This window comes from Papio anubis, chromosome 2, assembly GCF_008728515.1.
Source record: "Papio anubis isolate 15944 chromosome 2, Panubis1.0, whole genome shotgun sequence".
In the NCBI taxonomy this organism is placed as follows: domain Eukaryota; kingdom Metazoa; phylum Chordata; class Mammalia; order Primates; family Cercopithecidae; genus Papio; species Papio anubis.
The window spans coordinates 179283038-179534636 of record NC_044977.1 but is presented as its reverse complement, the minus strand read 5'-3'; the positions used below and the strand labels follow the sequence as shown (position 1 = coordinate 179534636).

The 251599-nt window shown below is 39.8% G+C and overlaps 2 protein-coding genes, 1 non-coding gene and 1 pseudogene across 11 annotated transcripts; 1 reads left to right on the top strand and 3 right to left on the bottom strand.

Annotated features, from left to right (window-relative positions):
- The first annotated feature begins 32445 nt into the window (after positions 1 to 32445).
- On the top strand, positions 32446 to 85503 carry UBP1 (upstream binding protein 1). 5 transcript variants are annotated; one of them, XM_003895234.2, is made up of 16 exons: positions 32446 to 33116; positions 47315 to 47466; positions 56817 to 56893; positions 60644 to 60749; positions 61788 to 61894; positions 63888 to 64040; positions 64143 to 64253; positions 64692 to 64799; positions 70724 to 70827; positions 72872 to 72926; positions 73614 to 73707; positions 76725 to 76815; positions 77580 to 77698; positions 80405 to 80547; positions 81248 to 81299; positions 83496 to 85503. In XM_003895234.2, exons 1-16 carry the CDS (start codon positions 33004 to 33006, stop codon positions 83531 to 83533), a joined length of 1623 nt encoding a protein of 540 aa, XP_003895283.1. In that variant the 5' UTR covers positions 32446 to 33003; the 3' UTR covers positions 83534 to 85503. The 5 variants fall into 5 exon arrangements, 2 of the variants coding, with proteins under 2 accessions (XP_003895283.1, XP_003895282.1); XM_003895233.2 differs by lacking the exon at positions 64692 to 64799 and having other exon boundaries at positions 32475 to 33116; XR_002520589.2 differs by lacking the exons at positions 80405 to 80547; positions 81248 to 81299; positions 83496 to 85503 and adding exons at positions 76982 to 77115; positions 77344 to 77415 and having other exon boundaries at positions 32480 to 33116; positions 77580 to 77697.
- Positions 50381 to 196065, bottom strand: FBXL2 (F-box and leucine rich repeat protein 2). 4 transcript variants are annotated; one of them, XR_644266.3, is made up of 16 exons: positions 195971 to 196065; positions 173872 to 173933; positions 114287 to 114341; positions 113951 to 114025; positions 108751 to 108845; positions 100275 to 100343; positions 100080 to 100175; positions 99690 to 99816; positions 99470 to 99544; positions 97982 to 98112; positions 96096 to 96156; positions 95287 to 95331; positions 94691 to 94747; positions 89230 to 89442; positions 87702 to 87929; positions 50381 to 51357 (listed from the first exon to the last, which is right to left on the bottom strand). XR_644266.3 is itself a non-coding variant. In XM_003895235.3 (15 exons), exons 1-15 carry the CDS (start codon positions 195971 to 195973, stop codon positions 87822 to 87824), a joined length of 1272 nt encoding a protein of 423 aa, XP_003895284.1. In that variant the 5' UTR covers positions 195974 to 196065; the 3' UTR covers positions 86792 to 87821. The 4 variants fall into 4 exon arrangements, 1 of the variants encoding a protein (XP_003895284.1); XR_644265.3 differs by lacking the exon at positions 50381 to 51357 and adding an exon at positions 69622 to 70402; XR_004182325.1 differs by lacking the exon at positions 50381 to 51357 and adding an exon at positions 77412 to 77737.
- On the bottom strand, positions 59494 to 59554 carry LOC116273974. The gene has a single exon (XR_004182462.1). It is a non-coding gene; the product is annotated as a U7 small nuclear RNA (small nuclear RNA).
- Positions 177578 to 179578, bottom strand: LOC103882441 (annotated as a pseudogene). Its single transcript, XR_644264.4, has one exon. The product of XR_644264.4 is annotated as an obg-like ATPase 1 pseudogene (transcript).
- Positions 196066 to 251599: the final 55534 nt, after the last annotated feature.

The following is a 251599-nucleotide window of genomic DNA, read 5'->3' as shown; positions in this document are numbered from 1 at the left end:
TGGGCGTGGTGACAGGCGCCTGAGTCTCCCAGCTACTCGGGAGGCTGAGGCAGGAGAATGGCTTGAACCCAGGAGGCAGAGCTTGCAGTGAGCCGAGATCATGCCACTGTACTAACAGAGCAAGACTCCATCTCAAAAAAAAAAAAAGTTAAATTATCCATCTTTATCGTAGGATATTTGGAAAATAATGAAAAACTGAAGAAAAAAATTACTTTTAATATCACCACTAAAGATAATCTGTATTGCTTGCTATTTTTTACAATACTAAGATAATGATTTTGGTGCAATACTGAAAACTGTAAGGAAACATTAAATTTTGTTCACTGGAAGAGTGACAGGACTAGAATAACATTTTGAAAACTTTTGTTCTATGCATGTATTTAACAATACTTTTGGGGGTTTTGTGGTGGCGGGGAGGGTGGTTTTTTGAGATGGAGTCTAGCTGTGTCTCCAGGCAGGGTGGAGTGCAGTGATGTAATCTCAGCTCACTGCAACCTCCGCCTCCCAGGTTCAAGCGATTCTCCTGCGTCAGCCTCCCGAGTAGCTGGGATTACAGGTGCCTGCCACCATGCCTGGCTAATTTTTGTATTTTTAGTAGAGACGGAATCTCACCATGTTGGCCAGGCTGGTCTTGAAATCCTGACCTCAAATGATTCGCCCACCTTGGCCTCCCAAAGTGCTGGGATTACAGGCATGAGCCACCATGCCCAGCCCTTAACAATACTTTTGAATATATTCTTTCTTCTAAAAGGTAGCTTCTGATGGAGCAAAGTGTTCCATTCTATGTGTGCAGCATAATCCTTGGGTTGTTGATATTGACTGATTTTTTGTTTTTTTGTTTTTTGTTTTTTGAGACAGAGTCTCGCTCTGGTCGCCCAGGCGGGATCTCGGCTCACTGCAAGCTCCGCCTCCCAGGTTCAAGCCATTCTCCTGCCTCAGCCTCCTGAGTAGCTGGGACTACAGGTGCCCGCCACCACACCCAGCTAATTTTTTTGTATTTTTAGTAGAGGCAGGGTTTCATTGTGTTAGCCAGGATGGTCTCGATCTTCTGACCTCGTGATCCACCCGCCTTGACCTCCCAAAGTGCTGGGATTACAGGTGTGACCCACCACACCCAGCCCCACTGAATATTCTTATAACAAATAGCTACATCTTTGACAAATCTACAATTATTTCATAGTAGGCAATTTTATACATGACTTTAATATGAAATTGCTAAGTATAGAAAGTCATTGTTTATTTGAAAATACACTAGTTGCTTAAATAGCAGTGTTTAAACTATTATTATATGGTAATCTACAGTAGAACAGGGAAACAAGATTTTTTTACTTTATACGGACCAGATTTTCAGTATTCAAATTTACCTGCATTCATTCATGCAACAGATATCTGAGTACCTCCCTTCAAGGACACAGTAAAGCACATAACTATAATACCGTGTGGTTAGTGCTACAATAGAAACGCTACAATGATAGGAGCTGGGGCCGGGGAGTTGCAAATAAGGTGTAATCATCAGACGCTTCCTAGAAAAAGAGGTGATGCTTAAACCTAGTCTAAAGGCAGCATGTGTCTGAGATACATTGGGGGTTACAGAGTGAGCAGAGAAGAGAAGCAAAAGTAGAAAGGCAGCGATGTATAAAATGGCAAGAAGCATTAGGGCGTGTCACTGGAACTTTAAAAACCACAGTTTATTTTCATAAATTTAAAAAATCTCCCTCCCCTCTCCTTTAAAAATATCTTCAGCAAAAACAGCCATGAGTGGTGGCACATACCTGTGGTCCCAGATACTCAGAAGGCGGAGTCAAGAGGATCACTTGAGCCCTGGAGTTTGAAGCCAGCCTGGGCAACATAGTGAGACCCCATCTCTAAAATACAAAAGAAAAAAAAATCTGTGCATCCTTGCAAGCAAGCAAACTTGGATATAGATTTTCTTTTAGTGGTTACTATTTCAAAAGTTCTTCTTAAAGTTATACTGTTGAATTTCCTTTTTCAAACTGAACATAGCACTTTGTGTCTCCCCAACTGGCCACTGTCACACAACTTGGTTTGACTAGAACATGAGATAGTGGGGAGCGGCCCAAGATGGACTAACAGATATTCTAAGATATATATTCTATGATACAGTCTGTCAGCTAAGGAGTCCCCCTGAAGACTTCAGCAGAATAATGCAATTAGAATTAACATCTCAAACACTTCAATTTTACATCATCTGAAAACCAGAAGTGAGATGGTTTAGGCTCCGGTTTTTTACATATTGGCCTCTGCTACGAACCTGGTTCTGATGTCCTTCTTTCACTTATTAAATATTTGAGCACCTACCTGCTGTGCATCTGATACCCCTACAGTCTGCGTGCTATAAATATGTAGTTGTGGATCTGGTGATGGGAGAAATGTGTTAATGTGTCCTCAGAAATTAGAGTTGTATGCTAGGGGCTGGCCTGTTACTCAGGGTAGGAAAGCGCCCCGGGATGCTGCTTTTTGCAAACCATGCTGACCAGCATGCTTTGTGCAGCTCTGGTCTCCCCGTATTCATTCAATGTTAATGTCAGACTTGTAGGGCCGTATTTTTCCCCTTAAGAAAGTGTAAATCTGTTGTTTATTGGAAGTGAATTCAAAAAGAGATTGCCTGACAGTTTTGCTAGTTTTAGTCTAAAGCCACATTTACAATAATTTTCATCAAAGTTTAGGTCAGAGTAGAGATGTAGAATCAAAGTTAGATTTTATCAATAAAGCAAAAAAATGGGCTTTTTCTTCTCCATCTTCCCAAAGCAGTGGTTCTCAACTGCAGGTAACTTTTGCCTGCTGGAAGACATTTGGCAGTATCTGGAGACATTTTTGATTGTCTCAATTTGGATGTGGAGGTACTATTATCATCTAGTGGGTACAGGCCAAGGAAGGTGCCAAACCTACAATACACAGGACAGCCCTCCACAGCAAAAAATTATCTGACCTCAAATGTCAATAATGCACAAGTTGAGAAACCTCACCCTAAAGCAAAGGAATTCCTATAGATAGGTCCTAAGATAGCCCTGGTTAAAAGCACTGAATCAGTTTTTATTTCTTACTTTGTCTAGAGATATGTTCTCACTTTGTCACATAGGCTGGAGTGCAGTGGCACAATCAGTTCACTGTAACCTAAACTCCTGGGTTCAAGCAGTCCTCCCACCTCAGCCTCCTGAGTAGCTAGGACTATGGGCACACACCACCATGTCCAGCTAATTTTTGTTTTTAATGTTTATTTTTTGTAGAGATGGCGTATCACTGTTTCCCAGGCTGGTCTTGAACTCCTGGCTTCAAGCAATCATCTGTTCTCTGCCTCCCAAAGTGTGGGATTACAGGTATGAGCTATCACACCTGGCCTGAATCAGTTCTTTACACTGATAAATAGAAAGGTGAACAATTTAGAGATCGCTTCTAGCTGATTGATTTTAGGATAAATTCTCTCATTTTTAATACATGATGAACTCACATGTCAAATATTCAACACAAATCATTGATCCTTAACCCAGCCCAAACTGTCACTGCTAATTGTCTATAGCTTATTCGATTTTGAAGTTTCTGTTTAATGTGAGGCTAGTCCCTCAAATTTTGGTCTCATAAAAGTGATTTTTATCTCAAAAAACTGATATTCGGCCCCATAGGTGAGAGAATTTCCTTACAGTGAGGTTTACTCCAGGCAGGTCAGCAGCAGTGAATGACTTTGGGGTTGGCTGGGCAGTATTAAACATTAGATTGTCATTCATATATTGTATGCTTATGCTTATGTGAAGTACCTAGAGTAGTCAAAGTCATAAAAACAGAAAAGAAAATGGTGGCCTATGGCCATACCACCCTGAACAGGCCCGATCCCATCAGATCTCAGAAGCTAGGCAGGTTTGGGCCTGTTTAGTACTTGGATGTGAGAAAATAGGATGGTGGTTGCCAGGGGCTGGGGGCAGGGGGAAAGGAGAAGGTATTTAGTAGGCACAGGGTTTCTGTTTGGGATGATAAGAGGTCTGGAGATGGATAGCAATAATGGTGGCACAACATTGTGCATGCGCTTAATACCACTGAACCAAACACTTAACAATGATTAAGATGATAAATTTTGTTACGTGTATTTCTCCACAGTTAAAAACAATAAAATAACTTGATAGTCATTAAAGTAAGTTCAAAGCCAGGTACAGTGGCTCACACCTGTAATCACACCACTTTGGGAGGCCAAGGTGGAAGGATAGCTTGAGGTCAGGAGTTTGAGACCAGCCTGGCCAACATGGTGAAACCCTGTCTGTACTAAAAATAAAACACAAAAATTCGCCAGGCATGGTGGCACAGGCCTGTAATCCCAGCTACTCTGGAGGCTAGAGTACAAGAATCACTTGAGCCCCTGGAGGCAGAGGTTGCAGTGAGCCAAGATCGTGCTACTGCACTACAGCCTGGACGACACGGTAAGACTCGACACAGTAAGACTTGATCTCAAAAAAAAATAAAAAATAAACAATAACCGCACCTGTAGTCCCAGCTACTTGGGAGGCTGAGGAAGTAGGATCACTTGAGCCCAGGAGTTTGAAGCTGCAGGTAGCAAAGATTGAGCCACTGCACTTCTGGTGACAGCAAGACCCTGTCTAAAAAAACAAAATTTTTAAAAAATCTTAAATGAGGTCAAAATATGAAAGTGATTAGAACCCTGTTTACTACCTAACCTAATTACTATGAATGATTATATGTAAGGATGTTGAGACAGAATATATAGAATATCTACATAAATGATTTTATATGCATATGAACACAGTAGGCAAATTGAAGCAACTTTTTAAAAAAGCAGCTGTGTTGAGAGTGTTTGCCCGCAGGAATTGTGAGATTTCTGTCTATGATTCCTCTCTCACTTTCTCTCTGCTTACCTTGTTCCTAATGTCAATTTCACTGATTCTGACTTTGTCACTGAGGTCTTTGTTTTTCTAAATTTGGCACATATAATCAGACCCATTTTGTCTAAACCGTACCTCCTTTAAGGTTCATACCATAGGCAGATCTACCACCTCCCTCTCATTATCACCCTTGCATTCTGCTGTTGCATCAAGGACTTAGCATCTGGCCCACAAGTTTCCCTGTCTCCCCAAGGGAGGTAGAGCAGAGTGATTAAGAGAATGAGTTATGCATTGGAACTACTCAAGTAGAAATCACTATTTCCACCACTTGGACAAGTTTACTTAACCTCTGAAAACATTTGAGTTTTTCATCTACAGAACTGCAAAAACAATAGCACTTATCATATAAGATTGGTCGTGATGACTGAAATAATGTCTCTCGCTTGAGCATAGCCTTGTATCCGCAAGTGATGGCCTTGAGGACTATAGTCTTAATGGATAGTGGTAGCTGTCCAACTGACATCCCTGACTGCTGCTGCCTTCCTTCAAGCTCAGTTATTTCCCTAGCCCTGGCCCTGAACTGTTCCACCTTAACGATCATAAACCCAGCATTTAATTTGCCAATTGCAGGCTTTAATTTTTTAATTGTGATAAAAAAATACATAACATTAAATTTGTCATCTTAACCATTTTTAAGTGTAAAGTTCAAGTGTTAAGTATATTTACATTGTTGTGCAACAGATCTCTAGAACTTTTTTATCTTAGAATACATTTATATAAAACACTGATTTGGCTGGGTGTGGTGATTCATGCCTGTAATCCCAGCACTTTGGGACACCGGAGCAGGCCGATCACGAGGTCAGGAGTTCAAGACCAGCCTGACCAACGTGGTGAAACCCCGTCTCTACTAAAAATACAAAAATTAGCTGGGCATGGTGGCACATGCCTGTAATCCCAGCTACTCAGGAGGCTGAGGCAGGAGAATCGCTTGAATCTGGGAGGCAGAGTTTACAGTGAGCCAAGATCACGCCACTGCACTGCGACCTGGGCAACAAAGCAAGACTCTGTCTCCAAAAAAAAAAGCACTGATTCCTCTTTCCCACTTCCCTCAGTCCTTGGCAACTACTTTTCAACTTTGTTTCCCTGATTTTTGACTACTTTAGATACTACATAAAAGTGGAATCATACAGTATTTGTCCTTTTGGGACTGGCTTATTTCACCTAACCATAATTTCTTCAAAGGTTCATTCATATTTTAGAGCCCGTGACAGGAATTTCTTCTTTTTTAAGGCTGCATAATAGTTCCACTGCATGTATTTATCACATTTTCTTTATCCATTCATCCATTGATGAATATTTAGATTGCTTTCACCTCTTGGCTATTGTGAGTAATGCCACACAGGCATTTGTTGTTGTTTTAACCATTTATGTGTTTCCGGCACTGTGAACAATACTTGGAACATAGTAAGTACTTAATGATCATTTAATAAACGAATACAGGAATGAGTTCAGTGAGCCTTTAGAATATCCAAATCCTGGCAGATCACAGTGGCTCAAGCCTGTAATCCCAGCACTTTGGGAGGCTGAGGTGGGTGGATCACCTGAGGTCAGGAGTTCGAGACCAGCCTGGCCAACATGGCAAAACCCCGTCTCCACTAAAAATACAAAAAAATTAGCTGGGCGTGGTGGCACACACCTGTAATCTCAGCTACTCAGGAGGCTGAGGCACGAGAATTAGTTCAACGTGGGAGACAGAGGTTGCAGTGAGCTGAGATATTGCACCATTGCACTCCAGGCTAGGCCACAGAGCAAGACTCAGTCTAAAAAAAAAATAAAAATAAAAAAAGCTGACCAGGCACAGTGGCTCATGCCTGTAATCCCAACACTTTGGGAGGCCAATGCAGGCAGATCACCTGAGGTCAGGAGTTCAAGACCAGCCTGGTCAACATAGTGAAACCCCATCTCTACTAAAAATACAAAAATTTGCCAGGCATGATGACGGGCGCCTGTAGTCCCAGCTACTTGGGAGGCTGAGGCAGGAGAATTGCTTGAACCTGGGAGGCGGAGCTTGCAGTGAGCTGAGATCATGCCACTGCACTCCAGCCTGGGTGACAGAGCGAGACACCTCAAAAAAAAAAAAAAAAAAAAAAAAGAAGCCAGTAGATATTGTCTAGAACAGAATACCAAATAAAATCACTAAGAGTTGAAAGTGACTCCTTTTTGAAAAGTAGCAATCTCATGAGCCAGGAGACTGGGACAGTTTTGTTAAAAGCCTAATGGTATTAATGGATATTCTGAAGGTTTCTAAGATTTTCCCCTCTTTGATTTTCTTTAAAAAATAGATAAATCACACAAGCACTTCCAGATGTATGCTGTTCATGATGACAAAAACAATAACCAAAAAAAAATCAATGCATGTGTGAATGATATATGATTTTAAGTTTGGGAGAAGATACAAGGATACATGCAAGATTGCAGACGTGCAATATGGAGGTGGAGTAGGAGGACTAAGGAAGAGATAAGAAAGAGTGTTTGACATGTGGGATATATTAATAATTTCATTTATGTAAATACAGATTTGTATTTATGAAAGTCTTACCCTATTATATTGTTTGGCTGTGTCCCCACCCAAGTCTCATCTTGAATTGTAGCTCCTGCAATTGCCACATGTTGCGGGAGAGACCAAGTGGGAGATAAGTGAATCATGGAGATGGTTCCCCCATACTGTTCTCGTGGTAGTGAATAAGTCTCATGAGATCTGATGGTTTTATAAGGGATTTCCCTTCACTTGGCTCTCATTCTCTCTTGTCTGCCACCATGTAAGACTTGCCTTTCGCCCTTTGCCATGATTGCGAGGCCTCCCCAGCCACATGAAACAGCGAGTCCATTAAACCTCTTTTTCTTTATAAATTACCCAGTCTCAGGTATGTCTTTGTCAGCAGCATGAAAACAGACTAATATACCCTACAAAAAATTAAGTAGGCATTCTAGTCTTTTCTTCTGCTTCCTTGATCCCTCGCCACTCCTCAGTCTACTTTTCCACAGTCAGCCTTTTTCCCTGCCTTCATGTTTAAACCAGCCATTATACATCACAAATGTCAGTCTTGAGTGTGTGATGTTTGGTCAAAGGAAAGTGATATTTCAGTTCAGAAAAATCCCCTATCACGTCAGTAACCCATTATGGTACAATTTGATCAGATTGATTCTTGCTTCAGATTCCCAGATTTCAGCTTTTAACATCTTTCCTACAAAAGAAAAAGCATTACTTTTGAAATTTCTGGTTTTAATGTCATGAAACATTTTGCTATTCCACAGAACAGCCGCATCAACATCACCCAGAAACTCATTAATACAGAATGCCAGACCCTACCTCAGACCTACTGAGAAAGAATCTGCATTTTTGACAATATACCCAGGTGATTTATATGTACATTATTGTTTGTGATTCATATGCATATTAAAGTTTGAGCAGCACTAATCTAGAGGTATTTATGATAACACAAATTTTAATATTGCATGATACTCTGATTTCAAAATGTCTTTATTTTAGCAACTAACAAGCAGTTCATTGACTCCACTTCTAATGCTTCCAGTTAGCAGCTTCTTTTTTTCATTACACATCCCCGTAGGAAATCTACATACAAATGTATTAACTGCAATAAGGGAATTCCAGTACTGCATCCCTAAGATTACAAACACTTGGTTAATGAAATTTCGTGTTGTATCAGCATGAAATACCAACTAGCCTGACTCAAGTTACCAATCCAGTTTATTCTTCTGAGAAATACATAATACAAATGTAATTGCATTCTGTTAAAAATATATACATTCAACCTGTACTTGGACGTCTATTCAAATGGCAAGCATTGTTCTTGGCACTAGGAATACAGCACTGAAAAAGCAAACAAAAATCTGTTCCCTCCTGGATTTCATATTCTGGTTAGAGACAAAAGATAAATAAGAAAAATATAACATACATGAGATAGTAGTAGATGTGCCTTGCACATGAGATAAAAACTAAAAAAAAAACAGGGAAGAGGGATTTTTTTTTTTTTTTTTTTTTTTTGAGATGGAGTTTTGCTCTTGTTGCCCTGGCTGGAGTGCAATGGTGCGATCTCGGCTCATTGCAACCTCCACCTCCTGGATTCAAGCGATTCTCCTGCCTCAGTTTCTCCTGGACAGCTCCCCAACAACGTCCATATCCTAATGCATGGAACCTATGAATATGTTACCTTACATAGCAAAAGAGACTTTGCAGATGCAATCGAATTAAGGACCTTGAGAAGGAGAGATTATCCTGGATTATCCTTACAAGTGAAAGAGAAGCAGGAGAGTAATTACAGGGATCCTTACAAGTGAAAAGAGGCAGCCAGGAGAGTCAGAGAAGAACATGAGATGGCAGAAGTAGAGACTGTGATAATGCAGACATGGAGGCCGCTTCTGGAAGCTGAAAGGCAAGGAAGTCAATTCTCCCCTACAGCCTCCAGAAGGAAGGCAGCCCCTCCAACATCTTGACTCTAGCCCTTTAAAACTAATTGTGGGCCACTGTGGTGGCTAATGCCCTTTTTTTTTTTTTTTTAAAGTGGGATGGCTTTTATCACCATTTCAATGGAGGAAGTATAACATAGGGCTATAGAGTGAGACTGTCTGGGTTCAAACACTGACTTGAACTTGGGTAAACAGTCTGGCAGTTCCTTAAAAGGGTAAGCAGGCCGGGTGTGGTGGCTCACGCCTGTAATCCCAGCACTTTGGGAGACCAAGGTGGGTGGATCATAAGGTCAGGAGATGGAGACCATCCTGGCTAACATGGTGAAACCCTGTCTCTACTAAAAATACAAAAAAATTATCCAGGCATGATGGTGGGGATTGTAATCCCAGCTACTCAGGAGGCTGAGGCAAGAGAATCACTTGAACCCAGGAGGTGGAGGTTGCAGTGAGCCAAGATCGTGCCACTGCACTCCAGCCTGAGCAACAGAGCGAGGGGCAACAGAGCGAGACTCTGTCTCAAAAAAAGGGTTAAGCATTCCCACATGATGCAGCAATTCTCCTCCTAGGTATATATGTAAGAGAATGAAAAACATTTACACAAAAGCTTCTACATACATAGTCATAGCAGCATTATTCTTTTTTTTAACCCTCCCTAGTCACAGCTAGTAGGTATTATTCTTAATAGCCAAAAAGTGAAAAAGTGAAAACAACCCAAATACATCAACCGATGAATGGATTAAACAGCATATTGTATATCCATACAATGGAAAAAATTTTCAACCATAAAAAGGGATGAAGGCAGCCATAAAAAAGGATGAGTTCATGTCCTTTGCAGGGACATGGATGCAGCTGGAAGCCATCATTCTCAGCAAACTATCACAAGGACAGAAAATCAAACACTGCATGTTCTCACTCATAGGTGGGAATTGAACAATGAGATCACTTGGACATAGGGCAGGAAACATCATACACCGGGGCCTGTCAGGGATTGGGGGGAGGGGGGAGGAATAGCATTAGGAGAAATACCTAATGTAAATGATGAGTTGATGGGTGCAGCAAACCAACATGGCACATGTATACCTATGTATCAAACCTGCATGTTGTGCACACGTACCCTAGAACTTAAAGTACAGTAAAAAAAAGGGATGAAGTACTGATACATGGTATAACACATATAAATTTTGAATGCATAAATGAAAGAAAATATAATAAGCCAAACTCAAAAGGCCATATATTATACTGTTAAAGTTTTCAGAATAAAAATGAAGTCACTAATACTGAAAAGCACCATGACAAATAGAACTGGGAAAGGCCATGTAGAGAAGGTTTGCATGCCTGATAATGAAAGCTATCGAAAAGACTGCAAAAACCACTACCTTGCACAAAGGCCATTGCAACCTTATACAAAAAATACTTCAGCAAGGACATTTGCCCAGCAACTGCCTTATTGTTTATCTTTGTAGCCAAGAATAACTATTTCAAAACAATTATGTAATCCTCCTCATTTTCTTCCTTTAAGAATCTTTGTCGGCCAGGTACGGTGGCCCATGCCTATAATCCCAGCACTTTGGGAAGCCGAGGAAGGTGGATCACCTGAGGTTAGGAGTTCGAGACCAGCCTGGCCAATATGGTGAAACCCCATCTCTACTAAAAATACAAAATAAATAAATAAATAAATAAATAAATAAAATAGCCAGCTATGGTGGCAGTTGCCTGTAATCCTAGCTACTCGGGAGGCTGAGGCAGGAGAATCACTTGAACCCTGGAGGTGGAGGTTGCAGAGAGCCAAGATCACACCACTGCACTCCAGCCTGGGTGACAGAGTGAGACTCTGTCTCGAAAAAAAAAGAAAGAAAAAAAGGCTTTATCTTCCTTCCCTTACCTCCCTAAATGTGCACATAGTTTACTATGGCATGTGTATTTTCATTGCAATGCTCTATTCCCAAAATAAATACCCTTTCTTTTAGAGAGCCTCTCTGTTTGTTATTTAGGTTGAAATATATGGTGTCTGAAAAGGGACCTGAAAAAGATCATTCTTGGAAGGAATCAGTGATATTTGGAACTGGCATATGTTATACAGTTCACCTTTTATTCCCTGGTGAGTTTTCTCTCAGGCTGAGCCTTTCTTTTTTTGTTAGAGGCTTTTTAATGTTATTTGGGATCTGATTTGGATTAAGCCATCTAAATAAAGGACTATGCATACCTCCTGGGATGGTACAAGGCCTTTTAACTTTTCAAATAAGTCCTTTCTGGTATAAAGACCTATGTCTTTCTGGACTGAGAACAGTGGTTTCTACAGAATTCACATTCCATTTGTGAGGCATGTGTTTTCTGATGAATGTACTTTCTGTTTGGTCTGTGCACCTAGTTTAATATTTTGTTTGATCTGCATGCCTGTGGTTAAAATTTTTGTGATTATTCTTATCTGATTTTTTAAATTTGGTTTGACTCTTTTCCCTTGCTTATTTCTGAAAATTGCCCAAGAGCAAAAATAAACATTCTAAATGGCAGGTGCAGGATGGATAATTAAAAGCCACTAGTGCAGTCGCCACCATCTAAAACACCAGTTTAAACTCCTGACATTCCCTGGCAAGATTTATAAGATTTTCATTGCTCTCAAGAGATTATTAAGAAATAAAATGGGATTCTCAAACATTAAAGTATGCCAGATTTTCTAGGTGGCTACATATTATGGCCTGTTCTTATGCACATTTTTAATTTTTAATTTATATTTATATATATATATATATATATATATATTTTTTGAGACAGAGTTTTGCTCTTGTCACCCAGGCTAGAGTGCAATGGCACAATCCCAGCTCACTGCAACCTTCGCCTCCTGGGTTCAAGTCATTCTCCTGCCTCAGCCTCCCGAGTACTGGGATTACAGGCATGTACCACCATGCCTGGCTAAGTTTTGTATTTTTAGTAGACACAGGGTTTCACCATGTTGACAAGGCTGGTCTTGAACTCCTGGCTTCAAGTGATCCGCCTGCTTTGGCCTCCTAAAGTGCTGGGATTACTGGCGTGAACCACCATGCCCAACACTTATGCACATTTATAAACTGATGGGCAAAATTACATGAAAGAAGATTCAGAGCTCAAATGGTCATTATTTGAAAAACCTGAAACTATACATTAACATGTAGAGTGTTCTAAACTCTTTGTCTATTTTTTTCTGCCTACTTTAAGTCAGCTGACTTTTCTACTGTGTTGAGATAAAACTTATTGCGTATGCCATTCCAGCCAAGATATAAAATAGAAAAGTTTTAAGGACTTTTAAATTAATGGCTTTACAAGTTACAATAGCTCCATGGTAACCAATAACCTAGACACCTTTTAGGTTTGCCTAACTAATAACTGTATATGGTGATGGAACACTTAATTGAAAAATTAGTTATCTAAAAGAAAAAGAACTACTAAAATGTTTATAACAGGTTCTCAGATCAAACAGGTCAAAATCTTGAGCTCAGAGTAATGACATAAGGTAACTCTCCAACATAGTTTTTTTTTTCTGCCACATAGAGGCCAAAATGAAAAAGCAGAAAGTCCAAGCATGTCGTCAATGTCTAAGTCATGATAAATGGTTATGAAAGGGGAATACATCAAAGGAATTTTGTGTATTATCAAGTTGGCTATAATTAGAAGGGAATTATTTATAAGTCTTTCTAAAGATTGAACTTTATAAGTTTATTTTATTTTTTAAACTGACATATAGTAGTCTGGGCATGGTGGCTTATGCCTGTAATCCCAGCACCTTGGGAGGTCTCTAAAATAAAAATAGAAAAAATTAGCCAGGCAGAGTGGGACACACCTGTAGTCCCAGCTACTCAGGAGGCTGAGGTGGGAAGATTTTGCAAGCCTGAAAAATCAAGGCTGCAGTGAGCTGTGATTGTAACACTGCACTCCAGCCTGGGTGAGAGAGCCAGACTCTGTTGGGAAAAAAAAAAAAAAAAAGACATGTAATAATTGTATATATTTATGAGGTACATAGTGATGTTTCAATACATATAATGTATAATGATCTGATCAGTGTAAGTAGCAGAGCTACCATTTCAAACATTTATCATTTCTTTACGTTAGGAACCTTCAATATCCTCCTTCTAGTAATTTGAAACTATATATTGTTAACTATAGTCATCCTAGAGTGGTATAGAACACTGGAACATATTCCTCCTATCTAGCCATAATTTTGTATTTTTTAACAAATCTTTCCCTATCCCCGCACCCCGCCATTTCCGCTACTCTTCCCAGCCTCCATATCCTCTATTCTACCTTTTACTTCTATGAGATCAAGTATTTTTAGCTTCCACATGTGAGTAAGAACATGCAGTGTTTAGCTTTCTGTTCCTGGCTTTTTTCACTTAACATAATGTCCTCCAGTTCTGTCCATGTTATTGCAAATGACAGGATTTCATTATTTTAATGACTGAAGAGTGTTCCATTATGTATATATACCACATTTTATTTATCCGTTCATCTGTTGTTGAACACAGGTTGATTCCATATCTTGGCTCCTGTGAATGCTGTCACACTAAACATGGAAGTGCAGATGTCTCTTTAATATATACTGATTTCCTTTCCTTTGGATGAGTACCCCATAGTGGGATTGGTAGATCATATGGTAGCTGTATTTGTATTTTCTTAAGGAGTCTTCATACTGTTCTCTGTAGTGGCTGTTCTAGTTTACATTCCCACCAGTGGTGTGTAAGAGTTCCCTGGGAATGCATATACACTGTTGATGGGAATGTAAATTAGTTCAGCCACTGTGGAAAACAGTATGGAAGTTTTACAGAGAACTAAAAACAGAACTATCATTCAACCCAGCAATCTCTTTACCGGGTATATACCCAAAGGAAAACAAATTGTTCTGCTAAAAAGACACATGGTCATATGTTCATCACAGCACTAATCACAATAGCAAAGGCATGGAATCAAACTAGGTGCCTGTCAAAAGTGGATTGAATAAAGAAAATTTGGTACATATATACCATGGGATACAACACAGCCATAAAAAAGAATGAAATCATGTCCTTTGCAGCAATACAGATGGAGCTGGAGACCATTATCCTAAGCTAACTAATACAGGAACAAACCAAATACCATATGTTCTCTCTTATAAGTGGGAGCTAAGGGGTGGGGCACGGTGGCTCATGCCTGTAATCCCAGCACCTTGGGAGACCAAGATGGGCAGATCACTTGAGGCCAGGAGTTTGAGACCAGCCTGGCCAACATGGTGAAACCCTGTCTCTACTAAACGTGCCCCCCCCAAATTAGCTGGGTGTGGTGGTGCATGCCTGTAGTCCCAGCTTCTCATGAGGTTGAGGCAGGAGAATTGCTTGAACCCAGGAGGTGAAGGTTACACTCCAGCCTGAGTGATGGAGTGAGCCTCTGTCTCAAGAAAAAAAAAAAAAAAAAGCGGGAGCTAAACATTGAGTACACATAGACATAAAAATAAGAACGATAGACACTGGGGACTACTAGAAAGGGGAGGAATGAACAGAAACCATTTGGAATTGTGATTTTTGTATAGAATAAGAGGTGGGGGGTCTAATTTCATTCTTTTGCATATGGATATCCAGTTTTCCAGAGCTGCTTATTGAAGATACTGTCCTTCCCCTACTGAGTATTCTTGATACCTTTGTAAAAAATGAGTTGGCTCTAGATACATGGATCAATTTCTAGGATCTCTGTTCTGTACCACTGACTTTTTTTTTTTTTTTTTTTTTTTGAGACAGAGTCTTACTCTGTCACCAGGCTGGAGTGCAGGGATGCGATCTTGGCTCACTGCAACCTCTGCCTCCTGGGTTCAAGCAATTCTCCTGCCTCAGCCTCCCGAGTAGCTGGGATTACAGGCACACGCCACCACGCCCAGCTAATTTTTGTATTTTTAGTAGAGATGGGGTTTCACCATGTTGGCCAGGATGGTCTCAATCTCCTGATCTCATGATCCGCCCACCTCAGCCTCCCAAAGTGCTGGGATTACAGGCGTGAGCCATCACACCCAGCCTATGTGTCTATTTTTATGCCAGTACCATGCTGCTTTGGTTACTATAGCTTTGTAGTATCTTTTAAAGTCTAGTAATGTGATGCCTCCAGCTTTGTTCTTTTTGCTCAGGATTGCTTTGGCTATCTAGGGTCTTTTGTGATTCCATACAATTTTTTTTCTTTTTTCTTTTTTTTTGAGACAGAGTCTTGCTCTGTCACTAGGCTGGAGTGCAGTGGCACGATCTCGGCTCACTGCAACCTCTGACTCCCTGGTTCAAGCGATTCTTCTGCCTCAGCCTCTCAAGTAGCTGGGATTACAGGCACACGCCACCATGCACAGCTAAGTTTTGTATTTTCAGTAGAGATGGGGTTTCACCATGTTGGCCAGGATGGTCTTCATCTCCTGACCTTATGATCCGCCTGCCTTGGACTCCCAAAGTGCTGGGATTACAGGTGTGAGCCACTGTGTGTGCCTGGCCCCATACAAATTTTAATTTTTTTTCTATTTGTGTGAAGAATGTAATTGATATTTTGATAGGGATTGCATTGAATCTGTAGAATGCTCTGGGTCATAAATATTGAGATTTTTAAATATATATATATATTTTTAAGAGACAGGGTCTCACTCTGTCATCTGGCCTGGAGTGCAGTGGTATGATGATGACTCACTGCAGCCTTGAACTGCTGTGCTCCAGTGGTCCTCCTGCCTCAGCCTCCTGAGTAGCTGGGACTACAGGTGCATACTACTATGTCTGGCTATTTTTTATTTTTATTATTTATTTGTTTGTTTGTTTATTTATTTTTTGAGATGGAATCTTGTTCTGTTGCCCAGGCGATCTCCGCTCACTGCAACCTCTGCCTCCTGGGTTCAAGCAATTCTCTGCCTCAGTCTCCCTATTAGCTGGGATTACAGGCACCTACGACCACGCCTAGCTAATTTTTTTTGTATTTTTAGTAGAGACGGGGTTTCACCATCTTGGCCAGGCTGGTTTGGAACTCCTGATCTCGTGATCCACCCGCCTCAGCCTCCCAAAGCACTGGGATTACAGGCGTGAGCTACCACACATGGCCATATCTGGCTATTTTTTAAAAATTGTTTTGCAGAGATAGGATCTCACTATATTGCTCAGGCTAAGGTTAAGTTTTTACATTGAAAACACACTCATACAAAACTTATTTATTTATTTATGAAATGGAGTCTTGCTCTGTCACCCAGACTGGAGTGCAGTTGTGCCATCTTGGCTCACTACAGCCTCCACCTCCTGGGTTCTAGTGATTCTCCTGCCTCAGCCTCCAGACTAGCTGGGATTACAGGAGCATGTGACCACATCTGGCTAATTTTTTTTTTATTTAGTAGAGACAGGGTTTCACTATTTTGGCCAAGCTGGTCTCAAACTCCTGACCTTGTGATCTGCCCGCCTCAGCCTCCCAAAGTTCTGGGATTACAAGCATGAGCTACTGTGCCCCATCCACTCATGTAACATTTAAAAATTTCATCTCCTGTGTTAGAACAACAAGGTTTTCTTTTTTTTTTTTTTTTTTTTGGAGACAGAGTTTTACTCTGTCACCCAGACTGGATTGCAGTGGCTCGATCTCAGCTCACTGCAACCTCTGCCTCCCTGGTTCAAATGATTCTCCTGCCTCAGCCTCCTGAGTAGCTGGGATTACAGGTGTGCACCACCAGGCCCGGCTAATTTTTGTATTTTTAGTAGAGCAGGGGTTTCACCATGTTGGTCAGGCTGGTCTCAAACTCCCGACCTCGTGATCCACCTACCTTGGCCTCCCAAAGTGCTGGGATTACAGGTGTAAGCCACCACACCCGGCCTCAGAATCACAAGGTTTTCTTAAAGTATTCATTTGTTCTTAGTAATATTGCCAGTGGTTTTGATTTTGCTTCTAAAATGTTTCTTTAACAGCCATCTTCTAAAAACTGTAGACGGTTTCTATTTCTGCCACATTTCTTCCTGAGATCTATTTATTTTTCTTAGTTTCAGGTTGGAAATGCTCTATTTTTCATTCAGAATAGTAATTTCATTTCTTGAGGTAAAATTTTTCTATTTGAAGCCTCTCAGAAGTTCAACTTTTGTGTACCTCACTCCGCAGGATTTTCAGGTCAGACATCATTGCCTTCTCTTTTCTCCTTTATGAAAGATGTATCTTTTTGCTTGGCTGGGGTGATAACTTTCTCCTTCAAACTTTTCGTCAATTTCAGCAACTTTTTTTTTTTTTTTTTCTGGTTCTCACTCTGTTGTTATGACCTGAGGTTGAAATGTTTATCATAAAGGCCTAGAAAAGTAAAGTTTTCTTCAGGATAACTTGATTCTGTACTCACAGCTCTTCTTGCTGTGTCTGAATTGTTCCATGTAACCAAGAAACTTCCCATGCTGTTACCAACAGGCATGTATTGCCCCGCTCAAGGTACCAGTTTTCTTGTTTATATTTCTCTATATAGTATATACTCATAACCCTGGACACACTCTTCTTGTGTATGATTAATTTCAAGCACCCATTTCATTAGGTTTGACTCCCAGTTTATATAAATGGGCTTTCTATAATGAGAAGCAATCACACTGCAGAAATTAAAAATATATATATTTCTGGTAACTGGCCTAAGAACAACAATAACAAAGATTTTATGTTTTAACAACATAATTCCTGTGTTGTCTTTATTAGATCTTTGATTATTTAGAAAAACTGGGCTTTGAAGGGGTTGAGATATTTACATCCATGTAACTTTCTGTATTGTTTCTGAGAATTCTTGATATCATTCTGCTTAAATGAATGACAATTATTTTACAGTCACCTGAGAGTCTGTTTTTATCAAGTGTTTTGAACCTTTTGATATCTTTAGTAGGCTCTGCCCACCAAATCAAAATCCTAAATTAAGTCTTTTTGACCTGAGGTTAACTCTGAGATTTTTCAGTTGGGCCCCTGGAGAGCATCAAAAAAATGTATCTCTCATCTTGTAGAGATATAAATGATTGGGCTTATTTGGTAAATTGTATGAGAGGCATTATCAAATGATAAGTGATACTATGTATGGGTATGTTATTGATATATTTCTAAATTATATAAATTCATAGAAACCAAATGTTATCAGCCATAATTTTAATGTTACATCTTTTATAAAGTTATATTTGTATAGATATTATGAATGTGAATATTCTAAAGGTTATATGAAATTTATAAAAGACTCGTGGTCCTGTCATAGTTCTGGTTGTTATCATAAAATGCTACCTGTAATAAAAACAACTCGACTTCCTTATCAATTGAGAACTTTCATCAGATTTTTAACTTTAAATATTCTGAGTTTTTGTCATCCACAGTTATTATTTGAATTATTCTCTAAAAGCATTTGTGATTAGCTATAGTCCAAAATTGCTTTTCATGAAGAAGACATGGATAAATACTCTTGGACACAGATTGCTAATAATTTTAGGATCAATGGAATAAATCATAATTTTCAGAGCTCTAATAAAGAAACTGATGGGTTCATGAAATTGCTAATGAAGGTCAAGCAAAACAAAAAATTAATTACATGAAGTTAAGTAATTGATTAAATAATGTTTTATGACTTTTATTTAAAACATTGTTGATTCTTTACTTCAATGTTTTGATTTCCAGATTTAAGGACATTGTTTTCTCATAAGCTATTTATAGTTTACAACAATTTGGTAAAATATACTTTTGTTTTCTTTTGGTTTGGTTTGAGTTTTTTTGAGATAGGGTCCCACTCTGTTACTCAGGCTGGAGTGCAACTGCACAATCACAGCTCACTGCAACTTTCATCTCCTGGACTCAAGCCATCCTCTGACCTCAGTCTCCTGAGTACCTGGGACTACAGGCACAGGCCACAACAGCTGGCTTTTTTTTTTTTTTTTTTTGTAGAGATGGCATTTTGTGATGATGCCCATGCTGGTTTTGAACTTCTAAGTTCAAGCAGTCTGCCCACCTCGGCCTCCCAAAGTGCTGGGATTACAGGTGTGAGCTACTGCTCTAGGCCCAATTTGGTAAACTATATTTTTGTGAACAAAGGTAGAAGCATTTGCTTTGTCTCTGTACATGTTTACTCCAAAATTCAGAAAGAATTCATGATTTTTTTTTTAGATACAGTCTTGTTTTGTCATACAGTCTGGAGTGTGATGGGGCGATCTTGGCTCACTGCAACCTCCGCCTCCCAGGTTCAAGCGATTCTCTTGCCTCAGCCTCCTGAGTAGCTGGGATTACAGGTGCCTGCCTCCACACCCGGCTAATTTTTGTATTTTTAGTAGAGACGGAGTTTCACCATGTTGGTCAGGCTGGTCTCGAACTCCTGACCTCAAGCAATACACCCACCTTGGCCTCCCAAAGTGCTAGGACTACAGGCATGAGTCACCGCGCATGCCCTATTTATGAGTATTTTTAATTTATGACAATATGATTTAAATAAGTTCAACAAAAATATATTCTCTCTCTTTTTTTTTCTTTTAATGAGACAGGGTCTCACTCTGTCATCCAAGCTGGAGTGCAGTGGCATGGTCTCAGCTCACTGCAACCTCGACCTCCCAGGTTCAAGCAATCCTCCCACCTCAGCCTCCTAAGTAGCTGGGACTACAGGTGTGCACCCCCCACCCACCTGCCTTTTTTTTTTTTTTTTTTTTTTTTTTTTTGTATTTTTTTGTAGAGACAGCTTTTCACCAAGTTGCCCAGACTGGTCTCAAGCCCCTGAGCTCAAGCAGTCCACCTGCTTTGGCTTCCCAAAGTGTTAGGATTACAGGTGTAATCTGTACCTGAGAGCCACTCTGCTCAAACCTCCCTTATTGCTCTCATGTGACTAAAACGTTTTGACACTGATTCCTAGTCACCAGTCCCTCTCCCCAACATGACATGAGGCCAACAAATAGGACAGTTTCATCTTGCCACTGAGAGACATCAAAATCTAAAGGATGATTGACCAATGACAATGTTGGAGAAAAAATCTTGATCAAAAACGGGAAACATGAAAATTATCAGAATCAAAATGGAATCACTAATGTTAAAAAATATTCTGGTTGAGTGCAGTGGCTCATGCTTGTAATCCCAACACTTTGGGGGGCCAAGGCAGGTGGATCACCTAAGATCAGGAGTTTCAGACCAGCTAACATGGTGAAACCCCGTCTCTACTGAAAACACAAAATCAGCCACGTGTGGTGGCATGTGCCTATAATCCCAACTACTAAGGAGGCTGAGGCAGGAGAATCACTTGTACCTGAGAACCTTGAAACATTTTTTGTTTTCTTTTACCTCCCTGAATATGTTAATACAGTTTACTATGGTACATGTTTTCCCATTGTAATGCTCTATTCCCAAATAAATACCTTTTTCTTTTATAGAGCCTCTCTTTGTTATTTAGATTGATGGCATGATTCTATTTATATGAAATATCCAGAACATTCAAATCCGTAAACATGTAAATTATATTAGTGTTTGCAAGTAAATGGAGGGAGGTGGGAGTTCTTTTTCAGGTGTTGGAAATATTCTGGAATTAGATAGGTACATGTTATTACAAATATAGTAAAAAAGACTCATGCATTTTAAAATGATTAAAATGGCACATTTCTGATATGCAAATTTTATAACAAATACAAATAAATTTAAAGACAGAACAAAACACTAGATATACCAATAGATGTTGTAGATTTTTGCAAGTGAGAATATCTTAGCATGTGTTTACCCATTTTGGGCCTTTTCTTTCCCTTTGTGTCTTGACTACAATTTTTATTCTAAATTGTTACAGATATAATTCATGGATATATCCTATTTACAAAACAAGTATTTACTGGTTTATTTATTTTTTCTACATACCAGGATGGCCCCTGGATTTATCTTATTGTTGAAGGACTTCCTCTGATTATTTCAAAGGTAATCTTTCTCTGTAAACCTTTTGATGCTTTGTGTGCCTGAAGATGCCTTTGTTTAACCCTTAGAAAAATGGGAATGAAGCACAAAATTTTGGTTTCAAAGTTCTTCTTGGCTGGGCACAGTGGCTCATGCCTGTAATCACAACATTTTGGCACGCCAATGAGGGAGGATCACTTGAACCTGGGATTTGGAGACCAGCTTGGGCAGCATAATGAAACCCCATCTCCACAAAAAGAAAGTTTTTCAAATTAGCCAGGTGTGGTGGTACATATCTGTAGTTCCAGCTACTTGAGGCTAAGGCAGGAATATCACATGAACCCAGAAGTTCGAGGCTGCAGTGAGCTAAGATTGCACCACTGCACTCCAGCCTGACTGACAAAGCAAGACCCTGTCTCTTTAAAAAAAAAAAAGGGGGGGGGGAGAGGGTGGGGACGGGCACGGTGGCTCATGCCTGTAATCCCAGCACTTTGGGAGGCCAAGGTGGGCAGATCACAAGGTCAGGTGTTTGAGACCAGCCTGACTAACAGTGAAATCCTGTCTCTACTGAGAATTCAAAAATTAACCAGATGTTGTGGCACATGCCTGTAGTCCCAGCTACTCAGGAGGCCAAGGCAGGAGAATCACTTGAACCCGGGAGGCAGAGGTTGTGGTGAGCAAAGATCACGCTACCATACTCCAGGCTGGGTGACAGAGCAAGACTCCATCTCAAAAAAAAAAAAATTTGAGTCATCATTTTGGTAAAATAAATAACATGGTAATCTGGAATTGTATGTTATAATTTCAAGTGTTTTAAACCTCTAACTTATTAAACAGGTTTCCCAAAATCAGTTTTGAAATTTTCTTTCCTCACCCCTAGCTTTTGGATGCTACAGAGGGCCCCTGAAGCATCCAGAAGAGGGGTAAACAGGATTATTTGACATGTTTAGGTATGTGGATTGCCAAAATGATGTTTAATCTCCTTCAGGTTATATTTTAGAGAAGAATATTAATACATGTTCCAAAATTGTATTGTATGGGATGCCTAAAATTCTAATGTCTGAGTTCTGTGTTTATGCTATCAATGATAATTAAGGTTATTATGTTGAGTTATTGTAAACCACAGAGATAACCAAATTTATCTGTCAATCATGTTTTTAACTAACTACCCTGGACATCTTGTTATTCACAGACAATTCTTGTCTTGTTTTAATCCTCTTCAAAAGATGGTTTATAATCAGCTATAGAACTTTGGTGTTCTTAAATGCAGATTTCTGATAACTTTGGAGATTGTGACATTGGAATAAAGAAAAATGTACAGGACTTATGAAGAGCTGAAATGTTTATGAATATCAAGCAGCATAAGAGTTAATGAAATAGATTGAACTAATAGAAAACTGAAGTAATCTTTTTGTTTGTTTACTTTTGCTTAAAACATTGCTGATGCTTGTTTTGTTTTTCAGAGTCAAGAAAACTTATTTTGAGCTATTTACAGCATTTAATAATCAGGTAAGTTAACTCCTGTGAACAAAATTTGGAGCATATTTGTTTCTCTCTGCCTGGCTTCTCCAGAATTTGTAAACTATTTGTAAGTATTCTTAACTTATGGCAATATGGTTATTTGCATCAGTGCAGAAAGAATCCATTTTCTTTTGCAAGAGAACACAACTGGAGAAACTGGTTGTTTTACCAAGGCTTTAAATGGAAGCGTGTGCTTCCCTTTAAGGAATCAAGCTTGACTTGCAGAGCCGATAAAAACTCCTTGGGAAAACTGGCCTCATACGTTGTCTACACTGTCCCCATACAGGGTTCCTAACTTGTGGTGAGTAAGAATGTCACTCTCTGGCTCCAGAGAATCTATAATCCACCCCACAAGTATTTATATCAGATGTTTTTGTATAGATAAGGGAACATGCACAGGGTCTTGCCTGAGCATGCCCACAGTGGACTGGAGGCTCACATACACTGGGGGATTGGGGTGGAGCCACAAGAAATTCATGCCTTCTGCAAGAGAGGAGCCTGGCCTCTTCAGCTCATGTGTGGTGGCCTGGTATTCAGTCTTTGAGGTGGGAGCCTGCTGGCGGGACTTCTCGCTTTGCTGAGAGCTCCCCTTTTGCTTAATAAATCCCATCCTCCTCACCTTTCAATGTGTCTGTGTGCCTAATTCTTCCTGATTGTGAGACAAGAACCCGGATTTAGCTGAGCTAAGGAGCAAAAAATGCTGCATCAGTAGTTAGGAATCAGCCAGGCAGGGGAGGGTTCTCTCCCAACCCACTATAAATGTCTGGTGATGTTTCAGCAATTATCTCATTGCCTTTCTAAAAATGATAATTTGGCAGAACCAGGGAGAGGCTGTTTCCTGATGGTCTACACCTGTTAATATCAAAATGTGTATTGAATGCAGGCCCCAGGGAGAAACAGCTTCCTGGGCATGCATATTAAGAGACAAAAATGGGCCAGGCGCAGTGGCTCACGTCTGTAATTCCAGCACTTTGGGAGGCCGAGGCAAGTGGATCACGAGGTCAGGAGATCGAGACCATCCTGGCTAACACGGGGAAACCCTGTCTCTACTAAAACAAAAAAAAAATTAGCCGGGTGTGGTGGCAGGCACCTGTAGTCCCAGCTACTCGGGAGGCTGAGGCAGGAGAATGGCGTGACCCTGGGAGGTGGAGCTTGCAGTGAGCCGAGACTGTGCCACTGCACTCCAGCCCAGGCAACAGAGCGAGACTCCGTCTCAAAAAAAAAGACAAAAATGGCAAAGTATGATCTTCTGGGTATACTCCACCAGATAAAGGAAGAAAGCCTCAGATAGGCATGTGTATAACTCCCTAAATACACTGTGTGTGCTCACTTCCCAAGGGTAAGAAGGGTTCTGCGCATGTGGGCAGGTCACCCTAACGGAAGAATCATGGGAAAGAGGCAAGGTCATAAAAGTCCTAGGATCACAGTTAAACAGGACACTTGACCTTCTGTCTTTAACCTTCACATCCCTGCTTAGATCTTTTCCAAGTGCACTTTCTTTTCCGTTCTAAGGCTTTTTTCTTTTCTTTTCTTTTTTTTTTTTTTTTGAGACTGAGTTTCACCCTTGTTGCCCAGGCTAGAGTGCAATGCCACAATCTCGGCTCACCACAACCTCCGCCTCTCGGGTTGAAGCAATTCTCCTTCCTCAGTCTCCTGAGTAGCTGGGATTACAGGCATGTGCCACCATGCCTGGCTAATTTTGTATTTTTAGTAGAGACAGGGTTTCTCCATGTTAGTCAGGCTGGTCTCAAACTCCTGACCTCAGGTTATCTGCCCACCTCAATGTCCCAAAGCACTGGGAATACAGGCGTGAGGTCACTGTCTGACCTCTAAGGCCTTTTTAAATAAACTTCTATTCCTGCTCTGGAACTTGCGTTGGTCTCTCTTCTTGCCTTATGCCCCCCAGTTGAATTCTTTCTTCTGAGGAGGCAAGGACTGAACTTGCTATTGACCCATAAGGATATGCCACCAGTAACTTTGGTTAACTTGGATCTCTTCCACCAGTAACTGCCTGTGAGCATGACTTCCTCTAGGTTCCTCAAGAAGAAATTCAGAACAAAAAATGGCAGTCAGCCAACCCAGCAACATGGCAAAACTCTGTCTCCACAAAAAATACACAAAAAATTCAGGCAGTCATGGTGCTGCACACCTGTTAGTCCCAGCAACCTGGGAGCCTGAGATGTGATTATCTTCTGAGCCCCGGAGATTAAGGCTGCAGTGAGTCTTGATCACATGACTGCACACCAGCCTGGGCAACAGAGTGAGACTGTCTCAAAAAAAAAAAAGAATGGTAGTCATCATTCAGTTCTCAGTTCCCCCTTATCTGAGGTCTAGGTGCCAGTGGACAGCATTTTCTATTTGGTAGGGATCTGGGTTTACTGAGAACAACTCAGAAACATATGTTAAGATGTTATCTTTTGGGCAGCTGCAGTGGCTCATGCGCGTGTAATCCCAGCACTTTGGGAGGCCGGGGCAGGAGGATCATCCTGGAGATTGCGATCATCCTGGCCAACATGGTGAAACCCCGTCTCTACTAAAATACAAAAAAATTAGCCGAGCATGGTGGCATACGCCTGCAGTCCCAGCTACTCAGGAGGCTGAGGCAGGGGAATTGCTTGAACCCAGGAGATGGAGGTTGCAGTGAACCGAGATCATGCCATTGCACTCCAGCCTGGGCAACAAGAGCGAAACTCCCCTCTCAAAAAAAAAAAAAAAATTTACATCTACTAACCTTTTTGACTTAGTAACTATCCCACTGTAAAGGCAAGAGAGCAAAAACAAAGAACAAAAAAACCAAAAACTATCCTAAATAAAATATTCATAAAAGATAGGTCCTCAGATAAAGTAGACTTCCCTTTTTTTCAGACCTATCCATATTTAGACGAGACGTAGAGAATACTTTCTTTGCTCTATTCCTTTCCACTCTAAACTTAATAATTTTAGCTAGAAAACAGTAACTAAGTTAAAAACACCACCTATCAAACCAAACCAGTCTTCAAAATATACCTTTCTGACATTTAACTATTTTAAAACCCTTTTATTTAAAAAATGTATGACCGTGCACAGTGGCTCATGCCTGTAATCCCATCACTTTGAGAGGCCAAGGTGAGAGGATCACTTGAGATCAGGAGTTTGAGAGCACCTCGGGCAACATAGTGAGACCCCATCACTTTAAAAAAAAATGAAAATAGCGGGGCATGGTTTCGTGTCCGAGCTACTTGGGAGGCTGAGGCAGGATTGTTTGAGCAGTGAGCTATGTTGCGCCATTGCAACATAGTGACAGAATGAGACCTTGTCTGAAAAAAAAAAAAAAAAAAAAATTAATGGCCCCTTAACCAACAGTAACTGAAAAGCCTATGTTTCCAATAATAAAACTTCATGGCCGGGCAAGGTGGCTCACGCCTGTAATCCCAGCAGTTTGGGAAGCCGAGGCAGGTGGATCATGAGGTCGGGAGATTGAGACCATCCTGGCTAACACGGTGAAACCCCGTCTCTACTAAAAAATACACAAAATTAGCCAGGCTTGGTGGCGGGCACCTGTAGTCCCAGCTACCGGGAAGGCTGAGGCAGCAGAATGGCATGAACCTGGGAGGCGGAGCTTGCAGTGAGCCAAGATGGCACCACTGCACTCCAGCCTGGGTGACAGAGCAAGACTGTTTAAAAAAGAAAAAAATAAAAACCAAAACAAACTTCATATAGCTTCCACTGTTAAACTCCATTATGACTAAATACTACAAGACTTTAGTACACTGTACCAAAATATATTTTCACCAAAAAAAAAACCTTTTTCATAGTCCACTAAAAACTATCACACCCTTCCTAATCTGAAACCCCAAAATTGTGTCTTCTACAGATGATATTAAAAAAAAAGACTGCTCTTATCACTCACATTGCAACAAAACTTTAGGACCTCAAACTTTAAGTTCATAATCTTACAACTCAGAATGGCCCTTCCAGACTCTTTTTTTTGTTTTTTTTTTCCCCGAGACAGAGTTTCACTCTTGTTGCTCAGGCTGGAGTGCAGTGGTGCAATCTCAGCTCACTGCAACCTCTACCTCCCAGGTTCAAGCAATTATCTTGTCTCAGCCTCCCAAGTAGCTGGGATTAGAGGCATGTGCCACCATGCCTGGCTAATTTTGTATTTTTAGTAGAGACAGGGTTTCTTCATGTTGGTCAGGCTGGTCTTGAACTCCCAACCTCAGGTGATCCACCCACTTCGGCCTCCCAACGTGCTGGGATTACAGGCATGAGCCACTGCACCTGGTGGCTCTTAAAGCCACCGACTCTTAAAACTATATCCCCATTAGAGACTTTAAATAAAACTAACAAAAACAAAAAACTAACCAAAAACCAACAAACAAAAAAACCCTTTCTCTGAAAACAGACAACATCCTAGACATGGACAACTTTCTCAAGATCACAAATCAAGACTTCTCTACCATCATGAGATTCTTACCTCTTAATTTTTTCCTTACATATGCCTCTATAGACAATAAAAATAAAAGTCTTATATGCACTCACGGAATATAGTTTTATTTATAAAAGATCTCACAGCCCGTCTTCTAACAAACAACCTTGTGCCTTAGTAATTAAAAAAATAGACTGGGTGCGGTGGCTCACGCCTGTAATCCCAGCACTTTGGGAGGCTGAAGCAGGCAGATCACGAGGTTAGGAGGTTGAGACCGTCCTGGCCAATATGGTGAAACCCCGTCTCTACTAAAATACAAAAAAATTAACCAGGTGTGATGGCGGGCACCTACAGTCCTAGCTACTCAGGAGGCTGAGGCAGGGGCATCACTTGAACCCTGGAGGGGGAGGTTGCAGTGAGCTGAGATCGTGCCACTGCACTCCAGCCTGGCAACAGAGCAAGACTGCGTCTCAAAATAAATAAATAAATAAATAAATAAATAAATAAATGAAAGAAAAGAAAACAATATATTGTGCTGATGTTAATACCTTTATTACTTCACAATCAGTCAAAAACCTTAGTCCACTCCTCTTAACCAATATCATAAATTAAAAAAAAAAAAATTACGAAGAGGCCTTCAGTCTTCTAGATACAGACATCATTTATTGTCTCTTTTTCCATAATTTAGAATAAATGAAGCAACGATTAGAAATTATGCCTCATGGCCGGGCACGGTGGCTCACACCTGTAATCCCAGCACTTTGGGAGGCCGAGGTGGGTGGATCACCTGAGGTCAGGAGTTCAAGACCAGCCTGGCCAACATGGTGAAACCCTGTCTCTACTGAAAAAAAAAAGAAAAAAAAAAGAAAAAAAATACAAAACATTAGCTGGGCATGGTAGCGGGTGCCTGTAATCCCAGCAACTTAGGAGGCTGAGAATTGCTTGAACCTGGGAGGCAGAGGTTGCAGTGAGCCAAGATTTCACCACTGCACTCCAGCTTGGGCAACGAGAGCTGAACTCCGTCTCAAAAAAAAAAAAAAATAAAGCCTACCTAAAGGCCGGGCGCGGTGGCTCAAGCCTGTAATCCCAGCACTTTGGGAGGCTGAGGCAGGTGTATCATGATGTCGGAAGATCGACACCATCCTGACTAACACGGTGAAACCCCGTCTCTACTAAAAACAGAAAAAAATAACCCGGGCGTGCTGGCGGTCACCTGTAGTCTCAGCTACTCGGGAGGCTGAGGCAGGAGAATGGCATGAATCCGGTAGGCGGAGCTTGCAGTGAGCCGAGATCGCGCCACTGAACTCCAGCCTGGGGGACAGAGGGAGACTCGGTCTCAACAAGAAAAAAAAAAAGAAAAGAAAAGAAAAAGAAAAAAAGAAATGTATCCCTCATAATAGACTCTGTAGCTAACTCTACTACAAAGGCCATGGCACAACAGACTAAGTTCTCTTATTAAAGTTGTGCTAGATAATGGAATTGCTATTAACTTACTGACTGGACAGAGAAATATCTGCAGTTGCTGACACTTCCTGTTGCACAGAGATGAACATATCAGGTATAGAGATTCAGTTACAGAGGATTAATAAACAAGCTGCTTGGTAAAACAGCTTGACCTTTTATCTAGTTCTTTCTTTGATCTATTTGATTTTAGTTAGTTTAGTTCATGGTGACCCTGGCTAAGGGGCACACTCCAAAGTCTTGGTATTATCCTCTTGATAATCTTAATAGTAGTATCCTACATACACTAAGGACTTTCAAAAGTTTTAAATGTTTATATACAATCATCCATAAAATGTCCATAAAATTTAAATAAATAAAAATTCCAACATAATAAAAAAAGTCTCCTCTACTCTAACGCTTACCAGAAAATGACCTAAAGTCCTTATTCCCACCTTACAAAACCCACTGTTGTACTATTTCCCAGTGGGATTTTAGACCAAATAAGTACATTTACAATGGTCAGAAAGTAATGTCAATGTCTACAATTTTGGTCAACCTCTCTATTTTGGTCAAGTTGAGAGGTTGACCAAAAGGGGAGAAATTGTTAAATTGAGTTTAGCCTAAAGTTGCCTCCTTATAAGTTCAGCATAAAGGTTTCTCTGTACATAGTAAATTGTAACCTAACTGGATGTATAAATGGACTATAACCTATTATAGCAATCACTGAGTTTTGGCCAATCCCAGGAGGCCAACTGTTCAAATAATACACTCAACCAATCAAGCTGTTTCTGTATCTCACTTCTGTTTTCTGTACATCACTGTCCTTTTTCTGTCCATAAATCATCTACCATGCAACAGTGTTGGAATCTCTCTGAACATATTCTGGTTCAGGGTGGCCACCTGATTGACAAATTTTTTTTGCAAAATTAAACTCATATTTAATTTGTCTAAAGTTTTAACACTATCCTTCCTTTATATTTTGGTCTCTTTATGACATTACTATTTAGCACTGCTTGATACTTCTATTTTTTTTTTCCAGACAGGGTCTCATCTGTCACCCAGGCTACAGTACAGTGGCACCATCATGGCTCACTGCAAGCCTTGACCTCCTGGTCTCAAGTGATCCTCCCATCTCAGCCTCTGGAGTAGCTGGGACCACAGGTGCAGGTCACCAGGCCTGGCTAATTTAAAAAAATTTTTTGACTAGGCGCGGTGGCTCACGCCTGTAATCCCAGCACTTTGGGAGGCCAAGGCGGGTGGATCACGAGGTCAGGAGATCGACACCATCCTGGCTAACATGGTGAAACCCTGTCTCTACTAAAAATACAAAAAATTAGCCTGGCATGGTGGCGGGTGTCTGTAGTCCCGGCTACTCGGGAGGCTGAGGCAGGAAAATGGAGTGAACCCAGTAGGTGGAGCTTGCAGCAGTGAGCCGAGATCGCACCACTGCACTCCAGCCTGGGCAACAGAGCAAGACTCTGTCTCAAAAAAAATGTTTTTTTGTAGAGGCAGGGGTCTTGCTCTGTTGCCCAGCTGGTCTCAAACTCCTAGCCTCAAGAGATCCTCACCTCTTGGTCTCCCAAAGTGTTGGGATTACAGTTGTGAGCAACCATGACCAGCCAACACTTTTATTTTCATCCTCCAGAACGCTTATTTTTTTTTTTGTTGTCTTTGTTTTTCGTTGTTGTTGTTTGTGTTTCTAAGGACAGGGCCTCATCTTGTCATCTGGGCTAGGGTGCAGTGGCACAATCATAGGTCACTGTAGCCTCAAACTCTCGGGCTCAAGTGATCCTCCTGCCTCAGTCTCTCTTGAGTAGCTAGAACGACAGGAGTGTGCCATCATGCTCAACTCATTTTTTTTTCTTGTAGAAACGCGATCTTGCCATGTTGCCCAGGCTAGTCTCCCAATTACTGGCCTTAAAGCCATCCTCCCGTCTTAAGTCTTGGCCTCCCAAAGTGCTGTGATCATAGACCTGAGACACTGCCCAGCCTGAGGTTCTGTTTCTAAATGTTTGACCCAGTACTTCCTTAGGGCACATCCTGATTGAAAAATTGATGGTAGCTTGTACTTTTACACTCTCTCCAAAAATTTCAGAGAATTATCTTCCCCCAATTTCATTTCTCCAAATTTTCCAACACCAAACTGTAAGCCTGGCTAATCTGGTTATAGACTAGGTTATGGAAGTGAGGTGAGATCATGGAATGAAGACACAACTGAGACCCCCAATGAGGCCAATGTTTCCCTTGACCATCCGATTGTGCAGATTTATTTGTAATAGTGGAATGGAGCTTCCTGAACAAATGGTCAATCTAATGTTTTCGCCTGGAATCAGAGAAATCTGGATTAGTCAAATAGCCCTGGTTTAGCTACTGTGTGACCTTGCACGGTGTAATCTTTACACATTTTCACCGAAATTACCTCATCTCTAAAGTGTTCTTTTGTATCTACTTCGGTGGCTGTATCAAATGAAATGTTTGCAAAAATGTTGTGTAAAGAGAAAAACATTCTCCAAGCTAATTTTTTTTTTTTTGAGACTGAGTCTTGCTCTGTCTCCTCCCGGGTTCAAGCCCTACTCCCGCCTCAGCCTCCCGAGTAGCTGGGATTACATGCGCGCGCCACCACACCCAGCTAATTTTTGTTATTTTTAGTAGAGACGGGGTTTCACCATGTTGCCCAGGATGGTCTCCTGACCTCAACTAATTCACTCACCTCGGCTTCCCTAAGTGTTGGGATTACAGGCGTGAGCCTGTAAATTAATATTTAAATCACACAGGAGTTGAGACTATTTTTTTCTGGCTCAGTGCCACGGTTTCATCAGGCTGACATTTTAATCTATGTATTTTTGCACTTAAACTGGCGAGTTAGGGCGGGGCGCTCAGCATTTGGGTCTTATTCTGAGGCAGTAAGTTCGATGCAGGGCGAAGCCTGGGCCTTGACTTTCTCTTCAGCAGGGATTCCGCCAGTCAGGCGCCAGCAGCCGTACCTAAGGAACTCTGATCCGCACACTGCCTCTGTAAGTCTGCCTCTGTAAGTCAGCCTCTGCTCCTGCTTTCTATTTCATCTCTTTCGGTAAAAGGATTATTTCTGTCTTTTGGCCCCAATGGCGCGTGCCCACGCTAGGTCGCTGAGGAAGACCCTTCCGGCCCTCTGAGCAGCGTAGCTGTTACTGTAGCACGTCCTAATGGTTCGGAGCCGAAGGTCACGAGACTGCCTGCAGTTAGGACAACCAACAGCTAGATCAACTCAGGATAGCCAAGCGGCTCTCTGCAATGCAACCAATGGGGGAAGTCTTTCCAGAGCTCTTTCTCAGGAGCGTTGACTGGCTTATTTTCACGCCAATCAAAGTTTTCTGCACAACTGGCTTTTCTGTCACCAGATGTGATGCGAACCGCTCTCTCCCTCGGTAGAGAGGGCAAAAAGCACAGCCGACCGGGAAATACCACAGAACAGCAAATCACCTCCGGAAGTGGCGTTTGGGGCCGCTTTCTACCATGGAGTCCAATGAACTCTTTCTTTTGGCAGCAAATTCCGTCTTCGAGCCCGCCCAAGAGGAAGAACATTTTGATTGGTTGTTTAGTCGGGGGACGCAGAGACTCACGGGAGCTTCGTCCAAGCACTTGCAGGTATTGCTCAGTTGGCCTGTCAATTTTCTCACTGGCTTGAAGGGGCGGAAACTGGCAGCCCTTTTGGCACCGCCTCTTCCTGAGCTGCTGTGCAAGGAGGCAGCGAGGCCGCCCCGGCTGGGAACAGCCGCGTGGGCGGGGCCGCATTGCTCTGTCCGGACAGTTCCTGGGCCGCGAGGCGCGGGGAGTGGCCCTAAGCGCGGGGCTGTACGGGGAGGGCCGGGGCGTGGGGCGAACGCGGGGGCGGGGTCGGGGCGGGGCCGGGGAGGCGGAAGCGGCGCGTGAGCCTAAGTCGGAGCCGCGTTGAAGCCAGCGTCCGGGCCGGCGGAGCGGCGTCGGCTGGGTTGGCCGGGGCGGTGTGGCGCTAGAGCCTGGGCGGGCCTGGGGCGAGGAGTCAAGGCTGCGGAGAGGGTGACGGGCGGGCGGAGGGCTTGTCCCCGTGTGGTCTTCGGAGCGGCCAGAGGTCCGGCCTCCGAGCGGTCCCGGAGGAGGATGCGACCGGGGGGCCCCGGGCGGGGCGGGCGGCGGCGGCTGCAGCGCTAGCGGCGCGGGGGCTGGGCGGCGGCGCCGGCATGAGGCGCAGGGCCGGTGTCCGCGGGAGGGTGGCGCTGCCGGCGGCCCGGCCGCTCCCGCTGCAATTGCTCGCTGGGCTCGCCGTGCCCTGCCAGTGGGGCCCCCGCCGCTCTGGTCCCGGCCGCCGCTGGTGACCACTCGCCACCCCCCCGGAGGCTTCACCCGCGCCCTCCCCCAGGACGCGCCAGCGGAGCTCCGGCCCTTTCGCCCTGGACGCGGAGGCCGCGCTGTGCGGGGCGACGGCGAGGCCGGAAGATGGCCTGGGTGCTCAAGATGGACGAGGTGATCGAGTCCGGGCTGGTGCACGACTTCGACGCCAGCCTCTCGGGCATCGGGCAGGAGCTGGGCGCCGGCGCTTACAGCATGAGGTACTGGGCGCCCCGGGTGGGGAGAAGCTCTGTCTCCTTGGGGAAGGCCTGCGCAGCCCTGAGTCTCTGCCAGATGCGGCTGCTCCCAGAGGTGCACGGGCCTCCTGGGCTGCGGGGTCGGAGTCCTTGCCGCGTGGCGGTCGGGGGCCATGGAACCCCAAAGGCCTCTGTTCACCCTGGTGACGAGCGGGTGGGGGAGGGTGGCCCCGCAAGCTTCGGCCTCGGACCGCTCCTGAGTGCATCATATTTGCTGTAAAACACGCCCAGCTATTAGGATGGCTTGGGTTGGTGGGGGAAGGGGCTTCCTTTCCTTACAAGTGATTTACAAGCCCCGTTGGAGCTAGAATACACTGTACGAAAAGGCAGCACTTATATTGGGAGAATACTGTCCAGCGTTTTGGGGTCAGCTGTCCTACATTATGGTTTTTTTCTGGCTGCAGGTTTTAATCACTTGATGATAGTAAATTATAATTGAAAGAGCAGCGGTGGGAGTAGCACTGTGACTTCGTTTGGTTTTTTTTGATTGTCTCAAAGTGAAGTTTCCCATTTTGGAGACTACCCTCTCAGGCTATTTCCTCTTGAGGGTTTTAAGATGCAGTGATTGCACCACAAACAATTGTTTAGTCTCTGCTGTCTGTACCAGCGGTCATTCATTTTAATGTTGAGAGGTTGAAACAGATCTGAGCTTAGTCTCTGCCCTTTATCCTTTTTAACTGGTAGGAGTTTGGAAGCTCTGTATTTTTTTAGTGGCTCTATTGAAATATAGTTTACCATAGAGTTGACTCGACTAATAAAGTATAAAAGTCAGTGGTTTGGCAGCTTTTCAATAATGTGAATTAAATGTAGCTTTCTGTTCTTTAGAAAATGTCTAATGTCTTGGAAGTGCTCTACAGTTACCCAGTAGCATTCATACATCTTACTGCAGCTCTAGAGGAGGAATTCTGGGTCAAAGCTGGCCTGGAATCATGGTGGCTGCTCCTTGAAGTAATTGGGTCTTTAAATCTTAAAGAGAAATTCTGAGCCATAAAGAAGTCTCAGAAAGGTTGGAGACATTTTTCGGAGTGTGGAAGTGTGGAAGTGAGTGGTGGAAAGCGTATGAAACCTGGAGTTCCCCACCGTCTGGCTCTGATTTGGTCTCTGCTGGGCTTCCTGAACTTGGCACCTCTTCTCTCTGCAGTTGTATAACTTAAGGCCTGTAGATGAGGTGGCTTATTTTCTAAAACAGTTGTCTCAGTTGTTCAGGAAATTGAGCTACTGAAAGTCATGGAGTCACCCCAGAGGGAAGTATTAGAGGCAGTGCTTCTCTAGTGAAAACGCACTCCTCTAGTGCCATTCTGCTCCTTAGCTCTACTGGAAACACGAGGCTTACAGTCACGGCAAAAGAGGCACGTGAAGCAAGTTCATATGTGTCTCTCCTCAACTGCTTCTCTTTTATGGTAAAATGAAAGTTTGCTGCTGAGAAGTTTACTTATTGATAGCTATTTTGAGCGTTTACTTTTTTCTAGGGTTTTATTTGACCTCTGATTTAGTGATTCAGTCAACTTATTAATGTAATAATTTTTGTGTATAGTTTATTTCCGTGAAAAGGAAGTACAATCTTGATGATTTTAAACCTTTCCCTGACCATGTATTTTTAAAGTAGTGTGTGAGATCTTTGTAATTCTGTGTAACCTACAATACTCTTTACAGGGATAAGTTTCCCTTGAATGCTTTTTTGGTTGTGCCGTTTAATCTAAATTTTCAAAGACATTTGAAGGTAATTACCATTTTTAAGAAGCTTATTTTTTTCATATTTAATTGAGTCCTCAAAAACTAAGAGATGAGAGTGCTTGCCTCTTGCAAATTCAAGGCCCTTTGTTTGAAATTCTCAAACTAAGGAAATTCCAAAATTGACTGGATAAGGAGAAAATGTGAAGAAGGCGTTAGCTGCTGCAGGCCTCCCTGGACTGCAGTTGTACTTTCCATGCCTGGCCCTGGAACCCTGAGAGGGTTTGGGGTGCCCATGAATGGCTCACTCATTCTCCAGCGTGAGCATTCAGTCACTTCCTCTTGCATCCAGTAGGAAGGAAAGCTTATCTTTCAAAGTTCAAGAAGTAAACTTGAAGAAATTACTGGAAAAATGACTTCTTGATACAAATTGATTTTGTCGGCAGCTTTCCATTTTTCTTTCAAAATGAAACATGATTACTGTATTTGCTTTTTGGATGGCTTCAAAAACAAGAGGTATTTCTTAAGACTTCTCTTAAGGAATGGTTTCTTCATCTTTTGGGAGGATAGTTTGAAAGGAAGAAATGGCTTCTCTCAGCGGTCTGACTTAAAAATAGCCAAGTGTGATGTTTGGTATGCTTGTAGACCTAGCTACTTCGGAGATTGCTTGAGCCCAGAGATTCAGGGGTGTAGTGTGTGCTATGATTGCACCTGTTAACAGCCACTGCACTCCAGCCTGGGCAAGACTGAGACCCCCTTCTCTATCGTTCCCCCTCCTTCTCTTAAAAAGGTAGGAAAAATATGTTTGTGTAAAATAATGTAGGCTGGTAATATTGGGAATATATTGGGGCTAATTGATAACATTACCTTTGCTTCTCTTTTTTTCTTTTGGCTCTGATTCTCATGTGTTCTGTGTGTGCTGTTGTATTATACTTTTTTTGTTGTTTTTGTTTAGTTTTTTTTTTTTTGGTATTGTATTTGGGTGTGAGATGTGAACTGCAGCAGATTCTATTTGAAATGAGGCAGGTCAAAAATATTTTTAAAAATCTTGGTTACAGTAACAATTTTAGAGATGGATAGAGACCTCAGAAACCTTTTAGAGTCTAGACCACTCATTTTCTTATACTGTAAATGCATTATCTGAGGGTCATAGATGTTAAAGTGATTGGCTTAAACAGATGAAGGCTGATTTTTTCCCCCACACAGAGTGAAGACTGAAACCCATGGTAACTTGAAATCTGGGTCATTCTTGTTTTGTCAAGTATGGAGTAGATAACCAAATGACTTTAAAAAGTAATACTCGTTAAAACTCAGAGATGGTCTTTGGACCACCTGGTAATTTTCTTTCCATCTCACTGTTTGAAATTTGTCATCTGTAGCCAAGTTAATTTTTAGGATTTGGGGGTTCCATATTGAAATACTTTTGAAGATAATAGGAAGTAATGGCTTCTTTAACTTACTCATAAAAATTTTGGTATTAAATTCTCACTTTAAAAAAGGTATTATCTGAGCCCTGTTTGTTAAACTTCGCTGTGGTATAAATCTTTTGAAACAAAAGATAATACATTATGTATTTTGAAATGGGAGGTATGTCCATAGTTTACAAATAATTTGCTAAATCAAAACTGCTTTGAGTTAATGACAGATTTCCTATATTGATTGAAAGGTAAAATGTTTAAGAAATCTATTGTACAACAAGGTTACTATAGTTAATGATACAATGTATTGAAAAATGCAAAGGGTGGATGTTAACGTTCTCACCACAGTGATAACTGAGGTAATACATTTGTTAATAGGTTGAATTTAAACATTGGACAGTGTATATATGTCAAAACATCATGTTGTACAGGGTGGGGGGTTATGCTATTATCTGTCACTTTTTAAAAAGTTAAAAAAAATTAGTGTTGCAGACCCTGTAGGGTAACAGAATTTCAACTTAGATCAGTATTAAGTTAGTAAAAGATTAGTAAGGATAGGGTTTATTATGTAGCTATTAATAGTTGATGATTTTCTTTTGGTCTCATGCTAAAATAGAATGTCCCTGAGTAGGTGACATATATCTTGGAAGTACAGATGATCCCCAACTTAGGATGGTTTGACCTAAAATTTTTGTTGTATAAGCCATATACATTCAGTAGAAACACCTTCAGTAGACACTGTATGTTGTATTTTGAATTTTGGTCTTTCCCAGGCTAGTGATATATGGTATGATGCTCTTGTGATGCTGGGCAGTGGCAGTGAGCCATAGTTCCCAGTCAGCATACTGTGTTGCCAAATGGTTTTCCCCAACTGTAGGCTAATCTAACTGATCTGAGCATGTTTAAGGTAGGCTAGGTAAGCTATGATGTTCAGTAGGTTAGGTGCATGAAATGTTTGAGACTAGGTCTTGCTTGCTCTGTCACCGATACTGGAGTACAGTGGTACAATCACGGCTCACTGCAGCCTTGACTTTGCTGGGCTTATGCAATCTTCTCACCTCAGCCTCCAGAGTAGCTGGAACTACAGGCAGTGGCACCATGCCTGGCTAATTTTTAAAATTTTATTTTTAGTAGAGGTAAGGTCTTGCTATGTTGGCCAGGCTGATGAATTTACCTTTGATTTATGATATTTTCAACTTACAATGGGTTGATTGGGACTTTATTATATGTTAGGGAACATCTGTGTAGAACAATTTTAGGATTGGTGAAATTTAAAAATTTTATTATGGTTCTTCAGAATACTGCCAGAATTGGCAGTGATTTCTGTTTTTTTCCCTAGAATCTTTTCATGAAGCAGTTTCTATAAAACTTCTAATTTCAAGGTTTAACCACTTTTTCCTGGATTTAATCTTGGCTGCATTACAGGAAATGATTTAGTAAATTAACTCATTTAAGAAATTTATTGATTTAAGATTATAGTGTCCACATTTTAAAATTTATTACTATAAAGCTGAGGTTGGCAAACGTTTTTTGTAAAGGGCTAGGTAGTAAATATTTTAGGCTTTGTGGGATGTATAGATTATGTCACATTTTGTTTTTTACAACCCTGGCTGGATTTAGCTCTTAGGCCATAGCTTGTCCATCCCTGCTCTAAAGGATAGAGTCACCGGGCACAGTGGCCTAAGCCTGTAATCCCAGCACTTTGGGAGGCTGAGGCAGGTGGATCACCTGAGGTCAGGAGTTTGAGAGCAGGCTGGCCAACATGGTGAAACACTGTCTCTACTAAAAATACAAAATTAGCTGGGCATGGTGGCACATGCCTGTAATCCCAGCTACTGGGAGGCTGAGGCAGGAGAATCACCCGAGCCTGGGAGGTGGAGGTTACGGTGAGCCAAGATTGCTCCACTGTGCTCCAGCCTGTGGTGACAGAGCAAGACTCTTTCTCAAAAAAAAAAAAAAAAAAAAGGTTTGCTCACTATTGAAACCTTACTTTCAAGAAATTATTTTTATGTAATCTCAGCGAATTTGTGTAATTCCATTGTTTGTCTATAGATTTTTATTGTGTTCAGTTTTTAAAATTAGGGTTCCCCTGCCCCTGTAAGATACAGTACAGTTTATATCCTTCAATTAGGACTGTTTGAAACTTGGTGGTTTATTGATATGGTCTCATAAATTTGATGTTTCATCATAGTGGCATTTGTTGGTTTGCCAGGACACATTTAAACATTTGCTTTGGATGGAAATACCATCTGATGCTTTTTTCTTTTTTTTTTCTTAGCTCTATGACTGATATTATTATTATTTTTAGAGACAGGGTCTTGCTTTGTTGCCCAGGCTGGAGTACAGTGGCTATTTGCAGACTTGATCACTGCACATTACAGTCTCCAATTCCTGGGCTCAAGGGATTCTCCTGCCACAAACTCCCAAGTAGCTGGAACTACAGGTGTACCACATGGTGCCCAGCTTCATGACTGAATTTAAAGGAGGCTATATATTATTTACTTTGCTTGTTTTGGGACAGATCTAACAGATGAATATGCAATTGTCAGCCTTTGGTGTAGAGTTTTTTTTTTTTTTTGAGATGGAGTCTCGTTCTGTCACCCAGGCTGGAGTGCAGTGACGCTATCTCAGCTCACCGCAACCTCAGTCTCCTGGGTTCAAGCGATTCTCCTGCCTCAGCCTCCTCAGTAGCTGGGGTTACAGGTGCATGCCACCATGCCCAGCTAATTTTTGTATTTTTAGTAGAGGCGGGGTTTCACCATGTTGGTCAGGCTGGTCTCGCGCTCCTGACCTCGTGATCTGCCCGCCTCGGGCTCCCAAAGTGCCGGGATTACAGGCATGAGCCACTGCACCGGCCTATGGTATTCTTTTTTTAAAAAAGTGGGCAGATCACTTGAGGTCAGGAGTTCGTGACCAGCCCGGCCAACATGGTGAATCCCTGTCTATACTAAGAATACAAAAATCAGCCGGTTGTGGTGGTGGGCACCTGTAATCCCAGCTACTCAGGAGGCTGAGGTAGGAGAATCGTTTGATCCCAGGAGGCGGAGGTTGTGGTAAGCTGAGATCGTGCCACTGCACTCCAGCCTGGGCAACAGAGTGAGACTCCATCTCAAACCAAAAAAAAAAAAAAAAAATTAACTCTGAGTTTTTTGGATATTGTGAAATTGTTACCTTGATATGAACTATTACAAAACTAGTTTTTACTCATTCATGTATTCATAGTTGAACTTTTAACTTATAACTTTTCATTTTGAAATTTTTCAAGTTACAAAAGTAGTATAGAGAGTTCAAATGTACTTTTCACCCAGCTTCTCCTACTTATAAAACCAGAGTACTATTGTCAAAATCAGGAAATTACACTTGGTGCAGTACTGTTATTTAAATTACAAAATTTATTTGGAATTCAGTTTTCTCCCTTTTGTCCTTTTTCAGATTCCAATCCAGGATTCTATATTGCATTTAGTTTTTGTTTTTTTTTTTTTGAGACGGAGTCTCACTCTGTCGCCCAGGCTGGAGTGCAGTGGCTGGATCTCAGCTCACTGCAAGCTCTGCCTCCCGGGTTCACGCCATTCTCCTGCCTCAGCCTCCCGAGTAGCTGGGACTACAGGCGCCTGCCGCCTCGCCCGGCTAGTTTTTTTTTGTATTTTTTAGTAGAGACGGGGTGTCACCGGGTTAGCCAGGATGGTCTCGATCTCCTGACCTCGTGATCTGCCCGTCTCGGCCTCCCAAAGTGCTGGGATTACAGGCTTGAGCCACCGTGCCCGGCCTGCATTTAGTTTTTGTGTCCTGTGACAATTTTTAGTTTTTCCTTCTTTTATGATTTTGACACTTGATGTGTGTAGTGGTTAAAACTGTTTTAGAAACATGTAATTTTTTGGTGTGGATGGGGAATGCAACGATAAGATATACTTGTGAACACTATTTAGCCTTGAAAGGATCTCTTATTTTTAGCAGTGATTTTGAGTAGAGTAGGACCACAGTTGCTTTTGTTATTACTTTGTCTCTATCTAAACATAAATAGGATGCTGTGTATGTTGTAGTAACTTCATAATGAAAGTATCAAGAAATTTGAAAGCATTAAAAATTTATTTGAATAACAATTACAAACCATTATGTATTAACCATAAAATTTTTTAAAATTAAAAAACTTTGCCAAAACAGAGAACTTAGCCAGAAGAGGGTCACTCTCTGTTACCCAGGCTGAAGTGCAGTGGTGCAGTTATGGCTCACCGAACCCTTCACTTCCTAGGCTCAGGTAATTCTCCCACCTCTGCTTCCCTAGTAGCTGAGATGATGAGTATGTGCCACCATGCCTGGCTAATTTTTTTTCTATTTTTTGTAGAGATGGGGTTTCACCATGTTACCCAGGCTGGTCTCAAACTCCTGGGCTCAAGCAGTCCGCCTGTTTCGGCCTCCCAAAGTGTTGGGATTACAGGTGTGAACCACTGCACCCAGCCAATTTTAACTTTCTTTGGATGAGTAAATGTTTGACTATACATGTAATTTATTTAATGGACATGAAAGTATTCAGATTTTGTTAGTAGTGGTTGGTTCATGACCTTGGCTGTCAAGTATGTCTTTCCTGATGCTCTGTAGTTTACACCACAACGTTCTCATCTATTTCCTCCCTGACTCTTCTAGAAAGCTTAATGACACCTCCTCAGCTTCACAACTCATCCTCACAACTCATTCTCGCTGTGCCTATTTTCAACTGATTCCCTTAGTTCTTTACTGGGAAAATAGAACTTTCTTTTTTTTTTTTTTTTTTTTGAGATGGAGTCTCACTCTGTCGCCCAGGCTGGAGTGCAGTGGCGCGATCTTGGCTCACTGCAACCTCTGCCTCCTGGATTCAAGCGATTCTCCTGCTTTAGCCTCCTGAGTAGCTGGGACTACAGACATGCACCACCATGCCCGGATAATTTTTTTGTATTTTTTAGTAGAGACAGGGTTTCACCATATTGGACAGGCTGGTCTCGAACTCCTGACCTCATGATCCACCCACCTCAGTCTCCCAAAGTGCTGCAGTTACAGGTGTGAGCCACCGCGCCCAGCGGAACTTTCATATACTGTACTGACCTGTGAGTTTTTCTATGGTGTATTTGGGTGTGTATTTCTTATTTATTCTGGTTTGGTCATTTGGGCTTCTTGAATCTGTGAATTGGTTGGTATATTTCACCAGTTCTAGAATTTGCTCAGCCTTCCTGTCTTCAGTTATTGCCTCTATTGCATTCTTTGCTGAGACTTCAATTTAATGCAAAATCTTCTCACTTTGTCCCTTCTTAACTTCTTCATTTTCCATAATTTCCCTCTCTGTGCTGCTTTCTGGTTAACTTCTTTTTACCTGTATTCCAGTCTCCTCATTCAGTCTTCACTTCTGTCTGAGCTGCTATTAAACCTGAATTCTTAATTTGGACAGTTTTATTTTCCAGTTCTAGAAGTTCTATTTGCTCTTTTTCCGTTTTTGCTGTCCTTTAGTTTCCTGTTCCTTGCAGATAGTTTCAGGCTTTTCTTTTATTTCTTTAAACAGAGTAAGCATGATTTTATAATTTGGATCTGATAATTCCAGCGTCTGAAATCTCTGCTGGTCTGTGTACAGTCAGGAAAATAGAAATCAGTTAGCTGTCTCAAGCAGAGAGGGATTTAGTGAAGTACTTGATTGCGAAGGAGCTGGAAGGGTTGGAGGAGGCGGCCATGTTACCTGGTTGTTCTTGGGCTTGTTGCTGGAGGCATGGCTGCTGATCCCCTGTAATTTTCTACAGCTGCGTTCTGTTTGGTTGCCTGTTTTTGCATCTGGCTTTTCCCTTTCCCGCTCTTTAATTTCCCACCAGTGTTTGCCTTTGGAGAACCTGACAAGACTGTCTAGCAAGAATTCTTCTATATGTAGTTTTCAGGCTTCTAACCTTCTGCAGTAGAGGCAGAAAAGATCTGAATACCAACAGACGAAATCTGGAACTGGATATGTGTCATCTGTTGTTTCTGCCGTTGGTTTTTGCTCCTAGAGTCTTGTTTGACCTTTTATGCCTGGTTATTTTGGGGTACTGGCATTTCAAAATTACTTGGAATAATTCAATGCCTAAATCTTTTCACTTGCTTGTCAGACCCCTGGGAGCCCTACCTGTCAGTGGTTCCCTGGACCATGCTGGAGAAACTAACCAGTACTTTCTCTTCACCCTTACCCTGTGCATTTAGCTGTTTCCGTTCCGGTTTAATGTGGTTGGCTGTATCCTACACCCATAAGGCCACTAAAACTACAGTACAGCTTTGCCGTTCTTTCCTCAGGTTGGGTAGGTAAAAGCCACTTTCAGTTCTAGGCTTGCTTGGAGTTACTGCACTTTTTCAGATTTTGGCCTGTTTCCTTATCTTGTTAGTTCTTCAATACTTTTAAGAATATATGTGTTCTCTGACAACTTTTTTTTCCCCTGTTCTCAGTGAGGGTGGATCGGGTATAGGTTCGTTTAAATTACTTAGCCTGCCATTACTGAACAGTCAGTTCTCTATGTTGTTTTTTTCTATTTAGTTTCTTTCATGTCTCCTTAGAATTCTTATTTAGCTTCCATATGTTTTATCTATCTTGTCCTTAAAAAAAATTCAAATTTTCACTGTTTTTGAAAATTAGTACATACATTCATATAATTATATTCAAAGGCTATGAGAGGGTGTACAATGCAGTCTTGCCTCACAGTAGGGTCTTGCAGTCATTAATTTGACGTCCCTGAAGGCAGCTTACATTGCTGGATTTTTAGGTGACCTAGTAGATTTTTATACTTCATGTAATCAAGCTTGTTGTGATTTCCAGGTCTTTTTTAGCATCCTGATTTTTTTTTTTTTTTGAGATGGAGTCTCACTCTGTCGCCCGGGCTGGAGTGCAGTGGCCGGCTCTCAGCTTACTGCAAGCTCTGCCTCCCGGGTTTACGCCATTCTCCTGCCTCAGCCTCCCAAGTAGCTGGGACTGCAGGCGCCTGGCACCTCGCCCGGCTAGCTTTTTGTATTTTTTAGTAGAGACGGGGTTTCACCGTGTTAGCCAGGATGATCTCGATCTCCTGACCTCGTGATCCGCCCGTCTCGGCCTCCCAAAGGGCTGGGATTACAGGCTGGAGCCACCGCGCCCGGCCAGCATCCTGATTTTTGGTGCTAAGCTACATTAAAATTTGCCGACATGTAGATCTTTCAGTTTTGCCTTTTAAAATGCATCATTTGGGCCTGGCGCAGTGGCTCATGTCTGTAGTTCCAGCACTTTAGAAGGCCGAGGCGGGTGGATCACTTGAGGCCAGGAGTTCAAAATCAGCCTGGCCAACATGGGGAAACCCCACTTTACTAAAAATACAAAAATTAGCCAGGCATGGTGGTGCATGCCTGTAATCCCAGCTACTTGGGAGGTTGTGGTGGGAGGTTGAGGCTGTAGTGAGCCATGATCATGCCACTGCCCTCCAGCCTGGGAGACAGAGTCACGCTCTGTCTTAAAAAAAAAAGAAACCCTACTTCTTTTAGTTCTGTTTAACATTCTGTCTTTAGTACTCAAAAATGTGTTTCCATTTATGGGATTACAAAAACCATCAAGGTTTTAGCACTTTCAACATAGTAGAAATTATAATCTTGTCTGGAGACCTAGTTTTCAATCTTAATACTAAGTGGTTGATTATTAATGCAGCAATCAGTTCATTGATTCAGCAAGTATTTGAGCTCCTTTGTGCTAGATGCTGGCATCAGTCATTGAAGAAACACATTTTTGGAGTTACGTGCTTATGGCAGATACAAACTTAGTAAGTCATGTATATTGTTGGAAAGTGATAAGAGCTGCGTATAGAGCTAGGGTAGGGAAATTGGGAGTGTGGGTGGGAGGACTCCAGTGTCATGTTGTCACTGAAAAGATGACATTTGAATGAAGTGAGCCATTATGATATCCAGTAGAAGAGTAGAACCAGGAGGCCGGGGTAGTTGGAGCAGGGGGAATGAGGGTGACGAGAAGAGGGGATGAAGAGCAGGTTGCATAGGACTTTGTAGGATTTTGTAAGGACTTTGGTTGAAAGTGAGCTGATGGAAGGGTTCAGAGAACTGAAATGGTTTAACTTCTGTTTGAAAAGGATCACTGGTTGCTGTGTTGACTAGAAGGCATTTTCTTTCTAATTAAGTAAAAAATTAAATGGAAATTCAATAGCAGATGATCTTTATGTGTTTATATGTTTGTTCAGGAGTCGTTTAGCACTTACCATGAGCATACTATTTTCTGTGTGGATCATCGAGACTATAACCAAGTGAATAAAAAGGTGGTTGTCTTCTAGGATCTGAAGTATATAAAATTGTGTCTTCCATATGTAACAATTTATTTATAAAAAGCCATTCTCATGCAGTTATACATTTTATTTTGATGATCTGTATCTAATGATCAACCCAACCCAAGCAGTTAGCATTGAAATGTTAAAATTATTCCCTGTGTTATTTTTCAGTGTAATTAATGGTTCAGAGTCACAACTCTTATCTCATTCTTGTTTTCTTTCTTCCTGAGAGGGTTTTAAATGCTTGCATACACATAAAATGCAATATATATTTTCATCTTCCCTGGAGCCAATTTGACTGTTATGACCTCTTTTTATAAAGAGGTGATCTGATTCTTTTTGTTTGTTTGTTTTTTTGTATCTGCCCCCAAGGCAGGAGCTTAGATGGGGCAAAATCCCTAGGTCAAGGTGTTGCGAGAACTCTATGGGAGTGTTGGGGACCACTGCTAACCATGTGATCCTTGGTTATTACTTGTGTACCTAGGAGTGTTTTGACAATTCCTGGGTATAAATAAGAAAGGGAGAATTAGTGGATAGTTAGTATCTTTGAAAATCAGCGGCTGGGCGCAGTGGCTCACGCCTATAATCCCTGCACTTTGGGAGGCTCAGGTGGGTGGATCACAAGGTCAGGAGATTGAGACCATCCTGGCTAACACAGTGAAACCCCGTCTCTACTAAAAATACAAAAACTTAGCTGGGAGTGGTGGCGGGCAGCTGTAGTCCCAGCTACTCGGGAGGCTGAGGCAGGAGAAGGGCGTAAACCTGGGAGGTGGAGCTTGCAGTGAGCCAAGATCGCGCCACTGCACTCTAGCCTGGGCGACTGAGCGAGACTCCGTCTCAAAAAAAAACAAAAAAAACAAAAAACAAAAAACCAAAGAAAATCAGCACAGTGCAGAAATGCATGTGGGGAGTAGGGACTACTGGTGGGATAACGTTCTCTCCCAGGGTTTCCATCCCATTTCACTTGTTTTCACATTCTGTTTTTGAATTGAATTGAATTGAATTGACCTGGCTACCCAAGTATCTGAATGAACAGCTTGTAGGAAAAAAAGATAAAATAAGCAGTTCAGACAAGTCCCTATTATTGGTGTTGATATAGTAGTTATTCGTTTGGATGTTTTGTTGTTGCTACTGTTATTATTCTACCTTTTATTGAAGAATGAGTATAGAAAAGTTAAGATACAAATGTACAGCTCAGGTAATTATCTTAAAAACAAATAATCACTCTCCATACATTAATAGGGGAAATGTAAAATGATTGCAACCACTTTGAAAAACAGCTTGGCAGTTGCTCACAAAATTAAACAGAGGCCGGGCGTGATGGCTCATCCCTGTAATCCCAGTACTTTGGGAGGCTGAGGCAGGCAGATCACTTGAGGCCAGGAGTTTGACACTAGTCTGGCCTACATGGTGAAACCCCGTCTCTACTAAAAATACAATTAGCCGGGTGTGGTGGCACATGCCTCTAATCCCAGCTACTTGGGAGGCGGAAGCATGAGGATGACTTGAGCCCAGGAGTCAGAGGTTGTGGTGAGCCAAGATAGCACCACTGCACTCCAGCCTGGGTGACAAAGAGAGACTTTGTCTCCAAAAAAATAAGTAAAAGAAATAAAGTTAAACAGAGTTACAGTGTGATCCAGTAATTCCAGTTCTAGGTATATACTTAGCAGAATTTATCTACACAAAAACATAGAAAAGTGTTCATAGCAGCATTATTCATAATTGCTGAAAAATGGAAACAACCCAGATGGCCATGATGTGAATGGATACAGAATATGGTATGTCTATACAATGGAATGGAGCCATAAAAAAGAATGAAGCATTGGTACATGTTAGAACATGGGTGGTCTATGAAACATGCCAAGTGAAAGAAGCCAGTCACAAAAGACCACATAGTCATATGATTCCATTTAAATGTCCCAAATAGCAAATCCGTAGAGATAGAAAGTTGCCAGGGGCTGAGTGGGTCTGGGATAGTATGGTGAGTGACTGCTAATGGGTATGGGATTTCTTTTTGAGGGGAGAAAATATTTTGGAACTCAAGAATTAGATACTGATGATGTGAATATACTTAAAACCACTGAATTACAAACTTTAAAAGGGTGACTTTATGGCATGTAAATTATATCTCAATAAAGCTGTTAAACATATCCAGTATGGACAGTGTCCCAGAAGACCCCTCATCACTCTCCCAGTCAGGGCCCCAGATTATTCTTGGGGGAAGAATAGCAGCTGTTGCTGCTGCTACTGTTTACCTCTCAGAAGGAGCCATTGTTTTAGACTAGGCGTGAAGCTTTATGTTCTTAGCACTTGCCAAGGCACAGCAGGGAACTTTTTGTAAAGCCCCATTTTAATCAAATGCTTCTTTGTGATTCGGTGGTGTCAAATGTGACCTATCTTTGGCAGTAGTATTATTTCTTGCCTTTCAAATCAGGTAGCTATGTACTCTTGACTTGCTTTTTTTAATAGAATGAATCTGGACCTTAAAATTTTAAAAGAAGTTTTTAAAGTGCCATGTATATATATGTATATATTCAGAGCTGCCCTGCTGCCCCCCACCACTTCCCACCCTGAGATAGGGGTTGTTAATGCCATCCTTTAGGTGAACCACACATAGCATTAATAGTTCTTTTATTGTACATATAATTTCTGATCTTAAATTTAAAAAAACAAAAACTATCCCTAAATGTTTATATGCTTTTAAATATTTCAGACAAGATTGGGCGCATTCAGGATGATATGGCCATAGACAAATATTTCAAACCCAAAGTAAGGTCAGTGTTGATTTTTTGCTTTTCAGTGATGTCTTGGCATTGCCCATTTTCAAGCAGGAAGATTCCAGCCTTCCATTGGATGGTGAAACAGAGCACCCACCCTTTCAGTATGTGATGTGTGCCGCAACGTCGCCAGCAGTAAAACTGCATGATGAAACGCTTACTTATTTGAACCAAGGTTAGTTTGGCTATGTCACATTTGACATGTAAGAATTTACAGAAATACAAACTAATATTTTGGCATTGTAGCCTAGATTATTGGTAATAATTAAAAATTAGGTTCTTTTCTTAAATTTTACAACTTAATGAAAATTGTAGGAATTTTACTGTGAGCAGCTGAAGTACAGTTTGTGTAAATTAATTTGTGTTAAAGAGGGTCTGAGGAGGAAGATTTATTACAGGATTTTTAAAGACATAATCCAAAGGACTAGCAAGTAGGAAAGAAAGTCAGTTATTTTTAGGGCCAGTGATTTCAATATGGAACTTGAGAATGAATCAGAAGTCCAGCTAGCAAGGAACCTGGATTTTGAACATGAAGCAGTTCTGTGCTGAAAATAGACTTAAGCTGCACCAGGATGGAGTCTGTGGCTAAATAAACAACATCACATTTTATCTTCTATATCTTGTTTGTAGTTTACGTCAGAGTGTTACATTTCAGTGATGTGAAAGAGATGGTGGGGAAGGAGGGAAAACGGAGATGTAGGGGTACTTTTTTTTTTTTTGAGTCTGGGTTTTGCTCTATCGCCCAGGCTGGAGTGCAGTGGCGAGATATCGGCTCACTGCAACCTCCGCCTCCCAGGTTAAAGCAATTCTCGTGCCTCAGCCTCCCAAGTAGCTGGGATTACAGGCACCCACCATCACACCCAGCTAATTTTGTATAATTTTAGTAGACAGGGTTTCACCATGTTGGCCAGGCTGGTCTCGAACTCCTGACCTTAAGTGATCTGCCTGCCTCAGCCTCCCAAAGTGCTGGGATTACAGGCGTGAGCCATTGCACCCGGCTCAGTTTATCTTTGGAAAGAGGAGAGATTGCTCTTTGCAGTTTGGGCACAGGCTGATGTGACTTACCGCTGTAAACAAAAGTACTTTGAATGTAGGAATTAATTTGTTGGATACATACACTGAAAGCATGTTGAATTCTGATTTAAAAAAATTTTTTGAACATTTTTACTGTTAATATGCTCATTGTAGAAAAACTGGGAAATATGTGAAGGGATAATGCCAAAAATTGACTAATTAAGCTTTTTGGTCTGTTTCTTGGATGTATATACGTTTCCTTTCCAAAAATTAGAATTATGCATCTCTTCACTTAAGAGTATATAGTATTTGTTTTTCTGTCATTAAATAGAATTTTTACTCCGGAAGTTTTGGAAAGAGCAATAGATTTTAGACTTTTACATGTGATTAATATTCTGAAATGTGGAAGAATAACTTATTTCTACCTTTTCATTTGATATATAACTTTAGAATCTACAAGGTTTTACCTTCAGGTAGTCCTGTCTCTAGCATTTGTGACAATACCCTGTTTGTTTTTATATTTAGTGTTTGGGTAGGCAATCACTTATTTGAGACTGACGTTTTATATTTGAAAGAACCTTAAGAACTTATTTGGTAATCTGTTTTAGACATAAAAATAACAGAAGAAACAATGTAGGGGCAAGGATATTCACTGTAACTTTATTTCTAAAGATAAAAAAGGAAATAACCTGAATTTTCCTTACTTGTGGAATAGTTGAATAAGTTCTGTTACATACATACCATGGAATGAATTAGTATACATACACACCCTGTTTAAAGGAACATGTAGGATGTGCATCTGTTGGCCTGGGGAATGCCCATAGTTTATCATGGTTGTCCTTAAACCAGATAAAGATATTTCATGTCGATAAAAGTCATAATCTACCATCTATAGTAGTGATATAGTAGACTGACACTAATTGATACTGTGCATCTAGCATTGTACTAAATACATGTGGTAACCTTATTCAGTTCTCACAGTAACTCTAGGAGAGGTTTATTCATTTTATAGATTAAACTTAGAGCAATTAATTACTTTGCTCAGTGTCAATTTAGAAAGCTTAGGTTTTAACAAAATTTTTTTGAAGTATTACAGTAATGTGCACAAATCTTAATGAATTTTTACATATATATTCCCTTGAAACTATTACATACTTTTACCTTTTCCAGCACGCCAGTAGGCTCACTTGTGCCTCTTTCTCAGGTGATACCTCACTTGAATATAATCAATATAAGGGCAGGTGGTTTTCATGTACTTTATTCTGCTTACTGCAGTATTAATGTTGAGTATTTTCTTGGTTCTGGAATTGTGTTATTTCTTGATTTTTCCTAGTCTTTTCAGAAAAAAGGTAGAAAGCTGAACTGTATATGTAGACATGTTTAAAACAACATATATTTTAGTAATTTTAAAAAATAAGGGCTGGGCATGATGGCTTACGCCTGTAATCCTAGCACTTTGGGAGGCCAAGGTGGGCGGATCCATGAGGTCAGGAGATCAAGACCATCCTGGCAAGATGGTGAAACCCCATCTCTACTAGAAATACAAAAATTAGCCAGGCATGGTGGCACACACCTGTAGTCCCAGCTACTCAGGAGGCCGAGTCAGGAGAATCACTTGAACCCAAGAGGCAGAGGTTGCAGTGAGCTGAGATTGCAGAACTGCACTCCAGCCTGGGCGACAGAGCAAGACTGTCAAAAAAAAAAAAAAACAAAAAAACCAAAATTGAGTAATTTTAAAGGAATTGTACTTTTATGTACCCTTTTAAAAGAAATTATAATGCCTTTCAAAATAGTAACTATATGAGGATTATAATATATATAATAGTGTGTTGTGTTTTCCGCAGACTATATCTTAGCATTTATCATCTTGACAAAAAGTTTTAAACCCAAGATTTTCCATGAATCCTTAAACAAGTTTTAAAATTTTCTATAAATACATATTTTCTTCTTTCTCTTCTTTTTCTTTCTCTGCTCCCTCTCTCTTCTCCCCCTTTCTCCCTCCCTCCTCTTCCTCCCGCTCTCCCTCCCCCTCTCCCTTCTTTCTCCCTCTCTTCTTGGTCTTGCTCTGTCACCCAGACTGGAGTGTAGTGGTACAATCATGGCTCATTGCGGCCTTGACCTCCCAGGCTAAAGTGATCCACCCACCCTAGCCTCCTGAGTAGCTGGGACTATAGGCACAGGCCACCACGCCTGGCTAATTCTTTAAAAAAATTTTTGTAGAGATGGGGGTCTCCCTATTCATTTCCCACACTGATCTCCAACTACTGGGCTCAAATGATCTTCCTGCCTTGGCCTCCCAGAGTGCTGGGTTTACAGGCGTGAACCACTGAACCTGGCCTTTTTTTCTTCCTTCCTCTCTCCTGCCTTCTTTCCCTTTCCTTTTGTTTGTTTGTTTTTAGAGACAGGATCTTGCTATGTTGCCCAGCTGTTTTTGAACTCCTGGGCTCAAGCAGTCCTCTTGCCTCAGGCCTCCTGAGTAGCTGGGATGTAGTCCTTAAAGGTATATTTTTCTAATGAGAGGATTCATAGCTTTTTCTACATTGGACAAGGATTGGACCAGACTGAGAGATTTCTGAGTATCTTTCACCCTACCTCTTTGTCTACTGAATAATAGAAGCTTGCTAATTTAAGCTAATAAGACAAACAAAGATCCAGACTAGCAAAGTGTCTTCAGCTCACTAGACTCGCTTTTCTTTTTCTTTTTAATTTTCTTTTTTATTTATTTTTTGAGACAGGGTCTCACTCTGTCTCCTAGGCTGGAGTGCAACGATGCAATCTTGCTCACTGCAACCTCTGCCACCCAGGCTCAAGGGATTCTCTTGCCTCAGCCTCTGGAATACCTAGGACTATGGGCACATGCTGCCATGTATGGCTAATTTTTGTATTCGTAGTAGAGACAGGGTTTTACCATGTTGGTCAGGCTGTTCTCGAACTCCTGGCTTCAAGTGATCCACCCACCTTGGCCTCCCAAAGTGCTGGGATTACAGGTGTGAGCCACCACGCCCAGCCGCAATGGTCATTCTTGATGATGAATATTTGCCACTATGTAATGCTGTAAAGAAAATAAAAATCAAATTCGGTATAGTCTTCACTTTGTCAGTAGAAATTGGAGCAAGTTTTCCTAGTTGTATTGATGTCTTAGTGTCATATTTTGAGTTCTTTTTGAACTGCAGAGGGACTGAGTTTAAAAACTTATTTGTGTTTAAGGCTGGGTGTGGCGGCTCATGCCTGTAATCCCAGCACTTTCGGAGGCCGAGGCAGGCAGATCACCTGAGGTTAAGAGTTCAAGACCAGCCTGGCCAACATGGTGAAACCGTCTCTACTAAAAATATAAAAGTAGCCAAGCGTGGTGGTGCACGCCTGTAGTCCCAGCTACTCGGGAGGCTGAGGCAGGAGAATCACTTGAACCTGGGAGGCGGAGGTTGGAGTGAGCCAAGATTGTACCACTGTACTCCAGTCCCCCATCCCCGCCCCATGCAAACAAAATAAAAAAGCAACCTGTATTTGTGTTTGCCTGGTTATGCCTGAGTAAGAAGAGCAGTTAAGTCCTTGACTTAACTGTGGAGTAAAAACTGTAGTCCCAACATGGAGCCACCAGAGGGTGGAGTACACATAGCTGGCTTTCCCTTTGGGCAGGGCTCTGGCTGGAATAGACTGCCTTTTGTCTTAACAGCTGGGGGCTGAGCCTTTGATGCTTCCACACGTGATAATATGAGTGAGACTTGTGATCTTACTCCCTTGCTGACTTGCTACTGCTGGATCAACCCCTAACTCTTCAAATAAAAAGAATTTCTCCTTGTTACTCCCCAAATGCATTTTCATTTGGAGACCAAATTCTACATGGAGAATACTCTGCTAAGAATGTTAATTAACAAGCCTGTAATCCCAGCATTTTGGGAGGGTGGATATCTGAGGTTGGGAGTTCGATACTAGCCTGGCCAACATGGTAAAACCCCATCTCTACTAAAAATATAACAATTAGGCTGGGCGCAGTGGCTCACACCTGTAGACCCAGCACTTTGGGAGGCTGTGGTGGGTGGATCACGAGGTCAAGAGATCGAGATCATCCTGGCCAACATGGTGAAACCCCGTCTCTACTAAAAATACAAAAATTAGCTGGGCGTGCTGGCACGTGCCTGTAGTCCCAGCTACTCAGGAGGCTGAGGCAGAAGAATTGCCTGAACTCACGAGGCGGAGGTTGCAGTGAGCCGAGATTGCACCACTGCCCTCCAGCCTGACAACAGAGTGAGACTCCGACTCAGAAAAAAAAAAAAAAATTATCCAAGTATGGTGGCACACACCTGTAATCCCAGCTACTTGGGAGGCTGAGGCATGAGAATTACTTGACTTTGGGAGATGGAGGTTGCAGTGAGCCCAGATTGCGTCACTATACTCCAGCCTGGGCAATAGAGTGAGACTTTGTCTCAAAAAAGAAAAAAGAATGTTAATAAAGTACAGGTATAAGGCCCTAGAAACAGCATGTTTATTGGATTAAGAATTCTGTTAAATATTTCGGAAAGTTCTTTTTGCTTAGTTTCATTTTTCACAAAATGAGATTTCCTCCTGATTAGTTTCAGTTCATGTTACTAAAATTTTATGATAGGAATAGGACTTTAGAAATAAGGTTTCTAAAGCATTGAACTTAGCAAAATGGGAACTGTCACATCTTGGGCTCCGCATTACCCTGGAGTCCCATTTGATGAAGCTAGAGTATGTGTTTTCAAGGATGGGTGGGGACATGAATCACAACAGTTATATTTTTCAACTCTGGCGGAATTTTTGCATTTCTGAGCCAAAAATGGAACAAAAAATAAAACATGAAAAGTAAATTGAGCAGATAAAGCTAAAAACAGGACTAGCGTCTGATAGAATATTACTGTTGGTCTATATTAACTTTATATTTCATTAATACTGGATCCTTCTTTATATTTCAGTTACAACCTAGACTATTGTTTCAGGAAGCCATGGTATTAAAATACTTATGGATTGGGGGAGAAATTAGGAAATTTCTGAAAGTCTGGTTGTTCTCTCAGTGGATATTACCATTGAAGAATATAATAGTTTCCAATAGGGAAACCACTTTAAGCATAGCAAGTGTTACAGAGCCTTTTTTCTTCTGTTTTTTTGTTGTTGTTGTTGTTGTTGTTGTTGTTGAGATGGAGTCTCGCTCTTATTGCCCAGGCTGGAGTGCAATGGCACAATTTCAGCTCACTGCAACCTCCGCCTCACAGGTTCAAGTGATTCTCCTGCCTCAGCCTCTGGAGTTGCTGGCATTACTGGGGCCTGCCACCACGCCCAGCTAATTTTTGCATTTTTAGTAGAGACAGGGTTTCACTGTGTTGACCAGGCTGGTCTCAAACTCCTGACCTCGTGATCCTCCTGCCTCAGCCTCCCAAAGTGCTGGGATTACAAGCGTGAGCCACTGTGCCCAGCCTAATTTTGTATTTTTAGTAGAGACGGGGTTTCACCATGTTGGTCAGGCTGGTCTTGAACTCCTGACCTCAAGTAATCTGCCCGCCCTGACCTCCCAAAGTGCAAGGCTTACAGGTGTGAACCACTCCACTTGGCCAACTCTTGATTTTTGTGCCTCAAGTGAGCTCCTACCTGTCTTTGAGGTTAGGAAATGGTGACTGTTCAATTCCTTGATCAGAAATCGGGAGTAATCCTCAACTCTTCTTTCTGTTACACTTTACATCTAATATAGCAGAAAACTGACGGATTTATGCTGATCTGATAGGTGAAAAATGATTTCAGTGTGGTTTTAATTTGCATTTCTCTAATGGAAGTTGAATGTCTTTCAATACGTTTAAGAACTGTTGACATTTCCTTCTTTGGTGGACCCCCACATGTCCATTTCATTTGCTCATTTTTTTCTTCTAGGGATACTGGACATTTGTTAGTAATTTTTGGAGACAGAGTTTTGTTCTTGTTGCCCGGGCTGGAGCGCGATGGCGCAATCTCAGCTCACTGAAACCTCCGCCTCCCAGGTTCAAGCGATTCTCCTGCCTCAGCTTCCCAAGTAGCTGGGATTACAGGCATGCACCACCACACCCAGCTAATTTTTGTATTTTTAGTAGAGATGAGGTTTCTCCACGTTGGTCAGGTTGGTCTCAGACTCCCAACGTCAGGTGATCTGCCTACCTCAGGCTCCCAAAGTGCTGGGATTACAGGCGTGAGCCACTGTGCCCAGCCCATTTGTTCACAATTTTATAGGAGCTCTTTATGTACTGGGGAGATTAGCCCTTTATCTTGCAAATATTCCCTCTGTGACACTTTTTTTTTTTTTTTTTAAGTTGACCAATTAGAATCCGAGTCAAAGGGCATAGTATTTAATTTGTTGACAGGTGCAGCCACATTGCCTTTTAGAAAGACTTTTTAGTTTATATTCTGTACATTATTCAAGGTTATTTCTCCCCCATACCTGCCCACTTGATTTTTAATTAAATACTTCTTCTTTTGTTTGTTTGTTTTTTTTTGAGATGGAGTCTCACTCTGTCGCCCAGGTTGGAGTGCAATGGCATGATCTCAGCTCACTGCAACCTCTGTCTCCTGGGTTCAAGCGATTCTCCTGCCTCAGTCTCCAGAGTAGCTGGGACTACAGGCGCCTGCCACCACACCCGGCTAATTTTTTGTGTTTTTAGTAGAGATGGGATTTCACTGTGTTAGCCAGGATGGTCTCTATTTCCTGGCCTCATGGTTCGCCCGCCTCGGCCTCCCAAAGTGCTGGGATTACAGGCATGAGCCACCGGGCCCAGCCTAATTTAAATACTTCTTATGGCCAGGTGTGGTGGCTCACACCTGTAATCCCAGCACTTTGGGAGGCTGAGGCAGGTGGATCACCTGAGGTCAGGAGTTCAAGATCTGCCTGGCCAACATGGCGAAACCCTGTCTGTACTAAAAAATAATACAAAAATTAGCTGGGCGTGATGGCAGGCACCTGTAATCTCAGCTACTTGGGAGTCCGAGGCAGGGAGAATTGCTTGAACCTGGGAGGCGGAGATTGCAGTGAGCCGAGATTGCGCCACTGCATTCCAACCTGGGCAACAGAGCGCAGCTCCCTGTCAAAATAAATAAATAAAAAATAATAAATATTTCTTATTGAGCTGATAATAAGCATAAACCTTTTGTTAATTTTTATTTCCTAAATTCTTGTGAGGTTGAGTGTAATTTTAAATATAAATGGTGTATTTTTCAAAAGTTTGTATTCTTCATTTTGAAAATTATTTCTTACTGTTTTCAGAATACAGATCCATTGTTAAATATACTGCATATATCTTCTTCCAATCTGTATCTTAGTTTAACTTTTTAAAGTCTCTTGCCATAAAGGTGTATTTTAGTGTTTCTCTGTCTGTTGAATGAATGTAAGCAACTTTTCTTTGTAACAGACTGTATATATGTTGTTTTCCTTCACCAGCCTTGGAGTGATGTAGTTGTATTTTGATAACCCCTTGTTGAATTTTGATCCTATACTCTAAAATCCTTTATATATTTTTCTGTAAGCCCCCTGGGAGTATGGACAAGGTATTGGTAGTTATAAAGATTCTTAACTTCATGTGATATTATAAGCATTCTTTAATTTTTACTGATTTTCTGTATGCCAAATTATACTGTCATTTTTATTATTTAATAACATAATCCAGAAATCATTTTTTGTGGATTTGGAGTACATTATTAATTTTTTTGCAGCATTTTCCTAATTATCTAGATTGATGTGTGAATGTCTGTGTTTTCTAATGAACACTAAAAGTGGAAACAACCCAAATATCCATCAACTGATGAATGGATAAACAAAATTTGGTATGTTCTTTACACAATGGAATAGTATTAGGCAATAAAAAGGAATGAATATTATTTGGCAATAAAAAGGACTGACACATACTACATATGGGTAGACCTTGAAAACATTATGCTAAGTTTAAAAAGCAAGGCACAAATACCCACATATTGTATGATTCTGTTTATAAAAGTATCTAGAGTGGGCAAATCATAGAGACAGAAAGTAGATTGGTGATTGCTAGCAGTTGGCCGGGCCGGGGGTGGGAGGTGGGTGTGGGGGAGGGATTGGAAATGACTACTAATATAGGTTTCCTCTTAGGATGATGCAAATGTTCTAAAACTGGTAGTGGTGATGGTTGTACAACTCTGACTATACTGAAAACTAATGTATTACGTACTTTTTTAAAATGGGAATTTTATGGTATGTAAACTTACGTCTGAGAAAAGCTGTTACAAAAATTAGTCTTAGGTAATGCAAGCATAATAAAAATTTAGTGTAAGAGAGTGGCAGATGAAGATAAATTGACAGAGAAACTCTTGTCTCCTGTAATAATGTAAGGACAGAAGGTTGGTGTGATTTTTAGAGGGAAAAGAAGGATCAACCTGAATTTGCTTCTCTAGCAAGTTAACTGTCATTGTGTAATGTATGTTCTGAGAAACATGCATTTTGAATTATGTTAAGCAAAGTGATGTTCTTTATAAGGATTGTTTTTTATACACAATTTCTTTAAATAGGTCAGTCTTACGAAATTCGGATGCTGGATAATCGGAAAATGGGTGATATGCCTGAGATCAGTGGAAAATTAGTAAAGGTAAGGACAGTCCATTTTAATTCCCAAATGGATATTGCTGTGATTGAATGAGTTTTTGTTTTAAAAAAATTAATTTCACTTCAATAATTGTTACATTACAACTTTTTAACTTTTTGAGCTATATTTTGTTTATTCACCTGTAAAATGGGAATTATAGCCGTTATTGGGTAGAGTAATTGTGAAAGACCCTTGGAAATCAAGGAACAATAGAAAAGTTAGTAGCAGTTATGGGGTAAAAAACTCACCACCACAACAAAAAACTATAAGCCTCTCTAAAAGTAAAAGATAATATGGGGAAGAATGTCAGTGTTGGCATAAAACTTTAAAAAATCCTTTACCTTGTAAAATTTCATTAAAAAAATTGAAATCTCTGTTCACCCTACCCATGTATCTGAATTAAGAAGTCAGTCATCCTAGATGTAGGAGGCATAGCTGTTTTCCAGCTGACCTGTTCTTTTAGGATATATCTTCAGAACCATCCCTGCCCCCAGCCCCTCCTAGCCTGTATCCATCATACATCATGGCTAGTTATAAATTCCAAAGCATTACAGGGCAGGGTTAATGAAAGAATCTTAACTGGGGAAAGGTGAAACCTCATGTGACTACGTGTTAGCAAGAGACAAGTTCTCTTGATCCTTCCATCTCCCCACAGAGTGGCATGTCAGGGCCCAGGTGCTGCTGGGCCCTCAGTGTGGAGGGGCATCCTATTGGAAAGACACTGCCCTCTGTGGATCTGCCTTTTTGGTGGGTAAACATGGGAAGGGCAGCCTTGTGGTGGGAATTGGATTCAGGCAATCTAAATTTGGTGTGTTAACTAATGTGGCATGTCTGGGAAAGCCAGCTGCCCAGTACCTGGAGGGCACCTGGAAGGTTACTTGGGGATCAAATGATAGGTTACCAAAGGTGCTTTGGAACTTCTTGAATGTGCAGAACATATTCAGCAGTGTGCTTTCTCTGATTGTTCTGTTTTTGTCTGTCTTTGTTCTGTGTGGTTTTTTTTTTTTCTTTTTGTCTTATTGTTAGGGCCTCATCACATGTAAGATGCTGGGGTTTTTTTGTTTGTTTAAATGTATCAGTGTAAAAGAGTTGGAAAGTTGTTTTAATTGTAAACTCCGTAATAAAATTTAGTAGGATTTGATGGGCCCTATATTGAGGTCTTTAAAACTGGATCCAAAAATGTTAGAACAATTTTTTAAATATTTTATTATGGTAAAATTTGAACATACCCAGAAGTAAAGAAAATGGTACAATGAATCCACATATATCCATCATATGGTGGTATATAATAAATATATCTGGTATATATCATGAGTTCTTATAAGTTCTCCTGCCAACTTCAACATTCTCCACAATTTACCAGTCTTGTTTCATCTATTCCCCCTTGTGCTTTTTTTGTGTATGCTGGATTATAGAATTTACTAATTCGTAATTTTAACTCAGTTCCTCATTCATGACCATTCAGTGTTCTGAGGAAAATATAACAAACTTTGACATCCAGACCAAATGCCAAAATTCAGTGTCCATCAAGGCATTGAAGAAAATCAATTCTGAAACAATTGTCTTTGTCATTTATCAGTGGAGACAGGCTGGCTTTCCAGGGCAGTTCCCTGAATAGGTGGTAGGATTTAGGAATAATTACTCTGATAGGTGATACCTAATGCTTAAAATATTTTGGCAGGCTGGTTGAAATACCTGTCAGATTAACTTGGAATAGCAGGGTTAAGTTGTATAACTGCTTTTAAGTTCAACTTCCTTGTATTTACTTGCAAATTAAAACATGTAAAAACATTTAATACATAAAATTAGTGCAAGTAAATAAAGGGAAAAATGATACTTCATTATGACATAATGAACTACTGTTAGTAACAAAACCATTAACTTATAAATGCACAATAAATGTTTCGCTGACACTAGTTAAGTGTTAGTATACTAGACAAGTATATTCCACTTATTCTGAAGGCATCAGTATCTAAATATTTAGCTCACTGATTGAAAAGAGTTAATTTTTAAAGCACTTTACATTGGCTTCATCTTTGATAAGCCAGCTGCATGATTTTTGGTGGATGTGCCAGGCATCCAGTTATATTCTGTAAGCTTGTCTGGGATTAAGAGCTACTGTCTGCTGCTACCAAAGACTGCAGGATGAATTTCTTGGAAATCACATCCTTTTTTTAGCTAGATAGTCCCTAAAATATGCTTCAAACTTCTAGAGTTTTATTTACTGGCCCTAGGATCTTCGACTATGCTACTTAAATTTTGGGGGGAACCTTAGGGATCAAGTGATAGGTTTGCAAAGGTGCTTTGGAACTTCTTGAATGTGCTGAACATATTTAGCAATGTGCTTTCTCTGATTGTTCTGTTTTCATCTTTTTTTGTTCTGTTTTTTTCTTTCAGTCTTATTGTTAGGGCCCCATCACATGTTGCTAGTTCTGAAAATGTAGTCAATCTCCTTTTAGGGAGAACTTTCAGATAATGAGATTTTTCTCCCCGTTTCATTTAAGAAGTTCCTTTCCTCTCTCCCTCCCTTCTCCCTCTCTTTTTCTCTCCCTTCCTCCCTTCCTTTTCTTTCCTTCCTTTTTTCCTTTCCATTCTTTTTTGGGTAGGGTTTTCTGGTAGAAACTGGAAAACCTGCTAGACAAATTCTAAAAGAGCTATACAATGCTAGAATTTTTCTTATATATCTTGTAATTTCCTAACTTTGATCCTCCTTTTATCTTCTTTAGTATTTTAGTCTGACCTAGAATGGGGCTTAGTAAAGCTCTGAAATCTAATATCTGTATTCTCATACTGTTTTCATCTGAGTATGTGTATTTAGTATGGTTCTCACCGAATATGGAACAATTAGAATTGTGATATTTTCTGTGCTGTACTTTTGTCTGGAGACAAGCTGGCTAGCAAATGTGAACCACTGGCACTGGTGTCTTAGGGGCCACCACTAGCCTATGCACCATCACTATGAGAGCTTTGCTGTGGTCAGGTGTGAAGTGGGTGCTGGGTAATGGGTTGGGCAGGCCCTGCAGGTGTGGGTACAGGTGAGGAAGATGGGCATGGAATAAAGCAGCCACTGAGCCCTATAAATTTCTCCCACATTGGCCTCTTTTTAAAACTATCTCAAAGAAAAAAATTGCTACTTTTAATTGGCTACTGGGACTACAGGTGCCCACCACCATGCCCGGCTAATTTTTTATGTTTTTAGTAGAGACAAGGTTTTACCGTGTTAGCCAGGATGGTCTCGATCTCCTGACCTCCTGATCTGCCCTCCTTGGTCTCCCAAAGTGTTGGGATTACAGGCATGAGCCACCACACCCAGCCAAAAAAACTCAATTGTTAACTGTTATTTTAAATTAACAAAGTTTTACGATTGTGCCTGGGTTTCTCTGTCTCTGTCTTTTCATTTTTAATAACTCCTGTGTGCATCTGGTATTTTCTTTGTAGGAATAGAATTCTTGCTCATTAATTTTAGGGGGAAGAACCTTAATTTTGAATTGCAATAACAAATTATTTTATCACATCAATACCTAAGTTACCATTTTATTTATAATTTTAATTTCTGAGTTATAATTCTTTGCACCAAGTAATTGTACCGTAATCCAGGTATCCAAGGGCAAAAGAGTTCACTTTTGGAATGTTTAAAATAGAATCTGGTTGTGTATGTTCTACTGCTATGCGTTAACACATAAGAAGTAGAAATGGTCCTGCATTTTAGCTGGAGCAGTTTAAAAGTACTCATTTTCCCCACTTATTCCACAGAGCATCATAAGGGTTGTATTCCATGACAGACGGCTACAATACACAGAGCATCAGCAACTTGAAGGATGGAAGTGGAATCGCCCAGGAGACAGACTTCTTGATTTAGGTACAGGCAGTGATCAAGACCATGGAGATGAGGGCATTGTTTAGCTATGCCCAGTAATGTGTTATGTGGGCATCATGAATTACTTGTGTGGGGAAAGTTTTGGTGTTTGTGGATTTTATGTCTTGTCTTTTTTTTTGTTTTGTTTTTGTTTTTGAGACAGAGCCTTGCTCTCTCACCCAGGATGAAGTGCAGTGGCACGATCTTGGCTCACTGCAGCCTCCACCTCCCATCTTGAAGTGATTTTCCTGCCTTAGCCTCCCGAGTAGCTGGGATTGCAGGCATGCGCCACCATGCCTGGCTAGGATCTTGTGTCTTTAGAGTTGTTTTCCATATATACATACACACACATATATATATGTATGCATGTATACATTTTTTTCTTTTTATTTTTTTCCCATCCTTGTATTATAAAGAACCGAGAGAGTTGTTTTATAGTTAAAGAGTCAAGTAACTTTTTGGTGCTAAACTAATGTGAACCTGGAATTCTATGATTTTGAAACCATTTAATTGTAAACTGGTACCATCTATTTTTTTTTTTTTGAGACGGAGTTTTGCTCTGTCACCCAGGCTGGAGTGCAGTGGCATGATCTTGACTCACTGCAACCTCCACCTCCTGGGTTCAAGCGATTCTTGAGCCTCAGCCTTTTGAGTAGCTGGGACTACAGGCATCTGCCACTGCATCCGGCTAATTTTTGTATTTTTAGTAGAGATGGGGTTTCACCATGTTGGCCAGGCTGATATCAAACTCCTGAGCTCAGGTGATCCGCCTGCCTTGGCCTCCCAAAGTGCTGGGATTACAGGCGTGAGCCACCGCGCTCAGCCTTATCATATTCTTAAAAAAATGAAATACAAACCATGGTAGGGGAAACTATGATACTTGTTTAGGGTAGGTTTCCATGTTGAGGAAGTTGATCATGGAGACCATTGAAGGACAGAGTTCAAAGCAGTTACAATTATTTCATTAGAATATAATAGGTTGTAAGTTTTTAAGTTATTTAAAGTGGATGAGTTTTTATGTAACTTCTTTTTAAAACATAGATATTCCAATGTCTGTGGGAATAATTGACACAAGGACAAATCCAAGCCAGTTAAATGCGGTTGAATTTCTGTGGGACCCAGCAAAACGCACCTCTGCTTTCATTCAGGTTTGGATTTTTACATTATTAGAAGCATACTAACCTAGTTGTTTAGGTCATGGCAGGATTGAATTTTTGATACAGTATCATTTCCTTGAAATGCCTATTTGTAAACTATGTTGTAGTGTCTTTCTATATAGATAGTTAGGTTTAATCTAGTAAGTTCATCCTATTTTAAACTAACATATATGAAGACATTCTATGATATGGAAAGCATTATTCAAATGTTATTTTTACCACTAGTAGTCCCAATAATGAAAATGTCTGTTTTTCATGAGATGTGTTTCTCTTGAACAAAAGTTGCCATTTAAGAGGATACAATTGAAAAAAGATTGAGGTTTTAAAATTCCTTCAAGCATTATTTTAAAAACATTCTAATACTGAAAAATTCAAACCTCTACAAATAGGATAATAATGATGATTAATTATCCATGTAACTGTCACCTGGCTTTAGCAGTTTTTTGTAGTTTCTTCCCCCTTTTATTGTTGGAGCACGGTTTTTTGTTTGTTTGTTTGTTTGTTTTTTGAGATGGAGTCTCATTCTGTCGTCCAGGCTGGAATACAGTGGCTTGATCTTGGCTCACTGCAATCTCTGCCTCCCAGATTCAAGCGATTCTTATCTCTCAGCCTACCGAGTAGCTGGGATTACAGGTGTGCACCACAATGCCTGACTGATTTTTGTATTTTTAGTAGAGATGGGGGTTTCACCATGTTGGCCAGACTGGTCTTGAGCTCCTGACCTCAAGTGATCCGCCTGCCTTGTCCTCCTAAAGTGCTGGGATTACAGGTGTGAGCCACCATGCCCAGCCTGTTAGAGTACTTTAAAGCAAGTTTCAGACATACTATTTCATCCATAAATATCATGTCTCTAAGAGATGATTTTTTAAAAGTAACTATAATATCATTATTCTATATTTAAAAAAAATAGTAATTCTAATACCCAGAATGTTCAAATTTGTATGTGGTGAAATTTAAACTACCAGGTAGGTAATATATACAAGAGGAAAACCACTTACTGGCTGACCAGCCTACATAAGCTATGCTTTGCATGAACTGTAAAAAATAACTTGTATTTTGCCTTTTGGTATTCCACCAATATTATTCTCCATCAGTTAAATCACTGGGGGCATGGTTTATATCAGCCAAATATTGATATAAACTCATACTGTTGGTGTTTGTCTATAAGGCAACTAGTTATGTAGTAAATCAGACTGATACAAGACCTGGCTTTACATCTCAGGTTGTATTGTCATATTGCAGAGATCAGTTTTAATAGTGAGTCATTAGAAGAGGGGATGTGTAGCAGTCAGAAATGACCAAGGTCTTGCTGTTAACTCTGTGTGAAACCCTAAGGATGTCATCCAGGGTGGGTATTAGGAGACAGGGCAGGAGTGGTAGAAGGATGAGTATTGCCCTCTGGATCCTGAATAGTCTTTGAAGAGTTGACCAAAGAGTTTAGATGGATACAGAATAGTATGGGTAGTGGGCTTTCTGGACTATGAAATTTCCCCAGGCAAAGTATCACAAATTAGTGTCTGTAGGAACGGCAGTAAGATGGTTGGCTGGGTAGAGCAGGGCTAATGGCAGTAGAGGACAAACAACAGAAGCTCTAAATGATGAGGTGAAGATTGCTGTGGATTGAACAGGGCTTAGGACCCTGGGTCTGAGATTAGCAGACAGTCCCAGGTGGAGGTGGGCAGTATACATAGGAAGCTACTGTAGTGTTCTACCCCTCATTGGAGCCAAGTCCTGCATTAGAGGCAAGGCATTGTGATGGGCAAGAGCTCAGAAAGTCTGGAGAGGCTCAGCTGGATTTGTGAGAGGGAAGCCATATCTTAAAAACAATTAGAGAGGTTCATAGATAATTTGGCTAGTATGTGCGATGAGTTCATTTTAAAGGATCTTGAATTTATAGTGGTGTCAGGTCACTCAAGAGGGAACAAAATAGAAAAATAACCAGTGGTAGGTCTTTGAATCCATTTCAGCCTGAATCGTTTTATAGGTACACTGCATCAGCACAGAATTTACTCCACGGAAGCACGGAGGTGAAAAGGGAGTGCCCTTTAGGATCCAGGTTGACACATTTAAGCAGAACGAAAACGGGGAATACACAGATCATCTACACTCAGCTAGCTGCCAAATCAAAGTTTTTAAGGTAAGAGAGAGAACCCGGGTTTTCCGTAATTAAGGCTCAGTTTTGCCTATAAAGCTGTGTGTCTGCAACCTGATGGATGAAATAGTATACTTTGTTTTTAAGCCTAAAGGTGCAGACAGGAAACAAAAAACTGACCGAGAGAAGATGGAGAAGAGAACAGCTCATGAAAAAGAAAAGTATCAGCCGTCCTATGATACCACAATCCTCACAGAGGTAATGTAGTGCAGCATTTGGTTTTGGAAGAGAAGCAAAGGTTGCATATTAGTCTATTTCTAAGATGAGTTTTGCTACAAAAGGGTTGGGGAAGATTGGGTGGCAGTTTGACACGTTATTGTTTGTGAAATTTGTGGGGAAAATATTTAAATTTGGGGATTTTGTTAGACTGTTTCCTGGGTGGGATCTTAAATGAAGATGCTGAAATCCCAATGAGGTCTTAGAAACAGACCTTAAAAACTTTGAAGTTGGCAAGAGACTTAAGTTGGGGCCTAGAAAGTCCAATTTTTGTCACTGCTGGGGTTTTGCATTTTCTTTAACTTTGAATCCTGTTAGTCATACATTTGTTTAATTGGACTGAAGAGACATGAAACAGGGTGTTAGATCTTTCTTTGTATAATGAAAAGACATTGATCCCAATCTTTGGTGTTTGTCCAGATGAGGCTTGAGCCTATAATTGAAGATGCAGTTGAACATGAGCAGAAAAAGTCCAGCAAGCGGACTTTGCCAGCAGACTACGGTGATTCTCTGGCAAAGCGAGGCAGTGTAAGGGACTTCTGCTTCTCTTTTCATTGTGCAAGAAACCTTGTGCAGTGTTAGATATAGGACCAACTTCCACCGCAAAGTAAAGCCAAAATTGTTTTTGATGTCCATGTCTTGATTTAATTTGCTTTTGTTTAGACTTCCTGCTTCTGTTTGTTCCTCACTGAGGAAAATTTCCTAAATCTAACACTTTAAAACAAAGCAAAAAACAATGTTGACCATATTGGGTGGTTTTGGAGGGAAAAAAAGACACTCAGAGATATGTATTCCCTCCCTGACTCCTTCCCTTCCTCCTTCCCTCCCTCTCTCTCCTCCACACACACACCTCCTTCAAGAGCACTGAAATTAATTGAAAATACTTTCTTTAGTAAATTAGCTATTATTTTTGTGTAACTGAAAAGGGTCTTGCTTTCTCATATGTATACTTGATAAGAAAATTTTGTGGACAGTTAGATGATGGCAGCAAGCTTGACATTAACACGTGCAGTTCTTTGTCACATTTTTCTGCATGTAGCATAAAAATGTGTGTCTGTCTATGCTTCTAAAAGCCTGTTTGGCAGCACTGGTAGAAGAAAAAAACTGATGGGATTCATGTTTCTTCTTGGCACTTGCATTGCGAATTAATGCTTCGGGCCAAAGTAGTGTACCTTGCTACACTTAGACCTGGGTCCCCCTCAATATGCAGTCAGGGTCATCTGGTTGAATATGTGGTTTGTCCGGTTAAGTATAGCAAATCTTTATTTTATGACATGACTCTTCATCTATTAGTCCACAAAGGATGATCCTGCTTTGCAAACTTAGATCAGCTACATACCTTCAGTAAATGTAAACACAGAACATTAAAGAATCATTTAAAATAATTGTCATCATATGTATTCATGACTGCTGTATTCACTGTTGCAGTCTTTGCACTATTAAAGTGCCAGAGGATTTTTCACTCTTACACATATCACAATTACTGTGGTTAAATGTAGACTTTGAATGTTACTGTCACAAGCACTATCACAAGAAACTCATTTCCAATTATAGTATTGAATAAAAATGTTTTAGTGCTTCTCTATGCAATGAAATTGAAATTGTACTCATCCTAGTGCCACTGGAAGCGCACATTACATTTTCTTTAACTGGGCTTTTTTTTTTTTTTTTTTTTAATTCGAATCAAAGATCGTTAAAACAGCTGTATATTCTTTCCTAAAACACCCACCACAGCAATTTTGTTTTTATCCTTTTCTGATTTCCCAGCTGAAGACCCACCAATGGTTCTTAGTAAACTTCTTTGCGCGGGGGGATTCTGGTAACTCACTTTTCCTCTCCTGTTATAAACCATTTAACTAGTAAAGAAGTGGGTTCTGGTAATTCCTAAATAAAATAAATTGATTATAGCCCAGATGTAATCTGAAGATGGGAAAACTGTTGGTAAATTCTTAATGATTCTTAACTCAAGTCTAAAGTATGCAAAACGTCAGCAGTTCACTGGCCTGGGATTTCACATCTTCGTCGTGTATTGCTTGCTGCCCTGGCTGTATTTGATTTTGTTCAGATGCTTCTAGGGGTGGTTAGAGCTCATTTTGAAAACCTGTTTTTAAAAAAGCAGGGTATAGATTGATCCCTTAAAAAAGAAAGTTTGCAGAATTTCATGTTTCTTCAAATTTCTACAAAGGAAGGCCAACGTTTCATAAGAGTTTTTGTCTTGTTACAGTTGGCTTTCAGTAAAAAGGGATATCCAGATTTACTGTTAGAGTCGAAAAGATGCCGAATGAAATGGTCCCACACTGAATAGTCACTACTGGTTACCAGGAGATGCTGTACAATAAAACTCTTAGTGTGTCTGTTGGTCTTCATCTCTGAGCTGTATATGATTGGCTCAAATGATGACTGCCAATTTCTACAGCCTAAAATGGGTGATCATTCTTTACCTGGGGAGGGACTGTGTTCATGGTGTACTGAAACCATAACTATGAGTGCAGGCCAGGCATCGCTGGCACCATTATGAATTACAGACTATCTTCAGGAGCATAGGCACTGCACCATTGCTTGCTTTTCGAATGTTAGAAGAATCTAAATACCTAAAAGCAAAATTTCATGGAGTTTTGGTAAACTTGGTGTTTCTACATTACTCTGCCATGCTAACTTGAAGCTTTTTGATGACTTCATTTCTTCAAATGGCTGGCAATAATTACCAAAAGTTTAGAGAGACTTGATACTTTTAATATTAAATGGTTTACATTATTTATATGTGCATGTTATGCTGTGTTATATTTTACGTGTGGGAGGGGATGTTGCAGCAGGAAAATCTTTCAGATAGTAGAGGTGAGGCGACAGTGTGTGATGCCCATGATTAGATTTGCTAGTCAGCTCACAGGGTCTTGGGTTTATCAAACAGTGTAAACTGAGGAGGTGATACTTTGTAAGATGGAAAGAAAAACAAGGGTCTAGTTTTTTGTTTTTTTTTGTTTTTTTTTTTTTTTTTTGAGATGGGCTTTTGCTGTGTTGCCAAGGCTGGCCTCCAACTCCTCAAGCAGTCTTCCTGCCTCAGACCTCTGAGTAGTTGGACCACAGGTGTGTGTGTGCCATCTCACCTGGCTTAAAAGGCCGTACTTTTAAAAGAATGGGCACTGTTGTGTAAAATGTATTTTATAGCAAAGTTGGTATGCCATGCAATAAGTTTATTCAAAGCTCTCCAGCTAAATTAGATTTCTTTTTTGAAAGTTGACTGGTAATAGAACTAATAAGTCTGCAGTCATTTTTCTTTTTTTTTTTTTTTTTTTTTTTGTTGAGACAGAGTCTCGCTTTGTCGCCCAGACTGGAGTGCAGTGGCCGGATCTCAGCTCACTGCAAGCTCCGCCTCCCGGGTTCACGCCATTCTCTTGCCTCAGCCTCCCGAGTAGCTGGGACTACAGACGCCCGCCACCTCGCCCAGCTAGGTTTTTGTATTTTTTTAGTAGAGACGGGGTTTCACCGTGTTAGCCAGGATGGTCTCGATCTCCTGACCTTGTGATCCGCCCGTCTCGGCCTCCCAAAGTGCTGGGATTACAGGCTTGAGCCACCGCGCCCGGCCCATTTTTCTTATTTTTAAGGGGATAAATAATTGGGTAGTTGAGATTATTTTCCATGTATCCATTGCTTTTGATGGATGTCAGACAAGCGTTTTAAGCCCCTGTAACCATTGGTGAGACTTAATTTCTGCCCTCAGTGTGCTTCACAGTTTCTTAGCTCCATTACACCAGTGGTCTTGACACTTACCTACTCAAAATAATTTAAAAATTTTTTTAGAGACAGTGTCTTGCCTAGTCACCTGGGCCTGGAGTGCAGTAGTGTGATCAAAGTTCACTGCAGCCTCAAACTCCTTAGCTCAAGTGATGCTTCCATCTCAGCCTCCTGAGTAGCTAGGCCTACAGGCACACACTACCATGCCTGAGTACTTTTTAAATTTTATTTTTGTTGAGACAGGTTGCTGTGTTCCTCAGGCTGATCTCCAACTCCTGGCCTCAGAATGATACTCCCACCTTGGCCTCCGAAAGTGCTGGGATTATAGGCATGAGCCATCATGCCTGGCCTCAAAAGAATTTTGAGAAAGGATACACTTGCACCTTTCCAGATTGACATCTGAAAGTTTTCATCATAAAATTTTTCATCATAAATTTAAATAGCTGCAAAGGAAGCAATGTTCTGGCATGGTGGCGATTTGTATTTACAATTTAAGATAAAATTGTAACATTACTCTTGAGGTGCATCCTGTGGAATCTAAATGCCATAGCAGTTTGACCACTGCTATTGTTCATTCAAAAAATTAATTAAATCCAAAATTTTACTCTGTTCTTCCTTCTTGGTCTCATGTTTCTAATTCACTCCCTTTAAATTTTATCTTAATATGACATAGTTTTATGCCTGAAAATCTTTAAAAATTTTTTTCTTATTTATTTTTATTTTTTCTTCCTGAGGCTTCAGATGACCAAACTGAAATTTTTAAATGATCACCCCAAAAAAATTACCTTTCAACAAATTTACATAAATTGAAATTTAATTTTTAAAATTTGCTATGACCATAGCATCTTAACTCGGTCAAGATATTTAAAACTTATTAGTACCAATTTATCAAAACAAATCCTACAGATTTTGATGAAAATTTATTAAATGTAAAAATAGAAATATTATTGGAAGTGCATCTTGAATGATGAGACAGAGTAGAATTAACTTCTAGAATTTTATAGATATGAGAAGTTTTGTTTTTTCTTTCAGCAATGCCATTTAGGTCCTGGAAGTCCTTTTGAATCATCTGTCAAAAATCCCAGGGACATTTTTGTGTGATCTACTAGATTATTTCAATATATGTCAGTTGACGATAGGTCCTCCTGAATTATTTTGATAGCAAATAGTTGAAAATCACCTTATTTACAGAAAAACTTAGTCATTAGAGTTATGTACTTTTCTTTTTTTCAAGATGGGGGTCTCACTGTGTTACCCAAGCGGGAGTGCAGTGGTGCAGTCATGGCTCACTGCAGCCTCCCCTTCCCGGATTCAAGTGATTCTCCTGTCTCAGACTCCCAAGTAGCTGTGACTACAGGTGTGCACCACCACACCTGGCTATTTTTTTTTTTTTAAATCCTAGTGTCTTTAGCTTGGCTTTGAGAGTCTTTCTTCATTTTATTTATTTATTTATTTATTTATTTTTTATTATTTTTGAGATGGAATCTCACTCTGTCACCCAGGTGGGAGTGCAATGGCATGTTCTCGGCTCACTGCAACCTCCACCTCGCGGGTTCAAGCAATTCTCCTGCTTCAGCCTCCCAGAGTGTTGGGATTACAGGCGTGAGCCACTGCGCCCAGCCTCATGTTTATTTTATTGTTTTTATTTTTTGGTAGAAACAGGGTCTCACTATGTTGCCCAAGCTGATCTTGAACTCAAGCTATCCTGAGCTATCCTGGGCTGCTGCCTTGGCCTCCCAAAGTGCTGGGATTAAGGGTATGAGTCACCATGTCCAGCCTGGGAAAGTCTTAAACCCCAAGGCTATGGTTAGATGTGATGCCTTTCTTGTGTAAAATGAGAGAAGGATGATTATGAAAGGGGACCCTTGAAACTGAGTCCTCAGATCCATTGGTTTTTAGAAAGAATACCTGTACAGTGAAATCACATCATGTGATGTCTATATGTCAAGTTTGAAGACTTCTATTTGAGATTACCCTGGCATGCTTAGCATGCTTTTGACTTTGACTTTTTCAACTCTCCTAATTGTAATAGTTCATGTATCTCCGTGTCTTTGTTCTGTTTCTGGTCAGAATTTTGCCTGGAGCTGAAAAATACTAAAGTTTACCATAACACTTCCAGAAAATATAAAACAGAGAGAGAGAGAGAGAGAGAGGCAGTACTGTACACAGTTGATGTATTTTGATGCTTGGCCTGTCTGGTCTGTCTTGAGGATTATTACTCTTTAGAGGTATCAAAGAAGCAAATGGGTACTGGTGAGGCTGCTCATTGGGGAAGAGGGCAAAAGGAGCACTAGTTAGGTCAGAGCCATGTTTCAGGTCACCATGTGATGTCAGATGTTGCTTATAAATTCTTTCTTGTCTTCGCCATTCTTAAATCTTGATAGGTGCCTGTTGGGAAACTGATAAAGAGGATACTGGTAAAGAGGGAGGAGAAAGCTCTTGAAAGCAAATTATACTTAAGCATATATTTTAAATGCCTTTATAAATTTTTGCTGCTGTCATCACTTTAGGTCTTTAATCAGTGTCTAGACGCACACAGCAGGTAAAACTTTTCTTTGCCACACAGAAGTAAATTTGACATGTGTCTGTGAGGTTGCTTGATAAATGTCAGCTGTCTCGCATTTTATAATCTTGCATTTGGCTAGTGAGTGAATTACAAAAATATTTCTTCCACATATTTTAAAAGCATATCATTAATTTATTTCTGTTTCTGTCCTTAGTGTTCTCCGTGGCCCGATGCCCCCACAGCCTATGTGAATAACAGCCCTTCCCCAGCGCCCACTTTCACCTCCCCACAGCAGAGCACTTGCAGTGTCCCAGACAGGTATCTGGTTTGCGTAATCATGTGCCTTCATTTCCCCATCTCTCCATGTACAGCAGCCTTTTGTTTATATTGTACCTGAAGGAAATAGTAAGGGGAAATAGCCTGTATCTCAGTGGCAGAGGACAATCATTGTCTTTTCTTCGCCTACCAGCCTTTTTTACTCCAAGCCCCTTGTGCCTTACATAGTCACAACTATGGTAATTGTAGACAAGGGGCCATTTTCAAGATATAGCCAAGATACATTCTTTGTGAGATTAAAGACAACATTAATAGTGTCTATAGGTAAAGAGAGAATGACAAAGTCAGTTTGTTACTAAGTTCATTCTCTTGTCTATAATGCTTATATCAAATGGGTTATTTTCTGCAGTATTTCTTTTCTCTCCCAATTGATACACTATTTTTTTAATTGAATCTTTAAGGGAAGACCTTTCTGTTTCTACAGATTTGCTGTGGTTTTAGAAATGGAAATGGTGGACTCTTTATTCTGTTATCCAGCCTTGACTGGCAAGAGTTTAGAGTGAGCTCGGGGTGGGAGCAGGAGACTGCATTTGGGTATCTTGAAGGTGCAGTGGTACCCCATGGAGGCTTTCCATTCCAGGGCTTTGCTGCAGAACTGATGCAGAATAATTCACATCAGAAGTTCCCTATTTTTTAGGAAGTTTCTTGTTAGGGAGGAAAATTATGAAAGCTAAGACCACAAAGGAAAAGGTTCTCAGGTCATGCTGACAAGGTCTGATGAGAAAGCAAGCAAAAATGTGCTCTCCCTCTGAGGAGATGGATAAACTGAGAAGGCTGCTTGGTGTCATGTAGGCTATTATGCTTTAAGAGTAGAAAAATACCCTTGGACTCAGCAACTTAGAGGAGTGACCAGAGGACCAGTAGGTTACTATTTCTGAGGGCTTAGAATAGTTTCCTCGTCAGTCCAGTCTGAATAATCTTAGAAAATGATTATGGCTTTAAAGGTGAGCTGTAAGTTTGTGTACTCACTAGTAGGCTGGAGAACTCACTGTGTTCCCAGCACTGTACTAAGTGTTCCGATACATTAGTGACCAAACAGACAGACCCCCGTATGAAGGAGCTTAAGTTCTTATGGGTAGAAAGGATATAAGTAATCAAGATAATAAACCTAAGCAATTGAGGCACGGGGGCTAAGAAAGGAGTTGGTGCTCAAGAGCCCGAAGGTAGCCCTATTCCCTGTGGAGTTTTCATTTCATTTTACTTAGAAGCACAAGGATAGTGGTACAGGTTAATTTCTTTTGTTCTCTTGAAATTCACCCTCATCAATCTTGGATATATGTATTACTTAAAGGAGTATAATTTTATATTTTTGCTTAGGATCATTATACTATTTCTTGTAGCTCATTTTTTTTTTTTTGGCAATTATTTTCAACTGTTTAATTTGATGTTTCGTATTTTTTTCCCCTAACTTTTAAAAATTAATGTGTAGGCCAGGCGTGGTGGCTCACGCCTGTAATACCAGCACTTTGGGAGGCCAAGGCGGGTGGATCACAAGGTCAGGAGATCAAGACCATCCTGGTTAACACAGCGAAACCCTGTCTCTACTAAAAATACAAAAAAATTAGCTGGGCATGGTGGCGGACGCCTGTAGTCCCAGCTACTCGGGACGCTGAGGCAGGAGAATGACGTGAACCTGAGAGGCAGAGCTTGCAGTGAGCTGAGATCCCGCCACTGCACTCTAGCCTGGGCGACAAAGCGAGACTCTGTCTCAAAAAAAAATTAACGTGTATCCTTCATTTTCCTTGGCATCCCCGAAGATAATTGGGGAAGCCTTTTTGTTTCACAAAACTTGAATTTCTTACTAGAACAGATGAAGAAGGCACAAATTAAGACACAGTCTTCTGTGTCTTATTTCGTCATCATATCCACACCCTAAGCTGTTGTGCTTGCATTTTTGTTGCAAACTTTCATAGCGCTCTCCCACTGTTGCCTTACTTGAAATTTGCATAAACAGCTTTTAATGCCTTGATTAAAACATACATGCATTACAAAAATCATAATTTCCTGCTTTCTCCTTTCTCCCCAGCAATTCTTCTTCCCCAAATCATCAGGGAGATGGAGCTTCACAGGCCTCTGGTGAAGTAAGTATCTTTCTACTAAAAACTATCTGATGCTTTCAGGGTCCTACATTTTAAAGTTTTGTTTTTTTGTGCAAATTTATGGAGTAGGTGAGAAGTTTTGTTACATGTATATAATGTGTGGTAATCAAGTCAGGATATTTAGGGTGTCCATCACCTCAGTACATTTTTTTTAGGTATAGTCATCCTACTCTGCTATCAAATACTGAATTTACTCCTTCTATTTTATTGTATGTTTGTTTGTACCCTTTAATCCAGTTCTTCTCATCCTGTCTCTTATCCCTCACCCATTCTTCCCAGTTTCTGTTACCTATTTTTCCACTCTCTCACCTCTACCTTCATGTGTTCAAATTTTTTAGCTCACTTATAAGTGAGAATATAAGTCTTTCTGTGCCTGGCTTATTTCACTTAAGACAATGAAGTGTTCATGTTGTCCATGTTGCTGCAAAAGATGATTTCATTAGCAGCTGCATGATTTTTCTCTTTTTTTTTATGGCTGAATAGCATCCCATTGTGTATCATGTTTAAGTTTCTGACAAGGGCCTGCGTCATTATTTGGATTGTTGGAGTCAGACTCATGCTCTTTTTGGGTGTTTTTTACTTCAAACTCCGAGGCTTTCTGTGTCAATTGTTTAAGTGTTCTCAGTTTGAATGGTTCCTTTTATTTATGTTCATTTTCATTGTTAATAGCAAATTCAGCCTTCAACTACGATCCAGGAGACGCAACAATGGCTACTCAAAAACAGATTCTCTTCCTACACAAGACTGTTCTCTAATTTTTCAGGTATGTGTATGTGTGTGTGTATCTGTGCATGAGAATGTTTTGTTTTTGTTTCTGTGCTTTTATTAACTTTATATTTTTAAAATTTTGAAGTTGCAAAGAAAAATGCACAGAAAAGTTCTTTATATCTATCCCCCAATAGGAATATCTCGTATTTTTATTATATGCTATTAAAGCCAGGCAATTGACATTGGTTCAGTCAACAGTTTTACCAGACTTATGTGCCCTCATTTGTGTGTACGTGTATATAGATTTACATGATTTTTTTCACTTTATTTTGAAATGATTTTTGTTTTACAGTAAGTTACAGAGCTAGTACAGTGATGTTTTGGTGTACTTTTCACTCCGTTTCTCACAATTATAGTACAGTAGCAAAACCAGGAAATTGCCATTGGCACAATGTATGTTATGGTATAGATTTTTGTAACCACCACCACAGTTAAGATACAGAATTATGCCATCACTGCAAGGATCTCCCTCCTGCTACCCCTTTAGAATCACACCGACACCCTTCCCCTACCATCCCTAATCCTTGGCAACCACTTTATATTCTGTCTCTATAATTTTGTCATTTTGAGAATGTTATATAAATGCAATCATATAGTACATAACCTTTTGAGATTGGCTTTTTTTCAGTAGCATAATGGCCGCCTAAGTTGTTGTGTGTATCAGTAGTTTAATCCTTTTTATTGCTAAGTAGTGTTTCATAGTCTGAATGTACTCAGTTATCGTTTTTATATACTTATGTGTAAGTTTTTTTTTCTTGCACAGTAAGCTAAGCGAATGTTAAGAAGGAATTTTAAAAGCTATCAAGCACTGCTTCTCCAGGTAGTGCTACAGGAAACCTGTTTAGAGGGACAGTAATAGATACTGCCAGGTGGGGCAGAGGTAGCATTTCCCAGATATATTTGGTTCTGGGAGTCTTTTCCAACGTGACCACCTAGTAACATGTCCTGGCCAAACATGCTGAGAAGTGCTGGATCACAGTAAAGTGGTAGGTAGCTTTCCTTCACCTGCAGTGCAGTAGGGCCATTAAAACACAACTTTGTGAATCCCTTTAAGAGGACAGAACTTGTGTGTGCACACACTCAGCCTGAAGAAAAGCTTGATTTTGCAAAGAACATGGTTTCTTACTATGCCACGTATTGTAATGTTTGTGCAATGAGTAGGTATTCCCCGTGTAGTTCTTTGTCTCTTTAAAATTAAGTTCCAGGTGGAAGTCATTTGCTAGCTGGGGACTACATTTTTATATGATTAAGTAAAGCCTTTTATGTGTGAAAAACTAAAAATTGTAAAATTTCAGGGTGGGGATGCTGGGGTTTGTCTTGCACTGTTGTATGGAAGGCAGATGAAAAGCATAGCACATAGAAAAAGCGCCGACGTTTGGAACTGAGGGAGGCCCCACGTTACTCCTGTTATATCAGGCAGATCCATGTTTCTGTCTGGTGAGTTTTAAGCCCTTTTCGCTGTAAGCAGTGATCACATGGTGCGGCCTTCTGCCTTTTCCTTTTCCTGGGGGCTTCTTCCAAGAAAGTGGGTGAGGAGCTAGCCATGGTATGCTCTTGGCACATCTCTGGAGTCAGAGCACTGACAGTAGCATGGTGAGGAGGGCAGTGAGTCTTCTTGCTGTGATCCCTGTGGGCATTCACATTTCAGGATGGGTTGTACATGCAGTTACCTGTCCAGTTTTCCGTATGGGTTAAGGGTGTGCACACACATACACAGTACTCTCTGCTCACAACTGTGAGGTGCATGTAGTAAGCCCCAGTGGAGAGATGAAAGAGAGCCTCTCTGCCTACCTGACTCTGTAAAATGACTCTAATAATGCTCTTGTCTCATGGGAGATATGCTTCTCTGATCTTGTTTTACAGACTAGAAATTTAGTAGGCTCTTGCATTTGAGCTTTTAAAAAATAGAAAGATGACTTCATTATCTTCTTACATATGTAAGTGGCTATTTATCATATGGAAATCAAGCCTTCATCCCAAAGTTCATCGTAATTCCCCCAATAAACTGTATCCTAGCTGTTAGAGAATAAAACAAAAGATTATGGATAAATTCAGACATTAAAAAGTAGAGAGAATATGATTAACTCCCATGCAGCCATCTCCTAGCTTCAAAAACTACCAGCATTTGGTCAGTTTTGCTCTCCATTATTTCCTGTCCTGCCCTCTGTTATATTTCAGAGCAAATCCTAGATGCCGTATCATTTATGCTTGAAATACTGAGTAGTAGTCCATGGTGTCTATGTACTCAGGTATGGCTTCCATATACTTATGTGTAAGTTTTTTTTCTTCTATAGTAAGTGAAGGAAGTGTTTAGATAGAATTTTTAAAAGTGTCAAACACTGCTTCTCTAGGTGGTGCTATAGGAAACCTGTATAGAGAGACATTTACACTTGTAAATGATGTTGTAAGTAGGATGTGCTTGGGGGAAATCTTAGGGTATAATGTGTGATTCTCTGCCATTCTTCTGTTAAAAGGCTGCTGTGACAGTTGTTTATGTTATAGAATGTTTGACTTTACATTGCACGTTTCAGTATAAAGAGGCCCAGTCCTAGTTCGGCTACCAACTCTTACAGACTTTAGGCAAGTCCCACAAACTCTGGACTTCCATTTCCTTTTTTGTGAAATTAAAGATTGATCAGCCTGGGTGATCTCAGGGTTTGTTTCTATGGGGTGGGTCAGAATCATGTTTCTTCACGTAGCCACAACCCAGTCACTAAATAAGGTAGATGAGTGAAATCTTGTATTGGGAAGAGTTCTTTAGGCCCGACACTCATTGATTTGATTCATCGGCCTCTGGACTTCTAAGCTCCTTCTTGATACAGGACATGGAAAAGCCAGCATTTTCCTTGGCTCTGAAGGACAGGTGTCTGTCTTTTTGTATTGTTCATGTATATGTGTATATTCAGGATATCTATCATTATTTTGAAGGACATTGGACTGCATGAAGACAGATGCCTGTAAAGCAGTTCTGTTCTTTTTCCATTTGAGAAAAATATTTTTGCTCTTTTCTAGGTGCCGACTTATTAAAACTGACAAAGGAGGATTTAGTTCAAATTTGTGGTGCAGCCGATGGAATTCGGCTCTATAATTCACTGAAGTCAAGGTAAAATACTGTGAACTGTTTTGCTTGAAATAAGAATGTACCTTTCTTCGCGTGGGGAATTTGGGCAGAATGTGTTTCCACGCTAGGTTGGCATGTGTGCCTGTGTGCGCCATCGAGCATTGGCAGCATTGTGCTCACAAGAAGACTGTTTTGTGTACACCTTCAGGGCAGGCCCAGATATGATGCAGGCACTGATGAGGGCAGAGGTAGACTGTAAGACTGGTAGAAATGCACATGGGCAGTACTGATTTCTTGAAGACGACTGGGTTTGTTGCCAAGAAAACAAAACTTCTAATTTAGGTGAGCTATACAGAATCTATGGTTTTCAAGGTCATGACTATTACTAAACAGTTATTAAAAATGTAAACTAATTGTGAATTAAAATGACAGAAACTGTAAATTGTGCTGGCTTGTAAGAACCATTTACTATCATTGCTCTTTCTATACTTGTGGTGTGAGAATTCCATTAAAATTGAATCTTACTGATTTTTAATTTGCTGACTTAATCTTGAAACTTAAATTTACCAGCATCTGACAGACCATCTCAATGGTTTAGAGTCTGGATCATCATATTAGACCACCTGTGATAGTTGGTGTGAGGTGTGTGGTTTTTATATTTTTATTAGTAAATTATTTTGTATAACGAAATAACATTATAAAGCTCTCATAAGGAAATAGAACTTAGATTCCTGTAGTTGTCACATTTGTACATGTGTAAGGCAGCTTTCTCTCCCAGGCTCATCAGTGGCATCTTCTGATTGCAGGTCAGTTAGGCCCCGTTTAACCATCTATGTCTGCCGGGAGCAGCCAAGCAGCACGGTGCTGCAAGGGCAGCAGCAAGCTGCAAGCAGTGCAAGCGAGAATGGCAGTGGGGCACCGTATGGTAGGTATTGAGGGTATCTCGATTCTGTCACTTCTGAAACTGTCAAGACAGAAATGAGAAGGACTTGATTGAGCAGGCTTTGGAGAACTCTTGCTGTGTTAGGAATGCCAAGTTGCTCATGAAGGAGCCTTGCCAGCAATGAGAGGTGGCAGCTCTAGGGCCAAGTCCTTGGGAGAAGAGGAAACTGGCATTCTTTCTCAGTTATTACAGCCACACTAAGGGTCTCTTTTTCATGTGGCCCTTCATGCTGGAAATATGTAACAAGTGGAAAACCTAGCTTGAATGCATTGAGATCTTTCTGGCTTTTATTTTTTTTATTTTTATTTTTTTTGTCAGATTTACTGAAATGATGAATATAACACTGGCAGCTTAACAAGAAAAGCAGGAGGGTTTTTCTTTCCTTTTTTTTTTTTTTTCCTCATTTTTCTGACTAGGGATGGGCAAAACTCTTAGAGCATAACATATGTGCAACAGTGCATGCATGTAATAGTCCTAAGTGTGTGGACTTGTCATGACAGGTGTTCGGCCGGCACTGTGCACCTTGTGTGTGGCGAGTCTGATGCCATATCTTTATGTCATTGTAAATAATACCAGACAGTATGTTATCTCGGGAGGGCTTCTCATCCTGAGCGTTAATTGTATGGTATAGTGCTAGGTTAGGACAGAGATAAAAATCTTGGCCTCTCCCTCTTCTCGCCTTTAAATACAGCCCTTAAGCATTTTAAAAGGCATATATTTTCCATTTGTAGTATTGATATATGTTAATATTTCCTTCTTTCCATACTCTGAAGTAGAACAAAGGCAACACGCTCAGAACTTTTCAAAAATGTGTTAATGGCACTCAGAGATGCAGTTATTTGCCCTAATAATAGATAGAACTCTGAAAAATATTTTGTGATTTGAATTTTACTGAAAAATTGGAAGGATAGCATCACTACTCTGAACTTTTTTGTATTTGGTATCATTTTGACTTCAGAAGCTCTGAATTTTGAGATTATACAGATTCTTAAAGGATAAAAATTTAAAGGGGCTCTCCATGTATCATCAAGAGCTTATACATCACTTACATATGGCCAAGATTATAATATTTTGGAAGGTGTGTCCTCAGACATGAGGTGTTTGTGGAGGGATGTGGGGAAATATTGGATATTTTCCCATAATCAGCAGACTTCTTCTGTAAAAAAAAGGTCAGGTAGTAAGTATTTCCATCTCTTTAGACCATATATAGGGTCTCTCACATTCAACTCTGGTTGTAGTGCTAAAATAGCCATAGACAATATGTAAATTGTAGATAAGGCTGTTTCAGTAAAACTTTATTTAAAAAAAGAAAAAGTGGAGGGCAGGAATTGGCCCATATGGACTGTGGTTTGGTGACACCTTCTCTAGATAATTTCTATAGTCTTACTATAATTTTAGTTCCAACTTCTAAGTTTTATGTAATGGAAAATTCTGGGTTTCTATACTTACAAACCCCTTGTTTGGGGAAGCAAAGTTCTCCGTAATGATATTCCTGAGCCATGTCTGGCTTTAATCAGTAACTGAGCAGGACCTACAAGAGTGAGACTCACTACAGATGTACACTCTGCAGATATCTGCTGATAAGTTCTGTGTAGCAAAAATGCAGAACACTGGATGGAATGTGGCTGGGGCTTTCTGTAAGGAAGCATCACATTTTATTGTTTGTATTCTTAGCTTTTCATGTAGCATCTTTTATATTATTTAAAATTTTTTGTGGGGGGAGGGGCATAAACAGATAGCTTTTATTCCTTAGGATAAATTCCTAATAGTAGGATTACTGGATCAAAAACTGTGATGCTTAACTGGGCGTGATGGCTCATGCCTGTAATCCCAGCACTTTGGGAGGCCTAGCTGGTTAGACTGCATGAGCCCAGGAGTTTAAGACTGCTTCAGCAACATGGTGAAACCCTGTCTCTACTACTACTACTACTACTACTAATAATAATAATAAAATCAGCCAGGCATGGTGGCATGTGCCCCCACCATAGTCCCAGCTACTTAGGAGGCTGAGGTGGGGAGGATTGCTTGAGCCTGGGAGGCAGAGACTATAGTGAGCTGTGATTGTGCCACCGCCTCCAGCCTGGGCAACAGAGAAGGACGCTGTCTCAAAAAAAGGAACGAAAAGAACGTGACTCTTTTAGGGTTCTTTTTGTATATTGCTAGGAATACATGAAGTATATATTATTTTTAAAAACAGCTTTCTTCAGGCATAATTTACATACCATAAAGTCCTCCCATTTTAAGTATATAATGGTATTTTAGCAAATTTAGAGTTTGGCAGCCATTGTCAAAATCCAGTTTGAGTTCCATTATTTCAAGAAGATCCCCCATGTTCATTTGCAGCCAATTCCTGTTTTTAAATTTTGAATACATGAAACTATATTCATTGAATAAAAATATAAAGAAAAATTCAAACCTCATCTTTTTGTCCAGGGATTTCTGTTAATGTTTATTAAATTATATTTCTGGATATAAATAATGTATTCTTACGTTTTAGATTGGTAGTTTAGTTTGAGATTTCAAGGTAGTAAGATGGAAAAGAAAGAGTTTATTCCCATTTAAAATGTTTTTTACTTTTTTGGTACTTTGAAAGGTGTGACCTTTGTACAGATCCTACAGATCAGGTAGAAAACAGATCAAAGATCACTGTTAAAATGCTCTTCTTTTTGTTTTTTTTTTAAATTTCAGTTTATCATGCAATCTACTTGGAAGAAATGATTGCTTCAGAAGTTGCTCGAAAACTTGCGCTGGTGTTTAATATTCCTCTCCACCAAATTAATCAGGTTTACAGACAGGGTCCCACTGGTATTCACATTCTTGTTAGTGATCAGGTAAATCAAATCATTTGTTTTTCTTTTCACACTGGTATTTACTTTTATACATGTAATTGTAGAACTGTAGAAAAATTCTGTGACCTCTTTTGAAAATACTTATGAGAATCATTTCCCGAGAGTTGGGAATCACTTGGAAGAACTTATAACCATGAGTTACAGGCATCCTAGTGATAATATGGAATACAAGCCAAGGAAAACTGGCTTAGCTTCCCCCCAGCCCTTTAGGATGCAGCCAGTTACTGGGGGACTCTAGGATAGTGGAAGGCTTTGGTCCGTTTTATGAGGTGAGTCACTGGATGTGTTTTCCTTTTGTCTATTATTTGATGACTAATTTTAAAAAACATGTAAGATATATAATTTTCCCCTTAGTGATTGGTGGCAAGCAAGTAATAATAGAAGAGCACTTTATGCAATTTTTAAGAGTCATCATCCACTGAAGCTGGCAGGGGATGTGCCCCTGTGGGTCACACGGGTGACCGACCAGGTCTCTCAGGGACCATTATGGACAGGCACAGTGAACACAGGCAGTGCAGCATGTGTGCATCTTTGCTGCCTCACACTGCCTTCATGAATTATCGTTTTGGCCATTGAGTCCTGTATTTGTATGAGAAGAATATTTACTGTTTTAAAATCATTTTTAGTTAAGAAATGACAGTTGGATCTTAATTGTACTTACACATTTACTTTATCCTTCTAGATGGTTCAGAATTTTCAAGATGAGAGTTGTTTTTTATTCTCCACAGTAAAAGGTACTTTGCATGTGTGTGTGTCTTAAAATGCCAGAATCATGAGAGATGGTGTGTGCCTCTAATTAGTGCCTCTCGTGTGTTTATTCTTTAAAATGGTGGCTTTACTCATTTTAAGAAGAAAGTTTGATAAATGAATTGAGAATATTTCTAGTGGTTGTAATAGAAATTAACAAATAAGGAAGAGGAGTCAGTCTTTCTAGATGACTGGAAAAAAAAATCTCAATTCATTCAGCCAACGTCTTACTGAGCACTTTGTGTCAGACACTGTGCTTCTGTCACTCAGTGGATCTTGAATAAAACAGAATCCATGAAACTCCTATTGGGGAAAGCAAACCAAAATTGGCCAAGAGATACACAAAATTACCAGTATGTTAAGTGCCATGAAGGAACAGGAAAGTGTGGGGTACTTATGGATAAGGGAGATCTGGGTTGAGGGGAATGTGAAGCTGTAAGGTAAGGCTTCTCTGAGGAGGTGTCATTAATCCTGAGACTTGAAGAATGAGAAGGAGCAGGAACTGGCCATAGGATTAGCATCCCCAGGCAATGTGGGGCTGTGTGCAAACACCTGGCTTCTTTGAAAGCTTGGCAGTGGGCCATGTAGCTGCCATGCTGTGTGTGAGGATGAGCTGATCAGGGTGAATCAAAGCAGGAGGCCGGGTCCGGCATGCGGGACCGGGTGATGATGGTAGTTCGGATTTACTTGAAATGTATTGAGTTGTCACTGAAGTTGTTTAAACAAAGGAGGAGTAATGTGACTAGTTTTTTCTTTCACTTTCACAACTCTGTGGAGACAGATGAGAAGGTGGCAAAATGAGGCAGGTGAAAGGTGCCACTGTGGTAGTATCTTACAGATTTATAGACAGGGCCCCAGTGGGCTGCACATTTGAGGGAGGAATAGTTCTGACACCTGGTTTTCTGTGGAAAGTAACTGGGCAGATGGTGATTTCATTGAAGAGGTAAGTATGGTTGGGGTAAATCAACCAAGAGTTTGATTTTGGATATGTAGAAATGTCAAGTAGGCAGTTGACTGTTACCACTCCGGGGCTCAGAGAAGAGGCCTGGCCTTGAGATGTAAATTTGGAGGCCTTCAGCAAATCAACAGTGACTCAAAGCTGTAGAAGTTGTTAAGGTCATTTAGGGAGAGAATGTGAAAAGAGAGCCAGGACCAGGCTTAGGTGGCTCCCACATTAAAGAGGAGGGATTCCTAAATGTAAAATTTGAGAAGAGATCATACATTCATAGACTGTTTTAAAAGTCAGGTGAGCTAAGATCCAAATCCGGTCTTAGCACAAAAGCTGCCCCTAGAAGAGGGAGATGTCATGTGTGTCAAGTATCCCCAAACTACTGAAATACTGATTTTACTTTGTGCCTCACATGTTGCATATGCCATCAGGTTACCTGCGAGGCTGAGTTTTAACTCTGAACTGGTTCACTCTTTTACTTTCAGAAACATCTTTAGCCTAGTACCCTTCTCCTCAGTCTTTTGTTCTCGTAGCAGTATGGTTTTTACCTTGCATAACTGACATTGTCTAAAAAAGAAAACATATAGTATAATTGTATAGTTTTGTTTTGTGGAACCAGTAGACGTTTTCTGGTGTTAGAAATCATAGAATCTCCCCTCTGATCTCAATTTACTGTTTTTTTTTGTTGTTGTTGTTCAAACTTTATCCTCATGAGAAAAATCATTTTTTTATGAATGCCTATATTGCTTCTATTTACTGAGAAACACTAGGCAACAAAAGGAATGATACATTTTTAAAATATTTGAAATCTCCCTCTCAGTGGCTCAGAAATTTTTCTGGAAAAGATAGATGTACGCATTTGCTCCCTCGGGTCCTCTGCCCTGACACAGTATATTTCACCTGTTCTGCTTCTAGTTCTTGCTTCCCTTATGGACAACACTATTATTATTGTGTGTCTTGCTAGATGTCCCCCTACCCCCAGAACTGGCAGACAGTGTTGGAATGGGGGCATTGATAGTGGACCAGGCTTCGCAGAATGTCTAAAAAGGGAATGTGTACATGAAGTGTTTTGGGGGAAGAGGAGCTAGAGCAAGTTAATTTGCTTGTTTCTCTAGAATCATTTAAAGGTAACCTCTGAATTGGGAAGGGAGGTTGTAGTTGGCAGGGAGTTTTCCATTTAATAGGCTTAATTTCCTAAGCCTGACTGAAGAAATATTTCTTTCCTTTTCTGCAGCTGAAAATAGTGATGGCATCCACATAATTTTGAAGTGATGTCTTATATAGACTGAACTATATTCAGTACCAAATAGTCACGCTTAAAAGTGTGTGAAGACTGAATCCAAGAAGTCTTGGGATTGGATTTTACCATATGAAATGTTTCATATTGAAAACACAAGATGACCTTTCTAATGAGCTGTATGAGAGGTGAATCTCCTCACTGTCACTGCCATAGCCAAGCACCCTCATGAGAGTGAGCACATCGGCACAGCATGCATCCAGCTCTGGAGGCCACAGTGCAGGCATAGCTGCCTGCTGCTCTGGCAGAGGCCAGTAAATACAGTTCCTAGAAGCAGCCTTTGCTGTCTTTTTACACTGTATGCGGTTTGGAAATGAATGTAGAAACTTACTGTGGGCATTTACCTTTCTGTGCCAGTTTGGCTTTTATTGCCTGAACCTTATGCTGACCTGGAGAGGAGATGGGGGACAGTGCTGTTTTGGGGCCAGCAGTGAATCTGTATGCGGAAAGATGTGTTGTGCTGATGTGGCCGTTGGTGGTCAGGTAAAAGGCTCGGCACCTTCTTGGAAGAAATCATGTCTAAGGGTGTACGTTTGATATGATCATGCCAGATTGGAGAAGATCCAAGCCAGGAAGATGGGCTTGAAGCAAACTGCATTATCAGGAGTACCTTGGTGAGAGGATCAGTGTAAATCCTAATAGGTACAAAGACTTTTGTGTTTTGGCTTTGTCACAGATTTATTGAAAAACTTTTTTGCTTCTGCTTCCATTTTTAGCATTTTAGTTTCTGGTTTTCATTTTTGGAGATTCCTTGCTAAACTCGTGGTTTTTCTCTCGTTTTCTTCCCTCTCTCCCTCCATCTCTGACCACCCCCACCATCCTATTAAACATTTTTTAAAGCCCTACCCCAGACATTGGAAATAGGTGACCCAAGTAGGGGGAGAAAGTATTATTGTTGATAGCTTCTGAATAGGTGTTAAGGGATCTTCATTATGAACAAGATGAATTTTTTCGTGGAAACACTAGATGTTATCAAACACTAAAATGTACCATACAAATCCCTTAAGTCTCTCCTCAAATATTGAGCTTTAGTACAATCATGGATAGACATTCTGGTGATGATTTAGGGGCTTTTTATACACCACATAATAGCTTCTTTCTCTATAAAAAGAGTGCCTCTTTCATAAAACCAAATGCTTGTCTGCTAGCATACTTTTCAAAGGGAATCCACTGTTTCCTCACTTTCCTCCCATATCTATCTCCGTCCTTCGTCCAAAACCTTCCCAGAATCCATCAGCAAGCATGTTTGAGGCCTATGGTGTAGGGGACTGAATTTTTTTTTTAAACTTCTATTCCATTTTAATTGTAGGATCTCTGTCCATATACCCAGGTGTCCTTATTTGAATGTACTATTTGGTCCTCATCTGTGTTCAGGCAAAAAATAGGAAATGAGTAATTTTGAGTTTGTAATCTCTCCCGGAAGACAAACTGCTTCAGTGGGTAAAAGCTTTGACATGTTTTATTCATAAAGGGGGTTAATTATTTGCCACAAAAAAGCACGGTCTGTTTTCATCATCGATTTGAAAGTATCTGTAACTCCTATAGATCCTATAGGCAGAGAGCTTTCCTTTCTGACTTTTTGCCTTTGCTTTTGTGTGACCACGTTTCCTGTACCAGTCACTGGGGAAAGAAGTGAGTTTATCTCTTGTTTTAAAAGTTTTGCTTGTCTATTTAGCATTCCTTTTTTGGGTCTCAAGATTTATGGAACAATAAATGTCATTTAATGCTGTGTGCTTATTTTGAATTCCTCATCAGGTTTTAGAAGCGGGGTAAAAATACTTAGACACTTATGAGACTTAAATTTTACTGCGTGGCATTGAACATGAGTTTGTCCCAGTGAAACAGGCTAAATAAATCTTGGCACCAGCAAATTTGTTACTTTGTTTTTTTAATAGTAGGATGTACACATTTCAGTATAATAAATGTTTTCTGATTGTTTTGCAAATGTGTGTCTCATTTAAAATCCCAGTTCCTGTTTCTGTCATTTCATGTCATAGAATCAAGGAGTTTCCCCGTGTGTGTTCTGAGCCAGTCTAAATGTAATAAGAGGTTAGGCCCATAGTTTTTTCCTTTTCAGTTTATTTTCTCAAAGCTGATGCAACTGAGGATATGTTATTCCAGTAACTGTTCCAGACTTGAAAAGGAAGCAAACCTGATTGTCTTACAAGAGGTTCTCCTGTTTTGTAAATGAGGCCATGGGTCATTGAGCATTGAGTCCAGTAGCTGTGATTGATAGGTTGTATCGTGGCTCAAAAGAAATCATGTATAGAAGGCTCTGGTCATTTAATCTTTTGTTTTGTTTTGTTTTGAGACGGAGTCACTGTTGTCGCCCGGGCTGGAGTGCAGTGGTGTGATCTCAGCTCACTGCCACCTCCGCCTCCCAGTTTCCAGCATTTCTCCTGCCTCAGCCTCCCAAGTAGCTGAGATTACAGGTGCCTGCCACCATGCCTGACTAATTTTTGTATTTTCAGTAGAGACAGGGTTTTACCATGTTGGCCAGGCTGGTCTCAAACTCCTGACCTCAGGGGAGCCACCCGTCTCAGCCTCCCAAAGTGCTAGGATTATAGGCGTGAGCCACCACGCCTGGCCTTAAGTTAATTTTTTTAATAGAAACTCTAATTCATAATCACTGAAGTGAGTCTGTTATGTGCTCATTTATTGAAGTTGCTTCCTGCATCAGTCTTCCTCCCCCGTCTCCTCCACAACAGTAAGTATAAATGTATATTTAAGGAACTGCTATGGTATCCACACAATTTTTAGACCAAGGAATGCTGGAATATAGCATAAGGCAATACAATGTTTACTCTGATAATCGTGCTAAGTCCATTTATGGGCAGATATATCTATCTGCTTTCCCTTCCTAGAATGCAGCCGAGGTAATATATCCTTAAAAACACTTCTAAAACTGCCCAATAAAGGTATTGCTAGTCACGGGAAAACATCTTCTTTTTGCCGTTTTACTTACGTTTCTCATGAGCTTCTGGCCCTTCAGTTTGGGGGAGTGGTGGTTAGGAAGGGCCAGCCACCATGAACACCTATGTTTACAAGGAAGGTGGTGATAGTTTCTTAATAAAGATCACAAATGTGGACAGCATGGAGCAAGAATCAACCACAGCAGACAGTAGGGTCATTTTACCAGATTTCAGATAACATCATGAAGGTCTGCATTTGGAAAATGGTTTTGCTTGGATGTGTCTGCCATAAAATCATAGCAATAAAACCCTCTGACTTAATTTTTTTTAAAGCATTGCAATGGTTTATTCAATTTTATGAGTCTAAAAGGTACCAACACTTACTGATCTGAGTTTTAAGTCTGTAAAACTTCTGAGTAGCTATGGTGTAACCTGATTTCTAAGATTGCAAAATAAGCTTGAAAAAAAAAATCACATCCATTTTACATGCATCCATTCATTACTTTTAATTGATTATACTACAGATAACTTAAGCCTTAGTTCTTTTTCTTTAAGGTTCCCCCCAGTTTTATGAGAGGCATGGACATAATTAGCTTTTTTCCTTTAATAAAAATGCATTATGTGCTGTAGCATACACCAGAGCTTCTACTTCCCAATCAGGCAGGCACAGACTCTCTGAGCTGCTTTTGTTTTTGGTCCCTGGAGGTGTGTATGACAAGTTGACAGAAACAAAAAGGTGAAGACCCTGCTCCACCCAGTATAGAGTCCTCTTTTCTTTGGTGTCTCATGGAAACCTATTAACATGCCTTCCACATAAGTCTCTACATATAAAACTATCAGGCATTATGAATTTGCAGTACAGTCACTTTGACAAAGTTGCTATTTTATCTTCAAAGTGGAAAAGTCCTGCTAATCAAAATGGAATTGTTGTGAATTAAGGTAGGCCACTGGCTTAAATATCAGGTAGAAAATCAACAGCCTAGTTTTTCTGCTCAGTTTGTGCTAACACTGATGGTCTTTTTGAGGAGTGCTGATAATGCCAACGGTAGAACTATTGTACCTAGGTAGGTACCAATCTCTTAAGAGATCCAGGTTTCTGGCATGGTCCTAGCTGCATTGAAACCACTTGTCCTGTGTTAACTGACACAAGGCTTTGATTCGATTGTTTCACAGCAGAATAAAGGTGAAAACTCTCACCAGAGTTACTGCAATCCATACAGAAGTCTTTTACCTGTAAATGCCTTTCCCAATGGAGAATCAACAGATTGGGTGATGGTGGAGTAGGTCAGGAAGACTCAGGTCTTCTAGAGGAAGGGATGCCTCCTCACCCCTTGGGCCCAGGCAGCTGCTGTCAGAGAATGACACAGCACCTGCACAGTCGCTGGCCACTTCCTGCCACTGCTGTCGGTGGGGTGACGGGAGCAAAGTAGGCGTGGACTTTGACATGAGGGAGCTGAGCCTGGAAGGATGAAGAAAAAAGTGGAGTCTTTACACTGGTATTTTTAGGATTATGGTCATAATTCTAGTCCGCTATTAAAAATCTTCACCTTAGTCAGTTCAAATAGAATTTATGCTATAGATTGGAGCTGCTACTGTTACTCCCCCAACCCTCTGCCCCGCATTAGTACGTGAAAACACTTACGTTAATATATTTTGATATGTTTCTAAGGATAAGTGAAAACACTTACGTTAATATACTTTGATATGTTTCCACCCGGGGTAGTAACCAGCCCTGTCTGCAAACTAAGTGAATGTTCTCTACAGCTGTAGCACCCTGGATGGGGCTGTTTTGATATGTAAATGCAGTTGCCTAAACTTAAAGCATAATCAATAAAACAATGTAGGTGAACTACATGGCAAAAGCCAAATTCTGTTAAGCCCTCTTACCTGGAAATTAGCCGAGAGAGTTCTACCTCCCACTCATAATGACCTTAAATTGCTTGCCTTTAACACAGGCCTTTTTACTTTTTTTGAGACCGTTTCACTCCTGTCCCCCAGGCTGGAATGCAATGGTACAATCTGGGCTCACTGCAACCTCCTCCTCCCGGGTTCAAGCGATTCTCCTGCCTCAGCCTCCCAAGTAGCTGGGATTACAGGTGTGCACCCAGCTAATTTTGTATTTTTAGTAGAGACGGGGTTTCACCATGTTGGTCAGCTGGTCTCGAACTCCTGACCTTGTGATCCGCCTGCCTCGGCCTCCCAAAGTGCTGGGATTACAGTCGTGAGCCACCACACCCAGCCCAACAAAGGCTTTCTTATAAGGGCTCCGATTACCAGACTATGTGGAATCCCCATCCCAGACCCAACTCAAGTTGAATCTTCCAGGGCAGAGTCTAAGCAAGAACATTTTGACGAAGTCTGTAAGGTGACACTATTGCGCCAGATCAGTTTGCATAACTATTGCATAACAGAGAAAATGGGTGTTGATTTATTTTGAGATGGAGTCTCACTCTGTGGTCCAGGCTGGAGGGCAGTAGTGCAATCTGGGCTCACTGCCTCAGCCTCCCGAGTAGCTGGGATTACAGGCGCCCACCACCACACCCAGCTAATTTTTGTATTTTTAGTAGAAACGGGGTTTCACCATTTTGACCAGACTGGTCTTGAACTCCTGACCTCAAGCAATCCGCCCACCTTGGCTTCTCAAAGTGTTGGGATTACAGGCATGAGCCACCACACACCTGGCCCCGGCCTGATTCTTGATGTTTTCCTTTGTTGCTTAGAAATGTCAGGTGTGACCGACTCCCCTGCCCCACACCTACCCGCATCCGCTTGATGCCTGCACGGGTAACCTGCTGGCAATCGTACAGCTCAAGGCGCTCCAGGCCTCGGCAGTTCTCTAGGTGTTCCAGGGCCACATCAGTGATGAGGAGGCAGTTGTCCAACTCCAGTACCCGCAGCCTCTCATGGCCACAGGTGCTGTTGCTCAGGTGCAGGATCCCATCATCTGTGATGAGTTCACAGTGGGACAGGCTCTGGAACAGGGAGACAGTAAATGTTTGCAGGACCCTTATTCCAAGGCTCAAGTCCTAAAAAAAAAGCTGGAAGCTAGCCTTTTTGCCCTTCTGCAATGGAATGACACAGCAAGAATGCCCTCAGCAGATGCCAGCCCCTGGACTTCCCAGCCTTCAGAACTATGAGAAGTTTCTGTTCATTACAAATTATCCAGTCTGTGGTAGCAGCACAAAACAGACTGAGACATTTAATCAGGCAGTGAGGACCAAACACAAAGCCTTGGGGCCCTTTGGTTATGGGTTTGCTACACTGGGAGTGGCTTCTCTCTTCTAATTGTGTAATGATGGAAATAAAATTTTCAGGGGAAATTTCAGAGTTTACCCCCTTGACAGCAGTTTTATTGGCCAGTTCTCCATTTGAGGGGATGCAAGTGAAATCAGTGCATCTAATGTCATTTAGAAAACTGCATAAATAGCTGTGACCCAGAGATGTACTGAACATCTTTGAAGGTTAAAATCAAATAGACCTTGAACGGTGTGATCTGACATTACTGACTTCTCTTGGGTAAACAGTAACGGTTGCAGAAGATAAATTCAGATGAATATTATATAGCCAAATGACATTTGTGTAATTCTCTTAAGTTCTCCATATCAAAAACAGTTTTAGACCTGACAGTTTCTCCCAATGCATATCAAATGTAAGATTCACCCCACCATAAAAACTGGAGAGGCAAAAGTACTGCATCAATGTTCCATTTGTTCATTTGTTCCTTCAAATATATGAGCTCCAACTCTGTCCCAGCCCCCACAGGTGCAATGATGAGTAAAAATATACTTTTCTGCACTGGCGGAGCCCAGACTGGAGAGTCTAGAAAATCAAATAATGCTAATCTTTTAAACTGAAGCTGAGATGCTTTGACAGCATAAGATAGCAGGATTTGTCCTGGGGAAGAGACCACTGAGTTGCTATTTGAAGGACTAGGAGCTAATCCTAGGAAAGAGAGCAAAGAGTTTGTTGTGTGCAAAGCCCAGGGGTAGCAGGAGAATGGCAAGTACTGTTTAGGAAGAAGGTCAACATATAATAGGTGGGAAATAAGAGGATGCATGTAGATGCAGATGAATTGGGGAGGTAAGGGCCAGATCACAGAGTTGTGTAGATTATGTAAAGAAATTTGATTCCAAGGTCAGTGGGAGGAGTTGTAAGGACAATGTGATGTTACAATTGTTTTTCAAAAAAGATGGAAAATAAGTGTTGGTGAGGATGTGGAGCAACTGGAAGTCTCTCATGCTGCAGGGGTGATTTCGATGTTTCTGGCTGAAATGCATACATGTGTTAACCAAAAAACATAGGAATACTGGCTCCAATAGCCCCAAACTAGAAGCGGTACTCAAATATTCACAAGTAGAGAAAGGATAAATAAATCACAGTGTCCCCATTCTATAAAGCTGTGAGAATGAACAATATACAAACTACATGTAACAATATGGATAAGGAAACCAGATGAGTATACATGATGGTTCCATTCATATCATTTAAATAAAATACAAACAGAGGCAAAACTGATATATGCTATTTGGAAGTCACGACTTTTGGGGGATCAGTGATTGAAAGGGAGCAGAAAGGGCCTTTCTGGGGTCATGATAATGTTGACCTTTGATTGGGGTGTATTCAGTTTATGGAAATGCATTGATCTGTACACCAATGATAAATGTACTTTTCTGCATGTATATTTTACTTCAGTAAAGTTAAAATTGAAAAAAAACCCACTCTGCCAAATTTGTTAGTGCGGAAGTGGATACAGTTTAGGGCAAGTGAATGGCTACTGCAGTCTATGAAGCAAGGAAATGTCTGAGAGTTTGGACTTGAGTCCTGGCAGGGGAGACCTAAGTGGATGGGTGTAAGGTATTCCTGCAGAATAAAAAATCTAAGACATAGCAGTACTGGTTGTAACAGCCCCAAACTAGAAACTACCACTAGAAACTAGAACTACTGGCTACGTAACTGAGCAGCAGAGTGCAACCTCGAGGGAAGAGAAGCTAAGGAAGAGGAATTCTGTTGGATCTTGATACTTGAAAAGTTCTTCTCTGAGCTTGATCTTAACAATATGGAATATATTTCCTTTCTCATGAATCGAATCACTCTACATGGTTTACATCAAATAGTATTTATGTAATCAATGCTGTTCATTGGTGTTTAGCTTTTAGAATTGACTTATGAGTAAAGCCAGAAAACTGGTTCTTTAGGAGGCTGTTTAAAATTGGTAAATCAAAAAATAGAATTTTGATTACTTACAATAAAGTGGAATCAAAAAAGTATCTCTCTGTGTATGTATTTATTTCATTTTATTTTAAATTTTTATTTATTTATTTTTGAGGTAGAGTTTCCCTCTTGTTGCCCAGGGTGGAGTGCAATGGCGCAGTTTCAGCTCAATGCAACCTCCACCTCTCAGGTTCAAGCGATTCTCCTGCCTCAGCCTCTCGAGTAGCTGGGATTATAGGCACGCACCACCACGCCCGGCTAATTTTGTATTTTTAGTAGAGGCGGGGTTTCTCCATGTTGGTCAGGTTGGTCTCAAACTCCTGACCTCAGGTGATCCGCCCGCCTTGGCCTCCCAAAGTGTTGAGATTACTGGCGTGAGCCACCACGCCCCGCCAATTTCATTTTATTTACATATAGATTCACACATATATATGTGTATATTTACAAACACAGATTGGAGAAAGATGATGGAGGTGGTGTATGAATGCTAATTTCTCCATTGTTTTAATATAGGGAAATTCAGAAATCAAGAAGTTAGCAGTAATATGAGACTGAGGAGATACTGTTATATTAATTGAAAAACTTAGGTACTGGCATATTCAAGTATTCATAGAAATTTTTAAAACCTGATTTAAGGAAAATCAGAGGGTGCTTGGCCTTTTCCAAGTTAACAGGAAAATCTGCTGCCAACAGGGTTCGCATAGCAGTGGGGCCTTCTATATTAACACTAACAACATAGTCAATAGTCAGAGCTGTCTGGTTCGGGCCAATTCTGCAGAGTAGGTGTCATTATTGCCTTTTTACAGATGACGGCATTGTGGCTCAAAGAAGTTGAGACTTGCCAGTTATGCCCAGCTCAGGCTGGCCTCAAAGCCTTTTCTCCTGTCATGCACTGTCACTCACCCCCGGCAGGAGTGGTGCATTCTGGAAGTGAGCAGCTTATATCACATTCCTGACTCAGAGGTGGTTAGGGTGGTGGGGCAGAAGATGCAGAATGGGAGGTGGAACTGCTTTTAATTGCCATCAGCAGGTGTCTTCTGCTCCCATGGATGTGGTGTGGATGTGTGTGCGTGAAAGAGACAGGGAGGAGAGGGACAGAGAAAGAGAATCACTTTTCATTGCACAGAGAATTTCTCGAGAAGGACAGAAATGGGCCATAGTGGTTATCCCTGTGTAGGGAACATGGCAACTGGGGATTTTCCTCCTATTCCTGGTGCTTTTTTTTTTTTTGACGGAGTTTCACTCTTGTTGCCCAGGCTGGAGTGCAATGGCGTGAATCCACCGCAACCTCCCCCTCCCAGGTTCAAGCGATTCTCTCAGCCTCCCGAGTAGCTGGAATTATAGGCGTGCGCCACCACGCCTGGCTAATTTGTGTTTTTCGTAGAGACAGGGTTTCTCCATGTTGGTTAGGCTGGTCTCGAACTCCTGACTTCAGGCAATCCGCCCGCCTCAGCCTCCCACAGTGCTGGGGATTACAGGTGTAAGCCACCGCACCCGGCCTCCTGGTACTTTAAGTAACTTTTACTTTTGAATTTTTTTTTCTTTTTTTGAGACAGAGTCTCACTCTGTCGCCAGGCTGGAGTGGAGTGGTGTGTCCTTGGCTCACTGCCACCTCTGCCAGGTTCAAGCGATTCCCCTGTCTCAGCCTGCCGAGTAGCTGGGACTACAGGCGTGTGCCACCACACCCAGCTAATTTTGGTATTTTTAGTAGAGACTGGGTTTCACCATTTTGGCCAGGATAGTCTCAATCTCCCAGCCTTGTGATCTGCCCGCCTAAGCCTCCCAAAGTGCTGGGATTACAGGTGTGAGCCACTGTGCCCGGCCCTCTTTTGAATTTTGTCAGGTTTTTTTTCTGCATTAGTTGATGTGATCATGTAATTTTTCTTCTTTAGTTAACATGGTTGATTACATCAGTCAGTTTTCAAATATTAAACTGCACTTGTGTCTCCGGAGTAAATCCTGCTTGGCCATGGTATTATAATTATTTTTATATATTGCTACATTCTATTTGCTAACATTTTGTTACAGATACTTGCTTCTATATTTATGAGGAACATCAGTCTGTAGTTTTTTTGGTACAATTTTTGTTTGGTTTTGATAACAGGGTATTACTGGCCTTGTTAAAAAAAGAAAAGTTTTGGGAGGCCGAGGCAGATGGATCACTTGAGGTCAGGAGTTCGAGACCAGCCAGGCCAACATGGTGAAACCCTGTCTCTTCTAAAAATACAAAAATTTGCTGGGCGTGGTGGTGCACACCTGTAATCCCAGCTACTCGGGAGGATGAGGCAGGAAAATAGCTTGAACCCAGGAGGCAGAGGTTGCAGTGAGCCGAGATTGTGCCACTGCAGTCCAGCCTGGGCGACAGAGCAAGACTCTGTCTCAAAATAAAGAGTTGTAAAATGTTTTACTGTCTATTTCCTAAAAGAGAGTGTATAAAATTGATGTTAATTCAGGTCAGACACAGTGGCTAACACCTGTAATCCCAGCACTTTGGGAGGTCGAGGCAGGCAGATGACCTGAGGTCAGGAGTTTGAGACCAGCCTGGCCAACATGGTGAAACCCCATCTCTACTAAAAATACAAAAATTAGCCAGGCGTGGTCGCACATGTCTGTAATCCCAGCTATGCACAAGGTTGAGGAGAACCGCTTGAATCTGGGAGGCAGAGGTTGCAGTGAGCTGAGATTGTACCATTGCATTCCACCCTGGGCAATAGAGTGAGACCCTGTTTCAAAAAAAAAAAGATGTTCATTCCTTAAATGTTTGGCAGAGTTCCCCAACAAAGCCATCTGGATCTGCACATTTCTTTTTTGGGAATCCTGAAACTGCAAATTCAATGAAAACAGTCATCAAATATTTAGATACCTTGCCTCCCAAGTTAGCCCAATTAATAGATCTTTGAAATCGAGAGATGATACCTTACAGAACGAGAACCCAAACAGCTTCCTGCTGTGGCGGGAGGGCTCTCTCATCTTTAACAGGTGAATAATGTCAGAAAAACTCAGACTCACCAGGGCTTGCAGTTTAGGACAGTGAATGGAGAGCTGGATGAGTGTGCTGTCGGTTATCTGGAGAGAAACACGCTGTGTCAGTGTGGCTTCTACACCAGAACTTAATACCTAATCCTGGCTTCTCCTGAACATGAGAATCAAAAGGTGTAAAAGAGAATTAAAAATTCATCTCAAACACTCTGGGGCTGGGAGCTCCTCTCTTCACCAGCACTCTAAAATCTGCCCACTTCTAGAGATGCATAACTGTTTTTTGGTCTCTCCTCTGGTGCCCCAAGGAGACCTGGGGCAAGAGACAAAGTGGAGTGGGCAAGGAGGGTTCCCAGGATTCTCCTCTTTGGAGTCACCCCATCACTGGACATGCAAGCTTATTTTACAGAGCTATCCTGAACTTCTCTTCTGTAGTTCCGTCTGATGACTGAGAATGGCCAAAAGTTCACACATCCACTGCCATGGCCTTCACAGGTTTCCAAGCCCTGCCACTGAGGTTGATCAAGGAGGGTCAGGATGACAGCCAGTCAGTGTCTCTGGCTGTGCCGCACTGGCCAGCAGTGACTGAGGGGCAGGCTGCCCTGCAGGGCTGTCAGGAGTCCACTCACCAGGATGCATTCTTCAAGATCCATCTTCTCCAATTCGTGGCAATTCTGGAAGAGTCCACAAGACACACCCTACATGTGAGTCAGTGGTGAGGGCAACAATGGTGGCTTGCCCCACCCCTCTGAGTATTGGCCCAGTGTCCTTGTTCTCTTCTATTAAGAAGCATGCCCTGTTCCTAAAGCTACCCAGTAAACCAGCACTTCTGAGCAGCTTCCTTTTGAGTTACACACGGTGCTTCGGAACTGGGAACAGGGCTGCCTCTGGCTGCGTTTCCTTCTCTCAACTTGGAAAGAGAGTTGTCCAAAACCTTCCCAGTGGCTCGCAGACATCAGCAGGTAAATTTTAGCCTAGGCTCCAGGAGGGCATGGGGATGGGGCATGAAGCCACACTGTGGTGGTTGGGTGGAGGTAGCAGAGTGTATCAGCAGCCCCAGGAGGACATGGGTTCCTGACAGCAGGTCCAGAGGGGCCCCCAGTGGTGTTTGCAGGGCAAAGGGCAGAGTACAGCCCAATTACGGGGAGCTGCTGAGAGGCCAAGTTGGGGTCCATATGAGGAATGGAGCCGACTGCCAGGAGGAGGCTGGCCCCGCTTGAGCACATGTGAGGCCCAGACCCTTTACAGAACCCTCTACAGGACTTCCCTAGAAGTCTGCCTAACCGGAGAAACTGCAGTGCACACCCCAAGGGCTCTGCTCTGCTCAGCGCCTGTCTTTGCCGAAGGCAGTCTTCTGCACACCCGAAACTACTCCAAGTCACTTTGAATTCGGGAGGTGAATTAGAGTTTGGTTGTATTCTTTAAATCTATGCCTTACCCGAGCTAAAAGTGTAAAACCTGCGTCCGTCAAATGGGAGCATCGGGCAGCCTCCAAAATTCTGAGGAGAAAGTATACAGGGGAGAAAACGGTACCAACTAGTTAACAGTGGAAGCACAGAATGTATGATGCATACTTGAGTTTTTGCTGCTCTTTGACATGCTTTTCCTTCTGTTAACAGCCCTGAGGGAATGTGACCTGCCCAAAGCCCCAAAGTTCCATCCCAAATTTGGAAAGTAAGAATCTTCCTGCTATACCAGCATGTTGTTTTCAAATAGTATTCTAATATTTGTTTTTTGGGTTTTTTTGTTTGTTTTTTGCAAACGGAGTCTCACACTGTCACCCAGGCTGGAGTGCAGTGGCAGGATCTTGGCTCACTGCAGCCTCCGCCTCGCAGGTTCAAACGATTCTCCCGTCTCAGTCTCCCCAAGTAGCTGGGACCACAGGTGCCTGCCACCATGCCCAGCTAATTTTTGTATTTTTAGTAGAAACAGGATTTCATCATGTTGGCCAGGCTGGTCTCAAACTCCTGACCTCAGGTTATCCACCCTCCTCGGCCTCCCGAAGTGCTGGGATTACAGGCATGAGCCACCATGCCCAGCCTTGTTCACTTTTTAAACACATTTAAAATGAACTTTTCTCAATGAAATCATCTTGATATTTACTGCATTTATAGAAATTCCCAGGTACCCTAAAGGAAATTTAAAAAATTTGTAGACAATGAAAAATAAGTTAATTCTCAGTTACCCAGGCTTAATAGGGATGGGTGCATGAATAACATTCTAAGTTAAACACTCTCTTACAGCAACAATTTTGACCTCCTTTCTGACCAGTTATGATCACCCAAATTCCTTGTAAGCAGAAATATCTAAATGATATAGTACCTTCTCTACAACAGTAAGAAAAATTGGTAAAAGCAGAAATATACGATTCTTAAAAGATACAGAACTGGTGTGAGCGTGGGAATGGATCAGTTTCATTGGGAAGTAGAGATTTTTAAAAAGTATCTTTTTTTCTGCCTCTTGGGTAGAGTTTAAAGGTTGCTGGTTCTGAAGTCAGTTTCTATTGTTACTGTTGTTAAAATTTTAATATTCATAGCTGGTAATGATAATCTATTACCTTGAAGATCAGAATACAAATTATTGGGGTTTTTTTTTTGTTTTTTTGTTTTTCCTGAGATGGGATCTCACTCTGTCACCCAGGCTAGAGTGCAGTGGCACAATCTTGGCTCACTGCAATCTCCGCCTCCCGGGTTCAAGTGATTCTCCTGCCTCAGCATTCCGAGTAGCTGGGACTACAGGCGCCTGCCACCACACCCGGCTAATTTTTGTATTTTTAGTAGAGACAAGGTGTCACCATGCTGGCCCGGCTGGTTTCGACCTCCCGACCTCAGGTGACCCACCCACCTCAGCATCCCAAAGTGTTGGCATTACAGGCGTGAGCCACCGTGCCTGGCCTAAATCATTATTTGTTAAAAACAAAACCTTTTTCCTACTGGGGAAGAAGCTAAGTGATTGTGATGTTCCCCTCATTCTTCTGCTTGGCAGCAGGTCTGGAGGACGTGAGGCTACCACTGCTCACTGTGTGCTCACTCAGATGCTTAAAGCAATAACAGGATGAGGTAAATTAGGTGGAAAACTGTGACATTCATTGAGAAATTAAAGTTTGGATTCACTGGTGGTAGACATTTTATACTCTCCCAGTACATCCTTCAATGAACTGGATTTATACATTGTCCCACCCCCATTTACCCAACAAAAGCCAACAACAACATAACTACTGCCTCCACCACCCCTACCTGGCAAGCCTGTCCTCTCCTGCAGGAAGCCCTCTTGGTTAACTCAGCCAAACTCTGAGCTGCAAAGCAAAAAGTGCGGTGTACTCACTGCAGTCGTGGACAGTTCAAACCCAGCGCTGTGAGAGAGGCATCTGTGAGGTTGCTGCAACCCGAAAGGCAGAGAGCCTGCAGCCGGTGACAGCCCCTGCATATCTGCACCACACCTTCATCAGTAATGCGCTGAGGAAAAGCAGCACAGAAAGAAAAGTCAGAGGACACCAGCAATGCCGAAACGGGAGCAGCAGAAAAATATCTGCTGTTGTTCAATGAGTTTTGGTTGCTGATTACTAGCATTTTATCCAAATAACTCCAACAAAATAAGAAGTACAGGGTAGACATGTACTTGTGTTATCTCTGCATAGCTTTAAAATATTCCAGCAATTTAGATAAGACACATGCATCCAGGAAAAACTAAAATTTTTAAATAATACAAATGGAAAATAAAAGTTTAAAATTCCATTTCTCCCTCACTAGAGTCATCAAAATACAGATTTTTTTCATAAAATTCATAAACTCATAATCAAAAAATCTGATTAAATAAAGAACTTTTGAGGCTTCCCGAGTTTAAATGACATTAATGTTTGATTGGATTTCTGCAGATTAATGCCTTAGATATTTACAATATACACATGTATATTTATATTTCATCAAATGTTTTAGACAACAGGAAAATTAAATACATCACAAAATTATTGATACATATCTTAAATTCTATGAATTTGGCCATGAAGATTCAAAATAATATGTTCACTTGAACAGACTACTTGATACAGAAATAAACACACACATCTATATACTTCAAGCCATCAGCCAGTGCTGTCCTATACATAAGTCAAGGTCCTATTTTTGAATAGTCCTGGCCCATAAGGTCAACATTTGTCCAGCAGATAGTTTCTGGTTTTTTCCCCACCACCAGGGACTCTAAAGATTTATAATATATTCATTTAAAGCTGAATGCAAGGGCTTTCCCTTACCTTTCTCAAAACCTACGTTCCCCTTGAAAAACCTGGCAGGATGTAGCAAAGCATCCTCTTCAATTATCAACGTTTACAATGGCAGTGGAGAAGGACCAATAGTTTTCCACAGGCTAATGTCCGGATGAAAATGCCACCTTGCTCTTGCCTATGCGTTTTATTCTTTAAAGCATTTTTGCATGTGTTATTTCGTATTATCCACTGAAACAACGTGAGAGGAGTCATCATCCTCAATTTATAAGTTAAAAAAAAAAAAGACACTTCATGTCTTATAACTATTTAGTGACCAATTCACGGCATTCCTCAATAGTGTCCCTAATACTCTATTCAACAAAATCAAGACCTGGTCTCTATTATTTTTAGGGGCGATGTCGGTGGCTTTGTACTGCGTATGAGTCCTTTTTGTTGTTGTTCTTCCATCTTGTGACAAATTGGTAGGTTCTATAAGGACACAGGATGAAAATCAGGGTGTGGCAACACAGCCCATCTCAGCTGCCCGGGGGGCAGATTGCTTTGGGAGACAACATAGAGCCAACGGTGTTCAGGAAAGGCGTGCTACTTACTGAGCAGGACTGCAAGTTGAGGCTCACAAGCTCATGGCAGTAATTCTGAATGTGTTTCAGAGCTTCATCTTCTAACTGAGTGGACAGAGAAAACAAAATTTGACAGCTGGAATCCAGGTGAGGGAACAGTGGGACACCAAGAGAAATGCAAAAGCAGCTCCCTGGATGATGTGCCCACACCTGACACATAACACAAACAGCTGTATCAACCCTCTGGTACCTGTGTGCAGCCCCTCAGGAGCAGGGCTTTCAGGCCTCGACAACCTCGCACCAGTGCCTCGATGCCATCCTTCGTGATCTGATCACACCAAGAGAGGTTCAGGTACTCCAGGTTTCGGCAGCCCTCACTGAGAGAACAAGAAACAAAAACTATGTGCAGTCTCTCCTGTAGAGAGTTAACGACCAACTCTGAGTTTAGTACATCACCAGATAAATAACTCTGAGTTTAATAACTCTGAGTTTCATCACCAGAAATTCAGAAGGGGAGACCCATGCCTGGGACCTCTTGGAGACACCTATTTCTTGCTGGATCCAATGTGACCATTAGGAAGGCTTCCAGAATGTTCATAGTTTTGGGTATTCTCTTGACACAAACAATGGGCACTCTTACCTGATCCCCTTCAAGGAGCTGTTTGTAACAGACACACAGGAGGTCAGATCCAGATGTTTCAGCTTGGAACAGAATCTGCTAAGGCTATAACACGTGCTGAAAAAGAGCAGACGCACTAAAGATATTTTCAACCATGTTTCTTTCCCTTCTCTCTCCCTGTGGCTATTTGGTCACCAATTAATCTTCATTATTTACCTGTCAGTGATTTTTGTGCATCCGTTGAGGTTTAAATGTTCAATGTTTCGGCAGTTCTGTGCAAAGGTCCTAAAATGAGAAAACATTGTAAAGCTCCCTGCAAGTTGCTGGACAGCCACTAGAGGGCATATGAAACCATTCACGCTTAGAACAGTGCTCCCTCAAACTTAATTAAAGCGTGTAAGACTCAGCTAGGGTTCTTGTCACAGTGCAGATTCTGATGACAGATCTAGAATGGAGCTTGACAATCTGCAGTTTAAAGAAACTCCCAGGTGATGCCAGTGCTGCTAGTCTAGGGACCACATTTTGAGAAGCAGAGTCCTAGACTACTTATCAATCAGTTCTCCTTTACACACAGCTTGGTGAGTCATCACCAAATCATGAGAATAGAGGCCTAGCTCCCTGCTCCCTCCGCTCTACAAAAAAATCAATTTGAAGCAAGGGGGCAAATCTTCTTGTACTGTGCCATGCTGTCACTTGCTTACCCTAGAGCCTTTCCAGAGAAACCATTTCTGGTGATTGATAGAAGACAGCAGTTAATCAGTATCAAGACCCACTCATTTTACTGGTGAGGACATTCAGTCATGAAGAGAAACTTCCTCATTGATCTGTGGGTTGGTAGCAAGGCCAGAAGCAGCAAATTAAAACCCCCTATTCACCACTCATTGCTTAACATATTCAGCAAGGACTAGCTCAGGTCATCTCCATCATTCTGAAATACAGCTTTCAGATGTGCTCCTTCCAACCTGCCCTGGTACAGGTAGGGGGAACCAAGCTGGAGCCTGATGGACTGTCTGAGATGAAGAGATGGGGCTGAAAGTCTAGGAAGACCAAGGCAGCCGGAGTTATCTGGCAAGAGCACTAGAGTAGAGAGAACATCACAAAGAGAACTCCAGAGATCTGTGGAGGGTGCCCCTCAAGAATTAATTACAGGCCAGGCATGGTGGCTTATGCCTGTAATCCCAGCAATTTGGGAGACCAAAGCAGGAGGATCACTTGAGCCCAAGAGTTTGAGACCAGCCTAGGCAACATAGTGAGACTCTATCTCCAAAACAACAACAACAACAAAAAGAATTCAGTCCCACACTGACCAATGTACACATGTGATGAAACTACCCAAAGCCCAAGGCCAGGGAATAAGAATCAACAAAAAGCATTAAAGGAAACAGTAGCCAGAGCTCACCAAGGGCAAGGAATAGTGCCCATTTCTACCAACCAAGGGTGAAAAATGCCACAATTCTTGGGGCATTGGGTAGAGTATTGAGAATAGTCTTCCTTTAGGAGTGGTGCACAATAAGCCCTAAACACTGCTTTGGTACAACCTAACAAATCTTAAAAACAAGACCTAACAGGAACTATTCCCAATTAAGTCAGCTGTATCCCAGAATAAAACTCGAGTATCTATAGGAATACAAAAATATCTGCATCCAACAAAGTAAAATTCACAATGTCTGGCACTGAACAAAAAATTATGTTTTCATAGAAGGAGGAAAATATATCCACAATAAAGAGAAGATGTAATCCACCAAAACCTACTCTAAACTGACACAAATAGCAGAAACAACAAAGGCATTAAAAGTTACAATGTTATTGCCTAGAATACATTTCTATGAAGCTAACAATTAAACATTATGTAGATACTTGGAAAAATAAAAGTGATCCAAGATGCAGTCGCTCACGCCTGTAATCCCAGCACTTTGGGAAGCCAAGGCAAGCAGATCACTTGAGGTCAGAAGTTCAACATCAGCCTGGCCAACATAGTGAAACCCTGTCTCTACTAAAAAAAAAATAAATAAATACAAAATGTAGCTGGTGTGGTGGCACATGCCTATAGTTCCAGCTACTTGGGAGGCTAAAAGCAGGAGAATCACTTGAACGCGAGAGGTGGAGGTTGCACTGAGCCATAATCACACCACTGCACTCCAGCTTGGGCCACAGAGTGAGACTCCATCTCAACAACAACAACAACAACAACAACAAAGATATGAAAACCACAATGGCTGATATAAAACTTTATTGGATCTTTATTGGATGAGATTAACAACAGATTAGATATGGCAGAAGAAAAGATTAGTGAACTTGAAGACATAGCAATAGCAACTGTCAAAAATGAAACACAGAGCGGAATAAAACAGAAAAAGAACAGAGCATGAATGAACTGTGGGACAACTTCAAGCAACCTAATATACATGTGATTGGAATCACTAAATAAGAGGAGACAGAGGAAGGAGGAAAAAATACTGAAGAAATAATTGCCAAAATTTCCCCAAACTTTATGAAAACAATAAACCTATGGACCCAAGGAACTCAAAGAACTACAAGTGCAAGAAACATGAAGAAAAACACACCAAGGCGTATTATAACCAAATTGATCAAAACCAGTGACAGATTAGCCATTCGTGGTGGTGTGTGACTGTGGTCCCAGCCACTTGGGAGGCTGAGGTGGGAGGATCACTTGAGCTCAGGAAGTGGAGGTTACAGTGAGCCAAAGTGTCACCGCCGTACTCCATCCTGGGTGACAGAGTGAGATTCCAGAGAGAGAGAGAGAGGAACCAGTGATAGAGAAAACCCTAAAAACAGCCAGAAAACAAAGCCATCTTATGTACAGAGAATAAAACATAAGGTGACAGCAGTTTTATCACTGGTAATGAAAAGGCAAGAAAACAGAGGAGCACCATCCTTAAAATACAAAAAAAATAGTCACTATAGAATTCTATACTCAGCAAATTTTTGCTTTTTTTTTTGAGACGGAGTCTCGCTCTGTTGCCCAGGCTAGAGTACAGTGGCGCAATCTCAGCTCACTGCAAGCTCTGCCTCCCAGGTTCACACCATTCTCCTGCCTCAGCCTCCTGAGTAGCTGGGACTACAGGCGCCCACCACCTCGCCTGGCTAGTTTTCTTTTTTTTGTATTTTTAGTAGAGACGGGGTTTCACTGTGTTAGCCAGGATGGTCTCAATCTCCTGACCTCATGATCCACCCACCTCAGCCTTCCAAAGTGCCGGGATTACAGGCGTGAGCCACTGCACCCGGCCTAGCAAAAATATTTTTTTTTAAGTGAAGGAAAAAATAGATTTTTTTAGACATAGAAGAGCTGGAAGAATTAATCAGGCTTACAGTAAAAGAAATGTAAAAAAATTTCTTTATGCAGAAAGAAAATGATACCAGTTAAAAATATGTGTCTACAGAAAGGAAAGACTGGATGTAGCAACTACTTGGGTATATACAATTTTTAAATTTAAATCTCTTAAAAATAGGCAGGGCACTGTGGCTCATGCCTGTAAACCCAACACTTTGGGAGGCTGAGGCAGGCAGCTCACTTGAGGCCAGGAGTTTGAGACCAGCCTGGCCAACAGGGCAAAACCTTGTCTCTACTAAAAGTACAAAAATTAGCCAGGCAGGGTGGTACATGTCTGTAGTCTCAGCTACTTGGGAGGCTGAGGCACAAGAATCACTTGAACCTGGGAGGTGGAGGTTACACTGAGCCTAGACCATGGCACTGTACTCCAGCCTGGGTGACAGAGGGAGACTGTCTAAAATAATAATAATAACAATAAATCTCTTAAAAATAGTTGACTGTTAAACAAAGGTACTAAATCTATGAAGTGTATATAAGTAGAATTAAAATGTATGACAACAATAGCATAAAGACGAAGTGAGGAGAAATGAAAGTTTTACATAATACAATATGAAGGTAGACTGTACTAAATTAAACATGTAGTCAATAAACTCTAAAGCAATGACTAAACATATGAAGAGTTATAGAAACGAAGCGAAAAAAGAATATAAAATGAAGTCATTAAAAAACACTTAATCTCGGCCAGGCATGGTAGCTCACGCCTGTACAATCCCAGCACTTCGGGAGGCTGAGGCGGGCAGATCATTTGAGGTCAGGAGTTCGAGATCAGCCTGGGCAACATGGTGAAAAACTGTCTCTACTAAAAATACACAACTTATCCAGGCAAGGTGGCCCATGCTTGTAGCCCCAGCTACTTGGGAGGTTGAGGCACGAGAATCGCTTGAATGCAGGAGGCAGAGGCTGCAGTGAGTCGAGATTGTGCCACTGCACTCCAGCCAGGGCAACAGCGCAAGACCCTGTCTCAAAAAAAAAAAAAAAAAAAAAAAATCTAAAAGAAGAAAGAAAGAGGAAAGGGGAAAAAAGAATGTATGGGACAAATAGAAAACAAACAGCAAGAGGGTGGATTTAAACCTAACCATAATCATCATATTAAATGCAAATAGTCTAACCCAAATTAAAAAGCAAAGACTGTCATATTGGATAAAAAGCAACACCCAGCTGGGCGTGGTGGCTCATGCCTGTAATCCCAGCACTTTGGGAGGCTAAGGCGGGCAGATCATGAGGTCAGGAGATCGAGACCATCCTGGCTAACATGGTGAAACCCCATCTCTACTAAAAATATAAAAAATCAGCTGGGCGTGATGGCGCGTGCCTGGAGTCCCAGCTACTTGGGAGGCTGAGGCAGGAGAATGGCGGGAACTCAGGAGGCAGAGGTTGCAGTGAGCTGCACTCCACTGCACTCCAGCCTGGGTGACAGAGCAAGACTCCGTCTAAAAAAAAAAAAGCTACACCCAACTATAAAAAATCAACTTTAAATATAGATACAAATAGATTAAAGTAAAATGATAGAAAAACAGATATAATGCCAACACTAGTCAAAAGAAAGCTGGAGTGACAATATGAGACAAAGTAGATTTTCTAGTAAAGAAAATTATCAGGGATAAAAGAAGGACATATCAATGAAAAAGACATAGCAATTCTAAATGTTTATATACATAATAACAGAGCTTCAAAATACACGAAGCAAGAGCTGACAGGACTGTGAGGAGAAATAGACAAATAAAAAATTATAGGCAGATATTTCAATACTTCTCTCTTATTAGTTGATAAATTAGTAGTCGGAAAATTAGTAAGAATAGAGAAGATCTGCTCAATACTATCAACCAACCTGTCCTACTGGCATTTATAGCAAACTTCATCTAACAGCAGAATATACATTCTCTTCAAGTGCACATGGGACACTTGCCAGGAGTGGCCATATTATTGGCCACAAAACAAGTCTCAATAAATTTAAAAGGATTCAGGGTATAACTATGTTCTGTGATCACGACTGAATTGAATTAGAAATCAGTAATGTGCTCTTCTGGAAAATGTCCAAATATTTAGAAACTAAATAATATTGTTCTAAACAACCCACGGGTCATGAAAGAAATCAAAAGGGGAATTAGAATGCATTTTGCATGAAGATGAAAACATAGCATATAAGAATTTGTGGCATGAATTTTCCCCAAAATACTGACTTAGTTTATGTCATTATGTCATTAAACTCCCATACTAGAAAAAAAAGTCTCAAATCAATGACTTCAGCTTCCGTCTTAAGAAACTAGAGAAAAAACAAAAACAAAAACAAATGAAGCCCAAAGTAAGCAAAAGGAAGGAAATAATAAAGATCAGAGTGGAAATAAATGAAGCAGAAAACAGAAAAACAATGAAAAATGGGTGAAAACAAAAGCTGGTTCTTTGAGAATATCAATAAAATTGATAGACCTCTTAATAGTCAGACTGACAAGGACCAAAAAAAAAAAAAAAGACAATTACCAATTTCAGAAACGAGAGAGGGTATATCACTGCAGATTTTACAGATATTAAAGTAAGAGGATATAAACAATGTTAATAAGTCCAAGAACTTAGGTGAAATGGACAAATTCTTTGAAAGACACAGAGTACCAAAACTCATTTATGAAGAAAGAATCTGAAGAATTCTATACATATTAAAGAAATTGAGGCTGGGTGAGGTGGCTCACGCCTGTAATCACAACACTTTAGGAGGCCGAGGCAGGCAGATCACCTGAGGTCAGGAGTTCAAGACCATGGTGAAACCCGTCTCTACTAAAAATATAAAAATTAGCCAGGCATAGTGGTGCGTGCCTGTAATCCCAGCTACTTGGGAGGCTGAGGCAGGAGAATTCCTTGAGTTTGCAGTGAGCCAAGACTGTGCCACTGCACTCCAGCCTGGGCAACAAGAGTGAAACTCCATCTAAAAAAAAAAAAAAAAGAAATCAAATTTGTGATTAAAAACGTTCCCCCCAAAAAACATGCAGGAGCAGATGGCCTCAATAGTGAATTCTACAAAACATTTTAAAAAAATATAAATTGTACATAAACACTCCCAGAATTTTTAAAAATTGTTTTTATTTTTATTTATTTACTTTTGAGACAGAGTCTCGTTCTGTCGCCCAGGCTGGAGTGCTGTGGTACGATCTTGGCTCACTGCAAGTGCCACCTCCCGGGTTCACGCCATTCTTCTGCCTCAGCCTCCCAAGTAGTTGGGACTACAGGTGCCTGCCACCACGCCAAGCTAATTTTTTGTATTTTTAGTAGAGATGGGGTTTCACCATGTTAGCCAGGATGGTCTTGATCTCCTGACCTCGTGATCCGCCTGTTCAGCCTCCCAAAGTGCTGAGATTACAGGCGTGAGACACCACGCCTGGCCAAATTGTTTTTATTTTTTAGAGATAGGGTCTCACTCTGTCACCCAGCTTGGAGTATGGTGGTGTGATCATAGCTCACTGCAGCCTTGAACTTCTGGGCTCAAGCGATCTTCCCACTTTAGCCTCCCAAATGGCTAGAACTACAGGTATGCACCACCACACTCAGCTACTTAATTTTTTTTAAGAGATGGGGCCTTGCTGTGTTGCCAGGCTGGTCTCAAAATCCTGGGCTCAAGTGATTCTCCCACCTTGGCCTCCCAAAGCACTGGGATTATAGATGTCAGCCACTGAACACATCCCCAGAAATGTGAATAGGAGGAAATACTTCCCAATTCACTACATGAAGCCAGTATTACCTTGATACCTAAACCAGACAAAAGCATTATAAGAAAATAAAATCATAAGGCAATATTCCTCATGAGCCCAAATGCAAAATTTTTTAACAAAATTATAGCAAATAGGATCCAATAATATATAAAATAAATAATACATGGCTCAAGTGGGCTTTATCTGAGTGATAGAAGGTTGTTTAAACATGTTTAAAGGTGTCAATCTAATTCATGATTTAAAGAATTTTCTTGATTTAAAGAAAATCATTTTGTTCCATAACAGTTAAAGTGAGTGTTTTTATACTTAAAAGATGTTGTGAATCAATTTTTTTTTTTAGCAATGGTATAGCAGATGTTTGAATTGTAAATTCTACTGTCTGCATTCACTGTATGTTGCACATTCTTACTGGAAGTCTGTGATTGCTGTACATTGTGGTAATATTTAGGTCTGCAAGAACACAAAGTGTATTCCAAGGTTATGGGGGGTACACCCTAATTTAGCCAACCTCATAAGCAATACTAGAGGCCATGAAGATAAAGACATGAAGGTTTTAATCATCTCTGTATCCAGAAATCCTCAAGGCACATATGTGTTTTTTGTTTTTGTGTGTGTGTGTGGTTTTTTTTGGTAGAGGAGTCTCATTTTGCTGCCCAAACTGGTCTCAAACTCCTGGCTTCAAGGGATCGTCCCACCTCAGCCTCCCAAAGTGCTGGGATTACAGGCCTGAGCCACTGTGCCTGGCCAGCACACATCCTTAACATTGATAACATTCCCAATTGCCCAGGTGCAGTGGCTCACGACTGTAATCCCAGCACTTTGGGAGTCCAAGATGGCTGAGGTCAGGAGTTCAAGACCAGCATGGCCAATATGGTGAAATCTTGTCTCTACTAAAAACACAAAAATTGGCTGGGCGTGGTGGTGCACGCCTGTAATCCCAGCTACTCAGGAGGCTGAGGCAGGAGAATCGCTTGAACCTGGGAGGCAGAGGTTGCAGTGAGCTGAGATCGCACTGCTGCACTCCAGCCTGAGCGACAGAGCGAGACTCGGTCTCAAAACAAAAACAAAAATAAAAACAACCCCCCCACCAAAACCCCAATAAATAATGGTTATCCAGTAAGAGATGGGCAAATATTTGGTTGGATAGGATATATTGCTAACAATAATAAAATTAATGTAAAAATCATATCCCATCATTATGAGTAAGCAAAATTCTAGCTTATGCCAAGGAAAGTTTTGAAATATTTTATCAATTAGTAAAATTTATAAAGGTAGCTAATATGAGAGGAAAACTAGGAAGATGCAGAAGTGAAGAAGGAAATAGAAAAGAGGTAGGCACTTCATACATGCTATTTCTTGTTATGCCTATGACAGTCCTGTGGGAGCTATAACTGCCCTGACTTTGCAGGAGAACTGATACTCAGGTGAAATAATTTGTCCCAAGGTCACATCCCTAACAACAGTACAGCTCGGTTTCCAACCCAGGTTAGATATTCCAAAGTCCTGGTCCTCTCATTACTCTATGCAAATTACCACAAAAAGAATTTTAACAGAAGAAGAACATATAATAGGCTTGGTTTATTTTTGCTGATGAAAATGCTACAAGCTGCCATGACAGAGTGAGCCACTGGATTTGACTTACTTCAAGGAGGAGTCCCCAACACCAATGCAGCCTCGCAAGCTGAGCTTCCTCAGGAATCCACCGCATCGCTTCGAGATATTTTCCACCACTCGACCCTTTAATCAAGAAAGTTCGGGGGGAAAATACTGTTTTTTCATGCTGCTTATCTAACAGCAAAATAACCTGAAATCTAGGAACAGAATATATTTTTCCAAGTGTAACAGAAAATATTTTGGAACATTCCTCTAACACCTCAGTTCTATCCTTAATGCATGAAGGGGCTGCAAGCGCTGAAAAATGTTCTCAATTAAAGCATTAAGTATTCTAAAACCAACCAACAAACAAAAACAAACACAAACACAAAAACCAAAACCTGTCCACTGCCTTTTGAAAGCCTTAGCCCTGGGGTTAGGCCCTCCCTACCCAAGGGTCACAGCTATTCCGCCAATCAAAAGGCTTTTTGAGGTTAGCTGTGGGAATACCAGCCACTGAGCAGAGATCTAAGACAATGCTGCTTTAAAAAGAAAATCCTACTTGAGCTAAACATTACCACTTTAAAAGTATAACAATATATTGCAAAAGCTCCCCCCATCCTCCTTAGCTGTCCCCTACTTAAACACATTTGCTTTGAAACAAGAACTTTTGCTGCGTGCTGGCAGAGATATTAGAGGAAGCAAAAAGAAAATGAACAATGAACAATGATTGAGCACTTCTACTTTTTAAAAAACGTTTTCTACTTCAAATCACTTTTTTTCTTTAGAGACGGGGTTGCTGTTTGGGGGTCTCACTCTGGTGCCCAGATTGGAGTGTAGTGGTGTGGTCATAGCTCATTGTAGCCTCAAACTCCTGGGCTCAAGCGGTCCTCCTGCCTCAGCCTACTGAGTAGCTAGGACTACAGGCACAGGCCATGGCACCTGGTTTACTTCTACTTTTTGAGGAACAATTTCTTGTACCTATTATGGCTCATTTAATAGTCAAAAAACTTAATGAACACTCCCAAAATGGAGGTAAGGAAGAGTATGTGTAGAATACAGATCCCTTAGGGCATCTTGTAGTAGTACCATGCCCTATGATTTATGTCAGCAGCAAACTACAACAACCCAATCCAAGCACGACGATTAATGACCAGACCCTTCAGGAATAAAGGTCTGAGTCATTCCACCAGGTAAAGAACCATGACCAGCTGAGGTGCTTGCTGAAGGCAAAGGAATACAGAAATTCATTGTGGAAGAAGGTAGTTATAAATACTAACTACAACCTCCACCTCCACAAGGGAGGAAAAGTTCAAAGGGACAATTTGATTTGTTTTGAATACTATTATCCTCATTTTATAAAACAGCAATCTTGGCACTGAACTGTGAGCATGACGAATTCACCAAGATACATCAAAACCACAGGGGGCGGGCGCAGTGGCTCAAGCCTGTAATCCCTGTACTTTGGGAGGCTGAGTCAGGATTTTGAGACCAGGCTGGCCAACATGGTGAAACCCCATCTCTACTAAAGATACAAAAATCAGCCAAGCGGCCAGGCACAGTGGCTCACACCTGTAATCCCAGCACTTTGGGAGGCCAAGGTGGGAGGATCACGAGGTCAGGAGATCAAGACCATCCTGGCTAACACGGTAAAACCCTGTGTTACTAAAAATACAAAAAATCAGCTGGGCGTGGTGGCAGGCACCTGTAGTGCCAGCTACCTGGGAGGCTGAGGCAGGAGAATGGCGTGAACCCGGGAGGCAGAGCTTGCAGTGAGCTGAGATCACGCCACTGCACTCCAGCCTGGGCGACAGAGCGAGACTGTCTCAAAAAAAAAAAAAAAAAAAAAAATCAGCCAAGCATAGTGGGGCACACCTGTAGTCCCAGCTACTTGGGAGGCTGAGGTAGGAGAATCGCTTGAGCCTGGGAGACGCAGGTTGCAGTGAGCCAAGATCATCCCACTGCAGTCCAGCCTGGGTGACAGAGCAAGACTCTGTCTCATAAAAACAAACAAAAAACCCCACAGGATACATATTGTTACCTAGCTAACATCTTAATTATGTTGAAAATCCAATCTTTGATACTGTTAGCATCTATTTATACTTTCTTGAGACTACCTGCATTAATAATTATTAATATTTTTTGAAGCAAAATTCCAGACAATTGTAAAATAAATCTTTCTCACAGGGGGAAAAAGATTATGACTTAGAAATCAAAGATATGTATTTAAGTACCTAATAAACAGAAACAAACAAACAAAAAAACAGCTCTACACCAATGTCTACAAACGGAGCACCTAATATACTGTTCCCATTTCAAGTTAGTAACATTTACATAAACTTTCTAGTCCTCCTTTTTTGGGGCAAAGTTCTTGTACTGGAATACAAAACTACATACACAATATTCTGTTCCACTCTTTCCAACTAAGAGGGGGAAAAATGCAAATCCATTTCAGTGCAATATTCAAGCCAATGACTCTGTGTCTTATCTACCAGACAATATGTTGTAGGCATGCATTTTAGAATGAAGGGCTTTAAAGAAAAATAAGCCCTAAAATGGGCTAAAGACCCTTGGAGTTACCACTTTCAGATTCACACACTACTTAGTTATTTTTCATTTTTGGCCTAGCACAATCTTCAGTAACCATGAAGACACTGACAACAAAATGTACAAGTTTTAAAGGCACAGAAAATGCCAACCCAAACTTCAGGTAAACCACACGTATTCACAAAAGAGAAGATGAAGGAAAGGTACCGTGTGCACTTGTCACCTAGATGCTTTACTCTGCCTTTTCTTCATGTGCCAGTCATGCAACCCACCGTTCAAGATACCTACAGTCTCCTCTTAGTAGGTGAGTGACCTTGGGTAAGTTACTCAACCTTTTCTGTGCCTCAGTTTAATATGGTGCTTATGACAGTGTCAGACACACAGCAAATATTATTAGTGTGTTGATCCTGATCCTTGACAACTTCTCTTTTCTCTCACATTTCCTTCCCAAAGTGCATATTTTTAAGACTATCCATAAAATGCTTCCTAGGGCAAGCATCCTCCAAAGGGTCTTGTTTAAGGACTATGAAAGACCCCAAGACTTGGTTCATAATCTAGGCTGGACCAAGGGGGCTAGCCCAAAAGGGAAGCTAAGTGTTATGACGAGATTGCAACCCTGGTGCCAGCTATTTTAGGTTTTCACATGCAATTATTTATATAACTGGTGAACCATAAATTGGCTTCCCCTTTGGTGCATGGACTTTTAAGTATTTCTGGGATGTGTTTACATGGCAGTTAGCTGAAAGTCAGCAGTCAGCTAAAATCTTGTAATCAAATAATGCACAAGGTAGTGATATTTAGTTGAAATAGTAGTACTTTTTAATATCAGAATAATTTTTTTTTTTTTTTTTTTGAGACCGGGCCTCACTCTGTCACCCAGGCTAGAGTGCAATGGCACAATCAGAGCTCACTGCAACCTCTGCCTCCTGGGCTCAGGTGATCCTCCCACCTCAGCCTCCTGAGTAGTGCAGACTACAGGCATGTGCCATTGTGCCTGGCTAATTTTTGCTTTTTCATTTTTTTGTAGAGACGCGGTTTTGCTACGTTGCCCAGGCTGGTCTTGAACTCCTGGGCTCCAGTGATCTGCCCCCTACGGCCTCCCACAGTGTTGGGGTTTCAGGTGTGAGCCACCGCACCCAGCCTGACTTTAAAAGTTCTTCACGTGCTTTCCAAAAAAGTTGTATGGTTGGAAAAGTCATCAAATTTGAGGAGACATGAAGAACCACAGAAAGAGAGAAAGTATTTTGCTCAGTTTTTTCAAAACAATAACTCTCCTTTGTGGTCAGTAGAAATGACTACAATTTTTAGAAATTAAATATCCTCCACATCGTCACTAAGTAAACACAGTGAACAAATATTTAGATATGATCAGTTTGAAGGGGAATTATATTCACTGGCATGGAATGTTGGCATGTTTAGGTGGAGCACTGTTGTAATCACTGCTGTTAACTCTCAAAAGCGCACTAAAGAACACCTAATTCAGAAACTACAGTGTTAAGCCAGGAACTAGAGCTTATCGTTCCAGGATGGGCGTGAATCCTTGAGGTCCCTGTCCTCTTCCAAGAGCAGAGCACCACAATATGACAGAAATAAGGGGTTCCCCCTTTATTTAATAAAGGGAAATCTTCTGCTCTGCCCCACTTACTGTAAGTATTGTGTTCCACTGGTATAAGATGAGAAGCAGAGACTCTCAAGCAGTAAGTAACCTAGAGAAGGAGGTGAAGAGTCTCCACAACTGACCTAGACCATTAGTTTGTCTAGGTCAAACCAGGTTAAGCAGCTAGCAGGAAATTGCTTAGCTCAGTCCTACTGTTAAACACATGCATTTCCTTATCCAAAAAAAAAAAAAAAACCAATAAATACATCTTGGTAAAAACATATGGCAAACATACTGTGTGAGTAACTAAATTAAAATGCATTTCCACTACTGTAAGTTTGCTAAACTGGAAATACATTAGGTTTTACATTAGGTAGAAAATAAACTTCAGAATCTCAAGACCCTCAAACCAGCGCTTCAGACAAATCCTAAGTACAATGCTCTTTATTATTCCCTGCCTTAACTTCCTTTTTGGTTAGAAATTTCGTATTGAATATCAAAGTTGTTCTAAATAAACTGTGCTCATTTCATCAGGTTTACCATGCTTAAATGGAGATATTTACATATTTACAGATAAATATATCAGAATCTTGGAATTGTATAAGACTTAACTATTACTTTACTTCTTTATTTTACAGACAATAAAACAGAAGTACTGAGAGATTACACGACTGAAGTGGCTGAGCTGGGGTGACACTTTAGATCTCCAGCCTCACTCTTGGGCCTGTGCTTCTGCCATTTCTCCATTTTTGATGCTGAATTAGAATTCTCAGTGGATTTTTTAGGTCAATAAGTATTTGTTAAGTCTCCTAAGGTTAAAGCATTGAACCAGGTGATAATGATGCAGGTGTGTGGCTTTAAAAAGCTGAGTAGTAAAACTCAGACTATAAACATAAACGAGAGAAAACCAATCTGTTACTGATACATTTTAAAATGCAAGCAGGATTTTGTTTTATGTATGCAAATCCCTTCCAGTTTTTCTTCTTTCTGTTCTACCTCGGCACTTTAGTATTAGACCTAAATGCAGTAAAATAAAAAGGCAGGAAAGAGGGAACAGTTACTCATCTTTTTAAAAAGTTTTCTGTCTAAACCAAAGCTAACTTACCTCTACATCTGTTTGAAAGTTAAAAAGATCTATTCTTTGCCAGTTGCTTCCATCCAGGGCTAAGATGTTCCAAGCCTGGAAGGTGGGAGGTAAAGGAAGAGGGATTGGGGGTGAAAGAAACACATTTATTGAGACTCTTAAAGAAAGTCTTGATTAACCTTTATTTCCAAACCTCTACTTTTAATGTATATTAAGTCAATCGTCAAATGCAAAATTATACCATTGTGTTATATTAAGTATAAAAGATAATAAAATTTTAATTTTCAGTAATTTGAACTAAAACTCATTCTAATAAAACTTGATATTTATTGATTAAAAATCTGGTGAATACTCTACCTTGGAAATCTGTGCACATCGGCACAAAGTTACTATATCCAAGAAGGAAAATATTCTACAGAGAGAGGAAAAAAACACAAAAACGAGATGGTGTTAACATTTCAGGATAATTATAAGTTGAAAGAAAAAATCTAATCCGCCACCTGGATACATAAGTTTTTTCAAGATTCCTCAATGTGCAATATACAAGTGCACTATAACTTTATATCACTACAGTGAAATACTAAATGCTTGCATGTTCAGAAGCTGTTTTGGACACACAATACAAATTACCTTAGAACTCGTTAAGCTTATATTTCCCTTGTTCTAAGAAATGGACACAGGAAAGACTCTAATTTGTTCTATTTGAAGACCACCGCTCTAGCATAAGCCCTCTTTTGGTGGTAGATGTGCTGAACAGGCTCAGATGCCTGAGCCTCAAACAACATTGTCAAAAAAAAGCTTGATGACAAAGCCCATTTGATTTGAAGTATTTGTTCGCCTGGCAGAAAGATGGAGCTCATTAGTTGGCAAAGTCTATAAGTGACCAGTTTTTCCTAAGCAAAAGCCAAGGAGCCAGAGAACACAGGAAAGATGAGGGGGAAAGAAAAGCAGACAGAAGCAAACAAAATCTTGGTTGGCATCAGTAATGCCTTAGAGGAAGCAGTAGCTGCCAGCATGGCAGGGGACTGAGTGAAGCCTCGACATTCTGGCAGTCAAGGAGAGGAGCTGCTGCTGCTAGTACGTGAGCAAACAGCCATGTGCGCCTCAGCACTGCAGAGTGACAGCTGGAAACAAAGGGCAGCTTTTCTGTGAGAAGGATGGATAGGGTTGAAGTCAGGAACAAGAATAGTACTTCGGTTCTGAGAGTCCTGGAAAGTAAATATGAGAGTCTGTGCCTCTGAGTGTGGAAGGGGGAGAGTGGTAAGATGGTGAACAGCCACCTATAATATTCCTCAAAATTCTTTAAAGGTAACAATAGTGGTGAGATAAAAATCTATGGCCTCAGGGAAGGAGAGTAGAATAATAAAACATCAAAGTGTTGTACCCTACAATAATGCACCCACATGCAGTACCATGGGATACTGACTGTAGAGATGCCATCCTACAATACAGGCTACAATCATTCTCTAGTGAAAAGCAAAGGATAGAAGCATAATAAGGGTTACACTGACTTTAAAAGATTCAGTGGATCTTTGTACATAGAAAAATGCTGGTGGCTAAAATATATGTACTTAAACATATACATCCAAGTATTTCAGGATATCTACACATCTACATTGCTCAACCCAAAGGCTCTCCTGCCCCTAATAGCTGTGTTCTGTGACATACGACCATCCCACAGCTAGCCACATCTGATTGTCAGCTCCCTACAGAAAACAAGCACCAAACAGAAACTAGCCTAGTACAGCAGAATCACATTTCATGCAGGGATTGGGTTCTAAAAGCATATGCCAAAGGTAAAAAAAAAAGTTAGCTGTTTCCCTTGAAAATCCCTTAAGAGCATACCACCTTTATCGTGTCTCAGTAATAACAATACTGGTAATAACAAAAATAGTCAACACTGATTATGCATCGACTATGTGCCAACCATGGTTTACATGTGAGTCATTTAATTGGCACAACACTGCTATGAGGTGTTGTGCTATTACTATCTCCATTTTACAGATAAGGACACTGAACACAGAGGTTAAGTAAGGTGCCCAGGGCACGCTGATAGTAAAGGTGGAACTAGGATTTGAATCCAGGTAGTCTGACTCAAGAGCACAAGCCAGGACCACTACATATACTGCTTTGGAAAGCTTAACACAGCTGTTTTTCCCTCAGGATTGGGCTAGATCCTAAGAAAGTAACTTAATCTAAGAGATATGAGCCGCTATGTGGGCTCCAGAGTGACTGACACAAGTAAGCTATAAAGTAACCTAACAATGCCATATGCTGGATACTCTAATTCCTACCCGATAGTTCAACAATGTACAACCAATCACTAATCAATGTTACTTCTGGAAACCGGTAAGAGTTCCCAAAAACAACTTTTGTAATCGTCCCCTCTCCTGATTCATCCTTTTTTCTTTAAAAACTCGAGCAGGCCAGGCACGGTGGCTCACATCTGTAATCCTAGCACTTCAGGAAGCTGAGGCAGGTAGATCACAAGGTCAAGAGATGGAGACCATCCTGGTCAACATGGTGAAACCCCATCTCTACTAAAAATGTAAAAATTAGCTGAGCGTGGTGGTGTGCGCCTGTAGTCCCAGCTACTCAGGAGGCTGCGGCAGAAGAATCGTTTGAACCCGGGAGGCGGAGATTGCAGTGGGCCGAGATCATGCCACTACACTCCAGCCTGGGCAACAGAGAGAGACTCCATCTCAAAACAAAAACAAAAACAAAACAAACAAACAAAACTCAAGCAACTCCTTTTTTCTCAGGATCACTTCCCAGTGTTTTCTGAGCTGCAATCTCAAACTTGCCCCAAATAAACTCTCTAGATTAATTTTACCTCAGTTTCCTTATTTAGGTCAACAGTGCTATTTCTTAACTGATAATAACAGATGAAGTAGTTTTCGTTTAGTGAGTGTGTTGCTTGGAACAAACTGGACTCCTGCTTCATTCACATGTGAAGCAAGAGCTCACACGTTGAGACACACGCAGGAACCAACACACGGAACAGGAATTCGCATTTCTCATCTCATGCTTACTACCTAGGCTTATGATTACTGAATGAAAAAAAAGATTGCCTAAAGTATTTACATTATTTCCCCTCTCTCCCCAACCTTTTAAACTGAAAGTAGTTGAATTTGCACAAATAGGCGTGGCAATACTCCAAACTACCACACTGATGGCCAAAGCCAATTCCTGACTCATGTTTCAATGAGTAAAAGTAATGCCCTCAATTACAAAGCCTGGGATACTGGCAATAGAAACGTAGACAGCGACACGAGTGACAAACTGAGTTCTGACCCCTCCAAAACATTCTTTCCTAGAAAGTGCTTCCTTATCTCAAATGTGATCGCCTCAACTTTACAAGGCAAGCACTGCAATAGCACCTGGTTATAAATATACACAGCGGAGCGAGGGATTGGATGGACTTTTGGACTTTGTATTCTGCTCCATTAGTCTGTTTGTCTTTGTGCCAGTAAGGCTGATTTCATGAAGCTTTAATAATAAGTCACAATGTCTGGTAACGTAAGTCCTTCAACTTTGTTCTTCTTCATCAAGATTATCTTACTTATTCTTGATTCTCAGAATTTCCTATTAAGTTTCAAAATCAGCATATCAACTTCCACAAGAAAACTTTCTGAAATTGTTACTGGGACTGCATTGAATTTACAAAAAATTTGGGAACAATTGAGATTTTTACAATATTAAATTTTCCGATCCAGAAACATGATCCATTCCAAAATTTATTTAGGATTTCTTTAATTTCTCACAGTAATTTTTGTAGTTTTCCATATAGATACCTTGCTTATCTTTAGATTTTTTTCCTGGTTATTTGATGTTCTTCTTATTAAAATGGAATATCTTTTGGCAGCACATGGTGGCTCACACCTATAATCCCAGCACTTTGGAAGGCTGAGGGAGGAGGATCACCCGAGCCCAGGAATTCGAGACCAGCACGGGCAACATAGTGAAACCCCATTGCTACAAAAAAATACAATTATTAGCCAGGTGTGGTAGTGCATGCCCATAGTCCCAGCTACTCAGGAGGCTGAGGTGGTGGGATCAACAGAGCCTAGGGAGGTCAAGGTTTCAGCGAGCTGTGAACCTGAGCAACAGAATGAGACCCTGTCTTGAAAAAAAAGGAATATTTTAAATGTCATTAATTGTTGCTAGTATATAACGTTAATTTTCATATACTGACCTTGTACCCAACAATATTTCTAAATTTGTTCATTCATTCTGATTTTCTACATAAAACATCAATTCACCAGTGAATAATGAACTAACTTTCCTCCTTTCCAACAATTATACTTTCTATTTCTTTTGCTTATTACAGTGGCTATGATTTTCTCTAGTACAATGATAAATAGAACTGGTAATGAAATACATCTTTGTCTCATTCTCATCTCAGAGAAAAAGCTGCCACTATTCAATTATTATGATGTTTACTATAGGTTTTTTTCCCCTGCCTTTCAATTAGTTTATAATTCCTTTGTTACAGCCTATAAAATATTTCCATTAGGCGCATGCACAATTTTAACACCTTTCACATTTGTTTATCTCCCCTTTTTTTTTTTTTTCCAGGTGGAGTCTTGCTCTGTCACCCAGGCTGGAGTATAGTGGCGTGATCTCAGCCCACTGCAACCTCCGCCTCCAGGTTCAAGCAATTCTCCTGTCTCAGCCTCCCAAGTAGTGGGGATTACAGGCGCATGCCACCACATCCGGCCAACTTTTGTATTCTTAGTAGAGATGGGGTTTCACCATATTGGTCAGGCTGGTCTCGAACTCCTGTCCTCAGGTGCACCACCTGCCTCAGCCTTCCAAAGTGCTTGGATTATAGGCATGAGCCACCAGGGCCAACCTAAAATTTTTATTTAAAATAAGAGCAAGTAGTACAGATAGTTAGCATATACACCCCCACCAACAGACCCACATAGTTCCCCCTATCATTAACATGTCATATTAGTGTGGTATATTTGTTACAATTAATGAACCAATATTGATACATTATTATTAACTAAGGTCTATAGTTTACAACACAGTTCACTCTGTATTAGTTAGTTCTAGAGGTTTTGCCAAATGCATGTCATGTAGCTGCCATTACAGTTTCACATAGAATAGTTTACTGTTAACAACATGTTTCACTTATTCATCTCTCCTCTCTTCCTCATGAACCCTCGGCCACTACTATTTTTTTCTTCCCAGACATGGTCTCACTCTGTCACCTAGGCTAGAGTATGGTGGTATGATCATGGCTAACTGCAGCCTCAACCTCTTGGGCTCAATCAATCATCCCGCCTCAGCCTCCCAAGTAGGGGAGACTAAAGTCACACGCCACCATACCCAACTAATTAGAAAAAAAATTATTTTGAAGAGACGGGGTCTATGTTGCCCAGGTTGGTCTTGAACTCCTGGCCTTAAGCAATCCTCCTGTCTTGGCCTCCCAAAGTGTTGGGATTACAGGTGTGAGCCACTGTGCCCAGCCCCACTGATCTTTCTAATGTCGCTATAGTTTTGTGTTTTCCAGATGCCATATGATTGGAATCAAACACTATGTAACTGTTCAGACTGGCTTATTTTACTTAGCAATATGCATTTAAGGTTCCTCCAAGTCTGTTCATGGCATGATAACTTACTGTGTTTTATTGCTGAATACTATCTCATTGTGTGAATATATCAGTTTGTATATCCATTCACCTATTGCAGGACATCTTAGTTGCTTCTGGCTTGGGGTGATTATGAATAATTCTGCTATAAACATTTGTGTGTAGTTTTTTGTGTGGATATAAATTTTCTACTCATTTGGATAAATACTTAGGTATGTGACTGCTTGACTGAATGATACATTTATGGTTAGCTTTGTAAGAAACTGCCAAGCTATATTTGAAACTGGCTGTACCATTTTGAATCCTCACCAACAGTGAATAAGTGTTCCTCTTGCTCTGCATCTTACCACCATTTTGTATTTAGATTTTTGAAATTTACCCATTCTAATAGGTATACAGTGGTATCTCATTGTCTTAATTTTCAATTCCCTAGTGACATATCGTATTAAGCGTCTTATGCTTGTCATCTGTATATCTTCTTTGGTAAAATGTCTGTTCAGATTTTTTGCGCATTTAAAAAAATTGAGTTATTTCTCACTATTGAGGGTTTTTTTTGTTTTGTTTGTTTGTTTGGTTTTGTTTGTTTTTGAGATGGAGTCTCACTGTGTTGCCCAGGCTGGAGTGCAGTGGTGCGATCTCAGCTCACTGCAACCTCTGCCTCCCGGATTCAAGCAATTCTCTGCTCAGCCTCCCCAGTAGCTGGGATTACAGGTGTGTGCCACCACACCCAGCTAATATTTGTATTTTTAGTAGAGACAGGGTTTCACCATGTTGGCCAGGCTGGTCTTGAACTCCTGACCTCAAGTGATCTGCCCACCTTGGCCTCCCAAACTGTTGGGATTACAGGCGTGAGCCAGAGCCCAGCTGATTTACTCACCGTTGAGTTTTAAAAGTTCTTTACATATGTTGCACACAAGTCCTTTATTATACATTTGGCAAATATTTTCTCCCAGTTTGTGGTTTGTGGTTTTCATTCTCTTAACAGTGCCTTTCTCAGAGAAGATGTTTTAAATTTTAATAAAGTCCAACTTACTCACTTTTCCTTTCATAAATAGTGCTATTGGTGTTGTATCTAAAAGCTCATTGCCAAATCCAAGGTCACCTAGATTTTCTCCTACACTTTCTTCTAGAAATTCTGTGTTTTACTTTTAGGTATATGATCCATTCTGAGTTGATTTTTGTGAAAGGTCTGTGTCTACCTTCATCTTTTTAAATATAGATGTCCAATTTTCCAATACCACTTGTTGAAAAAAAATGTATACTTTCTCCATTGACTTGCTTTTGCTCCTTTGTCAAATATCAGTTGACTATGTGGCTGTATTTTTAGGCTTTCTATTCTGTTTCATTGGTCCATCAATCTATTCTTTCACCAGTGCTACATGTCTCGATTACTGAAGCTGTATACTAAGTCTTAAAATTAGTCCAATAGCATCAGTCCTCTGACGTTGTTCTTCTTCAGTACTGTGTTGGTTCTTCTCAGTCTTTGGCTTTTCCATATTAACTTTTTTTTTTTCCCCCCCAAGTAATAGGGGTCCTACTATGCTGCCCAGGACAGTCTCAAACTCCTGGCCTCAAGTGATCCTCTTGCCTCAGCCTCCTGTGTGGCTGGGATTACAGGCACAAGCCACTGCACCTAGCTTGCTTTTCCAAGCAGGTTTACAAACATCCACAAAACCAGTTTTGTGACTTAAATATGTGACTGTTTGACTAAATGATACACTTATGGTTAGCTTTGTAAGAAACTGCCAAGCTATATTTTAAACTGGCCGTATCATTTTGAATCCTCACCAACAGTGAATAAGAGTTCCTGTTGCTCCTGCTGCTCGCAAAGTAATTTAGTAAAGTTTTGATTTGGATTTTGGTGAATCTACACATCAACTTGAAAAAAGTTAACATTTTAGCAATACTGAGTCTTCCGATCCATGAACATGTAATATCTCTTCACTTATTAAGATATTCATTGATTTCTTTCACTGGAATACTGGAGTTTTATAGTTTTCCTCATATAGATCTTACAAAATTTTCTTCAGAATTATACTAAAGTATTTCATTTTTTTGATGTTAATGTAAACAGTATTATTTTAAATTTCGAATTTCAGTAGTTCATTGCAGGTATATAGGAAAGTAATTAACTTTTATAATACTAACCTTAGATTCTGTAACCTTACCATAATTGCTAATTAGTTACAGGAGGAGGTTTATTTATTTTATTTTATTTTATTTTATTGAGACAGAGTCTTGCTCTGTCACCCAGGCTGGAGTGCAATGGCACCATCTAGGCTCATTGCAACCTCTGCCTCCCGGTTCAAGTGATTCTCCTGCCTCAGCCTCCTGAGTAGCTGGGATTACAGGCGCCACCAGCATGCCTGGCTAATTTTTGTATTTTTTAGTAGAGACAGGGTTTCACCATGTTGGTCAGGCTGGTCTCGAACTCCTGACCTCAGGTGACCCACCTGCCTCAGTCTCCCAAAGTGTTGGGATTACAGGCGTGAGCCACCGCATCTGGCCCAGGAGGAGGTTTATTATTACTAATTATTTTGTCAGTTCTTTGGGGTTTTCATGACATGGGCAATCATGTCAACTGCAAACAAAGCCAACTTTATCTCTTTCCAATGCATATATTTTATTTTCTTGCCTTATTTTATTACATTAGCTAGGACTTCCAATACTGTGATGAACAGGAGTGGTGAAAAGGGACATCTTTTTCTTGTTCCCAATCTCAGGGAAAAAGCATCTAGTCTCTCATCATTAAGTATGATGTTGGCCGGGCACGGTGGCTCACGCCTGTAATCCCAGCACTTTGGGAGGCCAAAGTGGGTGAATCATTTGAGGTCAGGAGTTTGAGACCAGCCTGCCCAATATGTTGAAACCCCATCTCTACTAAAAATCCAAAAAAGGCCAGGCGCGGTGGCTCAAGCCTGTAATCCCAGCACTTTGGGAGGCCGAGATGGGCGGATCATGAGGTCAGGAGATCGAGACCATCCTGGCTAACACGGTGAAACCCCGTCTCTACTAAAAATACAAAAAAAAAGAAAACTAGCCGGGCGAGGTGGCGGGCGCCTGTAATCCCAGCTACTCGGGAGGCTGAGGCAGGAGAATGGCGTGAACCCGGGAGGCGGAGCTTGCAGTGAGCTGAGATCCCGCCACTGCACTCCAGCCTGGGCGGCAGAGCCAGACTCCGTCTCAAAAACAACAACAAAAAAAATTCAAAAAAATTAGCCAGGCATGGTGGCACAGGCCTGTAATCCCAGCTACTGGGGAGGCTGACGCAGGAGAATCACTTGAACCTGGGAGGCAGATGTTGCAGTGAGCAGAGACTGCACCACTACACTCCAGCCTGGGCAACAGAGCTGGACTCTGTCTCAAAAAAAAAAAAAAAGTATGATGTTAGCTGTAGGTCTTGTGTAGATGTTCTTTATCAAGTCAGGGAGTTCTTCTGTATTCCTAGTCTGCTCAGTATTTTTATCACGAATGGGTGCCACAATTTGTCAAATATTTTTTCTGCACTTTCTGATGTGACATGATTTTTTTCTTTAGTCTGTTGGTGTAATAGATTACACTGACTTTTGAAGGTTAAAATATCCTTGCATAGTTAAAATAAATTCTGCTTTATTGTGGGATATAATTATTTTATACGTCACTGGATTTGACTTGCTAATATTCTGTTAAAGGTTTTTGCATCTATTTTTATGAAAAATGTTGGTCTTGAGTTCTCCTTTTTTTGTAATATTTTATATGGTCTTGGTATTATGGTAACACTGGGCTCCCAGAATGAGTTAGGGAAGTCTTCTGCTTCCACTTCCTGGGTTTAAGTGAGAATCAATGTTGTTAAAATGTCCATACTTGTTGTTTCCTGACTTTTTAATGATTGCCATTCTAACTGGTGTGAGATGGTATCTCATTGTGGTTTTGATTTGCATTTCTCTGATGGCCAGTGATGATGAGCATTTTTTCATGTGTCTGTTGGCTGTATGAATGTCTTCTTTTGAGAAATGTCTGTTCATATCCTTTGCCCACTTTTTGATGGGGTTGTTTGTTTTTTTCTTGTAAATTTGTTTGAGTTCTTTGTCGGTTCTGGATATTAGCCCTTTGTCAGATGAGTAGATTGCAAAAATGTTCTCCCATTCTGTAGGTTGCCTGTTCACTCTGATGGTAGTTTCTTTTGCTGTGCAGAAGCTCTTTAGTTTAATGAGATCCCATTTGTCAATTTTGGCTTTTGCTGCCGTTGCTTTTGGTGTTTTAGACATGAAGTCTTTGCCCATGCCTATGTCCTGAATGGTACTACCTAGGTTTTCCTCTAGGATTTTTATGGTATTAGGTCTAACATTTAAGTCTCTAATCCATCTTGAATTAATTTTCGTATAAGGAGTAAGGAAAGGATCCAGTTTCAGCTTTCTACTTATGGCTAGCCAGTTTTCCCAGCACCATTTATTAAATAGGAGAGGATGTGGAGAAATAGGAACACTTTTACACTGTTGGTGGGATTGTAAACTAGTTCAACCATTATGGAAAACAGTATGGCGATTCCTCAAGGATCTAGAACTAGATGTACCATATGACCCAGCCATCCCATTACTGGGTATATACCCAAAGGATTATAAATCATGCTGCTATAAAGACACATGCACACGTATGTTTATTGCGGCACTATTCACAATAGCAAAGACTTGGAATCAACCCAAATGTCCATCAGTGACAGACTGGATTAAGAAAATGTGGCACTATACACCATGGAATACTATGCAGCCATAAAAAAGGATGAGTTTGTGTCCTTTGTAGGGACATGGATGCAGCTGGAAACCATCATTCTTAGCAAACTATCACAAGAACAGAAAACCAAACACCGCATGTTCTCACTCATAGGTGGGAACTGAACAATGAGATCACTTGGACTCGGGAAGGGGAACATCACACACCGGGGCCTATCATGGGGAGGAGGGAGGGGGGAGGGATTGCATTGGGAGTTATACCTGATGTAAATGACGAGTTGATGGGTGCTGATGAGTTGATGGGTGCAGCACAGCAACATGGCACAAGTATACATATGTAACAAACCTGCACGTTATGCACATGTACCCTAGAACTTAAAGTATAATAATAAAAAATAATTTAAAAAAAATGTCCATACTACCCAAAGCAAATGACAGACTTAATGCAATCCCTATCAAAATATGAATGACAATCTTCACAAAAACAGAATAAAAACAATCCTAAAATTTATATGAATCACAAAAGACCCATAATATAGCCAAAGCTATCCCGAACAAAAAGAACAAAACTGGAGGAATCACATTACCTGACTTCAAATTATACTACAGAGCTACAGTAATCAAAACAGCATGGTACTGCCATAGAAACAGACACATATGGAACAGGATAGAGAACCCAGAAATAAATCCATATAAACTACATACTACAATAAACTCAAAAGTCCCAAGAACATACCCTGGGGAAAAGACAGTCTCTTCAATAAATGTTGTTGGGAAAACTGGATATCCATATGCAGAAGAATGAAACTAGACCCCCATCTCTCACCATACACAAAAATCAAATTAAAATGGATTAAAGACTTAAATCTAAGACCTCTAACTATGAAACTATTACAGGAAAACATCAGGGGAAATGCTCCAGGACATTGTTTTGGGCAAACATTTCTTGAGTAATATCCCACAAGCACAGGCAACTAAAGCAAAAATGGACAAATGTGATCACATCAAGTTAAAAAGCTTCTGCACAGCAAAGGATACAATCAACAAAGTGAAGAGAAAATCCACAGGATGGGAAAAATATTTGCAAACTACACATCTGACAAAGGATTAGTAACCAGAATATATAAAGAGCTCAAACAACCCTATAGGAAAAAAAAATCTAACAATTCAATTTAAAAATGTGCCAAAGATCTGAATAGGCATTTCTCAAAAGAAGACACAAATGGCAAACAGGTATATGAAATGGTGCTCAACATCACTGATCATCAGAGAAATGCAAATCAAAATACAACGAGATATCATTTCACCCCAGTTAAAATGACTTATATCCAAAAGTCAGACAATAACAAATGCTGGCAAGGATGTGGAGAAAAGGGAACCCTCACACACTGTTGGTGGGAATGTAAATTAATACAACTACTATGGAGAACAGTTTGGAGGTTCCTCAAAAAAACTAAAAACAAAGCTCCCATATGATCCAGCAATTCGACCGCTGAGTATATACCGAAAAGAAAGTAAATCAGTATATCGAAGAGATATCTGCACTCCCATGTTTGTTGTGGCACTGTTCACAATAGCTAAGATTTGGAAGCAACTTAAATATCCATCAGCAGATGAATGGATAAAGAAAATGTGGGACATATATACAATGGATACATTCATCCATACATCCAACATATATCCATCCAACATCCAACATACATACATTCAGCCAAACAAAGAATGAGATCCTGTAATTTACAACAACATGGATGGAACTGGGGGTCATTATGTTAAGTGAAAGAAGCCAGGCACAGAAAGACAAACTTCGCATGTTCTCGCTTATTTGTGGGGGCTAAAAATTAAAACAATTGAACTCATGGGGGAAAAGAGTAGAAGGATGGTTGCCAGAGGCTGGGAAGTGTGATGGCAGGAGGATGGGGGGGGGGGACATGAGGATGGTTAATGGGTAAGAAAAGTAGTTGGAAAGAATGAATAAGACCTAGTATTTCATAGCACAACAGAGTGACTATAGTCAATAATAAATTCTACACTTAAAAATAACTAAAGAGTATAATTGGATGGTTTGTAACACAAAGGATAAATGCTTGAAGGGATAGATATCCCCATTTACCCTGATATGATTATTATACATTGGATGCCTGTATCAAAGTATCTCATATACCCCATAAATGTATATGCTTCCTATGTAACCACAATTTTTTTTTATGTGAACACAGAGTTGTTAATATTCCTTTATCATCCTTTTAATGCCCATGTAACAACGATCCCTTTCATTTCTGATCTTGGTACTTCCGCTCTTCTTTTATCCTGGTTAGTCTGGCTAAAGGTTTAGCAATTTTACTGAACATTTCAAAGAACCGGCTTTTGGTTTCACTTATTTTCTCCATTGTTCTTAATTTCCTTGATTTCTACTCTTCCTTTTTTATTTTTAAAGCTTATTTATTTATTTTTAGAGACAGGGTCTTGCTATGTCACCCAGGATGGAGTGCAGTGGGGTGATCATAGCTCACTGTAACCTTGAAATCCTGGGGTCCAGGGATCCTCCTGAGTAGTTAGGACTACAGGCACATGCCACCATGCCCAGCTAATTTTTTTTTTTTTTTTTCTTGATAGAGATGGGGTCTCACTATGCTTGCTTGGTCTCGAACTCATGATCTCAGGCAATCCTCCTGCCTCAGCCCATTATTTCATTTCTTTAGCTTGCTTTAGACTTCCATTGCCCTTTTTCCTCTAATTTCCTAAAATGGAAGCTAAGATTCTTGATTTTATTTTTATTTTTTATTTTTTTGTGAGATGAAGTTTCACTCTTGTTGCCCAGAGTAGAGTGCAATGGCACGATCTCAGCTCACTGCAACCTCCAACTCTCAGGTTCAAGTGATTCTCCTGCCTCACCCTCCCAAGTGGCTGAGATTACAGGCACACACCACACCACGACACCCAGCTAATTTTGTATTTTAAGTAGAGATAGGGTTTCACCATGTTGACCAGGCTGGTCTTGAACTCCTGACCTCAGGTGATTCACCCACCTCGGCCTCCTAAAGTGCTAGGACTACAGGCATGAGCCACCACACCTGGCCAGATTCTTGATCTTAGATATTTATTTTTTCTAATTTATTCATTCAGTTCAGTAAATCTCCCTCTAAGCACTGCTTCCTACAAAGTTTGGTGAGTCGAATTTTCATTCTCATTTAAAAATATTTTTGCTTTCCTCTTCAGACCTTTTCTTTGACCCATGTATTATTTAGAAATGTGTTGTTTAATCTCCAAATATTTTGGGAATTTTTGGCTTTCTGTTGCTGATTTCTGGTTTAACTCATTGTGGTCTGTAAGAACACTTTGTATGCTATTCTTTTAAATGAGTTGAGCATTTTATGACCTAGAATGTGGTCTATCTTGGTGAATGTTCCATGTAACTTTAAGAGGAATGTGTATTTTGTTGTTGTTGTTGGATAAAGCATTCTATAAATGTCTATCAGTTCTAGTTAACTGACGTTACTGTATATTCTGCAGGATTTCTGCATTATGTTCACAAGAAAGGCTTGTCTGTGTATTTCCTTTCTTATAATGTCCTGGTAGGTTTTGATACCAGAATTATCCTAGTCTCATAAAATGAATTAGAAAATGTAGTGGGTTGAATGACACGTGCCCCATCACCACCAAATAAAGATGTATTTGTGACCTAATCAACAGAACCTGTGAATATTACCTTATTTGGAAAAAGGGTTGTACAAATGTAATTAAGTTAGGGATCCTGAGAAGAGAAGGAGGCAATGTGACCACAGAGGCCCAGACTGATGAGTGATACAGCCAAAAGAAGCTGGGAGAAGCAAAGAATGGATTCTCCCCTAGAGCCTTCAGAGGGGGCATAACCATGCTCACACTTTGAATTCAGACTCTGATCTCCAGAACCGAGAAAGAATAAATTTCTGTTGTTTTAAGTCATCCAGTTTATGGTAATTTGTTAACGCAGACATAGAAAATGAATATATTAAATGTTCTTTTTCTGTTTTCTGGGAAAAGTCAACATAAGACTGACATTGTTTCTATCTTAACATGTGAAACATGTGAAAAGATTCCCAAGTGAAGTCATCCCAGCATGGAGGTTGCTTTGTGGATTCAATTTATTTACCAGATATAGGAATCTTCAGACTTTGGTTTTTTCTGTTGTCAGAGTTTGTAATTCTGTAGACGTTATAGAGATGTCCCCCTTTTGTTTCTGGTATCAATAATTTGTGCCTTCTTTCTTTTCTTAATCAGTTTTAGTAAGAATTTATCAATTAATCTTTTCAAAAGGCCAATTTTGGGTTTTGTTAATTTTCTCTAGTGTGTTTGTTTTGTATTTCCTTAATTTTGGTATAATTTTCTTTCCCACCACTTCTTTTAATTTATTTCCTTCCTACCACTTTCTTTAGTTTTAATTTATTTCCTTCCAATTGATGCTCAAGTAATTGATTTTCAGTTTTACTACTTTTTCTCTTTTAATAGTGTACAATTTTACTTACCACATTTTTGGTTTTCAATCCATCTGGAATTTATTTTTGAACACTTACACACTGATTTATGATTTTATCTCAGTCCTATACTGAGTACCTATTTGTGAATAGATGTTACTATATTTTTTATTCTTTTCCATTGTATTGTTCCAATATAGCATCATTATAATTACTATAGCTTTATAATGTTAGTATGCAAAAGGATAAATCTACTCAATTTGATCTTCTTCAAAACTGCATTAGCTATATGGGCATCTTCACTATTATACATAAATATTAAAATCAATTTGTTAAATTATCCATAGCTTCCTCCTGAGATTATGACTGAAATTACATTTTTACAGTGTTGAGTCTTCACATCTAGGAATGTGGTTTACTTTGACATTTATTTGCATTTTGTTTTAGTCTTTCAGAAAATTTTAATTTTCTCCATAAAAGTCACATTTTTTGTTCAGTTTATTCCAGGGTATTTTATAGTGGGTTTTTTTTTTTTTTGTATTATGAGTGTTATCTTTTTTGTATTTATTTTCCTAATAATTGAAATTGATTGTTAGATATTAATTGTATATCCAATATTACCATACTCTTATACTGATGCTTTTGATATTGCTATGTAGAAGAACGGATTGTCTCAATTAATGATACCTTATAAATGCTTATATTTTTTATTTCTGTTTCTTGTCTTATTTCATTGGCTAGTATGTCTGGAAAATACTATGTAACAAAAGTAATAGACTATCTATAACATTTGCAGGCCCAAGGGCAAGAGTACAAATGAAGACCCACATACCACGGGTTTAAGTATTTTAAAGTTATAAAAATCAAGCTAGAAAACTCTTAAATATGCTCTTCCTTCCCTCCTTGACAGATATATCTTCACGACAAAATTTTTTTAAAACTGGAAAATTACACTATATAACTGGAAGTAGGCAAAATACTAAAGATTGAATATAATTATTGTTTCACATGACTGGGTGCCCTACTGAAGAGTTTGCAGTATTAGAATAATAGAATAAAGATACATGGAATACTAAATATTGTATTTCTAATCAATAAAATATTTTTGTTTCATTATGTTGTTATAATTAAGGTTTTTACATAATTTTTGTTCCATTATTATTGATGCCAAATTAGAAAACTTTTCTTGAGTCATGTAGTTTTAAAAGATTTTTATTAATCTAAATTTGGAGAAACTTCACTAGGCTGAAGTTTCAGTTGGGAACAGCAACTGAAATCTAAAAAAAAAATACTTAAGTTTAGAAAGTATACCAAAAGTGTTTGCATATAATGTTCAAGTTTAGTAACAAAGTAGCACAAGAGAAATTAAATTGTTACTGCACAAAATCATTGGTATTGTTACATGTTAGAACTAGACCTACATATACATAAAGTGTCATATGAATATTACAAAATGTTCCTTAACTATCATACATATATAACTGCTATGAATACTATACTAATTCATGAGTACCTGCAAAATCATAAATTATAACATGCATATAAGCAAAAAAACCAGATGACTGAAAAATACTAAGAAGTTATATTTGTTGGCCTGGCGCGGTGGCTCACGCCTGTAATCCCAGCACTTTGGGAGGCCAAGGCGGGCAGATCACGTCAGGAGATCGAGACCATCTTGGCTAACACGGCGAAACCCCGTCTCTACTAAAAATACAAAAAAATTAGCCGGGCGTGGTGGCAGGCGCCTGTAGTCCCAGCTACTTGGGAGGCTGAGGCAGGAGAATGGTGTGAACCCAGGAGGTGGAGCTTGCAGTGAGCCGAGATCACACCACTGCACTACAGCCTGGGCGACAGACTCCATCTCGGGGAAAAAAAAAAAAAAAAAAAAAGTTGTATTTGTTTTGCAAGAATCTAATGGCTGTAAATAAATAAAGAATAATTTTATGATTCTGTATTTGGTCCTCAAGTTGGGAAACAAAGTATTAAAAAGCATTGTTAGAAATTTACTCTTCATCATAAATAACTAAAACAAAAATGCTTACAGTGTTGGTTCAGAATGGCAGTATTTAAAATAAACACAGTAACAAATGCTAATGTTATCAGAAACTCTATTTTTTTCATAATTGAGGAACTTTGGTTAAAATGACTTATGAGAGTGAAAAAAGTAGAGCAAGTCTACTAAAAGCAAGTCTTACTGAATTTTTTTCTTTATCATTCATAAGCTTTAAATTTTTAATATACACATTTTTAAAATCTTCCTATTAGCAATGTAATGGATATAAAGAAAACTGCATAAATGAAATGTATAGACCAATGACTTATAAAACAAACATCTTATTATAACCCCTACCCTGGTCAAGAAATAGAACTTTGTCAGCAACCCCAGAGCCCCAGAGCCTTTACATGTCCTTTTTTTTTTTTTTTGGAGACGGAGTCTTGCTCTGTCGCCCAGGCTGGAGTGCAGTGGCGTGATCTCAACTCACTGCAACCTCCACCTCCCGGGTTCAAGCAATTCTCCTGCCTCAGCCTCTCCAGTAGCTGGAATTACAGGTGCCCACCATGATACCCAGCTAATTTTCATATTTTTAGTAGAGATGGGGTTTCACCATGTTGGCCAGGCTGGTCTCAAACTCCTGACCTCAGGTGATCTGCCTGCCTCAGCCTCCCAAGGTGCTGGGATTACAGGCATGAGCCACCATGCTGGGCCCCACATGTCCCTTTCTAATCACAATACTACCCTCCATTTCTTCTAAGTGTAGCCACCATCCTGCCACTTTATACTCTTCTCTTTCTTTTCTGTATTTATTATTCAATTTATCATCTCTAAACATTATAGCAACTGGTTCTCATTTGCCCTTTTAAATCTTTCAATCTGCAGGCACCCTCCTTCCATCCCTTCTTTCTCCCCCATGCAAGTTATTTGTTGAAGAAATCAGATTATCCTGTAGTTTCTCACAGTGGATTTTATTAATTGTACCCATGTTAATGTTGTTTAATATTCCTCTGACCTCTGTATTTTCTATAAATTGGTAGTTGGATCTGTAAAATTGATCAGTTTCAGGTTTGACTTTTTTGTCTCAGCAAGACTCCTTCACAAATGGCATTTTTCATCAGAAGGCACATAATATTTGGTTATTTCTCCTTTTGTAATAAGAAGCAGTGAAAGCTCAATGCCTAGATCTATTAATTTACTAAGGGCTATAAAATGGTGACATTCTAATTCAATCATTCTTCTTTCATTTGGGGTTCCTCACTAAGGAAAATTCTCATTCACTGTTCTTTTACTTAGTACAGTTTGTGTAAGATAGGCGATTTAAATACTTCCTTTTTTTTTTTTTTTTTTTTTTTGCGAAGGAATCTCACTCTGTCACCCAGGCTGGAGTGCAGTGGCGCAATCTCAGCTCACTGAAACTCAACTCCACCTCCCAGGTTCAAGTGAATCTCCTGCCTCAGCCTCCCTAGGATCTGGGATTACAGGCACATGCCACCACACCCAGCTAATTTTTGTATTTTTAGTAGAGACGGGGGTTTCACCATGTTGGCCAGGCTGGTCTCGAACTTCTGACCTCAAGTGATCTGCCTTGGCCTCCCAAAATGGTAGGATTACACGCATGAGCCATGATGCCTGGCCTACTTCCTTCTTTTTTTAATCAAAATAACCCATTTTGGCCAGGGGGAGACTCTTCAAGTTGGTTCCTGAGTACTTTTCAAACAACTCTTTCAGTTTGGCTGTCTTTTACACTAAGGTGTTCTAGTTCCATCATACACTTTCTGTCTCAGTCCTATAATCAGTGTTTGTCCAAGCCCTGGTTTCTTTTTGTGGAAAATAATATTTCAAGACCATAATCTGGATGCTAAGGCAGCACAATGATATCGGATGGTCATTATCTGATAGCATGTTCATTACTGAACTAGCATGTTCAGTAGCCAGATCTAAAATACACCCCCACAAAAATGATTTCTTTATTAAAGTATAACATTCATCCACTGAAGTGTACAAATCCTAGGTATAAAAATACATATACAAACTTATGATACCACCATCTCACTCTCGACATAGAACACATTCAACACCAAAAGATTCTGTTTTGCCCTTTTATGCACCCAGAGGTAAACAAAAATATACTCCCTCCCAGAGGTAAACACCTCTGAATTTTATTACCATAGATTAATTTCCACTGATACTGCACTTCACATAAATGGAACCAAACACTATGCAGTCTTTGGTGTTACTTTTTCACCTTTAACTGTGAAATTTGTCCATGCTGTTGCATGATGCAGCAGTTTGTCTTTGCTCTGTAGTGTTCCCTTAATGAATATACTACAATTTATTTTTCCATCTTGTGGTTAAGTGACATTTGGGTTGTTTCTAACTTTTGGCTATTATGAACAAAACTGCTATAAATATTCTTGTGCACATCTTTTGGTAGACATATACATTTATTTCACTTGAACATATACCTAGAAGAAACTGCTACACTAAAGGGTTGGAAAGTATTTACTTTTAGCAGTGTTTTCTTTCCTTCTAACTTTCATTTTAGGTTTGGTGGGGTACATGTGCAGGTTTGTTACATGGGTAAATTGTGTGTTGCTGGAGTTTGGTGTATAAATTATTTTGCCATTCAGGTAAAGAGCACAGTATCCAACAGGTAGTTTTTCAATCCTCATCCTCCTCTTACCCTCCACCCCAAGAAGGCCTCCATGTCTACTGTTTCCTTTTCTGTGTCCATGTATGCTCAATGTTTTGTTCCCACTTATAAAAAAATGCAGTATTTGGTTCTCTGTTCTTGCATTAGTTTGCTTAGGATAATGGCCTCCAGCTGCATCCATGCTGAATGGTAGTTCTGTTTTAAGTTATTTGAGAAATCTCCAAATTGCCTTCTACAGTGGCTGAACTAGTCTACAGTCCCACCAGCAGTGTATAAGCATTCCCTTCTCTCTGCATCCTCATCAACATCTGTTTTTTGACTTTTTAATAATAGCTGTTCTGACTGGTGTGAGATGGTATCTCATTGTGGTTTTGATTTGCATTTCTCTAATGATTAATGATGTTGAGCTTTTTTCATATTCTTGTTGGCCACATGTATGTCTTCTTTTGAAAAGTGTCTGTTCATGTCCTTTGCCCACTTTTTAAAATGGGTTGTTTTTCCATTTGTGGATTTATTTAAGTTCCTCATAGGTTCTGGATATTAGACCTTTGTCAGGTGCATAGTTTGCAAATATTTTCTCCCATTCTGTAGGGTGTCTGTTTACTCTGTTGATATTTTATTTTGCTGTGCAGAAGCTCTTTAGTTTACTTAGGTCCCACTGATCAATTTTTGATTTTGCTGCAATTGCTATTGGCGCCTTGTCATGAAGCCTTTGCCAGGGCCTATGTCCAGAATGGTATTTCCTAAGTTTTCTTCTAGGGATTTTACAGTTTTAGGTTTTACACTTAAGTCTTTAACCCACCTTGAGCTGATTTTTGTATATAGTAAAAGGAAGGATTCTAGTTTCAATCTTATGTATATGGCTAGCCAGTTATCCCAGCACCATTTATTGAATAGGGAGTCCTTTCCCATTGCTTGTTATTGGCAGCTTTGTCAAAGATCAGATGGCTGTAGGTGTGCAGCTCTATTTATGGGTTCTCTAACCTATTCCATTGGTCTGTGTGTCTGTTTTTGTATCAGTACCATGTTGTTTTCGTTATTGTAGCCTTGCAGTATAGTTTGAAGTCCATTTGGGTGATGCCTCCAATTTTGTTCTTTTTGCTTAAGATAGTTTTGGCTACTTGGATTCTTTTTTTCATCCCATATGGATTTTATTTATTTTATTATTTTTTTTTTGAGACAAAGTCTCGCTCTGTCACCCAGGTTGGAGTGCAGTGGCGTGATCTCAGCTCACTGCAACCTCCACCTTCTGGTTCAAGTGATTCTCCTGCCTCAGCCTCCCAGATAGCTGAGATTACAGGTGCCTGCCACCACACCCAGCTAATTTTTGTATTTTTAGTAGAGATAGGGTTTCACCATGTTGGCCAGGCTGGTCTTGAACTCCCGATCTCAAGCGACCCACCGGCCTTGGCCTCCCAAGGTGCTAGGATTACAGGTGTGAGCCACCATGCCTGGCCCCACGTGAATTTTAGAATATTTTTTTCTAATTCTGTGAAAAAAGTCATTAGCAGTTTGATAGGAATACCACTGAATCTGTAAATTGCTTTGGATAGTATGGCCATTTTAACAATATTGATTCTTCCCATCTATGAGCATGAAATGTTTTTTCCTTTTGTTTCTGTCATTTCTCATTTCTTTCAGCAGTGTTTTGTAATTCTAGTTGTAGAGATCTTTCACTTCCCTAGTTAGCTGTTTTGCTAGGCATTTTATTCTTTTTCTGGCTACTGTGAATGGTATTGCATTCTTAATTCAGCTCTCAGCTTGGACGTTATTGGTCTATAGAAATGCTACTGATTTTTGTACATTAAGTTGGTATCCTAAAACTTTGCTGAAATTGTTTATCAGATCTAAGAGCCTTTGGGCAGACACTATGCCTGAGGATCATCTGAGAAGACAGATAGTTTGACTTCTTTTCTTCCTACTTGGATCCCTTTTCTTTTTTTCTCTTGCCTGGGTTGCTATGGCTCTAACTTCCCATTTAGTAGTTATGGCTAAAAGTTTTCTAAACTCCAGTAGTTGTGCCAATTTATCCCTCCATGAATAATTTACAAGAGTTTCAGTTATTTCATACCTTTATGGATACCTGGTATTGTTGGTCTTCTTAACACCATCCTTCCAATGAGGATATAATGATACTGTATTATTTAAAATGTATTTCCCTGCTATGAGCAATGATTTTGAGCACCTATTCATATAATTATTGGCCATTTTGGGGGTTTTTGTGAAGCACCTATTTTTTAAATTGGGTTTCTTTTTCTTATAGATTTGTAGTTCTTTATATGTTTTAGATATGAGCATTTTGTTGGATGGGTTGTCTAACTCCGTCCTTTTACATTCTCTTAAGGTTTGTTTGTTTTCAAGACGGAGTCTCGCTCTGTCACCCAGGCTGGAGTGCAGTGGCACAATCTCAGGTCACTGCAACCTCCACCTTCTGGGTTCATGCGATTCTCCTGCCTCAGCCTCCCAAAAAGCTGGGACTACAGGTGCACGCTGCCACGCCCAGTTGATTTTTTGTATTTTAGTAGACAGGGTTTCACCATGTTGCCCAGGCTGGTCTTGAACTCCTGAGCTCAGGCAATCTGCCCGCCTTGGCCTCCCAAAGTGCTAAGATTACAGGCATGAGCCACTGCGCCAGGCCAAGGTTGGTTGGTTGTTTTGAGATGGAGTCTAGCTCTGTCGCCAGGCTAGAGTGCAGTGGTGGGACCTCAGATCGCTGCAACCTCCACTTCTTGGGTTCGAGCGATTCTCCTGCCTCAGCCTCCCAAATAGCTGGGACTACAGGCACACACTGCCACGCCCAGCTGATTTTTTGTATTTTAGTAGAGACAGGGTTTCACCGTGTTGCCCAGGCTAGTCTCAAACTCCTGAGCTCAGGCAATCCGCCCACCTCGGCCTCCCAAAGTGCTAGGATTACAGGTGTGAGCCACTGCACCAGGCCAACATTGTTTGTTTTGAGATGGAGTCTTGCTCTGTGGCCAGGCTAGAGGGCAGTGGCGGGATCTCAGCTAACTGCAACCTCCACCTCCTGCGTTCAAGTGATTCTCCTGCCTCACCCTCCCGAGTAGCTGGGACTACAGGCACGTGCCACCACACCCAACTAATTTTTGTATTTTTAGTAGAGATGGGGTTTCACCATATTGGCCAGGATGGTCTTGATCTCTTGGCCTCGTGATCCACCCAACTCGGTCTCCCAAAGTTCTAGGATTACAGGCATGAGCCACCACGCTCAGTTGTTTTTTAATAAACAGTTTCCTACTTTAGTGAAGTCCAACTTATCAATTATTTTAAATGGTTGTGAAGATACAGTATGCCATGTTGAAGAAATATTGGCTTACTCTGAAGTTATAAAGATATTCTTGTGTATTTTCTTCTAGAATCTGTTTTACCTTTCACATTTATATCTATGAACTATTTCAGATTACTCTTTGCATATGTTCTGAGGTAGGTATCAAGGTGAGTTTTTCTTTTCCATGGTTTTTCAATTGACCCAGCACATTTTACTGAGAGGTCATCCTCTCTCCATGGAACTGTTTAAAGGTGCTTTGGTAAATCAGGTGATCCTTATATGGGGATCTGTTTCTGGAATCTGTTGTGCCAATAAATTATGTATTTTTCCTCACATTGATACCATTCTGTCTTGATTACTGCAGTTTTATAATATGCCTTTACATATGGCCATATAAGCCCTCCAACTTCGCTCCTGTTCTTTGTGATTGTGTTGGCTATTCTAGGACATTTCTATTTCCATATAACATTTAGAACCAGTTTATCAACTTCCAAACAAACAAAAAACCCTGCTAGGGTTATGATTAAAATTGGTTTGAATCTATAATTCAGGTTCCCAATCCATAAACATGACATACCTCCTGATTTATTTAGGTTATTGAAATTTCTCTCCAGCAACATTTTTTAGGTCTTAAACTTGCAAATCTAACAAAGTTAGATTTAGTCTTAGGTAATTTTATGCTAGTGTGAATGGCATAAAATTATCTCCCCGCCCCCTTCTCTTGAGACAGGGTCTCACTCTGTCATCCAGGCTTTTAATGGGAGTGTTAGGCTAATCTACATTTAATCATGAATATGGTTCAAATCTAACATCTTGCTATTTGTTTCCCATTTGTCCCATCTACTTTGTTCCTTTGCTTCCCTTTTCAGACCTCTTTTGAAATAATTAAATATTTATGCATATTTTATGGTTGTTCTATACGAAATACATCCTTTTTACAGTCTGAAATAATATTATGTTTCTACCACCAGAATAACAGTGTATTTTCCTCTAATCCTTTCCTGTATTTCTAAATTTTTATTTTTTCAGACAGGGTCTCGCTCTGTCTCCCAGGCTGGAGTGCAGTAGTGCAATCTGGGCTCACTGTGTTTCCTATCTTGTGTGTTACTGTCAAATATTTTACTTGACAACAAAACATCATTATGATCCTTGCTTTAAACAGTTAATTATCTTTTTTTTTTTTTTTTTTTTTTTTTTTTGAGACGGAGTCTCGCTTTGTTGCCGAGGCTGGAGTGCAGTGGCGTGATCTCGGCTCACTGCAAGCTCCGCCTCCTGGGTTCACGCCATTCTCCTGCCTCAGTCTCCTGAGTAGCTGGGACTACAGGCGCCCGCCACCACACCCCGCTAATTTTTTGTATTTTTAGTAGAGACGGGGTTTCATCATGTTAGCCAGGATGGTCTCCATCTCCTGACCTCGTGTTCCGCCCGCCTCGGCCTCCCAAAGTGCTGCGATTACAGGTGTGAGCCACTGCGCCCAGCCCAGTTAATTATCTTTTAAAGGACTTTTAAAGAGGTAAAAGGGATTTCATATTTATCACACTTAGCATTTATGGTGTTCTTCATTCCTTCCTACAGATCTGAGTTTCATTTCTCTTCACCTAAACAATTTCCTTTAGTATTTCTTAGTTGTGGAAATGTTAGTGATGAATCCTCTCAGCTTTTTTTTTTTTCCCTAAAAGTTTTTATTTTTAGAAGATAATTTCAAATATATATAATTTGGTTTTCAATTATTTCTTAAAGGTCAGTGAGTATTCTTCTTTTTATTATTATTTGAGACAAGGTCTCACTCTGTTGCCCAGGCTGGAGTGCAGTGGTGTGATCTCAGCTCACTGCAACCTCTGCCTCCCAGGCTCAAGTGATTCTCCTGCCTCAGCCTCCCAGGTAGCTGAGACCACAGGCATGCACCACCGTGCCCAGCATACATATATATATTTTTTTGGGGGGAGGGGTATTTTTGGTACAGATGGGGTTTCACTACGCTGCTGAGGCTGATCTCAAATTCCTGGGCTCAAACATTCCACCTACCTCAGCTTCCCAAAGTGCTGGGATTACAGATGTGAGCCACCACACCCAGCCTCCTCCCAATTTTTTTTGCCTTCCTTCTTGTGTCATCTTAAGGTTTCTCTTTATTGTTGGTTTCTAGTAATTTAATAGTGTGTGTGGTGTGTTTTTCATATTTACTCACTGAGCTTCTTGAATCTGTGGGTTGTCTGTCATCAGATTTGGAATTTGGGGGCCATTATTTCTTCAAACACTTTTATGCCCTATTCTTTCTCTTTTTTTGCACCTCCAATTACATATATGTTAGACCTCTTAATATTTCCTTATAAGTTGCTGATGATGTGTTAATTTTTTCTATCTTTTTTCTCTTTGTGCATCAGTTTGGATAATTTCTATTAACCTGTCTTCAAGTTCACTAATCCGTTCTTGTGCAGTGAATAATCTGCTGAAATGCCTATTCAATGATTTTTAAAATTGGAGATTTTTCAGTTACAGAAATTCTATTTGATTCTTTTAGAACTTCCATGAATCCCTTGAAATATCTCATCTCTTCACTGCTTGTATCTATCTTTTCCTGTTAATTCTTTAACATATTTGTCATAGATGTTTTAAGGCCTTCATCTACTAAATTCCAAAACTGGGTCACCAAAAAGTCAGATTGACTGTTTTCTCTTGTTTACAGGTCACGTTTTTCTGCTAATTTGTGTATCTCATAATTTTAGAACATATTCCTGATAGAATAGTTAAGAATGTAGTATAATTTTATTTTGGCTTGTTATTTCCCCGAGAGTATAAACCCTTCCCTTTGTCTGAAAGTTAAGGTTAGTGTCTGCTCATTGGTAATCCTTCTCGAGTTGAGCTGGATCATAACTAAAAGTACACTTAGATCAGCTGGGTTTGGCTCAATACCCAACCCCTTGAGTTTTGTTTTTTTTTTTTTTTTTTTTGAGTAAAAAAAAAAAAACAAAAAATCTTGTTAGTAAGTGATATAGAAGGGTTTAGCTGCAGTTTCAGATAGTCTGTTTTCTTTTTGGTTCAAGTGTGGCAAGTATACTGAATCAATCTGCAAGAATGTGAAGAACTAGATGGTTTCTCGCTAGAGAAATCTCTCTGGGGGGTTGGGGGGAAGGGGAAGAATTTCTAGGCCAAATGATTCCTCTTTGCATTTGGGCCTCTAGGGCATGGGTGATTCAGTGTCTAAGTCAGGCCCACTTGTACCATGACCAGGCACCTACCCCCAGGTATGAAGCTGCTGTGGCTTCCTACTCATTTATGAAGGCCTTATTTTTCTGTGAAATTCAGACTTTTCAGACCTCCTCTTGTCTGCTGCTCTTTATTGCCCTATAACAAGTACGATTTTAAAACTTGGTAACTTCTATGATTATCATGGGAGCAAAAGTCTTTCATGTCTTCCGAAGTAGAAGCAGTAGTCTTTGTAATAATGTCTATTATCTTAAGGTCTATTTTATCTTATGCTAATATTTCTAAAGTTAATGAATACCTCTATCCAGCAACCTTAATTCATTTTAATCACCCCTTCCTATCATCCAACTGAAACTGTTGACTAGTTTAACTCCATCTTGTTTCATCAAATCCTCAACATATTAGTTATTGTCAACATTTTCTCTTTTAAACAATCAACACTTACTGATATTTACCCAAATGGTTACATTTTGTTTTTTTTAAAAAGTGTGCAATTTAATCTATTCACAATGTTGTATAACCACACTTCTATCTAGTTTCAAAATATTTTCATTGCCCCAAAAGAAAACACTGTACCCATTAAGCAGTCACTCCCTATCCCCCACTCCCCTCAGCTCCTGACAATCAGCAATATGCTTTCTGTCTCCATGGATTTATCTACTCAGTATAGTTCATGTAAATGGAATTAGGCAATATGTGACCTTTTGGGTTTGGCTTCATTTCTTCATATAATGTTTTTGAGGTTAATCCACATTGTAACATGTATCTGTAATCCTTTCCTTTTTGTGGCTGAATAATATCCCACTGTACATATATACAATCATGCATCTCATAATGATGTTTTGCTCAACGATCAACCACATACATGATGGTGATCCTGGATTACAGTACTGCATTTTCACTGTATCTTTTCTATGTTTAGATACACAAATACCGCCGTATTACAATCACTTATAGTATTCAGTACAGTAACACGCTTTTACAGATTTGTAGCATAGGAGCAATAGGCTACCATATAGCCTCCATGTGCAGTAGGTCATACTGTTTAGCTTTGAGTAAGTGCACTCTGTAATGTTCACACAACTGCAAAATCACCTGAGACATTTCTTAAAATACAGCTCCACTGTCAAGTGACACATGACTATACCACAATTAGTTTATACATTTATCTGTTGATGGACATTTGGATTATTCCCACGTTCTGGCTATTGTGAAAAATACTGCTATGAATATTTGTGTACAAGTATTGTTGGAGTTTTCAGTTTTTTGGGGTATATACCTAAAAGTGGAATTTCTAGGCCATATAGTAATTATATGTTTAACTTTTCAAGGAACTCCCAAACTGTTTTCTGCAGTGGCTGTACCGTTATAGAAAAGGTTTTTATTTCATCTTCATTTTAGAATAGTTTAGCAAAGTAAAGAATTCTAGGTTTACATTTCCATGGGCACATGGAAAATATTTTTCCACTCCACTTCTATTTTGGCTGATGAGAGATTTGTTGTCAGTTTAATTGCTGATCCTTTTGGGCAATCTTATTCACCTTGCAGATTAATTTAGGACTTTGTCTTTAGAGTTCTTCTATTTTATTATATTGTATCTAGGTATTTTTTTATTTAGGTATTTATTTTTATTAATCTTTTCCAGAACTTGATACGCTTTTTCAATTTGGAGATTTATATCTTTAATCCATTCTAAAAAATTGCAGCCACTATTGTTTCAAATAATATCCTTCCCACATTCTCTCTCTATTCTTTGTCTATAATTTCCTTTAGAAATCATCTAATCCCATCATCTGGGTCTCTTAACCTTTTCTATATTTCTGTATCTTCATCTCTTTATGCTACATTTTGTATAAATTCCTCATCTGTGGTTTTCAGCTTTCTCATTCCATTTCAGCTTGATCTAATAGTTATTTAATCCACTTACTCTCCCTGACCAAGGATCATTTCCTTAAGTAACTTGTAAGAGCTATCATGACCTCATTTTCATCTGATTATTGAGGTATGGAAAGCTCAGGAATCTTAGTTTGTGAAATGTCCCTATAAAGTTGTTTTACATTTGATTATGCCTAGTTCCCCCAAAGGTTTCATCCTTCTAGAATCAGTTTTAATTTAGTTTCTTAGCTTGGAATTTCTGCATCATCTATAAATACTACTAGATTTCTCAAGACAAGCTTCCCCCGCTTCCCCCAAAGCCCTGAGAAGAAACAGGGATTTCTCTGTTTAAGAAGAACGGGGGAGGGAGCCTTTCCAGGGTCTCTGCATTGTGTAGTGGTCACATATCCAATTCCTCCACCTGTACATGCTCAAAGACCTCATCTCCCTTCTCTGTGAGGGCCACTAGCTATTACAGACAGCCTGGTATCTACTTTGCCTAATCTTAGGATACTTGTAACAGGAATGTATAAACTTTCTTAAACAACATATTTACTTTTCTGTTTTACTTTATTGTAATCATTTTTTCTACTTATGCTTTCATGTTAGTCCCATTCCAAAGTTACAAAATCCTAAATTCAGGTGTTTTTTTCCTTTTATGACAATTAATAGTACAATAGTCTGGTCTATAGGTTAGAATATCAACTACCCTGTACTTCCATTATTATAGCAAAGAAAACTGAGTACATGGGCTAGTTGATTTAAAATATTTTAAAAACTTTTATTGAAACATAATAGATGTACCTATTTTCAGGTACATGTAAGATACATATTATATACATACAACAGAATATTTTATAATATATATTTTATATGATATAGATATATTTGTGTGTGTGTGTGTTTGTGTGCAACAGAGTCTCGTTCTGTTGCCCAGGTTGGAGTGCAGTGGCAAGATCTCGGCTCACTGCAACCTCCACCTCCCAGGTTTAAATGATTCTCCTGCCTCAGCCTCCTAAGTAGCTGGGATTACAGGCACACGCCACCATATCCAGCTAATTTCTGTATTTTTTAGTAGAGACAGAGTTTTGCCATGCTGGTCAGGCTGCTCTCAAACTCCTGGCTTTAAGTGAGCTGCCTGGCTTGGCCTCTCAAAGTGCTGGGATTATAGGCGTGAGCCGCTGCACCAGCCACATGTGATATTTTAGTACATTCATATAATGTGTAAAGATCAAGTCAGGGTAATTGGGATATTCATCTCTGTAAATATTTATCTTTATACTAGGAACATTTGAATTATTTTCTTCTAGTTATGTTTAAATACACAGTAGATTATTGTTAACTATAGTCACTCCACTGATCTATCAAAAACCAGGTATTATTTCTTCTAACTGTATATTTACACCCATTAATCAATCTCTTTTCATCCCCACAACCCCGTACCCTTCCCAGGCAGTGTTAACCATCAATCTACTCTCCTATCTTCATTAGATCAGCATTTTTTTTCTTTTTGTTTTTTGGACAGTGTCTTGCTCCATCACCCAGTTTGGAGTACAATGGTGCAATCACAGCTCACTGCAGCCTCAACCTCTGTGGCCCAAGAGATCCTTCCACCTCAGCCTCCTGAGTAGCTGGGACTAAAGGTACACAAGACCACAGCTGGCTACTTTAAAAATGTTTTCTAGAGACAAAGTTTTGCCATGTTGCCCAGCCTGGTCTCAAACTCCTGTGCTCAAGTGGTCCTCCCGCCTTGGCCTCCCAAAGTGCTGGGATTATAGGTGTGAGCCACCACATTGGACCAGATCAACTTAAATAAACAAAAAACAGGGTCTCACTCTGTCACCCAGGCTGGAGTGTGATGTCACTATCAGCTCACTGCAAACTTGAACTCCTGGGCTTGCTTAACTGATCCTCCCACACCAGCCTCCCAAGTAGCCACCACGCCTGGCTCATTTTTAAAAAAGTTTTGTAGAGATGGAGTTTTGCAATGTGCCCCAGGCTGATCTCAAACTCCTGGCCTCAAGCAGTCCTCCCACCTTGGCCTCCCAAAGTGCTGGGATTACAGGCGTGAGCCACCATGCCCATCAACTTTTTTAGCTCTCACATATGAGTAAGAACATGCAATATTTGTCCTTCTGTACCTGGCTTATTTCACTTAATAACCTCTGGTTCCATCCATCTTGCTGCAAATGACAGGATTTCAATCTTTTTATGGCTAAATAATATTCCATTATGTATATATAACATTTTCTTTACCCATTCATCCACTGATGGACACTTAGGTTAATTCCATATTTTGGCTGTTGTGAATAATGCTGCAATAAACATTGGGGTATAAATATCTCTTTGATATATTCATTTTCTTTCTTTTGGATATATATCCAGTGGTGGAATTAGTGGATCACATGGTAGTTCTATTTTTAAAATTTTTTAGGAACCTGCATACTGGTCTCCATAGTGGATGTACTAATTTACATTCCCACCAACAGTGTACAAATGTTCTTCTTTCTCTACATCTTTGCCAGCATCTGTCACTCCATCATCTTTTTGATAAAAGCAATTTTAAGTGGGGTGAGATGATACCTCATTGAGGTTTTAATGTCTATTTCTCTGGTGATTAATGGTGTTAAACATTTTTTCATATACCTGTTGGCCATTTATATTTCTTCTTTTAAGAAATGTCTATTCAGCTCTCTGGCCTGTTTTTAATTGGACTATCTGGGTGGGGGGAAGGCAGGTGTGTGTTTGTTTTGCTACTGAATTGTTTTGAGTTCCTTATGTATTCTGGCAACTAATGTCTTGTCAGATGGATAGTTTGCAAACATTTACTCCCATTCTGTGGGTTGTCTCTTCACTTTGTTTATGGTTTCCTTTGCTGTGCAGAATCGTTTTAGCTTGATGTAGTCCTAATTGTCTATTTTTGCTTTGGTTGCCTGTGATTTTGAGGTCTCACACATACGCACACAAATTTGCCCAGACCATCATCCTAGAGTGCTTCCCCAATGTTTTCTTCTAGTAGTTTCACAATTACAGGTGTTAAATTTAAGTCTTTAATCCATTTTGGTTTTTGTATCTGGTGAGAGACAGGGGTCTAGTTTCATTTTTCTGGATATGGTTATCCAGTTTCCCCAGCAACATTTATTGAAGAAACTGTCCTTTCCCCATTTTATGTTCTTGGTGCCTTTGTCAAAAATTAGTTGGCTGTAAGTTCATGGATCTATATCTGGGTTCTCTATTCTGTTCCACTGCTCTATGTGTTTGTTTCTATACCAGAACCATACTGATTTGGTTACTATAGCTCTGTAGTATATTTTGAACACAGGTAGTGTAATGCCTCCAGTTCTGTTTTTTGCTCAGATTGTTTTGCCTATTTGGAGTCCTTTGTGGGTCCATATAAATGTTAGGAATTTTTTCTATTTCTGTAAAGAATATCATTGATATTTTGATAGAAATTGCACTGAATCTATAAATTGCTTTGGGCAGTGTAGTCATTTTGACAATATTAATTCTTCTAATCCATGAGCATCGGATTTCTTTCCATTTTTTGGTATCCTCTTCAATTTCTTTCATCAATGTTTTAATCCATGAGCATGGGATGTCTTTCCATTTTTTGGTGTCCACTTCAATTTCTTTCATCAGTGTTTTACAGTTTTCCTTGTACAGATCTTTCATTTCTTCGGTTAAATTGATTCCTAGGTAATTTTTATTCTTTGTAGCAATTATAAATGGGATTGCCTTTTTCAGTGTCTTTTTCAGCTTGCTCACCATTGGCATATATAAATGCTACTGACTTTTGTATGCTGACTTTGTATCCCGCAACTTTAGTGAGTTTGTTAATCAGTTCTAACAGGTTTTTTTTTTTTTTTTTTTTTTGGTAGATTCTTTAGCTTTTTCTAAATATAAGATCATTTTGTCTGTGAACAAGACTAATTTGACTTCTCCCTTTCCAATTTGGATGCCCTTTCTTTCTCTTGCCTAATTGCACTGGCCAGGATTTCCAGTATCATGCTGAATAAAAATGATGAAAGTAGGCATCCTTGTTTTGATCTAGATCTTAGAGAAAAGGCCTTTATGATTCAATGTTAGTAGATTGTATATGTCCCAAAATTTATCCATTTCTTCTAGGTTTTCTAATTTGTTGGTGTTTAGTTGTTCATAATTGTCTCTAAGGAGTCTTTGTATTTCAGTGGCCTTGGTTTCTATATCTTATTTTTCTATTCTGATTTTATTTGGGTCTTCTTTTTCTTAGTCTTGAGTTAGCTAATTTTTGATTAGACACATGACCTGTAGTGGTGAATAATCTGTAAAACTGGAAGTTTGTGCTTTGCAGAACAGAATAAAAATTATATGCCTTATCTTTTATAGGTAGACAGATAAAAACCTATGAGGGATTTTTGGGGGTGGATTATGGGACAAACACTTTCAAAACTTTTTTTTTTTTTTTAAGGAGCAGTGACATATAGAGGAAAGAACAAGAGATTTGAAGTCAATAGGCTGCGGTTCAAGTCTCAGACCTATGCAGACCCTTTAAACTCCAAGTTTCATGTTCTTCCCAGCTGTGGAATCTTGATTATGTCATTCAACTTTTGAGCCTCTGGATTTTCATGTACAAAATCAAGATGATTATAACACCTTTACCTTACAAAAGACTGTTTTGAGTATCAACCAATGATTATAAAATTGCTGCAGTGTACTCAAGAAACTTTTTTAAAAATAATAATCATTAGTAAACATTAGACAGAATATATGGTACACATCATGAATTAACAGAACTATCAGCAGTTTCTCTCAAGCTGGAGGCAGAATCTTAACAGGACTTTAGAAAAGTCTGGGGACCTTCAAATTGTTACATGAACATCAGCTGTTCTGCTTAGAATTACTGAGTGTTAAGGGTAGCAGAAAGCTTCAGAATATGACAACTTCAGCATTTTTTTTTGTATTTACATACCTCCCCTATGTCTTTAGATCACCAGGATAACAAAAAGTGATGACAGGCTCTAGGTTCTTGAAAGAACTACCTAACTTAGAGTAATACCTCCAAAGATGAAACTATAGGGTCAATTCTTTTGTGAAAATGTCTAGAGTCTTTAAGTCTGGATATGGAAGATAACTTTTTTTCAAAAGACCATTAAGCCTGTGCCCATATACCAAGGTACATGACTGAATAAAAAACCATTATTTTACCAGAACATCAAAGATACTGATATGTTCTTTAAGCAAAAGTTAAATTGGAGGTTTCATAGTATTAGTTTAATAATATCATTGAAAAGAAAAAACCTTGAATTCTATGAGGTATTTTCTTTAAGGACAACTTCAAAGAATTTAACTGAGAAGTATAGAGAAGTATAGACATTATTTACATTTGTTATCTCAGAGAGCTAAGGGATGCTGAAGGGAGATTTACATTTTTCCTTATGTACTTTTGTGGTTGTTTGATTTGCCAAAACTATCATGCCTTTGAATTTAAAAGGAATCTAATAAAGAAATATTTAAAGAAAGAAAAATGACACCAGAATAGCAGAATTAGCCTAATATGTAGGCACAATCTCACTTTGGTTTTGACTCTCTATATTTTCAAGGGGAAGTTAGAGCTCAATTAATTAGCATGTTCTTAAAATTTGCAATCATTACATTTTTTGGTAGAGAATATAAATTTTTATGGCTGGGTTCCATTTATTCTATTACTAATTCATGAATAAAGGTTTCATGATAAATATTGAGCACTAAATAGTTACAAAAATAAAACACACTATAAAATCAAATAAACTTCTGATGAAATTTTTTTAAAAAAACATTTTAACAAGAAGAGTATAGTCAAAGGAAAGACCAATGATTTAATGCAAATCCAAGAGGCTTAAACAATGATTAATCCACTTTAACTATAATGCTAGTATGATCTTTAAGAATCCATAATTGAGTCCCTAGATAAAGAAAGATTTGGTTCATCAATGACAAAAACCACATGATTATCTCAAAAGATGCAGAAAAGGCCTTCGATAAAATTCAACACCCCTTCAAGCTAAAAACTCTAAGTAAGTTAGGTAATGATGGAACGTACCTCAAAATAATAAGAGCTATTTATGACGAACACACAACAAATATCATACTGAATGGGCAAAGCTGGAAGCATTCCCTTTGAAAACCAGCACAAGACAAGGATGCCCTCTCTCACCACTCCTGTTCAACATAGTATTGGAAGTTCTGGCCAGGGCAATCAGGCAAGAGAAAGAAATAAAGGGTATTCAAATAGGAAGAGAGGAAGTCAAATTGTCTCTGTTTGCAGATGACACGATTGTTTATTTAAAAAACCCCATCATCTCACCCCCAAATTTCCTTAAGTTGGTAAGCAACTTCAGCACAAAAATCAATGTGCAAAAATCACAAGCATTCCTATACACCCATAATAGACAGAGAGCTAAATCATGAGTGAACTCCCATTCACAACTGCTACAAAGAGAATAAAATACCTAGGAATACAATTTACAAGGGATGTGAAGGACCTCTTCAAGGAGAACTACAAACCACCACTCAAGGAAATAAGAGAGGACACAAACAAATGGAAAAACATTCCATGTTCATGGATAGGAAGAATCAATATTGTGAAAATGGCCATACTGCCCAAAGTAATTATTATAGATTCAATGCTATCCCCACCAAGATACCATTGACTTTCTTAATAGAATTAGAAAAAACTACTTTAAATTTCATATGGAACCAAAAAAGAGCCAAGACAATCCTCAACCAGAAGAACAAAGTTGGAGGCATCATACTACCTGACTTCAAACTACACTACAAGGCTACAGTAACCAAAACAGCATGGTACTGGTACCAAAACAGATATATAGACCAACGGAAAAGAACAGAGGCCTCAGAAATAATGCCACACATTTACAACCATCTGATCTTTGACAAACCTGACACAAACAAGCAACGGGGAAGGATTCCCTATTTAATAAATGGTGTTGGGAAAACTGGCTAGCCATATGCAGAAAACTGAAACTGGACCCCTTCCTTACACCTTGTACAAAAATTAACTCAAGATGGATTAAAGACTTAAATGTAAGACCTAAAACCATAAATATCCTAGAAGACCTAGGCAATACCATTCAGGAAACAGGCATGGGCAAGGACTTCATGACTAAAACACCAAAAGCAATGGCAACAAAAGCCAAATTTGACAAATGGGATCTAATTAAACTAAAGAGCTTCTGCACAGCAAAAGAAACTGTCATCAGAGTGAACAGGCAACATACAGAATGGGAGAAAATTTTTACAATCTACCCATCTGACAAAGGGCTAATATCCAGAATCTACACAAGGAACTTAAACAAATTTACAAGAAAAAAACAACCCCATCAAAAAGTGGGCAAAGGATATGAACAGACACTTCTCAAAAGAAGACATTTATGTGGCCAACAAACATATGAAAAAAAGCTCATCATCACTGGTCACTAGAGAAATGCAAATCAAAACCACAAGGAGATACCATCTCATGCCAGTTGGAATGCTGATCATTAAAAAGTCAGGTAACAACAGATGCTGGAGAGGATGTGGAGAAATAGGAATGTTTTTACACTGTTGGTAGGAGTGTAAATTAGTTCAACCATTGTGGAAGTGTGGCAATTCCTCAAGGACCTAGAACCAGAAATACCATTTGACCCAGCCATCCCAATACTGGGTATATACCCAAAGGATTATAAATCATTCTACTATAAAGACACATACACAAATATGTTTACTGCAGCACTATTCACAATAGCAAAGACTTGGAACCAACCCAAATACCCATCAATGATAGACTGGATAAAGAAAATGTCGACATACATACCATGGGATACTATGCAGCCATGTCCTTTGTAGGGACATGGATGCAGCTGGAAACCATTATTCTTAGCAAACTAACACAGGAACAGAACACCAAACACCGCATGTTCTCACTCATAAGTGGGAGTTGAACAATGAGATCACATGGGCACAGGGAGGGGAACATCACACAACGGGGCCTGTTGGGGGTGTGGAGCAAGGGGAGGGATATCATTAGGAGAAATACCTAATGTAGATGACAGGTTGATGGGTGCAGCAAACCACCATGGCATGTGTATGCCTATGTAACAAACCTGCATGTTCTGTACATGTATCCCAGAACTTAAAGTATCATAATAAAAAAAATGAAGATCTGGTTCATTTTAAAACCATAAGTCAACTGATAGATGAGAAATGTGAAATTTCCCAGTTAGAAAACTGCACCATGAAGCTGTAGAGGAAAAATGTGCAAAGTTAACATTATGAAACTATATTGAGCCTTAGAAAGAAAGACTTTTGCAAAGAAAAGCTAGGTAGAATGCATTCTTAAGATCAAATCAAATTACCATAAAGGACAAAACAACTTTAGATTTTATTAAAAGTCATTTGAGGAATTAAGAGTGAACTTAGTAAGGTAGCAATTCAAGAGGCTGGAACACAGCAAATGGGAATCCTTCTGAATTGAGAAACAGGGAAACAAAAGATTAGGGACACCTATTGCTAAAGACAGCAAAGGGAGACACAGCAAGACTGTGAGGCACAGGAAGAAAAAACAGTAATCAGAAGACATCAAGGAAAGAATAAAATATAGTAGACTTCATCATACCTTTCAAACTTTTAACAAATCTTTTATTAAATACATTTTGACACACACACAAGAATATATGATGCCTTACAATAAAACAGTATGATCACCACTCAAACTTAACCAAAATGTTACCAGTAATTGCATCTACTTTGTGTCTCTCCCTTATTCCCTTTCTCTACTTCTCCACTAATATACATGGTCATGACTTCTGTTTTTTAATTCTTTATAGTTTTATCACAAGGTACACATTCCTAAATGACACATCATGTAGTTTTGCTTGATTCTGAACTTTATAAAAATGGCACATGCTGTATATGTCTTCCACAACTTTTTTTTTTTCACTCACCATTAGAAGACTAAGATTTATCCAAGCCACTGTGTAAACCTGTAGTACATTTCACTGCTTTGCAATATTTCAGTCAATGAACATTTGGTTATTTCTAGTATTTTTGTTATTATGAATACCGCTGCTATAAACATTTTTATAAACATCACCTAGCTGGCCAGGTGCGGTGGCTCACGCCTGTAATCCCAGCACTTTGGGAGGCCGAGGTGGGTGGATCACGAGATCAGGAGATCGAGACCATCCTGGCTAACATGGTGAAACCCCGTCTCTACTAAAAATATTTAAAAAGTAGCCAGGCGTGGTGGCGGGCACCTGTAGTCTGAGCTACTCGGGAGGCTGAGGCAGGAGAATGGCGTGAACCCAGGAGGCGGAGCTTGCAGTGAGCCAAGATTGCACCACTGCACTCCAGCCTGGGCGACAGAGCAAGACTCAGTCTCAAAATAGATAAATAAATAAAATCACCTAGTCACCAGGTGTACATTTGCAGGTTCCTAAGGGTATACTCAAAAGTGGCAATTCAGGTCACAGAATATGCCAATGTTCGATTTTACAGAGCAGTGACAAATTGTTTTCTGGAGTGGTGGTACTAACCACCTTCCCACCAGCAATGTACAGTCATGCACTGGATAATGATATTTCAGTCAATAATGGACTACATATATGATGGTTGTTTCATGAGATTATGATACCATAATTTTACTGTACCTTTTCTATGTTTAGATACACAAATACCATTCTGCTACAAGTGCCTACAGTATTCAGTACAGTAACGTGCCATACAGGTGTGTAGCCTAGGAGCAACACACTATCTACCATACAGCCTAGGTGTGCAGTAGGTTATACCATCTAGCTTTGTGTAAGTCAACTCCACGATGTTCACACAATGACAAAATTGCCTAACAACAAATTTCTCAGAACATATCCTGGCATTTCTGAGGACATAACCCCATTGTTAGGTGACAAATTAACTGTGTCTAATGTCTAAATATCTAAATGTCTAAATATCTAATGAGAGTAGATGGTCACTTGTAATCTTTATTTTGAAATTCTGTGATTACTAATGATGTGAAATATCTTTTCATATTTTTTCCACCATTTATGCTTCGTCTCCTTTAAAATACTAGTTAATGCTTTTTGCACATTTTTCTTTTTCCTTTTTTTTTTTTTTTTTTTTTTTTTGAGATGGAGTCTGGCGCTCTGTCACCCAGGCTGGAGTGCAATCTTGCCTCACTGCAACTTCTGCCTCCCAGGTTCAAGTGATTCTCCTGCCTCAGCTTCCCAAGTAGCTGGGATTATAGGTACGTGCCACCATGCCTGGCTAGTTTTTGTATTTTTAGTAGAGATGAGGTTTTGCCATGTTGGGCAGGCTGGTCCTGAACTCCTGACCTCAAGAAATCCACCTGCCTCGGCCTCCCAAAGTACTAAGGTTACAGGTGTGAGCCACCACGCCCAGCCCCATTTCTCAGTTAGATTGTTTGTCTTTTTCTTATTGATTTGTAAGAGCTCTTTATAAATTCTATAAATTCTGGATACTAAGAATATGTTGGCTTTATATATACAAATATCTTTTAGTTTGTGGCTTTCCTTTCAATTTTCAGGGTGTTTTTTGATGAATAAAGTTTTTAATTTTAATGTAATAAGTTATTAACAATCTTTTCTTTCATGGTAAACAATTTTTGTGTCATGTTTTAGAAATACTTTCCTGGCCGGCATGGTGGCTCACACCTGTAATCCCAGCACTTTGGGAGGCCGAGGAAGGCGGATCACCAGGTCAGGAGTTCAAGACCAGCCTGACCAACATGGTGAAACCCCGTCTCTACTAAAAATACAAAAATTAGCCAGGCAAGGTTGTGCATGCCTGTAGTCCCAGCTACTCAGGAGGCTGAGGCAGGAGAATCGCTTAAACCTGGAGGTGGAAGGTGCAGCGGGCTGAGATTGCACCACTGCACTCCAGTCGGGGTAACAGAGCAAGACTCCATCTAAAAAAAAAAAAAAAAAAAAAAAAAGAGAAATGCTTCCCTACCCCACGATCATAGCCTCCTATACTTTTTCTAAATGTTTTAAAGTCTTTCCTTTCACATGCAAGTCTTTAATTCAATTATGACTTTTTTTTGTATGTGTGAGGTAGGGATCCAATTTCTTTATTTTCCCCATATAAATAATCATCCCAGAACCATATATTGTCCCTCATTTCCCTGTGTTATATCCTGTACTCATGCATTGGTCTGTTTCTGGTTCTCTATTCCATGCCAAACACCTTACTGTTTTACTTGTTATAACTTCACAATACATTTTGATGGCTTATACAGCAGTCCCTATATTTATTTTTCTTCAAAATATCTTGGCTATCACTTGATCATATACATTTAAAGTCAGTTTTTCAAATGCCCCCCCAAAATTCCAGATGGCATTTGGATTAGAACTGCATTGAATCCGTAGATCTAGGGAGAATGGGTATATTTGTAATACCAAGCCTATCCATACATGAATACATTTCTTGACACTTATTAATATTTCCTCTAATGTCTGTTAATAGCACTGAATCACTTTCTCCACATAGGACTTGCACATCTTCTGTGAGATTTTGTCTTTAGATATATATTTTTTGGATGTTTGAATTTGGGTAAATGAAACAAAAATAAAGTGACACTTTCCTAAATGACATTAATTTCCTTCTTGTGCCCCTAGAAAAGTGTGTGAACCAAAATAAGCACCAAACAAATATCAAATGAATAAAGAAATGCTTTGATATTTCAATTAAAAAAAAAATAAAAGCTATTTGTGGTTAACAAAGAATGCCTTCTTTTGGAAATAACTCACACATTAAAATACATAATCAACTGTATAGCTGCTAAAGGTATTATTTCTTACATTTAAGAGAACCACTTAAGTTCCAACAAATACATTCTATTTCCCCAGGCAGTGATACAGTTTCCATGATTGTGATATTGCTCATTGAAGTAAGTATGTAAGAATTCAATAATTCAACATTCTAAGCACAGTGGTATTCAGGAAGTAGTTAAGTGAAGGAATGTCTTCATGAATAATTTCCATAATTATTTCTTAAAGTTAAAAATTCATAGATACTTCATGTATATTACATCATACATCCACTTGATGAATTACTTTATTTTTAAATTTATTTAATAGGCAATACATTCAAACGATTCCAATAATAGTTAAAATAATAAAGAGATATACAAAAGATTATTTTCAATAAGTCATCACTAAAAAAAAAAAAAAAATCATCCTTAGGTTAGATAAACTTGCCATGGGCACTCCCACAAGGGGGCTCCCATACTTGACGTTTGTGCTGAACCATTGTTGTACCTAGTTTGTAAAATCTGAACAAGATACAAAAGGGATGATCAAAATTATAATTCTGTCTTGATATATCCCGGGACTGTGACATCTTAAAACACCTAAGAGAAAATCTAGAAAACTCCCATCTTGCCTGGGATTCGTGCTTAACAAATAATGAGGTTTGTGTTAGAAACTGCTGGCTGCTCGCCAAATCCACATTCCCCTCTCCTTCAGGGGAACACACCTATACAACATTTCCCAACCCCCCTGCAGGTACATGCAGCCATGTAACTGAGATCTAGCTATGAAAAGTAAGCTGGATAAACGGAAGCCATGGTTGAAGACAGAAGGGTTTCTTTCAACAAGGTCCTCAATAACTATAGAGAGGAGGATTGCCCTGCTGACCTTTCACACACCGAATTCTATTAGTCGAGCAATAAGTAAACTTCTGTTATGTTTAAAAAATTAGATGTATATGCCACATTAGCCTACTCTAACTACACTAATTTAGAAACAGATATCTTGATATGGGGTGCTACTTCAAACAAAAATCTAAAATATGTGACATCTGTCTAGTGTGTCCGCCTAGGGGTAACAGCACAGGAAACATGCATCTGAAGCTGGCAAGATAAAGACATGTTATGTAATATAATTGCTTATGATTATCTGGACAGCAGACAAAGAATGCAGATCTAGAGAAGAGGTTACAAAGTGCTAAAAGGTTAGAAAATAATGGTTTCTCCTTCCTATATTTAGCAAGGCATTAAAAGAGTACTCAATAAAGAAGTAGTTGGTTTACAAGCAGAAGTAAAAGGGGAGAGAAAAGAGAAACTTAGAGCCTCAGATTGTTGGAAAAGCCAACTATTTCTAAATGCCACATAGTAAAAAATAAGATTGAAAAGCGCTTTGAGCCGCAAATCTCTGTTAAACAGAACAACTAAGACCTGTAGCAAAGATCAAGTTGCTTTCCTTCATCCCACACCTACGTTTCAGATGTCTCAAGATAGATACCAGTGAGAAATAGCCATGGGGAACGGGAAACAAAACAAAACAAAACAAAAGATGTCTGGGGCAACAGTCTAAGAATGAACTTTGAGCATGGCAATTAGAAGACTACTAAATTCTTAAATTCTGTCGAAACAAACAAACAACAACAACAAAAAAAACCCCAGAAACCTGGCCCAAAACATGCTGTGATTATCAGCTAATCCTCAGGTTCCTAAAACTACACAGGTAAGAAATGGCTGTGAAATAAGTATGGGCTGAGTATCCCTAATCCAAAAATCTGAAATCTAAAATGCTCCATTGAGGATTTCCTTTGAGTTTCACACCTGTGCTCAAAAAAGTCTCAGATTTTGGAGCATTTCAGATTGGATTAGGGATTTTCAACATGTACAGTCCCCAGTAAGGGCATATTCCCTAACATCCACTTCAGATGTAGTCATGGAAAATAATGAGCTAGTAAGACCTTTCTGAGGCTGGAGTTAAAAGTCACCAAGACCAACAGTAAGGGAGCCCCTCCCAGTAAACAAAACAGGGAATGGAATGGCATGGCATGGCATGGCATGATACCCCTACTGCTAGGATAAGGGGAGCTTCATAATATCTGCTTAGCAGAATCTCATCGTTGCTACAAAACAATGATGTGTGTCTTCCATTCTTCCTTTTTACAAGTTTTATTGTTTATTGCTGCTGTCCTGTCCCTGCTCCTGAATATGGGGTGAGAGACAGTAGTTGAGGGAGAGTAACAAAACTATAAAGTACTACATCCAGATCTGATGGAGAGGAATGCATATCACCCACAGATCCTGAACTATGAACTGGATGCAGTAAATGAATGGGATTTGGGTGTTCTCTCTTGAGGTTGAGGTGTAAGTGTATTCTCTGTGAAAAGAAGAATCACCAACACGGTGCTAGAGGTGGGGAAGGGGAACTGGTACAAAGGGACACTGGGGAACTTTGGGGGGTGGTGAAAAATTCATATATTAGGCTGAGCATGTTGGCTCAAGCCTATAATCCCATAGCTTTGGGAAGCTGAGCCAGGAGAATTGCTTAAGGCTAGGAGTTCAAGACCAGCCTGGGCAACATAGAGCAAGACCTGCTCTACAAAAAATTTAAAAATTAGCCAGGCATGATAGCATGCACCTGTAGTCATAGCTACTTGGGAGACTGGGGTGGGAGGATCACCTGAACCCAGGAATTCAAGGTTTAAGTGAGTTGTGATCATAACACTGTACTTCAGTGTGGACAACAGAGTGAGATTTTGTCTCAAAAAAGAAGAAAAAAGAAAAACAGAGAAAATGATATACACTGACTGTGGTGATAGTTATGTGTTTGAAAATGTTTGCCCAACTCATAGAACTGTACGCCTTAAAAGGCATATTTTATTGCCTATAAATTATACTTCAATAAGTAATGCATTTGACTGCTGAAAAAAGCCTCAGTGCTAAAGTATCCCCACAAACCCCAAAATACAGGTGGATGAGGGCCAAACCGCCAAGTGCCACAGGACCCACTCTATTATCAGTGTCTGTGGAGGAGGAAGCCAAGGGGCCTTTGACCTCAGGAGAACCCCAAAACAGCTAACATACCCTAGAGAGCACAGGAAGCCAATGTGAGAACAGCAGCTGATGATACTGGGAGGAAATTGTGACCAATCAAATAGCATGTGAGTGGAGGGGTCCACACTAATCTCTAAAAGGGACTGAAGCATTCTGAACCATATGAACTCAAAAACAACTGCCAAAGCTATCTTTTAGGATGGGATCCCACACTTAGGAAACTGCTAAGAGTGGAATAAAAACATTACACAGGAGGCTAGGCGCGGTGGTTCATGCCTGTAATCTCAGCACTTTGGGAGGCTGAGGTGGGCGGATCACTTGAGGTCCAAGAGTTTGAGACCAGCCTGGCCAAGATGGTGAAACTCCATCTCTACTAAAAACACAAAAATTACCCAGCCATAGTGGGGTATACCTGTAATTCCGGCTACTCAAGAGGCTGAGGCAAGAGAATCACTTGAACCCAGGAAGCAGAGGTTGCAGTGGGCTGAGATCATGCCACTACACTCCAGCCTGGGCAATATAGTAAGACCCTGTCTCAAAACAAAATAAAAAAGAAATTTAAGCAGAACAGAGAACACAGAAGTAGTAAAGTCCATGTAAAGACCAAAGGCTGAGGATGAGAAGACAGTCAGGAAATGAGAGAAACCTGCTGCTTTCTTAAACACTTAAACAACAATGGCGACGACTAGGAGGAAACTTCATGAAATTCCAAAGGCTTTCCTCACTTACATCTCCATTAAGAAAAACTAATTTCACAAATCCCATGCAAAGTTTTCAAAGAAAAAAAGAGAGCAGAATAATATCCCTATGATTAAAATACAACAGAAAGATATGTCCACAAAACAGATTAAAACTGTAACCTATTTCAAAATAAGTTAAATTTAAGAAAATGATAAGTGACGTGAAAGAACAGTGTAAGTCAGAATTAGAAAAATTTAAGATGAGGTAACAGAACTCAAGAATAGAATTATAAATGAAAGAAAAATTTTCTGAAATAAAAACCACAGAAGAACACCAAAGTGAGTAAACAAAACAGACAATGCCTTAGGGCAGCAGTCTCTAAAGTGTGTTCCAGTCCTCTAGACACCCTTAGGGAGTCTGTAAAGCCAAAACTATCTTCACAGTTAATACTAAGATATTATCTGCTTTTTCCACTGTGGAAAAAGCACATCTTTTTTTTAAAAAACTGACAATTGCATTGATAATACAAAAGAAATGGCAGGTAAAACTACCTTAGCACAAATCAAGAAAGTGACAGTATATCATATTTAGAGTCTTCACTGCCATGGCGAAAGAAGGGAAGGGGAAGGGGAAGAGGAAGGGGAAGGGAGGAGAAAAAAGCTGATTTCACTTTAAGCAGAAACAAAATACTAATTTTATTGAATCTTGACTTTTGAGCACACATCTTTTTAATTTCTGTGTGACACATTTAAAAGCCTCAAGAACTTAAAATGTTTGTCTTAAGGAAAAGCAATCGTTTGTGTTGCAAGCTAAACTAGTCACTTTTTTCATGAAATACATTTTCACATATAAGAACAACTGACGTAAATTATAGTAATTCAGACAAGGGTACTTGGCAGACATTTCAAAAAAATTAATGAATTGAGCATGTCACTTCAAGGAAAATTATACCAATGATAAAATTCAAGTTCTAAGAAAAAATTAGAATTTTGGAAAACTTGTATTGGCTTCTGAGTTGTTAGCTTCTCAATTCTTAAAGACTTTTCTGATAAGATCAATGGTGATATTAATGTGATATTTTAATATTATAAAATGTTAGGGGATTATTATATTATATATATTATAATATTATAAAATGCAAGGGGAATATTTGCATTACCTAGTGGACCATATTATCCAAATGACTAATATATGTTTCAAAATCAACTTTAAATGAGGAAAAAGATCCACTGAAAGTACCAAGGAAAGTGGAGTTTAATGTAACAGAATACAAAAAGTTCACTACCATGATTTTAGATTCCACATTTTAACTATACCATAGAATATTCTCTAGCCATAATGGAGCCTGCCTGCCATTTGTGACAACATGGATGAACCTGTAGGACACTATGAAATAAGTCAGACATAGAAAAGACAAACACTCTATGATCTCACTTATACGTGGCATGTAAAAAAGTTGAACTCATAGAAGCAGAGAGTAGAACAGTGGTTGCGAGGGGCTGCGAAAGCAAGAGAAATGGGGAGATGTAGGTCAAAGGGTACAAACTTTTAGTCATAAGATGAACAAGTTTTGAAGATCGAATGTACAGAATGAGTGGTGATAGATGCGTCATTTTGATTGTGGTAATCATTATAGAATATATACATATATTAAATCATCATGTTGTCATGTACACCTTGAATATATTCAATCTTTATCAATTAAATATTTCACAATAAGTAAAAAGCAAAAAAAATTAAAGGGGATATCAAGGATATATAAACAATATAAAAAGCATATAGAGATATAAAGGAATAAAGATTAGATCATCATCAGAGTTTTAAACAGCAAAGCTTTATGCCAGAAGAAAATGGAATAGCATAATTAAGATAATCAGGAAAAGAAAATATGAACCAAGTTAATATCCAGCAAAATTGACTTTCAAGTATAAAAGGCACAAACTATTATCAATGTATAAAAACTCAGAGAATATTGTTCCCATTAACACTTCCTGAGATATCTTCTGGAGAACAAGCATCACAATCACAAAACAAAATGACAACATAGAAATTGAATATGGACTGATAATGAGTACTGAATAAGTTAAATGAGGCTGGATGCAGTGGCTCATGTCTGTAATCCCAGTAGTTCAGGAGGCTAAGGTGGGACGATGGCTTGAGGCCAGGAGTTTGAGACCAGCCTGGGCAACATAATAAGACCCTGCCACTACAAAAAAAATAATTCTCTGAGCATGGTGGCATGTATCTGTAGTCCCAGCTACTTGGGAGGCTGAGTCAGGAGGATTGCTTGAGCCCAGGAAGTTGAGGTTGTAGTAAGCCATGATCTCGCCACTGCACTCCAGCCTGGGTGACAGAGTGAGACCCTATTCTCTAAACAAACAAACAAATTTCTGGAAGAGTTTATGTAGAAATTGATGTTTGTTTTGTTTTTTAATGTTTGATAGAATTCACCATTGAAACCATCTGGTTTTGCATGTTTTTGGAAGGAAAGGTTTTTCAACCACCAATTCAATTTCTTTAATATGTATAGAAATCTTTAGTTTACCAGGACTTGATGGAGTTTAAAACAAAAAAAAAATTATTTAGATTATCTATTTCTTTGCAAGTGAGTTTTGGTAGTCCGTGACTTTCAAGGAATTTGTTTATTTCATCTAAGTTCTTAAATTTATTGGCATAAAGTTGTTTATAATATTGTCTTATTATCATTTTTTTTTCTTGGAGATGGAGTGTCACTCTGTCACCCAGGCTGAAGTGCAGTGGCACGATCTTGGCTCACTGCAACCTCCACCTCCCAGATTCAAGCAATTCTCCTGCCTCAGCCTCCCAAGTAGCTGGGACTACAGAAGCACATCACCATGCCAGCAAATTTTTTGCATTTTAGTAGAGATGGGGTTTCACCACGTTGCACAGGCTGGTATCAAACTCCTGAGCTCAGGCAATCCACCTGCCTCAGCCTCCCAACGTGCTAGGATTACAAGTATGAGGCACCACTCCTGGCCTATCATTTCAATAACTGTAAAACCTGCAGTGATATCTCCTCTGTCATTCCTGAAACTGGTAATTGTTGTCTCTTTTTCCTCCTTGTCAGTCTGGCTATTAGGATAATAAATAATTTATATTAAGTAAGTTAAATAAATAAAATAAATAAATAAGTTAAATTAGCATTAAAGAGAGAATATAATATATGGTAGCTAAAAGCTTTAACAATGTAGATTTAATACAACCATTAAGAAATGGGGGCTGGAAGCCAGAGAGCCTTCCCAGAATCTCTTGATGGGCTGACTGGTGATGAGCTCTCCCTGCTAAAGCCACTCTGCAAAGACCAGAATAAGTCCCTATTTCTTCAAATGCATAGACACCAATGCACAGCCACAAGAATCACAAAAATCAGGGAAACATGACACCATCAAAGGAACAAAATAAAGCACCAGTAACCAGCCCTAAACATGGAGATTTACAAACTGCCTGACAAATAATTAGAAATAGGCCAGGTGCAGTAACTCATGCCTGTAATCCCAACACTTTCGGAGGCTGAAGCAGAGGACTGTTTGCAGCCCAGGAGTCAGAGACCAGCCTGGGCAATATGAAGAGACCCTGTCTCTACAACAAAATTTAAAAATCAGCCAGGTGTGGTGGCATATTCCTATGGTCCCATCTACTTAGAAGGCTGGGGCAGGTGGATGGCTTGAGCTCAGGAGGTCGAGGCTATAGTGAGCTATGATTGCACCACTGCACTCCAGTCTGGGTGACAAAGTGAGACCCTGTCTCAAAATAAAAATAAAAAAAGAATAAAAAATAGTTGTCTATCTATATTGCATAACTCACTGAGCTACATTAAGACAACTAAATGAAATCAGGAAAACAATACACAAACAAAATTAGTTCAACAAAGAGAGAGAAAAACCACAGAAAGAACCAAACAGGCTGGGCACAGGAAAGCATGCCTGTAATCCCAGCACTTTGGGAGGCTGAGGCAAGGGATCATGGGGTCAGGACATTGAGACCATCCTGGCTAACACAGTGAAACCCCGTCTCTACTAAAATACAAAAAATTAGCCCGGCGTGGTGGCGTGCACCTGTAATCCTAGCTACTCAGGAGGCTGAGGCCGGAGAATCGCTTGAACCTGGGAGGCAGAGGTTGCAGTGAGCCGAAATAGTGGCACTGCACTCCACACTGGGTGACAGAGCAAGCCTCCGTCTCAAAAAAAAAAAAAAAAAAAGAACCAAATTCCGTAGCTAAGAACACAAAGACTTAACTGAAAAATTCCAGAGAGAGCTTCAGCAGCAGACTTGATCAAGCAGAAAAAAGAAGAGCCCAAAGACAGGTCATTTAAAATTAATCACTCAGAAGAACAAAAAGGAAAAAGAATGAAAAAAAGTGAACAAAGTCTATCAGAATTATGGGACACCAACAAGTGAAGTAATATATACCCATTATGGGAAGGTGGATACCAAAAGGAGCAGAGAAAAAGAAAGGTGGGGGCAGGTAGAAAGCTTATATAACTAAATAACAGAAAACTTCCCAAGTCTGGGAACAGATATGAATATTCACACACAGGCAGCTCAAAAATCTCCAATCAGGTTCAATCCAAATAAGACTACACCAAAACACAGGATTGGCAGACTGTCAAAAATTAAAGAAAGAAGAGGATTGTGAAAGCAGCATATCACATACAAGGAAACTTCAATACACTTATCAGCAAATTTCTTAGCAGAAACCTTACAAACTACAAGAGAATAGGATGACATAATCAAAATATAGAATTTGGCTGGGTATGGTGGCTCACGCCTGTAATTCCAGCACTTTGGGAGGCCAAGGTGGGCAGATCACTTGAGGTCAGGAGTTCAACACCAGCCTAGCCATCATGGTGAAACCCTGTCTCTATTAAAAATACAGAAAAATTAGCCAGGAGTGGTGGTGAGTGCCTGTAATCCCAGCTAATCAGGAGGTTGCAGCAGAAGAATCACTTGAACCTGGGAGGCAGAGGTTGCACTGAGCCGAGATTGCACCATAGCACTCCAGCCTGGGCAACAGAACTAGACTCCATCTCAAATGGTTTTTTTAAATATATATATATATTTAAAACCTCCCTACTAAGAATACTTTACCCAGCAAAGCTGTCCTTCAGAAACGAAGGAGAGACAGACTTTCCCAAACGAAAAAAAAAGCTTCGGGAGTTCATCACCATTTGAAATCACATCAAATATGTTTTCTAATCACAATGGTATGAAACTAGAATCCAATAAAAAGAAGAATTTCTAAAATTAAACAACATGCTTCTGTACAACCAATGGGTCACAGAAGAAATTGAGAGGAAGATATAAAAAATCTTGCGATAAATGAAAGTGGACACACAGCATACCAAAACTAAAGGATGCCACAAAAGCAGTTCTGAGAGGGAATATTATAATATAGCATTAAACACCAACATCAAAAAAGAAGAAAGATCTCAAAAAATGGGGGCTGAGAGAAACAGGAAGAAGAAAAATAATTAACTGTTTTTAGTACTCATGTTGACAACTGTGTTAGTGTTATTCTGAGGCTGTTGTGTGTGTAATGTGGAATAAAGCAAATGAGTAATTACAGGATACTCTAATTCTATAATCTCCTGTGCCAGAACCAGGACTATCTGTGTGGATGAAAGAAGACAGAGTCATAAGATTGATGACATTAAGTGATACCTGCAGTCCTAAAATTGAATGAGTAGTATAAGTAATGAAATTATGAGTTTCTCGTATGATATAAATTCAGTGTACTGAAAATGCCTAGAAATAATAACCAGCCCAATAATCATTAATATCTCTAGCAACCAGACTATAATCTTGAAATACCCTTTCCCATAGAAAGAAACTAATACTTCTAAAGAAATGGCTAATTCCAGATATGGGAAAGGGACTATATGAGATGAGTCTGGCATATCTTATCTTAGATAGGAAGCAAACCAGCAAAAGCTACAAGAAGCCAGGTGCAGTGGCAGGTGCCTGTGGTTCCAGCTACTGAGGAGGCAATGGCAGGAATACTGCTTGAGCTGAGGAGTTCAAGGCCAGCATGGGTAACACAGTAAAACCCTGCCTCAACAAACAAACAAAAACAACAACAAAAAACTAAAAACAAACAAACCCTACTAAGATCATGTAAAAGGACTCAGGAGCCAAAGACAGGACAATTTGATTTTCTTTTTTTTTTTTTTTGAGACGGAGTCTCGCTCTGTGGCCCAGGCTGGAGTGCACTGGCGCGATCTCCATTCACTGCAAGCTCCGCTTCCCGGGTTCACACCATTCTCCTGCCTCAGCCTCCTGTGTAGCTGGGACTACAGGCGCCCGCCACCATGCCTGGCTCATTCTTTTTTTACATATTTTTAGTAGAGACGGGGTTTCACCATGTTAGCCAGGATGGTCTTCATCTCCTGACCTCGTGATCCACCCGTCTCGGCCTCCCAAAGTGCTGGGATTACAGGCGTGAGCCACCGCGCCCGGCCCAATTTGATTTTCAATACAGGTAATTTCAATGGACTGAAAATTATCAAATATGTTTAAATTCATAAATTTATAACTATTTTTTAAAAATCTATGTGGTCACCTTCAGAGGATGAGAAATCAACTAATTTTTATTTTAAAATAATTTCTGATTTACAGTAAAGTTGCAAAGGTATGACAAGGAATGTTTGCATATTCTTCCCATTTGCCAAAGCTAAATTATACTGCATTTGCATTTTCTTTACATATTTAACATATATTACATATATATATCTCATTTTCTCTGAAATATTTGAGAGTACGTTGTAGACATGATGCCCGTTTACCCTCACATTTTCAAATATTTCCCCCAAACAAGAATATTCTTTTATAAATGCAGTATAATTATCAAAATAAGGAAATTAACAGTAATCTATTACTATTATCTAATCTACAGATATTATTCAAAATCTGCCAACTGTCCCATTAATGGTCCTAATGCAGAAGAAAAAAAACTCTGACCCAGGATCCAGTTCAGGATCATATACTGTATTTGGCTGTCATGGCTTCTCTTCAGCACCCATTAATCTGGAACACTTCCTCAGCCTTTATCTGTTGTAACTTCAATATTTTTAAAAGCAAATAGGCCAATTACTTTGTAGAATGTCCTTGTGTGTATATCTGATGCTTCCTCATGATTAGATTCGGGTTACAAATTTTTGTCAGGAATGCCACAGATAGGATATTGTGCTCTTAGTACACTGCATGAGGAGGCATATGATGTCCATCTGTATTGTTACTGGTGATGCTAACTTCGATCATTTGCTTAAGATGGTGTCTGCCAGACTGCCCTATTATAGTTAGCATTTTTCCTTTGTAATTAACATTTATCTTGTGGAAAGCCTATTTGAAACTATGTAAATATTTTGTTTCTCATCATATCTTTATATATCTCATTATGTCTAAAACTGGCAAATAAGAGGATAGAATCAAGCATTTTCCTGCCTTTATATATATAAAATGTAACACTGGGTACTCAAATAGAACTGAAGTGCCTCTTTATATAAGTATTCCAATAAGTGGGAAAAAAAGAATGAGAGTATCACCACTTTGTAGTCCCAATAAATTAATGATGTAGACAATAAGCATCAACACTAGCATCTCAAAAAAGATAAAACCAGAGATTGTATGACTACTGATGAACAAATACAGCACCACAGAAAGTCCTACCAAAGTAGTAGAATCAATATGATAAAGTCTCTGGATCCAACTGTCAATCTTCCAAGAAATATAAAAAAAGATGGAGGAAACTTGAAATTGCACCATGAGGACACAATAAGCATCCAGACTGTGGGAACTTTTACAGGCCAAATAACCCAAGTTCTTCAACAGACAAATGTATGGAACAGAAAGATATGGAGAGGGGACCTGTAGATTAACTGAGACTTAAAAGATTGACAATTTTTTTAGATGGGCAAGACTAAGCTATAATGTCTAAGGATGCACATATAGGTGATAAATCTACAAAGCAATGAAATATAGTGATAGCTATAAGTCAAGATAGTGGTTCCTTCAGAAGAGGAAGAAAGCAGTTGTGATTTGAATGGGTGCAGAGGTGCTTCTTTGGTGACTGGCAAAGTTTACTGACTTAGGTGGTGTCTATAAGGATATTTGTTTCATATATTTGTTTTGTGTAGTTCTCTGACTATGTATTATATATTACAATAAAGCCTTTTTTTAAAAAAAAGTATGGGTCAAAGAAGAAAAAGTGGTACATGATAAATATTTGAAACTGAATAAGAAAAACACTACAGTTCAAAATCTGTAGAATGCAACAAAAGTAGAGCTTTCAGTTAATTGTCTAAGGCTCAAAAAATAAGCAATTAAACATTCAACTTATGAAGGTAGCTAAAGAAAACAGAATACAACTCAAAGAAAAAATTTTTACAGAGATATGAATGGAAACTATTAAAATAGAAATTAAGAAACAATAGAAAAGAATAAAGCCAAAAGCTAGTTCTTCGAAAAGACTAATGAAATAGGTAAACTTCTAGTGAGATTAATCAAGAAAGGAAGAAACACTTGAGCATAAACTAACGATATTAAGGAAGAAAGTAACATTACAACAGATACAGCAGAGTTTACAAAGCAAATAAAAAGACAGTTACCAAGACAAAATGTAAAACTCAAAGTGGACACATTCCTAGAAAAATAAAATTAGTAAAAATGACTCAAGAAAAAACAGAAAAAAAAAAACTTGAAAAATACTATTCATTTCTAAAAATTAAAGTAATAATTAATTTCCCACAAAGAAAATTCTAGCCTCACGTAATTTTATCGTTCTAACAGACTTTCAAGCAACAATTAAACCAAGACAAATAGATGCTTTCAGAGAACAGAAAAACATGTGAATACTGCTCAACTCAATTCTTTGAGGCTTATATTAATTTAAAAATCAGATAAAGATAGTAGGAGAAATAAATTTGTGGGCTCTGGCCACTCAAAAATATAGATGCCTTACCAAATATGTAGTACTGACACACAGAAAATACTAAATACTAGAAAAAGACTCATACATACATTACAGAGGTGATAGGGCATTTCTATGTAGAAACAGAAGGATCATTCAACAAATGAACCTAGAAAAATCGATAATCCATATAAAAAAGAAAACAAAAATGTATTCCTATCTTACATATAAACATATGTGCCACAGTGATTAAAAACTGAAATATCAAAAACAAAATTTTTAAGCTTTCGGAATAAAATACATGTGACTATCTCTTTGTCTTCAGGGTAAGGAGGAAGTTCCTTAAGAAAGCACAAAAAACGCTAAGCATAAAAGAAAAGACTGATATATTTGACTTCACAAAAGGTATGGAAAACAGTGTGGCGATTCCTCAAGGATCTAGAACTAGAAATACCATTTGACCCAGCCATCCCATTACTGGGTATACACCCAAAGGATTATAAATCATGCTGCTATAAAGACACATGCACACAAATGTTTATTGCGGCACTATTCACAATAGCAAAGACTTGGAATCAACCCAAATGTCCATCAGTGACAGACTGGATTAAGAAAATGTGGCACATATACACCATGGAATACTATGCAGCCATAAAAAAGGATGAGTTCGTGTCCTTTGTAGGGACATGGATGCAGCTGGAAACCATTATTCTCAGCAAACTATCGCAAGAACAGAAAACCAAATACTGCATGTTCTCACTCATAGGTGGGAACTGAACAATGAGATCACTTGGACACAGGAAGGGTAGCATCACACACTGCATCCTATTGTGGGGAGGGGGTAGAGGGGAGGGATAGCATTAGGAGATACACCTAATATAAATGATGAGTTAATGGGTGCAGCACACCAACATGGCACATGTATACATATGTAACAAACCTGCATGTTGTGCACATGTACCCTAGGACTTAAAGTATAGTAATAATAAAAAAAAAAAGTTAAAAAAAATGCCTTAGAATGTGAAAAGAACAAGTTAGAAGATGGGATAAAGTACTTGTCAGCTAAACATTAGTATCAGTACAAAGATTATACTGAGAATATAAAGAACTACAAATCAATAAGCCAATCATCCAATAGGCCAAAAACAAAAATATGTGTTTCACTGAAGAGGAAACACATGTGACTAATAAACATATGAACAGATACTCAACATTACTAGAATCCAGGAAAATTCAAAACAAAAGCACAATAAGGTGCCATTCTACATTTCTTTGGCAAAAATTAAGATATGTGACAACACTAAGTGTTAGAAAGAGATTCAGTTTGGCACTGAATCTCTTATCCACTCTTTGTATGAATATAAACTGCTAAGACCTCTTTGGAAAAACAATTTTATATTTCTTTATAAAGTTAAATATCTGTATAGCATATAACCCTCAGAAATTCTACTTTCAGAGAAAATTGCGTATTTGTGCACCAGGAAACATCTACAAGGATGTCCAAAGCAGCACGGCTCTTAACTGACAAAACACTGGAAACAACCAAAATACTCAGTAAAGGGGGAAAAAAATAAAATGTTGGTACATTCACACAGTAGAATACTATACAGCAGTAAAAATGAATGAGCAACAGCCAACCAGAGCAACAAGAATCACCTTTCGTAACATAATTTTGAGTGAAAAACATTTCTAATATAACATATACTTTTTTTACAAAGTTAATAAACAAGCAAAAGTAACCATCATATTGTTTAGTCAAAATATAAGATAAAAAGTTTTAAGAAGCAAGAAATGATAAATAAAAAGTCGTTAATAATATTACCTTGACGGTGGGGAATGAGAAGGGGCAGCATTTGTGTACATTCCTTATATTACAAAATGAATAAAAGAGGGCAATGCATGGATCAATGGTAAAATGTATCATTAACCAAGAATTATGAGTAATCCAATTCTGCATAACTGAAGTTTTTAAAATGCTGCAGTAATCATCCTGCACACATGCCTCAGTGTGCTTTTGCAAATATATGTTAGTAAATTCCTAGAAATGGAATTTGTGAATACATACATTTAGCATTTAAAAATTTTTTTCCAGTGGCCCTACAGAATGGCTGCTACAGTTTATATTCCCACCTAAAGTATCTCGCATCTCCTTGCCAAAACCTAATATTATCAAACTTTTGGGTAATATCTTATTGTTATTTTGATTTGTATTTAAATATGGGCCTTGTTGAGCATCTCTTTATACATTAGCCATTTGTATTTCTTCTTTTGTTCGTGGCCTCTTCAAACTGTATTTCTAATAAAATCAATCTACCTTATTCTTAATAATTTTGAGTTTTTTTCTTTGCATATTGAAGAATAATGCCCTTGCTTATAATGTGTATCTAATTATTTCATCCACCACTGTAGTATTTATCTTTAGTATGGTATAATTTTACCATACTTCACTATTCATAGAGTCAAATTCACCAATCTTTTCTGTGTACTGAACTCACAGTTTTCAAATGAATAGGTCTCTAATACAATTTGCTAGGGATAAATAAGGGTCTGGGGCAAAATGTATCTAGCTTCTATCCTTCCTATCAGAAGAGATTCATTGGTGTTTCATGGCATCTCAATATAGATATAAAATCCAAAGTCATCCTCAGAGTGTTCATATACAAGCATAACCCCAATCTAGTCTAAAGAAAATTTGCTTCTGCCAATTTGGACCTTGGTGCCAACCCCAAAATAGTACATAACAGTTTAGGGACATAATGAACATGAGGGCTTTTAAGCTGCTGCATCTGATTTCAACATATACATTTATTCAGTCCCACATTGCCACACACAAGTCAAAAAACAACCAGAGAGCAAGCAAACCAACCTAAAACAACTATTTGGCAAAGAGGAAAAATCTGCATAGATGCTTAAATTTGAAACTGCAGCATGTACCCCCAAAAGAGCATCTTACCTGTTAGGATGCCCTGGAATATATATAAGGCAGCAGGCATCACAGACAGCAGGAAATAGAGGCAGCAGTGCTTAAAAAAGTCCATGGAGTGCTGAAACCAACCAGCAGGCAACAGCACCTACTCAATGACACCCATAGCAGGAATGAGCCCTTTACTGCACTGCTTGCCAAGGACCTATGAGAAGCACTGGGCTACATCTTAATGATTCCAACAAAAACCACAATGATCTTCACTCATGGCACTGGCTTACAAATGTGAGAAAAGGAAAATTTGAAAATGTGCTAGTCATTTTATAATTCTCCCAAGCAAATTCAACTACTAAAACTGTCATATTATATGAAATTGTGTCTTTGATTTCATATCACCCAGAATTATTAGGCTCAAATCCCTCATTTGGGGCAATGAAATCTTCCTTTATCAAGCCAATAAATTTTATCATGTATCTACACAAATTTAAAAAGGAAAGAAATTACATCGATAATGGTAATTTAATTTTTTTAATGTGTCTAGTAATTTTCTTTCATTATTATTTATGACTAACTAGAGCTTTGACTCCTCAGGATGTTTTAAGCTGTTTACTGCAGGTATCACTTGCTGTCTCCTATGAGGGAGTTTACATGTGCTTTTACTTCATCACTAACATCTGAAAGCAACCTAATAGAAATTAAAACTTAAAGTCAAATCACTATTAAAATTTATAATCTGAGTTTTAGGTCAGTATTCAATTCACAGAAGACTTTTTTTTTCTCAAAAAGGGAATAGTTCCCTCCAAGAGACTATCTTTTGTTATAATGCAAGGTAACTGCAGTTGTAAATCAGATGTCACAACACCACACATCTGCTTAAGCAATAGTAATTGTCAGTTTAATATAAGATAGTAGGATGCAATTGCTATTGAGATTGAATTAGTCCAGTTTAATGAACGGAAGCATTGGGCCTTCACAGAGTTACTTAATAACCAGGTACTTTACTGAGATATTTTTAGCAGTAGCATATATTTAGATCCATATTAAGAGCTGGATTCATCAGTTGTTTGTATTAAAGCTGACTGCATTGTCAAATAGCATTTATTAAATATTCAGGCATCCAAAAATTGACATTAATAACAATAAGAGCTAACATTTATTTAATACTTACATGCCAGGTACTCTAAGAACAACAACCCCATAAGGTAAGAACTATTACTATTCCCATTTTACAGATGGGCAAATTAAGGCCCAGAGAGTTAAGTAAGTAAGGTCACACAACTAATAAATGAGAAGAGTTGAAGTCTGAACCCAGAAAGTCTGATTCCAACAGTAATATGGACAATAACAATGTGGAAAAATATATGCAAGGATAATCCAACTCACTAATAGATAATGGTTGCAACAGATTAAGTACTTCCATTGTTATAAAAATTATGTAACTGACTCCCCAGGAAGGATAATATTAAAAGCTGTTTGTTGGGCTATGTGAGAGCAAAGGTAGAGAAAAAACTTCAGTAGCCTTAATTCATGAGCAAGAGCTGGATTTAAAAAAGCAAAATTGTAAAAACTTGTTCAGTAACAAACTAAAAATGGGTAGTAGAGAAGGAATCTGTGAATAATATATATTCTTAAAATTATCAGTGAAATCAGATGAAAAGAAAACACAGATTTTTCTGAGTGGATTCAAAGTGATAACAGAGAGATGAAAAGCAGCATATTATTCCAGATTATGCTTGTTAATGGTTCCAAAGGGGAAGGTGAAGCTTTGGTTGATGGGATCAGTATTGGAAGCTAGTTGAGAATTAAAGATGGCGGTAACAGAAGCAGTCAAAAGTGGCAGAAGAGAAAATGATCTGGACTGAAAGCAATTAAGTCTGTCACAAAGTCCAAGAATTCACATGTATTGAGGAAGTAAGACTGAAGGTGAATAGGAATTCAACAAGATTAGGAACAACAGACTACACTGTCACAAAGAAATCTACAATATGAAATAAACACATAAGCCAAGGGTAGACAATGAAGACATAATTTAACTGAGCAGTAAATAATAAAGACTTAAGCTTCATGAGGTGGGGGCTTTGTTATACCCAATGTTGTGGAATTAACTAATGATGCAGACGGAGGCTCAGGTAATCTGGTTCAAACCCTTCTTCAAAATTTTTCTTAGAAAGGGTAGCTAGGAAAAGGGAAAGCCACACAGAGAATGGAAAGTCTGAAAGTAAAATGATAGAAATGATTTAAAGGCCAGCAAAAAACTTAAAATACATGGTTGCTAGAGTTAATTTTGAGACTCATGAGCTGGAGAAGATCTGTAGTGGCAATATTTTAAATTCCCCTTACAGACTCTGAAATAAGAATATAAGTGGGAATGTAAGTCTATGAAGAGACATTAACATTTGCTCTCAAGTGGCAATTCTTTCTGAAAAGTGATCTATGTATGAGCTTTATGGCATGATTCAAAAGCTGTAAGTAGTGATGACAACCTCCAGAATTCCTAACAGCTGAGTCCATCACGGATCTTTAAAAGAACTGAAGTTTCCAAGACTGCAGTTTAGAAATCACACTACATAGAAAGTGATATAATTCCTTTTTATTTTTTTGGTATCAACAGACAGAAACTGTTCCATGGCTGAGTAGAGTACAAAAGCCAACCCTAGCAGAAGGAAAAAAACCATTCAGTTAGTAGCCTTGAGTCATAGCAGAAGTATGCATGAGAAGGGTGGAGTTTAATCACACCCTAGTGTTTAGTGGCCAACAGAGGCCTGCCTGAAGCTGCTTAGGATTCCCCAGGGTAAGAACACCATATTGAGATTACAGCTTGATGCCCGTTCTAGAGAAATGTTCAGACCCAGACTGGAAGCACTACATAATCCTAGGGGGGCACCATCTACACTGCAGTCTATGTAGATGGCATCTGTGCAGTTGTATGGTGACAGCCTGCCCACCCTGACACAGTTGTATTGCTTCTAACAACTAGGTGCTTGAGCAAAACCTTTTGGGTTTATATGGGAAACATACATTTCTTTCTTGTCACCACTTTCTTAAAATTGTCAAAAATGCCAAAGAACATTCTCTCTTATCCAAATATTTGTTTTATTGGAATAAAATACAATTGATATTTTTCATACAATCCTGTCTCAGTTTTTCTATCAACTGAGAAGGGGCTCATGACAAGTGTCAAACAACACCTGATGACTAATGAAACACCCTTTGAAGTCCCTGAAATGTGATCACTACCACAAAGAAGCCAAGTTCTTACCCCATTTCTAACTCAAGGAAAAATGTCTAATAACCTGATGACAGTAAAGGTGAGTAATCTGTGGCATCTAAAAGTGGTTCTGTGGTGAACTTGGGAAGAGATGAAAATAATTATTCCCAATATTTAAACAAAACTCATATTCATTCCCCAAATGTTAAAGTGAGATTTAGTACAGCCACGGGATGGAGTCATCTGGTCAATCTCTTATTGTATGTCAGCATTTCCCCCAAATTTTCTGTGGAATATTAAAAGGATTCCATTGTCAGTAAGTTTGAAATGGCACAATTACCCAACTTGTATCATCGCCATGCACGTTAGCCTATTAAGGCCCTGTGAAGTCCTATAGGTTTTGTTAACCCTATAGGACTACAGTTTGTTTCCTACAGTTATTTGATCACAAAACCCGGTTTCTGATGCTGTTGTTTTGTGAAGTATCAGTGATAAGAGAAACAGAGTTAGGGAAATGACTCTCAAGGATTACCGTGTATACACCTACTAATTCCTTGTAAAGAATTAAAATATAACAACATCTAAAACGAAAATGAGTTTTTTTGTTTTTGTTGTTTTTTTGTTTTTTGTTTTTTTTGAGACACAGTCTCACTCTGTCACTCAGGCTGGAGTGCAGTGGCACAGTCTAGGCTCACTGCAACATCCACCTCCTAGCTTCAAACGATTCTCCTGCCTCAGCCTCCCAATTCTTGTGCCTCAGCCTCCCCAGTAGCTGGGATTACAGGCATGCACCACCACGCCTGGCTAATTGTTTTGTATGTTTAGTAGAGACAGGGTTTCGCCACATTGGCCAGGCTGGTCTTGAATTCCTGGCCTCAAGTGATCTGCCTACCTCAGCCTCCTAAAGTGCTGGGATTACAGACATGAGCTACCACTCCTGGCCTTAAAATAAGATTTCTTTTGATGATTGCCTAATACTAAAGAAAACTGAAGTACCTCCAGGCCAACAAATGTTGGTTGATAGCTTTACTTGGTAAAAACAACCACCAGAATAACATTTACTGTATATTTAGTGATGCCAGAAATAAAAGACAAAAAGCCTATTTTATACTACTGTCACTTATACTTCTCATATGAATAAAAACATATCAATATTTGGGGTTGACAGTATTTTAAGTGATCACTAAGAACATATCATAACTGTGCTTATTTTTTGTATTTAAAACTCATTTGTCTGAAAACATCAAAAACTTTATGACTTCAGGAGCTCACAACCTTGCAATAATCTCTCCTCACATTACTGACTTCATCACGATTATCTACTGAAACCAAAACAATGGCACCTACTGAAGATTATTACAATACTTACCACATTACAAAAAGAATCCAGACCAATGCTATGTACATACTTAGTACATTCTGGATTAGACCAAGTAAAATTTAACAACAAGCTGAACAGCATTCTATAAAACAAAAACAAAAAGTCAGTTAGGCTAATTCTGTCTGTTTTTCTATGCTATGGACTCACAGTGAGAAAGAAGATAGGCTTGGAACTTGATGACTAAATCAGATCTAAACTCTTCATCCAGAATTTATCTACACTTACCTTAACAGAAGTTCTTTGGGTAACTTTTTGTTAATAAGGCCTTCATCATTGTTTGAGAAAACCTGGAAAGAAAAAAAAGGAAATTGTGAAAATGTTCTTCAATCGATGTGGAAAAAAGTTATTTGTTTTTATACTAGTAGATCAGAACAGCCCCAACTGTTGTCCTACAAATAGGGTGTTACTAATTTCATGCAGCCACCATATTCTAATATTGAGTAATATAAAACATTTTATGCCCTATCACTGTTTCATAAAAATGGCAACACATGGCCATTAGATACTACACTGTATTGGAGGTTCCAGCCAAAGCAATTAGACAAAAGATAAAAAAGATGTCCAGACTGGAAAGGAAGAAGTAAAACAACCTCTATTTGCAGATTACATGATCTTACACATAGAAAATTCTAAAAATGCACAAAAATCAATTAGAACTAATCAAGGAGTTCAGCAAGTCTGCAGGATACAACATATATACAATATAGTTATATACATATAAACTGTATTTCCACATAGTAGCAATGAACATCCTGAAAATAAATTTCAGAAAATAATCCTATTTACAACAGCATCAAAATGAACAAAATACTTACGAATAAACTTAACAAACGAAGGATAAGGCTTCCATATTGAAAACTCACACATTGTTGAGAAAAATTAAAGAAGGCTTAAATAAATCAAAAGACATTCATGTTCATGAACTGAAAGACTTATTAGTGTTATTTTAGCAATGCTTCTGAAACTAATCCATAGATTTAATGCAATCTTTCTCAAAATTACAACTGACTTTTTTACAGAAATTGAAAGGCTGATCAAAAAATTCATATGAAATGCAAGGGACCCAGAATAACTAAAATAATCTTGAAAAAGAAAAACAAAAGTTGAAGGACGCAAACTTCCAGATTTTGAAATCTACTACAAAGCTACAGCAATTAAAACAATGTGTTCACTGGCATAAGGGTAGACATACAGATCAATGGAACAGAACAAAGAATCTAAAATAAAATTATAAAATTGGCTAAAATAAAGAGAATCAAGAAATAAACTCTTAAATTTATGAGCACTGATTTAAATTGGGAAAGAATAGTCTTTTCAAGAAATGGTACCAGTACAACCAGATATATACAAGCATAACAATGAATTTGGACCCCCATCTCACTTCATCTAAAAAAATTAATTCAAAATGGCTCAGAGACTTAAATAAATATAAGAGCTAAAATTATAACCCTTAGAAGAAAACATAAGCATAAATCTTGGTGGCCTTGGATTATGCAATGGTTTCTTAGACATGACACTGAAAGCATAAACATCCAAAAAAAATTGATAAACTGGACTTCAACAAAATAAAAGACCTGGCTGGGTGCAGCAGGTCACGCCTGTAATCCCAACACTTGGGGAGGCCAAGGCAGGCAGATAGCTTGAGGTTGGGAGTTCGAGACCAGCCTGGCCAACATGGTGAAACCCCATCTCTACTAAAAGTACAAAAATTAGCAGGGCATGGTGGCGCGTGCCTGTAGTCCCAGTTACTCAGGAGGCTGAAATGGGAGAATAGCTTGAACCTGGGAGGCGGAGGCTGCAGTGGGCCAAGATCGCGCCACTGCACTCCAGCCTGGGTGACAGAGCAAGACCCTGTCTCAGAAACACAAACAAACAAACAACAGACCTTTGTACTTCAAAGGTCACCATCAAGAAAGTGTAGGAAAAAACCCCACAAGATTGGAGCAAATATCTGCAAATCACAGATCTGACCAGGCACTTGTATGCAAACTACATAAAGAACTTCTGAAACTCAGTAATAAAAGACAACCCAATTTTAAAATGGGCAAAAGATTTGAATAGATATTTCTGCAAAGAGGATATGCAAATGGCCAATACATACATGAAAAGATGTTCAACGTAAGGGTAAGTCAAGGGTAAGTCAAAACACAGTGAGATACATCATACCTATAGGATGGCTAAAATGAAAAAGATAGTAATAAGTAATGGTGAACACATGGAGAAACTGGAAATCTCATACACTGCTGGTGGGAATGTAAAATGGTATAGCCACTTTGGAAAACAATCTGGCAGTAAGAGTTACCATATGACCCGGCAACTCCACTTGTAAGTCAATACTAAAGAGAAATGAAAATGTATGTCCATACAAAAACTTGTCCATGAATGTTCACAGCAGCACTATTTTTAATAGCTAAATAGTGAAAACGATTAAAAAATGTCTATCAGCTGATGAAGGAATAAACAAAATGTGGTATTCCAAAACATGGAATACTAGTCAGCAATGAAAAGGAATTAAGTAATGATATGTGTTACAACAGGAATGAGTCTTGAAAACATGCTACTGAAAGCAGACAAAAAAGGGTACATATTGTATGTTTCCATTTACATTAAATGTCCAGAAAAGGCAAATTCATGGAGACAGAAAAAAGACTAGTAGTTGCCTAGAGCTGGAAAGTGACTGCTAATGTATATGAGGTTTCTTTTGAAGGTATGAAAAAAATTCTTGAATTAGACAGTTGTAATAGTCACATAACTTGGTGAATATACTAAATCCCACTGAATTGTACTTTTTAAGTGAGGAAAATTTATAGCATATGATGAATATCTCAATTTTTAAAACCTGGATTAAAAAAACAATCCATCAAAACAAACTGCCGAAGTGGAAATAGTGGCATAAATAGTACCCTATATTTATTTTCAAAGTAGTGTCAATGATGAATCTTTGTGTTGGATATATGAGACTAATATTTAGTAAGTGCCTACTGTGTTGCAAGTTCCAGTAAGCACTATGTTAGATTAAATAGCTAAATTATCTAATATATTTCCAGTTCCTTGAGGTGCAAAGTTACTGACTGGTTGGTTTTTTTTTGGAAACAGGGTCTCACTCTATCAGTCAGACTGGAGTGCAGTGGCATGATCACAGCTCAATGTTGCCTCAACCTCCCTCGCTCAAGCAATCCTCCCACCTCAGCTTCCCAAGTAGCTGGGACTACAGGTACATGCCACCACACCCAGCTAATTTTTAAAACGATTTTTTGTAGAGACAGGGTCTCCCTATGTTGCCCGGGCTGGTCTCAAACTCCTGGGCTCAAGTGATCCTTCTGCCTTGGTCTCCAAAAGTGCTGGGATTATAGGTGTGAGCCACTGTGCCTGGCCTTTCTTCTTTTGTAATGTAAGCACTTACATTTATAAAGTTCCCTCTAAGTACTGTTTTCATTGCATCCCATATGATATATTTTCATTTCTATTCATCTCAAAGTATTTTAAAATAGCCATTATTTCTTTCACCTATTAATAATGTGGTTAATTTGGGGTCAGGCACAGTGGCTTATGCCTGTAACTCAAGCACTTTGGGAAGCCAAGGCAGGAGGATCACTTAAGGCCAGGAGTTCAAGGCTAGCCTGGGCAACACAGTGAGACCAAACTCTACAAAAAAATTTAAAAATCAGCAAGGCATGGTGGCATGCCCTATAATCCCTATAATCCAAGAGGCTAAGCCAGGAGATTGAGCCTGCAGTGAGTTATGATTGCGCTACTGCACTCCAGGCTAGGCAACAGAGCGAGACTCCGTCTCAAAAAAAAAAAAAGTGTTTTTACATGATTGTGAATTTTCCAGGTTTCCTTCTATTGTTGATTTCTAGCTTCATTCCACTGTTATCAAAGAAGACACTTTGTATTATTTCAATCTTTTGACATTTATTGGAACTTTTTTTTTCCCAAATGTTTTACTGAGTGTAGACATCTGGAGTACTGTAAAACATGCATTATCCGTAGATTCAAAAAGGAGTAAGCCGCATTGTCCTCACTGTCAAATGTGCCAGGCTTGGCATACACGATGGAGATTAATGAAGTATCATGAGAGTAATATGGTTCCTGAAAAGCTTCTACAATTTGGAGTAGGGTCTTAATCATGTGAAAAGCAAAGCTGTTCACATTTAGTGAATTTGCATTTCATTGGTGGAGAGGTACACAGTATTTTAATTTTAAAACAAATAAAAATAATTTGTTGAAGATTCCCATCTTCCCAACTTTAATTGTTCCATCGGTTTTCAGAAATTTTAATTTAAAAAAAAATCAGATGCCTTTTGGAAGTTGTATGTTTATCTGAGCAATAACTAAATTTTATTTCTTCTTTGGTTGTTGAGGTGTGTTAAATTTGAAGAAGACCATATCTCCATCTTCAACAATATAATTTCTGCCCTGTTGTTTGTACTTTCCAGCAGCCTTGACTTCCTCATCTTCAAGCTGATTTCCTCATCTTCAAGCTTGATTTCCTCATCTTCAAGCTGAAGCTCTTCATGTATTATTTCTATATTTCGAATAGGATCTACACTTCCTTCAACATGCGTGATATCATCATCTTCAAAAGCATGTGTTAGATGAAAGATGCCATCACAGGCACAAATATGAGATAAAAAAGCATTCTCCAGGCCCTGCCCATTGTGAGCTCCTTTCACAAGGCCAGCAATAACCACTACATTTAGAAAGGCAGAAATTTTGCTCACTGGTTTGTGGTATTGGCAAAGAAAGTCAAACCTTTCATCTGGCACAGGTACTCTGCTCTCATTAGGATCAATAGTGCAGAATGGGAAGTTTTCTGCTGAAGCCTGACTACTGGTTAATACACTGAAGAAAGTACATTTCCCAACATTTGGCAATCCAACAATACCAATTTTCAGTGAGGTTCCAAATCTTCCAATGATTGGGGGTGGTTTAATTCCGTCACCTCCCTTTTTAGGGGGCATCGTGCTCGGCCTGGGTGATGACACAGGGTCCCAGCAGCAGTGAGAGAAAGGTCCTGCCGGCAGCCGGAGGTGGGGAAGAAGCTATTGGAACTTGTTTTGTGGTCTTACATATATCTATCCTGAAGAATGTTCCAGGTACACTTGAGACGAATGTTGACTCTGGTGTGGTTGGGTTAAGTGTTCTACATAAATCTGTCAGGTTTCATTGACTTATAGTGTTGTTCAAGACTTCTGTTTCCTTATTCTGCCGTCTAAATGTTCTTTTATTGAAAGTATGGTATTGAAGTCTCCAACTGATGTTGGGGTTGGTGGTGAATGACATGAAAACCTTCACATATCTCAACAGTCAGAACAATGGGCTTATTTTCTGTTATTACAAAGACTAGTGAATCAAAGTTGTGAGATTTCACCTCAACATAGGAAAAAAAACTTTCTAGCAATTACAATAGCCCATACTAGAATGTCTTGCTGTTGAAGCAGTGATCTCCCATCTTCAATGCTCCTGCAGAGTCCACAGAACCAGGATTGTCAGAGAAAGGAATCCCTTCCTCAATGGGAAATGAGACTAGGAAACCTCTAAGGATCAAATCTAATTTCCCAAAAGAGTCTTATAATCCAAGATCTTCCACTTACACCTTTGTAAACCTTGGGCACGTCATTTAACTTTTCTATGCCATAGTTTCCTCTTCCTCAAAATGGGGATATGAATGGAACCTGCCACTTTTCTATGCCATAGTTTCCTCTTCAGCAAAATCGGGATAGTAATTGAAGCTGCCACAAGGGCTGTTGTGAATGAAATGAGTTTATAAACGTAAAGTGCCTAGGATAGTCTTGGCATATACTAAGTGCTTAACAAATGGTAGCTATGATGACAGCTGTGCAGTCTCCAATTACTATTATAAAACCATTTCTCAGCTAGGTGCAGTGGCTCACACCTGTAATCCCAGCACTTTGGAGGGCCAAGGTGGGAGGACTGCTTGAGGCCAGGAGTTCAAGACCAGCCTGGCCAACACAGACAGACCTCTATCTCTAAAAACAGAAAAAAGAAGAAAAAATTCTCCCTTTATTTTTGTCAGTTTGCTGCATATATTTGTGGCTCTGTTGTTTGGTGCATATGTGCTTATAATCATTATGGTTTCTGTAGGAATTAACCTTTTATCAACATATAATCACCTTTGTCTCATGTAACAATTTTTATTATAACTTAGTCTATTTTGTCTGATATTAGTATAGCCAACCCAGCTCACTTTTAACCTGTCTTTTGATCTAACAAGGATCTCTTGTAGACAACATAAAATTGGATCATGCGGGAAGTTTTTTGCTCGTTTTTGTTTTTATCCATTCAGCTAGTGTCTACATTTTAGTTAGTAAATTTAATCCCTTTGTACTTATAGTAATTACTGATAAGGAGGGACTTACGTCTGCCATTTTGCTATTTTTTAAATTCTGTAGTGATGTGTACTGCTTCATAAATGCCAAGTATCAAGTTGGTTGATAGTGGTGTTCAAATCTTTTATATCTTTACTGACTTTTTTTTCTCCACAAGTTCTGTCAATTAGTGATAGAGGTGTTATATTCAGCTATGATTGTGGTTTTGCCTCTTTTTCTCTTTGGTTTTATCAATTTTTGTTTCACATATTTTGAAGCTTGTTGTGAGGTACATACAAGTTTTTTTTGTTTTGTTTTGTTTGTTTGTTTGACACAGAGGCTTGCTCTGTCACCCAAGCTGGAGTGCAGTGGCATGATCTTGGCTCACTGCAACCTCTGCCTCCCAGGCTCAATGATCCTCCCACCTCAGCCTCCCAAGAAGCTGGGATTACAGGTGTGCATCACCATGTCCAGTTAATTCTTGCATTTTTAGTAGAGATGGGGTTTCACCATGTATGCCAGGCTGGTCTTGATCTCCTGAGCTCAAGTGATCCACCTCCCTCAGCCTTCCAAAGTGCTGAGATTACAAGCATGAGCCACTGTGCTCGGCCTGTTATGTATTTTTAATAAATTGATTCATTATGATAAATGATCCTTTTTTCTAGAAATGATCCTTGTTTTAAAGTCTACTTTGTTAATATAGCAACATCAACTTTCTTATGCTTTTTGCATGGTACATCTTTTTCACCCTTTTTCAATCTGTGTTTTATATTTACAGTGATTCATAAAGACAGCACATAGTTGGACCATGCTATTTTATCCAGCCTGACAATTGCTACCTTTTAATTGGAGATGATGGTCTTTACATTTAATGTAATTATTGATATGATTTTTAAGTCTGCCATCTTTATATTTATTTTCCATTTGCCTCTCTTCTTTGTTCCTCTATTCTGCTTTCCTGACTTTTTCGTAATGTGATATTTATTACTTCCTTCACTGATCTTATAGCTACACCTCTCTGTATTTTTTTCAAAGTTTGCTTTAGTGATTGCAGAGTGCATCTTTAACTTATCAAAGTCTAACTTCATTTGACCTCCCCGACTTGTTGTGCACTTACTGTTGGATAGCTTACTTCTACTACTACTATATACCAAATAATATGTTATTATTTCTGCCTTAAATAGTCCATATTTTTTAAATAAATGTATGTATTAAAGCAAGATATTTTAAAAGGTCCCTTATATTAATCCATATATTTACCCTTCCTGGTGTAATGCATTCCTTCAGATCTGAACTTCCTTTATTATAACTTCCCTTCAACTTAAAGAACTTCTTTTAACACTGCTTGTAATATAGGTCTGATGTAAACAAATTGTTTTTGCTTCCTTCAAAAATATCTGTATTTCTCCTTCACTTTTGAATATTTAATTCCCGGTTAGCAGATTTGCTTAAAAAATAAAATACAGCACTTTAAAAAAGTTAGTCCAGGCCAGGCACAGTAGATCACACCTATAATTCCAATACTTTGGGAGGTGAGGCAGGAGGATCACTTAGCTCAGGAGTTTAAGACCAGCCTGGGTAACACAGTAAGATACTGTCTCTACAGAAAATTTAAAAAGTAGTTGGGCATGGTGGCATGCCCCTGTAGTCCCAGCTATTCAGGAGGCTAAGGTGGGAGAATTTCTTGAGCCCAGGACATTAAGGCTATAGTGAGCTATGTTCACACCACTGCACTCCAGTCTGAGCAACAGAGTGAGACCCTGTCTCAAAAAAAAAATTTCATTTTCCTCTGACCTGCATTGTTTCTGACAAGGTGTCAATTATTCATATTACTGTTCACCTTTATGTAATTTTTTCTTTTCTACCTCCTTTTAAATTTCCTTTATAAAAATTTTTGATTTTCAGAAAGTCGACTCTGATATACCTCAATTTAGACTTCTGTCCCTGCTCTTCCTCCTCTCCTTCTTGAACTTTAGTTGCATGTATGCTAGACAATTTTGTATTGTCCCACAGATCTTGAATGCTGATTTTTACTGATCTGTCCCTAAGTTTACTGGTGCTTTCTTCTGCCGTGTGCAGTCTGCTATTAAGCCTATCAAATGAATTCTTCATTTCTAATATATTTTTCATTTCTAGCATTTTCACTTGGAGAAATAGTTTACATCTTTCTGCTGAAATTTTCTCTGTTTATCCATGTTGTTCAACGTCTGGGCCATCACTGAGACTGTTTCTGTTGCCTCTTTCTTCCCATGACCATGGATCACATTTTCTTGTTTCTTTCTCTATCTCATAATTTATTTCATGCCAGATACTGTGTATAAAAGAACATTAATTTATCTCCATAAAGGGAAGTTCCTTCTTCAATTAAGTTGCTGGGAAACTGGGAGTGACAGCTCAATCCTTTTAATCCATAGTTGAGCTGGGTTTGAGATTGTAGTGTTAGTTCATGATTGGCTTATAATAATTTCAGTGCGAAATCAGAACTTTACCTTCAGGAGAAGCTAAAATCTGAGCAATGTCGAAGCTTCATACATCTCTGAGCTTCATAACCTATGCTAGCTTTCCGAACTGTGAGATCTTCCCTCCTCTCTGCCCTCCCCTCACATTCCAGCTTTCAGCTAGGGTGTTGTCCTTGGTCTCCAGCAGCACCTTCCGTTTTCTGTGCCTTGAGGAGATCTCTTTTTGCTCTGTTACCCTGACTATGCCTTCTCAAAGGCTGACTTGTCCTCAGTAAAAGCCTAGATAGTCATAAAGAGATTTCTTAGCTGTCTTGCCATGCCCCCAGCCTGTTGCAGGCCCAGCCTTAGACTTCATAAAGCCCCTGGTGCACTACAGGGATTTCTATTAACTCTCCTGCCCTGCCCCTAGCCTTCAGCAAAATCCACCCACCTCAGCAGGATCCTCCTTAGCTCTCTTTCCCTTGCCCCTGCATCTGAACTCCTATTCCAGTGTACTAATTGAAGGCCCATGGGGGAAAAGTTGGCAGGTAGGTGTAGTCCTGCACTGTAGCTGGAACTCCTCAGGATTCCAGATTGTCACTCCAGCCTACATGCAGTCAGTAACAGTTGACTTCTCTTTATATGGCAAATTCTTCCTCTTGCTGTTCCACCATAGATGAAAAGTATCTATGTATCTCTCTCTCTCTCTCTCTCTTTTTTTTTTTTTCCTCTTGAGAAGAAGGGCTCACTACTTTCCAGATTTTTGTTTCTTTAGTTTTTTTGTGTCAACTCTGATAGGTTTTTTTAAAATTATGATTTTGTACCTTCTCTGACTTTTCTTACTACCAGAGTGGGAGCAATAATGTCAACTGCTGCAACTTTCAACATTGTAACAAGAAATGGAAGTCTTCATTATCCTTTTTGATAGAAGAAAAACAGACTTGGAGAAAATAAATGACTTGACCAAGGTTCAGAGCTAAGAAACAGAAAAGCTACAATTTGAACATGACTACAACTCCAGGGCTCTTTATGCTGCACAACAAGTAGTATAAGCTGTTTGACTCTGGGAAAGTCATTTAACCTCTCAGTATTTAGTATTTCTAGCTGGTAAAAGGAAACAATTGTACTAGATAAACTCAAAGTCTCCTCCAACTCTAACACTCCGAGAGTCATTGAAGTCGAATTTCTGCTTTCTTCATCCCTACCCCAAATTTGCTCCTTCCATGGTCTTCATCTCAGCAAATGGCAGGTCCTTCTTCCTCTTGCTCAGGCTCAAATCATCAAAATCATTTATATTCCATAACCAATCCATCAGCTAATCCTACGGATGACTGCAACAATAATGCCATAGTCACCCTGCTTTGTCCCTTCTCCCCTAATTTTACTCCAGAATGACTCTCTTATAAAATATAAGTCATATATGCCACTCCTCTACTTAAACCCCACCAATCCCTTCCCCTTCCATCAACATGAAAATCCTTTACACTGGTTAAAAGTCCTGTGTGATTTGACTCCCTTAACTACTTTGATCTTACTTCCTACCACGCTCCCCTCTCTTACTACACTCCAGCCTCACTGGTTTTCTTTCTGTTCATCCAACACAACAGGCATGTTCTTGCCTCAGCACCTTTGACTAGTGACACAGTCTTTCTTCAGGCATTCCCATGGCATATCCTCTGCTCAAATGTCACTTTATCAGAGAGGCCTTCCCTTCTATTCTACATTAAAAGCAACACCTCCCTTCTCTCATTCACTTTCCAACCCTGCCCTAGAATTCTTTCTGTCCTACCCAGCTTTATTTTTCTCTGAAGTACTTTTCACCACCTTATCTGTTTATTATCTGTCTCACTGCCACTAGAATATAAGTTCCATGAGAGGAGAGCCAACCTCTGTTCGTGCGCTGCTGGATATCCACTGACTAGAACAGTCACTAGCACACAGTAGCACAAAATAAATATGTATTGGACAGAAACCCAAAGAACAAAAAAATCAACGGAAAGACACAGTTGTAGAGGCAGCACTGAGAACTGGGAAATCTGGGTTTGAACTTTGATTCTGACTCCATTAAAAACTTCCAAATAAATGCCCTGTTCTGTTTCCTTAGACTTCCCTGCTCCATCCCTGTCTCTCTCATGGCCACCCTAGAGCTGGAAGAGGCAGTAGCTGATATAGACACTACACAGGGTAGCAGTGAGATTCAAAGTGAAGTAGGAAAAACAGCAGTAAAAATGTAGCCAACCCACAGCTGTCCATATCTGAGCTTTGGTTGTCTGAACTGGGGTGGGGGGGAGAAAAAAAAAAACCCTAAATCCTTCAGGATGTCATTAGACAACATGACAACAGTTTGCCATAAAATTTAAAAGAGCCTGCTGATTCAGCTAAGACATTAAGACTCTTAATCTTGGTGTAATTAGTACATTTGTGCCAGGCACTGGGCACAATCTTTAGGTTGGCAAGAAGCCATAATGTAATGGTTAAGAGCCCAGGCTTTGGAAACAGACTGGTTGAGTTCAAATCCTGGCTCTGCCACTCACTAACTATATGACCTTGGGCAAATTGCCTGCTCAGTTTAGCCCTATTAAATGGGAATAATGTCAAACTCAGGCTGGGTGCAGTGGCTCACACCTATAATCTCAGGACCTTAGTAGGATGAGGTGGGAGGATTGCTTGAACCCAAGAGTTCAAAGCTACAGTGAGCCGAGCCACTGCACTCCAGCCTGGGTGACAGAGCGAGGCCTTGTCCCCAAATAAAAAATAAATAAATAAAATAAAATAACAAATGTCAATTTCTTAGGGACATTGGAAGAATTGAGTAAGATAAATGTGATCAGCCCACAACTGGATACAGAGAATGGGCTCTATAAAAGAAAGCTATTATTACAATTACTAAAAATTACTCCCTGCCCCACAACAGTGGAGACAAAAGGGAGATCAATATTGTCAAGAGAAGAAAAATTAATAGGGAAATCTCTACTTTTCTTGATCTATTAACATAGATCTCATCATATAAATTCTCTTACCTATGTCATATAATGACAAAAAGACCAAAACTGTCTGTAAACCTTGAGTTTAAAAAAAATCACTTTAGGGTGGGAGGTTCCAAGAGGGCCGAATAGGAACAGCTCCAGTCTACAGCTCCCAGCGTGAGTGATGCAGAAGACAGGTGATTTCTGCATTTCCAACTGAGGTACTGGTTTCATCTCACTGGGGCTTGTCGGACAGTGGGTGCAGCCCACGGAGCAGGGTGGGGCATCACCTCACCCAGGAAGCACAGGGGGTTGGAGAATTCCCTTTCCTAGCCAAGGGGAGCCATGACAGATGGTACCTGGAAAATCGGGACACTCCCATGCTAATACTGAGCTTCTCCAACAGTCTTAGCAAATGGCACACCCGGATATTATATCCCACGCCTGGCTTGGAGGGTCCCATGCCCACAGAGCCTCGCTCACTGCTAGCACAACAGTCTGAGATCGAACCGCAAGGCAGCAGTGAAGCTGGGGGAGGGGCATCTGCCATTGCTGAGGCTTGAGTAGGTAAACAAAGCAGCCAGGAAGCTCGAACTGGGTGGAACCCACTGCAGATCAAGGAGGCCGGCCTGCCTCTGTAGACTCCACCTCTGGGGGCAGGGCATAGCTGAACAAAAGTCAGCAGAAACTTCTGCAGACTTAAATGTCCCTGTCTGACAGCTTTGAAGACAGCAGTGGTTCTCCCAGCACAGAGTTTGACATCTGAGAACAAACAGACTGCCTCAAGTGGGTCCCTGACCCCCGAGTAGCCTAACTGGGAGACACCTCCCAGTAGGGGCCGACTGACACCTCATACAGCCAGGTGCCCATCTGAGACGAAGCTTCCAGAGAAAGGATCAGGCAGCAACATTTGCCGTTCTGCAATATTTGCTGTTCTGCAGCCTCCGCTGGTGCTACCCAGGCAAACAGGTCTGGAGTGGACCCCCAGCAAACTCCAACAGACCTGCAGCTGAGTGAGGGTCCTCACTGTTAGAAGGAAAACTAACAAACAGAAAGGACAACCACACCAAAACCCCATCTGTACATCACCACCATCAAAGACCAAAGGTAGATAAAACCACAAAGATGGGGAGAAACCAGAGCAGAAAAGCTGAAAATTCTAAAAATCAGAGTGCCTCTTCTCCTCCAAAGGAACTCAGCTCCTTGCCAGCAATGGAACAAAGCTAGATTGAGAATGACTTTGAGGCAAGAAGTCTTCAGACAATTGGTAATAACAAACTTCTCTGAGCTAAAGGAGGATGTTCGAGCCCATCGCAAAGAAACTAAAAACCTTGAAAAAAGATTAGACGAATGGCTAACTAGAATAAACAGTGTAGAAAAGACCTTAATTGACCTGATGGATCTGAAAACCACAGCACAAGAACTACAGGACAAATGCACAAGCTTCAGTAGCTGATTTGATCAAGTGGAAGAAAGGGTATCAGTGATTGAAGATCAAATTAATGAAATGAAGCAAGAAGTTTAGAGAAAAAAGAGTAAAAGGAAATGAACAAAGCCTCCAAGAAATACGGGATTATGTGAAAAGACCAAATCTACGTCTGATTGGTGTACCTGAAAGTGACAGGGAGAATGGAACCAAGTTTGAAAACACTCTTCAGGATATTATCCAGGAGAACTTCCCCAACCTAGCGAGGCAGGCCAACATTCAAATTCAGGAAATACAGAGAACGCCAAAAAGATACTCCTCGAGAAGAGCAACTCCAAGACACATAATTGTCAGATTCACCAAAGTTGAAATGAAGGAAAAAATGCCAGAGAGAAAGGTCAGGTTACCCACAAAGGGAACCCCATCAAACTAACAGTGGATCTCTCTGCAGAAACTCTACAAGCCAGAAGATAGTGGGGGCCAATATTCAACATTCTTAAAGAAAAGAATTTTCAACCCAGAATTTCATATCCTGCCAAACTAAGCTTCATAAGTGAAGGAGAAACAAAATCCTTTACAGACGAGCAAATGCTGAGAGATTTTGTCACCACCAGGCCTGCCTTAGAAGAGCTCCTGAAGGAAGTACTAAACATGGAAAGGAAAAACTGGTACCAGCCACTGCAAAAAACATGCCAAATTGTAAAGACCATTGATGCTAGGAAGAAACTGCATTAACTAATGAGCAAAATAACCAGCTAACATCATAATGACACATCAAATTCACATATAACAATATTAACCTTAAATGTAAATGGGCTAAATGCTCCAATTAAAAGACACAGACTGGCAAATTGGATAAAGAGTCAAGACCCATCAGTGTGCTGTATTCAGGAGACCCATCTCACATGAAGAGACACACATAGGCTCAAAATACAGGGATGGAGGAAGATCTACCAAGCAAATGGAAAACAAAAAAAAGCAGGTGTTGCAATCCTATCTCTGATAAAACAGACTTTAAAGCAACAAAGATCAAAAGAGACAAAGAAGGTCATTACATAATGGTAAAGGGAACAACAATTCAACAAGAAGAGCTAACTATCGTAAATATATATGCACCCAATGCAGGAGCACCCAGATTCATAAAGCAAGTCCTTAGAGACCTACAAAGAGACTTTAACACTTCACTGTAAACATGAGACAGATCAACAAGACAGAACATTAACAAGGATATCCAGGAATTGAACTCAGCTCTGCACCAAGTGGACCTAATAGACATCTACAGAACTCTCCACCCCAAGTCAACAGAATATACATTCTTCTCAGCAGCACATTGCACTTATTCCAAAATTGACCACACAGTTGGAAGCACTCCTCAGCAAATGTAGGGAGACCCCCTGAAACTATTGCTGCGGAATAAAAGATGAAATGCTCCTGATTATTGTAAATACAAAATTGCATGCAGGATTGTGTAAAGACAATGCCAGGTTGGACTGCCAGAATGAGCCAACAGTGTGTGACGTGCTTCCTCCTGCAGAGAGCCCATGAATGGATGTGCAGTCAGGTAGGTTTCACATCACCAAGATTCCTATCCCAGAAAAGCAGATGTTCATAGCTCTGGGAATGGAATGCGACCCTTGTGGAGAGCCTATAAATGGACGCATGGGGGGGACACCTGTCCATGTGGATAAGATAGGGCTATAAACACCCTCATCTTGCCACAGCTCTTCTAGGCCTCTTTAGGGTTAAGGCATACTCCCTTCTGAGAATTTCTGGTCTAACCAGTTGTCTAGCTTCACGTCCTGTTACTATGGATTGTTTGTAACCAGCTTTTGCTGCAACGGTTACTGCTGATTAATATCTTGCTAATCATAGGTTATGGAACTACTGTGTTTCTGTTTTAAGGCTCTGTTAGAAATTACTGATGCACACAATATATTATAAATTCTTATCTCTGTATACTGTACTTCTGCATACAGATGTTATGTTAAAGAATTACTTCATCACCATGTGACCATCTCACCTCATAATCAAATTATCCTAAATCCCTCACTAACCTACCCCTGCCCTCAATAAACTTAATAATAAATGCTGGTATGTCCAGTGCATTGTTGGCACCACAGGACCAGAAGGTGGTGACCCCCCTGGACCCAGCTTTCACTATCTTGCGTGTGTGTATTATTTCTTGACCTGCTGATCCACCTGGGAACAAAGAGAGAGAGACCCGTTGCATTGTGGGCTGCTGGCCAGATCCCACAATAAGCAAATGTAAAAGAAGAGAAATTATAACAAACTGTCTCTGAGACCACAGGGCAATCAAACTAGAACTCAGGATTAAGAAACTCACTCAAAACTTCTCAACTACCTGGAAATTTAACAACCTGCTCCTGAATGACTACTGGGTATACAACAAAATGAAGGCAGAAATAAAGATGTTCCTTGAAACCAATGAGAACAAAGACACAACATACCAGAATCTCTGGAACACATTTAAAGCAGTGTGTAGAGGGAAATTTATAGCACTAAATGCCCACAAGAGAAAGCACGAAAGATCTAAAATTGACACCCTAACATCACAATTAAAGGAACTAGAGAAGCAAGAGCAAACACATTCAAAAGCTAGCAGAAGGCAAGAAATAACTAAGATCAGAGCAGAACTAAAGGAGAAAGAGACACAAAAAACCCTTCAAAAAATCAATAAATCCAGGAGGTTTTTGAAAAGATCAACAAAATTGATAGACTGCTAGCAAGACTAATAAAGAAGAATCAAATAGACGCAATAAAAAATAATAAAGGGGATATCACCACTGATCCCACAGAAATACAAACTAGCATCAGAGAATACTATAAACACCTCTACGCAAATAAACTAGAAAATCTAGAAGAAATGGATAAATTCCTGGACACATACACCCTCCCAAGACTAAACCAGAAAGAAATTGAAGCCCTGAATAAACCAATAACGGGCTCTGAAATTGAGGCAATAATTAACAGCCTACCAACCAAAAAAAGTCCTGGACCAGACAGATTCACAGCCGAATTCTACCAGAAGTACAAAGATGAGCTGGCACCACTCCTGAAACTATTCCAATCAATAGAAAAAGAGAGAATCCTCCCTAACTCATTTTATGAGGCCAGCATCATCCTGATACCAAAGCTTGGCAGAGACACTACAAAAAAAGAGAATTTAAACCAATATCCCTGATGAACATTGATGCAAAAATTCTCAATAAAATACTGGCAAACCGAATCCAGGAGCACAGCAAAAAGCTTATCCACCACGATCAAGTTGGCTTCATCCCTTCATCCCTGGGAACATGCTGGTTCAACATATGCAAATCAATAAATGTAATCCATCATATAAACAGAACCAATGACAAAAACCACATGATTACCTCAAAAGATGCAGGAAAAGGCCTTCGACAAAATTCAACAGCCCTTCTTGCTAAAAACTCTCAATAAACTAAGTATTGATGGGATGTATCTCAAAATAACAAGAGCAACTTATGACAAACCCACAGCCAATATCATACTGAATGGGCAAAAGCTGGAAGCATTCCCTTTGAAAAATGGCACAAGACAGGGATGCCCTCTCTCATCACTCTATACAACATACTGTTGGAAGTTCTGGCCAGGCAATCAGGCAGGAGAAAGAAATAAAGGGTATTCAATTAGTAAAAGAGGCAGTCAAATTGTCCCTGTTTGCAGATGACATGATTGTATATTTAGAAAACCCCATTGTCTCAGCCCAAGAGCTCCTTAAGCTGATAAGCAACTTCAGCAAAGTCTCAGGATACAAAATCAATGTGCAAAAATCACAAGCATTCCTACACACCAACAAAAGACAAACAGAGAGCCAAATCATGAGTGAACTCCCATTCACAACTGCTTCAAAGAAAATAAAATACCTAGGAATCCAACTTACAAGGGATGTGAAGGACCACTTCAAGGAGAACTACAAACAACTGCTCAACGAAATAAAAGAGGACAAAAACAAATGGAAGAACATTCCATGTTCATGGATAGGAAGAATCAATGTTGTGAAAATGGCCATACTGCCCAAGGTAATTTATAGATTCAGTGCCATCCCCATCAAGCTACCAATGACTTTCTTCACAGAACTGGAAAAAAAAAACTACTTTAAAGTCCATAGGGAACCAAAAAAGAGCCCCCATTGCCAGGGCAATCCTAAGCCAAAAGAACAAAGCTGGAGGCATCACACTACCTGACTTCAAACTATACTACAAGGCTACAGTAACCAACCAAAACAGCATGGTACTGGTACCAAAACAGAGATGTAGACCAAAGGAACAGAACAGAGCCCTCAGAAATAATACCACACATCTACAACCATCTGATCTTTGACAAACCTGACAAAAACAAGAAATGGGGAAAGGATTCCCTATTTAATAAATGGTGCTGGGAAAATTGGCTAGCCATATGCAGAAAGCTGAAACTGGATCCCTTCCTTACACCTTATACAAAAATTAATTCAAGATGGATTAAAGACTTCAATGTTAGACCTAAAGCCATAAAAACCCTAGAAGAAAACCTAAGCAATACCATTCCAGGACATAGGCATGGGCAAGGACTTCATAACTAAAACACCAAAAGCAATGGCAACAAAAGCCAAATTTGACAAATGGGATCTAATTAAACTAAAGAGCTTCTGCACAGCAAAAGAAACCACCATCACAGTGAACAGGCAACCTAAAGAATGGGAGAAAATTTTTACAATCTACCCATCTGACAAAGGGCTAATATCCAGAATCTACAAAGAACTTAAACAAATTTACAAGACAAAAATCAAATAATCCCATCAAAAAGTGGGCAAAGGATATGAACACTTCTCAAAAGAAGACATGTATGCAGCCAACAGACACATGAAAAAATGCTCATCGTCACTGGCCATCAGAGAAATGCAAATCAAAACCACAATGAGAAACCATCTCACACCAGTTAGAATGGCAATCATTAAAAAGTCAGGAAACAACAGATGCTGGAGAGGATGTGGAGAAACAGGAACACTTTTATACTGTTGGTGGGACTGTAAACTAGTTCAACCATTGTGGAAGACAGTGTGGCGATTCCTCAAGGATCTAGAACTAGAAATACCATTTGACCCAGCCATCCCATTACTGGGTATATAACCAAAGGATTATACATTATGCTGCTATAAAGACACATGCACACGTATGTTTATTGCAGCACTATTCACAATAGCAAAGACTTGGAATCAACCCAAATGTCCATCAGTGACAGACTGGATTAAGAAAATGTGGCACATATACACCATGGAATACTATGCAGCCATAAAAAAGGATGAGTTCGTGTCCTTTGTAGGGACATGGATGCAGCTGGAAACCATCATTCTCAGCAAACTAACGCAAGAACAGAAAACCAAACACCGCATGTTCTCACGCATAGGTGGGAACTGAACAATGAGAACACTTGGACACAGGGTGGGGTGCATCACACACCAGGGCCTGTCATGGGGTGAAGAGATGGGGGAGGGATAGCATTAGGAGATATACCTAATGTAAATGACAAGTTAACGGGTACAGCACACCAACATGGCACATGTATACATATGTAACAAACCTGCCCGTTGTGCACATGTACCCTAGAACTTAAAGTATAATAAAAATAAAATTAAATGAAAAAATTTTAAAAAGTCACTTTAATGTGCAAAACTATTTTTGCAGTGTTTCCCTCCATCTTCTGCTTCCCAATACCTGTGATGTCTTGACCACAAATACAGAAAGAGAAGTGTCAACATAGGAAAGTCCAAATGAACAAATTAAACTGGAAAATTATATGATAAAATATTATTTATTTCCAAAAAATAAATCTGCTTTACATGATAAAGTGTTAAACAGTAACAAAAACTTGACAAGTCATATATATCGCAACAGATTTTGTTCCATATGAATTAAAATTTAAACAATTATTAAATGCCCTTTTTTCTTTTTTTGGATACAGGGCGTTGCTCTGTTGCCCAGGCTGGAGTGCAACGGTGTGAACACAACTCAGCACAGCCTTGATCTCCTGGACTCAAGGGATCCTTCCACCTCAGCCACCCAAATAGCTGGGACCACAGGCGTGCACCGCCATGCCTGGCTAATTTTTCAAATTTTTAGTAGAGATGGGTCTCACCATGTTGCCCAGGCTGGTCTTGAACTCCAGCACTCAAGCAATCCTCCACCTCAGCCTCCCAAAGTGCTGGGATTACAGGTGTGAGCCACTGAGCCCAGCCTTGAAGTCTTTTCATAATGACTGTAGAATATGAAACTAAAATCTAAAAATTAGGAAAATCTCAGAGAATACATTTTTAAAAAACACTGTTACATCCTCCACATCCAAAAGGCTTTATGTAAAACACTTGTCTTTGTGATTCACACAAAAAGCGGATGCCAATTCCTTAACTGAACTGATGTGACAGGAGAAACTCAATGCTAGTATAGCCGTGAGTAAGAACGCTAATCTAATTCATATCTTTATTAATTCCTTCTCATTTCAACTTTGTGAAAGAAGGAAAGAAGAAAGGGGAGAGAAGGGTAGGCATGCCTACCCTGTTCTGTAATATCTAACCCAGTGCTAGAAACAACAAAACACAAGTCATTTATAAGTGTTCAAAAACCTTAAAGTCCTAATAAGAAAGAAAACTAATTTCCTAAAATATATATGAGGAAACATATAAAGATACACTATACATTACAGTACAATCCATAAACAGGTTGAGAGAAACTGCCGGGTTTTAAACGTGGCTCAGTTTATCAGTGGGGTGACCTAGGCAAGTTACTTTACCTATCTGTGCCTCAATTTCCTCATCTCTAAAATAGAATAAAGGTATCTTCATCACAAGGTTGTTGTGACCATTTAAGACTCTTAGAAAAATTTCTACTGCCTCTATAGTAATAATGATGTACATATGTACACAATGTTAGCTGTCATTATTACAGAGTAGAAATAAATGGCTTAATTGAAGAAATTTTCATTGAGAAATAGTCCCAAAATTAATGTGCCAAGTCATTTATATCAATGGCTGAAGTTTTATATTTAGATTCAAGCAGTTAAGGAAGTGCAATGTGATTTAGAATACAGTTCTGGGGGCCAGGCGTGGTGGCTCACGCCTGTAATTCCAGCACTTTGGGAGGTCAAAGCGGGAGGATCACAAGGTCAAGAAATTGAGAGCATCCTGGCCAACATGGTGAAACCCCATCTCTACTAAAAATACAAAAATTAGCTGGGCGTGGTGGCACACGCCTCTTGTCCCAGCTACTCAGGAGGCTGAGGCAGGAGAATTGCCTGAACCCGGGAGGCAGAGGTTGAAGGGAGCTGAGATCGCACCACTGCACTCCAGCCTGGAGACAGAACGAGACTCCGTCTCAAAGAAAAAAAGAATACAGTTTTGGGGATGACATATACATGCAGCCGCTTCATCCCTCTCCCTCCTGCACCAACCATTCCCCACTTCCATGGAAGCCCAGGCACCTTATCAATTAAGTTCCTATGAGTTAAATTCTTAATGCTTAAAGACATACAAAAAGCAAAGCATTATAAGTTCAGCAAAGCAACCACTAATACAAAACTACAGTAAATGCTTTTATTTTAAAGTAAAACTCTAAAATTCACAATAGCGAATGAAGGTGGGCTGTGGGTCAGAATGAAAGAAGTGGAAGAAGTAAAAATAAAGGAAAATGGATGAGAGGAGGAATATGAGACTTCAGAGAGCTGTGAAAATTTAATTCCTGGATATTCCTTCTCCTTGCTACAATTGTTACAGTTTTCTCACGTATAACATGTAACAGTAAATTACTGCAATATTTGAAACACTTATATCTTTGTAAAATTCGCTTTCTGAAACTCTTGCCAGCTCCATTAATTTGTCACTTAAAAAGCAATTCGCAATTTAAAAAAGAAACATATACAAAATAAAGGCATTACATGGTACTGTGATTTGTGGGTGATATTCTTCTCCTGCCAGCAATAATGCCACACACTTGGAAGTTGCTTTTCCAGAGTCAATGAGAGACACCATCCACCTCCTACCACCACCCCTCTCCTTGGTTATTAAGGAAAAAAACTGAGCCAGCCAGGATTCCTAATGATAGTTTTTTCTTCACGAGGCCAGCTGGCACTTGGGGAGCACCCTGCATTCTCAGCTCATCAGCACTTCCACTAAACTCCTGCAGATAAGAAGAAAATCTCCACTTAATCACCCATGGTTAAAACAAAAACCTGTTTCTAAAAACTAGCTATTTCCCTATTACCTGCACCTACCCCCATACCTCCTCAAGTATTCTATACCAAGGGTGTGTCCCCAAGCAAGGAGTCTAGCTCCTCTCTTTTCTTACACCCCATGAAGGCCTCTGGAGAACCATACCTTCGGTTGGCAATTCTCTGAACTTGTCTATTCAAGCCAGCACCTCCGACGAGTGAAACCGAGTCACGTTTTTAAAACGAGCTTAAAGGGGGACAGGTGTTATGCCCACGCCGTCTGAAGTTAACTAATAAAGGTAATGATTTAAGACGTTTACAATGTACTAATTATGAATTAATTAAATCCCTCAGTGAGGGTGCGGCACTCAGGAAAAAACCCTCCAGCTTAATGCCCCCTATTTTTTAAAAAGGAGGGGAGGGAGCTCTAAAATCAAAAATGTTAATTTCCACGTGCTAAAAAACCTATCAGAATGATGATTTTGAAAGGAAGATCTATGTCGTATATTAGTTATATATAATTGCATATAAACAAAACTGGAGGCACATAGACTGCTTTGGTGTAAATATAAATACATATGATATTCATATGTATGATTTTTTGTTTAACCACACCCTCCTTGGGTGGCTTCCCAGGCTCTCTCGGGCCAAACAGCGTCACGTCGTCCGGCGGCCCACTGGGTGGGGGTCCGGGCTGTCACCCAGACTCCAGCGGCAGGGAACGCTGCATCGCGGTCGCCCCCCGGCAGGCGGGCGCTCTGAATCCCCCAGGTTATCCCTCCCCGGGCCCGCCCAGCCCTGCCCTGCCCAGCAGCCTCGCAGGCCGCGGCCCGGCCTCTCCACGACCCCAGCGCCGCCCGCCCGACCCTAGCGGGCGGTGGCTTGGGGACCCAGCCCGGTAGGGGTAGGGCGGGGCGGCTGGGCAGACGCGGGTCCCAGACTCACCATGGCCGAAGAGCCGCGAGCGAGCCCACAGCTCGAAGTCACACGGCGCCGGCGACGCCCGTTGTCCTGGTGACGCCAGCCAGGCGCCCCGCCCCGTCCCCAAGGTGGGCTCGGAGGCGGCCATTGGTGGCCGGCGAGCACGTGACCCGCAGGGGCGGTGCCCTTTGGACCGCCCACCCCTCGCCCCCGGCCCTGGAGCGGGGCCTCTTCGCCTCTCCCACTTTGTATCTGGTACATCCTCTCAGCCTGATCACCTTGATGACCCTCACCTGACAGATTACCCAGCCGCAGACTGCCCAGCTGAAAGAGACCATGGATTTTTTTTTAATTTAAAAAAACGTTATACAGGTAATGCATGATTATTGAAAACATTTTAAATTACCAATAACAAGAATTTAAAAGGATAAAACCACAGTCATCCCAGCACCTGAAGTAGCCACTGCTCAGATTCCATTCTATCTGTTTCAAGCTTCCAGTGAGATGTTATAACATACTGTATTCTTAAAAATGGTGGCAAACCATAGGTAACTGTTTTATAATCTACTTTTTTAGATTAAAAATGATTATCTTGGGGCCGGGCGCGGTGGCTCACGCCTGTAATCCCAGCACTTTGGAAGGCCGAGGTGAGCGGATCACGAGGTCAGGAGATCAAAACCATCCTGGCTAACACGGTGAAACCCCGTCTCTACTAAAAATACAAAAAATTAGCCAGGCATGGTGGGGGATGCCTGTGGTCCCAGCTACTCGGGAGACTGAGGCAGGAGAATGGTGTGAACCCGGGAGGCAGAGTTTGCAGTGAGCCGGAATTGCACCACTGCACTCCAGCCTGGGCAACAGAGCAAGACTCCATCTCAAAAAAAAAAAAAAAATTATCTTTGCATGCCACTTCATGGAATAGCATTCTATGCATGTTATCTAATTCATTAAATCAACTGGCAGTTTCTTGAATGTTTTTAATATGGTTGAAGGGAACTCTAGACATCCTCAAATCCAGCCCATTAACTCTATGAAGAAGGACCCAGTGCGATGGTTGACACCTGTAATCCCAGCACTTTGGGAGGCCGAAGCAGGAGGATTGCTTGAGGCCAGGAGTTTGAGACCTGCCAGGGCAACATAGCAAGACCCTGACTCTACAAAAAAGAAAAAAAAAAAGAAAAAGAAGGAAAAAAATAAAAGAATGTGCTTGGTGTGTTAGAAGCAGAAAAAAACCTGACAAAATAAAAACAACAACAACAAAAATAAAGTTACCAAAAAAAGAAAGAGAATTTTAAAACGTAAAAAAAAAAGAATCTGTGAAGAAGAATCATATTCAACAGCTGACCTGACACCCCCCCCCCCCCACCCCCGGAGTGCCTAATAGACATCACAGTGTAATATGGCCCAAATAAACCCCTTGATCCAAGTTTCTTACTCCCCAGTCTTCTCAAAGCAAAAGTCCCTACTATCCCCTTGATTGTTAAGACAAAAACCTAGAAATTGTCCCTGATTCCTCTGTTTTCTCACACTTCACTTCCAGTCCATTATCACATATTCTTGACTCCACCTTAAATTCTCAATCTATCCACTCTACAACATCTCCACTTCACAGCCACTATCGTCTCACCCCGATTCATCTCCACATGTGCTACGATTTGAATGTTTGTGTCCCCTTCAAACTTTGTGTGAAAACGTATCAAATGTGACAGTTTTAGAAAGAGGGCCTCAAGGTGGGGAGTAGGCCGTCAGAGCTCTGTCCTCATGAATGGGATTAATGCCCTTATAAGAGAACTTGAGGGAATGAATTCAGCCCCTTTTTGCCTTCTCATCCCTTCTGCCATGTGAGGACACAGCAATCCCCTCCAGAGGATGCAGCGACAAGACACCGTCTCAGAAGCAGAGCAGCCCTCACCAGACACCAAACCGGCCAGCACCTTGATCTTAGACTTCCCAGCCTCCAGAACTGTGAAACATGAATTTCTATTGTTTATAAATTACACAGTCCTGTGGTGTTTTGTTATAGCAGCACAAGTGAACTGTGATCCCATGTCTTCCCTCCTGCATCCTATACAACAGCAACATTTTCAGTGGCTTCTCATGGCACTTGGAAAAAAATACAGGCTGGGCAACGTGGCTCACTACACATGTAATCCCAGCACTTTGGGAGGCCGAGGTGGGAGGATCACCTGAGGTCAGAAGTTCAGGACCAGCTCACAACATAGTGAAACCCTTGCCCCTACTAAAACACAAAATTAGGCCAGGTGTGGTGGCAGGCACCTGTAGTCCCAGCTACTTGGGAGGCTGAGGCAGAAGAATGGCTTGAACTTGGGAGGCAGAGGTTGCAGTGAGCAGAGATCGTGCCACTGCACTCCAGCCTGGGCAACAGAACAAGACTCTGTTTCCAAAAAAAAAAAAAAAAAAGAAAGACAAAAGAAAAAGAAAAAAACACAAATGCTTTCCATGGTCTACCAAAATGGTGCACGATGGAGGCCTTGCCCACTGCACCAACTCCATCTCCTGTCACTCTTCCCTCATTCACGCCATACTAGCCACACTTTTATGTCCCGAGGTTCCTCAAACATGTCAAATACTTTTGTACTTAAAAGCCTCAATAGGCCGGGCGCGGTGGCTCAAGCCTGTAATCCCAGCACTTTGGGAGGCCGAGACGGGCGAATCACGAGGTCAGGAGATCGAGACCATCCTGGCTAACCCGGTAAAACCCCGTCTCTACTAAAAAATACAAAAAACTAGCCGGGCGAGGTGGTGGGCACTTGTAGTCCCAGCCACTCGGGAGGCTGAGGCAGGAGAATGGTGGGAACCCGGGAGGCGGAGCTTGCAGTGAGCCGAGATCCGGCCAGTGCACTCCAGCCTGGGCGACGGAGCAAGACTCCGTCTCAAAAAAAAAAAAAAAAAAAAGAGCCTCAATAGTATCTGCTTCCTTTATACGGAATATTCTTCCTGCAGAACTTCATGTAGGCCCTTCCTTCATTTGATACAGGTCAGTTATCTCCTCAATCGTCATCTTCGCAAAAGCCTTTACTGACCTAAAATAGCTCATTCCAGTCACTCTCACTTTAGTCAGCCTCTCTCATTTAACTCTGTCTTGTTCTCAAAGTACTTAGTCCCCCTCAAAACTATCTTTTTTACCTTTTTGTTTATTAATTACTTCCTGTCTCCCTGCTCTGGAATGCAAGATGTCTATCTTGTTCCATTCTGTATTCCTAGTGTTTAAGAACAGTTCCTGGCTTATAGTAGATGTTCAATAAATACCGATGATTGAATGAACATCTATGCTGGGTCTGTATGGTCAGTTTGAAGATCCAAATAAGAATATGACTTGATAGAGTAGGGAGTATAATAGAAAATAAATACTGTAATTACTGGCAGCCTTCATTTTTATCTTTTTATTATGAGATATAAATACAAATAATAGAATACAAATGTACATTTTGTTAAAGTGAACACTTCACACCACCCAGTTCAAGAAATAGAACATAGCCAGCAACCCAGATGATCCTCATGTCTACTCTCCTAATCTGAATTCCCCCCTCAACTTTTCCCCTAAGGTGATCACTGTCATGAAATTTATGGAAATCATTTTCTTGCATTTCCTTATGCATTTGTTTTATCTTTTTTTTATCTTTTATTTTTTGGAGAGGGATATCTGGCTATGTTGCCCAGGCTGGCCTCAAGTGATCCTTCACTTCAGCCTTCTCAGTAGCTGAGACTACAGGTGCATGCCACTGTGCCTAGTACTTTCTTGTAGTTCTTTATAAATGTTTATACTACATTTTTATAGCTATAAAGTATCTCACTGAATGCACATAAGAATATATTTATCCCTTCCACTGTTGATAGGCATTTGAATCATTTCCCATTTAGGACTCTTATAAATGATGACGCTATGAGCATTCTCCTAGTGTACATGGACACATTTCTCTAGATGACGGTTTCTCAATCTTAGTTAGCACTTTTAGCATTTAGGGCCAGATAAATCTTCGTTGCTGGAGGTTGGAGGGAGAGGGTAGTCCTGCGTATTGTAAGATGTTTCACAACATCCATGATCTCTACCCACTAGATGCTAAAGGCACACCCCAGTTGTGAAAATCAAAAAATATCTCCAGGCATTTCCAAATGTCCACAGAGTGGCAAAATTGCCCGATTTGAGAACCACAGCTCTGGAATGTCAACAAAGAGTAGAGTTGTTGGTTTACAGATTTACTACATAAATCTGAAGAAAATTATGTTTCCAAATTGTTTTCTAAAGTAGTTGTAATAGAAGTGACATCACGGAATTAGCAGAATAGGGAACTCCAAGAATTGGTCCTTCTACTGAAGCAACTATTAAGTGGGGAAAAATGGACAGAATCGACATTTCAGACTCTGGAGTCTAATAAAACATTTAAGTCAACCAAGTAGTGCTTAATAAAGAAAGAGGCAACTGAATTTTGATAGGAAAGAATTATGGGGGATTTTGCTTGCCCACCTAGCGTCTCCTACTCCCCAGCCTGGTGGTAATCTTATGGATGGTGCCTTGTGTTCTGATGCAGCTTGCTGGTCCCAGCCTGAGCAATACGACCTTGTTCTCAAAACATTTCAGTTATGCATTTGATTGGTTTCCACATTCTCTAAGGCAGCAGTTCCCAACCTTTTTGGCACCAGGGACTGGTTTTGTGGACAATTTTTCCATGGACTGGGATGGGGGATGGTTTCAAGATGATCCAAGCACATTACATTTATTGTGTATGTTGTTTCTATTATCATTACATTGTAATATATAATACATTAATTATATGACTCACCATGATGTAGAATCAGTGGAAGCCCTGAGCTTGATTTCCTGCAACTAGACAGTCCCATCTGGGGGTGATGGGAGGCAGTGACAAATCATCAGGCATTAGATTCTCATAAGGAATGCACAACCTAGATCCCTTGAATGTGCAGTTCACAATAGGGTTTGTGCTCCTATGAGAATCTAATGCTGCCATTGACCTGACAAGAGGCAGAACTCAGGTGGTAATGCAAGCAATGTGGAATGGCTGTAAATACAGAAGAAGCTTCACTCAATGGCCACTCACCTCCTGCTATGCAGCCCAGTTCCTAACAGGCCACTGACCAGTATTGGCCCATAGCCTGGGGGTTGGGGACCCCTGCTGTGAGAGACTGACCTGGAAGTTGACCCTTAGTTTGACCTCCTTGGGTTGGAGGGCTTCCTGCACAGGATCTGATGGAAATATTTAAAGACATACACTATCCACTGCTGCCTGGGGTGAGAAATGCAGGATGAGGCAAGCAATAGACAGACCCAAAAGCCTGAGAATAAGGAGGAAGATTCTTGGGGGAATAAGAGCTTTGGAGGGCTATAGCATATACTGGGGAATCTGACATATAGTATACATGCACAGGCCCAGATGCATGATCAGAAAAGGCTTAAGAGGATCCTAGACTTACACTTGTGGCTGATCTTTGGACTCCACACAAGCAAGAAGTGAAGGGTAAGGTAGGGTTGCCATCAGCTTGGCTTAGCATTGAAGGAGTGTCCTAGCTTAGAGCCAGAATGCAAAGACCAGAGGCAGGGGCTTGTGGTTTTGTGGGTGTTTTTCTTTTTCTTTTTTTTTCTGTCTCTAGGTATTTAAGGAAATCTCTTTCAAGTCACTAGTCAACTGCTAAGATAACAAAACAGAGACTTCAATGGGCACACTTGACAAGGAATACAGTCTTTGCAAAAACAATTTGGAAACTCATTAAATAAGTGGATGGCTGCAGCCCTCAATAATGAAAATTAAAGCCTTGGATAGAGTCTTATTTCCAGAGTTCCACATTATAATATTTAAAATGTCCACTTCTCAGCAAAATAATTACAAGGCATGCAAAGAAAGAGGAAAGTATGGCCCACTCACAAGGGAAAAAAATAAATTCACAGAAACCATCTATAAGGTACATGGATGTGCTTTAGTCAAAGAATAGGCTGAGGCAGACATCCAGGCCTGCATGATTCAGCGGGACTGGTGCACGGGCGCACACCTCCACTTGTTATATAACCTGTTTGTGTTAAGTTCATACTTGGCTCAAAGTCTGTAGAAGGTATAACTGTCGGTAGAAAGTATAACTGCCCTGCTGAAACTGTGCTCAGGGCTCTCAGGCATGGCTTGTCATGGCGCTGGTGCCCAGAGAAAGAGAGAGGGAGAACCAGAGCTTTCCATCTTGCAGACGAGCCACGGCATGGCTCACGCTGGTGCCCAGAGAGAGAAAGAGTTAAACTGCTGACCCTGAAAGCAAGGGAGAGCTGGCCATGCAGCTACTGGCGTGGGGGTGGCAGGAGCCACAGAGCCGGGGCAGACAGCTGAGATAAAGATGGACAGAGTGAGAAAGCTGATGTAAGTAAGTTGCTGATAAGAAAGCTGTTGATGAGAGCTGCTGCTGAATAAAATAATATTCACCTGCCTACGGCCCCCTGAGTGTTCTTTCAGCTAAATGCCCATCCACCCCCTCCCCTGAGACCTCAGCATGGGCCAGAACCTGACCGAGTGGACATTTGGCATAGTCGTGGACCTAACACCATCTCTATGAAATCCCAGACATTAAACTTACTAAAGAGAGACTTAAATCCACTATCTTAAATATGCTCAACTAGCTAAAGAAAATCCTGAACAAAAGAACAACAGGAAACCAAGAAAACAACATATGAAGAGAATATCAATAAAGTGGTAGAAATTATCAAAAGAAACCAAATAGAAATTCTGAAACTGAAAACTGCAATAGCTGAAAACAAATTTCACCATGGGGGTTTAGCAAGAGATTGAGCAAGCAGAAGAAAATCAGTGAACAATTGAAGTTATTCATCTGAGGACTAGAAAGAAGAATGAGAACATGACAGATAGGAGACAGGACTAATGTGTATCTCCCACTTGGACAGAGAGAACAGCATGTGGAGGCTCACACTGTGAACTTTTGCTCCAAGAACCACAGCAGGAATGTGCCAGGAAGACCGAAAAAGTTCACAGATCCTATGGAAGAAGCGGCTTCTGGCTGCAAACTGTGCAAGACAGCTAAAAACCTGAGTTCCCAAAGTATGAGAGGGGAAATCCCGCCTCAGAACACATCCCCACTGGGGAACCTGAAAATCCAAATCACAGGAGAATAATTTAACTTTACCTAGAGTTGGAATGCATTTAGGGAGCTGAGCAAAATATTAAAATACAAGAAGCAGTGAGAAGAGCCCTATAGGCACTCCCAGTCCCCAGCTCAAGCCTAGGGAAGCCATTCCTGACTCTATCTCACAGGGGTCCTTGGGGAGGGCATGCAGCGGAACTAGGTAGGGGTCACTGGGTGAAAGAAGTTTCCAACTAAATTTTGTAATATTTTTCTTTTTGAGATGGAGTCTGACTTTGTCGTCCAGGCTGGAGTGCAGTGGCATGATCTCACCTCACTGCAACCCTCGCCTCCTGGGTTCAAGTGATTTCCTGTCTCAGCCTCCTGAATAGCTTGGATTACAGGCATGTGGCACCATACCTGGCTAATTTTTGTGTTTTTAGTAGAGACAGGGTTTCACCATGTTGGCCAGGCTGGCCTCGAACTCCTGACCTCAGGTGATACACCCACATTGGCCTCCCAAAGTGCTGGGATTACAGGCATGAGCCACCACGCCCAGCACTGAATTTTGTAATAATTTTGACTGAGCACGAATTTTCCTGAGCAGAATCTGCAGGGCAAATGGGAATTGCTGCAGGAGTCACAGTCAATTGTGCGGACAGGTGGGGAGGGGCAAGGCCTGAAAGCTGTACTTACTTTCTCAGCAGGAGGCTTGTAGTTTGGGGCAAGGTCTGAGCCCCATGCACACGTGTGGGGATCCTAGATATAAACTCAGCACTGTTGGTGGGGCACAGCGGGAGTGAGACCAGCCTTGCCGGTTACGTGGAATCTGGGTAAGGCCTGTCACTGCTGGCTTTCCCTCACTTCCCTGGTGACCTGTGTTACGCAACAGGGGCAGCCATATTCCCCTTGGAACGTAACTCCATTGGCCTGAGAACCATCACCCATCTTCCACAGTGGCTGCAACAAGCCCTGACCAAGGAGAAATTGAGCTCAAATCCACCTAACCCTGTCCCCACCTGCTGTTTTTTCTCTACCCACCCTGGTAGCTGAACACAAAAGACATAAATTCTTGGGAGCTTTGTGTCCCTGCCCATCACCTGAGAAACCCAAATATTTATCCTGGCCAATTTAGGCCAAGCTTATATCCCCCTTCTACTACGGCAGCTGGTGCTCTCTTGAAAGCACCACCACCTGGCTGGAGGTCAACCAGCTCAAGCCATTACCGAACTCATGACAGAATAACCCTGCTCCAAGGAAAGCTAAAACAACAGCTAATTTCACTGCCTACAACATCCTGGCCTACCAGAGGTCCTGAGTCTGTCCACATGACAACTTCACTGCTGGCATAACCAGCATTCGACAAAACCAGCACACTAAACAAAACCATAACCAAGGACTGCTACAGAGCTTACTTCACTCCCCTGCCACCTCCAGTAGAGCAGGTGCTTGTATCCATGGTGGGAGACCTGAAAATGGATGACATCACAGGACTCTTTGCAGACATTCTCCAGCACCAGCCCAGAGCCTGGTTGCCTCAGTAAATGGCTAAACCCAAAAGAGCAATAACAATCACTGCAGTCCAACTCTCAGGAAGCCCCATCCCTAGGGACAGGGGGAGAGCACTGCATCAAGGGATCACCCTGTGGGACAAAAGAATCTGAACAGCAGCCCTTGAGTTCCAGATCTTTCCACTGAAATAGTCTACCCAAATGAGAAGGAACCAGGGAAGTAATTCTGGTAATGTAACAAAGCAAGATTCTATAACGTGCCCAAAAGATCACAGTAGCTCCCCAACAATGGATTCGAACCAATAAGAAACCTCTGAATTGCCAGATAAAGATTTCAGAAGGTTGATTTTTCAGCTACTCAGGGAGATACCAGAGAAAGTTAAAAAAATAACTTAAATTAAAAGCAAATACAGGATGTGGATGACAAATTTTCCAGAGAAATAAATCCCATAAAGAAAAAACAATCGCAACTTCTGGAAATGAAAGACACACTTGGAGAAATACAAAATAAACTGAAAAGTTTCAATAATAGACTAGAACATGTAGAAGAAAGAACTTCAGAGCTTGAAGACAAGGTTTTCGAATTAACACAATCAGACAAAGACAAAGAGAAAATAATTTTAAAATATTGAACAAAGACTCCAAGAAATTTAGGATTATGTTAAATGACTGATATGGTTTGGCTGTATGTCCCCACCCAAAGCTCATCTTGAATTGTACTCCCATAATTCCCACATGTTGTCAGGGGGACCCGGTGGGAGATAATTTGAGTCATGGGAGTGGTTTCTCCCATACTGTTCTCTCGTGGTAGTGAATAAGTCTCATGAGCTCTGATGGCTTTATCAGGGGTTTCTGCGTTTGCTTCTTCCTCATTTTCTCTTGCAGCTGCCATGTAAGAGGTGCCTTTCACCTCCAGTCATGATTCTGAGGGCCTCCCCAGGCATATGGAACTGTAAGTCCAATTAAACCTCTTTTTCTTCCCAGTCTTGGGTATGCCATTATTAGCAGCATTAAAATGGACTAATACAGTACATTGGTACCAGGAATGGGGTGTTGTGAAAAGATACCCAAAAATGTGACTGGGTATCAGGCAGAGTCTGGAACAGTTGAAGGGCTCAGAAGAAAAGAGGAAAATGATGTGGGACATTTTGGAACCTCCTAAAGGCTTGTTGAATGGCTTTGACAAAAATGCTGACAGTGATATGAACAATAGGATGCAGGTTGAGGTGGTCTCAGATGGAGATGAGGAACTTCTTGGGAACTGGAGCAAAGGTGATTCTTGTTACGTTTCAGCAAAGAGGCTGATGGCATTTTGCCCCGACTAGAGATCTGTGTAACTTTGAACTTAAAAGAGATGATTTAGGGTATCTGGTGGAAGAAATTTCTAAGCAGCAAAACATTCAAGAGGTGACTTGTGTGTTGTTAAAAGCATTGCATTTTAAAAGGAAAACAGATCATAAAAGTTCAGAAAATTTGCAGCCTGACGATGCAGTAGAAAAGAAAAATCCATTTTTTGAGGAGAAATTCAAGCTGGCTGCAGAAATTTGCATAAGTAACAGGGAGCCAAATGTTAATCCCCAAGACAACGGGGAAAATGTCTTCATGGCGTGTCATAGGTCTCCACAGCAGCCCCTCCCATCACAGACCCAGAAGCCTAGGAGGAAAAAACGGTTTAGTGGGCTGTGCCCAGAGTCCCCATGCTGTGTGCAGCCTAGGGACTTGGTGCTCTGTGTTCCACCTGCTCCAATTGTTGCTAAAAGGGACCAAGGTACAGCTTGGCCCATGGTTTCAGAGGGTGCAAGCCCCAAACTTTGGCAGCTTCCATGTGATATTACCCTGCAGGTGCACAGAAGTCAAGAATTGAGGTTTAGGAACCTCCACCTAGATTTCAGAAAATTTATGGAAACACTTGGATGCCCAGGCAAAAGTTTGCTGCAGGGGTGGGGCCCTCATGGAGAACCTCTGCTAGGGCAGTGCAGAAGGGAAATGTGGGGTCAGAGCCCCCACACAGAGTCCCTACTCAGGCACCACCTAGTGGAGCTGGGAGAAGTGGGCCACCACGTTCCAGACCCCAGAATGGTAGATCCACTGACAGCTTACACTGTGTGCCTGGAAAAGCTGCAGACACTCAACACCAACCCATGAAAGCAGCCAGGAAGGGGGGCTATATCCTGCAAAGCCACAGGGGTGGAGCTACCCGAGACTATGGGAAACTACCTCTTGCATCAGCATGACCTGGTTGTGAGAAATGGAGTCAAAGGAGATCATTTAGGAGCTTTAGAATTAGACTGCCCCATTGGATTTCAGACTTGCATGGGCCCTATAAACCCATTGTTTTGGCTAACTTCTCCCATTTAGAACAGCTGTATTTAGTAATATGTGTACCCACATTGTATCTAGGAAGTAACTAGCTTGCTTTTGATTTTGCAGACTCATAGGCAGAAGGGACTTGCCTTGTCTCAGATGAGACTTTGGACTGTGGACTTTTGAGTTAATGCTGAAATAAGACTTTGGGGGACTGTTGGGAAGCCATGATTGGTTTTGAAATGTGAGGACATGAGATTTGGAGGGGCTTGGGGTGGAATGATATGGTTTGGCTCTGTGTCCCCACCCAAATCTCATCTTGAATTGTACTCCCATAATTCCTACGTGTTGTGGGAGAAACGTGATGGGAGATAATTTGAAACATGGGGATTGTTCCCCCATACTGTTCTCTTGTGGGAGTGAATAACCCTCACAAGATCTGATGGTTTTATCAGGCGTTTTTACTTTTGCATCTTCCTCATTTTCTCTTGCTGCCACCATGTAAGAAGTGCCTTTCACCTCCAGCCATGATTCTGAGGCTTTCCCAGCCATGTGGAACTGTAAGTCCAATTAAACCTCTTTTTCTTCCCAGTCTTGGTTATGTCTTTATCAGCAGCACGAAAATGCACAAATACAATGACCAAGCCTAAGAATAATTGATGTTCCTTAGGAATAAGAGAAATCTACAAGTTTGGGAAACATATTTGAGGAAAAAATCAAGGAAAACTTCCCTGGCCTTGCTAGAAATCTAGACATCCAAATATAAGAAGTGCAAAGTACACCTGGGAAATTCATCACAAAAAGATAATCACCTAGGCACATAGTCATCAGGTTATCAAAAGTCAAGATAGAGGAAAGAATCTTAAGAGCTGTGAGGCAAAAGCATCAGGTAACCTATAAAGGAAAACCTGTCAGATTAACAGCAGATTTCTCAGCAGAAACCCAACAAGCCAAAAGAGAGTGGAGTCCTATCTTTAGCTTCCTCAAACAAAATAATTATCAGCCGAGAATTTTATATCCAGCAAAACTAAGCTTCATACGTGAAGGAGAGATAAAGTCTTTTTCAGACAAATGCTGAGAGAATGTTCCAATACCAAGCCAGCACTACAAGAAATGCTAAAAGGAATTCTAAATCTTAAAGCAAAAATCTCAAAATACACCAAATTATAACCTCCTTAAAGCATAAATCTCACAGGGTCTATAAAACAATAACACAATGAAAAAAAAAAAAAGCAAGGTATAACACAATGAAAAAAGAAATAAGGTATCTAGCACAATAGATAAAACAATACTTAACATCTCAATACAAACATTGAATGTAAATGGCCTAAATGCTCCACTCAAAAGACACAGAATGACAGAATGGATAAAAATCCACCAACCAAGTATCTGCTGTCTTCAAGAGACTCACCTAACACTTAAGGACACACTCACATAAACTTAAGGTAAAGGGTAAGAAAAAGATATTCCACGTAGATGGAAACCAAAAGCAAGCAGGATTAGCCATCCTTATATTAGACAAAACAGACTTTAAAGCAACAACAGTTTTAAAAGATGTAGAGGGACATTTATAATGGTAAAAAGATTCGTCCAACAGGAATATATCACAATCCTAAATATATATGCACCTAACTCTGGAGCTCCCAGATTTATTAAATGATTACTACTAAATCTAAAAAATGAGATAGACAGCAACACAATAATAGTGGGGAACCTGTAATACTCTACTGACAGCACTACCGTGGTCATCAAGACAGAAAGTCAACAAAGAAACAATGAACTTCAACTACACCTTAGAACAAATGGACTTAACAGATATTTACAGAACATTCTACCTAACAACTGCAGAATATACATTCTTTTAATCAGCGCATGGACCATTCTCCAAGAGAGACCATATGATAGGCCACAAAACAAGCCTCAATAAATTTAAGAAAATTGAAATTATATTAAGTACCCTCTCAGACCACAGTGGAATAAAATTAGAAATTAACTCCTAAGGAACCCTCAAAACTATACAAATATACAAATTAAATAATCTGTTCCTGAATGATCTTTGGGTCAACAATGGAATCAAGAGAGAAATTAAAATGTTCTTTGAATGGAAAGATAATAGTGACACAACCTATCGAAACCTCTGAAATACAGTAAGAGCAGTGCTAAAATGAAAGTTCATAGCATTAAATGCCTACATGAAAAGTCTGAAAGAGCACAAATAGACAATCTAAGGTCACATCTCAAGGAAAGAGAGAAAAAAGAATAAACCAAACCCAAATACAGCAGAAGCAAAGAAATAACAAAGATCAGAGCAGAACTAAATGAAATTGAAACAAACTAACAAAAAAAAGATGAATGAAACAAAACACTTGTTCTTTGAAAAGATAAACAAAATTGATAGACCATTAGCGAAATTAGCCCAGAAGAGAGAAGTCCAAATAAGCTCAGTTAGAAATGAAATGGGAGATATTGCAACCAATACCACAGAAATGCAAAAGATCATTAAAGGCTACTATGAACACCTTTACATGCACAAACTAGAAAACCCAGAGGAGATGGAAAAATTCCTGGAACCCTACAATCCTCCTAGATTAAACCAGGAAGAAATAGAAACTCTTGAACTGACCAATAACAAGTAGTGAGATTGATACAGTAGTTAAAAAATCGTCAACAAAAAAAGTCCATGACCAGATGGATCCACAGCTGAATTCTATCAAACATTCAAAGAATTGGTACCAATTCTACTGAAACTATTCAGAAAAATGGAGAAAGAGGGAATCCTCCCTAAATCATTCTATGAAGCCAGTATCACTCTAATACCAAAACCAGGAAAGGACATAACAAGAAAAGAAAACTACGGACCAATATCTCTGATGAGCATAGATGCAAAAATCCTCAATAAAATACTAGCTAACCAAATTCAACAACATATCAAAAAGGTAATACATCATGAGCAAGTGGGTTTCTTTTTTCTTTCTTTTCTTTTCTTTTTTTTTTTTTTTTGAGACGGAGTCTCGCTCTGTCGCCCAGGCTGGAGTGCAGTGGTGCAATCTCAGCTCACTGCAACCTCTACCCCATGGATTCAAGTAAGTCACCTGCCTCAGCCTCCCTAGTAGCTGGGACTACAGGCACTGCCACCATGCCTGGCTAATTTTTGTATTTTAGTAGAGATGGGGTTTCACCACATTGGCCAGGCTGACCTCAAACTCCTGACCTCAAGTGATCCACCTGCCTTGGCTTTTCAAAGTGCTGGGATTACAGGCGTGAGCTACCACGCCTGGCTTATCAAGTGGGTTTCATCCTAGAGATGCAAGGATTGTTTAACATATGCAAGTCAATATTTATGATACATCACATAAACAGAATTAAAAACAATCATATGATCATCTCGATAGATGCAGAAAACGCATTTGACAAAATCCATCATCACTTTATGATTAACACCCTCAGCAAAACTGACATGGAAGGGACATGCCTCAAGGTAATAAAAGCCATCTATGACAAATCCACAGCCAACAATATACTGAACGGGGGAAAAGTCAAAGGCATTCCCCCTGAGAACTGGAACAAGACAAGGATGCCCACTTTCACCACTTTCAACTTAGTACTGGAAGTCCTAGCCAGAGCAGTCAGACAAGAGAAAGAAATAAAGGGCATCCAAATCAGTAAAGAGGAAGTTAAACTGTTGCTGCTGCTGATGTGATCCTATACCTAGAAAACCCTAAAGACCCATCCAAAAAGCTACTAGATCTGATAAATGAATTCCATAGTTTCAGAATACAATATGAATGTATACAAATTAGTAGCACTGCTATACATCAACAGCAACTAAACTGAGAATCAAATCAAGAACTGAAATCCTCCCCCCCTTTTTTTTTCTTTTTTTGAGACAGAGTTTCGCTCTTGTTGCCCAGGCTGGAGTGCAGTGGCGTGATCTTGGCTCACTGCAACCTCTGCCTCCTGGGTTCAAGTGATTCTCCTGCCTCAGCCTCCTGAGTAGCTGGGATTACAGGCATGCGCCACCCCACCCAGCAAATTTTGTATTTTTAGTAGAGATGGGGTTTCTCCATGTTGGTAGGGCTGGTCTAGAACTCCCGACCTCAGGTGTTCCCCGCTCCCCCTTGTGCTGGGAAAAGTGCTGGGATTACAGGCCTGAGCAACCATACCCAGCCAAGAACTCAAACCCTTTTACAACAGCTGACGAAAAAAAAAAATTTAGAAATATACCTAACCAAGGAGGTGAAAGATCTCTATAAGGAAAACTATAAAACACTGTTGAAAGAAATGATAGATAACACAAACAAATAGAAACACATCCCACACTCATAGATGGGTAGAATCAATATTGTGAAAATGATCATATTGCCAAAAGCAGTCTATAGATTTAATGCAATTCCCATCAAAATACCATCATCATTCTTCATGGTACTAGAAAAAAAAGTCCTAAACTTCATATGGAACCAAAAAGGAGCCTGCATAGCCAAAGCAATACTAAGCAAAAAGAACAAATCTGGAGGCATCACATTACCCGACTCCAAACTGTACTACAAGGCTATATTTACCATAACAGCATGGTACTGATATAAAAATAGGCATGTAGACCAATGGAACAGAATATAGAACCCAGAAATAAAGCCAAGTAGTTACAACCAACTGATCTTTGATAAAGCAAGCAAAAACATAAATTGGGGAAAAGACACCCTATTCAAAATATGGTGCCAGAATAATTGGCAAGCCACATATAGAAGAATGAAACTGGATCCTCATCTCTTATCTTACACAAAAATCAACTCAAGATGGATCCAAGACTTAAATCTAAGACCTGAAACCATAAAAATTCTAGAAGATAACATCAGAAAAACTCTTCTAGACATTGGCTTAGGCAAACAGCTCATGACCAAGACCCCAAAAGCAAAAACAAAGATAAATAGATAGCTAGGACCTAATGAAACTAAAAAGCTTCTGCACAACAACAACAACAATCAGCAAACAGACAACACACGGAGTGGGATGAAATATTTACAGACTATGCATCCAACAAAGGACTAATGTCAATCTAAAAGGAACTCCAACAAATCAGCAAGAAAAAAAACAAATAATCCCATCAAAATGTAGGCTAAGGATATGAAGAGACAATTCTCAAAAGAAGATATACAAATGGCAAATAAACATATGAAAAAATGCTCAGCATCAATAATTATCAGGGAAATGCAAATTAAAACCACAATGTGACACCACCTGACTCCTGCAAGAGTGGCCATAATTATAAAATCAAAAAATAATAGATGTTGTCGTGGAGGTGGTGAAAAGGGAACCCTTTTACACTGCTGGTGAGAATGTAAACTAATACAACCACTATGGAAAACTGTATGGAGATTCCTTAAAGAACTAAAATTAGAACTACCATTTGATCCAGCAATCCCACTACTAGGTGTCTACCCAGAGGAAAATAAGTCATTATATGAAAAATACACTTGCACATGCATGTTTGTAGCAGCACAATTCACAACTGTAAAAATCTGGAACCAGCCCAAACGCCCAACAACCAATGAGTGGGTAAAGAAAATTACATGTGTGTGTGTGTGTGTGTGTGTGTGTGTGTGTGTGTGTATGCGCCATATAAAGGAAAGAAATAATGGCATTCACAGCAACCTGGATGGAGTTGGAGACCATTATTGTAAGTGAAGTAACACAGGAATGAAAAACCAAACATCATATGTTCTCACTTATAAGTGGGAGCTAAGCTACAAGGATGTAAAGGCATAAGAATGATTTAATGGACTCTGGGGACTCTAGGGGAAGGATGAGAGGGAGGTGAGGGATAGAAGACTACACATGGGGTACAGTGTGCACTGCTTGGGTGACAGATGCACCAAAATCTCAGAAATTACTACTAAAGAACTTACCCATGTAACCCAACACCCAAAAACTATTGTTCCCCCAAAAATGTTGAAATTAAAAAATTAATTTAAAAAAGTTTAAAAAAGAATTACGAATAAAACATTGGACAGAAGTTAAGGCCCCCCTAAGATACTATCAAGCATATCAATATATTTATTATGGAATCCACAGAGGAAGAAGAAAGGGAAAAAGAGAAGAAAGAATATTTGAAGAAATTATGGCCAAAACTTCCCAAGTTTATGAAAAACCTGAATCTATCCATTCAGGAAGTTCGACAAACTCAAAGTAGGATAAATTCAAAGAGATCCCACTAAGACACATAATAATCAAACTGTTGAAAGCTGAAGACAAGGAGAGAATCTTGAAAGCAGCAAGAAAGAGAGAAGCAACTTACCACATACAGGGATTTTCAGTAACATGAACAGTTGACTTCTCACTGAAAATCATTGAGGTCAGAAGACAGTAGGATGACGTGACATAAAACGAGTTGGTGGATGTATTCTGTTTTTCTGTTGAATAATTTGTGAATGTTTTCTTAAATATTTGGTAATACTTGCTATTAAAGCCATCTGGACATGGAGTTTTTGTGGGAATAAATATCTAATTCAACTTTATTGACACTTAGGGAATTATTTGGCTGTTCTGTTTCTTCTTGAATCATTTTTGTTAAGTTACAAAATATGATGAATTTTCCATTTCATCTAAATTTTCAAATTTTTGTCATATCTAGTTCATAATATCCTCAAATTATCTTAAAAATCTATAAGATCCATAGTTATCCTTTCTTTTATTCCTGATATTGGTTATTTGTAACTTCATTCTTTTTTACTTAATCAGTCTTGCTTAGAGTTTGCTGGTTTTATTAGTCTTTTCAAAAAAAACCAAATTTATTATTTGTTGCATATATTCTGTTTAGTCAGTTTTGCTCTTAGCTTTCTATTTTCCAACCTTTTTATAGCATCTTGAGATGGATGTTTAGCTTATTTAATTTCAAGATTTCTTCTTTCAGATTTTATTTTTAAGGTATAATTTTCTATCTAAATATTTCTTTGACCAGGGGCAGTGGCTTGTGCCTGTATTCCCAACACTTTGGGAGCCCGAGGTGGGTGAATCACTTGAGCTCAGGAGTTCAAGACCAGCCTGGGCAACATGGCGAAACTGCGTCTCTACAAAAAAATACAAAAATTATTCGCTGGGTGTGATGTCTTGCACCTGTAGTCTGAGCTACCTGGGAGGCTGAGGTGGGAGGATTGCTTGAGCCTGGGAGGTGGAGATTGCAGTGAGCTGAGATTGTGCCACTGCACTCCAGCCTGGGTGATAGAGGGAGACCCTGTCTCAAATTTAAAAATACATACTTTTATTTTATTTTATTTTATTTTGTTTTGTTTTGAGACAGAGTTTCACTCTTGCTGCCTAGGCTGGAGTGCAGTGGCACCATCTCAGCTCATTGCAACCTCCACCTCCCCAGTTCAAGCGATTGTCCTGTCTCAGCCTCCTGAGTAGCTGGGATTACAGGCATACGCCACCACACTCCGCTAACTTTTTGTATTTTTAGTAGAGGTGGGGTTTCACCATGTTGGCAAGACTGATCTCGAACTCCTGACCTCAGGGGATCCACCCGTCTCGGCCTCCCAAAGCGCAGGGATTACAGGCCACCAGGCCCGGCCCATTTGTTTGTTTTCATTACTAAAATTTTGTATGTAATTTTTTCATAATTGTTCAGTGTAAATATTTTCTGATTTTCCTTATGATTTCTTTTTTTCTTTGACGATATTTTAAAATTTCTAGACACATGAAGGGTTTTAGTGTGGTAACACATGTATTGGATTTTGTTTTATTTTCTTCATCTTTTACAAGTGGCTTCACTATTTTTGCACATTTACTATTCCATAAAAATATTACAAAAGTTTTGTCACATTCTAAACAAAATCCCGTTAGTATTTGGACTTGGATAGTACCAAATTTTAGATTAAATTAGGGGAGAATGGACATTTGCAGAATATTGAATTTTCCCATTTATATATACAGTTTATCACTCCATTTATTTGCTTTATTTTAGTTATCTCAGTAAAATTTTATCTTTTTCTCCAGCTTTTTCTTTTCTTTTTTTCTTTTTTCTTTCTTTTTTTTAAGACAGGGTCTCAATCTGTTGCCCAAACCGGAGTGCAATGGCACAAACACAGCTCACTGCAGCATGAACCTGCTGGGCTCAAGGGATCCTCCCACCTCAGCTTCCTGAGAAGGCAGGATCGCAGGCACATGCCACCACACCCGCCTAATTTTATTCTATGTTTTATTTTTGGTAAAGATGGGGTTTCCCAGGCTGGTCATGTTTCCCAGGCTGGTCTCAAACTCCTAAGCTCAAGCAATCTTCCCATCTTGGACTCCCAGATTGCTAGGATTGCCAGGTATGAGCCACTGTGCCTGGCCTTAAACTTTTTTTTTTTGTTGAGTTTAATATCTAGGTTAACCCCTCAAACCACATGTGCTCTCAATCTATCACGACCCTTTCACGTGGAACCCCTTAGAGTTGTAAGCCCTTAAAAGGGCCAGGAACTCTGTCTCCGGGGAGCTCGGCTTTTGAGACACAAGTCTGCCGATGCTCCCGGCCAAATAAAAAACCTCTTCCTTTAATCCGGTGTCTGAGGAGTTTTATCTGCGGCTCATCCTGCTACACCACCACATCACCACACCTGGCATATCTTTGTATTTTTTATAGAGATGGGGTCTCACTATGTTGCCCAGGCTGTTTTTGAACTTCTGGGCTCAAGTGATTCACCTGCCAAGGCCTCCCAAAATGCCGGGATAACAGACGTGAGCCACTGTGCCAGCCTGGAGTCTGTTTTTTCCAGGGTGCTAATCCCAATCATGAGTGCTCTGTTCTCGGGATCTAATCACTGCGCAAAGGCCCTACCTCTTACTATCATCACCTTGGGGGTTAGATTTCAACAAATAATTTTGGGGGTACACAAATATTCAGACCATAGCACTTTGTATGTCTTATTTTTGTGACAAGATTATCCCAACCCCACAAAATAAATTAATTAAATGTGTGGTACAAAATAAATTAAATGTGTGGTACAAGAAATATATTTGGTCTGTGATCCCAGTGCCTGGCACAAGGCTTCTAAAACCCTGGGAATTGAAAAGATTGTCTTCTGTTATTCGTAAGTAGCCTCTTTTGATCACACCTGAGTTTATCTAATGAGTAACTTAGGGTGAGATCCCTAGATAGCCTCAGGATGGAACTGGTCACCAAAAAAACCAAGTAATTAGAGGGTTGAAACCTTTAGCCCCACCCACCAGCCTCTGGAAAGGGGTTGTAGGATTCTGGGGATTAAGCCATATAAAAACTTTTGAGCAACGAATGGGATTAAATTGTAGGACACTCAGTCCTACAATTGTGGAGAGTTGTAAAATTGCCTGGTGTGGGGGAAAAAAAATCCACCTATTTGCTGTCAGAAGTGTTGTATGTGTACAGAAACAGTGAATGTTTTATCAGAAATAGTTTTCTATATTTTCTAGGCTCTGGAATACTTTGTGTAAGATAGCAATTTTCTGTTCCCTAAAGTTTTTGCAAAACTTGTTTGTAAAATTGTGGGACACATTTGGGAAATTACACAAAAATTTCCATTTTTTGTGTGGTTAGTGGTCTATTTAGGTTTTCTATACTTTCTTCAGTCGATTTTTGTAATTTCCATCTTTATAGAAAATGATTATTTTCATCTGGATTTTCAAATGTATTAGTGCAAAATTATCTCTTACAATGTGTTAAATGCTTTTACATGTCCTCCCTTTTTCACTTAATCAATATTATCAGGACTTAATCTGTATTATTTTATTACTTTTTTCAAAAAGCCATCTTATGGTTCCATTCAATTTCATTTTTCCCATGTGATTAATTTCTGCCTTTATTTGTTTTAATTACTAGACTGTTTTTTAGAACTGTTTTAAGTTCACAGAAAAATTGAGCAAAAAGTACAGAGTTCATATACACTTCGTATCTCTCCAGCCCACACACACAATTTCCCCTATTATTAACATCTTGCATAATAGTAGTTCATTTGTTAACGGATGAACCAACACTGATGCATTATTATTAACTAAAGTCCATAGTTTAATTACGGTTTATTCTGTGTTTTACAATGGGTTTTGACAAATGTGCAAGGTCATGTATCTACTATTACAGTATTATACAGAATAGTTTTATGCTCTAAAAATCTCTTGTGCCCCTCCCTCCCACCGCCACCCCTCAATCTCTGACCCCTACTGACCTACTGATCTTTTTTTTTTTCTTTTTTCTTTTTTCTTTTCTTTTCTTTTCTTTATTTTTTTAGATGGAGTCTCACTCTGTCACCGAGGCTGTAGTGCAGTGGCGCGATCTTGGCTCACTGCAACCTCCGCCTCCTGGGTTCAAGTGATTCTCCTGCCTCAGCTTCCCGAGTAGCTGGGACTACAGGCGCCCACTACCACAACCGGCTAACTTTTGTATTTTTAGTAGAGACGTGGTTTCACCATGTTAGCCAGGATGGTCTCGATCTCTTGACCTTGTGATCTGCCCACCTCGGGCTCCCAAAGTGCTGGGATTACAGGGGTGAGCCACCGCGCCCAGCCCCCTACTGATCTTTTTACTGTCTTTATACCTTTGCCTTTTCCAGATGTCGTAGTTGGAGTCATACAGTATGTAGCCTTTTCAGACTGGCTTCTCTCACTTACCAATATACATTTAAGGTTCTTCCATATATTTTCATGGTTTCATAGCTCTTTTATTTTTATTGCTGATATAGTCTGTTGTGTGGATGTACCTCTTTATCCATTGAATTTTTATCTATTGAATGACATATTGATTGTTTCCAAGTTTGGGCAATTATAAATAAAGCTGCTATAAACTTTATATGCAGGTTTTTATGTCTATTTTCAACTAATTTGTGTAAATACCAAGAAGCACAATTGCTGGGTCATATGGAAGGAATATATTTAGCTTTCTTTAAAAAACTGCCAAACTGTCGTCCAAAGTGGCTGTATCATTTTGCACTCCCACCAGTAATGGATGAGCATCCTTGTTACTCTATAGCCTCACCAGCGGTTTTGGATTTTAGCCATTCTAATATGTATATAGTGGTGTATAATTGTTCTAATTTGCAGTTCCCTAATGATACGATATTGAGTATCTTTATCTTTTCATTTGCTTATTTGCCATCTGTATAGTGCTTCTATCATAACTCATTGCAACCTCAAACATCTGGGGTCAAGCAATCTTCCCAATTCAGGCTGCTGAGTCGCTAGGACTACAGGTGCACACCACCAGCTAATTTTTAAATTTTTTTTAGAGACTGGGTCTTGCCATGTTGCCCAGGCTAGTCTTGAACTCCTAACCTCAAGCAATCCTCCCACCTCGACTTCCCAAAGTGCTGGGATTACTGCACCTGGCCAAGAAGTGTTTTTTAAACTTCCACTGTGGCTGTGAATTTCTTTTGCATCCTTTGTCAATTTTTGTGTTAGAGAAAATTTAAAGCTATATTGTCAGTGCAATAGAATTGAGAGTCCAGAAATAAACCCATATATCTATAGTCAATTTTCAGCAAGGAGGTAAAGATCTTTCAATAGGAGAAATAATAGTCTTTTCAACAAATAGTGCTGGGATAACTAGATATCCACATGCAAAAACAAAAGTAAATTTGAATTCTTACCTCACACCAAGCAAACAATGAACTCAGAAATGGATCAAAGACCTAAATGTAAGAGCTAAAAAATAAAAGATTCTTAGAAGGAAATATAGAGATTAATCTTCATCACCTTGGATTTGACAAAGAAGTCTTAGATATGACACTAAAAGCACAAGCAACCGAAGAAAAAATAGATAAATGGGGCTTCATCAAAATGAAAAACTTTTGTGTATCAAACGACACATTCAAGAAAGAGAAAAGACAGCCCACAGAATGGGAGAAATATTTTGCAAATCATATATTTGATAAGGGACTTGTATCTGGAATGTATAAAGAATATTTACAACTCAATAATAAAAGGAAAAATACCTCAATTTAAAAATGGGCAAAGGCTCTGAATAGACATTTCTCTAAGAAAGATATATAAATAGCCAATAAGAATGTGAAAAGATACTTAGAATCATTAATCAGGAAAAGGCAAATCAAAACCACAATGAAGACCACACACAGTGGCTCACACCCGTAATCCCAGCACTTTGGAAGGCTGAGGCAAGTGGATCACTTGAGGGTCAAGAGTTCGAGACCAGCTTAGCCAACATGGTGAAACCCCATCTCTACTAAAAATACAAAAATTAACCAGGCGTGATGGTGGGAAACTGTAATCCCAGCTACTTGGGGGGCTGAGGCAGGAGAATCACTTGAATCCAGGAGGCGGAAGTTGCAGTGACCTGAGATTGTGCCACTGCAATCCAGCCTGGGTGACAGAGTGAGACTCTGTCTCAAAACAAAACAAAACAAAACAAAACAAAACAAAACAAAACAAAAACCCACACAGTGAAGTACCACTTCACACCCACTAGGAGGACTAGAATCGAAAGGTCAGATAGTAACAAGTGTTGGCGATAATGTGGAGAAATTGGAACTCTGATAAACTACTGGTGGGAATACAAAATGGTACAGCCACTGTGGAAAACAGTTTGACAGTTTCTCAAATGCTTAAACATAAAGTTACCATATAACCCAGCAATTCTTGTAAGTAAATATCCAAGAAAAATGGCAACATGATTATACACAAATTTTTACCTGAGTGTTCATAGAAACACTATCCATAATAACCAAAAGGAAGAAACAGCCCAAATGTCCATCAGTAGATGAATAGAGAAACAAAATGTTGTACATCCACATAATGTAATGTTCAGCCATAGTAAAGAAAATACTGATGCATGCTAGAACTTGGATGAGTCTTGAAATCATTGTGCTAAGTGAAAAAAGCCAGTTACAGAAGCCTAATTATTATATGATTCCATTCACATGAAAGGTCAGAAATCTATAGAGATAGAAAATGGTTGTTTAGGACTAGGGGAGGAATGGGTTGAAAGGGTGATCATGACTAAAGGGTATGAAGTTTCTTTCCGAGGTGATGAAAATATTTTAAAACCGACTGGTGATGGTTCCACATATCTATGAATATACTAAAAACCCTCGAATTGTGCACTTTAAATGGGTGAAATGCATGGTTTGTAAATTGTATCTTAATAAAACAGCTTTTAAAAAAATTATATATTTTTAGCTCCTACACATTCTTAACAAATATCATTTTGATAATTTATCATTTTATCAATATCCCTCTTGGTCCTGAATTTTTCACTGTGAATCCTATTTATTCTTTATTAGTTTATCAGATATCTTGCGTTATTATCAATCTGGTGTATCTTTCTCTATTCCTTTGTTATCAATGTTTCTGTGTTTTTTTCACTACGTTTTTGTTTGTTTTAGAGAAGCGAGTCTCACTGTGTTACCTAGGCTGGCCTCGAACTCCTGGGCTCAACCAATACTCCTGCCTCAACCTCTCAAGTAGCTGAGACTACAAGCATGAACCACCATGCCCAGCTTCTGTGTTGTTTTGCTCTAGCTTGTGTCTTCTGGAAGGTTGATTTTAGATGATAGAAAGAAAGATAAATAATTTTTCACATATATGCATGGATAGATAGATGCCCTGTCTTTGAATAGATGAGTTTATAGATAATTTTTCATATATATACATTTATGTATTATGTACATGATTTATATAGGAATATACTGATACATACATATACATGCATTTCTCCAATATGAGATGCCCTCTCTTTGAATTGATGGGCTTAATCTGTCTACATTTATTATTAATACTTTTGTATTTGAACTTGTTTCTGCAAACTTATTTTATAGGTTCCAGGTACTATTGTTTGGGTCTTTTTGCTTGTTTCTTCCCTACTGTTTGATTGAACAAGTTTTTCATTTTTCCCTCTAGTTGTTTGAAATATATACACATTCTGTTTCTAAACTTTTAGTAATTACTCTTAAAATATCAAAACAAACACACACACATTTTTCTGTCAAAGTAGTTAATCAGTTGCTCTAACTTTCTACCAAATAAAACAAGAACTCTAGTATGATTTTCTTCTTCTTTATATCCTCAACCCTTACTTAACTCATATTATTTTTTAGAATTTTTTCTAAATATTTGAAATGGTTTCAAACCCACAGAAAGTTATGGTAAAAGAAAAGTTGCAAGAACGGTGCAAGAACTCCCACGTACCCTTAACCTAGATTCCCTAATTGTTAACATTTTATCACATTTGCTTCACTTTTGCTTAGTAGAGAGGTAGATAGACATATAATTATAAAATACTTTACTGGCATGGTGCTGCATTATCCCTAAAAACTCTAGTTACTGCTTTCTCCTCTATTACCACGAAGCAGGCCTCCAAATCAGGAAATCAGCATTGATCCAATACTGCCATCCAATCCGCAGACTCCATTTGAATTCCACCAACTGTCTCAACTATGTCTTTTTTTCTTTTTTTTCCTATCTGCTCCAGAAATACACTGCATTCCTTTAGCAGACTGTTTCTAAGGTGGCCCTCATGATCCTTGCTTCCTGGTGGTCAGGCCTGTGTATTATCCTCTTCCACTGAGTATAGGCTGGACTTAAACTGTCTTCTAACAAATAGAAAACAGCAGAAGTGATGGGATATCACTTCTGATATTTGGTTACAGAAAAACTGTGACTTTTTCCTTGGGCAGTCTCTCTTGCTCACTTTCAAGGAAGCAGCTGCCATGATATGAGTTGTGCTATGGAAAGGAATAGATAACCATCAATCCCCGTGTGATAAGGAATTGATGTCTCCAGTCCCTAGTCCCGTCCATAGCTTCATAAATGAGCTTGGAAGTAAATCCTCCCCTATTTGGGCCTTGGGATGACCATAGCCCTTAGCTAACAACTTGATAGCTGCCTTGTAAGAGACCTTAAGCCAGAAATGTCCTGCTAAGCCACATCTGGATTCCTGTCTCACAGAAACTGCAAGATAATAAATGCTTGTTGAAATCAGTATATCAAAGAGATATCTGCATTCCCATGTTTGTTGCAGCTCTGTTCACAATAGCCAAGATTTGGAGGCAACCTAGTGTCCATCAACATATGAATGGATAAAGAAAATATAGTACTTATACACAATGGAGTACTATTCAGCCACAAAAAAAGAAAGAGATTCAGTCATTTGCCCCAATGTGGATGGAACTGGAGGTAATTACGTTAAGTGAAATAAGCCAGGCACAGAAAGACAGACATCACATTTTCTTACTTATTTGTGAGATCTAAAAATAAAAAAAAAAATTGAACCTATTGAGATAGAGAGCAGACGGATAATTACCAGAGGCAGGGAAGTATATTGTGGGGTGGGGGGTGAGGAGGACATGGTTAATGGGTACAAAAAGAATAGTTAGAATGAATGGAATGAGACCTGGTATTTGATAACATGACAGGGTGGTGAATAGTCAATAATAATTTAATTGTACATTTTAAAATAACTTAAAAGAGTATAATTGGATTGTTTGTAACACAAAAGATAAATGCTTGAGGGGATGTGATATGGTCTGGATAGGTGTCCCTGCCCAAATCTCATGTAGAAATGTAATCCCCAGTGTTGGAGGTGGGGCCTGATGGGAGGCAATTAGATCATGGGGGTGGGTTTCTCATGAATGGCTTAGCACCATTGTCTTGGTACTGTCCTTGAGACAGTGAGTGAATGCTCCTGAGATCTGGTCATTTAAAAGTGTGTAGGGCTGGGCACCGTGGCTCACGCCTGTAATCCCAGCACTTTGGGAGGCCGAGGCAGGCGAATTATGAGGTCAGGAGATCGAGACTATCCTGGCTAACATGGTGAAACCCCATCTCTAATAAAAATACAAAACATTAGCCGGGCGTAGTGGCAGGTACCTGTAGTCCCAGCTACTCGGGAGGCTGAGGCAGGAGAATGGCGTAAACCCGGGAGGCGGAGCTTGCAGTGAGCCAAGATTGTGCCACTGCACTCCAGCCTGGACGACAGAGCGACACTATCTCAGAAAAAAAAAAAAAAAAGAGTGTGTGGCACCTCCCCACTCGTTCTTTCTGCTTCTGCTCTGGCCATGTGAGATGACTGTTCTGCTTTGTCTTCTACCGTGACTGTAAGTTTCCTGTGGTTTCCCCAAAAGCTGATGCCAGCATCGTGCTTCCTGTACAACCTGCAGCAATGTGAGCCAATTAAACCTCTTTTCTTTACAAATCACTGAGTCTCAGGTATTTCTTTATAATAATGCTAGAACAGACTAATACAGGATGGATACCCCATTCTCCGTGATGTGGTTATTATGCATTGCATGCCTGCATCAAACCATCTCATGTATCCCATAAACATATACACCTACTATGTACTCACAAACATTTAAAATTTAAATTAGGGCTGGGGACTGCAGCTCACACCTATAATCCCAGCACTTTGGGAGGCCAAGGTGGGAGGACTGCTTGAGCCCAGGAGTTTTGAGACCAGCCTGAGCAACATGATGAAATCCCATCTCCACAAAAAATACAAAAAATTAGCTAAGCATGGTCTTGCATGCCTCTAGTCCCAGCTACCTGGGAGCTTGGGGTGGAAGAATCACCTGAGTCCAGAAGGTCGAGGCTGCAGGGAGGCATGTTCACACCACTGCTCTCCAGCCTGGGTGACAGAGTGAGACCCTGTCTAGAAATAAATAAATAAATAAATAAATATTAAAATAGATAAATAAACTATATTTTTAAACATACAAAATAAATGATAGTTGTTTTCAGCTGTAAGTTTTGGAATAATTTGTATGCATCGATACATAACTAATATAGTCGTCATGTCTCTTCAGTCTCCTTCAATGCAGAACAGTTCCTCAGTCTTTCCCTGTCTCTTATATCCTTGATGGACTTAAATAGTAGACACCTTTCATTCTGTAGAGTGACCTGCAACTTGGATTCATCTGATGTTTGCTTATGGCCAGATTCAGACATGTACTCTTGGCAGGAACACCATAGTAATGACGCTGTGCTTCTCAGTGTATCACGTCGGGAGGTAATGGTATCAATGTGTGCTATCACTTGTGAGGTTAACCTGGACTATTGGTCAAGAACCAGGACTGCTCTATAAAGTGTTCCCACTGTAAAGTCACCATTTTTCCCTTCATAGGGGATTTGAAAAATTGTGGGAATATATTTTGATAATATGTCAAAATTAAACCTCCATATACTAACCTTAGCAAACATTGACCGCCATTACTCATATCAACTACCACTATAATGTTTGCCTATTGATGGTTATCTATTTCCATTATTCCTTCTACACTTATTCGTACATTTTCTTCTGCAAGGAAGAGCTTTGCCTTCTCCACATGCATTTCTGCACTCATGTATTTATATCAGTATGGACTCAAATTCTTATTTTATTCAATGGATTGTAATTTAATATTGTTGTTATTTATTCTGTTAAAATTGTCCTGGATTTGGCCAACGGGAGCCCCTCCACAGTTTCCTTTGTCCTTTTAATACATCCCTACCATTCCTTGATCAGCTCTTTATTTTCCAGCACAAAGAAGTATCGTAAGCTCATCTGGATACTGAAAGTATTCTAGGGCCAAAATTATTTTCTGTAAGACCAATGTTCCTCAACCTGGGTGGTATTGCTTCCCTAGAGGATGTTTAGAAATGAGAAGGGGGGTGGGTATGTTGGCTCACACCTGTAATTCCAGCATTTTGGGAGGCCAAGGCAGGAGGATCCTTTGAGGCCTGGAGTTCGTGACTAGCCTGGGCAACACTGGGAGATCCCATCTCTACAAAATAATTTAGAAATTAGCCAGGCATGGTGGCATGCACCTGTCAGGGCTACAGTGAACCTTGACTGCACCCTGCACTCCAGCCTGGGAGACAGTGGAAGACCCTGTCTGGAAAAAAAAAAAAAAGAAAGAAAGAAAAGGCCTGGCACAGTGGCTCATGCCTGTAAGCCCAGCACTTTGGGAGGCCGAGGCAGGTGGATCACTTGAGGTCAGGAGTTCGAGACCAGCTTGGCCAATATGGTGAAACCCTGTCTCTACTAAAAATACAAAAATTAGCCAGGCATGGTGGTGTGCACCTGTAATCCGAGCTACTAGGGAGGCCGAGGCAGGAGAATTGCTGGAACCCAGGAGGCAGAGATTGCAGTGAGCCAAGCTCGTGCCACTGCACTCCAGCCTGGGCAACAGAGCAAGACTCTGTCTCAAAAAAAAAAAAAAGCAAATAAACGATAGAAAGAAAGAAAGAAAGAAAGAAAGAGAAGGAAGGAAGGAAGGAAAGAAAGAAAAAAGAAAAGAAAGAAAGAGAGAGAAAAGAAAAGAAAAAAGAAAAGAAGGGAGGGAGGGAGAAAGGAAGGAAGGAAGGAAGGAAAAATGGAAGGAAGGAAAAATGGAACAAAGGAAAGGAAAAGGGGAGAATTGTCCTAAGGACTGGGGCAAACTATTAGCCTTTAGTGGGCAGGGTTTTGGGTACTAGCACATTCTGTGATGCACAGGGAAGTCCTGCACATGAAGAATTGGTTTAATCCAAATGTCAGTAATGTCCCATTAAGAAATTTTACCCAAGCCTTTTTTTTTTTTTTTTTTTTTTTTTTTGAGACGGAGTCTCGCTCTGTCGCCCAGGCTGGAGTGCAGTGGCGCCATCTCGGCTCACTGCAAGCTCCGTCTCCCGGGTTTACACCATTCTCCTGCCTCAGCCTCCCGAGTAGCTGGGACTACAGGTGCCCGCCACCACACCCGGCTAATTTTTTTGTATTTTTAGTAGAGACGGGGTTTCACCGTGTTAGCTAGGATGGTCTCGATCTCCTGACCTCGTGATCCGCCCGCCTCGGCCTCCCAAAGTGCTGGGATTACAGGCGTGAGCCACGGCGCCTGGCCGACTTTTACATTTTTATATCAGTATTTTCTGGATGAGAAGTCTGATATCAAACTGATTCTCATTCATTTGTACACATTTGTCTTTCGGGTAGTTATTAGGATTTTTCTCTCTTTCATAGATATCTGAAATGTTCCTCTGTGTGTCTAGATGTGATCACTATTTTAATTCTTCCTGCCATTTGGTAAGATTTCAATCAATTCAAAGACACATGTCTTTCTTCATTTCTGGGAAATTCTCAGCCATTATTTTTCAAGTAGTTTATCTTCATTTCTTTCCCTATTATTTTTTTTCTGGGATTTCTAGTATACATGTAGTGGAACTGCTGGATCTATCTGGCACATTTCTTACCCCAACCCCACATTTTCCATCTTTTTATCTTATTGTTCTATGTCTTGAGAGATATCTGCAGCTTGATGTTTAGTTCTTAATTCTTCTTTGTCCATGTTCAGTCTTATTCAACTCATCTATTTGGGTTTTTATAATGATGTTTTGCATTTTCAAAATTTTTTATTGTTCCTTCTCTCACAGCTTATGGCTCGTAATGTAGAATGGTAGTACATTTTTATTGCTGAAATAATCTTTAAACATACTAAATACTTTAAACGTACCAAATACAAAGATAGGACAGAGAGTTCCCATTTATCCCTTACTCAGGTCCCCTAATGCTAACATGTTAACCATGGTACAATTATCAAAACTAATAAATTAACACCGGTACAATATTACTACCTAAATTGCACTTTATTCAGATTTCACCAGTTTTCCTCTAATGTCTTTTCTGTTTCAACATGAAATTTAGGATCTCACATTGTATTTAGGTGTCATGTCTCATTAGTCTCCTCTAAACTGTGACAGTTCCTCAATCTTCTCTTTTTGACCTGAATGCCTTTGAGGAGTACTGATCAAGTATTTTGTAGAATGTCCTTCAAGTTGTGTTTGTCTGATACTTTCTCATGGTTAGTTTGAGGCTATAGATTTGGGTGAAGAATACCATACAGGCGGTGTGCCCTCTTAGTGCATGATATCAGGGAGTACGTTATGCCAATATCTTATTACTGGTGATGTTAACATTGATCATTTGTTTGAGGTAGTGTTGGCCAGATTTCTCCACTGTAATGTTACATTTTCCTTTTTAATTAATACTTATGGAGAGATACTTTGAGGGTATGTAAATATCCTGTTTTTTCTTAAACATTTGCCCACTAATTAGCACATTCATAGGCAGATCTTTCAGCAGCTAATATTATTGTGGTATTCTAATTGTGATTTTTTTACTCCCCTCATTCTTTTTAAATTTAGTGTGTTATTGAAGTTCTTCTGTAAAGAAGAGTTGTTCCATTTCCTTAATTTATTTATGTTTTCATTCACTTATTCATATCAACAAGGGCCTCATGGATATTTACTTTATTCAGTGGGTTATAACCCAAAACTATGGTTCTTATTTTGTTATTCAAATTGTTCCAGCATTGGGAACTGTTGGACATGCCCTCATCTTTTTTCGCCCCCCAGAACTTCCTTATTCTGGCACCCCAAGGCACTCCAGGCTCATCTATATCTTCCTTGACTCAGCCCTAGGGTCAACCGCTTCTCCAAAGACCCTTGGCTCTTTATATTGGAGAATGGTATTTAGAAACCAAGATCTGGGTCTTAGGTGTATCCATTGCTGCTAGGATAGCGCTGCTTCTAGGTCCTCTAAGTAAACAGAGCTAGAAGATGTATGATACCTGTATGCTAACTCATGTCTCCTGTGTTACCTCTCTGAATATGTATTAAAAGTAACCATGAGTTCATATGGATGCTTTAGATTCCAATCTAGCAACCCAGGGTTAATTCTAGCATTCCTCCTTTGTAACTTCTTTTTCTGGCAGTGAGAATTTTTGTTATTCTTGTATATCTACCGTATATTTACTTATTTGTTCAACCATAGTATAGTATACATGTAATTTCAGAATGCATATTCCTATAAGAAACATGTTTACCAACTAGAGTACATTGGCTATATAGTTATTTTTATCTCTGGCATTAAAATGTCTACTCAAAACACTGTTTTCCAAAGTTACTTAGGGCATTGCCTTTCTTTCCTATCCTCTTCAGTGTGGTTATATTATACATAATATATATGTCCTATGTAATACAGTTAGATTTATTTGTCATACTCTGAATTCCATCTTGGTGTTTGGTTTTTAAAAATTTGCATACACTAAAATATTCTCCTTGTGGTGTACACTCTGTGAGTTTTTGGCAAGCGCATAAGTTTGTGTGTCCCCCCCAGTACCAAATAGAACGGTTTCATCTTTTCCCAGATTCCCTTACTCTACCTTTTTGTAGTCAATATCTTCTTCCACACTCATGCCTTAGCAACCAGTGACCTATTTTTCATCGCAAGTCTTACATTTTTCAGAATGTCTTATAAGTGGAATCATACAATATTTAGCCTTTTGGATCTTTTACTTAGCAAAGTGCATTTAGGATTCATCCATGTTGTTACATGAATCAATAGTTCATTCCTTTTTATCAATAAGTAGTATTCCATTGCATGGACATCACACGGTTTGTGTATTCCTTCACCTGTAGGAGAACATCTTGGTTATTGATATTTTTTGGCTATTTTGAATAAAATTGCTATAAACATTCAAACACTGATTTTTGTGTGGACATTAGTTTTCAACTCATTTGGGTAAATAACCAGGAGCAGGATTTCTGGGTCTTAGGGAAAAAGCATTCTGTATCTCACCATTACACATAATGTTAGCTGTAGTTTTTTTGTAGATGCCCTCCATTAAGTTAAGGAACTTCTCTTTTATTTCTAATTTGCTGGGAGACTTTTTTGTTTGCTTTATTTCATACTGAATATATTTCAAATTTTGTCCAATGCTTCTTATACATCTGTTGAGATTATCAGGAGGTTTTTCATCTTTAGTCTGTATTACGGTGAATTACGTTGATTGATTTTCAAATGTTGAAAGTTGAATAAAAGGTTTCAAATGTTGAATCAATTCCTTGGATGAACTCCACTTGGTCATGGTGTATTATCCTTTTTATATATTGCTTGATTCAATTTGCTATGTTATTGAGGATTTCTGCATCTATGTTCATGACTGATATGGACTTGTGATTTTCCTTTTGTGTACTGTTTTTGTCTGGTTTGAATGTTAGGATAAGGTTGGTGTCATGAAATTAATTCATTTCAACAGTGAAGACATTTGGCCCAAGAATTTTCTTTGTGGGAAAGTTTTAATTATAAGTTCAATTTTTAAACTTAGATATAGGGCTATTTAGATTATTTGTTTCTTCTTGAGTGAACTTTGGTAGTTTTATGTCTTTCAAGGAATTTGTCCATTTCATATAAGTTCTCAAATTTGCTGGAATTACCTAATAAGTTGTGTATAATGTTCTATTATCCTCCTCATCTTTTTTTTTTTTTTTTTTTTTTTGAGACAAGCTCTCATTTTGTCACCCAGGCTGGAGTGCAGTGGTGTGATCTGAGCTCACTGAAGCCTCAATCTGCTAGTCTCAAGTGATCCTTCCACCTTAGCCTCCCAAGTAGCTGGGACTACAGGCTCAGGCCACCACACCTGACTAATTTTTTTTCCCCCCATAGAGATGGGGTTTTGTCATGTTGCTTAGTCTGGTCTACAGTCCCTGGGCTCAAGCAATCCACTCACCTTGGCATCCCAAAATGCTGGGACTCTAGGTGCGAGCCATGTAAGCCACCATGCCTGGCCCTATTATCCTTTTAACATCTGTGGAAATTGTAGTAATATCACCTTTCTCATTCTTGTTATTGGTAATTCGTCTTCCTCCTTTTCTTACTCATCAATATTGCTAGAGGCTTATCAATTTTATTGATCTCAAATAACCAGCTTTTGTTTTTATTGATTTTTCTCCATTGTTTTTTCATTTTCAGTTTTCAGAGGGCATTGACTTCAATTTTGAAAGAAGTCCTAGTGGATAAAATGCTATCAAACATCATTGCATGTTACAGAGATATCTTTTGTGAAAGGAAGTCAATCAATATGGCAAACTTCATTGTTGCCTTATTTTAAGAAATTGCTACAGCCACCCTCAACTTCAGCAACAACTACCCTGAGTCAGCAGCTATCAACATCAAGGCAAGACCCTCTATCATCAAAACGCTTACAACTCACTGAAGGGTCAGAAGCTTGTTAGTACAGTGGTCAGAAGGTTGTTAGCATTTTTTAGCAATAAATTATTTTTATTTCATTCCATGGTGATTAGGGAAGGAAATAAATTTAATAAAAGTCTATGCATTTTTTAAGACAATGCTACTGCACACCTAAGAGACTACAGTATAGTGTAAATATAACCTTTAAATGCACTGAGAAATGTAAAAATTTATGTGGCTTGCTTTATTGTAATACATGTTTTATTGCTACGGTGCAGAACTGAACCTGTAACATCTCTGAGGTATGCCTTTATAGCTACTGCAGTGTTTTTGTTTGTCTAGTGTTTACATGGTAAGACTTTCTCCCTCCTTTTACTTTTAACCTATTTATGTGTTTATATTTAAACTTAGTTCTCATAGACAACATAAAATTGCTTCTTGACTTTTTGTCCATCTGGAAATTTCTGTCCTTTAAGCCAGTGTGTTTATACTATTCATCTAACATACTTATTGGTGTGATTGGATTAAAACCTGCCATCATGTTAGCTGTTGGCTATTTGTTCTTTGTTTAGTATTCTTCTTTTCATGCCTTCTCTTGGTCATGAAAATTTGTCATTTTTGTGATTCCATCTTGATTTATACCTATTTTTAAGTTTTGGTGGTTTCCCTAGGGTCTACAATATACATTTTAAATAATCTAGTCTACCTTTGAATAATATTACACAAGATCATATGTGGTGAAAGTAACTTGCAGCTATATATTTCCAATTCATTCCTTCCATCTTGTGCACTATTATTGTCATATTGCCATATATTTTACTTTTAAATATGCTATAGATAGGTAATAAACTTTTTACAAATTTTGCTTTACATAGTTACCTTTTAGAGTAATTAAAACAAAGAAAAAATAAATTTGTCTTTATCTATTCCAGTTCCAATGTGCTCCATTTATTTACATAGATTAAGACTTCTGTCTTATTATTCTTCTGCCTGAAAGTTACTTTTCTTATAAAGTAGATCTACTACCAATGAATTTCCCTGGTTTTTGTTTGTGTGAGAAAGTATTTATTTCTCCTTTATTTTTGGAATAATATTTTTGTTGAATCTAGATTTCTAGGTTGAATTGTTTTCTTTCAGCACTTTAAAGCTGTCACACTATTATCTTTGTGTTTGTCTCGTTTCTGACAAGAAGTCTGCTCTAATTCTTATCCATCTTTTTTTGTAAGTAATATGTCATTTATCTCTGGCTGACTTCAAGATTTTTCTCTTTGTTTTTGTTTTTCAGCAGTTTAAATGTGATATGCCCTGATGAGTATTTTGTTTTATTCGGGATTTGGGGGGAGTATTAATTCTGTTTGGTACTTTTTGAGTTCATTGCATCTGTTGTTTAGTGTCTTTCATTAATTTTGGAAAACTCTTAGCCATCATTTCCTCTAATAATTCTTTTGCCATGTTCTCTTATTTCCTTCTAGGAGATACTATGCATATATCATACATAATTATAATAATTATGCATATGTTAGACCATCTATCTAGATTGTTATAATGTTATCTCAGAGTTCTTGGATGCTGTTTTTCCTCGTTTTATCTTCCTTTTTGTTTCACTTGGGTAATTTCTATTTATTTCAAGTTTATAGATTATTTTCTCTGTTATTGTGGTTTCTATTCTTAGAATTTTCATTTGGTTCTTTCTCACAGTTTCCATCTCTATGCTGAAATTAACCATCTGGTTTTGCATATTGTATTAATTATCTGTTGGGAATAGCAAATTGTCCCCAAAACTGGCTTCAAATAAACATTTATCTTACAGTTTCTGTATGTCAGAAATCTGGGCACAACTTAGTTGAGTGTCTCTGGTTTAAGGTCTCATGAGGTTGCAATTAGGCTTTTGGCCAGGGTTGCAGTATCATCTGAAAGCTTGCTTGGGGGAAGATCCACTTCTAAACTCTCTCTCTTCCTAGTAGGCTTTTGGACTGAGGGCCTAAATTCCTGGCTGGCTATCGGATAGAGGACTTCCTCAGTTCCTTGCCACGTTGGCCTCTTCACAGGGTAGCTTATAACATGGCAGATGGTTCATCTCAGAGTGAATGAGAAAGAGAGTGAAACAGGACACTCAAAATAGAAGCCACAGTCATTTTACAATCTGATCTAAGAGGAGACATCCCATCACTTCTGCCATGTTTTGTTAATTAGAAGTAAGTCACTAAATATGCCCACATTTAAGGGGAAGAGATTACACAATGGCATGAATTCCAGAGGCACAAAACATTGTGGGTCATAGTAAAGCCTGTTTACTGTAGATTTCTCTCAAGGGTTTTTATTGTTTAAGTCCACTGTGAGGTTCTACAACTTTACTGATCCTCAGATCAAAGTGGTGAGATGAAGAAAAACAAAACAGGTAATTAAGTTTTGACTTACATTTCCAATTCACCTGCTGTTAATAATGGCAGTCTCCATCTACTATTGTCTACGTTTAGGTTTCAGGTGGTTTTTCTATTCTGTCCGAAGTATTTTGTGGTGACATATCATGTAGATAGACTGTAGTGGGCATAGTTCATCTTGGTCAACATCAGAGGTCCTCAAAGTCTAATCTGAATCAATACTTTCCCCCTTTCCCAGATAATACAAACCCTTTGAATATCTTCACTCCATTCCCTCTCTCCTACTTGTATGCTGTTATCACACATTTTATTGAACATGTAAAACTTCATAAGATATTATTGTTTTATGAAGTCAATAATTCTCCATATTTATCTACTTTATTCACTTTCATTTTTTTCTTTATCTTCAGTCTTCAATCTTAGATCATTTTCCTTCTACCAGAAGAATAATGTTGGTATTTCTTTTAATGTGAATATACTGGTGTTAAATTCTGTAGCTTTTTTAATGTCTGAAAACTGTAGGTCCTCATTTCACCTTCACTCATGAAGGATGTATTCAGTAGGCATAGAATTCTAAGTTGGCAGTCATTTTCTCTCTGCAATTTAAATATACCATTCTTTGGTCTTTGGCTTTTCATTGTTTCTGAGGGAAATTAGCTGTAAGTTTTGTTGTTTCTCCTTTGAAGATAATCTCTCTCTTTTTTCTTTAGCATTTAGCTTTCTTTGGTAATATTTGGATTTCAGCAGTTTTACTGTAATGTGCCTAGGTATGGCTTTCTTTGTATTTATCCTGTTTGGCTTTGTATGTCTTCTAGCATCTATGGCTTTATATATTTTATCAATTGAGGAAAATCCTCAGCCATAATCTTGTCAAATTTTTTTTGTTTCATTCTTACTCTTCTTTGGAAAATTAAAATATCATATACTAGATTGTCACACTGTAGTCTCAATATCTCTTATTTCTTTTCTATTTTATGCCTTCTTCCTTTTATCTCATGTTTCATTCTAGTTATTTTCTTCCAATAGATATTTCAGTTCATTAAATCCCTACATGGCAATGTTTAATCTACTGTTAAAATTATCCATTGTGCTTGGCCAGGTGCGGTGGCGTGCACTTGTAATCCCAGCACTTTGGGAGTCCGAAGCAGGTGGATCACTTGAGCCAGCAGCTCAAGACCAGCCTTGGCAACATGGTGAGACCCTATCTCTACAAAAACATACAAAAAAGAAAATTTGCCGGGTGTGGTGGTACATGTCTGTAGTCCCAGCTACTTGGAAGGCTGAGGTGGGAGGATTGCTTGAGCCTGGGAGGCAGAGGTTGCAGTGAGCCAAGATCACACCACAGCACTCCAGCCTGGGTGACAGAGTAAGACACTATCTCAAAAATTAAAAAAGTGTATATATATCCCTTGTGTTTTAAATTCAGTTATAATTTTTAGTTGTAGACTTTCCATTTTCTTCTTTATTTTTTTTTCCAAATATAAGGCTGGATAGCATTTTGTTCTTTAGTGTTTCTAGTTCTCTCTCATATTTCTCAGTCATTCCTTTTATCTTTCTGAACACAGTGAACAGAATTATTTTAAAATGTTGTCTGATAGCCACGATATCTGGTTTCTCTGAAGGTTTCCTTTTTATCATTTGGTTTTTCTGCTGGTTTTTATTTTTTTCATTGTATCTCCTATTTGCCCATTTTGCTTTAAATGTAGGCCAGATAAGTATATGCAAATTATTTGTAGAATAATTCTTTCCTCAATATGATGTATTTTTCCTTCAGAGGAGAGTTTCATTTTTTCTCACATCCTTGAGCAAATAATGAGATTTCCTTAAGCCAGATTCAAAGCTGAGCTGCAATCGCTGCAAAAACTTGCCTACTCTTGCACGCCCTTATTACTATTGTGGAGTATTGAAACTCCAGCACAAAGCAAGGGAGCTTTACCAGGGAACCCCCATTCTTGGTTGAACCTTGTCATTTTCCTGTTCTCTTAGCCTAACAAGACTATCAAAAGAAACTTTCAGTTTCTTGTCCTCTCATCAGTCCCTTGTAAATGGTGAAATAACCCCCAAAGGAAAAAGAGATTCTATACACTGGGATCATCTCTCTGAACCCTTACCCTTCCTTGGATCCTAGCCTAATAATTATTCATTATGTTAATAGCTCCTTGACACCTTTAAATAGATACCTTTAAGTAGATGCCTTTCTACCATTACCAGAAGTAGAAATTCCCTAAAGCCTTTTCTATCTATTTTCACATATATAGACATAGCTATTCATAGATAATTATTAGATATATTGGCCAGCTGTGGTGGCTCACGCTTGTAATCCCAGCACTTTGGGAGGCCAACGTGGGTAGATCACTAAGGCCAGGAGTTCAAGACCAGCCTGGTCAACGTGGTGAAACCCCATCTTCACTAAAAATACAAAAATTAGCCAAGTATGGTGGCACACACCTGTAATCCCAGTTACTCAGGAGGCTGAGGCAGGAGAATTGCTTGAACCTGGGAAGTGGAGGTTGTGATCGTGTTACTGCCCTCTAGCCTGGGCAACAGAGTGAGACTCTGTCTAAAAAAAAAAAAAAAAAAGATGTATATAATATTAGATATCTATATAGCTATATATGTATAAAATGGATAAAAAAGGTTTGGAAAACATCTACTTAAAGACATCAAGGCACTATTAACATAGTGAATAGATAGGTAGATAGATGCTATACAGTATTATCTAGAGTGTATTTTGTTTTTTACGTGAATAGTATCATAATGTATACTCAGTGAATTTCTTTATTTTCTCAACATATGTATTGGACTTCTAAATTATACCATACCGATCTATCTCATTCTTTTGAAAACTTTAAACCTGGCATGAGCCACCATTATAATTCCAGCACTTTGGGAGGCTGAGGCAGGAGGATGGCTTGAGCCCAGGAGTTTGGGACCAGCCTGAGAAACACGGTGAAATTTTGTCTCTACAAAGAAAAAAACCCAAAAACAAACAAACAAAAGTAACCAACAACAACAAAAAAGCTAAGCGTGATAGCACACGCCTGTAGTCCCAGCTACTCGGCAGACTGAGGTGGGAGAATTGCTGAGCCCAGGGCTTTGAGGCTGCAATGAGTTATGATTGTGCCAGTGTACTTCAGCCTGGGTGACAGAGGCTGAAACAAACAAACAAACAAACAACAACAACAAAACAAAAACACAACTTTACCCATCAAACTTATAGTGGTGGATACTTCTGGTCTTTGACAGAGTTGGTGTTTAAAGTTTTTATACAGGTGAAAAGGGCATTTTGGAGTAAGAACAGAACTTTGGGGAAAGGAACATCATTTTGTCAGACAGCTTCTTTGGCATTTTGGGATTATTTTTTAATGTGCTATGTTTATAGTAGATTTTCCCCCTACAGCATTTCAAAGATCCTACTGCTTCTCCATTTTTCCCAATAATTTGTCAATATCATTGCCTAATCAATCCATAAAGTGCCCTTTGTTCACTGGTAGCAGAATCCTTTCCTCTGAATACTAAGTCATTCTTTCCATTCTTTTCTCCCTTTTGCTTCTGTAGGCACACATTGTACATTGTTGTGGAACCTGGAGAAACTGAAGTTAGAGTTTGTTTATTTTTTCATGTGAATGAAGATAAAGTCCCTTAAACACCAAGTCCAAATAGCTACAAAGCAATCTTTTTATTTCCTCATTTACTCTTACACAGACTGTTTGGTAGGGCCCTCTTAAAAGTCAGTAGACAGGAAAATATGCTCTCTTAAAATATAATGTAATGAAAAACAGTGGGCTTCTAATTATTCTCCCAAGGCTATTCCTACCGTTTGCAATAAATTAAAGCAAGCTTAGCCACTGTTTTATGGATGGCATAAAAGTAAACAGGGACTAGGATAGCAGATACCAGAACTAGCAATCCAAGATGCAGCTAATACAAATCTCCCCAGAGCAGCGATACCCTTCTGCAGGGTTTAATTAGGCATTAAAGAGCCCAATTCAATCCCCAATTCAATCCTCAGGGCTATATGCCTATAGTACCTCCCAGGTGCTCTGGCGGGCCTCTCTGGATTCCAGCCTAGCTTCACCCCTAGGCTATGGCTGCCAACCTCCTCTAACTTCAATGTTCCTTGAGTCTACTTCTCAACTTCTTATTTCACCATCACATGTTTATTGCACAAAATGAATGAATGAGAGCTAAGCAATTTGCTCTTTGTTATAGTACTACAAAGTGGCAAACCCCATGTGTTTCTCTCTTAAGCATTTTGTTACCCACTGTAGGGAACAGAGGAGAAACACAAAATATATTTCTCTCCTTTTCTTTATTGCCTATCTGGGACCAAGTCAATTCTAGTCAAGTGCCTGGAAAATGGTCATGTGTATAGTTCTATAGATGTGTGTATCTTACATTTTATAGATGACTTAGCCTAATTATTGTTTATTTGTTAACTCAGTAGTGAGTAGTTTTAATCTCCAGTGCATGATATTAAAGGAGGAAGACATTTTTACACAGTCTGATACATGTCTTCAGACAATAAACTGAGGCTTCAAATGAATATAAAAATGTTTAAGGTATATAAGTTGGTATGTTGAATAAGAGTGATACGTGGATTGTGATCAAAGCAGAAGTTCATTTTTGCCTCCCAGTGTTTCTCTGAATATTATTATTATTTTATTATTATTTTTTGAGATGGAGTCTTGCTCTTGTAGCCCAGGCTGGAGTGCAGTGCCACGATTTCGGCTCACTGCAACCTCCGCCTCCCAGGTTCAAGCAATTCTCCTGCCTCAGCCTTCTCAGTAACTGGGATTACAGGTGTCCACCACCATACCCGGCTAATTTTTGTATTCTTAGTAGAGATGGGGTTTCCTCATGTTGGACAGGCTGGTCTTGAACTCCTGACCTCAGGTGATCCACCCGCCTTGGCCTCCCAAAGTGCTGGGATTACAGGTGTGAGCCACCACGCCTGGCCTGAATATTATTTAATATAGTAACTGTTCCTGTCCCCCAACCTACAGTGGATCCATGACTTTTTTCCACTTTATTTATTATTTATTATTTATTTATTTATTTATTTATTTATTTATTTATTTGAGACGGAATCTCACTCTGTCGCCCAGGCTGGAGTGCAGTGGCGCGATCTCTGCTCACCGCAAGCTCCACCCTCCGGGTTCATGCCGTTCTCCTGCCTCAGCCTCCTGAGTAGCTGGGACAGGCGCCTGCCACCACGCCCAGCTATTTTTTTTTTTTTTTTTTTTTTTTTTTTTTTTTTTTTAGTGACGGGGTTTCACCGTGTCAGCCAGGATGGTCTCGATCTGACCTCGTGATCCACCCGCCTTGGCCTCCCAAAGTGCTGGGATTACAGGTGTGAGCCACCGCGCCCGGCCTTTTTTCCACTTTAATGGGTAATGGTCTCACTGCCACTTTAACTTACAAACACAGTTTCATTTCAGAAATTGGCACTAGACACTTAATAATCAAGATATGGGCTGGGCACAGTGGTTCATGCTTGTAATCCCAGCACTTTGGCAGGCCAAGGCAGGAGGACTGCTTGAGGTCAGGAGTTTGAGACTAGCCTGGACAACATACTGTATCCTTGTTTCTTAAAAAAAAAAATTGTTTTAATGAAAAAAGAAAAAATTAAAGCGAAATGCATAACTTTGCTTGGCATGCGTCTTCTCCTCTTCATTGGCTTGGTCTCCCATGTCTCTTGTGGATGCATCTTTGTTTGGGGATCCTGGGCAGCTCTTTTCTCAGCTCTTGGCAGCTGATATAAATTTCTGTCCTCTTCCTGCTAAAGTCTCTTTGCTTCTCCAGAAGAACTTGCGTGGCAGGCCCAAAATAATACTGTGCCAACTCTGTGTCTTGCATGGTCCAGATTTGGTCCCATACTCTGACCAATTTTGGGAGAGGGAGTGGAAACTCCAGCATGGCCAATAGGAGGCATTCGAAACACAGAAGACAGGTATGCATGAGGAAAGCGGCCTTTCCCACACAGAACAATGGAAATCTCCTTAGAAGTCATCTCTCCACTTGCTGGGCTTTACTAAACAAGAAACGGAGGGCAAAGGAATGATTAACCCAACAATAAGTTGATGATGGTAGAATTCAGTTTTCTGATGGCCCTAGTGTTGGGCCCACATTATTTCTCAGGAAATTTTATTTTATTTTAAAATTTTTTTTTGAGATGGCGTCTTGCTCTGTCGCTCAGGCTGCAGTGCAGTGGTGCCATCTTGCCTCACTGCAACCTCCACCTCCTGGGCTCAAGCGATTCTCCTGCCTCAGCCTCCTGAGTAGCTGGTAGCTGGGATTATAGGTGCCTGCCACCACACCCAGCTAATTTTCATATTTTTAGTAGAGACAGGGTTTCACCATGTTGGCCAAGCTGGTCTTGAACTCCTGACTTCAGGTGATCCACCTGCGTCGGCCTCCCAAAGTGCTGGGATTACAGGTATGAGCAACCGTGCCCAGCCTCGAAGGAAATTTTGAAAAATCTGTGCCTTTGCTAAACTTCAGTAAAAAGCCAAAATCAGCATATGGGTTCACATGAGTGATTTTAACATGTCACATGATTAGCTTTTCTTGCTGTCTCACCATGTCCCTTGTACATGATAAGTCTTCTTCTGGAAACAAAGATTTGCTGCATAGCCTGACAAGCACATCTATACCAAAGAGTACAGTAAGACTGTCCACAGGTTGTGCATCCCATGTCCAAAAACCCAAAATTTGAAATGTTCCAAAATTCACAACTTTTTTGATTGTGCACATGATGCTCAAAGGAAATGTTCATTGGAGCATTTCAGATTTTGGATCTTCAGATTTAAGATGCTCAATTGGGATAATGCAAATATTCCCAAATCTGAAAATATCTGAACTCTAAAACATCTGGACCCAAGCAATTTTAATAAGGGACACTCAACCTATATTAACCCGTGGACTATCTGGGGAAGATCTGGGATGAAGAGTTGCCAGAATACTCATCGTGTTCAATGGCTCAGAGTTCCACAGGGAATTCAGTGGAGATGGTCAGTTTGTCCTGCTTTCCCAGAGCGAAAAGACATAGTTCAGTGGTTATCTTTAAAGAAGTGAAGATCTTAATGTTAGGCATGATAGAAGGTTAGAGTATACTTAAACCTCCTGCTGCTGTAAACTAGCCCTGCTCAATCTGCCTGTCCTTTATTGGCACCTGTTCTTCCCCCTGTACTGAGCTAGTTGCGGTGAGTACAAAATGAAACACAGTCCTTGCCCTCAAGCGGTTTATAGAGAGATACAATGTTGCAATGTGCTGAGGTACCATGCATGTAGAAATTATTACAGATACTACTTTTATCTATAGAAAGTTTTCTTTAATTGACAAAGTAATTCCAACTTCAAAAATCCTATATGTCACGTGGCATAATCAACTCTATTTAATGAGTAAAGCAACTGAGGCCCGGAGCTGTAAATTGTTGTGTTCATATTTCCAAAAGTTAAGTTGCAAAAGCCAGAATTAAACTCAGTTCGTCTGACTCCTTTCTAGGGTTGTCCTTCTCAGTGGCATTTGTATTTCAATAAGAAACAAAGAAAGCAGCAGGATTCCAACTAGGGCCAACAGGAGCTATGTGGGAGACTGGAGCACTGGAGACTTCCCAGGGTCCTGGGAATGCCAGCACACAAGCAGCCAGTGGACAACACTCACCTGGAAATGAGACTCGTGCTGAAGAGGGACGCCACAGCCCCACTCCTGGCTGTCCTGGACGCCTTCCCGCCAAGTTCAAAGCCTGTCTTCCTTTGGGGCCAGGGCATCTGAATTGCTTTCTGAGAGCTCATTACCGTTTTTCAGTAGATTAGGTGCAAATACTCTGAGTAAACAAAAGAAAATTTTCTACCATTGGCAGCCCACAGCTAACTGCTACACTCTGGTTATTTTTCTTATAGTTAATTGAAAAAAAAAAGAAGATGAAGAAGGGAAGGGTAAATTGGAGGTTGTGTGAGGGCTTGGCAGGGACTTGGCTCTGGCTGCAAATCAACTTCAGACCCCAGGGGAACTTAAAAGAACTACCAGTGGCCACAATGGCTCTTCAGTGCAGCCTGTGTTTACTCAGGAGCAGCCACCACCTCCACAGCCCTGAAGGCAGCCAGCATGAAAATGCCACATTGTGCAGTGATTTTTCAGTTACTTCAGGGGCTTCAGGCTGGTAGCAGATGATTTGTGAGACTGCTACAGATCCATCAGCTTTTGAAATTCTACACACGCTAGTATATGTTGCTGTTGAGCCTCACTTATTCACCTTTCCATCTGGCAAAGCTTGATCAAATAAATGCTTATTATGTGCTAGGCACCAGAGTAGCCACTAGGGATAGAAAAACATGATAGACAGAGTCATTGTCCTAAAAAGAAGATGCTAAGACCCATGCAATCTCTTGGCAAGTTCCTCATTTTAATGACAGCCTTGCCATGATCCTTGCTCTCTCATTGGAGTCCTTTGATGAATTACCCTGACAGATCGGGTATATGATTAATTCATCAAACATAGACTGAGGACCTACCGTTAGCCAAGCACTTCTCAAGGCACTAGAGATTCAAAACACAGAAAACATGTGGCCTCTGCCTACAAGGACATTCAGACTATTGGGAGGGACAGATCTACAGTTCCATTAGAGCCACAGTTGCTAGACAACTGTTGAGGGCACAGTAGACGCACAAAGGAGACAGTTATCAGTGGAGTGACTGGGCTTAGTCACAAAAGAAGACTTCCCAGAGGTGATGCTAATACTGAATTAAGAAAGATAAACTTATTTCCAGCTGGGTGCAGTGGCTCATGCCTGTAATCGCAGCAAGTTGGGAGACTGAGGCAGGTGGATCACCTGAGGTCAGGAGTTCGACACCAGACTGACCAACAAGGTGAAACCCCACCTCAACTAAAAATACAAAAAATTAGCAGTGCGTGGTGGCTCACACCTGTAATCCCAGCTACTGGGGAGGCTGAGTCAGGAGAATCACTTGAACCCGGGAGGCAGAGGTTGCAGTGAGCCGAGATTGCGCCACTGCACTCCAGCCTGGGCAATGAGAGCAAAACTCCATCTCAAAACAACAACAAGAACAACAACAAAAGATAAACATATTTTAATCTTATGTAACAAGATGATATGGTCATCCTTGTGATCATCACATGACAGGAAACCCCTGCTACATGTTTAAAAAAAACTAGTTTAATAATTGTGAGCTAATAGATGTCCTGCTACATGGTTTTATTTAAGAAGTGGACCCCCACCATTGCCATCAGCGTAACTACCCTGACGCTTGAAACACACTCAAGTTTTATTATTTGCATGTTGTCAGATAAGGTCCTCCTGTTCTGCAAGATTGAAATATGGTTAGCTCAATTATCTACTAAGTTCTGCAAAAAGTCCAAAGTCTACCCAAAGGTTTCTGAAAATTTTTGAAGCACTTGGGTTATCAGAATCACCTCTAGTTTCTAATTCCTTACCCTTCTTTTCTGGTTCTTCAGAAAATGGCTGTTCCTTTGTCTCCACCATGATGTTCACCCAAATGTAAAATTCATTTTGGAGTACTTTCTATTTCCATTCAAAATCCTTAAGCCAAATTCACGGAAGGCTTTTACCTATGAAACTGCCTTTTATCAAAGCTTTTAGAAAAGTGATGAGTTTTGTCACATGAATGTAAACAATTATTAAAACTGGGTATGAGGCTTCCCTATTCTTAACAGTTCCTTTTGTCCAGTCTGTCATTCTCCTTGGCCATCTTCTTTTGTTCTTCACTCCTCCCCCAAGTCCCCTCTTCTTTGCTCTCTCCCACTCCCAATTTCTTCCCCTGTTTCAGGTCCCTGCCTCCCTTAGCTTCCCATCATTACTATAAATACACCACTCACATCATCCTTGTGATCATCACGTGACAGGAAGTGTCAACGTGATGGAAAAACTGACATCAATTATGCTGTTGAAGGTAAAAGATGCACCTTACCTATATATGGACACGCACGGAGAAAAAGGAATCCAGCAGCACTTCCCGTAGGAGAAGGAGCTCTCCTGGATTTCAAGTCCCATGAAAGGGCCCACTGCCAATGAAACAGCCTCATCAGAGTCATTTAGGAATGTGCCTTTTGACATTTTTCTGGTTCTTCTGGTTGTAGAGACTCTGGCTGTAAGTCTGCCTTCTTGCTGGATACAAGTAACTGGTAACAACCTACAGAAATCCTAGATATATTTTGCTGAGAGCCCAGGCAAGGTGAAAGTCAATATCCCAGGTGTATCGTTCCTCTCTAGTCTCAAGCTTCATGTCTGGGTCTCTTCCTGAGTCTACATTTTGGAGATGGTGAAGGGAGCATGACTTCTAGCTGTGGGAAGCAGTGTAATGTAATACAAAGCACATGGACTTAGAAGTCAGATTTGCCGATTGTTTTGATTTCCTCATCTTCACCCCATCAGTGAGCAAGGGATTCCGCCCTAGGGTTATGAGGATGGCTGAACATGTGACACCCGAGATGACATTGACAACAGTTTATTGGGTACATATGGTCACAGTCTAGGGGAAGAGGACACCGCATGCCATGCAGGGCTATACAGAGATTGCATTTGGGAACAGAGAACACAGTGAACAAGCGAGGGCTACGGGCCACAGGCTTTGTAATAACAAGAGAGTGGGGTGACTCCTGGTTCTTGAGGGAGGGTGTGATTGGCTTGTTTGAACAATTCCTCAGACTGACAGAGAACTGAAGCCCACTACTCAGGGTTAGCAGACATAGGGTTACACAGAAACTGTGCCTGGCCCCTATGATAAGAAGGGTTATTTGGGTAGGGGACCTTATCTTTGGGAATACAATGGGGAGGAAAACTTGAGGTTAAGCCATTGGAGATTTTACTGGGTATCACGACTTTGGGGAAACTGTAAGCACTGAGTCTCACATCCTTATCTGTTAAATGGGGATAATAATACAATAATACTACACTCATAGAGTTCTTTCTTTCTTTTCTTTCTTTTTTTTTTTTTTTTTTGAGATGGAGTCTCGCTCTATTGTCTAGGCTGGAATGCGATGGCACGATCTCCATTCACTGCAACCTCTGCCTCCCGAGTTTGAGCAATTCTCCTGCCTCAGCCTCCCGACTAGCTGGGATTACAGGTACCTGCCACCATACTCAGCTAATTTTTTTATTTTTGGTAGCGACAAGTTTTCACCATCATGGCCACACTGGTCTCAAACTCCTGACCTCAGATGATCCACCTGCCTCGGCCTCCCAAAGCGCAGGGATTACAGGTGTGAGCCACTGCGCCCAACCTAATTTTTGTATTTTTAGTAGAGATGGGATTTCACCATGTTGGTCAGGCTGGTTTCGAACTGCTGACCACAGGTGATCCACCCGCCTCGGACTCCCAAAGTGCTGGGATTATAGAGGTCCCAGCACATTTTAAACACAGTGCAGTAATTGGTTAAGCAACAGTTCTGTAATTCATTTTCTTAATTGCTTGGGAGACACAATCAAAAAAGAAAGAAGGTGATATAGTCAAATCTCCTTGTAAACATGTTAATGACAGACCTCCTGGTACGCAAACTGGTGGTATTTGCCAGCAGGAGAGTGTGTATTCCTGGAATGCTTTCAGAAGGATGTACCTGATTGTCTAGGATTGCCTATGGTAAACAAACCTGCAATCTATGGATTTATGTGGCACGGACCCTAGGAAATATCATGCAAATTATGTAATCATTTAAGTGTAAAACGGGCATGCATGTCTCACGATTCAGATGGCTCCCTGTGTGTAAGTATCATTACAGTACGCATCCCTTAACGACTTCATATATTGATGGGAAGACAATGCAGGATCGCCAGGTATAGAAGGAATAGCTATACTATGATAGATAAAGTTCTAACTAAAGAAACAGGAAATAAGAGCAGTCTAGAAGAAATTATGCAGGGGCATAAAAATTTTGAAAGCAATAACCTTACTTTCCTCATGGAGATAAGACACTCTACTCCAAAATGTAGAACCAAAGGTTTTGTCACAAAAAGAAATGTTCAGAGCATAAAAAAATATTTCTTGGAAACTAAAATATTATTTCATGTCACAAGTGAAAAACTCAATAGATGAACTAGAAAATAATGTTGAGAAAAGTCTCCCAGAAACTATAGCAGAAAGACAAAGAGATGGAAAATTGGGGAGAAAAAATAAGACAATTAGAGAACTATGTCAGGAGATTCAACATGTTAAAAGTAGGAAATTTTTTAAAATACAAGAGATAGCAAGACAGGTGTGGTGGCTCATGCCTGTAATCCCAGCACTTTGGGAGGCCAAGGCAGGCAGGTCGCCTGAGGTCAGGAGTTTGAGACCAGCCTGGCAAACATGGTGAAACCCCATCTCTACTAAAAATACAAAAACTAGCCGGGCGTGGTGGCATGCACCTGTAATCCCAGCTACTCAGGGAGGCTGAGGCATGAGAATCATTTGAGCCCGGGAGATGGAGGTTGCAGTGAGCCAAGACTGAGCCACTGCAGTCTAGCTTGGGTGATGGAGTGAGACTCTGACTCAATAAATAAATAAAATAAAATACAAGAGATTATAAAGGGGAGAGGAAACATCATCAAATATGTAATATAATAAAAGTTTCCAAAACTGACAAATATCACAACTTGTTTGAAATGATGAATTATGTGTGCATCATAACTTATCAACAATTCAAGAAATATCCAGAGGGTTCTTAGTGTGAATATTACTTTTACGACCAAAATTTGTATTTGTATAATCACCAGAAAAAAAATGAGGTGAATTTCATATAGTCTTTAAGTAATACCAGTTGTTTCTTCTCTGACAGAATGAGCTTCAAAAAGATTTATCTTAATTTTGGGTATTGGATGAAATAATTGAATCATTATTGAAGTTAACCAATTTCCTGTTTAAAGTGTCAGATAACACTGTGTAAAACTGGCATCATATAAGTGTTCATGGAACCAATATACGTGCACAAAAAAACATGAATGAAATTAATTTAGAAGAATAGCCATTTGATCTAATTGAAAAGTCATGTTTCATCGAATGATATGTAAATGGATCTTCTGCACTGCACCTATTAAAATATTATCTTCACACAGTGCTCTTAACGTAACTTTGGCCAGGCACAGTGGCTCACGCCCATAATCTCAGCATTTTGGGAGGCTGAGGTGGGAGGATCACTTGAGCCCAGAAGTTCAAGACCAGCCTGGACAACACAGTAAGACCCTCAATACAAAAAATAAATAAATAAATAAGGCTACGGTACATGTCTGTAGTTCCAGCTACTTGAGAGGCTGAGGTGGGAGAATCACTTGAGCCCAGGAGTTTGAGGCTGCAGTGAGCCATAATTGTGCCACTGCACCCCCACCTGGGCAACAGAGTGAGACCCTATCTCTAAAAGAAAAATAGCCAACTTTTGAAATGGTTGCTGAAACTCCTTCAGTAGATTCATGTATTCTGATGTTCATGTTGTCACTCAGTCCCATGATGGATAGTAAATGTTGACAAATATTTTGGGCAACGTATGTTTATTATTAACTATCTTAAAAATGGAAATAGAATACTTTTTTACATTAAATATGTACTTCTATTCTTAAACTTAATATCATAAGGACTTACTAAAAAATAAATAGGTTACCAAACAATAAAGTAAATAAATAGTTGTAGGTTTATATCATAAGGTAAGTGATCATTCGATGTAGCAAGAGCATTCAAACTACACACTAATGGCTCCAGGACAGGATTCATTAGTCTCTATTTTCTGCACATATTTTACAGAAACCTAACCTATAATGTCTCACATTTCCTACTGGCCTGCAGCATTTCTAGAGGCTACTGAAAACTGCCTAATGAACTGAGTGACTGGCAGAGGCTTTGAATATTCTTCCACCATGAACAGAGACCATAAAGAGCGAGCTGTCCCTAGATATTTGTGTCTGAGTGCACTTGATTTATGTAGTTGATCATTCTGCATACTGTCCTTGAAAGAGAGAAGTTAATTACATTACACCAGGAACAGATCAGGGAAAATGAGATGTGTCTCTGATTACTGTTCATGTTTAATCATGTTTTCAAGGGACAACTGCACATGTATCTCATGCACTACTAGATGAGAACATACAGAAGCTAGAAGTGCAAAACTGAGGACTACCATTCTGGTTTATGCTAATTCTACTGTTAACATATATTTAAAACAATGAAAAATCTGGGTCAAATATGAAATTGGATGGAATTCTGGGACAACAGGTGTAAACGTGAGCTATAAACCAGGATATTTGGCTATTCAATGTTTTCTTTCCAGTTTGCAAAAGCAAAAGCCAGAAGAGTTTGGAAAAGATTCTTTGTTTATCTTCAACTTAATCAATCATTGATTCCAACTGTGACTGTTCTTCCAGGTGTATTGTCATGACTAGAAAAAACCAACACTGTCTCTGGTACTTGTTATGTAGCTATTGACCCAGTAAATGCTTCATTTTATTTATTTATTTATTTATTTATTTATTTATTTATTTATTTATTTATTTATATTTGAGAGAGAATCTCACTCTGTCGCCCAGACTGAAGTGCCGTGGAGCGATTTCAGCTCACTGCAACCTCCACCTCCCAGGTTCAAGAGATTCTTCCATCTCAGCCTTCTGAGTAGCTGGGATTACAGGTGCCTGCCACCACGCCCAGGTAATTTTTTGTATTTTTAGTAGACACAGGGTTTTACCATGTTGGCCAGGCTGGTCTCGAACTCCTAACCTCAAGTGATCTGCCTGTCATGGCCTCCCAAAGTGCTGGGATTACAGGCATGAGCCACCATGCCCAGTCTAAATGCTTTATTTTTTTTTTTATTTATTTTTATTTTTATTTTTTTTTTGAGACGGAGTCTCGCTCTGTCGCCCAGGCTGGAGCGCAGTGGCTGGATCTCAGCTCACTGCAAGCTCCGCCTCCCGGGTTCACGCCATTCTCCTGCCTCAGCCTCCCGAGTAGCTGGGACTACAGGCGCCCGCCACCTCGCCCGGCTAGTTTTTTGTATTTTTTAGTAGAGACGGGGTTTCACTGTGTTAGCCAGGATGGTCTCGATCTCCTGACCTCGTGATCCGCCCGTCTCGGCCTAAATGCTTTATTTTTAATTCAATCAGCAAACAGAAACAGTTGGCTTTCACCTACCAAGGATAGCAGCCTACTTTTACTATCTTATCTCAGGGTTGTATCCAGAGACAAATTGATACCCATGTACTACTATCACATGTAAAAAGATACGATATTTCTGAAGCCATTTACTATGTGGTAACCCATAAGGTTTACAGTTTTGAAAGCAAGAGGGAGTTCTGCACCATCTACGTTGCAGCACAAGCTGCCTTGCTGCTTTGGCCTTATGTTACAAGAGGTACAACACTTTAAGTGACTGTGGCATATGAAGCACTTGTGCAAACCAAAAAAAATTGCAGTGAAGACTCCTACAGTTTTCATGTACAGTCAATTATTCGCCATATGATAAGCAGTTCCTACCTTGCTGCTGGCCCTGGTAGAGATTGACAGCTTGACCACAAGAAACCGCATGAGTATGACACCTTAGTTGGTCTCATGAATGAGGTATTTTGAATCACAAAGCAAAATTCTACTATTAAATGAAAATGGTACATACAAGAGTAGGCTTGGAATGAACATGTAAATTGCATGAGCAGGAGGCTTAGACTCTGTGGCACTTGCTTCCACTGCTTTTCTGCCTTTCCCTCAACCCACACCTATGGCCTCATGGGGAGCTTTACTTAATGGAAGAGAAAAAACTTGAACCTGCTTTATGCTTGGGTGTTCATGGGGTAGCACTAGTTAGTCTCACACTGGTACAGCACTAAAAACAGTGGCATGAAAAGACAAGTATTATGTGATTCCACATATAAGAGGTACCTAGAATAGTCAAATTCATAGAGGCAGAAAGTAGAACAGTGCTTACTAGCCACTAGAGGGAGGAGGGAATAGGGAGTTATCGTTTAACGGGTACAGAGTTTCCGTTTGAGATGATGAAATACTTTCGGAGGTGGCCGGTGGTGATGGTTGCACAACAGTGTAAGTGTTCTTAAGGCCACTGATCTGTATACTTAAAATGATTGCAATAATCAATGTTATGCATATTTTATTAGAGTAACATTTTTCTATTGAAAAGCAAAAACTAGCAAAAGAGAATCCTCTCAATGGGTGGAGCTTTGTTTCACATGAAAGGAGAGATGGCCTCATTTATGGATCTTCACTGATGTATGGACAATGCCTAATCATCAGTCAGTGACTTGAAAAGTTCAGAACTAGGAGACCGATAGCAAGGATGTCAGTGTGGTTCTCTTGGGATGGGCACAGCCTGTGTGTGTGTGTGTCTGTGTGTAGAGAGAAAGAGAGAGAGAGGGGGAGAGAGAGCGAGCACACACCGTGAGTCTTCACATGGCATTGTTCCCCAACCAGCCTCTCCTGGTGGCTACGTAGAGAAAGGTTATTTAAATTGGATCTTTTTTTTTTCACAGAGACTGCAGTTATTTGTCCTTATTGGAATAAATTATTTTATTTTCTTGCTTTATTTGTTGAAATAAATTCTTATCCTAGATCTGATGTTGCCTTCCTTGTCTGGCTTTCTTCTACTAGCACCACTATATGTAGATGTATATAGAACGTCTTCTCACCTGTGGCCATAGCAGCACACATTACAGCATCTCTAATCAAGAAGCTGATTGTGTAGAAATCAGTGGGACAATAGACTCATTTCATGATATTTACCTAGAAGCAGGTGGCTTGATTGAAAGATAAGTCATAGTTAGGATACCAGCTAGAATACAGCACTGTGGGAGTTTGGGGCACTCACTCAAGTTACAAGATATGCCTTAAACCAGTAGCCAATATGTAGTGTAATTTTTCTTACAGACATAATAGACTGGTTTAAGGACCAAGGTCGAAGTAGGACCTCTCTATTACATATAATAACCCACCTATCAAAGTTTTGCATAATATCCCTACATCCTTTAGATTGGTGAGCTGGGATACAACTCTTAGTGGTGGATCAAACAAGAAAAAAAAGTTGGTGAGTTGGGAGGTTTGGGTGCCCATGACAGAAATGCTTCCACCAGTAAACAACAGGAATGGCCCTTGTAAACTGGAAGCTGAGACTGCTCTCTGGCAATTTTGTAGTCCTCATGTTGAAGAACAAAGAGGCAGAAAAGAAGGTTAGTTTACTGACTGGGTGATTGATCCTGATTACCAAGGGGAAATTGGATTCCTGCTTCATAATGGGATGACTATGTCTAGACCTCAGAGGACTCCCATATCCAATAATTATGGTCAGTGGCAAACTAATAAAGGTAAGTCTTTGGCGAGAATGAAATTTTAGGCCCCTCTCATCAGTTAAAAAAAAAAACTATTCATGCAGGCCACAATGCTCAGAGAGTAGAGGAGAACATTGGAATGATTGTCAAATAAGGCCTCATGACTAGTTACAGAAGTGGGGACAGTAGAATCTATATTTTGTGACAACTGGTTACTTCTCCCCTTTTCTGTTTATGTGTAACAGTATTTATGTGAACGTAACCGCTGAAGGTTAATTTCACAGTTTAGCTCCAAGTGGAAATTTGATTGAGTTGACATTATTCCCAGGTAATACAAGAGAGGACTGACAGGATTTTGTGTTTCTCCTGTTTTATTTCTAGTTATTCTTATTCAAATGAAAGAAAAAAGTAGATGAGCTGTGCTGATTGTTTCTCATTTGCCATTCCAGATCCACTCTTTATCCTTCTTTGGCCAACTCTGCACCCTAACAGGGTGACTTCCAAGGACCACTGCACCTGTGCTTCTTTACCCTTTAGCTTTTAAACGGTTCAGCCAATGGAAGGCATCAAGAGGAATATGAAGGATAGAAGGAGAGAGAAGTCAGGGTCTTTCTTCCTCACTCCCTCCCTACCAGACCAGTGGCAGCATCTTGATTCTTCTACCTCTTTCACGGCCACAGCTATTGCTGGTTTGGTAACACCTCAATCTTCCCTCACACCTTCAGGCCTCAGCGTGGCTATAGCTTCCAGCTGTTGCTAGACCCAGGAGTTACACCATCCCTTATCGGTTCTCTTAGTCCTGTCCACATCACTGTAAGTGGTCCTTTCATCAAACTCTCTTCTGTTAAACCTTTTTTTTTTTTTTTTTTTTTTTTTAAAAGACAGAATCTCGCTCTGTCACCCAGGCTGGAGTGCAGTGGCATGATCTTGGCTCCCTGCAATGTCTGCCTCCCAGGTTCAAGCGATTCTCCTGCCTCAGCCTCCCGAGTAGCTGGGACTACAGGCGTGTGCCACCATGCCTGGCTAATGTTTTGTACTTTCAGTAGAGATGGGGTTTCACCATGTTAGCCAGGATGGTCTCAATCTCCTGACTTCTTGATCCGCCCCCCTCCCAAAGTGCTGGGATTAAAGGCGTGAGCCACCGCACTCGGCCTTCTATTAAACCTTTTTTATTTTTTAGGGCAAGGACTGAAATTCCAATTTTTAAAGTATTTGTTACTGAAGTATAAGTATTCAACGAAATGCAAAGATTTCAAGTGTACAGTGTAGGGATGTTTGACAAACATATACACTCACGTGACCACCATCCTCAACAGGATACAGAACATTTTCATCACTTCAGATGTTCCCTTGTGTTCCCTTTCCGTCAAAGGCAACCACTGTGTTGACTGTTGTCACCACAGATTAGTTTTGTCCTGTCTTGAACTTCATATAAATGGAATTGCACAGTATGAATTGTTTTGTGTAAGGCTTCTTTCACTCTGTATGCTATCCTTGAGATTAACTCATGTGTTCAGTAGTTCATTCAGTAGTTCATTCCTGTTATTGTTGAACAGTATTCCATTGTGTGAATATGACAGTTTTTCTATTCATCTGTTGATATCTGACTTGCTTCCAGTTTTTGATCATTGCAAATAAAGCTGCTACAAACAGTTGTGCACAAATGTTTTTGTAAATATAGGTTCTCATTCTTTCGGATATACTCCTAGGAGAGGAATTTCTGGGTCCTAAGGCAGGTATATGTTCAGATGAAACAGCCGGTCTTCTAAAGCAACCATACCAATTACCCTTAGAGCATGCCATCTCCTCACATCAGAACAGGCCAAGACAATTGTGAATAAACATACTCTTTAAAATGTCAGTAGAATTAAGTAGTAATACTCAATTGACTTTTTAAAATGTTATGGCCAGGTGCGGTGGCTCATGCCTGTAATCCCAGCACTTTGGGAGGCTGAGGCGGGCGGATCATGAGGTCAGGAGATCGAGACCATCCTGGCTAACACGGTGAAACCCCGTCTCTACTAAAAATACAAAAAATTAGCCAGGCGTGGTGGCGGGCGCCTGTAGTCCCAGCTACTCGGGAGGCTGAGGCAGGAGAATGGCGTGAACCCGGGAGGTGGAGCTTGCACTGAGCCGCGATTGCGCCACTGCACTCCAGCCTGGG

Bases quoted from the DNA above. Each gene is read 5' to 3' on its own strand.
- FBXL2 (XM_003895235.3), bottom strand. The intron at 96,157-97,981 runs GTGAGTACACCG...CTTTCTCCTCAG, and splicing joins TTGAACTGTCCACGACTGCA to AATTTTGGAGGCTGCCCGAT. The intron at 89,443-94,690 runs GTGAGTCTGAGT...TCCCTGTTCCAG, and splicing joins GTCCTAAACTGCAAGCCCTG to AGCCTGTCCCACTGTGAACT.
- UBP1 (XM_003895234.2), top strand. From the start codon at position 33,004: ATGGCCTGGGTGCTCAAGATGGACGAGGTGATCGAGTCCGGGCTGGTG. The intron at 61,895-63,887 runs GTTTGGATTTTT...ATCGTTTTATAG, and splicing joins GCACCTCTGCTTTCATTCAG to GTACACTGCATCAGCACAGA. The intron at 64,041-64,142 runs GTAAGAGAGAGA...TTTGTTTTTAAG, and splicing joins GCCAAATCAAAGTTTTTAAG to CCTAAAGGTGCAGACAGGAA.